The sequence below is a fragment of the Filicampus tigris genome, chromosome 11 (genome assembly GCF_054856515.1).
Source record: "Filicampus tigris isolate MCC_2025a chromosome 11, RoL_Ftig_1.0, whole genome shotgun sequence".
NCBI classification, from domain to species: Eukaryota; Metazoa; Chordata; class Actinopteri; order Syngnathiformes; family Syngnathidae; genus Filicampus; species Filicampus tigris.
The window spans coordinates 2,644,996-2,933,353 of NC_141227.1; the positions used below are offsets into that span (position 1 = coordinate 2,644,996).

General features: G+C 39.9%; 10 protein-coding genes, 1 long non-coding RNA gene and 1 pseudogene across 21 annotated transcripts in view; 4 read left to right on the forward strand and 8 right to left on the reverse strand.

Moving 5' to 3' along the window:
* sdhaf4 (succinate dehydrogenase complex assembly factor 4) overlaps positions 1-3,223 on the forward strand; it is a 4,062-nt gene extending 839 nt beyond the window's left edge. The window contains exon 3 of the mRNA XM_086046178.1: positions 2,986-3,223. Within this exon, the coding sequence (XP_085902304.1) occupies positions 2,986-3,095 (110 nt within the window). The 3' untranslated portion in view covers positions 3,096-3,223. The remainder of the gene's footprint in view (positions 1-2,985) is intronic.
* A 2,537-nt stretch (positions 3,224-5,760) lies between these two features.
* Positions 5,761-17,536, forward strand: cep68 (centrosomal protein 68). The gene is made up of 8 exons (XM_086044390.1): positions 5,761-6,196; positions 7,721-7,998; positions 10,347-11,375; positions 11,688-11,883; positions 12,035-12,228; positions 13,910-14,026; positions 14,102-14,198; positions 14,280-17,536. The coding sequence occupies exons 2-8, from the start codon at positions 7,732-7,734 to the stop codon at positions 14,438-14,440; spliced, it is 2,061 nt and encodes a 686-aa protein (XP_085900516.1). The 5' UTR covers positions 5,761-6,196; positions 7,721-7,731; the 3' UTR covers positions 14,441-17,536.
* LOC147139414 (ras-related protein ORAB-1-like) lies at positions 16,914-32,538 on the reverse strand. Of its 2 annotated transcripts, XM_086044394.1 has the most exons (7): positions 32,390-32,538; positions 32,054-32,246; positions 30,735-30,807; positions 26,491-26,586; positions 24,522-24,617; positions 20,504-20,635; positions 16,914-18,440 (listed from the first exon to the last, which is right to left on the reverse strand). In XM_086044394.1, exons 2-7 carry the CDS (start codon positions 32,065-32,067, stop codon positions 18,240-18,242), a joined length of 612 nt encoding a protein of 203 aa, XP_085900520.1. In that variant the 5' UTR covers positions 32,068-32,246; positions 32,390-32,538; the 3' UTR covers positions 16,914-18,239. The 2 variants fall into 2 exon arrangements, with proteins under 2 accessions (XP_085900520.1, XP_085900519.1); XM_086044393.1 differs by having other exon boundaries at positions 32,054-32,431.
* A 3,731-nt stretch (positions 32,539-36,269) lies between these two features.
* LOC147139415 (calcium homeostasis modulator protein 2-like) lies at positions 36,270-38,943 on the reverse strand. Of its 2 annotated transcripts, XM_086044392.1 has the most exons (4): positions 38,908-38,943; positions 38,738-38,817; positions 37,954-38,556; positions 36,270-37,707 (listed from the first exon to the last, which is right to left on the reverse strand). In XM_086044392.1, the coding sequence occupies exons 3-4, from the start codon at positions 38,503-38,505 to the stop codon at positions 37,279-37,281; spliced, it is 981 nt and encodes a 326-aa protein (XP_085900518.1). In that variant the 5' UTR covers positions 38,506-38,556; positions 38,738-38,817; positions 38,908-38,943; the 3' UTR covers positions 36,270-37,278. The 2 variants fall into 2 exon arrangements, with proteins under 2 accessions (XP_085900518.1, XP_085900517.1); XM_086044391.1 differs by having other exon boundaries at positions 38,738-38,930.
* Positions 38,944-42,890: 3,947 nt separating this feature from the next.
* calhm3 (calcium homeostasis modulator 3) lies at positions 42,891-46,534 on the reverse strand. The gene is given in 5 exon segments (XM_086045898.1): positions 42,891-42,925; positions 42,928-43,348; positions 44,349-44,476; positions 44,584-44,711; positions 46,248-46,534. Coding segments are annotated over 5 exon segments (999 nt in total).
* A 7,923-nt stretch (positions 46,535-54,457) lies between these two features.
* hells (helicase, lymphoid specific) lies at positions 54,458-78,335 on the reverse strand. Of its 5 annotated transcripts, none has more exons than XM_086045845.1 (24): positions 78,218-78,335; positions 77,533-77,569; positions 76,552-76,649; positions 76,175-76,293; positions 74,268-74,390; positions 74,129-74,170; positions 74,017-74,044; positions 73,867-73,925; positions 73,755-73,796; positions 73,421-73,648; positions 72,484-72,666; positions 70,066-70,209; positions 67,817-68,013; positions 67,530-67,623; positions 67,264-67,425; positions 66,483-66,619; positions 66,231-66,375; positions 65,089-65,172; positions 58,435-58,554; positions 58,216-58,332; positions 57,885-58,044; positions 56,712-56,808; positions 56,554-56,630; positions 54,458-55,212 (listed from the first exon to the last, which is right to left on the reverse strand). In XM_086045845.1, exons 2-24 carry the CDS (start codon positions 77,538-77,540, stop codon positions 55,124-55,126), a joined length of 2,553 nt encoding a protein of 850 aa, XP_085901971.1. In that variant the 5' UTR covers positions 77,541-77,569; positions 78,218-78,335; the 3' UTR covers positions 54,458-55,123. The 5 variants fall into 5 exon arrangements, with proteins under 5 accessions (XP_085901971.1, XP_085901969.1, XP_085901970.1 ...); XM_086045843.1 differs by lacking the exon at positions 78,218-78,335 and adding an exon at positions 77,915-78,008; XM_086045844.1 differs by lacking the exon at positions 78,218-78,335 and adding an exon at positions 77,774-77,898.
* Positions 78,336-80,544: 2,209 nt separating this feature from the next.
* On the forward strand, positions 80,545-111,453 carry ncapd3 (non-SMC condensin II complex, subunit D3). Of its 2 annotated transcripts, none has more exons than XM_086045799.1 (35): positions 80,545-80,632; positions 84,739-84,911; positions 85,082-85,244; positions 85,360-85,529; positions 86,500-86,664; positions 86,740-86,801; positions 86,874-86,961; positions 87,067-87,200; positions 89,558-89,630; positions 89,720-89,845; positions 90,004-90,256; positions 90,426-90,464; positions 91,443-91,529; positions 93,352-93,425; positions 93,512-93,646; positions 93,772-93,992; positions 94,208-94,405; positions 94,489-94,586; positions 94,670-94,779; positions 95,237-95,344; positions 97,906-98,020; positions 99,446-99,541; positions 99,624-99,862; positions 99,951-100,030; positions 100,638-100,775; positions 100,901-101,034; positions 102,312-102,520; positions 102,638-102,748; positions 102,924-103,091; positions 103,845-103,957; positions 105,611-105,678; positions 106,843-106,890; positions 106,981-107,040; positions 110,964-111,012; positions 111,232-111,453. In XM_086045799.1, the coding sequence occupies exons 1-35, from the start codon at positions 80,581-80,583 to the stop codon at positions 111,296-111,298; spliced, it is 4,224 nt and encodes a 1,407-aa protein (XP_085901925.1). In that variant the 5' UTR covers positions 80,545-80,580; the 3' UTR covers positions 111,299-111,453. The 2 variants fall into 2 exon arrangements, with proteins under 2 accessions (XP_085901925.1, XP_085901926.1); XM_086045800.1 differs by lacking the exon at positions 80,545-80,632 and adding an exon at positions 81,731-81,905.
* A 12,237-nt stretch (positions 111,454-123,690) lies between these two features.
* Positions 123,691-124,340, reverse strand: LOC147139419 (uncharacterized; annotated as a pseudogene).
* Positions 124,341-132,282: 7,942 nt separating this feature from the next.
* LOC147139420 (uncharacterized) lies at positions 132,283-169,615 on the forward strand. The gene is made up of 8 exons (XM_086046085.1): positions 132,283-132,579; positions 144,814-145,451; positions 153,109-153,270; positions 156,518-156,662; positions 162,824-162,948; positions 163,670-163,791; positions 165,086-165,190; positions 168,136-169,615. The coding sequence occupies exons 1-7, from the start codon at positions 132,501-132,503 to the stop codon at positions 165,180-165,182; spliced, it is 1,368 nt and encodes a 455-aa protein (XP_085902211.1). The 5' UTR covers positions 132,283-132,500; the 3' UTR covers positions 165,183-165,190; positions 168,136-169,615.
* LOC147139421 (uncharacterized) lies at positions 151,060-167,237 on the reverse strand. 4 transcript variants are annotated; one of them, XR_015088811.1, is made up of 6 exons: positions 167,106-167,237; positions 166,283-166,352; positions 161,433-161,655; positions 153,106-153,227; positions 151,397-151,448; positions 151,060-151,300 (listed from the first exon to the last, which is right to left on the reverse strand). It is a non-coding gene; the product is annotated as an uncharacterized LOC147139421 (long non-coding RNA). The 4 variants fall into 4 exon arrangements; XR_015088813.1 differs by lacking the exon at positions 161,433-161,655; XR_015088810.1 differs by lacking the exon at positions 166,283-166,352 and having other exon boundaries at positions 167,106-167,227.
* A 1,537-nt stretch (positions 169,616-171,152) lies between the features above and the next one.
* On the reverse strand, positions 171,153-217,880 carry prkg2l (protein kinase cGMP-dependent 2, like). The gene is made up of 19 exons (XM_086045889.1): positions 217,749-217,880; positions 213,902-214,258; positions 208,722-208,888; positions 208,251-208,364; positions 204,430-204,535; positions 201,259-201,322; positions 201,096-201,173; positions 196,905-196,999; positions 196,372-196,440; positions 195,791-195,889; positions 195,483-195,630; positions 188,754-188,890; positions 188,158-188,247; positions 184,203-184,344; positions 183,962-184,125; positions 177,710-177,832; positions 172,768-172,830; positions 172,479-172,545; positions 171,153-171,802 (listed from the first exon to the last, which is right to left on the reverse strand). The coding sequence occupies exons 1-19, from the start codon at positions 217,868-217,870 to the stop codon at positions 171,707-171,709; spliced, it is 2,301 nt and encodes a 766-aa protein (XP_085902015.1). The 5' UTR covers positions 217,871-217,880; the 3' UTR covers positions 171,153-171,706.
* A 6,270-nt stretch (positions 217,881-224,150) lies between these two features.
* Positions 224,151-281,757, reverse strand: col13a1 (collagen, type XIII, alpha 1). The gene is made up of 36 exons (XM_086045802.1): positions 281,727-281,757; positions 278,776-278,802; positions 275,216-275,266; positions 270,734-270,769; positions 270,594-270,620; positions 270,258-270,284; positions 268,083-268,109; positions 267,973-267,999; positions 266,626-266,652; positions 262,402-262,464; positions 258,558-258,647; positions 256,867-256,908; positions 256,751-256,768; positions 256,310-256,336; positions 256,156-256,200; positions 255,535-255,552; positions 249,603-249,638; positions 249,470-249,514; positions 248,203-248,289; positions 248,061-248,087; positions 247,928-247,963; positions 247,765-247,821; positions 247,654-247,677; positions 247,476-247,529; positions 246,979-247,023; positions 244,557-244,598; positions 244,386-244,436; positions 244,152-244,178; positions 243,416-243,502; positions 242,614-242,649; positions 241,279-241,332; positions 241,157-241,210; positions 239,666-239,701; positions 230,628-230,714; positions 226,380-226,418; positions 224,151-226,284 (listed from the first exon to the last, which is right to left on the reverse strand). Exons 1-36 carry the CDS (start codon positions 281,745-281,747, stop codon positions 226,282-226,284), a joined length of 1,500 nt encoding a protein of 499 aa, XP_085901928.1. The 5' UTR covers positions 281,748-281,757; the 3' UTR covers positions 224,151-226,281.
* Positions 281,758-288,358: the final 6,601 nt, after the last annotated feature.

Below are 288,358 nucleotides of genomic sequence, written 5' to 3' on the forward strand. Positions count from 1 at the left end.
ATCTATCTATCTATCTATCTATCTATCTATCTATTTTCACAATAAACGACATAACAATAAATTATCTATGCTTCCATTCAATCTACTGCCCACACTTCCTTGTTGACTGAATTCCACAATAAATGACATAACAATAAACTTGCATACGGGCCATTCTACAAAAAGTCACTCACCCTTTCCAGTGACACCTCTTCCTTTTTCCTGATGTGTATTCTATTAGTGCCTTATGATGTCAAATGAAAGAATGCGAAGTTTGAGCCTCCTAAATTAAACGTTTACGAGTTATGGCCGGTCAAGGTTTGAGTGCCACGCCCACTTTTGGGATCCAGGAATTGCACACTAAGGCTGGGTTGCACCAATAAGGTTTAATTTAATCTAATATTAGCTCTAATCAGAGATGAATAAAACCACTCTTAAAATTAGTTATTCTGTTTTTAAAATGAAGCAGAGCTCTGTTGCAGCATTTGAAATGAATCTCAGTTTAGTAGGGATGTCACAATATCAGCAATATCGTGATGTTGCAATATTAAAATTGCCGCAATGTATCGTCGTTGTCATGTCATGATAATAGCAGCAAATCTGTTTAAAAGCCCCAAGTTGTTTTCCATTTGTGCAGTTCCAACACCCTCTGATGGTTAGTTAATTAGTGCAGTTTAATTTGATGCAATTTGTTGCTACCTATGGATGGATAGATGTTTAAAGGCCCAGATACACCAATCCGACGTCGGAAGCATCGGTGTTTCTTGCGCCGTCTGATTGATGTAGCGAACACCGTCGTAACATCGGACCCCAGTCAGGAAGTGTCTGGTGGACGTTTGAGCATGTTGAATCTGCGTCGTCAGTCGGGACATTTGGTTACTCTGATTGGCTGTTAGGTAGCAAATCGGCGCATGGGGCAGTAACAGGAAGTGACAAATGTGGATAAACAATTTTACACGCACGTTTGCTGCCTTAATCTTCTTATAAGTACAAGTGCAAGGGTTGACAATATATGTATTTTACGATACTGTGTCAAGAGCGGGAGGGTTTGCCTCGCGTGGGAGTTCATCGTGAGCGAAAAATATTGTTTACGTTTTTATAATCCGCACCCGGCCAATAGCTTTACGCTTGACTGTCAGTTTCTGCTCAAAGAGCTTTATACTTGCATACATTTGACATTTCATATAGCCTACATTTCTTTGCCAATCTATTCAACTGTTAAGTGAGAGACTGCTCCCACTTTAAGTCTTAAAAGTTTTACATGAATATTTTGCTTACCTTAACCAGAACCCCGTGTTGCATTGTTGCCAAGTGTACAATCCTGGTGGATTAAAATGCTTCCTTGTCCTTGGGCAAACCGAAATAAAGTTGCCATGACAATAAATTAAGGCTTTTTCTCCGACGTTGTTGCCTTCTTCGCCATCATCATCTCCTCCTTCTGTCTTTTAGCTGTTGGCAAACAACTTTTGGTGCATTACTGCCACTTTCTGACATGGAGTGTGGGGGCTTCAAAATACAGTTTTACAACCTAGTCCTAACCCTTCCCAACTCTTTACAAAAATAAAAACTTGACTCACAAGAAGTTCTCTGTAAAACCTTTTTTTCGTCCCGTTTTCAAAGCTGCTTTTTTACCTTTTAGCGCATTAATTAGTCGTTGCATGCGAGACAGGCGCCGCGTTTCCGTCCCTCGTCAGCAAAACGAGCATCCATCAGTGACGGACTGGTCCATCAATCTGACGGAATGGCCACCTCTGGAGGTCCGCGTGTGTGTGCGCACGTAGCTCATGTTTTTAACTCAGGGTTCTTTCAAGGTTGCAAAGATGTTTTGCCAGACATTTGCAAACAATTTTTCTTTTCGCCATCAAACTTTAGAGCCCTTAGAGGTGAGCACCATTCGTCACGTGCGCACACTCGTGGACTTTCACTGTTCAATGAACTATGGGCTTACATGGTTCCTAGCTAGCCTAACGTTACTTGTTAACTTGATTGGCTACGTTATAATGGCTCGGCAAAGAAGCTTGACCTTTTCCTCCTTTGACAACAATTTGATGACCGAATAATGTAGCAAATAGACGACAAGAAAACAGACAACAGCACAGTAAAAAAGAAAGATGCTGTTTGTCAGAACCTGCCTGACAGTTACAACAGACCTACCAGAGTGAAAGAGAAAATAGATGTCTCTAAATTAAAGGTTGCCGGAAATACTTAAAAACAAAAGCCACAGTTGTGTAGCATTGGTAGTACAGCTGCATTTCTGTCAATGCCATGTGTGACAATTGAGCCAGTCTTCCTAGTAAGCTCCAAAACTGTTTAATAAACCGGTATCTCACCAAAAATTCAAGATTATTGAGGCTGTCAGTCAACTTTCTTCGAGAAACTTCATTATATTGGCTCTGTAACCTAAAAAATGTAGTCACTGTTTAAATTAAACCATTGCACTGTCAGTTTAAAATTAATTCTCAATCACAGTTTGAATGGGAGTTTAAAGCACTGCTGCAACAGAATTACATGTAAACTTGGTTTAAGGGTACAAATTAAACTGAGGTGTAAAGAGACGTTTAAATTTAAGATGTCTTATTTTATACTGGGTTTAAAGTTTGGTGCAACAGAATTTAAACTTAATCCATGATTTAATCTAGTTTTAAAGTTAAACCCTGTTGTTGCAAACCGGCCTGAGTGTGCAATTCCTGGATCCATAAAGTGGGCGTCGCACTCACGCTCTGAAGGGCCTTGAAACCCGCTTGAGCTAGGAGATTCAAACTTCGGATTCTCTCATTTGACATCAATAGAATAGACAATAGGCAATTTGAAGAGTTGTCACTGGTGAAGTTCTGGAATTTTGTGTGAATTGACATGGAATGACCCATACGATAATCTATGCATCTCTGTTGAAGGTGAAAAATAAAAATTAAATGAATATGTCACCACCCAAGATAGCATGACACCACGCACAGTTAAGTGAGGCTAATACAAATGTATCAGACTGAATATTTTCTTATCCCCAAGGGTTTCCTAAAGATGTGAATCCTGTGACCAAGGAAAAGGGAGGTCCCCGGGGTCCAGAGCCCACCCGCTATGGAGACTGGGAGAGGAAGGGTCGCTGTGTGGACTTCTAGTTCACTGCCTAAGTTGTACAGAATGCACCTGGAACATATACATGTGGATGTTGTTCATCTGCTATGTCTACAATGTGGGGAATAATTGTTAATGTATGAAATACAATAAAGCCTGATTACAGACAACACTCACATTTACTATTTTCAAGATAGGCACAGTTGAAGTCTATTACATATTTGTTTACCTGTGTTTGTTTGGGATGTATTATTTATTTCCATATTTATTTATTTTATGGACTTGATGCATGCAACACTTGCACATACAGTGTAAGGTTGCATGTTATGACTCGGTGGTTGCATCGGTCATCTTCCAGGGAGTGGTCACCTGGGCAGGCGGCGTCTCGGCCCGGGACAAGAAGCGGCTGGACAAACTGGTCAAGAGGGCCGGCTCTGTCCTGGGCTGCTCCCTGGACTCTGTGGACTCGGTGGGGGACAGGAGGATGTTGGCCAAGCTGTCATCAATGCTGGGCAACCCGGACCACCCCCTCCAGGGCACCCTAACAGCACTCCACAGCACCTTCAGTGACAGACTGTTACACCCTCGCTGTGCAAAGGAGAGATTCCGCCGTTCCTTCTTGCCTGCTGCTGTCAGACTCTTTAACAAGAACATTGTGTAGTCTCTACAAACTGGCGGTCATTAGTGCAATTGTGCAGTCCTGCACCTGAGCTCATATCGTGCAATACCCAATATTCCCCACTACTGTAATACCGTGCAATACTCAACATTCCCCACTACTGTTAGTCTAGTTTTATTTTTATCCAATGCTGTTCCTTACATTTCACTACAGCACTGCAGCACTGTCACTTACTTAGAGTATTTTTTCCTCTGTACTATGTACAGGCCGAAATGAGTGTTCCTCATATTTTTTATGTAGATGTAGGTTGGTGTGTATACACATGTGTATATACACGTTACTGCGTATATCTACATAGGTTTGATTATAAATGTTTGCCGTCATGGCGGCACGGTGACCGACTGGTTAGCACGTCCGCCTCACAGTTCAGAGGTCGTGGGTTCGATCCCGGCTCCGGCCTCCCTGTGTGGAGTTTGCATGTTCTCCCCGTGCCTGCGTGGGTTTTCTCCGGGCACTCCGGTTTCCTCCCACATTCCAAAAACATGCATGGTAAGTTGATTGGATACTCTAAATTGCCCCTAGGTGTGATTGTGAGTGCGGATGTTTGTCTCTGTGTGCCCTGCGATTGGCTGGCAACCAATTCAGGGTGTCCCCCGCCTACTGCCCAAAGATAGCTGGGATAGGCTCCAGCACACCCCGCGACCCTTGTGAGGAGAAGCGGTACAGATAATGGATGGATGGATGGATGTTTGCCGTCAATGTTATACATTAATGGCCACATTATGCCGCCGCCCCTGTGTGACCTATATCTTTGCTACTGTAACAATGAAAATTTCCCCACTTATCTTATCTTATCTTATCTTATCTTAACTTCGGGTCGACATGTAAACGCACAGTGGCAACATAGGAAATTTGTTAAAACTCAAAACTGAATTGACGCTGAAAATAAGAGCTTTTTTTGAAAAGTAAGAACATTTGATGCCATTTCAACATTGAAAATTACAAGCACTGAATTACTAAATACATTATACATCACACATGTAATGACAGTTTATTTTTAAGTCAGATGGCATCCTTGTGGCAGAAACTGTTTTGCCGTCTGAACTTTTCAATGGAAATGCTTAAAGTAGAAGTCAACCCCAAAAAATTCATTGCAATAATATGTTCTATGTGCCTTCACTAGTCTAAACATGACATTCTGATTAATATTGCATTTGTGGAATATGAGTTGAGCAGCAAAATCCACTTGTTTTTAGACGTCTCGGGGCGGCCATTTTGTCACTTCTATTGACTGAAAATGACATCACAGTTGCTCAGGGCTGAGGTAACAACCAATCACGGTTCACCTGTTTTCTGAAGCTGATCCATGATTGGTCGTTATCTGAGCCCTGAGCAACTGTGATGTCATTTTCAGTCGACAGCAAGTGGCAAAATGGCCACCTCCTGTGATGGACAATAACGGGTGGATTTTACTGAAACACATCATTAATCACAGAATGCCATGTTTCCCCTCGTGGGCCTGCATAGAACATTTTCTTGTTTAAGCATTTATTTGGGGTTGACTTCCACTTTAATGTGTTGCTGTGAAACAAAACAGGCATTTTGTTATTGGTGTTTTTTTATACACCATCCATATTGACTTCTGATATAAATGTATGTCCTTATCTGAACACTGAACAAAAGGCAACACTTTTGTTTTAGTGCTCTTTTTTTTCATGAACTGAACTCGAAGAATCTAAGAATCTCTATAACTATATCTCTAAATATTGTTCACGTATCAGTCTAAGTCTGTGTTAGTAAGCACTTCTCCTTTGCCGAGATAACCATCCACCTCACGGGTGTGATTGATTAAACAGCATGATTATGGATCAGGTGTGCCTTAGCAATGCCCACAATAAAGCCATTCAAAAATCATTTTTATCATACACCACAAAGCCACTGTGCCACATTTAATATGGCGGTGACGTACGACATCATAGCACTAAATGAGGCATCTATGGCTCTATTCATCTCGCATCCTTCGCTACACCAATCACACAGTCGTCTCGTATTCAGATACTTTAAATGATACTCGGAATCCGGAAAAGTGTTGCCTGCGGTAGGGAACGAAGTACAATATGGAGACAGTTACATTTGGAAATGGCGTTATACGACAGTAATTTCAATTTCAGTAACAACAATTGGAAATACGCCTCGAGAGTAGTAGTAATTTCTTTTATATCACAGTTACCTGTGATAATATCTCCATATTGCATGCAAAGTACGTACCACACACAGTACCACACAGTACAAAAGGCTAAAACAGCTAAATAGTTTATTAACACTGGTAACATACATGTTTTCTACTGTACTTCATTATTCGGCGGATATAGCGAAAGCAATGAACATGTTTAGTGGTGTTGTCAGTTCAGCACTGTCACAGTGGTACTGGAACGCAACACGCTTGGGGGAAGGAGGCTAGCACAATAATGAGGCGGATGGTCACTACAAATGGACATTCTGTGCCAAGATACTTAGACAATCGAGGTAAGAAACTGGTCGACGTATTCTACGTCTTTGTCCGTCTTTAGCAAGGGGACCTGGTTGAACAAACTTTTCATTCATTGACTGATTACACTCACGACGTCTAGCATCAAAACAGTCCACTTATGCATGGTCTGTATGTATGTCAGATTTTTGATAATGACACGTCAAACAGCATTTTTGTTTCAACTGTTTGTGTATTTTGCACAATTTATACAGCGATAAAATGTGCAATATAGAGAAAATGTTGAATTCTTCATGCGGGTTTAGTCTTAGTTAAGTCTTGTTTTTCATTGTCGCAAGACTGACGTTATTTCGAGTTTGGCGCATCTTTTGGTTCGATTTCATTTTACTGTTTCCACATTATGTGCAGTGCAACTGCTGCTGTTTTCGTACAGGTAGTTTAATTCCTGCCGCCGGATGTTGCTATGGTTCTTCGCAACGTACCAAACTGACTACTGCTTCGTGACATACCGTATACGGAACTCAAGAAGCCCCAGCCAAAAAACAAATGGCACTATTGTATGATCCCGTTAGTTCACTTCCCTTAAAATTACCCCCAGTTGTCGAAGTGGTATGAGAGCGACCACAGAATTGTCAGCCTATTTTAACACAAACTAGAGAGTATGAAAGGACAAATAAATTGTAAATATGTAAAATCCACATGGCATTCTGTTTATCTTTTAATCCACTAACACGTATTCATCTTGCAACATAGCCTCTTAAACGTAGCTCATCACTGTTGCAAATAACTCTCAAATAACATACAGTTATTATTATATACAACATGCGTTGGAAGCGAGGTGAGAAAAGAGAGGCTACCAAACCACAAAGCGGTTATGCAGAGGTGGGCATTTTATAAAATTTTGTTGGTCCGTCATTCGTCAATCCATCATTTTTCAAGCCGAATCGAATTGTAATCGTCAGATGTCCGCTGGTTCGTCAATCGGTCCGTCAGTCCGCCAAAAAAAACCTCAGGAAAATGGCCGAAAATCCCCTTCCGTCAGCGCCTAGACTGTCATTTTTTAAAAGTGTCCTGTCATTTTTCAATCGTCAGCAAATGGGCGCCTGTCAGTGATGGACTGATGGACCGGTCCATGACTGATGGACTATGCTAATTGTTGTTTGATGAGGCCAAAATGAACCACACAAAAATTAGAAATTAAGAAATGAAAACAAAAACAAAAAAGTCACAGATGCACACAATGAAAGCATTAAAAGATGTTTGATCATAGATACAAAATATAAAATCCTGCAACCCTTTGTACCTTTTGACAAAACAGCAACATCCAAAGTAAATTTTCATGCAAGACCCCACAAAATGACTATTGATATTGATAGTTGTGTACTTCATGGTACTGCATCATTTCTGCATCTTTAGTCACGCCCCTTTGTGCCTAACAACAGTATCTCAAGGCATCTATAATTGCCTTAATATAATATAATTATAAAAACACATTTTCTAACACTTCTATTTTATGATTGTAAATAATGTCTTTTTTTTTTCAATATTCATTTCATTGACAGGAGCTTGATAGATGATATTTTATCCAATGGACACCGCCGAATGCAGCCGGCCATGGAAGTTGTATGCTTCAGATACATGTGTTGGATACAGTATGAGATCGCATGCAACAGACATTGCGAGTGACAAAAGAGCAACAGAATGGGAAAAAGAACAGGCCCATAAAAGTGTTACCATGGCGCCCACTTCCAGGTATCTGACTGACAGGCAATATGTGATGAGAAAGCCTCTTTTCTCCCTCGAACAATCATCTATTTTAAAGAAGACGCATCAGCAGAAGGCAAGTTAAGTATTTATGTAATGTCTTTAAAATGACACTCAGATGCATTGACATCATCACATACTGAATACGAGACCACGTTTGTAAGCCTCATGTCTTATTTACCTTATTCACATACAGTAGTTGGATATTTAATGGTACTGCATCGATGTGCATACCTTCTACTGTACAATATATTTGGGGAGATGTTAATAATTATCATGGTTTAATTCATGTTAAATAGTCATCTGCAAACTGTAGACAACAAGTCTTTATAGGTCTTAATTTCAAAATAAAAATTCAAGGCTTCAACTACGAGCCAACTCCTATTTTCACCAGGCTAGATAGACAGCGGCACCAGGCATGTCACGAGACCCCGGAAGAAAATGGGAAAAGAAAAAGGAAAAGAAAAGGAAAAGAAAATTCAGCTGTTGGAAGGCAAAGTTTTATCGGCAGGCAACATTCCTATCGCAAGGTTTGCCATGAGAACTTCTGTGTCGAGTGTCAGGTCAATAGCACATCTCGTAGCAAGGGCAAAGTGAACAAGCAAGCTGTTGTAGTGGATGTGCTTTGAGAATGAAGGTCAAAATACTGCTGACGTGGTTACAGTAAATGAAGAACAAAACATATAATTTGCAATCTGTGATTAGATAAATTAGTCTGAAAAAGACATCATGCTTAGAAATCAACACATATACCTGTAAATAAACGTAGATCTTAAAGTGGAAGTCAATCCAAAAAACGTTCTATACAAGAATATGTTCTATGCAGGCAAACTAGTCTAAACATGGCATTCTGATAATATTTCATCAATGGAATATGAGTTAAGCAACTAAATCCACCCGTTTTTAGCCATCTCCGGGGACGGCCATTTTGTCACGTCTGTCGACTGAATATGACATCACAGATGTCTCAGGTAAGGAACAATCACGGCTCAACTGTTTTCTGAATCTGAGCCTTGATTGGTCGTTAGCTGAGCCCTGAGTAGTAGTAGTAGTAGTAGTGTGATGTAATTTTCAGTCGACAGAAGTGACAAAATGGCCGCCCTCGGGATGGCTAAAAATTAGTGGATTTTGCTGCTTAACTCATGTTGCACAAACACAATATTAATTTTTTGGAGGGTTGACTTCTTTTTTAACCCATCAAAGCCTAAAGCGCCTGGCTCAACAAATCCCCAAAACCTAAGGTCGTCTTTGGAATTAGCCTTGAAAACCTAAAGTTTTCCCAGAAATTCAACACCTATGAAATAGGTGTAATAGGTTTGCATGTAAAAATGACATCAGTACTAAAATATTGGAACGTACCACTTCGGCTGTTACGTTCCAAATTGGACGGCGTGTTGTAGGTCGAAAAACTGGGGCCATTACTCATCCAAATAAATGTGCATGTCTACTCATTCCCACTTCAGTCTCTGTGAATATCCTGACGGGTGTTTAATGCCTCGCTCGTCTGAACGTGATCAGCAAAGAAGCAGTGTTTTATCTTTTTAAGCAAAGAAGCAATGTGCGCCCGTCCCAGCATAAATGTAGCTCTGCTCACATTTCCTCATTCTCGTATAAATCAGCCACAGAGAGGTTAATCCTTTTGATATGTTGAAGTGGGCATTAGTAGGGATGTCCACATAAATTTTGGTGCCAACTGATCACCGTTTTTGGACGTTATAATCAATGAAAGTACAATGAATACCAATGGAGGGTTTGTAATCGGTCCCTCCAGTGACTCTTTTCATTTTCCTGACAAAAAATATACAAAATGAACTTAGTGAAAACATGGTAGGTAACATGGCCATCATGTTTTCACTAACAAGTGAACAAGTGACAAGTGGGCCATCCCCAACCATCCCTTTAAAAAATCAAGTGGTAATTACCATCCTCTATTCTGATACAAAGACATCGAAATAGTCATTGTCTACATATATCTTAACCATACATCACGTTCTACTGGTTCAAAGTCCATAATAGCATTTTCTATATCACAGCCGTTACTCATTTCAGAGCTCCCGCGATCAACGGCGTCCGCTATTATGACTCGAAAGAATTCCAGAACATCCTCATCGTGCTCATGACACCATCATGTGTATATTCTGATGCATTTAATTGGCTAAAAGACCGAGAATTAAATAATAAATAGAAAATGACATATACACTCTCCCGGCTTTAAGGGTAGAAAGACGCAACATCGCTTCCGGCTCTAGTGGTAGAAACGCGGTTATGTGCTCCCGGCCTTAATGGGTTAAAACAGGATTCTAGTTCTAGACTAGTTTGCTGCCGTAATCTCGCAACCTCATGTGTCAGTACCGTTGTCAACCGAGGACCCACCTCTACCTGAAATATGATTTTATTTTAAAACACATTTTTGATATTTCACAGGAGATGCATGTCAATACCAGCGGAAAAGATGAAAGTCAGCATTCCGCCAAGATTAATTTGCTGACCAAGTTAGGGGAAGACCTTAACTCGCTGAGCAATCATTTCACTCCCAATGATGTCACCTCTCATTCAGCCTCTCCAGAAATGTGTGGCTCACTGTTGGGTGTCCAAGATGTCAGCACTAGGTTACAACATGAAGAACCTTTTGTTGGAACCACTTTGACCAGAAGTAAATCAATTCAGTGTGGCCTTTCCAGCAACATTCTGTTCCAGAAAGAAGACCGTCCTGTGAGGCTGAAAGTAACATCCACTGGTCTGTACCCTACCTGTACCCCTACCCCACGCTTCTCTTATTCCAAAAAAGACCAAAAAACAGATCTTAAAAAACCAAATGACTCCTCTTTAACAGAGCAGTCAAGAAGACAGAGTATGTCATATCATGAAGCAAACTATTGGGACTGTGCTATCCCAAAGTCTTTGCCCACATCCACAAATAGGCACACTGCATCCTGGGATCCAAACGAGGAGTACCAAGCTTTGCTGGACTACACTTACCCTCTAAGGCCTGGGCAGATGGACAGCAAGTGGGCCAGCACTGGTTTTCTGGGTGACTCTCACCAACAGCAAGACCTGAACTTACAGGATTCTGGTATTGAACTGGATAACATTTGTACCACCAGCCTGTCTGGGTGGGATTTAAACCTGAGCAACACCATTCAGACAAAAGCGTGGGACAGAATGGAGCAGAAACTCAATTCCACCTGTGTGGACTCTTCTGTGCTTGTCTCCAGATCACTCTCAGAAGAGTTGTTTTTGGACAGTGTAGACTTAGCTATGGATAAAGACGTTGTGAAGTGTCACCAGGGTCGAAGTCAGCACCATCATCAGTATGCACAACCGTCCTCGTCCATCACTTTTATCCATGCAACAAGTGTTCTTCCTCAGTCCCAATCTGCAGGTGGGGACTTTGACAAGGAGTTCTGGCCTCTGCCTGATCACCTGGAAGAGGTGCAACTCCTCACTAAACAGGTCAGTGTTTGTCAAACTTTTAAAGGTTGCAGGTTTTGGGCTTTCTCCAGGTACTGCACCCGCCTCTCACATTCCCAAAACCTTCGATTATTGAAAATGTTGTATTGTCCACAAATATGAACGTCAGTGTGAAAGGTATGTGCCCTGCGATTGGCTGACAACCAGTCCCGGGTGTACATTACCACTTGTCCAAAGTCAGGTGAGATAGGCTCCAGCTCATCCGTACCCCGAGTTAGGATAAGCAGAGTAGAAGACGGATGAATTATTGATATGGTTCAGCTGTATGACTAGAGCTGTTTTATCTTATTGTAGGTAAAGGAGGTGACAGCCAGGCTGAACCGCCCGCTCACAGCCAAGTGTGAATGTGTGGACACTGCCTGTAATCTCCTGACTCGATCACAGCCAGAGAAAGAACTGGCTAAAGAGGCAGGTGCCAAACAGCAGGAAGGCAAAAAAGAGGATGGAAGAGCAAACATGAACATAAATCAGTGGAGTGCGGGTAAATCAGGTACTCATATCATTGAACAAAAGTGATTTTAATCGTCCAGGTTTCTCTTTCTATTTCTACCTCTACCCTCACTATACAAGTGTGTCATGTTGGGGTTGAGGTGCAAAAGCAAGTTCTTAGGTAGTGAGTGCTTTTTCCTTTTCATCATCAGCTGACCATGGTAACTCTGAGGCAGTGAGAAGTCCCAGTTCATGGATAGAGTCTGTTGGTGCAGGACTGACTCAGGACAGTCTCAAGGAGGTTGAGACTTTGGTGGAGCAGCTTTGTGGCATCCACCTGAAAGACCCTCAAAAGGGCATCCTGGAGGCCCAGGACCAAAACTGCTCTCTGATGCAACATATACGCGTAAGTGCTAAAGTAGAGACCGCTTAGAGTGGCCTGGCTCTGGAGACCCCCCCCAAAATGTTCTTTACAATATTATGTTCTTTGTAGCCCCACAAGTCTAAACACAGCATTCTTATTAATATTACGTTTGTGGAATATGAGTGAAATCCACCCGTTTTTGTCCATCTCATGGGGCGGCCATTTTGCCACTTGCTGTCGACTGAAAATGACATCACAACTACTCGGGTAACAACCAATCAAGGCTCAGCTTCAGAAAACAGGTGAGCAGTGATTGGTTGTTACCGTCTGATAAATAACATTTTTCATGTGAGCAAACAGCAGTCTTGTAATGTAATGTAGTACAAATACTTTCCACTGTACCTACTTTATTACTTTGCCTATGTAGAATTTTCATGTCTGTACTTAATCATTTATATATTTTTCTGTTTTACATTTTTCTGTACATTTCCCATGTACAGTAAAATGTATCCTATTACTCTGATACATTTCCCTTAACCATTTTAGGTTTTTTTTGTTATTGCCATGAAAAAAAATCCATCCATCCATCCATTATCTATACCGCTTATCCTCACAAGGGTCGTGGCCGTGCTGGAGCCTATCCCAGCCGTCTTCGGGCAGTAGGCGGGGGACACCCTGAATTGGTTGTCACCCAATCGCAGGGCACACAGAGACAAACAAACATCCACACTCACAATCACACCCAGGGCAATTTAGAGTGTCCAATTAACCTGCCAAGCATGTTATTGGAGTGTGGGAGGAAACCGGAGTACCCGGAGAAAACCCACGCAGGCACGGGGAGAACATGCAAACTCCACACAGGGAGGCCGGGGCCGGGGCTTGCTTGTTTGTTCATATGGAGTGCCCTTGTTAAATGACTGTGTTACCGTGGGTTGCGTTAGCTTGGAGCTAGCGGCTGCCTCTGGCTGACCTACGTTGGCTTTGGCTGTCGGCGCTGACGTCTGAACCGAGTCCCTGCAAACTTTGCAAATAACTGAATTGCGCCTTCTCCTCCGAGGAAAAGCCAAACCAAATGGACACTGTGGATGTGGAGTTTCTTTTCGGGCAACTCTGCTTCGTGGTGACTTACCGCTATACAAACAAACAGGGAGGTGGGGAGTGTCACGTTCCATGCACTGTGCGTGCTGTGATTGGTTGGTCGGGTATACGCGTCAGCGGCTTTGTGCCGCCATAGAGCTCACCTGTATAGAATGCGCCATGTAGACGATCAAACGATCTTTTGGCTTTATGAGATCGTGAACACGTTAAACTGCTTAACGATCTAATATCGTCATATCGCCCACCCCTATGTCACACTATTGCTGTGTAGATCTTAATGGAAGTAATTGCAATAATTTTCAATTTCTTCACAGTTGCACAATCTCACTAGACTTAGTCTAATGGGTTCCTCCTTGGCCCATGGCCCAATCCCTCTTTCATAGAGATAGTTTTTTTGTTTTTGTAATTATTATTTAGTTGTATGTTCAATGATACTGCCAATGATATTTACTGGTTTACTTAGTCAACATGATGAATGTTGACAGGCTGAACGGTCATTAAAAGAAGAAAACTAGTGGATTCTTCATATCACATAAACAGTGGGCAGTGTGCCAAACAAGTCAAATACTGTGTCAGACATAAAACTATGTGTGCGTATGCGTGTGTTGTGTGCCTTTTGTTACAGATGTTTTGTTCACTCTTGGAGCAATACATCCAATGGCTCTACAAGGTTTCTGATAAGATGGACATGTTGGCTAGACCCACGGTAGACGACATGAAGAGGTCTCTTGCTGAATATCAGGTATCATCCACGATTTCAGTGATTTAAAACTGAAAGTATCAATTTGGCACTATTGACTGGTCGTTTTGTTCTTAGAAATTTCAGCAAGAGTTGAGTAGTCATCAGCACTTAACCTCGCACGTTCTGCAAACCGGTGAGCTGCTTCTAGGGTGCATGGAAAGCACATCTCCATGTAAGGTTCCTCATCCGCATGGTTGATAACAGACAACATGGGCGCAAAGACTCAAGTTTTGTTTCCTTTCCATCATTTCAGTGTTAAGAAAGACGCTGCTGTTAATTGAGAGGGAGTCAAGAGCCATGGAATATCGCACCGAACACTTGTCCTCCATCCTATCTGTCATGGACAATCAGACACGTTGTAATCAGCCCAGTGATTCAGTTCAGAAGGATAAGCTGGAGACATCCACCAAGTGAATGTCAGTGTAGCTCCGCCCATTTATTTTATAGCACTTGTCCTCAATAGGGTCATGGGTGAGCCTATCCCAGCGGGGTATACTCTGGATTGGTAACCAACGAATTGCACGACACTTGTAGAAAATCAACCATTCACATCTATGGACGGTTTAGAGACTTGCATGTATTGAGATGCGAGGCATTAGCTCTCCGTGTTGTCTGTCAGGCTTCTTCTACTGTGGGTGTGTGTGTGGGGGGGGGGAGGGGGGTGTTTTTAAATGACATTCTTACTGTAGTTTTGTCAAACATTACACAATACAATACTCTGTTATTGATATACCCATGAACAAAGCAATTACTTTTAAACATTCTAGAGCAGGCAGAAAGTGTCCCAAGTTGTGGTCTCATGTAGGAAGTAATATACAGCTGTCAAGTGTCCTTAAATGGAAACAATTCCAGAACGTTTGTCTTGATTTTAAATGTTTTGTAGCAACATTCACAAATCTTCACTTGTTTCCCCAATTTGCCTTAAAAATGGAAAACTACTTTTAAAGGGGAAGTCAACCCCCAAATTTTGTTGACTATGTTCTATTTACCTCCACTAATTTAGCAGAGCTTTCTGATTAATAGTGCGTTTGTGGAATATGTGTTAAGCAGCAAAATCCTCCAGTTTTGCCCTCTCAGGGGGCCACTTTACCACTTTCTGTCAACTGAAAACGACATCAGTAACAACCAATCATGGCTTCAGAAAACAGGTGAGCCCGATGGGTTGTTACCTGAGGAACTGTGATGTCATTTTCAGTCGACAGCAAGTGGCAAAATGGCCGCCCCTTGAGATAGACAAAAACGGGTGGATTTTAATGCTTAACTTGTATTCCGCAAACCCAATTTTAACCAGAATGCCGTGTTTAAGCTATGGAGGTGCATAGGACATTTTCTTGTTGAAGTGGAAGTCAACCCAAACATATTTTTTCAAGAATATGTTCTATGCAGGCCCACTAGTTGAAACAAGGCATTCTGATAAATATTGCGTTTGTGGAATAAGAGTTAATCCACCCGTTTTTAGCCATCGCCGGGGGCGGCCATTTTGTCACTTCTGTCGACTGAAAATGACATCACGGTGCCTCAGGGATCAGGTAACGACCAATCACAGCTCACCTGTTTTCTTTTGCTGCTTAACACATATTCGACAAATGCATTATTAATCAGAGTGCCTTGTCTCAACTAGTGGGCCTGCACAGAACATATACTGGAAAAAAATATGTTTGGGTTGACTTTGTCTTTAAGAACATTTTTGGGTTGACTTCTTAATTTTTTTTTTTTTTTTTAGTAAGTCTTGGCATAAACCATACCTTACAAAAAAAAGGAGAAATACAATAACTACAAAAACAATAGAAAACATCTCGACTCACATGCACAAGTATTCACAGCCTTTGCTTAATACTTAATTGATGCACCTTTGGCAGCAATGACAACCTCAAGTCTTTTCAAATCTGATATACCACAAGCTTGGGAAACCTATTTTTGAGCAGTTTCACAGATTCCTCCGATTCATTGATTAGTAGAACCTCTCAAGCTCCATCAAGACATTTTCAGAACTCTTCAGACATCTTTGTCTGGGCCACTCATGAACAGAGTTGTCCTGAAGCTGCCGCTCACTGCATGTGCCTTTCTTTACCAAGCAGTGACTTCCGTTTGGCCACTCTATCATACAAGCCATGTATCACTGCAGCGTGGTTGTCCTTGTGGTTTTTATCTTTCCACAGAATATCACTCAAGCTCTGACAGTGATCATTGAGTTCAGTCATTTCCCAGACATGGGACCTCCTCGCCCAATCAATGGAAGCTACTGAGCAGATGTTTTTTCCTATACTGTACCTTTCCCCTGATCTGTGCCTCAAGACAATCCCGTCTCACAGTCTAATTTTTTAGACTTGGTGCTTGATTTGTGCACTGAGGTGCAGTCAACTATGACCTTGAGCTGTGTGCCTTTCCCAGTCTTGTCCAACGTACTCAATTTATCCCAGGTTGACTCTGATTTGGTTGTAGAAATATTACATGGCTGATTAATAGAAACTGAGCACCTGAGCTCGATTTTGAGTGTCATTACAAAGGCTGTGAATACATACGTAGGCTATATGACTTCCTTTTGTTTATTTTCATTAAATTTGTAATGTAGAAAAAAAGGTTTTGGGAAAAGTGAAGTGCTGAGTACTTCCTTGATGCAGTGAGTAAATGGCAGAAATATCAGACAACAGAATATTCAGTTTACGTGGTATTAATCAAATGTCATCCTCATTCTTGGCTATACTAAGCTTAAGCCTTACCTTAAGCTCACAAGTTTAAGTTTTTCAAGTGTATGTTTTGAGTGTTTTTCTAATGTACACTAAAGTACACCTGTTCACACAAATAAACATTATTCATTTTGACTCAAAACCAGGACAGCATTTGGGACTTGATTGAATATGATCTTTAGTCAGGCAGTACAAAACAACACTGTTCCATCAACTTTATTAAAATATTGGACATTTTGATTCCCAGAGTGCCTTTCAAACTGAATTCAGTTGCCTTTATGAAAAGATGAGAACATTCTATTTATATGCAATTCTACACTTTGGTTACCACAACACACAAGAGTTTGCAAACAGATCTTATGTAACTGTCAAATTCCCCCAAATGTAGAATAAATAATTGTGTGTATATTCTTTACAATGCATCTCAGCAAGAATCACAGAGGGATTTTTTTTATACAGTCTGGGAGTACAATATTTATTTTCAGTTTAAGTATTACACGTTGAATCAAGACAATCTTAAGGATGCATTGAGGACTACTAAATGGACATGAGATCTGACATACACGTACTTGGGTGTTTACACACACACCCAAAATATATCTACCCCTCAAACCGTGGGGATGGTGTGTATGCCTTCTTCGGGCTCAGGTCCTCTCCAAGACAGAGTGGCAAGTTTGAGGGTTCTCAGTCAAACTCAATCTCAGTGTTTGTCTACTGGTACTACTTCAACTACTACTAAGAACAACAAAGATGCTGTGCAATTCTCTCAATCCCCCAACACTCTGACAGAGGACCCAAGTTGAGGAAGATCTACATGTATACACACCTGCACAAGTAGGTGAGCAAGAGTTTTCTTTCTTTCTGTATGTATGTGTGTGTATGTATGTATATATGTATATATATATATATATGTATATATATATATATATATATATATATATATATTCCATTTACATACGTACTACAGTTGAGATGCTGAATTGTGAGACATTTCTGTGGCTGTTGAATAAAATGAAACAAGAAAAAACCATAAAGAGACAGAACATGCAAATAACAAAATTACGAAAAGAAAGGCAAATCAAGATAAAAGGGGCCATACAAAGAGAAAAAAGACTTCATGAAACAGATTGTTACCAAACCCAAAATGGAATGCAGTGATGCGTGCGTGCATGCACGCACACACAATTCTCATGAGTCTCATGAGCAGGTCGAATAAAACTAGTCTCAGCGGGCTGAGAAAAGGGTGACAGGGTTGTCTGGGCCAAGTGGGGTGAAATGATCACCTTTTTGTACAATTTGTCATCAATACCAGGACAGGGTGACAAGACGAATGCTTTATTTGTTTTATAGTAGTGTGCTACATTATTGTACAAATACAGGCAACTTCATCTTGTTCTCACATAACCATGTGACTCATGTCATCCCTACCCTGTCAGATTGTGGTAGAGTTTCAAGGAAGATGGCAGCCAGGCATACAGGCCTGTAGAATAGAGGGCAGGTGAGCGGGAAGGGCTGTCGTTTTGTTCTCAGCAGCAGCCTCCCGATGAAGGCTTGACGGTCGTGCCAGGTGTCAGCTTCACATTGGGCTTCTCACCACCACCAGCTGCGGCCCCAGGGCCCATTCTCTTTTTGATTTCTGCAGCCATGGTCATGAAGGCCTGCTCCACATTGGTGGCATTCTTGGCACTGGTTTCCAAGAATGGGATACCCAGAGAGTTTGCGAACTCCTGGACACAACAGAGATGAGATATCCAGCATGGGCGGGTTGAAATGACCCCCAAAAATTGTTGACAGCAAAGACGAGAATACACTTAGAAACAAATGAACTGGAGGGGTGGGACCAAAGCTGCCTTCCGGTTCAAGTTTCCTTCTGGTTCATGCAATTTGCAGCAGGTTAAAATAGCCCAATCGAATGAAACGTCCTAATCGCCCCCTACCTCTTTTTTTCCTTTTCCATTTGTGCACAAAATTGGCAATCGCAAAACAAGTTATCATTGTTTTTTTTTCATTTTGGTTTTTGGAATGAATATTGAGAAAACAATTCATTTATCTTTTTTTATTTTTAAGTTTGTTTTGTTTTGAAAAACGAATTATACAAGGCTTTCATAGCAACTGCTGATATCCAAAAGAGTTGCCTGGTCCCTTCAATTATCAGAACAATTGATTTAATTTCTATAACTCAGTATTATGTTTGCTTGTAATAATAAAAAAAAAAAAATTACAATATTTTTGCGATTCCTCATCCACTAACAAAGCACAATCCTCTATTAAATAAGGAAAATAGCATCACGGTCGCATCTACCTCCTCCTCGCTGCTAATGAAATGATCAACCCAAATTCTCACAACTTGAAGTCACCGCATTTGGTGCTTGATTTTGTAGTAAGTATTGTGTACTCTCTTCTCTCGATCTTCAAAACATTACAATCCAAGAGAAACTATTAATGTTCCGAATGGCAGTGTCTGTCTAAGTTTCCTTGTAAAAGTACCCTGAATGCACCATGTTACTTGTGCAGCAAGCGTGTGACGTTATGTGATTCGACCCTCCCTGAGCATGCTTTAAGGTGTTTAATGGCACCCCAGTTGGAGTTTACTGTAAAACTAAACAACAAAGACAATTACTTATATTGTATATTGAAATACAAGACATACTTCGTTTTAAAAAAACATCACCAGTGCTAATGCTAAAGCCAATGCAAAATCCCATTGATGGGAAATTAGCATGGACTATGCTTTTCATTTTGGCAATTAATTTAATACATGAGCCTTTGCCGTTTTTAAAATGTATTTATTTTGGTATTACTGTGTCACCTAAAAGCAACGTCATCTTGCGGCAGCCAATAAATAAAAACGCCAGGTGACGTTACGTCCAGGCAACAAGCCGGGGGAAACCGGGCTTGAGGCGAGTTGACGTGTTTGTTGTGGATTCCCAGCTTTTGTCACTTAACTCGGCCCGAAATGCAACGCTGGGTAAAAAGTGCTCTCCTTTTGTGGTTCATATATTTAAAAAAATAAAAATAAAAAAAGGAGGGGGGGGCGGGATACACAGTTCAACCATAAGTTTATCTGTCTATCTGCAATCCATTCAATTTGATGATGACTCACAGATAAAAGCAAGTGGGCAAGTGGCTTGTATAGTTTTATGTGTGGAATACTTCCCAACCGGAATTCAAGCCACAAATCCATTTTAAAAGTAGGCAATTTGGCAAACAAGGGATGGAAAGCGAGACCATCTAAGCTTTATTTATGACGTCGTTAAGGTTGTGATGCATTTAACTGCACTTATTCTACTTCAGTCTGTAGACTGTTGTACAGCACCTGTATTTTATTTGCGGATGGTTGTTTTCAAAATGTTTTGAAAATAAATATTTTTGAGTTTTCACTACACAATACTTACTACAAAGTTGTTGTTTTTTTAAATCTTGCACACATTTTTTAAAAACTAAAACCAATGCTAAAAACTTAAAAATAAAGCATTGTTGAAAAAACAAAACAAAAAAAAACCTAATAAAAACTACCAACTCCGCCTTGAAAACTCATTAAAACTAAATTAATTTAAAACAACAACTTCAAAACAAAATAAAAACTACAATTAAAATTCCAAAACTATGATAACCCTGGAAGGTGCATAACACATTTTTCAATACAATTAATTGTATTACAACCACCCATACCCCAAAACAAAAAATATGTGAATCCATGGGTTACGAACAATGAGTATGCAAGGGTCCACTGTACTAAACTTGTTTTATCATCAACAATATTGTTGTCTGATTTGTCAATTTGCCTTACCTTTGCTGTTGTGTAATCCACCACCTTCTTTGTCGTCAGGTCACACTTGTTGCCTACCAACAACTTGTTGACATTTTCACTGGCATAGCGGTCAATCTCCTGTAGCCATTGTTTAACATTATTGAAGGATTCCTGTAACATAAAAAAAGAGGACTATTCAGTATGCACCTACATACAGTTCATCAATTTGTTGAACAAACTCAAAAATGGGTACAACTGATTTAAAAAAAAGTCTACACACCCCTATTCAAAAGTTATGCTCGCGTCCAGCGAGCGAGCGCCGTAACTAGGGCTGCACGATATTGGAAAAAACTGACACTGCGATTTTTGTGGGGTTTGCGATATATATAGCGATATTAAAAATAGAAGAATTTTCACCAGATGACTTGAATAGCTTTGTTTGGGAATAATTTGGTTAACTCACCATGACAACATTGTATTCACGTAATATCGTTTAATCCAGACTAACGGGGTTCATCTGTGAATGATGATTTCTGTTTATAAAAGAGATGTCTCTGTAACATAATAGATTATTTATTTAACATTATATTTCACACTTCAATGTAAACAACAGCAAAATATTAAACATATTTTAAACCAAAAAATAAATAAAAGAGCAGTTGCCCTAGTCCCTTGAGTTATTTAAAAAAAATAGAAAATAAAAAACATCTAAAGCAGCAGCAGAGTTATAAACCTCTTTAAACTAAACTATAGACTATAAAAAAATTAAAAAGCAGATGTAGCGCCTGAGTTGTTTACAAAAATATAACATTAAGATAAAAAAGCCTTTGTGAAACTGCACTGAAGTTGGAAACAAATTAGAACAAAAATGGTGAAAAGATATTGCATCCGTGATTTGTCGATGCTGTTTGGACTTATCATAAGGTGTTATGTGAGCAAAGGCGTTGAGTAGATGAAGTTTCACCTCGGGTCCCACTTCTTAGTTTGAACTCGTCATACAGGGGCTTGTGATGGCGATTCAAATGGTCGGACAGTTTTGTTGTATTACCTGGTTTTGCAGCAACAACAGTGAGGCACACTGTCGACAAAGAATGTTTTTTTTTGTTCTGAATCTTAATTTTTATAGCCTAAATACTTCCATATTTCGGATGTTGACTTTCTTTTGGGTACTACTACTACTGGGGACTAAATCTACTGCCGCCGTCGTCTCCTCCTCCATGTCGCCTTTTCGTGTTTTCAGAGCAGACAGCAGTGGCTGTAAGAGTGGAGGGGGAGTGGCCGGTGACTGATTGGCAGGAGGGAGGGGGTGAGCGACACAGGCTGGAGTAACTTGCTGCTTTTATGAAGCAAAACAAGTTTACGTGTTCTAAGAAAAAAATATATATATATATCGCACGTCCTACGATGTGACTATCGCACATGCGCACATCGCAATCGCGATGTTCAATTGACATATCGTGCAGGCCTAATGATAACCCTATTAAACACCCCCTGGATGGAGCCGTGGTGTACAAGTAGAGGAGTTTTTGTCTTTGACATGCTAGCGCCAGTTAGCCTTATCCGACACCGGCATCGCACTCAAGGTAAAATCAAGCAAGTCAAATATGAATGGACTATGGCAATAATGAGTCCGCTAAAAAGATAAAGTATCCTAAAACGGTTGGTCAGCAATAATGTATGCAGTGCAAGAGAGTGTTCGTTCACTTACATTGGATGAACATTGAATGAAGGCTAATATATGTGTGTCAACATTTGCTTTGGGGTAGACCTAATGTAAATAAGCATTTACGATGCACTAGTGGAGGACAAACTGCACATTACACTACATAACGATGTACACAAAAACAGTTAACTGTTATTTAATGAAAATGTTTAAAACAAAATCAATAATTATCATTATGACTGATATGAAATACTTAGATTGTGACAGTTTTTCAAACATACCTCTCAGCCCTTCTAAACACATTATGTTTCAAATGGAGTTTATTTAATCTTTATATCGACTAGTTAATTTCACTCTTTCATAGTTACATTACCTCTTATTAAAAGTTAAGTATTATGTTAAAAATAAAATAACCTAAATGTATTTTTCTTGGGGTCATTATTTTCAATAGTTTAAAAAAAGACAAAAAATTCAATATATATCGGTATCGACCAATATGAAACACTTATATCGTGATATACTTTTCAGTCATATCGCCCAGCCCTAGACTTGACTACAGCCAGAGCTGGGCATTCCGCCTGTGACGGACCGGTCCGTCTATCCGCCTATGACGGACGCCCATTTTGTAGGCGATAAACGAAAGACGGTAAAGTTTAAAAAAATAAATGAATGAATAAAAAAAATGGACAAAGCATAGTTAGTCTATCGTCTATTTTCGCAGTGGGGAACTCATTCGTGAATCAAGTACTTCCTGTACCTTTAATAAGTCTAGTTGTAAGTTACTATAATATAAGAGCGAGCAGCTACATGCTGGTGCGATTATGCCGCGATTTACAGATGATCCGATTAGTGGACTAATCGTGACCACTGTTGGTATTAGTAGACCAGCAAAACAATCATTTGTGGCAGCCCTACTTGCCACGCTCGCGCAAAACATAATTGTGCATTATGTTTGTGGATAGCTGCAGCACCGTACTAGCACACAGAGACAAGCATGACAGCGATCTTAAAAAATTGATCGAATCAAAAATCAAGAACTGAAAATCGACTTGAATCTGGGCTTGAGTGAATCGTTACTTCTCTAACCTTTAATCTTCTAGGCCACTCTTTCCATCTGAGGAATGCCATATCATTTCCGGTCCTGTTTATCTATGTGTGTTGTGTCATTTTGTTTAATTTTCTCAAAATGTTATTTTGTGTATTTTTCTCAAAAGGCACTTGTTAAAGTGCCTGCTATTTTGCTGTTCAATGTTGGATACGCTCACAGGTCCAGCCAGACTTCTGTGAAATGTGTACTTGATCACCCAAGCATTCAATTCCTGTGTTTCACTGGTAACATTAGCCGGTAAGGTTAGCAATTAGCACGGCTTCTGCGTTTTTCCTTCTGTTAATTACTCCTCATAATCCCTTCATGAGCGCGCAACCTGTAAGAAGTGTGAGTTATTTACCGCCATGGAGGCTATGACGAGTGATTTAGGAGCGAAACTGCAATTTGCTAGCTGCAGTAGTTGCCAGTCGAAGCTCTTCGCTAGCTTGCACCGATCTTGCCTTGATTTGCAGACTACCTACACCTAGGTGTAAGTGACGTAAGCACGTCATGGCACGCATGTCCAACCTGGCGAAAGTCTCTGCCATTCAGTTATCGGAAAAACTTGAAATCTGTGATTCTCATTTTTTCTATTCATTGTGTTTTTGATGATGTGCAAAATGCACACTTACTCGTAAACTGCTATGCCTAACTGCTCATTTCGAGCCTCGTGTAGTTTGAAGAAGTTTGGAATAACCAGTATTCCTTGAGGTGCCCTTTTTTGTAAATAGTTAATCATAGTTTCAAATTTGTTATTGTTAATTCTTTCACAAAGTAATTGTATTCGTTTTGTGTGTTCACCGACCTCATGACTGATACATTTTTCATTGACTGTTAGATTTAATTTTGCACCTTAAGCTTGTCAGAAGAGAATGTATAATGATTAGCACTTCCTTGGATACTTGATTGACACCTGGAAGTAGCTGTGTGAAACAAGCATAGTAAGAGGAAGCTTTCTCCATTAAATCAAGCAGTCTCTGTCGTTTTTATTATTCGCCGTTTGCCATAATCCGCCACAAGAAACAGACAAGGGACGATAGACAATAAGAGAGAAGTGGCACGATAAAAACTTTTCTATCATCTCAATATATACAGTATCATCATATAGCCCATCTCTATATGCTACCCATCCATCCATCCATCCATTTTCTGTACCGCTTATACTTCTAATAAGATAATATTCATTTACTCGGTTTGAACCACAGCTGCACTACATTAGAGCCATATAAAATTGAAACATGTTTTTAAATGGTGAAATCAAGTAAATCAAAGATGCAAAGTAGGAAATGCTGTGGTGTTACACTTACCTGATCTGTGACATCATACACTACAATGATACCGTGAGCGCCTCGGTAGTAACTGGAAGTGATCGTACGAAACCTTTCTTGACCTGCTGTATCCCACTGTTCAAGGTAAAAAAGAAAAAAAATATATGAACCCATTACTGTATATATGTTGCAGCCATAAAATTCAGTTAATGATTATTTGCTAAATACAAAATAGTGTATCAGTTTTAACCTTAAATACTTGTATTTGTAGTGCATTAAATAATTAAATATAGGTTGAACATGATTTGCACATAACTGTATTCTGTTTTTATTTATATTTAACACGTCCCAACTTCATTGGAATTTGATTTGTCTGCTTTATTTTTGTTTGATTTATTTTTTGTTTAATTAATTAACACCCTCCAGGTACTTGTAAACACAGATAAAATGTGAAAAATTTCAGATTAAAATAAATTATTGCCCCTTGAACAATGCGGGGGAGGGGGGTCAAATTTGGATTTTTACCAATAGTACAGCATTTTCCTGTGAATATATTAGCTTTGCGTTAAATTAAACAGGCCCAGATTTCACACTAATTAAGTAAAATTGTGAGTAAATTGAGACGAGACAATAAAAATTATAATCTCAATTTTTCCTACACTAAACGACATAAGATTGAACACTGACGCAGGGAAGGTGTCGGTGCTTGTCTTACTGGATCTCAGTGCAGCATTTGATACAATTGCAGAACACCAATGTTGGCTATCACAGTTATACAGATGACACACAGTTATATCAATGTTCCCAAATGACAGCAGTTCAATCAGCGTATTGTGCCACTGTCTAGAGCAAATTAATTACTGGATGAACCAAAATTTCCTTCAGCTAAACCAAACCAAAACTGAGTTAATTGTTTTCGGCAATAAAGAAAAGAGGATTGCTGTTAGAAAACACAGGGAGTCACTGTCTTTAGGATCCAAAGACCAAGGTGGAAATCTTGGGTGTTGATAGATCAGACCTGACTTTCAGCAATCATATCAGATCAATCACTAAAACAGCCTTTTGCCATCTGAAAAACATATCCAGACTGAAGGGTTGCATGCTCCAAGCAGACCAGGAGAAACTTATCCATGCTTTCATCTCCAGTAAACGTGATTATTGTAACAGTCTTCTTACTGGTCTCCCTCAAACAGCTGCAGCTCATTCAGAACGCTGCAGCTCGGGTTCTTACCAGAACAAAGAGATCGGAACATATTACTCCAGTCATAAAGGCTTTACACTGGCTCCCGATTAACTGTAGAATAGATTTTAATAGATTTTGCTACTGGTCTATCAATCACTGAATGGTTTGGGTCTTGAATACATTAATGAAATGCTGATTGAATATAAACCCTGTACTGCTCTGATATCTGCAGACTTGGGTCAATTAGTGGAGCTCACAGTTCAAGGTAAACACGGTGAAGCTGCATTTCGCTGTTATGCTGCACACAAATGGAATAAGATGCCAACAGAAGTGTAGTCAGCCCCCAGTGTAAATGCTTTTAAATCCAGGTTAAAAACTTTGCTTTTTTTCTCATACCTTTGATTAAGGTCCTCATTTTTTTCTTTTATATATTCTAACCCACTTTTATTTCTTTACTTTGCTTTTAAATGTTTTTAAAGTTTACTGCTAATGTGTTTGAATGTTTTAATTTTGTTAGCTGCTTTTTTCTCTGCTTTGCTTTTGAATGTTGTTGACGGTTGTCTGTAAATGCTTGTAGCTGTTGCCTTTGCTTGTGTGAAGCGCATTGAGTTGCCTCGTGTATGAAATGTGTAATAAAAATAAAACTGCCTTGCCTACATTTTGTGACGTTTTTGTTTGTTGCTGTACTATGAGATTTTTCAAATCTAAAAAAGGGTACCTTGTCTTATTGAAGTTTGGGAAATGCTGCTGTAAACGATTTTCAACTGACACAAATTCACAGTAAAAACTGAACACTAGACACTTGATAAAGGGTTTGTTACGTACAATCTGAAGTTTAATGGTCTTTCCATCTAGTTCTATGGTCCGTATTTTGAAGTCCACACCAATTGTGCTGATGTAGCTTTCTGTGTATGTATCGTCCTGCAAAGAAAAAAAGATTCAGTCACTTTGTTTCACTACACAGACACTTACACACACACAAAACAAAACGTCTGTTTTAAAATGTTACATTCTGACCAAGCAATTACGCATGTCACCAAATAAAACAGTTTTTTCTTAAGCCTAAACTATTATTTTCATTACTATTAAAATTAAACATTGACTGTAGGGCTGGACGAATAATTCAATATCAATATGTATCGCAATTGACGCGTGATCGATATCAATACAAAATGCATTCGATAAAACGTTTGATAGAAAAACAATTTGAAAACAAACCCAATCGCAGCGTAGTGTGTGATGTAGGCAACGCGCATCCGCCTCCAAACACGACGAAGAAGTTAAACCAATGAAGAAGAAGCATTGAAACCAGGGGTGGGCAATTCCGGCCTCCAAGGGCCGGTATCCCGCTTGTTTTCCATCTCTCCCAGCTGGAACACACCTGATTCAAATGATCATATAACCAGCAAGGTCTGCAGAAGGTCTGCAGAAGTTGGATAACGATCCTGATCATTTGAATCAGGTGGGTTGCACCAGGGTGACATGGAAAACATGCAGGATGCCGGCCCTGCCCACCCCTGATTTAAACAAAGACGAAGACGAAGCGGCTAACCTAACGGAGCAAGTGAGAGGGCCCGGAGGCCGTGCGCCATACTCGCGTCAAGCAAGCTAGTGGCGTAACTTCGTTCAAATAAATGACCAGTCGACTCACTACAACTCTTACAATAAAATGATATTATGCATGATAACCCGATTAAACACCTCCAGATGGACACGTGGTGTACAAGTAAAGGAGTTCCCTGTCTTTGACATGCTAGCACCAGTAAGCCATATCCGACCCTTGGCATCGCACCAAAGCTAAAATCAAGCAAGTAAAATATGAATGGAGTATGGTAATAATGAGTCCGCTAAAAACATAAAGTAGTCCTAAGACAGTTGGTCAACAATAATGTATGCACAGATAGAGAGTATTAGTTCACTTACATTTAGGGATGTAACGGTTTATCAAAAATCAATATAAAATTGATGTAAATGCTTAAAATATGCATCGATGTAAAAAAATAAAAGAATCGATTTGCAACGCCATGTTAATGATAGCTGCAACGCACGTGACGAAGTGGTAATCCGGATCATCAGTGATGCAAACTGAAGCATTGTGGGTCATAGTGTCATGGCTACACGAGTGAACATTAACAACAGAATCCAAAATGTTTGGCACGCACTCCACCAAATATACACATTTAGCGATAAACAAAACACAGCAAAATCCAGAGTAAGTACGACACCATACTTTAACAAGCAGAGGTGACGTAAAATTGCGTCACGACATCCGTGCATCGGCGTTTCAATACGGTTATTTAAATGCGGGGGGTAACTGTCTCCGCTCAAGCCATGTAAACGGGTTATTCCGAATGACTCCGAAATTGGAATTTTGACCTTACCCGAATATTACTGCATGTAAATGTAGTCTGTCAGTAACACAATTCTTGCATGTATACAGCATGTGACAGAATCAGTTGCATACACACTAGGGGTGTAACGGTACATGTGGGTGTATTAATACTAGTGTTGTTCCGATACCACTTTTTGGGCCCCAATACCGATTCCACTACCTGGCTGTCGGCCGATACTGGCCGATGCCGATACTGCATCGATGCATTGCCATTTGAAAAATCTAAATATAAGCACTGTTTTTCTTGTAATTCTAAAGAATTGCATACTCACTTGAACGTAAAATTATTCATATTTAAATCATCACTTGTGAAGTATCTGTTGTAATAGGGCTGCTCAATTATGAAAAAAATATTAACCACGATTATTTGGGTAATAAGTGAAATCACGATAATTCAAACGATTTTTTTTTGCTACAAAACAAGAACAGGTTTAAACATGTAAAAAAATATTAAGACAAAATTGTTTGAAACACTATAATAATTTAAGTTCGTTTTGGAACTAACAATATTTATTAAATTACTTTAAAACATTTAAAAAGTGTAAATTTATATATTAAAGTATGGTTTCTTTGTACGGTATAAACAAACAGAGCATTGGCGTTAGCTCGCTATGCACTTATAAATTGCCAAAGTAGTGAACTGCTTGGAGTAAAATGCCAATTTTGACAGAACAGATATGCCTTTAATCCATACATTTAGACCTTTGTCTGGAGCCTTTTTTGTTTTTGTGTACTTAAGTAATATTTAAGTAATTTGCTTCTGATACATTATAAATTTAATATGCTGATTGGGTCAAACTAATTTAAATGTTGACTGTTATATACTAGTAATCTATACAATACTTCTAAGTTACAGTAGGCCATATATAAACTGTATTACAATATAATGACCAATAATATGCTTGCAAATTGCATTTGAAGCAATTTGAAACAAAAATAAACACACAAATTTTGACTTCATATCATAGACTACACAAGAAATGTAACTTAATCACAATAAGAATGTTTAGCATGGTTTCTATTTTTGTACTAGTAAAAGTAGTGTATATTTGCATAAGATATGTTATTCCAAATAAATCCCTCGTGCCGATTGCGAAGTGGAGTCTGTGCCCTAAACATTTGGAAGGCTTGTCCGGGCAATAGATTTTGTTATCTTTTTGTGTCTCTCTGATGTCGATGGGTGGGGTTTGCTGCGTACAGTGTTTCAACGTTGTGCACGACGCCAAATCTGACTCGGTGTGTTCTTGCTTTGGTGTATCATAACATCATCGTAAACCAAACGATGGTTGAATAGATTCAACGCGTTGCCGGTGGGTGCAGAGACAATTTGCACTTTATACGTCTTTGCTCACCGTCTTCCACAGCGAACCCAAAATGTAAGCAAATGAGCGATTTCGACTTGCTTTGCTTGTTTGTTTACAAGTCGTTCCTGTGGCGGTTCGTGTGCCATTTTTAGGTCTGTTACTCTGTTAAAACGTTGAGTAGGAGCGTGTGCAGTGTGACTTGCCGGGTGCAGGGTACGGGCTTGATGGCTGGCTAGCTCGCTAGCTAGCTAGCTTGGAGAGGTGGCGCGGCGGAGTAACTCGTGAGCGCATGCCTCAAAACAACTCAAAATTAGTATTAATAATCGTTTTTTTACGATTATGCCAATTTTGTAATCATGGAGTGTAATAATCGAAAATGTAATTCAATTTCAATTAATTGCAGAGCCCTACATTGTAACATACACACACACACAGAATACGTGTGTTGAATAAACAGCCATAGCCATTCCATAGCTCTTCGTGCTGGTGAGATTGCGACATGGGCTAGATATTAACATGCATGTGCATTTGGATAAGGCTCTTTTGTTTCCCTCTGTTGTGCGGCTCTCAAATATGTGCGCTGCATTCAAAGAATGATTCCAGTATCAATAACCAGCATCGGCGCTTCATTTGTTCTCAACACTAATTAATATGTTTCGGTTGAATGTTCGGTTCGATTCACCTTGCGTACCGTTTCTGATCAGTTTTTATTATCAGCGTCAGCTTACACACGGCCGCTATTGACTGTTGCAAGCGGGAGAGGAGGGCGGCGGCACGAATACGCAAACAAGCCAGAGCTCGAAGGTCCCCCATTCACTGCGGTCTCCTGTTTGGGAACATTCTGGCTGTCCTGTTAAAATCGCCGATGGGGAAAGGTACATGTATAAGTCCCAAAGTTGTGTGCCGACATTGCTACATGAGATCGGCGGCTATGCTGTAGGTAGCGCGTCTAACATAATAACACTTAAAACGACATCATCCAACTTTGAATGTTTCTTAGACGAGGAAGCAAGCAGTCTTTTCAGCCAAAAACAAAGTACAACAGCTCTCTCCTTGGTTCTCCGCTGCTCCTCTCACTCGCCGTACAATGCATTCATGAACCTCGGAAACATCACAACTCATCAAAACACAAATCCGACCACAAGACAGATGACCCAATTCGTTAAATTATGCTGTTGAACGTTTACATTTTACGTAACACACCGTTACACACCTAATACACATTGTATGCCTACAAGAGTGTCATAGCTCTATAAACCCTCACTGCATTTGCTTCCTATTAGACATGGATGATGCACTAATTGAAGATTGTATGATAACTTAGCTATGGGTTTAAGAGGAATTATAGAAAGAAGTTTTCTGAAGAAACTTACCGCAAATCGGAGCAGAAGACAAGATTTTCCAACACCAGAGTCACCAATCAGGAGCAGTTTGAATAAATAGTCACTGTCAAAGACAAATAGAATATGTGGTGGTGAATAAAGCCCAACAATTTACGTAGTTGTCATTTATTTGTTGATGAATTATATTCTTACTCAGTCCAAATTTTTGTTTTAAAAAAGCAAAGGAAGAGATAGGAAGTTTGGCTAAGAATTCCAATTTATAACCGTAGACAGACATTACAGCATTCACACACTTCACCAAGAAAAATATTGAAACAGGTGACACTAATATTCAAGACAGTAAATGTGATGCGTATGGATTAAGCATTTTAAAAACGTAATCTTAAAAAGCTAATGAACGATAAATAACTGTCAATTTGTCAACTATGAACCATTGTGCATTATTTAAAAAAAACATGCATAATATTTACATGGATGACCAGCCGCGAAAAAAAAAAAAAAAGCTGAAATAACAGTAAACTAATTGCTCAACTCTGCTGTAGCGGAATTGTAGAAATGTCCTTGTCATGTGATCTTCTCATGACCAAGCCACTGTTGGAGGGGCTGCTTCTACTCTCCTAACACTTTATGATTAAAATATATCAACATATATCAAATGTAAGTCACGCATGGAACTTAGCTCTTTAATTTGACTGTGTAATGATATTCATATTTAGCTCGATCCAACGACAGGCATGCCTTCAATTGTGACGATATACTGGATGTGAACGTTTAACAAACAAGGGAGCTTAGTCTAGCAGCGAATTTCATATCAGCGTCAAATTCAAAGAACCCGTGCCACCGGTTCCCTAAGCCTAACATAACAGGTGACTACACGCATAATAAACATTTGGGGTTCACCATCCACTGTCTTCTAACAAGAACGAATCTAAGGCCGATGTAGTCGGGCCCAGGTTTACATCAGCGAAAGATAGCAGTTAGTAAATTAATATGTAAATGACAGTCCGTACAGTAAAGTCAAATACTGCCAGGATGTTGTCCAATGCAAGTTTGTATCCCCTCCAACCTCCCACAACCATTTATGGCAGAGTAAATTATGTTTCTACTAAAAAACAAAGCCGTTGCCCGACAACCGTTTAAAATGATTATTATTAATAAAAATAATAATCAGTGTGTTTATAAAGAGCGTTCATCCGAGACGTCGGTGGTAGGTTCCGGTGGACAGACGCAGTCAGCTGATGTTAGCTGCTAACATAGCTTCAGTATCAGACAACGCTAACCAACTTGTCTGTTGTAACACCAATCGACACGCTCAAACGTGACACGGCATTCGTCATATTAGTACTTACTATTCGGGATTCATAGTGGAATTGTTGAAAAGTCCGTTGCCGTCTCGTGGGAAGATTTGATATGATGTGTGGAAAAGGTAGCGGTGGCTAGCTTAAACGGCTCCCAGACGCACGGCCGGCTAGTTGTTTCTCAGTACAAAATCCAAAATGGCTGCGACTCCAACCAGGAAGCAGTTAATAGTAGCCAACTCAGCTAGTTAGACGGTATAAAATTAAAAACAGTTATTAGAAACGATTGTTCCTTTTATTTTACAGAAGCCTGCTAGTGGTGGCGTTATCCGCAACCAAAACAAAAATGTGTATGCATTAAAAACGAAGCGTCCGTTCTCTACTAACCGGGAAGTCGTTACTGCATCAGAAAACTGTCAGACTGAACCCGCTTACGTCATTTAGTGAAACGTGGCAAAGCGTTTGTCCTGTGTCAGGCAACATGCAGTCCAAGTCCTCTGGAAGATAACGTCACCATAAATTTCAGCACTGTAAAATCTGCAACCAATAAATTCTGTGTTAATTTTTTTTCTCCGGTCATTGACAGAAGTATAGTAATTGATGTTTTTGTTTTGCTCTGAGAACAATTTACTCGTCTCAAAATAATTTCAAGTAAAAGTGTAATCAAATTACTTTATGAGACGTACAAATAGTCAGATAATTTAATTGCTGTAGACGAGTCATGCAAAATGAACCGAAAAGTCTGACCAGTGACCACGTTTAATGTCATGTGCATGTCATGAGTCATGCTTGGGTCCCGCTGCTCTTGGGAAATAGTTTTAGGAAGTAATACCTTTAAACTGTAAAAATAATAATAATAATAATAATAATAATAAATTAATTAAATTAAAAATTAAATAAAAACGTTTTTGATGTTTTTCGTGGGGTGGCACGGTGACCGACTGGTTAGCACGTCCGCCTCACAGTTCAGAGGTCGTGGGTTCAGGCCCCCTGTGTGGAGTTTGCATGTTCTCCCCGTGCCTGCGTGGGTTTCCTCCGGGTACTCCGGTTTCCTCCCACATTCCAAAAACATGCATGGTAAGTTGATTGGACTGTCTAAATTGCCCCTGGGTGTGATTGTGAGTGCGGATGTTTGTTTGTCTCTGTATGCCCGGCGATTGGCTGGCAACCAATTCGGAGTGTCCCCCGCCTACTGCCCAAAGACAGCTGGGATAGGCTCCAGCACGCCCGCGACCCTTGTGAGGCTAAGCGGTATGGATAATGAATGAATGAATGTTTTTCGTACTGGTCTTGCAGGTATACCAGTAAGACGAGCATAAAAATACAGCAAAATCATGTGCTGTGAGAATTTATGCTAAACTTAAAAAAAAAAAACAGAACAAACAAAAACAGGGTTATGAGTGTTTTGTTATTGTTATGAGTGATACAACCTGTACGGTCAATATTATTTGCACCCCTGTGAAGAAACGTTAAAATTGTCATTCAGACGCTGTCAAGTCTGCACAGACGGAGTTAAATTAAATACAATTTGTTTCAGTTTTTGCAGTTTTTGTCTGATAATTCTGCAAGTTAGTCTTCAATTTACCCGCTTGACCTAATCTCTACTTGATCCTACGTCTAGGATGCTTGAAAGTGTGCTTAAGTGAACATTACATTCTTATTGGCAGGCTATGTACCACAGTCATTTAAAATATCTATCAAACTTATTAGTAACAAAATAAAACACTTCTAGGCTGGCCTCTAGGATGGATTACTGCAACCCCCCTTAAAGGCTTGTTCAGCAAATTGTTCAAGACTCTCATACTGATCCAAAATGATGCAGCCCGAGTACTGTGTTAAACCAAAAGTAATTGTAATATCCCCAGTGGTAGCCTCGCTACACTGGCTTTATGTACTATTTAGAATGAAATTGAAAATCCTTCTCCACATAAAGAATTGAGTGATTAGGCACTGTAACACTCCCTCCAAAAAGAAAGACACGCTCTGTAAAATTGTTTCCTATTAAAATAAGACATGTAATTCATTTGTATTTGTATGGGGAATTTGTACCACCATTTGAAGACATTATAAGGGGTCATCAAGGATTTTGCCAATAGATGTTGAAGTGAGAGGCCATTGAAGTCGAAGAAATATGGTATCTTTGTGTTTAAAGATCTCTGTATTTGGGAAAGGAGTTGGTAGAAAGCAGTGGCAGGTGGGGCGTTTTTGACCTGGGCCTTAAGTAGGTATAGTGACCTAATCCACCTCTTAATAATGCCATCAGGTCACAAAATAATGTACAAATAAAAACACCCGCTATATAACTTATGGCTACGTTCACACTGCAGGGCATGTTACTACTAAAGACAACCTGGCACATATACGGACTATTGTCAGCAGTCTCCATGCCAAGCACTCTTCCCTGCCCGTGTGGAGCGCATATTGGGCTTTTGATGACGTGTAGATCGGATATGCACAGATGAGCTATGATACTGCAGATGCATCGCATACATGGCAGATTCACATCTACAAACGAAAGAGGCCAATGTGTGGTATTACAGAAGAGCATTTCATGTATTTGAGGATGAATACCATTATTACAAAGTCAACAAAAAAAAAAAACAGTTACTTTTATTACATCACCAAGAACTCAGAACCTCTTCCTGTCTGTGGAAGCTAACTGTTCCATTCATACATACAAGCTCAAAAAGTGCACAGAAAAATGTGTTTCTAGGTTTAAACACGCCACTAGCAACAGTGATGGTTGATCTAGCCCCATAAAGTCCAGTTTTTCTTGAAAAGTGCGCCTTGAAAGTGAAGTTTTTAACATCACCAAGAACTCAGAACCTCTAAACTACAATATAGCTACAATATAGCAGTTCACAATCAATATTTATCAATATAAAAACTTCAAATAAAATGCATCGTTCTCACCAGAAGAGCTAATGCAGAGCCTCCTTCCTGTCTGTGGAAGCTAACTGTTCCATTCATACATACAAGCTCAAAAAGTGCACAGAAAAATTTGTTTCTAGGTTGAAACACGCCACTAGCAACAGTGATGGTTGATCTAGCCCCATAAAGTCCAGTTTTTCTTGAAAAGTGCGCCTTGAAAGTGAAGTTTTAATCATGGTCTACCAACATCCTCCATCAAATCAAGCTTTGATTCACGTAGAGCTCAACCAATCAGAAGCTAAATGTAGCTGAACCAATTAGAGGACGGAGGAACTCATTCATCATCAGGCCTACTAGAAGGCGGTGAGAGGCAAATTTAAAATCTGATTATCTGAAAGAAGAACTAGGGATTTCAACAGTGTGTGTGAGGTCGACGCCTGTACTTGAGATTGTGAGGGCGCTCGACGAAATATTTGCATGGCACATCGAAACTGAGGACTGATTGGACAAAAAAGATAAATAACCCGTAAACGAATGGAAGCCATGCAGCCAAGACACACGCTATGAGCGAAACTGAGCGTGACTTATCTCGTAATTATGACTCCCACTAGAGTACTAGGCAGAACACACACCGCTGTAATATGATTGGCTGCTGTATCCAGGCAGTACAGGCCTACTCCATCCAAGCAGGAAGGGCAGTGTCATGTGAGGAGCAGAATTTGGACCCAGAAGAAGACAGGACACGGAAGTGAAAAAGTAAAAGTCCATCTTTATACACAAAAATGGTACCAAGTAACAACAGTGAACAGGGCTGGATGCAAAGGGTATAGAAAAAAGCTTGACGTTCGGACGTGTCACTGAGCCACTCGAGCTTAAATACTTACAGATACCAGGCCGTGCCCAATCCTATATGAAAAAATATAGGTGACAGCAAAGGACCATATAACTGACAACATCAAGGGGCCAACCCAAAACACAACAGACAGACTTCACAGATTAAATGATGACCATTCCAAATATTTAGCACATTCATACTAAAAAAAAAAAAAAAAAAAAGAAAGAAAGAAAAAAAAAGAAATCTCCCATAAACAACCAAGTTTGTTAGGTTAAGTCCAGGTTCAGGCTAACGAAGGCACAGGCACAGGATTTCCTCCTTTGGCAAAAAAAAAAAAAAGGAACATGTCTTTATGTAACCATACATATAAAAAATAAGGGGGATATATGCATATAATATACATGTATATGTATATTATATGTATATACATATATATACATATAATATACATATATACATATATATATATATATATATATATATATATATATATATACATATATATATATATATATATATATATATATATATATATATATATACATATATATATATCCCCAGTGCAGTAAAAGTTTTCATTTGGAATTTTTATCTATTTTCATTAAGTTAAGAAAGAGTGGCAAGTTTCGAAAAGGAAAAAGAAGTGGAGGGAGAAACAAATGTTTTGTTTCACTAGAGCTAAATTGTAATTTATACCTCCATTTTTAGATACACTGTTATTTTGGGATTTGTTGGAACAACATGTTTTTACTTCTCTTCATTAAATGCAAACAAATGTTAATGTTAAGGTAATTGTGACACATACTGGAATCTAAGAATTGCATTTGGTCAAAAGTGATTACTGATGCATTTAAAATGAAATAAACTGTGGATTTTCAGTGAAAACAAAATAATTCCAGTTTATGAGCAACAGCTTACATACTTTATGCATTTGTCACCCCTCCTCATTCGTGATTAAAGTTAAGAGATTGTTTGAAGAGACTGACCACACAGCACATCACGAGTGAGTCAGTTACAAAACTAAACCACAAAAAGTTATTGTCCTAAATCTGGATTTCCAACTTTAATGGTGACCTATTTATTTTGAACTAAATGAATTTCAGGCGGCGGCACGGTGGTCGACTGGTTAGCACGTCCGCCTCACAGTTCAGAGGTCGTGGGTTCGATCCCGGCTCCGGCCTCCCTGTGTGGAGTTTGCATGTTCTCCCCGTGCCTGCGTGGGTTTTCTCCGGGCACTCCGGTTTCCTCCCACATTCCAAAAACATGCACGGTAAGTTGATTGGATACTCTAAATTGCCCCTAGGTGTGATTGTGAGTGCGGTTGTTTGTCTCTGTGTGCCCTGCGATTGGCTGGCAACCAGTTCAGGGTGTCCCCCGCCTACTGCCCAAAGACAGCTGGGATAGGCTCCAGCACGCCCCGCGACCCTTGTGAGGAGAAGCGGTACAGATAATGGATGGATGGATGAATTTCAGGCCAATCGATGTTGCTTTTACAGAGTCTGACAAACAAGTCAAGAAAGGCAGCAACGTTCTGAAATGAAACACGTTTGGTTGCAGTGACTGGATTGTGCTAAGTAATAAAACTGTCAAATACATCCATTTCTTTATCAAAACCCTCCACATTGTGCTCCGCGGTGTATGTGGCCCATTTATTGAGCCTGCTGTATAGAGGTAGTCCATTCTTTTCCCTGTAAAGGTAGACACCAGTCACTCTGTTCCACTCTGTGCTGGAGATGGGACTGGCTGCAGCCTGGTGTTCGACGACATGCTCCTTCTCATCTTTCTCCAAAGCCACGAAACCAAAGAAGCTCTGAACATACTTTGCCGCCATGAGTTGGGCGTGGACAGCGGCTGTACGACGAAAGAGGGTCTTTTCATTGACGCGATACTTGGACCAGTATTCTTCCTGCTGGTAGCCAAGAGGCGAGGAGCAATGTCTTGTGCACATAACCATGAACACCATCAGAGAAGTCCCGGCAACCACCAGCCAGCCTATCAGCTGAAAACAACAATACAATAATTAAGTCAGACAATTGTTAGGTGTGGTATTTTTGCACGTTTATACTTTGAGTTATGCCAGTCTACACTTGTGTCATCCTGGCTCATAAATTGCTGATGAATAATGCATTTGTTCTTACTTCAGAGACTTTTTTTGTTTGTTTTTATTAACCAAATATTTCTTGAAGGCTTTTTCAAATCAATATTGGTGGGAAAATTAGATGGCTCTGGTAAAACGTTCCACTACCTGTGACTCATATTTCAGACGTCGGTCAATTTCTGCCCAAAATCCTTCCAGCTCTGTTGGAACACTTTCCTTGCAAGGGAATATTGCCATGACCTCCGAATTATAACCGGGAGGGAAGCCCTTCACGGTGCTGGGATCAGTAAACTCACTTAGGGCACATGTGTATGCCAGACCCTGAAGCAGGGATAAAACAGTCCACGTAAGAGGTGCCACCACGGCTCGACCAACCACACTTCCCAATACTGCAAATGCTGCTGCTGTTGACAGTTTGCGGAACCTCCTGAGGCGACACTCCGATACTAGGTCCCAGGTTCTCTTGTTCAACATTACTCCAACGATGAAAAATGCCAACGCTGGAGCACCAATGGCAGCTATGCCATAGTAGTAATTTCTCCCAGGGGAACATGGACAATCAAAAGCAAAAACATTGTACGCTGTCTGGCTCGCCACAGTGCCCAGAGCAATCAAACCATTAAAGACCATCACATCTTTACTCTTGAAGAAGAGAGACGCAAATTGAAAGTTCTCCCTGACAAGGGCATAAGCGGCCATGTTTGGGATGTTCGGGTAAGATCACTGAAGCTGAGCTGAAGTCATGTCAAGCTAAAAAGAGGAAAAAAGGGAGGAAAAAAAAGATAAAGTCATTAAAAGTTTAATGTGTTAAATGTACTTCTAAAATCACATGATCTAATCCATCATTTTGAAGTGTGAATTACATTCACATGCACAGATGTTGGGAACCATATGATTAAAAAAGTGAACAATCAAAGTCATGCTAACTTACAGCCTTCCAGTGTCCTCAGGCAAAACATGTGACTGAATTTGTATAATCCATTTAGCGATGCCTTCTGTAAAGCTGGGTATCTAAACAAAAAAAAAGAATGAAAAAAAGACTGGCCAAAATGTACTTTTTCAAATGAAACGAGAAGTCTTCCTTCTCATTCTGAGCTCAACTTTGAGTTTGTGTGAGCTTTGTGGGCACCAGCGATGACTCACAGCGAGGACCTGCCCTCTGGTTTCCTCCCCAGTGGAAAAAAAAAAACTAGGTCTACAAGTGAAAACATGTGCAAACACAGCCAAGTCAGGAACTGGAAAAGCTTGCTCAATGAATGCATCCGTTAGCATAAAGAGTAAAATATGATTATTTATAAATTATGAAATATATGCTCTGTAATCCAAGTACAATAAATTATAACTGATGTAGTTTTAGGGGGAAATGATCAATGAGTTATATATTGTTCATATATGAGATACAGTACAGTATATACTGTCTATACTTACATGTATGCATATTAGAGGGCTGTGAATCAAGTCCCGCTGCAGACAAATTTAAAAATGGCGACCAGTCATTGGAGAGATGCTAGTCTGCTTCTCATGCTGTTTGGAACTGTCCCCACCCCCCAGCTCAAAAGGCGCAACACTCTTTGGTGCCCCATTCACTCTGACATATCACCTTACATGCTTGCATGTGTCTGATCTGGTTCTCTGTGTGGCGTGCAATACAAAAGCTATATAGAAGAGTATCAGTTGAATTTCCCCTTGAGGGATAACAAAGACAAAGAGTATGTAAATACAATTTTTAAAAAATCGTCTCCTACCTCAAATGTATGAATATGGTCACATCTGACAGTCATTGAGTTTTCATTAATGTGCCTTTCTACTATCACAATGGGAAAACAATACATGACACATTTGACACGTTATATGCTATGTTTTGGGCTCAATCCAAAACTTTTTTAGATTATGTATTTGGTTTTAAAGAAAATGTATTCAAAACATTTAAATTATGTAATTATGTGCTGTCAGAGAAATAAACCATATCCTTTGAATTAAGTTTCAAATATCTCTTTGCATGTTTCCATGAGAACCTGTGGGTGGATCGCCCTCCTATGCAAAATTTTAAGACTACACCTTCACCTATTCAAAGCATCTGTGCTGTCTGACTTGCCCCTCTGACAATAAAATAGAATACCCTTTATTAAAGTGGAAATCAACCCCAAATGTTGTTGTTTTTTGTTTTTTTTACAAGAATATGTTCTATGCGGGCCTACTAGTCGAAACATGACATTCTGATTAATATTGTGTTTGTGGAATATGAGTTAAGCAGCAAAATCCACCCGTGTTTAGTCATCTCAGGGGGCGGCCATTTTGTCACTTCTGTCGACTGAAAATGACATCATAGTTACTCAGGGCTGAGGTTACAACCAATCATGGCTCCGCTTCAGAATACAGATGTGATGTGATTGGTCGTTATCCAAACCCTGAGCAACTGTGATGTCATTTTCAATCAACAGATTAACTCATATTCCACAAACGCAATATTAATCAGAATGCCATGTTTAGACTAGTGAAGGCGCATTGAACATATTATTGCTAAGAATTTTTGGGGGTTCACTTCCCTTTAATACCACAATCTGTAAATTCCTTTGTAGCAACAAGTGGATAGACGCGGCACACAAGAATTGTAATATCAAATCAAATTTAAAATGAGTTATTTGTCACCACTTTTCCAGGGTCTGGAAGAAGATCCAAACTGTCACTCTCAAGCAGAGAAGAAATTGTTAGGATTTTCAGGAACAACACAGAAACCACAAGGTCTCAAACCGGTCATTAACTGGAAACTGCTGGAGGATCAGTAAAACAAGTTTTACATCAATCTGGAGTGAGAGCCAAATACCTTTTGAACAAAAGGTTTTATGGTCAAATGAGACAAAGATTGAGTTATATGTCTGGATGTGTCAAGGTGAAGCTTTTCAAACCTACGAACACGACCAAATGTCCAGCATGGTGGGGCCATTACAGGGGTGTGGAATTCCAGTCCCCTAGGGCCGGTGTCCTGCCTGTTTTCCAGCTCTCCCTGCTACAACACATCTGATTCAAATCATCATATAATCAGTAGGGGTGTAACGGTACACGTGGGTGTATTAATAGGTTTCGATATGGCATGTTCGGTTCAGTCCACTTGCGTTCAGTTCCGTCCACTTATTAGCGCGAGCTTACGCACGGGCGCTATTGACTGTTGCATGCGGGAGAGGAGGGCGGCGGCACTAAAGAGGAGCCAGGACGCCAGAAGCCGTGATAAATCATAAATGCATGGATAAATGGCATTATAATGGCATACGCAAACAAGTATGGGAGCATAACAAGGGAGCTCGAAGGTCCCCTGTACACTGCGGTCTCCTGTTTGGGAACATTCTGGCTTTCCTGTTAAAATCGCCGATGGGGAAAGTTATGTGGATAAGTCCCAAAGTTGTGTGCCGACATTGCTACATGAGATTGGCGGCTATGTTGCATGTCACACGTCTAACATAATAACGAACATCCGACTTTTAATGTTTCTTAGACGAGGAAGCAAGCAGTATTTTTAGCCAAAAACAAAATACAACAGCAGCTTTGTTCTTCGTTCTCCACTGCTTCTCTCGCTAGCCGTACGATGCATTCATGAACCTCGGAAACATCAGAACTCAGCAAAACACAAATCCGACCACAACACAGATAACCCAATTCCTTACAATGTGTTGCTGAACATTCAAAGATTTTAATGCCTAAAAAGTGTAAATAATTTCATAAAGACTTTAAAGTTACTATATTTCATTATAAAAAGAGTTTTAATATAGTTAGCAATAATTGTAACTGTTATTGTATGTATTTTTTTTTCATCACAAAAAGTGTATATGTACTGTAATGACAACTTGTCTTTTACTTGAATATTTAGATGTGTCATAGGCTGTTGCTGCTGAGTGTTTAAAGATTTCAGTGTCTTAATAATTTACAAAATTTAGAGATCTTTATTGTTAGTGTATTTTTTATTCTGGTGAACGATCCTGATCATTTGAATCAAGTGGATTGCAGTAGGGTGACATAAAACATGCAGGATACCGGCCCTTGGGGACTGGAATTGCACACCCCTGGGCTATCATCATACTCTCAAGATGGAGGACTTGAAGTCAACATGTAGACGTCTGAAACTTTATCATTATTGGGAAATCCAATAGCATAATCATCCTTAAAGAGTAAGTCAACCCGAATAACTTTTTCCACTCATATGTTCTATGCAGGCCCACTAATTGAAACAAGACATTCTGATAAATATTGCGTTTGTGGAATAAGAGTTAATCCACCTATTTTTAGCCATCTCTGGGAGCAGCCATTTTGTCACTTCTGTCGACTGAAAATGACATCACAGATGCTCCGGGCTCAGATAGCGACCAATCGTGGCTCATCTTAAAAAGAAACAGCTGAGCTGATAAAATGGCCGCCCCTTGAGATGGCTAAAAACGGGTGGATTTTGCTGCTTAACTCATATTCTGCAAGGCCAATATTAATCAGAATGCCGTATTTCAACTCGAGGGCCTGCATAGAACATATTCTTGAAAAAAAAAAAGATGCTTGGGTTGACTTCCGCTTTAAATGTGATTATGGAATGAAAACAGCATTTTGAGATTAGGCTTCCAGAATGACCTTCATAAAGAAATGTACAATAGCACTAGCAACTAATTATTCATCCAAAACATCCAAGAAGACCCTTACTATCACACAAATCTAATCAATTTAACAGTCTTAAACAGACGTCACCAACCTTTTTGAAACTGGGAGCTACTTCTTGGGTACTGAATAATGTGACAGGCTACCAGTTTGAAACACACATTTGAAATGAACAAAAACTATCAAATTAATTATCAGCAATGATTAACACGGTTGCAATTAGTAAATATCAGTATGCAACATTTTATTTCTATAAAATGCTTACATTTTCAAATGATCACTTCAAAAACATTCCTAAGAAATCACAACGTTCCATCACTGGTGAGCTATTTTTAGAACAGGCCCGCAGGCTACTCATGTGGTCCTACCTGGTGCTCGCGGGCACCACGTTGGTGACCCTACGATATGAAGTTATTGATGACGCCATCATGGTAAACATAACCACCAAGCATTTACCCACAAGAAGACGTCACAATAGTAGATTTCTCCTTTCTTCCTGGCAGGTAACACACATCCTGGGTCTGTAGGCAGCTTTAGTTACATCCAGTTCAGGTTTACTGAAGTACCATTTTTGGAGTAAGTTGTCAACTTGCTCTTGCTTTGTTATACCATGAAGTCTCTCCTCCTCTTCCTCTTCCGAGTCCTCTGTGAAGTGTTTCATGAATTGAGCATGTGGGGGACAAATTTCAACATCCTGCCTCATGTCTTCGAAGAACTGCACAACACATGTCCGGGCAAAGTTTCGCGCATGGAGGACACAAGTGTCATCAAAGAGCTTCTGCTCCACATCAAGGTAGTTGCTCCAGTAGCGTGTCTGCAGGAAGGTCGCATGGTCGTCAAAACAAGGCTTGAGGAATCGTCCTAGTGCTCCCAGTACAATTAGGAAAAGGAGGACGGACCAACCAACTGCCTTGACAGGAATAGAGTATTAGTCATCATCAGAAAGAAATTTAATTTAACGAGGAATAAACCCAAAAAATGTCTTTACAATATTATGTTCTGTGCAGCCCCACTAGTCTAAACACGGCATACTGAATAACATTGCGTTTAGGGAATATACGTTAAGCAGTAAAATCCACCCGTTTTTGTCCATGTCAGGGGGCAACCATTTCGCCACTTGCTGTCGACTGAAAATGACATCAGAGTTGCTCAGGGCTCAGGTAACGACCAATCATGGCTCAGCTTCAGAAAACGTGAGCCGTGATTGGTCATTACCTGAGCCGTGAGCAACTGTGACGTCAATTTCAATTGACAGAAGTGACAAAATGGCCGCACCCTGAGATGTCTAAAAACGGGTGGATTTTGCTGCTCAACTCATATTCCACAAACGCAATATTAATCAGAATGCCATGTTTAGACTCGTGAAGGCGCATAGAACATATTACTGCAATGAATTTTTGGGGATTGACCCCCTCTTTAAGCATTTCCATTGAAAAGGTCAGACGGCAAAGCAGTTTCTGCTTCAAGGACGCCAACTGATTGAAAAATAAACTGTCATTACATGTTTGCTGTATAATGTCTTCAGTAATTCAGTGCTTGTACTTTTCAATGTTGAAATGGCATCAAATGTTCTTACTTTTCAAAGATGAAAAAAAGCTCTTGAAAAAAGAGGCTGTTATTTTCTCTTCTTTCCGTTTAAATTAATTTCCGTTAATCGTAAGTAATGATAATGTAAGTCAGCAATTTGAATAAAAAGAACAAACACTTTATCAAAATACAGGAGAAAAACATGCAAACTCTACATAGAAATGTCTTAGCCCAGATGCTAACCCAGAACCCAGACATACTCAGCACCATGCTGCCGTCAATGAAACAAATTCTTTGGAACTTTGGCTATGTGACAACATTTCACAGATTTCACAATTTTGGAGCTGAATATACTGCGGGTGTTCAGGTATGCTGTCGATTACTTGTGAATAGCAGCGGACATAACGAGACACTGCTTTGTGGAAAGAGCTATTCCTGAAGATGACGTCCTCCTTGCAGGGCACTTTGGCCATTATTTTGATCACATCCAGTCCAGTGTTGTTGGGCATACCTGAGGGCATTATACAAACATGATGTGTCACATACAAGAGAAAAGAACACAAATTTCACACGTGTGTACTGTGTATACTGGACAAATGGTTCTGTACAGACTATTACCTGAGAAGAGTACAGGATCGACACTCACACTGAAGGCACAGATGAATATTTTCCCATCCAGCAAGGTGACTAGGATCCACACCATTGGCGCCAGTAGGGCCCGCTGGATCATGGCTGAAAATAAATATCTGCAAAAAGAGAGGAATATTTGTCCCCTGTCTCATTCTGTCACTTGTCTCAGCAGTGAAATACAGTACATACAGACAAGACAAAAGCATTGGGTGTCCTCACGAGTGTGATTGCAGGCACAGAAAATGTATGAAAATATGAGATGGGCCCTCTTTGAATGGTCATTATTTTTTACTCCTCTGGTAAAATTGTGTGACAAATGGGCAGTCACTTTTGCTCAGGGTTCCTACATCTTAAAGCAAGTTAAATTCAAGACTTTTTAATTCCAAATTAAACACCAATTTCCTTATGTTCCCAATGCCCTATGTTGTCTAAAATAGCTTAAGTCCATAAATGATGTGAATCTGCTGAAATCACATCACTGTTCTGTTGGCTCTACTGTTGTGATTGCTTCGAGGTAACTTGAGTCACTCTGCAAATATATATTTTTAAGAATCTTAACTTATTTTGAGATTTAAGACTATTTACAATGGTAAAATCTTACTTATCACATGTTAACATTTTAACTTCCTGTTTCAACTAGCAGGCCTGCATAGAACATTTTCTTGGAAAAAAAAACCCATATGTTTGGGTTGACTTCCGTCTTTAAGACATTTTAATGCCAATATAGGCTGTTTTTTTAGATCCCTTTTAAGACTTTTTAAGGATCAGCAGAACCGTCCCTCAGAGCCAGTGGCATAGCTGGGCTGCATTCCACATGGGTTTTGATTTCAAAGGGGCCGGACATTGCACACTCAACTAGAAGGACAGAAAAAAGCCAAAACAGTAAGGAATAAGTAAGCCCTGATTAGACCGTGACAGAATTTCAATGGCCGCCTTGTTTTATTGCCATCCATTCCCACCCTTTCCCCAGACCCTATACATACAGGAAAATTAAATTCATAAATAAATGGCATACATGACCACATAATATAAATAACAACACGTAAATAATTGCGTTACCATTAAAAAACAAACTCCAACACCCCAAATTGTACTTAGCGCCCACTAAGATAAAAACCTAAACTAAACTGCCTATAACTCCCAGTAGGAATGTCATAACACACATGAAACACATACTAAGTGTAGATCTAGATAAGACCTACATTTCATAAATTGACAATTCCCAGCTAAATTCAACAGGATGTCTGCAATTCCCCCTTCAAACTAAAAGTTAGGTCAAAAAAGTCGCCTGTTTTCAAACATTTACGTATCTTCTCCGAGGGCGTTTGTCGTATCAGCTACAAACAAGGACACAAGAGAGAGTTTTGATTAAAAGTTGGTGAAAGAAAAATCTGAACGGTCCTAGTTTGGAATGGCTCGATCCCCCAGCACAATGCAGTGACCCAGTCTGCCGTTACACTCCGTGCTACCCGCTGCTGCAAGGCTCAACCGTGACATTACATAAAAAAAAAAAAATAAAACAATTGGTCACAAGAGGGCCCATGGGTTTACAAAATTCACCAACCCTACGACATCTACGCTACTGTTAACAGCTCTTAAAAGAATACTGTATTTCAGTTGCTGATGTACAGTATATAAAAAGTTGGACTTACTTCACCACAGAAGGATTTTTAGATCGTTTCCCAGTAGGTCTCATCCACTCATCCATCATGACACCTGTATGTCGATTGACCAGGACCCCCAGGAAGAAAAGGATAATGGGTGGAACGACCATCACCCCCAAAGAGTACAGTTTGTTGTACTGTGGAAGGCACGGACAGTTGAAGTCGAAGCTGGTGTAAAGCTTGACACTGACCAAGGCGAGGACGATGCAAATCCCATTGGAGATTGATTCAGAGTTCGACTGGAAATACTGCAAAATTAATTTCAGACGCTCCATCCTTTCAAGAGTAGCTAAATTCAAACAACAAGCAATTGATGAGACTAGCACTTGGAGTACAACTATGTCTGATTATTCTTAAATAAACTTGACATGTGCTAATTTCCTAAACCTAAAGGCAAAACAGGGGGTTCCATTCACTGCGCTGACATACTCGGTCATGAAGTCCTTTCTGCAGTGTGCCAGGGAGGATGTATGCATGATAAATCACCTGACACCTGAACAGTGTGACCACACCCTGGCCCTTTTGCATTCCTATAAAAGCTCACAAAGACAGACGTCGACGACACAGTCTACACACCCCAGTTCAAATGTGGTATAAAACAATGAGACAAATTCAAAGCTTCTTTAGTCATTGATGTGACCTAAAACATGTACAACTCAATTGATTTATTCTTTAAAAAAATCATTTCAAGAGAGGAAGTCAAAATAACAGATAGTGTGCACACCCTCCAAACGCATTTGAACTCATTTTGAATGGGAGTCAGCACTACAGGGTGGCACGGGAGTGGACTTTCACTCCTGGCCCATCCCACTCCCACAGAAAAAAAATCCCTAAACTCGCATTTATTTAACTATATCTTTATTGAATTTGTCAAAGTTAGAATACAAAACAAAGCAACCAAAGTGGCACAAGTTACAGCATGTTTACATTCAATTTAGGTCCATATTACAAATAAATACACAAAAGCAGATAAAGAACCAATATATTCAGTCAACCCTTGACATACACAAATATACAGTACATCACTACAGCAGTGCCAACAAACCAGTAAATACAAACAAAATAAAAACAAAAACATGCACCTAATAAAAAATACATAGTCGTGAGTATTCAAATCTTATAGTACAATCCAGTGGGTAAAGGGTGAAACAACAGAGTCATGCATGTCTCATAATAGCTCTATTCCGCTGTGGAGTCATTAAACAAATGAGACAAGTCATAGTTCTTAACATATTCAATGAACCGTCCCCATACGGCTTGAATTGTGTCCTGCTTATTTTTAAGAATATAAGAGATTTCTTTCCAATGGTAAACAATAAGATAATTCCCTAAACCACATTCCGATGCATGGCTTGCCCATACTTTAAGTTATTTCCCTCTTAGCCCGCAAGAGGCTTCAAAAATATTTTTTCATGGCGTTTCAAATTTCACACATGCAGCCCAATGCAGTGGAAAAGGGATATCTTATGCACACCACAACGATTGCAAGTGTCGGGAATATTACATTTGTTCAATTTTTGGGGAGTTATGTAAACCCTCATCAACCAATTGTATGGTAGAAGTCTCAAATGAGTATTACTTGTTCCTGTCTGAGCTGATTTAAATGCAATATTCCACTGTTGGTAAGTTAATTTCACCTGCAAATCCGAATTCCATGCCTTGATCTTGGAATTAGAAGACTCAACCAAGGAGACTTTTAGAAAATCATAAAATTCTGAGATAATGCCCTTTCTAAAAAGAGTCTTTGTCATAATTTCCACAATCCTAGTAGGGCACCTAACCCTAACCCTAACCCAAGACATATATTGATTGTGATTTGCTCTAATAAAACTCCTTAACTGAAGGTACTTGAAAATTCTTCACGAGGAATATTATTTCCTCACAAACTCCTCGAATGTCAGAATATTCCCATTATAACCATAAATGTCTTTTATTTGTTTTGCCCCATTATCTGCCCATACTGTAAATGTTTTTCCTGGGCTAAATAAACTATTACCCCAGTTTAGGTTGAAATGCGATGAGAGGCATCTTTAAAGTACTTCCTGAATTGTTTTGTACAAATTATGTTTTGTACAAAAGGATTGGGGCAAGACCTTTTCGGTTTTTTAGGCTCATCTGAGTATAAATAAGCAGGGAGCGGGAGCTTGAAGGATTTTGACTCAATGCCCCGTCATGGCAGGGATCCCCTCCGCAGTAAAATAAAAGATGAGTGTCCTCAGCTGAACAGACCAGTAGTACCACAGAATATTAGGGCACTGTAAACCACCTGTGTCATAGGGAAAATATAAAAGGGATGGACGAAGCCTAAGTCTCTTATTTTTCCATATGAAATCATGGAATAGCTTTTCAATTTGGAAGGTGGCAAGGGGATACTTAGGAGGATTAAGAAGTACATTCATTTTAAGTATGTTGATTCTACCTTTATAGAGAGACTGGAAAGCGTGACCATCTTACAAGAATCTTAGAAATTTGTGTAAGTGCTGGGTTGCAATGAACATTCACAATGTTTTCTAGTAGCGCGTCCGCCTCACACTTCAGAGGTCGTGGGTTCGATCCCGGCCCCGGCCTACCTGTGTGGAGTTTGCATGTTCTCCCCGTGCCTGCGTGGGTTTTCTCCGGGTATTCCGATTTCCTCCCACTTTCCAAAAACATGCATGGTAAGTTGATTGGACTTTCTAAATTGCCCCTAGGTGTGATTGTGAATGCGGATGTTTGTCACTGAGAGCCCTGCGATTGGCTGGCAATTCAGGGTGTCCCCTGCCTACTGCCCGAACACGGCTGGGATAGGCTCCAGCACGCCCCGCGACCATTGTGAGTTTAAGCGGTATCGATAATGGATGGATGTTTTCTAGTTTAGAGGTAACTTAAAAAGCCATGTAAGTAAAGGGATCCACAATTCCAAAGTGCTGAGCAGAATTTGGGATGATTTCACATGATTAATTTTATAGCCCAAAATGTTATCAAATGACTTGATCAAATTTAGAAGGGAAGGAGTAGATTTGTCCAATTTTCTGAGAAATAAAATAGCATCTGCATAAACAACTATCCGATGGTCAGTTTCTCCTATCCTAATACCTGGAATTATGTCATGGTCTCTCAAAGTGATCGCAAATGGTTCAATGGAGAGAATGAATAGTGAAGGGGATAGAGGGCATTCCTGTCTGCATCCTCTATAAATCTGTATTGGTAACGAAATATTGTTGTTGGTAATAATTTCTGCATAAGGCTCATTGTACAAAAATGCACCCAAATTTACAAAAAAATTACAAAGGCCCTCCCCAAGCCCTCAAAATTACAAAAGCCCTCCCCCAAGGCCGAAGTTGCATTTTTATTCATTTCTTGAAGGTTGTCTTTCCCTTTCTCCTCATGGACTTTTACTATTTCGTACAACTTTTTTTCCCCCTACTGGATCAACCCGCTCCTGTGAACTTTATATCCTGTACCGTCCCAATCATGTGATTAAAGGTAATCACATTTAATCCTATACCACCCCCAAAAAATATCAGCCTCTAGTCAGCACACATCTGCCACCACCTCTGGTTTAGACTAAATTTCAGACGTTCTTGAAGGCTTTTCCCAAAGCTTTTGTGCTCACAGTGATCACTATTTTGAACTGTTTTGAAATTCTTGCCAGTGTCTTTAAAGCTCCAGTTTGAGCAGAGGTAAAATACTCCAAAAACATAATGCTGTCAGCACTATGCTTGAATGTTGGTAGTATGGTGTTCTTTTGGTGAGGAGCAGTGTTGTTTGAGCCAAACATACCATTTGGAATAATCCATCCAACCATTATCTGACTCGCTTATCCTCACTAGGGTCACAGGCATGCTGGAAGCGCATCACAGTTGTCTTTAGACGGCAGGCGCCAGGCAGTGTACAATAGTTGTAAAAAAGCTAGTAGAAATGTTTAAAAAACAACTAAAGACTTATTTGTATACTTTTGCATTTAGTTCCACTATTTGTTGGCCCCTTTACTGCCGCTTCTATTCTTTTCTCTGCCCCCTTTTCCCAGGCTTGGGAATTAAGTGATGATGACCAAATTGGAGGTTGCTCTTTTGATCCCACAGCAACTGACCCCTACAAGATCGGAGGTTGACCACATCCTCGGAGGTGCTGCTATGGATATATATCTACATTGACCAACTGGGCAGGGACCCACTTCACTGAAGTCGTCTTCCTGCAGCACTTCATTTGATTGACTTTCACATTACTTTAACTGACATTGTATAGTATAGTGTTAAATGTTGCCCACTATGCATCCATTGCTGCCTGATCATCCTGGAAGGGGGATTCCCCCATCTGTGGTCCCTTCTCAAGGTTTCTCATTTTTCCTCACGTTTTTTTTTTTTTTGTTTTTCCTTGCCCTTCTGGGGGTTAAGATTAGGGGTGTAACGGTACACTCAGGTGTATTAATACGTTTCGGTATGGCATGTTCGGTTCGGTCCACTTATTAGCGCGAGCGTACGCACGGACGCTGACTGTTTGCATGCGGGAGATGAGAGTGGTGGCACAAGAGATAAGTGAAAAGAGCCAGAGCTCGAAGGTCCCCGCGTACAGTGCGGTCTCCTGTTTGGAAGCATTCTGGCTTTCCTGTTAAAATTGCAGATGGGGAAAGGTACGTGGAGGAGTCCCAAAGTTGTGTGCCGACATTGCTACATGAGATTGGCGGCTCTGTCGCAGATACTGTCCGATACGAGGGAGCAAAAACGTTCAACTTAAAGAGTGAGATTTTTCATATTGTAGCGTCTTCCAGGAACACGCCATCAGACGTAGTTTAATAATCACGTTTTTATTAATCCAAGTGCAACTGCTCGCGCTCTTCTTTCTCCGCTGCCCCACTCGCTTGCCGTACGGTGCATTCATGAACCTCGGAAACATCACAACTCAGCAATACATAAATACGACCACAACACAGATAACCCAATTCATTACAATATGCTGTTGAACATTCAAAGATTTCAATGCCTAAAAAGTATGTGCAATTTCATAAAAACGTTTTAAAGTTACTGTATTTTTTCATTATAAAAAGAGTTCTAATATAGTTAGCAATAATTAACTGTTATTGTATGTATTTTTTTTTTTAATCACAAACTGTGTATACATGTACTGTAATGACAACTTTTGTTTAACTTGAATACTTAGGTCTGTCATAGGCTATTGCTGCTGAGTGTTTAAAGATTTCATTGTCTTCATAATTTATAAAATTAACTGATCTTTATTGTTAATGTATTTTTTATTCTGGTGTAATTTCTTGAGATTTTCTTGTGATAAAGGGCTATAGCAATAAATGACTTGACTAGTCACCAGTCGATTGCAGGGCACGTATAGTCTTATTTAGAAATCTTTTGTCGGTCTCGAGTCCATAAGCCCAATTAGCAATTTACAAAACAACTACTTACTCAAAGCGTGTTCGTTTGATCTCACACAAGTCAATTGAATTTTCACGTCAGTTTTCTTTTCCATCTCTGAAGTTCAGGAATCATCAGATCTGGGCAGCTTTTCCATCCTCGCAAATGCTCTCATCCGAGACGGGCGAGGGGAGAAAAGAGCACGGTCTAACATGCAACCCTCACATTTATACTGTCTTCAAAATCTAAACAATGTGGGCTGGTCTCCTCCCTGGCTGGCCCTGCTTATGGGGCTGATCTTCACCAGCTGGTCCCGTGCTCAGATCAGGGCACGCTGACTCTGAGACTTTTAACTGATTATGCGATGTGTAATTCCCATTTTGGTTTTTGGTTAACCTGTTGGCTAATATAAAGCCATTCATATGGATTTAGATGCTTCATCTATCTGATAACCATTCACAGTCACACCTACGGACAATTTAGAGTTTTGGAATGTGGGAGGAAACTGGTGTAACCAGAGAAAACCCACGCGAGCATGTGGGCATGCGAACTCCACACTGGAACACCAGAGTCCAGATTTGAACCCAAGACCTCTGCACTGTGAGGTGGATGGACAAACCAGTGACCCCGTGCCACCAACCTAATAGCCAATAAATGTAATCTTTGATTTAAATTTTTTTTTTTTTTAAAAAAACACCTAAACAGGGCTCTTTTACCAGCACTGTAGCCCCCAATTTAGGGATGAACGTTTAATTTCCTTGCGCAGTAAATATTCACATTTCCTCTCATTTCACTACTTTTGGGCATTCATGGCCAAGTAGTAAATATCCTCGCCTGGGAGCGTATGGACCAGTCTTAATGTTTTTTGTTTTGTTTTGTGTTTGTTGGGGAAGAGCAAACCCCCGTTCTTTGTGGTAAATGTATGTTGGATCTTATGTTTTTTTCCCCGATACATCTCAACGGGCATCAATCATACGTGTATTTTCGATACTTGCAGGCCGGCCCGGTTCCACTGTGCAGGCCAGCGGGCCAGCCAGCAACGAGTGAAAATCTGCATATAATTGATGCCATTTTAAAGTAATTGGGGAAAAAAGCAACAAAATGTATATACAGCATATATATATGAATGACATGGAGGACAAACATATTAAAAATAGATGTGGACTGTTTTGGTGAATCTGTTCATGTGAAAAATGTAATTCAAATAAGACTGCTTCATTTTTGGGGGGGACAATTTGTACAGTACTTCATTTTATTAATCTTACTTTTGTTTGTGTGGCTCCCGAGTCCTGAGATGTGCGCGACTAGTCGTTTAACCGTCTACGATTTATTAAACGTGAAGTATTTTACTAGTCGGTTAAACGCTGCATTAAGAATCACGCATCTTGTTCCTCACGCCTCTGCCTCTGTCAACAAGCTGAGCACCGAGTGAGAGAAAGTCTCCCCCACCCTGCCTGCACGCACAAATAGTAGGGGGCGGGGACACTAAGTTTGAGGAAGAAAAGTAAATTCTGAAGATGTCGAAGCTACCACGAAAAACAACGGCACCGTTTGGGAGTATTTTTGATGCAGCAGGTGACAACAAGGTCGTCTGTAGGCTTTGTATGCATAAACTCGCTTACAACCACTCTCCTGGAGCGACGAGAAACCACATCCAAAGTAAATCTCGATGTGAATCTGCAGGCAGACGAGCATGAGAGCGTTTGTTCCAGCCAGGCGCTGCGATGCTCACCGCACAGCAAAGATTACCCAACTCATTTGTAAAGTGACGCGATATGCTGCCGCTTTCTTTTGTTGAGGGCAGACGGTTCGAAAAATTAATGCTGTATATCGAGTCTTGAGTACGTGGTGCCAAGGCCAAGTCGCAAAACAATAACGCCCCACGAGAGTAACCATAACTAAATGAAAGAGGATCGAGATACTACCAGCGTTTGAGCGGGTCAGCTATGTGGCCAATGCCATAACTACAGACGGATGGTCGTCCATAGCCACCGAATCTTACATGACTATGACGTGTATAACATATGTGGACGAAGGACATCTCCGCAGCTGTGTGCGTCATTCGCTTTGGAGGAAAGACACACAGCTGAAAACCTGGCTTCTCTCCTGCGGAGTGTGATGGATAAGTGAACCTAGAAAATAATAAAGCCGTCGCCTGTGTGCATGATAATGCACCTAACATATGGCGAATGAGGCTGCTGGACCGGGAGTCGGTACCATTACTCATTACATTATACATAATAAATGCCATGCATTGCATTGGAAAATGTATTTCTCTTTAAATTGTTGACTTTTATTCAGTCAGTTGTTACATAAATAGAATTTAAATTAACTGTCCTTAATGTATAGGCTAAAATAGCCCCTACTGTAAATACACATAACATTTGCATTTTAAACTTTGAATTCAATATGTATTAAATTTCGTTTTATTGCTTATAGACTAGTCGCAAATAAAATTTTAGACTAGTCTGCGGGCAAATTAGTCGAAATTCCCATCCCTACTCCTGACATGTTCCATCCATCCATCCATTATCTATACCGCTTATCCTCACAAGGGTCGCGGGGAGTGCTGGAGCCTATCTCAGCTGTCTTCGGGCAGTAGGCGGGGGACACCCTGAATTGGTTGCCAGCCAATCGCAGGGCACACAGAGACAAACAAACATTCGCACTCTGACATGTTCCAGTTTGGGGAAAATTGATTGCTCATCCCGATTAAAGCAGTCTCGCGGTAAATGAGAATGAAGTAAGCAAGACCTTACTTCATATAATGTTCCTTTACATGGTACATTACAAATTAAGCATGGAAAAAATTAAAACAGTTGAAAAACAGCAATTTACTGGATAAGATGTGAATAATTTGTCCCCAAATTCAACTTTATTTTTTTTCTGGGGAGGTGGGGTAGGGGGGCAATGTTTATAATGACACTTTTTGAACCTTAAAAAAAAGCACAACACAAAGGTTATTGCCATGAATAAAGGTGCTTTCATTAAGAGTTGTTTCAACTAAATGTACATTACGTGATGGAATAAGGCTTCCAAATTAAAGCAGTAGTAACACATAACTAAGGAATAATCTTTAAAAAAAAAAAAAAAAAAAAAAAACCTCATTTAGGATGAGTGTTGATTTTCTACACATGACCCTTTTAACACATACGCAAATATGACTTGTGGTTTGTACAGGCAATTAGTGTCCTGGGTGTCAAATGCTGCACAGAGTGCATGAATGAATGAATGAATGAATGAATGAGCGAGGGAAAAGTAAGGCTGAACAGAGTGCAGAGGAGGCAAGAAAAGGACAAGTTTTAGCAAGTAAAGACAATTACAGTAAAGACAAAAGTACAATTAAATCATCCATCCAGTCAACTTTAAAGTTGAACAATAACCAATCGGCCTACAAAAAGAGGAGCAATTTTTACAGCGTGTTCTAGAATTCATCGTCTACTACAGTCTGAAGTCACTTGAGCATTGCTTCCGAGTACTTCTGAGGGAATGTTATAAAAGTGAGTATTTCAGGTCTTTCTAAGTCAAGGTGATGTCTGATGATTCAGCAGTCTCAATAACTCTGAAGACTCCAACCTTCTCCTTCCTCGTTCCCGTTTTTTCTTTATCTGGAATTTCACAGTAAAGGCATCAGTAAAAAACGACCACACTATTATATTTTAATTCTTGTATGTGTTTGGGGTTGAAACAGAAACAAAAGCTCTCATACATTATTTTTTTTTTGACACCATTGAATATTTACATCAGTTCAGCCACACTGCATGCTTAGTAGAGGTGTCACGGTTCACCAAAGTCATGGTTCGGTACGTAACTCGGTATGGGGGGGGGGGTCACGGTTCGGTACGTATCTCGGTATGGGGGGTCACGGTTCGGTACGTACCTCGGTATGGGGGGGGTCACAGTTTGGTACGGGTTCGGTGGAGCAATAAGTCTCAAATGCATAAGACTAGTTTTTTTTTATTTTTTTAGTTTTTACGGAGAGCAAGTTACAATTAAATTTTCGATAAACCAAAAAACATTCCCCGTTATAAAAGCACAAACTAGAATAAAAACTTGCGCATTAGGGTTGTTCTTTAATAATAATCATGATGATAATAATCAAACACAGGCAACCCCTCTTTCTTGTATGGATAGAATGAGGTTGCAAATAAAGTCAGGTAGCACTTGCTAACTAGTAACTTTTAACTTCATTTTGAGAGTTACAGCGCATCAGAGGACAGCTCATGCTCCACCACGGCTCTTGTGCGATTGTATATTCTAATATGCACCCAGGATGGAACATTGTAACGGGGCTCCAGCATGTTGAATAAACGTCTGAAGCCCGGCTCCTCGACGATGGGCGCATAGATGTTGCTATGTATATGCCGATTGCTTCAGTAATTACGAATATCGTTGGCCCTGTCTGCTTTCGCTTCTCCAGGCTGCTTAAAAGTAGTGGGGATAAGTGGTTGGTGTTGAGCGGGATTCTTTTTTCTACCCCCGGTAACTGTATCAGGGTGATAATTAGCATGTTTGAAGCGTTACCTGCAACGTACCGAACGGAGGTCCAACAACGCGACACACAGTTCTTGTTTGCTCCACCGCTCGCACTCCAACGCCGTCGTACGGAAGCCGAAATCTTCCCGGCTGATTACACTCCGGCTCCTCTAGCTCCATGCTTTCTCCCGCACTCAACATTTTTCTTCTACATTTATTTTTGATCTATTTCTTCTTAAAACAACAAATGTGCCCCATCAAATGTATTTGTCGTATGACTGCGTGCACCGAACCGTGAAGCCGTGAATCCAAAAACCGTTACACCCTTAATGCTTGGTGAAGATACAGTACCACCAAGTACCATGTATTTTTTGGTGCCTGTCTTTTCCCAAATTATTTCTATTACCTCTTACCCATGTGGATGACCAGGCGTACAAAATAATTCCTTCTCAAATTAATTCTTGAGTACCCACCCAGCATGTCACTACGATCCAATAAAAACTCCAGGTCCTTATCGCTGATCACTTGTTGCCCACTTGATTTCACCTCCCTGGAAAGGGCAAAAGTGACAGCCAACGTGAAGTTCAGGATAGAAACGCGACAGTTATCGTCGCGGAATGTGACAACTTACTTCTCAGGGCCTCTGGCTTGGAGTAACTCCATTAGCTCATCCAGATCAATGCAGCTTTTAGTTTGGTTCAACTCTGCCCTGCCACCTTTGAACTTATCTTGGGGTATAAAAAAGAAAAAAAAAAGTTTTTTCTCACCACTTTTTAGATAATTCTTTTAACTCATTCACTGCCAAAATCGTTTTTATATGTCTTTTCACAGTCCAGACATTCAATCCCAGGAACTTGTATATTTTTTCAAATTTTAAAAAAACATTATGGTATAAGAGGGTCTGCAAATGTCTGGCAGTGAATTAGTTAATTATAAATATGATTTGGCATGATTTTGTAGCTATTCATAAGAAAACTGCCACACTGGATACAATGTTTGCTTAACATGGTTCTATTGTGACAAGCACATGAGCACATGCTGAGCAATGGCACGATAGCCAGCCAATGTAAATTCTTCTCCACAGACACCATTTAAAGGGGCCGTACCATGCTATTTTAAGCCGTCTACAGTTAATTATGTGCACATATATATATGATTATATTTTATCTGTGGGACAATACTGATATGTCTTAAGAAATGAGTTATTTTGGTGGCTATTTTTCTAACCGGGAAGACACGGGCTTGTGCGTGGGGATCCCTTCGTTTCGCCGTAAATCCATATTTCGGTACGTCTTCTGGTATTGTGTGTAAAATGTACCTTTCTTTTTCTTCTTGGGCATACAGTAGACTTGTGTTGAATTCTCACAGGGCCTTTTCCCCATTGCAAAGAAACTTTCCAAATATGTGTTTATTTTATTCATTTTAATAGCTTGTGCATTTCATATTAGCATTGCACGACGGAGATAAATTGACATGCATTAAGAGTCAGTCATAGATGGATGTAACGGAGAGAATCCGGTCACTTTTCAAAAAGTATTTTTCCGCCTCGAATAATAAATAAACCAGAAGTACTGTACATTTTTTTCTTTCATCAGTGCGGCCCACCGCGGCCTGGTCCAAAGTGGCTCAAGGTTCAGTGGTTGGGGACAGCTCCTCTCTAAGCAGGAATGCTCAGAGATGGTGAATGGAGGAAACCACCACTTTGAGGGTGTTTTAACATTTTAACATGGCTAAAAGCTCCAAAAAGTTGATTTAGCATATGGCTCCTTTAAGATCTGCTTGTGCCTATTACAAATGGACTTACTCTTGTGGATGACCATCTTTTCCAGCTTCCTCTTTGCCGAGGCTCTCTCCAGAATCTTTTGGTCGACGGTGTTTGCTGTGACCAGACGATACACCACCACTGGTTTAGTTTGCCCAATGCGATGACAGCGGTCCTGAGCCTGCAGATCCGCCTGTGGGTTCTGAGAACAAAATATCATTTGAAAATGCATACCAATATGCCACAGATGTAAACTTTGTTTAGTTCCTTAAAGGCTAGATTGCATTTTGTCGAGAGCTCATTGTTAGCGATGCCACTGGCATTTGAACTTCATTGAGTGTTCCTAAAACGTAGACTGCTCTTGGTGACCTACCCAGTCACTGTCAAAAATAATGACAGTGTCAGCAGCTGTCAGGTTGATCCCAAGCCCTCCAGCTCTGGTGCTGAGCAGGAAGATGAAAACCTCTGGGTCTTTGGAAAATTTGGCCATCTGGAAGAAAAAAAAACAAAAAAAAAAAAAAACAGTACTTTTATCTACCCACCCTAAAGCAATACATTTACCGCCCTTCACCATGATCTTATTTTAACTCACATTTTCTTCCCTATCAGCATAGGACATGCTGCCATCCAATCTGCTGTACTGGAAGCCACGCAGATAGCAATAATCCATTAGAATGTCCAAGATAGAGGTCATCTGACTGAAGACGAGTACCTTAACAACAGTCAAGTGTTTCATGTATTAGAGGAAATATAAAGGAAGTAATTGTTGAAACACAGTTAAAAAAAATCCATCAATTTTGTTTTGTATGATATAACAGCTGACTTTCAGTTGTGATTGCAGAGTCGTAACAGGAGACCCCGTCCTAATTGGCCTGTGCTCTTCAGACATAAGCAGGATACTGCTTTGTCCATGGTGTGTGTTGACACAGCTGTTGCTGGTACCCACATTTACAGAATTAGATGCGTGATTACGTCAGTGCCAGTGACAATTGCTTTCAACACAAAATCACTGGCAGCTTGGCAGCGATCTTTAGTGTTTTAAGGGAAGTCAACCCAAACATTTTTTTTTTCAAGAACATGTTCTATGCAAGCCCACTAGTTGAAACAAGGCATTCTAATAAATAATGCGTTTGTAGAATAAGAGTTAATCCACCGGGTTTTTAGCCATCTCTGGGGGCAGCCATTTTGTCACTTCTGTCGACTGAAAATGACATCATAACTGCTCAGGGTAGAGGTAACGGCCAATCACGGCTGACCTGTTTAATGAAGCTGAGCCGTGATTGGTCGTTACCTGAGCCGTGAGCATTTGTGATGTCATTTTCAGTCGACAGAAGTGACAAAATGGCTGTCCCCTGAGATGGCTAAAAACTAGTGCTGTCAGGCGATTAAAATATTTAATCATAGTTAATCGCATTTTCCCCATAGTTAACGCTTAGTTAATCGCATATTTTATTTATTTATTGTATTTTTCTGTCCGATTATTTTCTTGAATTTTAATACCCTTAACATGAATAAGAGGATTGATTTTCTTATGCAAACACTCTATGAAAGGGAAGTCAACCCAAACATATTTTTTTCAATACCATATATTACCAAACCATATTCCGACAGTCGTACCCTCCCGCCGCGCTTATAGTTGTTCGAGGTACAATACAGGACGCAGGGAACGCAATCTTATTAATATTATGATTAGGAATCCTATTATGGGCAACTATCCGTGTAAACCTATTTTACTGAAACTCAGTCTGTTTAATATTAGATCACTCTCTTCGAAAGTCCTGAAGGTTAATGACCTCACAAGAGACCATAAACTTAACATGATTGGGCTTTACGAGACCTGGTTAAAACCTGATAATTTTTTACCGCTAAATGAGTCCTCACCTCCAAACTTAGTTCACATGTTGCGCGCTCTCATAAGAAAGGTGGGGGTGTAGCCCTTATTTATGAATCTGATTTCAAACTTAGCACGCATTCTAGCGACGCCTTTAAAACATTTGAAGTGCTCACTATGTGATCTATAGCCTCATTGCCGTTTTTTCTCGCAGTTATTTACCTTCCCCCCGGCTCGTACGCTGGATTTTTGGATGAGTTCTCTGAGTATTTGGTTGATTTGGTAACTCATGCAGATAATAGTGATTGTGGGTGACTTTAACATTCATATGAATCTCCCGTCGGAACCACTTACAGCGGCGTTTCAGACAATAATTGATCGCTTTGATTTCACGCAGATAATTGATGAAGCGACGCATAAAAATGGTAATACTTTAGGTTTAGCATGCTCAAATGTAATGATGTTACTGTATACTACTGTTATGTCTGACCATTACTTTATAAAATTTGCAGTGCGGGCTCATTACCATCGTCCTGACCACCATCAAACTTTAGCAGCCGAAATATTAGTTCTTCAACCACCGCTGCGCTGTCTGAGCTACTGCTTCGTTTCCGAACTATATTGGTTCGATTGACAACCTCACAAATGACTTTAATGCTGCTCTGTTAAATGCGCTTGACTCCGTTGCACCATTAAGACATAAAACTCGTCCTAAACGGCCTACTCCGTGGTTTACTGAGGAAACCCGCTCACTTAAACAATCATGTAGGAAGCTAGAGCGCAAATGGCGTGCAACTAAACTTGAGGTCTTCTATCAGGCATGGTGTGATAGCTTACTAACATATAAAGAAGCACTCGCCTTAGCCAAAACTAATTACTTTCCCAGATTAATTGTTCTAAATAAAAACAATCCTAAATATTTATTTGATACAGTGTCAACGCTAACGCAACAGCTGCCGACCTCCAAAAGCTTCTCTTATTCAGCCCATGACTTCATGCAATTCTTTACGCTGAAGCGCATTCGGGACGAGATTAAGGATACCGCTCCTAAAACCCTGTTGAATGCCGCGAGTACTGATGTTAGTAGGGTTGATATGTCTGACAACCCTATCTCTTTTTATAATAGTATCTCTTGAAAGCCTAACAAAATTAGTTGGTGCGGCTAAACAGACAACTTGCGTGCTCGACCCACTTCCTGGTAAACTCAAAGAATTGTTTACAACCCTAGGACCCTCCGTCTTAAATATCATTAATTTAGCATTCACCTCGGGCACTGTACCAGCAGCCTTTAAAACCGCTGTTATTCGACCTCTGCTTAAGCAGCCAAACCTTGATCCAGAAAACCTCGGTAATTATAGGCCAGTTTCAAATCTCCCGTTTATTGCGAAAATTCTCGAAAAAGTTGTAGCACAACAGCTTAGTGACTATATGGCCGCTAATAATCTATTTGAAATTCTTCAGTCAGGATTTAAAGCCCATCACTCTGAGACGTCTCGTGCTAGAGTGACTAATGATCTTCTCTTATCTATGGACTCCGACACCTCATCAATACTACTATTACTTGACCGTAGTGCTGCTTTTGACACCATTGATCATAACATACTATTAGAACGCCTAGAAGGATGTGTTGGTATCTCAGGCTCAGCACTTTCTTGGTTTAATTCTTACCTCTCAGAAAGGACGCACCGTGTAATTCATGGTAATGCATCTTCTGAGTTTTGTAAAGTTACATCTGGAGTCCTGCAGGGAACCGTACTAGGACCCCTATTGTTTAGCATCTACATGCTTCCGCTTGGTGATATTCTACGTAAATATAACAGTTTTCATTGTTATGCTGACGATACCCAATTATACATGCCGCTCGAGATAACAAACCCGGCTAATTGCTGTAATTTAGAGGCGTGCCTTGCCGAGATTAAACAATGGATGTCTCTCAATTTTTTGCTTTTTAACTCCGATAAAACCGAGATGTTGATTATTGGCCCTGCTCGTCATTGGCACCCATTTATGAACACCACTCTGAGGCTCGATAAATGTGCTATTACCCAAAGTGATTCAACAAAAAATCTTGGTGTTATATTCGACCCAACTCTGTCTTTTCAAATGCACATTAAGAATACATGTATTACTAGAACCGCATTTTTCCATCTCCGTAATATTGCTAAAATTCATCCAAGTCTGTCAAATAGTGATGCAAAAATTTTAATCCATGCGTTTGTTACGTCACCTCGATTATTGTAACGTTTTGCTCTCTGGTCTTCCCATGTCTAGTATTAAAAGTGTGCAGTTAGTCCAAAACGCCGCAGCAAGACTCTTGACAAGGGTGTGAAATATCGATAATATTACTCCGATATTAGCCAATTTGCATTGGCTCCCAGTCCACTTGAGATGCGATTTCAAGGTTTTGCTACTTGCCTACAAAATACTGCACGGCTTAGCACCTTCCTATCTTGTCGACTTAGTGATACCGTATGTTCCGATCCGAAACCTTTGGTCACAAAATGCCGGCCTTTTAGTGATCCCGAGAGCCAAAAAGAAGTTCGCAGGCTCTAGTGTTTTCTATTCGGGCACCGATGCTTTGGAATGCCCTACCCGCGTATATAAGAGGCACTACCTCAGTAGAAATGTTTAAAACACGACTTAAGATTTATTTGTACGATTCTGCATTTAGTTGAACTGTTTGTTTTGGCCTCTTTACTGCCGCTTCTATTCTTTTTCTGCCCCCTTTTCCCAGGCTAGGTGATGACGACCAAATTGGAGGTTGCTGTTTCGATCCAACAGCAACTGACTGCTACAAGATTGGAAGCTGACCACATGCTCAGAGGCGCTGATAAGGAGATTTCTACATTGACCATTGGGCCCCTGCTCACTTCATCGATGTCATCTTCCAGCAGCACTTCATTTGATTAACTTTCACATCACTTAATGTGTGTTCAATGTTGCCCACTCGGCATCCATTGCAGCCTGATCATCCTGGAAGGGGGATTCCCCCATCTGTGGTCCCTTCTCAAGGTTTCTCACTTTTCCCCAGATGTTTTTTTTTTTTTTTTTTCCCCTTGCCCTCCTGGGGGTTAAGATCAGGGGATGTCGTGTATATGATCTGGTGCATATGTGAAGCCCTTTGAGACTTTCCTGTGATTAAGGGCTATATAAATACATTTGACTTGACTTAACTTTCAAGAATGTTTTATGCAGGCCCACAAGTTGAAACAAGGCATTCTGATAATTATTGCGTTTGTGGAATAAGAGTTAATCCACCTGTTTATAGCCATCACTGGGGGCTGCCATTTTGTCATGTCTGTCGACTGAAAATAACATCACAGTTGCTCAGGTAACAACCAATCACAGCTCACCTGTTTTCTTAAATTGAGCCATGATTGGTCATTATTTGAGCCCTCAGGGCATCTGTGATGTCATTTTCAGAATGCGTCCGCGCATGCTCACACCCACACACACAATCATTTACATTAGTGTTGTTCTGACAGATATGTTTATTTCGTCTTGAGAGCGACTTGTTCAAGCGCCGCTTGAATTTAGAACTATACGAGAGCAGTCATTTGTACGCACGTCACTTAAAATACATAAAGTCAAACCTATTGTAACCCGCCATACCACGGCCTCTGAAGATAAGAACAACTTTTAAGCGTTACATTACCAATGCGTACGTCGCGACTATCACCGCGGGGCAGGGGGGCTCAGCCATGCATGTGTCAGCTGAAAAATTCATCCTCAATGTCAATATTTTGAAGCAGATGTAACGCCTCCTCTACTCTAAAGTTTTCTTTTAAATATACATGATCAATACTTTATCCTTTATACTTTATCATACCAGCCGCTGGTTGCTACGGAAACCTTAGTCACGCGATCAAAAAATTTATTGCGTCAAAAGAGGGTGCTACTAAAACCCAACTAAAAACGGGTGGATTTTGCTGCTTAACTCATACTCCACAAATATGACCAAACGCCCTCTTTTTCCTGGACATGTCCACTTTTTTTACACCCTCTCCAGGCAGGCTTTTATAAATTCATGAAAATGTCCAGCTTTTTTTCCCACAGGACTAATTAGAGATAGGAGTAAATTACCCTTTCTTTTCTGTCATGCGCACTTGTTTACAACTGGCAGCATGCACGCGTCGACATATTTACATCATCGACACTCAACGGTATGTGCGTGCCGACGTATTCACGTCATCACACTCATCATCGACGGTATGTTGTGCGGGCCGACGTACTTGCGTCATCGGTAACGTCGACTATGTAGATTAGGCTGTCCAGCCCTAATTCAATCCACTCAAGATACTCCCAGCCAGTAAGTGGATGTGAATAGTATATTAGCCAGCTAAAGATCTTTAAATAATGTTTATGAATTATGAAACCTCTGCCATTAGCCTCTCTCACACGGACTGTTTTTTTTTTTCTCCCCCGCGGGGGTACGGACTGTTGAAATGAAAGGAGAGAAGTGCTTTAGAAGAACAAGGATGGACTGGCAAAATAGGGTAAAGTTCTCTGCTCGTTAGTATTTGTTGAATTTGACGGACATTTTGCACGAAAAAGGAGAGAGGTGGAGTTTTTTTTGTTTTTGTTTTTTAACCGGGGTGTGTGATGTGGACACTGGCGAGGCGGGAGGAACCCAGAAAAGAAGGCAAGTGTGTGGAACAGGTGCACTCAGTTACAAGTGTGAGTGCCAACTGTGTTCTGCTGAAATTGGATGGAATGAGCCCCCAGTTGAATAAGAAAGCAATACCACATCCACTTAATTCAACTGTGTTTCACCGCTGTGGTTCAAGTCACCGGACTGAGAGGCGAGTTACGTTTACGTTTGGTTGACCAAGCCAAATACAACTGTAGTTGGTTCGCCCCTGACTATGGTTTGGAGATGAGAAGTGATGCACACGAAAAAGGTAACATGTCCAGTAAATGTTTAATAAGAGATAAAGCCCATGTGCACAAAAAAACACTGTATGTGGATAGAATTAATCTATTAAGTTGACAGAGTTCCTTAATTGTTAGAGCCGGGAACACAGGAGAGAAAGAACAACTAAAAGGAAGAAAACTAAAGACTGAAGTGACATTTGTTTTTGTTAAATGACTATCCTTGTGAGACAATTGTTTTATTTACATTACAGTGAAAAAATAGAATTATTTTGTTAAAGCTGGATTTTCTAAATAAGCGGTATTCTATAGAACACTGACACATTAAGACTTCAAAAGAGAGCTACTATTTTGTTTTTCTACCCATACAAAAGGAGGCATAATTTAAATAAGGGCTGCACAATATATTGAAAACATAGTGATAATAGTGATACTTCTGTATTTAGTGTTGGACAAGAACGGGTATTTTTTAGGTTTTACATTTACACAAAAACAACAACAGGCAGCACAAGCACTTTTACCGAAACCATAGTGTTGTTTTACCTTATGTCCCTTTTCCTTGAGTGCAGGCAGAAGTCGGTCCAGGATGAGAAATTTCCCAGAACACTGTACCAGCTGCTCATCAATCTGCATAAAAAAATGGGAAGGAACGATGTCAAGAAAGAAAATCCAGCACATGCGCGTACACATGCTTGGGGGGACAGATTTGAGTCCAGGGAGCCTTGCTGTGAGGCAGGGTACAGATCAGCAGCGTCCTAGCCTTCATGCTTCATCGGTCCTCTAATTTTAATGTACAGTACTTAGTCCCAATAAACATAGTAAAGGACTATGATCACCAGTTGGGAAACTGGAAATCCAAGTAAAACGATCAGAAGTGTCTACTTGCTAAGCCCAAATAGCATGGCTCCTTGTGGCAATCCCCCTCCTAGTTGTAAAGTTGGGGAGGTTGTTCTATTCTCGCTGTATAATCCTTCCACAAACCTGGGGGTGCCTGCTACCACAACACTCCATTGACGAGAGGTGAACCCACACCAGTTGCTCGTCGATAGCTGGCACTGTATTATACAATTTTAAATCAATTACATGTTACAAATTGTCACAATATCAACAATATTGTGATATTGCGATATTAAAATTGCCATGATATATTGTCATCGTCATGTCACAATATTAATAGCAGCAAATCTGTTTAAAAGCTGTTTTCCATTTGTGCAGTTCCAGCACCCTGTGGTGGTTAGTTTATTAGTGCAGTTTAATTTGATGACACCTTTAAGACCCACATTAATTGCCTATTTCTTTGTGAATGCTGTTATGTCCCAAAAAAGAATATTGTGATTTTTTTTTTTTTTACAATATCATGAGCTTTTATACAGTCTCGTGAGCTTTTTTATATAAATCGGCAACCTCCACACATCGTGATAATTATTATATCGTGAGGTTCATTCGTGATATCGTTATCATGACATTTGGATATCGTGACATCCCTATAAGCGACTCCATTTAATTTTAGAGTGGCATTATGTTGATTGCAATGGTACATGGTAGCAAAACAAAGTATAGTACCAATGTGAAAATTGTGGTGTTGGGTAACTCAAGCAATCATCTTAGGTATGCACATTCAACACTTCGGAATTACTCCTATTTGAGCTATCAGGCAAAAACATCTAAACATGAATATATTCTACCTTGAATTCTTGTGTGGCTGGATCCAGTGGGTATTCTACCAGGTATGGATGGTTACAGCATCGTTTTAGCAGCATTAGAATATTCTGCATTTTTAGGTTGATCTGAGCATCCAAAGGGCACCGAATGTCAAGCACTGGAGAGGAGCTGAAAGTGGAGGATGCGGGACCAACTTATTATAAGAATGCCACAATAGTTTGAGCCAGTGGACTAATGACTGCACTTTTTTCCAAGTGTGAGGGTTGGTTACTGACCTCTGCTCCTTTTGGAGCTTTTCCAGATATTTCTCCAAGCCTGAAGGTGTATCATCCTTTGCTTCACTATAGTCTACCAGCTTTCGACTACGCCGCTTTGGTCTGCCATCTGGCGTCAAACCTACAGGTGCTTCAGTCTGAAAGCAAGCAAACAACAAAAACAAACATTTTGGTTTCTTTTATGATAACTGATGAGTTTGACAGGTAGCAGTAGCTTCTTTAAAACCAAAAGCTGCAGTAATGATGCCGGTTGCCGCTTTCTGCCTTCTTTTTAATTCTCTGCCGTGAGCGTCCAAAACTCCGCCAAGGATTTTGTTCTGTAACTCATTCACTGAGACTGACAAATGTATTTGTCTTTTCACATTCCAGCCATTCAATGCCTGGAACATTTTAAGATATTTTCAAATTTTTTCAAACGCTACAGTTAAAAGAGGGTCTGAAAATGCCTGGCAGTGAATGAGTAAAATGTTGTATTAAATTTGTTGTTTTGAAGCTTTTTTTTTTTTTAAACATGCTCTCCCCGCTACGTATGTTTTTGTGGCATGTGCTGTAGGATGTAAACTTAACATCACGCTTAAATTACATACATCTCCCACATGGCAGACATGTTTGCCCATGCTGCGCGCTTACACTGTTAAAGAAGGCGGGAGGGGACGCTACACTGCACACACAAGCCAGTTGCTAGTCAGCCGCTGGCTGCAAAGTACGAGCGACCCATTTAGATGTACGTGGCCCATGTTCCAATATAGTCTACAGTTCTTAAAGTCGTTAACGAAGATACCTTATGCTGACCAAGCACTTTTGCGATGGTCTTGTTCACCACAGCAGTGTAGAAAATTTCCTGTTTGGCAGTCAGAGGGGCATAAACAATGATCTCTTTCTTTGGAGGAATCTCCAGTGTCACATCAGTCTTCAGTCTCCTCAGCAAGAATGGAGTCAGAATCTAAGACAAAAAAAACGAAAATAGTCTGGCACAAAAATACATACAATCTCAAAAACAGTATCAGCTAAATTCAAGTACAGCGGTACATGTGTTTGGAGACTGACCTGGTGCAACATGCTTAGGATGTTCTGTTCGCGTTCAGCAGCCACCACGCTTTCTGCCTCGCCGAGTGTGTCAATGTCAAACCAAGACTCAAAGCTATGCAATAATCAAGGAGGTTCAAATATTATGACTGTTATCAGAGTCATTATTCAGCTTGTCTATAACTGGTAATATATATATATACATACGTTTTTTATCTGAATACTTGATTATTTTATTCAAAAATTCAGTAGGATACCCTGTTGAGGAACTATACAAGAAAGGAAAATATGGCTCTTAGAACTCTTACCTCTTAAGGTCATCAAAGACCTCAGGCAAGAGAAAATTGAGAAGGGACCACAGCTCAGCCAAGTTGTTCTGTAGTGGAGTCCCAGTAAGCAACAGCTTGTTGTCGGTGGGCAGCATCTTCAATTCCTGCACCAGTCGGCAGTTGAGGTTTTTGATTCTGTGGCCTTCATCTACAATTAAGTACTTCCACTGACAGCGCTGGAAAGAAAAACATACAAACTTGGTGAACAGTGTGGGATCAGTTTGAAAAGAGAGGAAAAACAAAAAAAAACACTTAAATTGTACTTCTGCCTCAGTCTTAATTACACATAAAAGTAGAAATTTGTTTAGGCACTTTCAATAACTTTCCATTTGGTTGGCATCCACTGTTTGAATTACCTTTATTAATAACCCTTGTATGGTGTTGTCTGTGGGACCTGTGTTCAGTTTTTTACCAAATGAAAAATGGCACGAAGCACATCTGAAACCTTCTCTTCATGGTGATAACACACTGTTATGGGATTTTTTTTTTTTTTTTTTTTTTACATCACATTTTATTATTAAAAAACGAGCAAAGCTGGGCATCGCTCAACCGTCACCAAGTTCCCATCTACATATTTAGCCGCCCACGTGGTCTCAGTCGGTCAGAGTCAGCCAAAGTGCGTCGAGAATGGACTTAACCGGTACCACGTCAAACATAGGTGCTGCATGCCTGACACGCAGCCAAATACAGACAAAATAAAACAGTGGTGCATACCTTCCGGTCACACAGACGCAATGACAGAGATGGGCACTTGTCACTCTTCCGTCCTCGTCCCTCCGTCCTTATTCATAAAAATTATCATTCTCCGACCCCATCCGTCGTCGTCCTTTTAAAGAGGTTCCGTCCTTACATCCGCCCCCACCCAAAAAAAAAAAAAAAAAGCATCCATGCATGACGTCACGGGACAGATGCTAACGGCAGAGGTTTATTTAAAGCTCATTAGCTGGCTAGGAAGTGAGCGAGTCGAGAGTTGCGAATGCAACTGCTTTATTTAACAGCGGACATTATTTATATGTCAATGCAGCGGACGTGAAAGGTCCGTGTGTGGAGAAACAAGTACCGTGCTGTGCAGCGCAGATGATGCGTTTAAAGCAGCGGGATGCAGAGCGAAGCATCGAATACTCACCCATTCGTCGGGGCTAAACAAATGAACTATTTCCCCTCGCGGCAGTCAATCAGCATCGTGGAGTACTACGTCACACACAGCATCCTGTACACCCGGCGGAACTTGTGTAGGATTATCGTTGAAAAAAAAAAAAAAAAGAGACCAGGCTTGGAGGACCGTGACCGAGGAGCTTGTTATACCTGGTATGTTTTTACTTTCTTTAGTTTTTTACAGCCGTTGAACTTTACCAAGACAGCAATATTTGTTTGCATTAGTTTTAGCACAACTAAGCTACGTACTCCTGCAGCAGCGGACTGTGAAGTGACATGCTGGCATCACTCACCACTCGCTCTGACGCTGCTTGCGCTACTAGGTCTATCACTTTTCATACTAGTAGAACTCGCGCTGCATCTCCTGTTGAAAAATCTCCTGCGCGGTCGGGTAACCTGTGGCGTGTTTGAAGTGTTCGGAGGCAATTTTGTCATTTGCCCATTTCGCAGAGTAGTTTGAGATGAACTTTGGCCGCGACCATGTCACAAGCATGAGGCCCGATTAGTGGGTTGGACGCCCCCGCCAGTCCTCCGTCCCAAAAATGGGCGTCTGTCTGGGATGGACTTCCCAGCTCTGCGCAATGACATGTGCCCCATATTATTTCACCGATCACCACTCTGTTAATTTTATTTGATATTTTTTCTTTACTCGGCGGCATGTCCGCTTGTGCGGCACCTGCGTGTGACGTGTACATTAAGTTCTCTACGCGGATTGGCTGTCGACGACGAGGGATGGACTGGGACCATGTGGGTTGGCTAAATATGCAGACGCGAACATTGTGACGGTTAGGCGATGCCCAGCTCTGAAAACGCGTAGCACATTAATTCATAAATGTGACCTCACAAAGGTAAAATGGCAAATATTAACAGTGTTTGCTGTTGATATGGCGTGCAATTGGGATGTAGTAAACATCTGTTGAGTATTTTAACAGAAAATTATTTGTCTTGTTTTGAAAACCCAAAACTCTGGCGGGCCACCAGACCCATGAACACTGGCTGAGTAACAAAAAAACGAACACCACACAAGGGCTAAATGTTTGACCCAGTTGAACAAGACAGAACGTAGATGATACCTGAAGGTACTTTCGGTCAATCATGGCAATCTCAAACGAGGTAACGACGACGGGACACATACAGAGGGGGCCCTGGTATTTGCGTATGTGCTTCAGCAGTTTTCCCCTCTCTGTTTGGGGGCCATGATAAAGTATCACAGACACCTAGAGGAGAGAAACGACATCAGAACAAAGGTAATTATAATGAATTTTTTAAATTATACTGTATTTTAGTGTTGCTCCGATGCCATTTTTTGGCCCCATACCGATTCCAATACCCAGCTGTGCGGTATCGGCTGATGCCAATACTGTACCGATGCCAGACTTTTGAGAGAAAAAAAGATATATTTTTCTTGTAATTCTAAAGAACTGCATACTCACTTGGATGTAAAACCATTGCTATCATTGCTTGGTCAGACTTAAAAACCTTTGTGAAACAGGAAAAAATAAGAAATAATATACACGAGGTATAGCACGTCCGCCTCACAGTTCAGAGGTCGTGGGTTCGATCCCGGCTCCGGCCTCCCTGTGTGGAGTTTGCATGTTCTCCCCGTGCCTGAGTGGGTTTTCTCCGGGCACTCCGGTTTCCTCCCACATTCCAAAAACATGCATGGTAAGTTGATTGGATACTCTAAATTGCCCCTAGGTGTGATTGTGAGTGCGGATGTTTGTCTCTGTGTGCCCTGCGATTGGCTGGCAACCAGTTCAGGGTGTCCCCCGCCTACTGCCCAAAGACAGCTGGGATAGGCTCCAGCACGCCCCGCGACCCTTGTGAGGAGAAGCGGTACAGATAATGGATGGATGGATACACGAGGTATCCTTGAGAGGGATTGTGTCGGATTAATTACAAAAGCTATAGGACATTATTATAAAAGTTTGTTTTGAGTATTAGTGACCCATTGCAACAACTTCCGCTCCCAAATCCATTTTCAAAACCAAAAACAAGCAGTAGAAAAATCCAACAAGTTCAACTCCCAAATCCAAAATTGAGCAGGGTTTGTTGTTGCGGTCCGTTCCCCTTGTTCATGCTCGCTGCAGCCGCTGCCGCAAGCTCTTGGTGCTTGTTCACATGTTTCGTCCTCAAATGTTCTATCAGGTTAGTCGTATTGAACCTGGCCACTTTAGTTCCACCTCTTGCAACTTTCGCATCGCTAATTTTGCACTTAGCTGTTGTACTCGCTGGAGTTTCTATGTTGAAGTACAGGAGTTTCATATCGCCGCCGACATTATTTCTCCTGTACTTTACTTTTTTTTTTCTCTCAACATGAAAAAGCAGCCCCGCCATTGCTTAAGAGTGTGCGCTCTGGGCCAATAGCGATGGCTAATACTGAACAGTCACCACACACAGTGTCGTGAATGAGCAAGATACTGTACAAGGCGCTGCATTCAACGTAAATTGAGCAGGGTTTGTTGTTGCGGTCAATTCCCCTTGTTAATGCTCGCTGCCGCCGCCGCAAACTCTTGGTGCTCGTTCACATGTTTCGTTCTCAAATGATGCATCAGGTTTAACGCATTGAACCTGGCCACTTTGGTTCCGCCTCTTGCAACATTCGCTCTAGCTGGAGTTTCTATGTTGAAGTAGTTACATATTGCAGAAATTCTATCTCCTGTACCCCACGACCAATCACGGCTGATGTGTTTTCTGAAGCTGAGCCATGATTAATCGTTACCTGACCCTGAGCAGTTGTGATGTCATTTTCAGTTAACAGAAGTGACAAAATGCCCGCCCCATAAAAAGGCTAAAAAGGGGTTGATTTCCCCTTTAATTCATGTTCCACAAATGCAATATTAAATAGAATGCAGTGTTTCAACTAGCGGGCCTGCTAGGAACACATTCTTTAAAGAAAAATGTGTTTGTGTTGATTTCCCTTCAGGATAGCCAATTGCAAGTTTTTCTCCTCTTTGCATCTTCTCTCAGGAGTGGCAACATGGGAGCCTCAAAACAACTCTCACGGACCGACAGACGACTGTCACGCCGACGGTCACTGACGGACCGTGAGTCCGTCCGTCACTGGCGGACACACGTTTTTTCTAATGTTTTCTGGGGGGGCCAACTGAGCACAACAGACTTCAATGACGGATTGACTGACAGATTGACAGACTGATAATTACAATTCAGTTCATCGCAAAATAATTACGGATTAACGAATGATGGACAGGTACCCTGGCTGCTGACGGACCAGCAAAAGTTTGTAAATCCTTTATTGTTCCTAGCAATTGACATAGATTAATTTGCTTTAATGATGAGACAAAAGTAATTCATCAAAATGTTATACTTTCTTACTAGTATTGATATTAGTATAATTAGGCCCTCTGTAGTTGGGAAGTTAAATACTTCCACACTGTAACAAACGTATCTGCTTTCCAAAGGCAAAACACATTATCCTACCGAAGCCAGGCAATTAGTCAAGTGTTAGGTTCAGGCCAATGTACTCTTACCTCTGGTGTGAAGCGCTTGAACTCATTGATCCAGTTGGGCAGAGTGGAGAGTGGCGCCACCACCAAGAATGGGCCCATGACTTTCTTTTCAATCATCATGGCAATGTGTGCGATACACTGGATTGTCTTTCCCAGTCCCATCTCATCGGCGAGGATCCCATTGATTCCGTTCTCCCACAACATCTGACATAAAAAAAATTTTTTTTAAATCCCCGCAGTAGTGTTGAATATAAGATCGGACATAAGGTAAATTTCAGTGTGAAATTGTCGTTTCATCTTGAAAATGACTTCACAACTGCTCAGTGATCAGGTAAGGACCAATCACGGCCTACGCTCCAGAAAACAGGTCAGTCAGGATTGGTTGTGACCTGAGCAGTTGTGATGTAATTTTCAGTCGACAGAAGTGACAAAAAAAAGGCCGCCGCCAGAGATGGCTAAAAACTGGTGGATTAACTTTTACTCCACAAACGCAATTATTTATCAGAAAGCCTTGTTTCAACCAGTGGGCTTGTATAGAACATAATCTTGAAAAAAAATATGCTTGGGTTGACTTCCTTTTTAAGTGTGCCACAAAACAAGACAAAAAAAAGATCAGCCAATGTTTTCACATTATACTTACCAAAATATTGGTATATCCATTATAGGTAGGATCAAAAATGCTGTGGTTACACACAGATGTATGCTACATTTTCACAAGTGGTTTTGAACCTAAAATTCAAATGTTGAAATGGAGGCATTTTCAGTGGATACTAACAGTAACAAGTCTTGGAGTTGTAGTAAACAGATACTGAATGATATGAGTTCAACATCAAAACGCTTCTTCCGAAATAAGTTGTCATTTAGGATTTGAATGCCCTTCCAAAACCAATAAAGAAAAAGGGCTTTCTTGGGCAAGGCATTAAATTGTCACTTTCTGAATCAGGCTGAAACTACTCACCCGAAGCCACTCGATGCCCTCGATTTGGTACCACCTCATAACCCCACCAGTGAAGAGCAGTGGTTGTTGAGCAGGAACTGGCTCTCCTTTCACCTTCCTGTCAGGGTCCAGGAGATGTTTGGCATTGTCTCGCACTGTCTCCGCTAAACGATTCTTGATGTCTTGGTTGGTATCACTCATGCTCTCGATATCGTCGGCGTCTAGCTTCTTCTGGGCTGGGGCTGCTTCCTAAAATGAAATTGAAACATGCATTCATACAGTGGTATAAACAAAACAGACTTATCTTGAAGTCTGGAAAACGTGAGGTCTAAAGTAAAAAAGCCACACATATTACCGCTTCCTCCACTTTAATTCTCTTAGCCTGTGACATGATTTCCTGCAGGACAAATAAAGCAGTATTCATAAAGCGGACAGGAAGAACAAGTAATACTCAAATGGGACTATACCTCTTTAGACATGACATCAGCAATTTTGTAGTCATCCTCCCTTCGTCTCTTCTTTTTATCTAGTTTGGAATGAAAAGAAGAAAAAAAAAAATTGAACAGAAGAAAATAACATTTGGGGTATGTTTATTCTTCTACAAAATAAGCATCTACCTTTTCCAGGCTCGGTGCTGTTTGCACTCTACACAAAAAACACAAACAGGTTGATTTATTATTCCTCTGAGAGAAAAAATAACAAACATGTTCAGAAAAAATATTTCCTCACTTTCTTGGCCTTCTTCTCAAGCTTTTCCTTCTTGATTTTCTCCTGGTAAGAAGAAAGAGAAATCAGTACAATTCCTGAGAACCAAACATTATGACCACCAATCGCTAAAAAAAAAAAAAAAAAAAGATTTTGCACATACCTCATTCTGTTGTTGCTCCATTTTAGTCAGCAGAAATTTAGAGTAGATGTTGCTCTTCTGGAGCAAATGTTGCAGTCTTTTGAACCGCATTTCATGACCCTCTCTCTCCAAAGACTGCCGAGCCTTGTGATTTGAAATTGTGACACAGACAGTTGATTTATTAAAGGAGACAATAACCCCTCACACAAAAGCACATACAGTGCACTAAAAGCAAACATCCATTGAGAAAATTGTACTGTATTGTCACTGGCACAAGCATCATTTCATCACCAAGCCACGGAAATACACTTGACTTGAATTCATATAGCGACGTGGCACATGACATCAGCAAACAAATACTCCTGCTGAACAGAAGCAGAATGGAATGGGAGTCATTTTCACTGGGGCAGGATTTGTAATTTTTATTTATTAGTATTTATTTTGGTATGTAGGGCTGGGCATCGATTCAGATTTCCAAAATCAATTCGATTTGATTCACAAGGACCTGATGCGATTCATTTTAGGATTCACTTTTATTTTCAGTTGAGTTAAGGACTTCACACAGTACCAATTTTACTTTCAATATGGGAGACACTCAGAAGAAGCAATGCTGCAAATAGTAGTAACTTCTTGCTCTGAGTTGTTATGGCCCAAGATGAGCTGTGGGCTTTGGACATTAAATTGTTAGTGTGCGGGTGCCCTCCCCTGCTCCTCCCTGATTGGTGACCTTCATCCCCAATACAGATATCCAATCCCTCCGACCGCTCCTCAAGATGGCGAGGAGGAGGGGTCTAACATAGGTGTGTGAGTTGGAAGGGGTAAATGAAAAAGTGCTCTAACAAATCTGGCCATGTGAAAACAAAATGGAGTGATCACCCCCGAATCCCAACTGCCCTAGTGCAAACACGAATGGATAAAGTGGACTGAGTAATGAATAATGGAAAAAACAAATGGATAGAGTGGCTACACAGAAGGATAAATGAAGGTTATGGCGAACAAGGTGCACTAAACAAAATACAGTGGTACCAAACACAAAATACAAGGACTGACTACATCACCCGAAGCCAGCCCCGTCCACTAGCAACCAAGTCCCTCTTGAACTAACTGCTGATGCCACACCTGAAAGCAATTGGTCAAGCTCCCCCGCACTGATTGGCTGGCTGAGTTAGTGACGAGAGCCACCACTCAGGAAGAGGCAGGGGGACAGGTCCCGCACACACCAAATAACAGCCACGACTCAACGTGGGCCGTAACAGAGTGCATTAGTAAAAATATGAATATTTAGATGAAGAATTTAACACAGTGCAGTAACAATCATGTACAAAGTATGTCTAATTGAACATGACCTACCAACCACAGGGCAGGCTTCGTAACTGTAGTGGCAAAAACACACACTTATGACATTCACATTCCTGTGACTGTCTCACAAAGTTTTAGTTCATTGCTTCTTGGTGTGTTTTTAGAAGTCACATGAATTTATGGAACCCGAATTTATGGAAAAAGTTATTAAAAGGATCGATTTATTGTTTAATGAATTGATAACGGGCTATGAAAAGGAAAATCGATTCAGTTCAACCAATCGATTTTGTTAAACGCAGCTTTAATGGTGCAGGACTGGGACAGGATTTTTTTTACTGTGAGAGTGGGATGGGTCGGGCGTGAAAATCCACTTTTTTGTCAGCCTCTAGTGTGAGGATAGTTCTGATGTTAATTAGCTGAACATTAGCAGTGGGACAGCAGCACTGAATGACTCACCAGACATTTTCATAAATAGGTAGATATGAATTGTTTAATTTCACACTCGATGGGTGGCCTGGCAGTCCATATTCCCGACTACACAAACATTACAACGTCAATTTAAAATTTCCCTTTCAAGAGAGTAGTGCAGTTCAATGTACTTATTCGCAGTGGGTTGATTAGCAACAAACCTCGTCCATCATTTCCTTTTCTTTCTTTTCTCCTTCTGCGATGAGATGTTGCTCCTCTTCTTCCATTTCTTTGGTGACAATTAGTTCAGATGGTATATTCTCAGTTTTCACACTGGTATCTTTGAGATACAACAAAAAATATATACCCAGAAGTGAGTATCAGCCAGTGAGAATCTTATTATTCCATTAAAACTCATTGTGCCATGTCTATCAGTATGTAACAATGGGTGTTTGTCTGACATTATGACTATGCACCGTCAGATGTTTTGAGACATTAAAAAAAATCTATTGGATTATCTAAAAATCAGTTAGCAGATATAGCTCTTTTGGGGGCATCTTCAGCTTCCTGATAAGGCTAATTTACTTTCTTTACTTACCCTTACCAGCTCCTGAATCCATTGCTGTTCCCAGGGGCTCCTCAGACTCATCAGGTTTGGGGCAGTGAGGGGAAACACTTCGAGGTTCTTGTTTAATGCTGTCCATGAAGAGAGGGATGGGATGAAGGGGTAGAGAAAGAAACAAGGGGAGAGAGAAAACAAATTAAACAGAGGGAGCGAAGGGGTAGAGAGAGAAACAAGGGGAGAGAGAAAACAAATTAAACAGAGGGAGTGAAGGGGTAGAGAGAGAAACAAGGGGAGAGAGAAAACAAATTAAACAGAGGGAGCAAATCGTTCCTACTGTTGTTTAACTTAGACTGTCACCGTATTTACAAATAGGTGTTCGACAATCAGCGGGCAATGAACTTTGCAATTCTCAACCTGATGTAGCAATTGTGTAGTATGTTTTTTTTAATCATGAATAAACAAGTAAGGCGGGACAGTCCATCGCAGCACATTATAATTCCCAGACGCCATGCAAATATGCACCCAAGGAAGTGTAAGCTTAGATGCCGCCAGAGAAAGGTTAGTCAGAAAATTCACTGGCGTTAACTTTAGAAAAACATCTTATGATATGGTTGTTATTATTGTTCTCCCTTGAATCACACTGCACACCTTTCAGCCACTGCGTGTTATGACCTACGAATTAAAGACCTACGAATATTAAAAACTTAAAAGAAGACGTTTTCACCTCTTTCTTACTCGGCTTTAGTGTGTGCTCTGATGTTGCTAACAAGGCATCTTTTGCCGCATGACTACCGTCGAAGAAAAATGTCAAACTGTATTTGGGTACCAAATATTGACAGAATACAGCGGTGTTGCAAAATGGTTTACAAACAGTGAGGTAATTACTTGTTTTTGGCACGGCAACTACTCTTAAGCGAATACTTCTACGTCTCTTAGCGTTCATGAGTGAACACGTGGTGTTCATGCAAAAAGTACAACTGCTTACAAATACAAGCAAAAACTCATCAATCTTACCAGCTCATTGTTTCCAAGGGAAGGGAAAGCGTTTTGTCTGTTGGCAGAGTAAATATTAAAATTCAGAAGTCAACTAAGTAGAACACGTTTGACAATTACAAAAACAAATTTGTAGTTATCCAAGAATCTATATAATCACAACTGGCTGTAAGTGCGGGAAAACAGATATTCCCAGTGGATAGAAACTCCCGTTTAACCCCAAACTAAACGAATATCAGGTACATTTGATTAAAAGTCTTACTCTTTCGTAGCAGTGAGTTTAAACGTTGTCAAACACACATAGGGAGAAAGACGTGAGGTTTTGTTTGGGATTTTCAACATAAAACGAGAACTGCTAAGTGTACAACATATTGTATGTCTGTGACTACCTATAGCTTTTTACCTTGAAAGAACAAATATGATTTCCGTTACTTTGTGGACAGAAATTTGACTAGCTTGATTCAAGCAGTAGTTTTGAAAGGGCGGCGCTTTTCCTTTCCTTTCGCGCCAAATTAGGACAACCCCTCTGTTTAAGTAAGGGTTCTGTAACAACGGAAATACTATTGTATTTAGAGATTAATGCTAAAGGAAATGGGTATGACAATAATATGTGTATATATATGTTATAGAAAACATAAATATGCTTTCATTTTAGGTAACATACCGGACTATAGCTAACTAATGGAAAAAAAATTACATATCTCACCCCTCCAACTTTGCAAATGGACCAAACCTAATCGGATCTCGCATTTGCGGGTGCGGCGCACTCCACTGAGTGTGTGTTCGGAGAGGCAGAGTGCCCTCTGCTCCTAGTAATTTCCGAAAGAAGCCTATGTACTTTAAACCAATCAGCAGCTCGTGATTGAACTGCTCCCATCTGTGCTATCGTGTCACCAGTCGGAGCAATTCCAGCGCGCCCGCATATGTCAAGGAGTGTATGTGTGTTTAATTTGAAGCAGCTATCGGTCCTTTGTGTAAAAAGTGTAAAAATAAATCATTCAAAAGCAAACAAAATAACTTCCCCTAACCGGGCTTATCACAACTGGGTGTCTCTTCGAATTCTCGTTTTTGCCTAGGAAATTTAATTTCCTTTCCTATCCTATCCGAGCGAGATAACAGGAAGTACAAGAATAAGTTCGTTCTACAAATGTTTACGAAAGGTGCCTAGCATAGGTTAGTGGTTACACCTTATCAACACAATATACAATATATTTACATCTTTAAAAATGAAGTTTTATTAAAAGAGTACACAAAATAAATTACAGTTGGACGAAATACCTAACTCTACCCATATTACGAAAGGTATAGAAACATTCTAAGATGTTCAATGATTTCTATCTTTGTAATCTGATTTTCAGGCACAAAGTTCAGAGCAAACTAACTGTTTTTTTTTGTGTTGTTTTTTGTTGTTGTTTTACTGGGAATTAAATAACAGCACTTGGAGCAGGGGCGTTACGGGGGTGGGGTGGGGGCGGGTGATTCTTGTCAGTGTGGGCAGTGCCCACCGACGGACACACTCTGCCCACCCAAAGAAAACTGGATGTAGTTTTGATGAATGGGAAATAAAAAATCAAAATCAAATAAACGTTTGTTTAGCCCAAATCACAACAACAGTTATCTCAATTAAGGAGAAAACAAAACACGTTTTAAGGTGCAGTAGCCCTACTCTGGATTTTGACCTACTTCAGCATTGTAGCCCTTTTTTGCCCCCCCCCAGGTAAGAGTAATAATGCCCACCCACACCTGGCATCCTGGTAACACCACTGACTCAGAGTAACAGATTATGACATATGACATATGTATATATATATATATATATATATATATATATATATATATATATATACATATATATATATATGTGTATATATATATATATGTGTACATATATATATATATATATGTATATATATATATATATATATATATATATATATATATATATATATATATATATATATATATATATATATATATATATATATATATATATATATATATATATATATATATAACATATCACTACTTTGACAGTAGTATTCTACAGGGTACTAAAAGTAGAACCAAGGCATTGCAAATGGATAGTAGATATAAGAAAGGGCTAAGAACAAGACTGTGAAGTGGGATCCTTTTCAGAGTGGTGGTTATCGCCTGTGTAGCAGGTTAGGTTATTAGTATGTACTGTATTGGTCCATTCTGGAAGACTGATCAAGAAAGTCTAACTCATCTTTTCAATCAATGTCCCATTAGTATCAGGCTCTGGGAAAATACAGAAATATACAAGCCGAAAGGATAACAACAACAACATATTTCTCAAAAGACATGTCGCACAATAAAGAATGAGTGTAAAAATATCACTTGTTTTGTATACAAAGTTAAAGAAAATTGCCACTTTTTATTTTGTTAGGGAATTTCAGGGATTTCACATTCACAAAGCCAATTAAAGTTTACTTCGTGGGTTTAAGTTTTTTTTATTTTTTAGGATGGATTGATATTGATTGTTACATGATTCTTTCAAATTTGTAGATAACGAGAAAGGTAAAAAGATATTTGACATACACTCCAAGTTGTTTATTTTAAGTCTGTCAACAATTTGTCTATGTATTTACTAAATGTTATGTTAATGTGTAAACTTTATGAACTGGAATGTCTTGTTCTGTTTTTGTTCTGATTTGTTGTTATCTTGACAAAAGAACAGTTATTGAAATGTAAAATATATTCTGTCAATAAAAATGCATGTACTGTACATTTGTTAAAGATGATCGACAGCCCTCTCGACTAAAAAAGTTAGTTACGTTCTGCGTGCGTGTGCGTGTGTGTGTATGTGTTTGTATGTATGTATGTATGTATGTATGTATGTATGTATGTATGTGAGCAAATTACTTCCATTATAGAGAAAGATTTATTTTAAATTTCGTTTTGTCATGTGTCGTCTACTTCGATTAAAAAAATAAGACAAACGTTTTAATCTCCGATTATCGGACATGACGCCATTAATTTCGTAACTTCCGAGTAAACTGTTTTTACTGCGCATGTGTACACCTCTATTTTGTGGCGGCTTAATTCAAAATGGAGTTGACGTCTGCGTTGCAGTTTTTGAAGCTTAAAGAAGTCCCACAAGGTAAAATTGCGAATACGAGCCAATAGCAGACAAAACAATGTTACTTTAAAGAGTAGTGTGTAAGTCCCACTAATTTAAGATGTATTCGATGTACGTTCTTTCTGTGTTTAGGAGTACATGCGTAGATTTCTAAAAAATATTTTTTGAAGCATGACCTTGGCACAGCGGGCGTCTATTTACACCATCACACTGATTTAATTTCCAATCTCATTGTTGAGTTTCAGTCAAAGTAATTATTCCTTTTCCTCTAAAGAACTGACTAACGTTTTGGCTTCAAATGATGTTTTATTCATGAACACTGAGCAAGTTTATTTCGGTCCTGGCGAATACAGCGCGCGCATTCCGGAAACCGCATTTTTAACAATGTTGGGAACAACTGTGTAATATCTCCTATGTGTTTATGTGCGTGTGTAATCTTGTAGTTATAAATCAAAATAGCCCCCCACCGCCAACACACACATTCACACAAACATTCAGTACGGCAAGCGAGGAGTGACAAAACAAAAGGCGAGTCCACATTACAGACTTTACAGTGTGCTTGACTCAACAGGTTACAATATTAAACCAATGTACAGTTACAATCAAATTAAAACAATTACAGTTAAAACAATATTAACAGTGCCTACATCTTTTTCAGAAAAACGTTTGAACTGGTGTCACAAAAGATACATTTCAAACCCAAACTACCATTTTTCTCCTTCATTGTGGGCCAGACTAGGCATGGGCCGGAATGATAACTACGAGCAAAACTATCGTGGTATCATGGTATTGGTAGATTACAGCTCTAAAATAACCATTTTGAAAATATTTGCTTAGGTAAATAAAAACAGAAACCCCCCAAGCACCCACCCACACACACACACGTGCACATTGAACATAATCTATTTCATTTTCAAACAAAATATAGAAATTTGGTACAGAAGATACGTCTACCATGTGAAGTTTCAATAAATAAATCTTAAATAAGTCAAAGTGTTATGACTGGTTGTTTACGTGATATATCAGTTGCTCTGCAGTTGCTATGGTCCTTTTATGCTTTGTTCTTTATGATGACCCTTAAGTCTTATAATTTAAAACTTTGAGTTAGACAGTGACACATTGTCAGTACGTCCAACCTTCTTGGAGTGAGGATGCAAACTCTCTTCCAGTCATGATCTCTGTTGTTACTTTGTATTTTTCTTGATAAAGACTTTTTACTCTTCAACTTCCGTGTCATATCTGTGAATGGGTCCAAATCCCGATCCACACATGACACAAAAGTGCTCCATCACTGGTGAGCTATTTTTAGAACAGACCTGTGGGCTACACATATCGTTCTTGCCGTTAAATAGCACCTGCTGGCACCATTTTTTTCACTGAAAAAAAGTTGTCTTTGTTTGCATTATCTCTTACATCTTCCTCTCTCCCTCTTCCATGTTTAACTGTTCACCAAGAAGCAGAAAAAAAGTTAATTAGAGGTGGTTTTTGAAACCTTGTCTTTTTAAAACCTTGGTAAACCGTCAAACCGGGAATCAGCCCATCCTTAGGCCGGACAATTAACCAGCACATATACAAAGAGATCCTGTGGAGTTTGCTTTGTTCAATGTATGAGAAGAAGCGAGAATTATGGTAGGACAATTTGTTGCTGCTTCAGAATGACAATGCGCTTGCTCACATTGGCCTGAACATCTGACAGTTCCTGGCCAAGGAGATCATTGCTCGGAAGTACTTGAAGCCCTAGCATAAAAGCCTGGGGAAATGCGTTAGACTGTGGGGATTATTGCCCATGGAAAAGCATGTAGTTTCTTTGCCTTCACACGTTATTCCTACAGTTTATTATTATTATTCCACTCCACTTTTTTGGCGTGCCACTTTTACATTTCAATTTCAAATTCATGCCTTCCGGGGTAGTATTTTTTAAAAAAAATTTTTTTTTACGTTAACCAAACTTACCGTTTCCCCAATATTTGCCATTTTTCACTCCCAAAAAACCCATTCATTTCCAATGGCACTTTCAACATTTCCCCATGTCCACCATTCCAATTTCAAATTCACACGACTCAACTCATTCAACTCACATTAGAAAAGCTTTTCAACACACCCACAATTCCTACTTCCCAAAAATTCAACTTATTCACCCGTAAAAACCCCACAAAATTCCACCATTCATTCCCATATTGCAATATTCAACAATTCACATTTACATCATTCCAATTTGAAATTCACAACATTCATCTCATTCGATTCATAATGGTCAAGCTTTTCAACACACCCCAAATTCCTATTTCCCACACATTCATCTCATTCACCCTTAAAAAAAACACAACAATTCAACTATTCACCATTCATTTCCATTGGCAAATTCAACCTTTCACATTTACACCATTCCAAATTCTACAAATTCAAGTCATTCAGCTCACATTCAACTTTTCAACACTGCCAAAATTCCTACTTCCACACATTCAAGTCATTCACCCTTAAAACCCACAAAAAATCGACTATTCACCATTCATTTCCATTGGAACGTTCAACTTTTCACATTTACACCTTCCCGATTTCCACAAATTCAAGTCATTCAACTCACATTCAGCTTTTCAACACCCCCAAAATTCCTACATCCCTCACATTCAACTCATTCACACTTAAAAAAACCCCACAAATATTCAACTATTCACCATTCATTTCCATTGGAACGTTCAACTTTTCACATTTACACCTTCCCAATTTCCACAAATTCAAGTCATTCAACACATTCAACTCACATTCAGCTTTTCAACACCCCCAAAATTCCTACTTCCCACACATTCAACTCATTCACACTTAAAAACCCACAAAAATTAAACTATTCACCATTCATTTACATTGGCAGATTTACCTTTTCACATTTACACCATTCCAATTTCCACAAATTCAAGTCATTCAACTCATTCATCTCACATTCAGCTTTTCAACACCCCCAAAATTCCTACTTTCCACACATTCAACTCATTCACACTTAAAAAACCCACAAAAATTCACCATTCATTTCCAGTAGACCAGTGTTATTGCCCCTTGGTCTCCCCAGTGCGGTGGCCATCTTGGGCAGGGACATTAGCTAGACTAGGGATACTCACCCCGAGGTCTCCTCAGTGCGCCGGCCATCTTGGGCAGGGACATTAGCTAGACTGGGGATACTCACCCCGAGGTCTCCGCAGTGCGGCGGCCATCTTGGGCAGGTACATTAGCTAGACTGGGGATACTCACCCCGAGGTCTCCCCAGTGCGGTGGCCATCTTCGGCAGGGACATTAGCTAGACTGAGGATACTCACCCCCCAGCGCGGCAGCCATCTTGGGCATGTTGTTCAAAAGTATTGGGACACTCAGAATTTTCATCCTCGTGTGTTCCTAATGAAGCGGCCATGTTGTTCAAAAGTATTGAGACACCCCAATTTTTCCATTCCCAGGTGTCCCTAATGAAGTGGCCATGTTGTTCAAAAGTATTGGGACACCGATTTTTCATCCCCAGGTTCCTTCCTTCGTGATATTCCTTGATTCCTTCCTTCTTTTCCTCCTCGTGTCCTTTCTTCCTCATTTCTTTGCCTCATCCTTTCCTTTCTACTATTTTGTATTCTTACTTTGTTTTCTTTCTTGCTTGTTTTCCTTGCTATCTTGGTTCCTTGCCTCCTCCCTTCCTTTGATTGCATCATTCTTTGTTTTCCTTCTTTTTTCACCTGACTTCCTTCTTTCATTGTTTCCTTACTTCCTCTTTTCTTGTTTCCCTTCTGATTTTTTTCATTGCATTCTCTCGTTCAGATTTCAAATCTATCTTTTGTGACACAATTTTAATTTCATCCTATTTCAAGTGATTAAATAAAAATGTTGAAATAATACAAAATGGGGTGCATTAAACTAGCGTTTAGCCTCGCAGTCGAGAGGTTCAGGCTTTGCATCTCACCTTTATGGAATTAGCATTTTGTCTCCAGTCCATAGTTACTTAGGTTTTCTCCCGCATCCCCAAAACATGCATGTTAAGTTAACTGGAACATAATGTCACTTTTGTCTTAACATGGAGTACGGTAAATATAATATTCAATGACAACTATGGTGGGTAACTATTTGTTGTGCTTCTTGGTAATGTTGATTTTCAGCCTGGGTGAATGCAGTGTGGGATGCAGAATTTACAGAGATGATGCCAATGGGAGATAACATAGAAGGGGAACTAGCAGCCTGTGGAGCGCAAGATTTCAAAAGGCTGCACATGTGTCTACTGGCGTTTTCTGAGGAGCAATTGCAGTCTTCTAGCAGAGATGACAGTGTACAGGTATGTTTGCTGTGAACTCTTGCATTTGGGAATGAAAAAATAAATGTTAATTTAAAAACACCATCCTGATGGACTGATGAGGATTTTTTTTCTGCCATTCAGGGCAGTATTTAGGTCTAAGACAATCATTCTGAATAAAGATGATCTGATTCCTGTCTGTTCTACTGCAGAGTATCTGGATACAGCTGAGGGAGAATGGTGTTTCGGTGCAGACTTTGGTGGCTGTGCTGTCCTTCTTTATATTGACAGGAAAAGACAAAGCAGCTAATGTTCAGCAGAGGGTGGGAAGCCTCCACGCGGCTTCCATCTATCTGTTGCTGCTTGGAATCACAGGTAAACAGTCACAGCACGTTATGCACAGACCGCGGAAGGTGTTGTTTTTCAATACAGAACAGTTTTGTTTTGTATTTAATTTCACAACTAACAATGAAACGTAATTGTTTTCTAGGAAGCATTGCCAGCAAAGTTTTTCATGAGGTTTTATTGGACACTTGCATGAGTGTAAGCACTCACTGTTGGCCTCAGGACTTTGGCAAAAAGCGCAAGAAGGGCACTCTCAAGAGTTCTCAGGCAGAGGGCAACAAGCGTTCCAAACCACTCCGGAAGGAAACTCAAGAGGTCTCAGAATCAACAAACCAACATGGTTTATTTTAAAGGCAACTTTAAGACTAAGCATGACTCTTACTAACCCTAGATTTGAGCTTTTGAGCATTTTTCTCTAACTCGTTCATTGCAAGACATTTTCCGACCCTCTTTTACCCGAACGTTTGAAAAAAATAGGAAAAAAATATGAATAATTTCCTGGGATTGAATGGCTGCATTGTGAAAAGACAAATATGTCAATGGCAGTGAATTAAGGCCTGAAACCCCTCAGGGTTAGACATCTCTCTAAAACCTACGGTTGTCATTGGAGTCACCCTTGAAAAGCTGACATTTTGGCGGAAATTCAACACCTACAAAATAATTGTCTCAGCCCCTGAAGCAGAAACATAATTCCAAAAGAATTTGAGATTTTAGACACATGACTTTCACACAGGCCCGAGTTTATTAATCTGTACTGTTTCAACCGAAGATGCGAGTGAAGCACTATTTTTAATAAAAAAATAATCAAATGGTAATTACCATAATGTATTCTCTTACAAAGTCGTTGAAATCTTCTTTGTCTACGAACATATATCTTAACCATATATCACGTTTGGCTGGTTTCATGGCTTTAAAGTCCGCAAGCGCGTCGTCTATATCACTGCCATGACTTATACCAGAGCTCCCGCGATCGATTGCGCCGCCATTACTCCTCAAAAAAATTCTGGATATCCTTCGACGACTCACGACACAGTCACATGTCTATTGTGATGCATTTCATTGGCTAAGAGACTGAGAATCGGATTTAAAAAAAGAAAATGACGTATACGCTCTCTCTGCTTTAAAGGGAGAAACATACAACAGTGCTCCCGGCTTTAGTGGTAGAAACGCGCTTGTGCGTCCCCAGCTTTAATGGGTTAAAGAACAATGCGCAGTATTTTGGTAGGTCCAATGAATGTGGTGAATGATGTCAGCCAATAGTGATGCCTAAGTGTGCTGCATGCAGATGGAAGTGGATGAGGAAGACGAGGAGGAAGAGGAGCTTAATTTCTCAAGCCAAGATCTAAACAGGATCAGAGATGCTGTGGTCCTTCTGGTTCAAAGTCTCCTCAGACTTTTGCAGACGTTCTCACTCAAGGACAAACCACAAAGTGCTTGCAGTTGCACACAGGTAATAATTAAGATCCCAGCCAACCTTTTGCCTGATTGCACCCTTTCTTAATTAACTTTTTTATTTTATCTGCAGATTTTTAGTAAGTTGATTTACTTTGAGCCAGTCATTGGAGAGCTAAATTTTGCTGCTGGACAGTAAGTTTTCTTTTGTTTGTTTTTCTTCTGTGATTTTTACAAGAACCTGATGCCTATGTCCTTTCTATACAGAGATATCAATGAACTGTGTAGCGTCCCTGAGATGGCCTTCTATGGCCTGCAGCTGCTTTGCTCAGCAAAACACGGGGACCAAAAAGAAGTATTTTTCAGTCGCATATTGTATTTATGTTGTGCATTTGTCCAGTAGATCATCAAGGATAATTGAGGGTTGTCAATCTTCTGGTTCATCTGTTTGTCTGTCCAGTCTGTGAGAAGTGTTTTCGACAGACTTCTATATGTAATCCTGATGATGAATAAAGGCGAGAGAGGCAGACCAACCTTGCTTGTACCCAGTCATGCAGTGCTCGCCACACGTGTTCAAGCCATCCACTTTGTCTGGTAAACATTATTGAGTATGATTGTTATTGTCTAAGCAACTACATAAATGGAAGTTCTTTTGAGATTGTACTGTAAATTAGGTCATCAGGTTTTCCATTGTTGATTATATGTATGTAGTTCTGGTTCTTCACATTAAGGGCCCGTTTTTATCCCGAGTGCAAGTTTAGCACAAAGCGCAGTATAACTGCGCGCATGGGTGGAGTTTTCTTTCTTTTGGTATTTTGCTAGACTTTGCGCTGATAGAATTCGGTGTAATGGGGCGTTTACACCTTTGTGCACCATTGTGGGATGTAGTGTTTTCATGGCCAATTGTTTCTGCATCCCTAATTTGTATCAAAATCAGGGCGGTATGGAGCGGAATTAGATTCACCAGAGTTTGTGCACGACGTTGGCAAATGGCAGGTAAACTGCAATATCTCCCCTTTTGGATGATGTAATCGGCCATGTGTGTGACAGAGGAAATTGGAGACCGCCTTGCACCTCCCGATCATGAGTGTGTTTGACCCCTGCACTCACAATAGTGATGAGGGTGCTATTAAAATAATTGTAAAATAATAATGATTATAATTTGTTCAATGAATTGATTCCTACAATGATTCAGAGCGATTTTCCCACAATGGTGTCATATAAGTAAATACCATGACTGCCACCACGCTTGTCCGCGGAGCACTGAATTTGTCTGCCTGCGCCTCTACTAAATACACCAAAATCGCGTCAGACCACCTGCGCTGCAAAATAGACCATTCAGCCCATGTAAAATGTGGTCTAATTTTTGTCACTAAATTGCGACATGCGTGGGGGTGGGGGGTGCGATAGTAACGCCTAGTGAGGCATAGCGCATCTACCAAATTCACAAACACATTGAACTAGAACTATGAAGAGAAAGATGCACCTAGTTTGACGCTGAGCGCAGACTGCTTTATGTCACCAAATTAAGGTGCATCAGAGGCCAGGCTGCTTCGTGCGCTGGCATGCCCAGACAAGCGCAACACGGCCCCAAACACGCTAGACTAGATTTGCGCTGGCACGAAAATGAAGTTATGCTCGTTTTTACGCCGAGCACGTAGGCGCCAGTCTACAAAAATAGGGCCCTAAGAGTTAGTCATATATCAAAGTCTAGCAGAAATCCCCACAGTGCTTCTCTGGATGGACAATGCCGTGGGAATGGTAATGCCCATGTAAAGAAGTACAATTCAGCATCTCAGAGTTCATTTACAAGATTCTTATATGCTTGTAGGATCTCTTGTCAGGGGGCTACTCACATCGGTCAGACAGCTTTAAAGGGGAAATCAACCCAAAAATATTTTTTTCAAGAATATGTTCACAGCAGGTCCACTCGTTGAAACACGCCCTTCTGATTAATATTGCATTTGTGGAATTAAGCAGCGAAATCCACCCCTTTTTAGCCATCTCAGGGGGCGGCCATTTTGCCACTTCAGTTGACTGAAAATAACATCACAACTGCCCAGGGCTCAGGAAACGACCAACCACAGCTCACCTTCAGAAAACCGGTCAGCCATGATTGGTTTCTACCTGAGCCGTGAGCAATTGTAATGTCTTTTTCTGTCAACAGAAGTGACAAAATGGCCGCCCCCAGAGATGGCTAAAAACAGGTGCATTAACTCTTATTCCACAAACTCAATATTTATCAGAATGCCTTGTTTCAAATAGTGGGCTTGCATATAACATAGAACATATTCTTGAAAAAATATGTTTGGGTTGACTTCCCTTTTAAGGATTCAACAATCTCAGTTGGTTGTCGTACATTGAAAACATGTTATGACTGTAACCACGACACGTTTTACTTCAGAGGACCCTCCCAAAATCTCGGATAATATTTCGGGAGCTGGTTAAAACTCTCCGTTCTTTGAGCAAAGAAATGTGAAAAAGGGTGAAGTTAACCTTATGTTCCACCTTTGACAATATATCTTAAGATTATACTTTGCGTTTCATGAATCTTTGACATCAAAATTCAATCAATTGCAAGCACGACTGATTCTGAAAGAAAATAACATTTAGTTTAAATTGCAACTCTTCTACATGCAAACTAATTACTATCGATTTTGCAAGGAAAAGAAACTGAGCCACACAGATATGAAACACCAAAATGTTTTGTAGGTTCTACTTAAAATTGCATAGGCATGAAATTTCATTTTACATCCATCTGTTGCTTGTGTACCCAAAAAAGATATCTGCAGTTCTTGTAGTCTTTTTTTGTGGTCACATTGAATGTTTGCATTTCACAGTGGGGGGTCCTTATCCTTGTCTTAATTGCTCAATATTGTAACGAAATACTTTCCATCAGAATTGTGTAAGTATTCATACCCTATTGTGATTCTCTACATTTGGAATTATAGTCACATTGTGAATGAGCTGAAGGAAGTGGCACTTCCTTTCTTAAAAGTACTTCTGCAGCACATTTGCTTTCAGGTGAGTCATTCAGTCAAAATATCATGCTATTGCAGTTTATGCCATCTACCTTGTGTGATGTAATCTTTGTATTTTTCTATGGTACCTAGATTGTGGAAAAATGTGAGTTTCGAAACCATGGAGCCCAGGCTGTTGGCATTCTCATATCCGAGATGCCAAGTACAGACTATGCACACTTCATCAAGTGGCTGTATAACTTCTCAAGACATTCAAAGGTAATCCTTTTATTCCCCACGTATAATACAATGCAGGTTAAAAAAATAAGTGTCATGTTTTTGTGTATGATAATGCAGCCTGATTTGGAGAACAACAGCAGTTTGCCATGTTATAAAAAACATAAAATATGACCCAATATTGTCGACCGGTTTGGTAGATGGTGTCCCGCCTGTTCTCTGTGGATGTTGTGATGGTTCTACTGGGGCAGCCAGAGAGGAGACTCGAGGAATGTGGCGATCCGGGTCTTGCCTGCTACTTGACACATCAATTCTTAATCCAGAACCTGTTGTTCACTCGACGTAATGATCACTCACCCACTGTCCAAAGCCATGTCTTCGCCTGCCTGGCCCAGTGTCTGGAAATGCCTTCATTCAATGCTACCTGCGCTGTCCAAAACCTCTTCTGTGCCAGTAATCTAATTTACATTTTTTTCCCTGCAGAATTTTCATTCTTGTCTTGATATTTACTTGCCAGATCAGTATTATTGGCCTTATTGTCGTTCATTTGATGTGAACGAAAGCTTGTATGGTTATATTTTTGTCACTGTAGAATATCTAAATTCCATTTTTTTTTTTCTAGCTGTAACCCAGACTGTATTGGAAGGAGAAACCACAGAAGGTAAAGTTTTGTTTGTATTGTGTGGAGTGGCAGTAGCTTTTTGTCAGAACTTAGGCTTTGGAACTGTAGGGCGATTGAGTCCTGCAAATGCAGAATGGTAACTATACTGCTCATCAAGTTAGGGATGTTGCACTTTTGGGAAAAACTAAGGATGAACCTAAAATGCACAATCGCTTTTATAGGTTAATTTACCGGTAATTTGACCTGCTCTAAACCTTTGAATGCACATGTCCAATGGTTCAATGTTCAGTCATTTTTGCTACTGCTTGAAATTGTAGCTCTAAAATATAGTTTTAGGAAATATTTAGCTAACTAAAAACAGCATGTTTTTCCCACTAATCACAATCTATTTTATTTTCAAACAAAATATAGAATATTTGGTACATTAAGAAATGTCTACCATGTATTATTTTGAAATATTTGAGTAGATAATTTCCCCCCTATTGAACAATCTCTTATAAAAAAGAATAGAACACAGCATTTGTTACAATGTTTATGATGCTAAGTGAAAATTAATATGTAAATAAAATCAAAACAAATATGATGTTGTGTACATATATGCACACATCTACTCAATATCTCTCAGTGCAAACAACTTAAAATCTGCATGCTGTTTGTATGTCAAAGGTATTCTGTGCCCCCCTTCTTGACATCAAAGTTTGCTGTTAGTGCAGCCCCCATGTTGGGTATTTGGGCATTTTGTCTGCATGTGTGTCCGCCACCCCGGACTTTCGGCGAAACATACTTATGAAGCGATACCAAGTGGAAGGAAAAGATATCCTCTCACAATAGTTTCTTTTTCAAAATCTGCAGTGAGGAAAAATGTTGGTGACGAGAACAGCCAAATTGTAAAAAGTATAATGGATTTGAATATATTTGTCATATACTGCATAACAAGATTATTGTTCACTTAAATCGATGCATTTCGGCTGGAATTACTGGATTAGTGATGTTAACTGGCATTGAATTGTGTTTCAGGCAGCACCCAGCAGCCTCAGAAAACCTACCAATCTTTGCCGTTCAGGACTGTGGAGGTCGGTGGCACAGATAGCTTGCTCTGTGATGGTGAGTCATCCTAAATGCTATAACGGCTTGCCATTGTGCATTTGATGGAGGTGTTTTTCCTGCCTTGGCCCATTGATGAAAAATTGAGATTAATAATGTCTTGCAATCAGCTATGTGTTTATTCAAAGTAACCAATACCATATATTTTGTTTTCATGTGCACTTCGGTGTGACAAGCATGTGAAGAGGGTGACTTCTCCTCAGGGAGCAGTGTTTTTTTTTTTTGGTTTTTTGTTTTTTTTTTCAATTTTTTATTTTTTTGCCTAGCTCAAGCAGACCACAGTTTGGCAGGCAGTGCTGTCAACCAGTTGGCTGCAACTATCCAAATACTCAATCCCCTGCCAATATTTGGAATTAAAATGTATTTCTTAATTCGACTGAAAGATTCCGACAAGGTTTTGCGATATGGCTGAGAAATATATCACGATACAAAGTATATCATATTGGTTGATATCAATATATTTAGATTTTTATTTTTTTGAATGATTGAAAATAATGTCCCAGAGGAAAAAGGCTGAATTTAGGTCAATTTATTTGAACATATAACACAACTAGGGATTAACCGATTATCGGCGCCGATATTCAGCATCTTTCAAAAATCTGATGGCCGATAAATCAATTCAAAACAGTGTTAACTTCAAGGAACTATTTATTTACATTTTCAGTTAACTTTATTAGAGATTCTCCAAATACCGGTTACCTGCCCCCTTGTCTACTAATAATCGGCATTAGTGTTGGCTCTGAAAAAAACATATCGGTCTATTCCTAAACAACAATATACAACAACAAGTCAGTGCAAGTGAAAAAGTCAAATTGATCATTAAAAAGATTACCGGTAAATAAATTTCATAATGTGCTCAGTGGGCCTGGGCAATGTGTTTCCCAATACCAGTTTAATTTCCGTCTATATTGATAATTACAGGTACAGTTTAAAAAGAAAAAAAAAAAACCTATTGTATTGAGAAAAAACTGAAACTGCAAATTGTTTAAAGATAAAATCAAACCAATTCAATTGATTAAATGACATAAAGCACAACTTGAATGTAGGTGGCCAAAGCATGCCTAATTCAAATGAAACTGCACTATAAAGTAACCACCAAATGGTGTTGGAACCGCACAAATGGAAACAATCTGTCTTTTTTAATGGATGTGCTGCTTTTCATATCTTGACATGATATTGTGGCAATTTTAATATTGCACTAATGGCAATTTCGCTCAGCTTTGAATTTTTTTGATCCGCTGAGTACGTGAGAGCAGTGTGCAACTGCGCACATGCGCAGTTTAGAGGGAATATTGATCCGAAGGCGTTTGATCATGTTAGTATGCGCAATATAATCTTATTGCAAGAGTTGCATTGAGGCAACTATTCATTTATTTAAACAAATTTAAGGTTAAGACACACTTTTTCATTCAGTGAATGTATGCCATACTCACGTTTGCGCACGCGTGCATGCAAGCAAGCGATTCTTTGGTGGTTCGATTCACAGAAATCGTTCTTGTGCACTGAAAACACACTTTTGTGCTCCACATTTCCTCTTAGGTGCTTACAATTGTGGCACAAATATAACGTCATAATGTAGCCTCTGTTGACAGCACGCAGAATGCCGGCTTTGTCATTTGCTTCTTGATTTGGGGGGGGGGGGGATCATGACTTTTATGACGACGTTGATATTGATCACATGTCTATCGCGATATATATTGACCTTGAATTATTAGCCCTATTCCAAGATGGAAAAAGAAAAATGAGACACAACTGTTTGGCGTACTTAGATAGTATGTTTAGAATTAATGTATTCTAACGCCGATGTTTATTTTCAATGCAGCAAGAGAAAACATCTCGCTTCTCATGCAACGTGTACAAGACTCCAAGTCTAATGTTCGCAAATCAGCACTGCAGGTATTATGAACTGGCCACTAATAATTCCATACTTGATGTGCAGCGTGCAGATGTATTTTTACGGATCATGAAATTTCCTCGCCCAGGTGCTTGTTGGTCTTCTTAAGCATGGTGTGATCCCTATGAGCTGGGAGAACCTTTCTGTGCTCTCGGAGCGCGGTAGAGACCCGGCTGTGTCTGTGAAGAAGAAAGCATTGCAGTGTGTGGGAGAGATCCTGAATGTAAGTCCGCATTAGGGGTTTTGCAACCCTCCAACAACTAACAATTGAGTGCATGAAAAGCATTGCATCCGTTATGCTGTGTTCTTCTATGATGTTTCTGTGTGCCTGTCATTTGCCGCAACCAGGATAAACCAGATTGCAGCCTGGTGCAGAAGGCATGGCTGCAATGTGTAGTGCCAGCGGTGGTGGATTCTGAGAGCTCTGTCCAGGAGAAGGCCCTGGAGGCTCTAGACCACGTCTTGCTCAGCCAGGTCAAAGCATACTCTGCCTGCCGCCATCTTGACACCAGTCAGAGGCTGACCTGGAAGCTGCTAAATCTTCTATGTGTTGAATATCAGAACCTTAGGTTTGTCAGTTTGTTCTTTATTCAGAAGCATGAATTATGTCACGTGAACTTCAAGTACATGTAAGCTTTTTGTGTGTTTTCCCAGTTCCCAGTTTAGTGTGTGTTTAAAAAGATCGAAAACCCCTAATTTTATGTGTCCTCTAGTTATGTTTATATACACAGGAATTGTTGTTTTTGTTTTTTGTTTATTTCAAATGTTATCTTTTGTTCTCCAGCCAATGTATCAGTCAGGCCGTCACCATCTGGACTAAGCAAAACAAGTTAACTGCGACATTCATAGCTAATCTGATTTCACACACGGAGGCTGATCACAGTGGTGGAGCCTGGATGCTGCTTTCCAAGGTAGTTGCATCAACTGCATCAGCCAAAATTCCTTATGGAAAACTCATGGATGCCTGGGACAACATGGTTAGGTAAGGTGGGCTACATGTTATCTACAAATTTTGCATTGTTAGTCTGTGATTAGTGAGCGTCCAGGTTTTATTTTATTTTTTAGTTCAAAAGATGTAAGCGTGACAACCTGCTGTCACATTATGTGTGTGATTGGAGAAATTTCTGCTCACTTGAATGAAGACACAAAGGATAGGATAATTGGTGAGTGATCTTTACAGTGATTGGTTATAGATCAGTGTCATTTCTTTTAAGCGGTCTGCCTTAATTGTTTTGTTTGTCTGCAGATGATCTGATGCGTTGGTTGAAGTCCTTTACTATGTCTCTTGAGGTTATCAGTGCTGCTATAGATACTCTGCATCAACTTGGCAAAAGTGAAGATGTCAATCAGACGCAGGTCGGAGAATATGCTTTCTTATTCTGTAGCTTCCATGGTATGAGAGTGTGTCATTAAATCCACAAACAAATGTAGTCATAATTGTTTAGTTTCATGTTCTAATTTGGTAAATTTAAGTATAGTCTATTGCGCTGCTGCTTCTGCTGCTATTACCCACTTTTGCACTTTAAAAGAAAAATGTATTCATTTACTTGAAGGTACAACTTTGCAAAGTTTTTACGTGAATGTTTTAAATTCATTGGTCTTAGCTGTTAGACTCGCTGATGATTTGAGGTTGCCCTTTTATGTCTGTCTTTTTATCTTGCGGACCACAATGGAAATAAGACCTTGATGCTTGACTGTGTGATGAAACGTTTTAGTGTTCTATCTTCTGTGCTATCAGCTAATAAATTCAATCAATCAAACCTCTGATGAAATATGACAATTTATTAATTTTGCATAACCCTTGTCCCCTTAGGCTTTCCTGAGTCATCACTGTGGTGAGCTGGTGTCAATTTGTGAGGCTTATCTAGCTGGTATCATCCTGAATGAAAATGGGACCCACAACATTAATGAAGAGCTAATGGTGAGACCTATCTACTTCACTTTATTTTGTAGATTAAAGAAACACTATAATTTCTGTGTAATAGTCAGTGCTGTGAAAAAGTATATAATTAAAGTAAATAGACCACCAGTTGTTTAGCTAATACACAGGTGGGCAGAATCAGAATTGTTGGCCAAGTATGTAAAAACACAAACGGAGTTTGTCGTCACAGTCACGACCCTTCCAAGAAACACGAAAAATAACACTACCAGAGGGAGACAGAACGGGAAGCCCGGTGGTTCACTTTAGCGCCCCAGTTTCTTAGATGAAAAACAAGAAAATATGGGGAATGAGGGAGGGATAAAAACAAGGCCCAATCTATGCTCCTTAAAAGGGGACCATTGTATGGCCCTGGGGGGAAAAAAAACAACCTCCTGCTCTATGCACAATCACATAACGAAAGACATTACAATTGAACTCTATTGCATGCACATGTGGAAGGAGGGAATGGGGGGGGGGCGGAGTGACACCCAGGCACTTTATCCAGCTAGCGCATCTGCAGCAATAGCAGAGGAGCTTGTGGGAAAGTCAACAAAAGCGGTGAAGTGTCAGGGATGTCTAGGCATTGTGTGGAGTCGTCAGTTGTGTAAGCGTAAAATCTGAGTCAGTGTTGCAGCCAGCACGCCAAAACATGTCATCTCGTTGCCATGGAGACAGCCTTGACTGCGTGAACGGAAACAAAGCACAGAAGAATGTGGAAGGTGAAGGATAAACGTTCGGTAGCATCACTTCCAGTAGAAAGTCCAGATTAGAGGCTGACATTTTTTCGAGAATCCTGCAGGATTCAACTTCAACGTTACCTTTAATCACAAGATTGGCATGGTGCAGGATAAAATGTTCACGGGAGTACGTAGGCCTGTCACAATTATCACTGTATTGACTTATCACTAGATGAGAAAAAAGGAGACATGATCATTTCGGACTAAATCATTTGCATGGATGTTTGTTTACAAACATCAATATTAAGTTGCGCATTCTCTCTAGCTTTCCTGTCAATCATCTTGTGCCCCGCTGTGCAAGTGTGGGCACTAACACGCACGCATTCACATTAAGGGTGAAACAGCTTTCAAAACCAGTTTAAACAGTTTGGTTCGACTGTATAAATTCAGGTTCGCGTGGATTAATGCGACGTAGCACTAATGCTAGCCCATGCATTTGGCTAACAGCTCTCGTCTCTTTTTGTCCAATTTCATTGGTTGTTTATGCACCATTGCTTCTGTGAACATTTGCTAAGCCCGTCAGGATATCCGTTTCGAGTGCTACAATTACTGAGTCTGCATCTCCTGCATCAAGGAAACTTACAGCTTGCTTGAAATTGCTATACATTTATACAAACACCTTCACATTCAGGCTTTTATTTACGTGAGTATTAATAAGATCAGTTGGAAAACAACCTGCTGCACGATATTGGAAAAGTATGTGATATGCGATATGGCTGTTGTTTATGGTGATATTGATATTATTTAACATGTACCTAAAGGAATTACCAGTACATTTTATTATCTAATGAAAGGGTTTTTTTTTTCATGCTGCAAAATAAGCAAGCTCAATGTGTTCTTAGATAATTAATTGTTTTCCCAAATAATCTTCAACTTTTGGGTTTCAATGCACATTTAAATTTGCATCTGACTGGTCAAATTCAGATAAAAGCATTTTGGTAATAATTGAAATCACGATTATTCAAACAATCATTTATATTTTGGTACAAAACAAGAAAATGTTTCAATGTAAAAAAATATAAAGACAAATTTCCTTGAAACAGTATAATTATCTAAGTTCCTTTTGGACCAAACAAAATTTATAAAATTAGTTATTATAAAATAAAAAAGGAGAAAAATGTATAAATTCAACTTTGATTTCCTTGTGTAAACAATGTGTTGGATAAATGCATTTTAAAAATAGTTTTTTACGATTGTACCTTTTTTGTAATGGTGGAGTGTCGTAATTGTAATTGAATTTTGATTAATTTCACAGCCCTACTTTGCGATATACATATTGCATAGGCCATTACCGCGGTATGTATATTTTTTTCAATATATTGTGCATCCCTACAAGGTACCTTTTTTTTAAAATTATTTTTTATTTTTTATTTTTCTTTCATTCCAAAAGTCTCACAGGTAATAAACCAAAAAATATGTACTGAAATAATTAGTCTACTCTAAATTTTGTCATAAATGTACTTAAAGGGGGAAGTCAACCCCAGCATTAAAAAAATAAAACCCAAAACATAGTAAAAAAAAAAAAAAACACCATTGATTGCGATAATTTCAACAAAAAATATATTGTACAGAAAAATATATCGTGAAAGACCTACCTAAGAAAGGAGTTTGTTTTTAAAAATAATTCTGTTGAACCAGAATTCAAAAGCATTCATTATCTGATCTTTATTGGTTAATTTCATTAAGTTTGAAATGTATTATTACTTTAATATATATTTTTCTGTATTTTATTTTATTTTCATTAGCAGACATTTACCAAGAATTGTTTCCACGTGTAGCTGGTCGTATTAAGCTGTGTATGTGAACTGTAAATGTGTCTTTCAGGTGAAACACTTACACACTTTTGGTGTTGCGTCGCTCAACTGTCCTGCCAGAGTGTCCAAAAGAATGATCTTGCTTGTGGAATCTGTCCTTACCACACATTCAGACAAATTCCTAGGTATAGTATTACATGGATTTCTTTAATTTAATTGGGTAAAGCACATATATTTTGGGGGAAAACCCAATTACTTTTTCTTTTCATTTTTGTTTTTGAACGGCCATCTCAGCAAATAGTTTTCATTTTTCTACTTAGTGTTGTGTGAAATTAAACATTTAAAGATCGTTATGAAGTAAATCCTCTCCGTGATCCGGCACCTTACCGTGGTGGAGGGGTTTGTGTGTCCCAATGATCCTAGGAGCTAAGTTATCTGGGGCTTTATCCCTCTGGTGGGTTCACCAATGGCAAACGGGTCCTAGGTGAGGGACCAAGTTTGGTGGCCTCAGTATTGCATTTCTGCTTTTTGCATATGATGTGGTACTGTTGGCTTCTTCAAGCCGTGATATTCAAACTGCCACTGGAGCGGTTGCAGCCGACCGTGAAGCAGTTGTGTTGAAAATCAGCACCTCCAAATCTGAGACCATGGTCCTCAGTCGGAAAAAGGTAGAGTGCCCTGTCCAGGTCGAGGAAAAGATCCTGCCCCAAGTGGAGGAGTTTATGTATCTTGGGGTCTTATTCACGAGCGAGGGCACGATGGAGCGGGAGATCGACATGCAGATGGGTGCAGCGTCTGCTGTGATGCAAACTCTGTATCGCTCTGTCGTGGTGAAGAAGGAGCTAAGCCGAAAGGCGACGCTGTCCATTTACTGGTCGATCTACGTTCGTACCCTGACCTATGGTCAAGAGCTGTGGGTCTTAACCGAAAGAACAAGATCCCGGATACAAGCGGCTGAAATGAGTTTCCTCCGCATGGTATCCGGGCTTTTCCTTAGAGATAGGGTGAGAAGCTCTGTCATCCGGGAGGGACTCAGATTCGAGCGCTGCTCCTCCACATCCAGAGGAGCCAGATGAGGTGGCTCGTGCATCTGATTAAGGAGACCATCTGGACGCCTCCCCGGTCAGATGTTCTGAGCATGTGCCACTGGCAGGGATCCCCTTGGATGACCCAGGACACACCGGAGAGACTGTGTCCCGTTTGGCCTGGGAACGCCTCGGGATCCCTTCTGAAGAGTTGGAAAAAGTGGCTGGGGAGGGAGAAGCCTGGGCTTCATTGCTCAAGCTGCTGCCCCCACAACCCGACCCCAGAATGGACATAAAGCAAATAACTTATTGCAGATATCTTTACTCCCCATTTCCTCTTCTCAGTCACAATCCAAATGGACTAATAACACTTTCAGATAGAAAGTTGGACTGAATTGCTTCTCTCTTTTTCCAAACAGCTAAAGTTGTATTGGAATGTCAGCTTAATCATAGCGGAAAAACAGAAGTAATGTTTGGATTCCCTTAAGATCAAATCTATGCATTTTAACGAATGAACTCTTATAAATGACATTCATTCAATGGTAACATGGTTGACAGGTGGTCTTCTCTGTTTAAAATTGACAGATTGTCAAAATGCGCTACCAACTTCACATCCGGTCTCACAGTTCAAAGGAAACTCGCTGCCAACCAAAGTCAGAGCACATGGTGTCATTACTTTGGGTAAGCAAACACTTGTCCTGTTTTTATTTGCAAATGATGGAGAAGGAGTGCCTTTTTCTTCAATGCTTTCTAACTGGATCAGGTAAGCTGTGTCTGCAGCATGAGGAACTGGTCCAGAAGTACCTTCCTGTGTTCGCCAGAGAGCTAGAGCTTGGTACAGAAGTCGCTGTACGCAACAACATTATGGTCATTATGTGTGATCTATGTGTTCAATACACAAATAGAGTGGATCACTATATCACCAACATTTCTGCCTGTCTACGAGACAATGAAACAATCATCAGAGAGCAAACTTTGATCATGCTGACCAACCTCCTCCAGGTAGGAAGAAACTAAGGTTCTGCAAAAAAATTAAGTTTGAGAAAGATATAACTCAGTGATGTGAGAAAATGTGTTCTTTCTTTTTTAGGACGAGTTTGTAAAATGGAGGGGTTCTCTTTTCTTCCGCTTCATGGTGGTGCTAGTTGATCCTGTCCCAGCCATCGCCAGGTAAGCCACACACATTTGACATCCTGTACATCAGGGGTGGGCAATTAATTTTGCAAAGGGGGCCAAGCCAACATGCTAACCTCAAATTTGTCTGTATTTTCACTGCATTTAGAGAAAGCATATTGTCTTCCTTCAATAAACTGCTACATACTGTATGTAGATCTGGTATGTATTGATATAATTAGGAAATACTAATTTTGAACAAAATGTCAGTATAAGCATTCATTAAATGACACCTTGACACTTTAAAAATTATAACCGAAATTGTGAAAAAAAAAAAATGTGGAAGGAGATGCAGGACAAAAAAGTGGTCGGGATAAAATAGAATGAGATTAAAGTATAGGGATAACATATGTGTGAAGGCCTTTACCTTCACACAATAATTGAGAATCACTGTGTTTGTGAGAAATAGACAATCTTGACGAGGGTTCCTTTAAAGCAGGGGTTTAAATGTATTGATAAAATAGAAAATGACAACTCTTCATTTTCCTGATCAAAAAAATATATAAAATGAACTTGTTAGTGAAAACATGGCCATCCGGCCCAACCATCCCTTTAATTGTTGGCATGAATAATTTAACCACATTCCGTTTTCTGTCTGTTCCAGTCTGTGCGAATACTGCCTGGTCCACTTACTGCTGAAAAAGAATCCAGAAATGTTTAGTCAGCATTTCATTGAGTGTATTTACCACTTCAATTCATACAGTGGACACAATTCCTACAACAAGTTCCCTCAAACTGAAAGGTAGGAATTTGATAGGCCCCACTTGCCAAGAGAAATATCTGCTAGGTCACTTTTTTTTCTTTTTTCCTTTTTCATGATCCATTACGCTGCAGTGCTTGTTCTTTCCTTTACCAAATATATTTCAGTGAAAAAGTTCGGTTCTCCCTAAAAGGGCCTCAACACCGTGAGAAACGTTTTCGGATTTACCGGTTTCTGCTGCAACACTTCACTGATGCTCAGCGCTTCAACATCACCAACAAGATGAACAAAAGTGTACTGGGTAAGCGATTAATGCGAGGACGTTTGTGATGCAATACAAAAAAACACACGCACGCACACACACACACATTTAAATGATGTTTGAAGAAAATGACACGAAAAGCCATTTGGTTAAAATTTTTGTCGTCTTAGTGATCAAAAATAGTCATCGGCCCAGTAACACTGATCTTGTGACAAATTGGGTAATTAACTGTAACAATATGTTGCGAAACACAATGACCTTTGTAAATCTTGAATTTTAAATCTGAGAGAGACCCCGACTTCAGCGACTGGCAGTCACTCGACAATGGCGAACTCCATGGAGACAGACTGTGAATGGCAAAACATAATTTATAAGATTATTAAACATATATTTATTTATTACATTAATTTAGTTACTTTGGATTTGAAATAACTTCACGTAACACGTGTTTCGTACTGACTTGGTGAAGATATGCCACTAGCTCCCTGCATGATGTTATTTGGTGAAATGAATTAAATGCTTTGAAGATAAAATATACCTAAAGGGAAGTCAACCCAAACATATTTTTTTCAAGGATATGTTCGATGCAAGCCCACTCGTTGAAACAAGGCATTCTGATGAATATTGCCTTTGTGGAATAAGAGTTATAATCCACCAGTTTTTAGCCATCTGTGGAGGCGGCCATTTTGTCACTTATGTCGATTGAAAATGACATAACAACTGCTCAGGGATCAGGTAACGACCAATCACGGCTGACCTTTTTTCTGAAGCTGAGCCGTAATTGGTCGTTACCTGAGCCCTGAGCAGTTGTCCATGTCATTTTCAGTTGACATAAGTGACAAAATGGCTGCCCCATGATATGGCTGAAAAGGGGTGCATTTTGCTGCTTAACTCATATTCCACAAATGCAATATTAATCAGGATGCCGTGTTTCAGCTAGTGGGCCTGCTGGGAACATATTTTTGCAAAAATATATGTTTGGGTGGATTTTCCTTTTAAAGAAATTTCTGAATGTTTGCTGGAGGTTAAAATTTTGAGGTTGTAACTTTCCACGGAAGTTGGTGTGGAAACGTCTTTCCACCTTTCTCGAATGCAGTATAGGCAATATTAATGATGGAAAAACTTTTGAAATGATTTATCTTGGTCTCTATTTTTTATTCTTTTTTTTATTACACTTGAACCTGACATTTAAACCGGGGTGTATAGAAGTTTATATACTCCTTTGCAACTTGGAGTGGTGACATGATGTGGTTTCAACAAAAGCCTTCAAGACCTACTTGTTCCCTTACATCCTATTCTGCCTTTTTATATTCCAGCCTGCTTTGCAAATGAAGAGCTGCCTCTAGATGCAGACGGTGCAGATATTTTATCAGAGACCTTCAACATACTGACTCTGAAAGAGATGAAGCTTCAGGCCATGTCTCACACACCTGCAAGTGCTGCAGAGGAGGAACAAGAAGAGGCGCAAATGGCCACTATGTCAAAAGCAGTTCTTCAGGCAGCTCAAAATAAGGTGGTTTCTCAGGTGAGTGGGTCTAGTTAATATTGGAATGTTTGAGTGTACTTCTTTCTTCCTCCAAGTAAATCCCCATTGTTAGGTTCAGGTTGAGCTTGCTTTTGAGCTTGTTTCTTTGATCTCCAGGTCAGGAAAAAGACCTTCATAGAGAACACAGTTCCTCTAATCATCAGTCTTAAGCACTTACTGGAGCGGAAACAGTCCCCTGTCCTCAAAGATCTCACGGCCTACCTGCAGGTTAGTATGTCACACTGCATTTTTTCTTCATCCATTAAAGAAGGGTATTTTTGTGCACTCAGGATGTAGTGTCATAAAAACCCCAAATAAAAACTGAAATACTACAGTACATTGATTGATTGTAGAAGGAAATGAAGACACCGGATGTGTGACACAGTGATGTTATTTGTATTAGGTGACAATGCAGGACTACCGTCATGAAGTCAAGGAGGTTTTTGCCGGAGATGAGCAACTAGCAGCAGAAGTGGAGTTTGCCCTTAAGGAAACCGAGAAGGAGCGTGAGCTGGAGAACCGGGTGGACAACTGCAACCTGAATGAAGACCCCAAAATGCTTCCTGCTCAGGTAGGAAGAGTGAATTTTTGGTCAGAATACTTCATTTATTGTTTTACTCAATTTAAGAAACCTGAACAAAAATTGAGAGCTGCAACTAACGATTATTGTAATAATTGATTATGTTGATTATTTTTGGAGACTAATCGGATTTCAAAACATGCTGTCATTTTTGTCCCTTTATTCAACAACTGGACATTTGAAACTGGGTACAGAAATGCACAAAGAAAATTAATTACAGTGTGATTCAGTTATGCGCTTGGACCATAAAATGGCAGAAAATAGGCCAAAATGTAAAAGCACATTTTTGTAAATGTTTTAATTAAACTCTTTCATGTAAAAATTGTTACTGATGAGAGGATGAAATTCTGAGGATCTGAAACATTTTAGGTCTTAAACAATTAATTAACAAAAATATTTGATGCGTTTGATTATTGATTTGTTTTCGTTTAATCGTTGTACCTTTTACAACAACTAGAATATTAGTTTAAACCCATTACAAACAATTCTCAACCGAGGGAACAATATGGCTTTTTTTCATTAAATATTTCTAATTATACTAAATAGGCGTGAACATGTACAATAAGTATAACGTAATGTTGGAACAATCATTTTGAAATCAATATCTGATTGGGCAGGATTCTGTTCATAAGCAATACACCAAACCACAACATTTTTGACTTGATGTTTTCTTTCATTTTCTGTGCTTTATGGTGTAATGGTCCTTCAGCTCATGACTGTGGTTATTCTGGTATCTTCTGGCAGGCTTCAGTCCATTGCGCTCCTCTTTTGTCAAGGCGTCTCCATCCTTTCAGCTTTTCCACACCACAACCGCTGCATCCAAATCGACTTCCTGCTAAACTTTCACAGAGTGAGAGGTATGTTTGCGTAACTTATTCCGTAAATGTTCCATTTCTATTTTATTTTATTATTTTAGTGTCTTTTTTTTATTATTTACGTTTGTGTTAAAAGGTTGTCTGTCACCTAAAAGTGAAAAATTAACTTAAAAAAAAAAAAGGTGTTCCTGAGACTTTTTTAGTTAAGTGGATTCGTTGTTGCCTCCCTCACATTTCAGACTGGATTTAACCCATTAAGGCCTAAAGCGCCCAGCTCAACAGCTCCCCAAAACCTAAGGTCGTCTTTGGAATAACCCTCAAAAACCTGAAGTTTTCCCAGAAATTCAACACCTAAAAAATAATTAATACCTCTAGCAGATAGAAACATAATTCCAAAAGAATTTGAGAGCTTAGACATGTTGCTTTCACACAGGCCCGAGTTTATTCATCTTTACTGTTTCAACTGAAGATGTAAAAATAAAGTGTCAGTGCAAAAGAAGCACTATTTTTAATTTAAAAAAAGGAGTGACCATCCTCCCTTCCGTTACAAAGACGTTTATATCGTCATTGTCTACAAACATATGTCTTAACCATATATCATGTTCGACTGGTTCCAATGGTTCAAAGTCCACAAGCGCATCGTCTTTTTCAGTGCCGTCACTTATTTCAGAGCTCCCGCGATCGACGGCGTCCGCCATTATGACTCAAAAGAAATCCAGAACATCCTCCGCGGGCTCACGACACCGTCACATGTATATTTTGATACATTTCATTGGCTAAGAGAGCAAGAATTGGATTAAAGAGAGGAAAAAGACCAGAGCTGGGCAGCGGCCCTCCGTCCCCGGTTTCCGTCCTGCATATTCAATCGTCCTTCACCGGCGACAGCCAATTAACGTTGATTACGTAATCTTTATGTCACGCGCAGGTGTGCCGCACGAGCAGATGAAAAAATTTCAAACAAAAACAACTGACACACACGCACACAGCGTTGTCATCGTTGAAATAAAAAGAATATGGGACACATGTCATTGCATCTGTGGGATCGCAAGGTACACAACACTGTTTTATTTTTTTATTGTTTCCTTACTCGACTGCGTGTCAGGAGTTGCCTCACTTGCATGTGACGCGGTATCGGTAAAGTCCGTTCTCGACATCGGTTGACTGACTCCAAACGACTGGGACCTCGTGGGTCGATTGAATATGCAGGACGCAGAGCTGATGCCCAGCTCTGAAAATGACGTGTACGCTCTGCCGGCTTTAAAGTGGGAAATCAACCCCAACGTATTTTCTTCAAGAATATGTTCCCAGCAGGCCCACGAGTTGAAACACGGCATTCTGATTAATATTGCATTTGTGGAATATGAGATAAGCAGCAAAATCCATCCCTCTTTAGCCATCTCAGGGGGCGGCCATTTTGTCACTTCTGTTGACTGAAAATGCCATCACAACTGCTCAGGGCTCAGATAACGACCAATCACGGCTCAGATTCAGAAAACAGGTGAGCCGTGATTGGTCGTTACCTGAGCCAGAAATGGCTAAAAAAGGGTGGATTAACTCTTATTCCACAAACGCAATATTTATCAGAATGCCTTGTTGCGCGCCCGGGCCTTAATGGGTTAAACAGAGAAGCTTCAAAAGTGAATCTGAATACAAGTATGCATATCCATGGTTATGAAAATTAAATGTGTGTTGCAGGCATATCCGTGTCCTGGCCAGAACCAGGTCAGAACGGCAGTCAAAGTTCATCAGTCTGGAAAGAACAGGTGCATCAAATGAAGTTTAAACTACAATTGCTGTTCTTATATTGTAACAATACCTGTATAGCAACAGACTTGAGATGGTTGAGTTTTTAACAAGTCCATAACGGGTGATTTACTTGAGTCAGCCATAAAGCAAAACTTGCTATACCACTTGAATTCCAGAACTTTTGTCAACATAATTTGTATTCTTTTACTTCAAAAAGAAAACTTTCCCCTTCAGATGGTTGCTTCCTCAGACTTATGTTTGTGCCATGGTGCAGCGTGTGCTTATTACAGTAACCGCTGTGAAATCACAGTAATGAATGCGCCTTGACAAAATGTTTAGACTTGTCTCTGTCGCGATGTCACTTCATCATAGTTCCTTGCCACCACGACATGTCTTTTGGCACGATCTTGTGGCATATTTACATGGTTCATAAACCACAAACAAGTGAATAGTCAAGTTTTTCAGTGAATAACACAGGATAGGTTCCCCAAAAATGTGCTAATCGGAAGGGAAGATGTTTCATTTTGAGCATAAATTGTACAGAACACTGAATTCTGTGCACCTGTGCTATTTACAGTACAGTAAATTGTCTCTGGGGATTTGTATGAATTAATGTGGAATGCCCCAAAAGGCAATTACATCTGTTTTTCTTTTGTTCGCTCTTAAAGGGGACGTCAAGCCAAGCATATTCTTTTCAAGTATATGTTCTATGCAGGCCCACTAGTTGAAACAAGGCATTCTGATAAATATTGCGTTTGTGGAATAAGTGTTAATCCACTCGTTTTTAGCCATCTCTGGGGGTGACCATTTTGTCTTCTGTCGACCGGAAATGACATCACAACTGCTCACAACGACCAATCACGGCTCAGATTCAGAAAACAGGTCAGCCGTGATTGGTTGTTGTGAGCAGTTGTGATGTCATTTTCAGTCGGCAGAAGACAAAATAGCCGTCCCCAGAGATGGCTAAAAACGAGTGCATTTTGCTCTTAACTTATATTCCACAAACGCAAAATTAATCCGAATGCCGTGTTTCAACTAGTGGGCCTGCTGGGAACATATTCTTGAAAAAAATATGTTTGGGTTGACTTCCGCTTTAAGCGATCTTTACGACACTCAATACTCTACCTAGTTGAACAATTCATAAACAAGTTACCGTAGGTTACATTGCATGTGTGTTGCAGAAATGTTTCAAGGAGCTGTGAATAACAGAGCCATCAGCACACCGAACGGTATGATACCACAACAATGTTTACACAGCGATGTTGGTATTACCTCACTGTATTTACCTCACTCTCTCCACCTCACACCACCTGTTCCAGGTGTCGACATCGATGTCACTTTTGAGGAGGCAGTCAGTGCCATCTACAGTGATAAAACAAGTAGGAAATTTCCCTTATATTTATTTCTGAGAATAAATGAGATGTTGAGAAAGAAGTCCACCTATTTTATGCATGTCATGGTTTTTTTTTTTGCCAAATAATGTGGCCGTGCGCCAAGAAATGTTCCTCTGATCTGAAGTCAGTTTGAAGTCACTTTTGATGTGAATTTAGCAGATAAAGCTATTAAGGCGAAGATTCCTGTTGGAGAAACTGAACATGATCAATTATTGTGACTGGGGAATGGCGCGATAACATTTTTTTCATATCCTATAGGGCTGCCAGAAATGATTATTTTGCTTGTCGACTAATCACCAATAGTAGTCACGCTTTGTCGACTAATCAGATATGTAAATCACGGCAAATTGCAGCAGCAAGCTTACAGCTTGAATTCTTTATGTACAAACTAATCATAAAGATATTTAAGATGATAGCATATTCCACTTTGATTAAACTTTGCAACTTAAACCATCATTTCTGACATGTTTATAAATGAGGGATCAACTTAAATTGATAGCGATACTCTGACCTTAAAATTGTTAGCTGTAATTCTTTAGTGCATTTTAAAATGGAACCAAAACTATACAATATGCAGCGTTGCATTAATAGCGAAATGATCAAGAATACAAAATAAATATATTTCACTCTGTGCTCTATTCACTCTTTTTTTTTTTTGTAACATAGGAGTGAAATCAGAGGAGTAAATTGGGAAAATGCTCTGTGCTAAAGAAAATTAAAATACACACTTGTATTGATTTTTAATTTTGTCTTAATTTAACGTTTTTCCAAAAGGTTTTGTTTTTCTTCACTAGTATGCATCATTGAAAAGTAGTAAATTGATCTACACAATCAAAATGTGGTATCCACCTTTTCTTTTTGCACTATAACGTAGTATATTTCAACAAACTTAAATATGGGATTTATTGTTATGTGATGCTGATGAGTGGAAAATGTCATTTTTGTGTTACTTTGAGCATTGATATTTCCCAGTTCATGAACGCATCACTACATTTGTGAGAGAGGGATATCTTCCTGCGTCGATGTCCACCACGGGCATAAACGCACACAGTTTTATTTGTTAATAAACATGAATTCACTGACTAATGCCTCCTAAATCTGTAGTCGTTGCTACAATATGTTAGCATACCAAATAGGACATTGTGTTCGAACATTACATTAAACACACTGGTAACATGTGTATGCTAACTACAGCTAGCTTCCAGACACCACTGTGCTTATGTCAGAAATAAAATCAGGCATAAGCCACAACTTGCTTCCTTTTTTAAATGATCGAGCATCACCTTCGTGCTGCCATGAACGGCAGATTTGCGTTGTATTGAGTATATTTGTTGAAATGCGCCGTAACTTTTGGACGCTGTTGCCAACACGAGTTGGCCCTTATACTACTTTACCCACAATGCTTCTGTTTACATCAGAAATGACCCGGTGTTCTGCCAAATTGTCCTACCCCGTAGAAAATTCCTACCGAAGGCAGATTTGACAGCCTGCTCTGCCAAAATGTCCTCCCCTTTGCGATACTTTTTACCGAAGGCTAATTTGACAGCCAAAATACTACCATGCGCTTTCAGCTTGTTTTGTTTATAGATGCAGACTGATAGGTAAAATTTAAAAAAAATCCATTAAGAAAATACTTACACAGAGGTGAAAGCAGGTAGTACGTCCTGACAATTGAGTGTAGTATACATACACTGCATGATGAATGTGGTCATTATGCTCAAAAGCTACGATGCTGAAAAGCTATGACGCCAAAAGTATTTTTGAGGCTATAAAAAAGTCAAATACGACTCAATAAAAACGAAAATACATTAGTAAGTACTCACCGCTTTTAACCAAATGTACGACAGGTAGGACAAAAACTTTAAAAACTCCTGCGAAAACACTGCTCAAGCGCACTAGGCATTAGTAGGATGTCTGGATGGGTAGGAATTTCAGAACACTGAGCATGTGCGTTGTAGACAGGCAAACATCCAGTTAAGAGAGAAAAACAATGTGCCAAATAAATAAATATATAAATAAACGACACATCGACTATTAAGATTCATTGTCAACGATTTTGGTCGTCGTGGTCGTAATTAGTCGACTAATCTTGGCAGCTCCAATGTCCAATATCAATATTGCCGATACCGATCCGATTCTTTTTGTCACTCTAAAAGTTGTTAATAATATATGGATGTAATCTGCTTGATACTGACTTCTAAAAACACCACGTTCACTGTATAACAACTATTCTGGTCCCCTAAAGAATGAAAGATGATTTAATTTCGTGCAACCACTTCACGAAATAACACACCATTTTTTTCAGTGTCATCGAAGTCTGCTCAAAAATGATTGGACACCCTGTTAGAGCTGTCTTCTTTTTGCAACCATCACATATTCCGCTCCGCTCATAGAATCCCGAATGACCCCTCACACGCACTACATTCAATGTGGTTGTTTTGAAACAGTTAAGTTCCAAGTCAGCGGGCGTCGCTTCAAAAAGACAGCGACAACAATGGATATTGTACCTGCTACAACCATAAAGGGACCGAGATAACTAAACTATGCATTTCTTTTTATTGCCAAATTAGTTTAATTTTGCAGCAGCAACCAGCTGCATGCTGCATCCCTCTCTCTCCTCTCAGTGTGGGAAACTGTATGTCATCGCAACATGTGACATAATGGACCGATCAGAGCAGCAACTATTCCTGATGGGTGCGTGGCATATGTTGCAGACCTGTCGGTCACGTGAATCAATGCGGCAGTTGTCGCTCGAGCCGACGCGGGAGTAGAAAGAAGCCTAAAAAGAAGCCTTTCACTTGAGTAGGCTGAGATGAAATTTGGACGCCTCGCGACCGCGTCAAACACATGAGGGCCGATTAGTGGGACGGACTAAAATCCCCTTGGTCCAGCCATTTGAAAAAAAATTTTTCAAACATTGGGGTAAATGAGGGCCTGAAAACGTCTGGCGGTGAAAATTAATTGTCGACTGTTTTGATCGTTATCGTGTTAGTGAACTAATCTTTGACAGCTCTAGCGTCAAGTAATTTACGTAAGGTGAGTATGCAGTTACTTTACAGCAGAGACATGAGAGCAGCTGTGATTTACAGGGCGTTGCCAATCGATTATTTATTTTATTTTTTTTCATCAATGCATATTGTAATCAGTATAGATAAATGTTATATTGATTTTCGATAAATCATTACATCCCTACTAATTCTGAAACTTCCATTAGCAACCCCATGTACTTGATGCCAGCAGAAACGGCACAATCCAAAAGGAATTTTGATGTGTGCAAGAGCCCACAAAAATGACCTGAAGTCCCTATCCCTCTGAGTGGCGAACATCTCAGAGTGTTTGCAAAGGTAGCGAATGTTGCGTTCTCGTTAGCATTTGTTCAAGGTCCCAAACGGTCACCAGACTTCTTGTTCATGTTCAAAATTTCCTTGCGCCAAGAAAAAAAAAAAAAAACTACTGGTCAACGTTTAGCAAACCTTATGCGAACATTTGCAACCTTGAACCCACCCTGACTTCAATGTGGGCTTTGCGCCCTTCGACATCAGTCGCAAATGTTCGCCGCTCAGTGGGATGAGGTCTTAAAAAGACACGATAGTGGTGGGACTATTAATATTGATGCCGTACTGCTCATAATATCACGTTAAAAAAAAGAAGTCAGGAAAGTCATATTTTAATTGACACGACGTCAACTCATAAATTCAAGTTGTCTATATTCATGCTTTGAAAGGACCGGTCAACTTGATCCCTTTATCCAGGTTAGCTGTTCAAGCTTGAGACTCTAGTAGGCGCTTTGTTTATGGTTTGAGAGCTGAAGTCGGTTGCTCTCTCGCCGTCTCTCCCAACCCCCGCCCCAACTCTTTCCCCCAAAAGACCTGTTTTGCATGATCTTAAATGTCTCTGTGCCCTGACAGGTTCTCACCAGGAGACTAGCGTTCTTCATTTGCGGTCAGATGAAAATCAGTAAGTTTTGTTGTTGTTGCTGCCAACACTACTGAGCTCAAAACCCTTGTTAAAGTAAATGCTTTTATTAAACCAGTGTATAATGCTAATATTGATACATTTTTATAGGTACTGTATTCTGTTGGCTTGTTGCGTAAATGATAAGGCTGAAGTCATTACATTTTGAATTGAATCTTATTCCATATTAGACATGGCTGAAGCTGGGCTTTTCTGTTACAGACCTCCTGGACCGAGGCAATGGAATGTACAGTCTCCTCTTCGTCAGAAAAAGAAAAACACGTTTTAGTTCATCTTTGCTTTTATCTCTTTTGTTTCCCCCTTCATATTTTTTTTTTTCATACCTTCAATTTTTCTTTTTTTTTTTTTTTTACATACAACATTGTCGAAAGCTGAATATGGAACAGAAAATTAAAAGATTAAATAAAACACAACAACAAGGGGTCACATTTCCAAGCATTTTAATTTCCATTCCAGGGCTTCACACTAACTTTTGCACTGATGCAACTTTTTCAGTTGGTCGCACCATACAGGATTTGGTAGCACCCTTTTTTGGGGAGGTACACTATGACCATATTCGCTGATATATAGTCATCTCATTTGGCATATCTCAGTTTCGTATGATATAAAAATTGACACAATATATTTGCAAGATATTTTGGGCCAATACGATTTTTTTTTTTTGCTACAATCAGCGACTGACAAAAAAGCTTAGTTATTTAATATAACTTTAAAAGAAGACAAAAAAAGAAAATGATACCACGGCAGAAACTTAAAATATCAGTAAAGAGCATGAAATCATAGCCGAAAACTGAACAACTTCAGATTTATTTTACTAGTTCAACTAGTTCAGATTAGTTCAACAAAATACTATTAGGATACTAATTAGAATGCTTTTGATAACATAAAAAATAAATTTAGAACATTTTTAAACTCTTTATTTTTTACACACTATATGATATTTCTATTTATATCCAAGACTTTATTTTAAGTCTTGGACACCAAAAGATTTTATTATTTACGTAAGGGTGGGCAAATGACACAATTTTTTTGTGGATTTTATGGCCATTTGGGCTGCTGAACACAAATCCGACAATCATTTTGACCTACGATGAAGTTTTATACAGGCAGTCCTCGAATTACGACGTACGCGACCTACGATATTTCGTCAATACGACGCCCGTGCCTCGTCTTCTTCTCTTGTCCCCAGCACCATAGTGACTACGTTTACATGCAGTCAATATTCAGGTTAAGGTCAAAATTCCGATTTCTGAAACATTCTGAATAACCCGTTAACATGATTGAGTGGACTGAGTTGCTCCGTCATTTGAATAAGCCACTGTGATGGCGACGCACTGCGTTGTGACTCAAATGGATGTCATTTCCGCACTTTGTTACTTTCAACTGTCTGTAAAACACTTGATATTCATGTCACTCACCACAGAAATGAAGCAGCCGGTTTCCTCCTCGCTCCAAAAGTGTGCTTTTGTGCTGCGTCTCTGAGCTTGTTTACCTCTGCTTGGGTATTTGCGGTGGTTGCGCGCCAATCACTGCACTTCCGCATACAAGCACTTCCTGTACTACAAAGACCAGGATTCCTTTGCAGTTGTGCATGTGCAGAGTGTCTCCATCGTCTCTGTGCGCACCAGCAGTATCTTTGCCTTTTTCGCCCTCCTCCTCCTCCTCCATCCACCTCTAAGTAGTAATGCTAAGTAGAGCATCTTATGTTTTTATTTGAAATATATTAGAATTTTTTTATACCAAGCATTTTGATGTAAATTTCAACTTTAATGGTGAAATCGGACATACACGGAAATTCAGGTATAGGAACGGAATTTGTTGGTAAATTGAGGACTTCCTGTATTGGTTGCTGCCATATTTTTAAAAAATGGGGAAAATTGCCCGGTGTGTCTCGCCCGTGTCTGTGCACGCTGGCAGTATCTTTTTTTTTTCCCTCCTCCTTTTCCATCCACCTCTAAGCAGTAATGCTAAGTACAGCATCTTGTATTTTTATTTTAATGTATTTTCGTTTTTTTTATACCAAGCATTTTGATGTAAATTTCGACTTTAATGGTGAAATCCGACATACGCGGAAATTCAGGTATAGGAACAGAACTCGTTGGTAATTTGAGGCCTTCCTGCTTTGGTTCCCGCCATATTTTTTTTAAATGGGGAAAAATTTTTCCTAAGTTGCATTAAAGTGATGTATAAAATGTCTTTTTACATGTTTTTGAGGTTGCTAAGTTCAAATATCATCATTTATAATATACTGGAGTTATTTGTAAGATATCTGCAAAAAAAACTATTTGAAACAAAAATAAACAGAAAATACATATTTTGAGCCTAAGATGAATGTAAATGATGACCATTGCATACATGTTGAATTCATGACTTACTGTTTTACACACAAACAAAATTATTTCATAAACTTCAGACCAAACAATGCTTAAAATACCTACATAGATATATAGCAACTGTACCGATGTATGAGCTTGTGAGTTTTTATGCAGAATTGTAAGTTATTTATATATGTATATATATAAAACGCCACAATATTGTGCTAATTATTTTTTCGCAAGGTTCATATAGTGATATTGTATCGTGATGTATTTGATATCATTACGTCCCTACTTATAATGGGCATCAATTACTGTATGTGTGAATTTTTGCTGTTAGTAGGGGAACAGTGTATACTCTTTATTCACATTAAAAATGGATACACATATATTTCTAAATCCTTATTTTATTATTAATAGAGACAGGGGGGTTGTACTGAACCGCATATTTTGCTGGCCTGATTTATTATTCTGGAAAGTCTGGTTTTATGTTTGGTGGTGATCAGGTTGTACCAGGATGAAATGTTGAATGGATTGGATAAGTGAGCGGTAAACCATTGTTAAAATGTCTTTACTGATATTAACGGTCCTTAAATTCCTCCGCAGGTGGAGGCGTTGTTGTGCCTTGTAAATGGAGTCTGTACATATTCTGTGTAAAGGACAGGCAGGTGTCAATCTCGGTCCCCAGGTACTTAAAGGACAGGACCTGCTTTACAGCTGCCCCTGAATGCCGAGGGGCTGAAAAAGAGATGGTGTTATTGCTGCCTTGCTTCTGCCTCTGCAGCACAGCTCTTTTGTTTTTATGTTAAAAAATAGTTTCTCTACCTCAACAAGTAAAATTTAGAGAATATACAGGTAGAGTCTACAGCTGCTGAACAGGAGAAGTTTCTCAATCACCTCGAAGCTCGATATGATCTTGTCAAGGAGAGTACAGTTGTTTGTCCCTTCAAGGAGACTAGTCTAGAGCTGATCACCTTTTAAACATTAGGTAATAGAACCTGAGGTAGACAGCCAGCTGTCTCAAGGAAGCCCCGAACATCGGCAAAGCCAGGTTCACAGTCTATTAGCAGAGATGGGACATGCAGGTCCAGAAAGTAAAAGCCCTCCCACAGTTTGGCTTGAGCCATAGGTGCTTCTAATCAACCGGGGTTGTTTATCTGCCGCAAAAAAATAAACAACAAACTGTGCACTCATAAACATTTAAAGTGACTCTTGGATGAGCTTAACATTGGCACTTATAGAATAAGTTTGCATGTAAAAATGACATCAGTACTAAAATGACCACCTAAAAAGATTTAAGGGCTTTTTTGTGATTAGGTTTATGACAAATTTCCCCGCCCCTTTTTGGGGCGTAGCTTATGTTATGTTTTCGGTCTCAGTGGTCTATTCACGGGAGGGAGCCAAGCGTGGTAATATTGCTCCCTTTGTAAGTTCTGTTGTCTAAAACGGTGACCGATTGCCACCAAAATGCAAATGCACATTATTACTCTTGTCCACTTCAACCTGTGAAAGTATAAAGGTTTTCTGCACCATAGTTTGGATTTATTGACATAAAACTCATCATGATCACCTCCACAAAATCAAAAATACTGTGGCGATCGCTTCTCCACTTAGACAGGCTGAAGCAGACAAGAGCATGACTGCGCACACGAACCCTGACTGGTTTATATTTCGGACATTTAGCGAGGCTAAACTCGTGTTAACTCTCGGGAGGCAGATGGCAACTGGCAGTGGGCAAGCAATCAGGCAACATGGATTGCCGCCCCCCCCCTCCCAGCTGACAGTACGATAACAGTACAGCTAATAGCAACAACCAGCTTCAGGCCGTTAAAACAAAAGGCGTTGGCACAACAACATTAGTTCCTTACTGTCTGCGCAGTGTGTGGAGGTGATCATGAGTCTGCGTCTTCATGTCGCGGGGTTGCCTCCCAAGCAGTCGCGTGCGTTGTCCGACACCGCTTGCAGCCGCTGCAGCTTTGGCGGGAGTGAAGCAGCGTGAGAGTGAGGTAAGACCTCATCGCACAAGCGTCAATGTTCAGCAAACAAAAGGTTCCAGCGAAAAGGCTGACTGCACAGCAGAGTGTGGCCGCATTGGACTGTACCGTTTCGGCTGTTACGTTCCACGGCGTGTTGTCGGTCGAAAAACTGGCCATTCCTCATCCAAATGCACGTCCACTCATTCCCACTACAGTCTCTGTAAATATCCTGACTGGTGTTAAATGCCTCGCTCATCCTAACCGTGATGAGCAAAGAAGCAGCGTGTTTTTTTTAAGCAAAAAAGCAGTGTGCGCTCGTCCTAGCATAAACCTATGTAGCTCACGCTCACTTCCACATTTCCTCATTCTCATAAATCAGCCACGGAGAGGTTAATCCTTTTGATATGTTGAAGTGGTCATTGTAGTACTGTAATAGGTTTATGGGACAAGATGTCCCACAAGGCTTTGTACTTCCAGGGTTATGACTAAACGGAGTGTTAACAAGAACGATGTTGTGTCTCGTGTGATTATTATACATGGTGTCAGAAGTGGCGAGCTGCAAGTCTTCATGGTATTTTCGGGACATTGTGTAGTTAACTGGTGGAAGACGTTTTTCGTGCAGTTGTACCGCAAATGACCGGCATGGAAGACGACGACAGAAAGCTTCGACCCGAACGGTTAGCTTGCTATTTTTAGCAGCGTTGCTAGGATACGGCTCCACTAGCTACATTCCGTGGAGGGAAAAGTACAGAGAGACACTTCAAGCTGATATCCCGAACGTAAAGAAACTAGGGATTCAACAATTGAAATGGCGACCACTGTACAGTTAACTACGCCGGAGCCATTTGACTTTTCATGTCTGTCAGGATGGCCAAAGTGGATCAGAAGATTTTAAAGGTTTCGTATTGCAACTGCGTTGGATAGTAAAACTGATGAATGTCAGGTAAACTCACTCCTGTATGCGATGGGAGATGCAGCTGATGACGTTTTAGCGGTTTTGCCACTAACTGCTGAAGGTAAGAAGCAATACGAAGCAGTGTTTGAACACTCCTATGTGGGAAAACAATGTCATTTTTGAACGAGCACAATTCAACTCCAGACGTCAACAAGATGGGGAGCCTGCTGAATCATTTATCACAGCTGTACACAAACTTGCAGAAAACTTTGGATTTGGAGTGCTTAAAGAAGAACTTATAAGGGACAGGATTGTAGTTGTAATTAAGGACAAAATACGATCAGAACAGCTAGAAATGGACTCAAGAGTTAACACTGGCTAAAGCTATACAAAAAGTCAGACAGTGAAACTGTGAAAATGCAGCAAACACTTTTACACAGCAACTCTGCAGAAGACAATCGACTGAAGGTGGACACTGTAAAAATAGATACAAAGAAAGGAAAAACTCAAACGGAGCAAGTACCAAAGAAGGTTTGTGGCCGGTGTGGACTCAAGAACAAGCACTCTTGGAAAGATTGTCCAGCCCGAGAAGTACAGTGCAGAAAATGCCAGAAAAAAAAGGGCATTTTGCGGTAGCTTGTCGCAGTGGTGGCGCTGTCGGTCTAAGAGAAGTCACAGAAAACCAAGATAATGAAGACAGTGACGAATGTGTGTTCTTGGGAGAGATGATACTGGGTTCAAAAGGTCAAGTTAAATGTGGAAAATGTTCAATTTAAACTTGACACTGGGGCTGATATTACTTCCATGCCAGAGAGCCTGTACAAACCTGAAAGGGATGGTAAATTACTGTCATCTAAAAAGAAACTTCTAGGGCCAGCTAGTTATCCACTCAAAGCGAAGCGCTACTTTACAAAGGGCACAGTTGGCAGCGAAAGGCCACTGCACGACTCAGGATGTCTACCTAGTTTCTGGTTTAGTTCAGCCACTGTTAAATAGACCAGCTTGCCAGGCATTGGGGTTAGTATACAGAGTGGACATAATCAAAGACACTGAAATAGATTTTAGGGCAGCATAGCCCAAGGTACTTAAGAGTTTGGGCAAGTTGAAGGAGCCTTATCGCGTCGAGCTGGAGCAGGGGGCAGTACCTGTAGCCCTTTCCACCCCACGGCGTGTTCCTCTCCCCCTCAGGGAAGCAGTCAGGGAAGAATTAATGAGGATGGAAGAAATGGGTGTTATTTCAAATGTAACTGAGCCTACAGAATGGTGTTCAGGCATTGTTGTTGTTCCCAGACCAGCAAACAAGCCACCCAGAATATGCGTTGATCTCACACCTCTGAACATAGTAGTGAAAACAAAACGACATATTCTCCCTGCAGTGGATCAATCTCTTGCTATGATGAAAGATGCCAGAGTGTTTACAAAGCTGGATGCTCGCTCTGGATTTTGGCAAGTCCCACTTGCTTTAGTCACGGCCACTCACAACTTTCATCACACCTTTTGGGAGGTACCAGTTCAACCGCCTTCCCTTTAGCATAGCATCGGCGCCCGAACATTTCCAAAGGAGGATGTCGCAGATGCTGTAAGATTTTGATGGAGTAATCTGACATGCTGATGATGTGCTTGTCTATGGCAGAAGTAGGCAGCAACATGACCAGAGACTGCACCGTGTACTCCTAACCTTCCAAAAGGAGGGCCTCACTCTTAATGAGAAGGTTGAGTTTGCTAATAATGAGATTATGTTTGTAGGACACAAAAAGGCATCGAGGCTGACCCAAATAAGGTGGAGGCTATCCAGCAGTTGCCACAGCCAAAAAGTGTGGAAGGTGTGCGGCGGCTCATGGGCATGGCAAATTACCTCGCCAAGTTCATGCCACAGCTGGCAGCATAACCACACCGTTTAAGGAGCTGCAAAAGGAGACGAATTAATGGATATGGGCTGAGGCACAGGAAATAGCATTCCAGAAACTAAAGGAGATACTAAGATCTCCAGAGGTGCTCGCTCAGTACTCCAACACAGCAGAAACAAGAGTTGCTGCAGATGCATCACCATATGGTATTGGAGCTGTTCTCACACAAAAACAGTCAGATGACATGTGGCGACCTGTGACATACATCTCAAGAGGACTGACAGACACTGAGAGGCACTATGCGCAGATAGAAAAAGAAGCGCTCGCTGTCACGTGGGCGTGTGAAAGACATTCATCCTATCTTATGGGACTACAGTTCATACTGATAACTGATCACAAACCCCTGGTTCCTCTTCTGAGCACAAGAGGCTTGGATGACCTTCCACCGCGCATCTTGAGATTCAGGCTTAGGTTGCTACGCTTTTCTTTCAAAATCATCCATGTTCCAGGAAAAACCCGTGTCACAGCTGATGCTCTGTCACGCACTCCAGTTGGAGGTCCGCCCTCTGCAGGAGATCTACAGCTGGAAAAGGAAGTAGAGGTTTTTGTGGACACTTGTTACCTGTCTTCCAGCTACGGACAAAAGACTGGAAGAGATAAGGACAGCACAGGAAAAGGATGAACTGTGCAGGAAAATAAAGAACTATACTTATGGGCTGGCCAGAGAAATGCAAGCTAGACCCAGAGGTCAAAGCGTACTGGCAATACAGGATGGACTTAAATGTGTGTCGCAGCCTTCTCATGAAAGGAGAAAGACTTATGATCCCACCACTTTTGAGAGCGGACATTCTGCAATGTCTACATAAAGGGCATCAAGGGATTTCCAAATGCAGAGCCAGAGCCAAGGAATCACACACACCCCGCTCACCACCTGATCACACAGTTGCCCTCAGGGAGGCGCTACAGGTCCATCACAACAAAGACTGTTGGCTTTAAGAACATTTTTTTCCCAAAAGCCATAAGATCTTTAAATCTATCGTCGTCTTGATGTAACCTGTGCACTAACCTGGATGTGACTTGTTTTGATGTTTGATGATGGAATCGGTCACAGGAGAAATGTGAGCTTTAACTGCTGTACTGATAACAAATTCCACCAACTTTGTGTGGCCATTAATAAATTATTCTGATTCTTTGCATTGACTTTCCCTTTAAACATTTCTTTTAATTGAAATCAATATTACTTTACAAGCATGACATATTTTTAACATATATTCTTCCTGTAGAAATGAAGTATGATCTTGCAGAATCTATAACAATTTTACACGGTAAATTCAAACAGATAGACGGACGGCAGAAGGATACCCCGGCGGTAGGCGGAAGGTGATAAACAGTCCGCAAATTTTAAAAGTACAATGCTTAGCTCTGGTTGTTTCAGTGATGTTTGGAATAGGTCAAAAGACTGCACGGAATGTGCAGGACGCTTTTAAGAGGTTACCAACTCATGCATTGCCATCAATCAAGATCCGGCTAGCCTCACACTGGACAGCATATGCAATGTCTTGAGTGTTAGACCGCACTCATTAAGAATTGCATTGTGGAATTGAATGAAACAAGAAGACCACGTTCACTCATGACTTAAGTCCTTGGACTCAATACCCCTGACCCAGCACTTTTTATTCCAGTATGCTAAGTGTGCCCTGCTTACTGCATCCTTTGTCTGGAATTAGTCCCTTTTCAAATCCCCTGAGATTGCAGATCCCAGTGAATAGGGCTGGGAATTAAATGCCAGCACCAAAGAGTGGATTCAAGATTGGACAGCTGGCAGATGCCAGCCAGGCATGCTCGCTGCTCCTCCACTGTGACTGTTTGGTTGCCTGTAAGCTGTCATCTGAGTACCATTGAGCCAGACTCTGCTATTACTTATCACACAAGTGCAAAGGAGACAACACTAATGCATGAAAGTAGAATAGTGTTGGGTTGTTCGCAAACGATTCATTCAAAAAGAACAAATCTTTTCAGTGATTCGCATGTCGTTAATCTTCGCGAACGACCAATTAGCCTCCAGCATAAGATGGAGGAGGGATTTTACTGAACATACTGCCACGCTATTGGCGTTCACAAAGGAATAAAGGTAAATTCCCGTTCGTGAACATGCTCCCATTTCCCGTTCACCAACGATTTAGAGAGTGAACGTCCTGCATTTCCGGTTCACCAACAAGTCAGTGAGTGAACGTGCTGCCATTTCCCTCAGTGAGTGAACGTGCTGCATTTCCCGTTCATGAACGAGTCAGTGAGTGAACATGCTGCTATTTGCCGTACGCCAAAGATTGAGTGAACGTACTGTACTGCCATTCTCGTTCATAGATTACAGCTGCATCATTTTTTGATAGAAATCATAACAACAACAATACAAACGCACAAATTACAATTACTGCAACATCAGGGTGAGCACAAAAGTTTTTTTTTGTTTTTACTGCGTCCGTATTTTGCCTTAGTTCCGCATTTATGAACAATTTTGGTGAAGTATTAAATAACTTAAAAACATGACTTCATAAATGTATTTCTCACAACAAAAATGTGAAATATGGTATTACATTGATTTAGTGAAAATAGGAGCTGAGATATGACACTGCAGTTTCTGGTGATAATTGATCTATTTATTGATTTATTTGTGAATATCGACCACCATGAAAACATGCCCATACCTGTCAGCATTTGTAATTGAAAAAACCTGTCATAAAGTGCACAATTTGTTCAAATTTAAACATATTCCTTATATTTTGAGACTAAATGTTTTATGATGATTTGACTATAGTTGGAAATTTGTAAATAATTAGTCAAAAATTCTTTAAGACAGATCAAATCAAAGGTTGACCAGTGTCATAAAGTGTATTGTGGTCTAATGCTGCACTGATTAGGTATATGTATTAATATACTATTATTGACCATGACATTTTAAAAATTAGATTGCATTAATCAGGATTTTCAGAGCGCACAATTGCTTGGTTTACAAATCCGCTCAGCAATAGGTTTTACAGTCCTAGACAGTGCATGAATTATGACAAAAGAGTGCGACAGGGTTCTGTACAGACACCTCTTATTTGTCATATATACAACTTGGGTCAAAATGTGTCTGATGCAAATTTGCATTTCTATGCAGATGACATTGTTATTTACTGCTGGTTGATTATTTACTCAGTGTTGCTGGTTGATCCACGTGCATTGTTGCCCAACCAAAGACGTTTGTTATGGAAGGGCAGGAGTGGTGTGGATAGCCCCAACCTCCACCTCTAAGTAAGATTAGCTATATTTTTTTTCCCCCCTGAAGGCTGAATATCACTACCTACTTATGCACAGTACAGTACGTACGTACTGTGATTTATTAAGCATCATTATACTCTTCATTTATTTCTGCAGCATTTCATCTTGTAAATAAATCTAACCTTATCCATGCAATTAATTTTGGAGGGTCTTGTGCATATAACCAAAATGACAAGAACCTTTCAATCTAAATTTTAAAAAATGCTTTGAAGTACATTATTTCCTGCATACCACATGCTGGAGTTTCTACTCTTTGTCTGTTAGTGTTGAAAACTTACTATAACTTCATACAGCCCATTAAAGGAATGTGTTGTGCATGATGACCACTAACTTGAGTGAGATGTGGAAGAAAATGTGAATCATGTTTAAAGTAAATCTGATGGCAAACTGAGTGAGGTGGAGTCGACAAATCAAACATTTTTAACAACTTTACAGCCCGACCCTCCCCCCGCAGTAGTAAATTGCACTAAATGGGGTTATTCTTAGGCCAGTAACCTCTCAAGGCCTTTTATGTGCATCCAGTAATTGTCAGAGACCACTCCTGAGGAAATCACTCTTCCTCCAGTTGGTAGATAGGATCACGGATGTTTCCTATTTTAGGTCACTCTCTAAACATGAGAGGGAGAAAATCAGTTGTACAAAAAACCCTAATTTGACAGAAATTTCCAAAGCTCTTTTGTGTGAATGCTTTTCGACTCATGCATATTTTTGTGCCTGTTTCTTCTCAGTAAAAATCTTGTGGTTCATGTTGTTTTGCTAGTAGCGTGCAGTCAGGGCCTTCAAAGCCGTCTCTGCTGGCCCAAATGTTATCAGAATCATGGACCTACATTACAGCTTACGTGAAAATTTCCACAGTCTTTTGTCATGATTTCATAGCATCTGCCATAGCTAGTAGCAGCTTTCAGTTGTTTGTGGCATTTTCCAATCAGATTTCAGATTCTCTGTGTTGCCATGTAAATGTATTTGCCCAAGGCCTGCAGAATCCCGAGGGATGGCTTCCAACACACACACACCGTTGAAATGGCTGTTTTATTTTAACCAATCAGAATTAAAGATTCACCACTCTATGGCTATGCAAAGGATCAGAGTGATTTTGTACCCTACAGAGTACTGTACTTACTTAGCTCCATATTTTTGATGCTATTGTAAACTATTCTTGCAGAAGTGGCACTCCCATTCAATAGTCTTGAATGGCACTCTTTGCAACAACCGCTGGCAAGTATTACCAGAGAACATTTACAGTGCATATACAGTATATAGACACCACCTTGAATACGTCAAGATGTGAAGCGATTTGTGAAGATGTATCATTTACTTGCTCCTTGGAGCTGTATAATCAAGTCAGAACTTATTGGATCAATACTGAACGATTGCTTTCTATTGTATTATGTCATTGGAATTCAATTTTATGCATATAATTAGCAGATTTTATGGGTCATATGATGGCCTCATCCAATATAGTTGACGCACTGACATTTCGCTTGGGACGGGCCACTCTGCTCAATGCGGGGACTGGAGCAGAAATAAAAAGGGGGGGAAAAAAAAAATTGAATGGATCTTCATTTTATATGTCCAAAGGTTTTGTGCCTCCCGTTTCTTTTATGAAACAGGTTAAAATGGTTCTTAAGTTGCCACTGTAAACTCTCCCTCCTCTTAAAACATGTACCGGTATTATACTAAAACGTAATGTTCAAAATCTGCGATCAATCGTCACCAAAATTTATGTTAGTTATGCTTGTACTTCAACCTAATGTAGTAACAAGCGGACACAACCCAGTGTCTTATTGTGCCGGTCCCAAGCCCGGATAAATACAGAGGGTTGCGTCAGGAAGGGCATCCTGCGTAAAACTTTTGCCAAATCAAAGATGCGAATCAAACCTATGACTTCCATACCGGATCGGCCCGGGTTAACAACGACCGCCATCGCCCCTGTTGACCTACAGGGCGCCGGTGGAAATTGGACTAATGTTGGTCGAAGAAGTAGAGGAGGAAAGTGTGTTCGTAGGAAGAGAGAGAAGAGGAGCGCTAAGAGTATATGACTGAGACTAGGGACATTGAATAGTGGAACTATGACAGGAAAAGGTAGAGAATTGGTGGACATGATGCAGAGGAGGAAGGTAGACATACTGTGTGTCCAGGAGACCAGATGGAAAGGTAGCAAGGCTAGAAGTTTAGGAGCAGGGTTCAAGTTGTTCTATCATGGTGTAGATAGGAAGAGAAATGGAGTAGGGGTTATCTTGAAGGAGGAGTTTGTTAGGAATGTCCTGGAGGTAAAAAGAGTGTCAAATAGAGTGATGAGTCTGAAGCTAGAAATCGAAGGTGTGATGTTCAATGTTGTTAGTGGATATGCTCCACAGGTACGATGTGAGCTGGAGGAGAAGGAGAAATTCTGGCCGGACTTTGATGAAGTGATGCAGTGCATACCTAGAAGTGAGAGAGTTGTCATTGGTGCGGACTTCAATGGACATGTTGGTACAGGAAACAGAGGGGATGAGGTGGCGATGGGCAGGTTTGGTATCCAGGAGAGGAACGCAGAAGGACAGATGGTAGTTGACTTTGCAAAAAGGATGGAAATGGCAGAGTGGTGAGTACTTTCTACCAGAAGAGGCAGGAACATAGGGTGATCTATAAGAGTGGTGGTAGGAGAACATAGGTAGACTACATCTTGTGTAGACAGTGTAACCTGAAGGAGATGAGTGACTGCAAAGTAGTGATAGGCGAGAGTGTAGCCAAACAGCATAGGATGGTGGTGTGTAGGATGACTTTGGTGGGGAGGAAGAGGAAGAGGGCAAAGACAGAGGAGAAGACAAAATGGTGGAAGCTGAAAAAGGAAGAGTGTTGCATGGCTTTTAGGAAGGAGTTAAAACAGGCTCTGGGTGGTCAGGAGGACTTACCAGATGACGGGAAAACTACAGCTAATGGGATCAGGGAGACAGGTAGGAGAGTACTTGGTGTGTCATCTGGAAGGAAAGTAGATAAGGAGGTGGAATGAGGAGGTACACGAGTGTTTACAGAGAAAGAGGTTAGCTAATAAGAAGTGGGACACTGAGAGGACTGACGAGAGTAGACAGGAGTACAGGGAGATGCATCGTAAGGTGAACATAGGGGTAGCAAAGGCCAAACAAGGAGCTTATGATGACTTGTATGCTAGGTTGGACAGTAAGGAGATTGAGACTGATCCATACCGGTTGGCAAGACAGAGAGACAGAGATGGGAAGGACGTGCAGTAGGTTAGGGTGATTAAGGATAGGGACGGAAGTCTATTGACAGGTGCCAGTAGTGTGATGAGAAGATGGAAGGAGTACTTTGATGACGCTGATGAACGTGGAAAATGAGAGAGAACAAAGACTAGAAGAGGTGAATGCTGTGGACCACGAACTAGCACAGATTAGTCAGGATGAAGTGAGGAGGGCACTGAAGAGGATGAAGAGTGGAAGGCAGTCGGTCCTGATGAATATACTTGCAGAGGTTCGGAAGTGTCTGGGAGAGGTGGCAGTAGAGTTTCTGACTGGGTTGTTCAAAAGGATCTTAGATAGTGAGACGATGCCTGAGGAATGGAGGAGAAGTGTGCTGGTTCCCATTTTTAAGAACAAGGGAGACGTACAGAGTTGTGGAAACTACAGAGGAATAAAGCTGATGAGCCATACAATGAAGTTATGGGAAAGAGTAGTGGAAGCTAGACTAAGGGCAGAAGTGAGCATTTGTGAGCAGCAGTATGGTTTCATGCCAAAAAAGAGTACGGTACTACAGATTTGCTTCGATGATGTTGATAGAGAAGTACAGAGAAGGCCAAACGGAGCTGCACTGTGTTTTTGTAGATCTGGAGAAAGCTTATGACCCAGAGTGCCCAGAGAGGAACTGTGGTATTGTATGAGGAAGTCTGGAGTGGCAGAGAAGTATGTGAGAGTGGTGCAGGACATGTATGAGGACTGTAAGACAGTGGTGAGGTGTGCTGTAGGTGTGACAGAGTAGTTCAAGGTGGAAGTGGGACTGCATCAGGGATCAGCTCTGAGCCCCTTCTTGTTTGCTATGGTGATGGACAGGCTGACAGACGAGGTCAGACAGGAATCTCCATGGACTATTATGTTTGCAGATGACATTGTGATCTGCAGTGAGAGCAGGGAACAGGTAGAGGAGAAGCTAGAGCGGTGGAGGTTTGTCCTGGAAAGGAGAGGAATTAAGGTTAGCCGCAGTGAGACACAATACATGTGTGTGAATGAGAGGGACCCAAGTGGAAGAGTGAGGTTACAGGGAGAAGAGATCAAGAAGGTGGAGGATTTTAAGTACTTAGGGTCAACAGTCCAGAACAATGGAGAGTGTGGGAAAGAGGTGAGGGAGCGTGTACAGGCAGGTTGGAACGGGTGGAGAAAAGTGTCAGGTGTGATGTGTGATAGAAGAGTTTCAGCTAAAATGAAAGGAAAGGTGTACAAAACTGTGGTGAGACCAGCGATGTTGTTTGGTCTTGAGACACTTGTGTCACTGAGGAAAAGACAGGAGGCAGAGCTGGAGGTGGCAGAGATGAAGATGCTGAGGTTCTCTCTAGGCGTGACCAGGGAGGATAGGATCAGGAATGAGTACATCAGAGGGACAGCACTTGTTTGAGGTTTTGGAGATAAGGTCAGAGAGGCCAGACTGAGATGGTTTGGACATGTCCAGAGAAGAGATACAACACAATACAATACAATTTTAATTAAATAGCGATAGTGAATATATTGGTAGAAGGATGAGTTTTGAATTGCCGGGCAGGAGGCCTAGGGGAAGACCAAGGAGGAGGTTTATGGATGTAATGAGGGAAGACATGAAGTTAGTTGGTGTGAGAGAAGAGGATGCAGAGGACAGGGTTAGATGGAGGCAATTGATTCGCTGTGGCTACCCCTGAGGGGAAAAGCCGAAAGGAAAAGAAGAAGAAGAATGCTTATACTTCAACCTCTGACAATATTAGAACAATCGCCCCAATATTTCAGAATTTAGCGACAATAATGGTTTTCATCTCCAAAGAGACACTCACAGCAGAAGCTTACTGTATATTGCATTGCAGGAAAACGCTTCGCCAAAAAAATCCAAAATATTGGAGCAATCGTTCTGATATTTTCAGACCCTGATGTGGCCCTTAAGAGATTTTCATGATGACTGATTGCAGTCTTGTGACATTAAACAGCATAAGATTTTTTTACGCCTACGTTTTAAACTGTCCTGTGTGCCACTTCCCGCAGTGTCCTGGGCTCTTATTTATATATACAGGATGTATATTTTTTACAGACATGTCATGCCACATAAGACAATGCCACGCACAAAACTCACAGATTTACTTTGAAAATATGTGAGACTCTTCCACGCCACCATTGACGCATTCAGCCTGCGCACCTTTTAGTAAGGCCGTGATAGGCTGTTGCAGGTTAGACTGGCCATCAATCAAAAAACAATATCACACAATGGTGTCTTCATATTTTTAATGTCTTAGTGATAAACAACTGTAATATTTTACCAAATAAAAATAGCTACTTTGATAAAGATTTTTTTAAATTTTTTTAAATTTTTTATTTTTTAATGTTTTAGGCATCCGTGCCTCAAGTAAGGAGGGAACAAAGCCCCTTAGGGTCCTTCCGTGGGGACTGGTGTGGCTTTACCTCTCTGATTGTTTGTTATATTACACAAAAAACAGAAAGGAGCAAAGAAAGGAGGTTTTCTGTGTCTGCATCAGCATCTCTGGCAAGTAAGATATATTTATTTAAGTTACTGTATTGATGAACATTGATTGTGAACTGTTATACTGTAGTGTAGAGGTTTGGAGGTGATGTACAGCTTTGGGAGGTAAAAGGTTATCTTACTTTTGTAATAATGAAATGCCTCTGTCTCTTATTTTACAATATAATGATGTTATTAAGAAGCGGATTAAAATTTACGTCCACATTGAAGGCCCAGGTCTAAAACGCACCACCTGCAACTGTGTAGAGATAACAAAACTAAGTAATATGACAAAATTGTGTCTAACATCTCTTGTAATTGAATTAATAATGTTTTCGATCATATGACATATACTGTTTGGTTTGTCTGATTCCAGATCCAACCCACATGTGAGATTATTTTCTAAACTCAAGCGGAATTACTTCAAGAGAACACGGGGCTATTTTGGAGCGACAACCTCTCCCTGGCTTTAGTTCTTTTATTGGCACGCCAAGACAAACAGTCATTCACATGCTCTATAAACAAGATCAGCTACATGAACATTTGAAGGCCAGGTTCAGAAACATAAAATGCACATTTTGATCTGCTTCCCTGCAGTCCATGTTTTCGTTTTGGTGTGTGGTGCTTAGCATAACAAGTTACATAACGTAATCACTTCAGGACGGGCGATATTCATAATAAATGGCTAAGAATTTTTTTCATAGTTACTTGATATATACACCATGCACTACCAAAGTTTATGTTGTTGCAATATAATAAAAAATGAGAAAATTCTTCCATATTCAATGTGCCTTTCTCCTTTTGTCTTAACCATTAAAAACAACTGAACTTGATATCTGTAACAGTAGTTACAGTACAATTGTCGCCACAGTCATGACATGACCTCCGGTGCAAGGTGGGAGCATTTTGGAGGACTCTAGCCATCCGGCACACAACTTGGTCTTTTACCTTCCTTCAGCCAAATATTTGCAGAGCATCAGGACAAATGTAGTTTTTTATCCCCGGACTATCAGACCAGAGCTGGGCGTTCCACCTATGTGAAGGACCGGTGTTCTCAAATTCCTTCGAGACGTCCTACCAATGCAGAGTGCGCTTGCGCACACATGCGCACAACGCCGATAAGTGTTTTCGTTGGAATTTTGTAACTTTTTGTCCTACCTGTCGTACGCTCGGTTAAAAGCAGTGAGAAGTTACAATTTTCGTTTTTATTCAGTCTTATTTGACTTTTTCAATGCCTCAAAAATACTTTGGGCATGTGTTTTCTGTCATATAAGCACAATATGCACTGGACTTTATGACAGTAATACGACATGCCGTAAACAGATGCTAATGGGTTACCGGGGCAACACCCGCGAACAGGCTCATACTTATTATTGATATTACTGGACTGTACTGTTTTCCCGAGCAACAAGTTAAGTTTTGTTGACAGCTTAAAATACTTGTGCGAACATTGAATTACTTCACATTTTCCGTCATACATTTTAAGCATTGTGTGTTTTCTTGTAGTAGCTTTTGAGCATAGTGTTGATCTGTTGACCACATTCATCATGCAGTGTATACCACACTCATTCAATTGTGAGGACATCCTACCTGCTTGCGCCTCCGTGTAGGTACTTCTTTAGGGATTTTTAAGTTCTGTCTATGCATCCAAACAAAACAAGCTGAAAGCGCACAGTAGTATTTTGGCTGTCAAATTAGTAGGGGTGTAACGGTTCACAAAAGTCATGGTTCGGTACATACCTCGGTATGAGGGTCACGGTTCGGTGCGGGTTCGGTACAGCAATAAGTCTCAAATGCATAAGACTATGTTGTTTTTTTTAATAGAGCAAGTTACTATTCAATTTGCTATAAAGGAAAACACATTCACTGTTATAAAAGCACAAAATAGAATAAAAACTTGTGCTTTGCGATTTGAATCAGGTGTGTTGCCGTAGGCATAAACCTAAAACAGGCTGGATTGTGGATCTTGAGGACCGGTCTTGGCCACCCCTGGTTTACACGGTCCAATCCGCTTATCCTCACAAGGGTCGCGAGAATGCCGGAGCCAATCCCAGCTGGCTTCGGGCAGTAGGCGGGGTACACCCAGTCGTTAGCCAAATACTGTCCATTCAGAAGGAACTTCCATTCGGGGAATATACTGTACGTTGGAGGCATATTGATTGTGGTTGTCTAAGGAAGATATGAACTTCATATTATTCGGTTTGTCATTTTATTTGAATATACGATGTGACGGGATAGGAAGATTTTCAGGTCTGATCAAAAGCCAGAGAATAGAAATTGTCTTCTGGTTTTAATAATGGACAGAGAAGGGTCTTGCCTAACATCCAATGGGAGGTCATTCCAAAGGGAACGACCAGCAGCCGAAAAAGCTCGATCCCCTCTGAGGCTTCGCCTGGTCCTCGGCACCTCGAGCAGCGCCTGGTCCGCAGACCTGAGGCTGTGGGAAGGTGCGTAGCAGTGGTGGAGCTCAGAGAGGTACTCCGGGGCGAGGCCATTTAATGATTTATAGACAAATAGGAGAATCTGAAATTGAACCCTAAAATGAACTGGAAGGGAGTGAAGGGAGGCCAGAATCGGTGTTATGTGCTCCATCTTCCGAGTCCGAGCTCCAGTTAGTAAGCGGGCAGCAGCATTTTGGACCAACTGGAGACGTTTGAGGGAGGACTGGCTGACTCCAAAATAAAGTGCATTACAGTAATCTAGCTGAGATGTAACAAAGGCATGGATGACTGTTTCTAAGTGCTGATGGGAAAGGAGGGGCTTTAACTTACCCAGCTGTCTAAGGTGAAAGAAGTTCGACTTTATCACAGCGCTGATTTTCTGGTCCAATTTAAGATCACTGTCCATTTTGAAACCCAAGTTTAAGACTGTTGGCTTTAGATATGAAGCCAGGGGAACCAGGTCAACAAGGTGGGATGTAAACGAGCCACTGGGCCCGAAGACCAAGACTTCTGTTTTCTGTTCATTGAATTTTAAGAAATTCAGTGACATCCATAGTCTTTGATGTCCTCAAAGCTGGATAAAAGTGGTCTTATGGAGATTGCGTCTTTTTTGCTCAGTGGGATATTGATTTGAGAGTCGTCCACATAGCAATGGAAGGAAATACCATGTTTTCGAAGGATGGAACCTAGCAGCAACAAATACAACGAGAACAGCAATGGCCCCCAAAAAAATACAACCCTGTGGAACACCATACGAAAGAGGGGCAGAGCAGGACTCAGAGGAACCTAGGCTAACAGAAAAAGACCTGCCAGCCAAATAGGATCCAAACCACTCTAAAGCGCACCCACTAATGCCTACTTGGTGTTGCAAATGAGTCAAAAGAATACTGTGGTCAACTGGATCGAATGCTGCAGTCAAATCCAACAAAACGAGACATACACAGTCTCCAGTGTCATTTGCCAGGAGGATGTCATTAAAAACACGTATTAGGGCTGACTCTAGTGCAGGGGTCACCAACTCCGGTCCTCGAGGGCACCTGTCCTGCAGGTTTTCCATCTCTCCCTGCTGTAAACACCTGTTGAAATGATCAGGATCGTTATCAGGCTTCTTAAGAGCTTGCCGATGAGCTGATCATTTGAATCAGGTGTGTTACAGCAGGGAGAGATGGAAAACCTGCAGGACAGTTGCCCTCGAGGACCGGAGTTGGTGACCCCTGTTCTAGTGCTATGCATCTTCTTGAAGCCTGACTGGAAAACCTCCAAAACATTTTGTTCATCCAAGAAAGGTAATAATAATAAAAAAAATAAAATAAAAAAGCATAATGGCTAGAAATCCCCATGCCCTTCTACCCATTATTGCCCAAAAAACATCAGAGCACAAACCGATTCATTGGGTCACACTGGAGTGCATATTTAGGTAAGTATTGTTAGCGTTAAAAGTAAAGTATCCTTATGAGAAGTAATCCGAACTCTATTGACTACTGAGTCTTTTATTGCAATACGACACATTCTACTGTTAAATATATCTTATCTACAAAACAAACAGCCATTCATTCCCCCAACTGTGGTGGGGGGATGAATGGTCGAATGCGTCCTGCTGCTAAGTAGGTGGGAATGTACTCAAACCAAGACACTTTACAGTTTCTTTTAGAGGAGAGTGTGGTGCCAGGAAGGAATTTAACATAGCAGTCACATAGATGGTGCGGTGGTGAGGAATGGGCCTTTTACTTGTTAAAAACCTCTCTCAGTTTTCCTAAGTTGTTCACTGTGATTAGGTGGCAACCAGTTCAGGGTGTGCCTACTGCCCGTAGACAGCTGGGATAGGCTCCAACACACAATTGACTCTCATCAGGATAAGTGGTTCGGATAATGGATGGATTGATGTTAACTGTGCATCATGTTATATTGTATTGCAATGATATTAAATGTCATTTTGTTGCTAAAAATCAGATGAACAGATGTGCCTACTATGCTATTGTATGTTAATTTTGGGGGTGTGCAGGGTTTGGAACCAAAAGACCAGAATCAAAAGAGGCCAAGCGGGAAGCTGTTCGACTGCACTGCTCAGGCAATGCAAATCCTCCACTTTTGCCCACACTAATTTGTGTGTCACATCAGATGTAAATACTTGAAAGTAAAACATTGATGTCTTATATGCATCTTTTTATGGCAAACACAAATGTTTCAGTCTGCAGCAAGAATAGAGTAACTGAAAAATCAAAGATGAAATGAAAGAATATACAATAACCACATTGTTCTCCCATGTTGACACTGATATGTTGTGTTGTATCTCGGATGTCATATAAGCATCAGTGACAGTGAATGATACATACTGTCCTATTTTAAAATGGTACAATGCTTGAAACTGTCACTAAAAATACTCTCTGAAATCGCAGCATATATTTAATCTGTTTACAAAATATTTTTGGGAGTGTGCGGACAGTACAACGAAAGCTGCTAATTGTAACAGGATCACAAGGTTTTTCACAGCTTTCGGGTGCTTCATGAATGTCACTCACTAACCTAACATATGAGTGGAAACTATTTTCCATAACTCCAAGCTAAGAGTTGATGGAGCCAGCATTAATTTCCTGCTTCATTTTAGATGTATGTCTTTTTGGCCTAAGAGCCTCCATTGTGACTCCTCCTCCACCTCTTGTCACTTGCTCTTTGCCGCATTCCTCTTTCTCCACTATCTCACTCCCTTCGGCAGTGTGCCAGTCCTCCTCTTCCTTTTTCTCTCATGAATTCAACTTCTCCTGTTGGAGCCTGCCCTCCTTTATTTCCATCAAGTGGACGACCTGAAAACATCCACATACATTCTGACATGGGCATCATGACCCTACACAAGGACACGGGAAATGTTGTCAGCAACTTTTTCTTCCATTTTGCTTGACAACATAAGGAATCTTTGAGGAACTTTTGTCTGTTTTGACTTCAAAATTAAGTGAGAAGGTGACGTTTGTATACATTTAAGGAACAGTGACAACATGAGTTTAAAGAAGAAAAAGAGTGGGCTGATTATCAGTTGGCAGAAGTCATTCTCCATCCTGGCTCCTTGGAGGAAAGGTAAAGTTAACTTTTGCCTGTTATGGCGACATGGTCATTCTTCTTGGACATTGTGTGTTGTGCTTAACTAATTGACATTCCCATCTCAAGTGCTAGTTGAATTTTTTCACAGACAATCAGAATCAATTATTTTGCTTCTGCATAGGATTGGTGTCGGAATGTGTTAGTCATTTTGACAACTGAACAATGACACTGGCAGATTTCTGATGCCTAATATCATGTCTAAAGAACACAATCCCTGACTGACATCATCTTATTAAGCTATGAACACAAACTTCTTGACTCACATGTTTATGTAGTATTTGCACCGGTAATGTTTATGGCAGTTCTCATTTTTCTGTATGCTGACGTTATTATTGGTAGTTGGAATAACTGCTTCTGCAACTCCTTAAAAGTTGTGTCAACCCATCATCTCGTGTTAAAACATTGGGTTCGAACTGAGTGTTTGAAATGGCTATGTGAAAAAAATCAAAGTAAAATAACTGTGCTAAATCTGATTTTTAATTGTTTCTGGTGATTCTGCTTATTAGTTTACTTACGATGATTCTTGGAGGGAGAAGCAATACATTGACCATTGTTGTCACTTTATCACAGTAAAATATAATTGTTTGCAAAGCGCAAACAGCTGCCTGTTTTGACATACACCAAGCACTGAACAACATTACAAATCACTTGTCCTGGTTCATTTTCTCAATATAAAATTCACTCCACTTTGAAAATGTGCAGGGAGAATGGAAACAGTATTGTATGATTCACGTAAACGACATCCTGAAGTAGTTCTATTTTTTTTTCTTTCCAATCCTAGTGTCAGGTTGCGGCACATTCCATGTACAAGCCTCACTTGGATATCGCTTTCAGCTCATTTACTGTATGAGCGTCCACACCTGCCATGCAAGAATCCTTCTGTTTTGTTGCGCAAAGATCAATCTCTTTCTGCATCAATAATTCTGCTTTCCATTTTTTCCATAGTTTTTCAAGTATTGTGTGGGCCGTATACCCCTTAGATTGTGTGCAGTGCAGCAGGGAGCAGCTCTTAGCGTGAGCTTACTTATGAGCTCTTATCATTTTAAAGCTGCTGAAGTCAGGAATGGAACAGGGCTATGAGCTATAAAGGAATAACTGCCTATCTCTTTTACGGTCTAAACTATAATACCGTTACAAGAAATGTCCATCTCCTCAGAACGTGCATGTCAATGCTGAGTAATGCTGATGTTGAGTTGAAATGGCCAATGAGATGAACAACTGCACTAACGGATCCTTTGGCTTTTGTTCATTTGGTGTACCTGTACACATTACAATATGAAAACACATTTGGATCCTCTGTGAATTTCTCCATGTATGAAAGATGACACATTTCAGGCTAACATTTAATTTTGTGTAGCTCTGTGGGATTGACAATCAAACTGTAAAATTTCAGTGCGACCAATCCCTTCAGTGAAAAGTTACATGACTCCTAAGCATTCTTTTCTTATCCAAATGTTTTTGATAAGCCACAGTCGAGTTGGGACCGGGGAGGAATTTTGATAAAGACTGTGAGTCTGGGTCTCATCCTTGAGTTTGATGACACCACAGTCAAGAAAATGGTGGAAAACAGAGATGTGACTAAAACAGGTCCATGTGTTGAGAAACAAGTGAGAAGGTGGGCAGTGACTCCCATGACTGGTAGAATTGTACAGTCGGTGATAGTAGTATGCAGCGGATTTTTCGCACTTGTATAATTTAATGGCAACCATTATAGCGCTGTGATAATTGTCTAAAACACACAAGTAAAATATGGCTGTACTTAGAGCAACAAACATAATCCTCAAAGCGACAGAGCATTTGCCACAGCCATCAGTCTTTGTTTGAACGAGATGACTTTAGTAAAGTGCTTTGAAAACCTGAGAACAGAAGAGTTCAAAATGGGCCAGTTTACAGTAATGTGGCACACTAAAGCAAATTATGTGTATTAAATTGTTAATTTCAAGGTTTTATGCTAGTATTACATTATTTTTTTCCCTCTTTGCAAATCCCTTCTTAATATTGGTTGATAAACACTGACAATTGGTTTTGACACCTTGACGTAGAAAGGTGTCATTGAAAAAAAAAACATTTATACCATTAATCATCTACGTCACATGTGTCATGTGGGAAATACATGAGTAAATGGCTAAGATTCAGGATGCAGGGCATCCAAATTTACTGAGATCATACCAAAGCAAAAAAGTGCAACCAAGTCAGATATGATTTTACAGAAGTACAAGCATTAGACCATGTTATTCTCTGAATATTTGTTAAATTTAAACACTAATTCACATTGTTTAGTCATGAGTAGATGTCCCTCACCTCCACTAGGTTTTTTGAAATAGGTTGATGAATTTTTTTCTGTGGTGCTGGTGGAATGAAAAGCAGATATCCATAAATCTTGTACCAGAAACCTAAACACAAGATTAGTGCCATTAAATTCTGCGAGTAAGACTGCTGACTATGCTTGACTAAAACAGGTTTTGTTGGATCCTTTCATCCTAATTCCACAAAATCAACCTGGAACACAGTGTGATAACCATTCTGCTCCAATTGAGAGTTCTTTTCCAGCCCTAATACCGTTTTTTTCTCCTGCTCACAACCCAGAATCTTAACCATGGGGCTAAGGACCTTTTCCACATTGAGGATGCAAAAATAGTTGTCTTGTCTCAACCTGTTTTTGACCAATCCACTCAGAATGTGAAAGGCCAACTCAGCCCACCTTTCCACCTAACGGGGGGGGGGGCTTACACCTCGCTCAGATGAAAACCCTCTTCCTAGTGATATAAAGTGAAAGGTAATTTCTAAAATGGGTCTCTTCTGAATAGAAATGACATAAGGAAGTGTGTGTGCCAGATTGTATTTAGTTGTGTTTGTGTTTTTTGTAAATGATTTAAGTTCCCAAACTTGCCAGATCTTTTTGAGGAGATGATCTTTTGCACCATTAGAAAGAATCCTTGTAATTTATAATTCATGTTAGGATTGTGATCAGCTATAAACCTGGAACATTAGATGATATGCCTGTATAGAGAAAGGATACAAATCATTTTAAAAATATAATTGAAAAAGAAATATCCATCCATCCATTGTTTGTACGGCTCATATTCACAAGGGCCGCGGGCTTGCTGGAACCACTCCCAGCTGTCCTCAGGCAGTAGGTGGGGCACATCCTGAACTGGTTGCCTGCCATTCTCAGGGCACACATAAACAAACAACCACACACCTATGGACAATTTAGAGCATTCAATTAATCTACAGTGCATGTTTTTGGATTGTGGGAGGAAACTGGAGTACCCGGAGAATATCCTGCATGCAGGCATGGGGAGAACATGTAAATGCCCATGCCTCTACACTGTGAGGCTGATGTGCTAACCAGTTAACCACTGTGCCGCTCGAAATATAATTATATATATTTTAAAATGAATATGTCACAACACGTCTTACAGCGTTTGCTTCTTGTGTTATATCCTGCCAGAAATTACTTATCAAATAAATAAAATGTCATTTTAACTTAGACTTTGGCAAGGCGGGTATGAATAATTTTGAGATACACTTTATTTTATTTAGGGGATAATATTGTCCTGATTCTTCCATCCTCATGACTTGGTGGTTGTTTTGGTTACCTAGCTTATAAGGTATTAGAAACAAGCAGTACAGTTTTGACATAAAAGAAGGCCCAAAACAGTTCTTTGAACTCATTGCATTTGCAAGTTACTTGATGTTATGTTATGGAGCATGTAAAAGCGCTGTTTTTCTTAACTCCAAAACCTGTTGACCAGTTTTTTGCCTTTATCCTCTCAGGCAGCCGAAATGCTTTGTTGTTAGTGTTGCGGCTTCAGGCAAGGCATTCCTATCACTCACACATAACACCTGTGAAGTCCTGAGGACTTTGGAGGGCACTCAAATGAATCACAATCCCAATGTTGTGTGGAATGTGATATTTATATGACGGGAAATTATGACATTTTGAGACAATAAGAAGCAAAGGATTAGTCATGTTTGGGAGGATGACCTATTTGTAATTATATGTTGTAGGTTTGAGGCAAGCACAAAGACAGGCAACAGTCCAAGTCAGTCATTGCAGACAATTACAGGACAGTGTGTCAGACCTATTTGTGTTGCGTGGGAGCGACAACTAGATCAGAGCAACACCTGTCTGGGTGTATAATTTAAGTAAACCAGGTGTTCTTATTACCAGTAAGCCACAGGTGAGTATATCTTAAGTGATTACAGCCAGAGTTAGTCCCCCCCCCCAACACACCCACGCACACACCTTCTTATCTGATGGACTGAAGTCTGTTCTGCATTTAGAGAAGACCAAAATTATTGCGGTTTTCAGTACAATCATAATGGTGCAAAAAAACAAACAAACAATACAATACATTACAATACAATACAGGGCGGCACAGTGGTCGACTGCTTAGCACGTCCGCCTCACAGTTCAGAGGTCGTGGGTTCGATCCCGGCTCCGGCCTTTCTGTGTGGAGTTTGCATGTTCTCCCCGTGCCTGCGTGGGATTTCTCCGGGTACTCCGGTTTCCTCCCACAGTCCAAAAACATGCATGGTAAGTTGATTAGACACTCTAAATTGCCCCTAGGTGTGATTGTGAGTGCGAATGTTTGTTGGTCTCTGTGTGCCCTGCGATTGGCTGGCAACCAGTTCAGGGTGTCCCCCGCCTACTGCCCGAAGACAGCTGGGATAGGCTCCAGCACGCCCCGCAACCCTTGTGAGGATAAGCGATATCGATAATGGATGGATGGATGGACAATACAATACAATTTTATTTATATAGCGCATTTCATAACAGCTAGGGCTGTAACAAAGCACTTTACAATACAATAAATAAAACAAAAACAATAAAAGGCTGTGGTTTATGTATTAATAAATATAGCATAAATAATATATAAAATATAAATAAAATATAAATAAATAAAGCCAATAAATTGACATAAAACACTATATACAATTGACACCGGAAAAGAGCCGAAAAATTCAGGTCTGATCAAAAGAGAAAAGAAATGTGTCTTCAATTGGGTTTTAAAAATGGACAGAGAGGGGGCTTGCCTAACAAGCAATTGGAGGTCATTCCAGCGGGAAGGACCAGCAACAGAAAAGGCTCTGCTTGGTCCTCGGCACCTCGAGCAGCGCCTGGTCCGCAGACCTGAGGCTGTGGGAAGGTGCATAGGAGTGGAGGAGCTCGGAGACGTACGCCGGGGCGAGGCCATTTAATGATTTAAAGACGAATGGGAGAATCTTAAATTGAACCCTGAAATGCACTGGGAGCCAGTGAAGGGAGGCCAGAATTGGTGTTGTGTGCTCCATCTTCCGAGCTCCAGTTAGTAGGCGGGCAGCAGCATTTTGGGCCTACTGGAGACGTTTGAGGGAGGACTGGCTGACTCCAAAATAAAGTGCATGGCAGTAATCTGGCCGAGATGTAACAAAGTCATGGATGACTGTTTTTAAGTGCTGATGGGAAAGGAGGGGCTTTACCTTAGCCAGCTGTCTAAGGTGAAAGAAGCTCGACTTTACAACAGCGCTGATTTGCTGGTCCAATTTAAGATCACTGTCCATTTTAAAACCCAAGTTTGAGACTGTTGGCTTTAGATGTGAAGACAATCATGTTAACATCAGCAGACAAGCCACAGGGACCGAACACCATAACTTCTGTTTTCTTTTCAATGAAATTTAGGAAATTTAGTGACATCCAGTCTTTGATGTCCTCTAGGCAGGACAAAAACGGTCTTAAGGAGAAAGCCTGTTTTTTGCTTAGCGGGATATATATTTGACAGTCGTCCACGTAGCAGTGGAAGGAGATTCCGTGTTTTCTAAGGATGGAAACCCAGGGGCAGCAAATACAATGACAACAGCAATGGCCCCAAAATAGAACCCTGTGGAACACCATACGATAGAGGGGCAGAGCGGGACTCAGAGGAACCTAGGCTAACAGAAAAAGTCTTGCTAGCTAAATAGGATCTAAACCACTCTAGAGCGCATCCACTAATGCCAACTTGGTGTTGCAAGCAAGTCAAAAGAATATTGTGGTCTACCGTATTGAAAGCTGCAGTCAAATCCAACAGAACGAGACATACATGGTCTCCAGTGTCATTTGCCAGGAGGATGTCATTGAAAACATGTAGCAGGGCTGACTCTGTGTTATGCATCTTCTTGAAGCCTGACTGGAAAACTTCCATGACATTGTGTTTATCCAAGTAAGATCTCTAGCTGTGAGTGCACCGCTTTTTCCAGAATTTTAGACATAAAAGGCAGCTTGGAAATGGGTCTAAAATTTGATAGCACAGCTTGATCAAGGCCAGTTTTTTCCAGCATGGGTTGCACTACAGCATGCTTAAACTGTTGGGGGACCACACCAGAAGACAGGCTGCTGTTGATAATGGCCAAAACCAATTTACCAATGGTCGGGACAATCTCCTTAAAGAAGTGTGGAGGAATGGAGTCGTAAGGGGAGCCCGATGGTTTCATATGGCAAACCACTTCCTCCAAAAATGTCAATGAAACCGGCTCAAAGGAATCGAACACTGCTGAACAAGGAACTTGGACAGAGGGGTCAAATGTGGCGTTCGAAACAAGAGCCTTAGCTGTAGCAACCTTGTCAATGAAAAACTGCATGAATCTATTGCACATTTCAGGGGATGATTCCGTGCAAGTCGGTTGGCGGGGCTTGAGATTCTATTGTTTTAAATAGAGCATGTGGATTTTGGTGATTTGCCTGAATCATCCATCCATCCATCCATTATCTCCCGCCTATCCGAAGTCGGGTCGCGGAGCAAGCAGCTTCAGCAGGGAAGCCCAGACTTCCCTCTCTCCAACAACATTTTCCAGCTCTTCCGGAAGGATCCCAAAGCGTTCCCAGGCAAGCCGGGAGACATAGTCTCTCCAGCGTGTTCTGGGTCATCCTCGGGGTCTCCTGCTGGTGGGACATGCCCGGAACACCTCACCAGGGAGGCGTCCATGAAGCATCCTAATCAGATGCCCGAGCCACCTCAACTGGCTCCTCTCAACGCGGAGGAGCAATGGCTCGACTCTGAGTCCCTCCCAGATGGCCGAACTTCTCACCCTATCTCTAAGGGAGAGCCCGGACACCCTGCGAAGGAAACCCATTTCGGCCGCTTGTATCCGAGATCTTGTTCTTTCGGTCATGACCCACAGCTCATGACCATAGGTGAGAGTAGGAACGTAGATCAACCAGTAAATTGAGAGCTTCGCCTTTCGGCTGAGCTCCTTTTTCACCACGACAGACCGATACTGAATCAGACATGACAAATGGTCTCTCTTGGACCCCTTCAACTTTCTCTGGTAACGATGCCAGCAGTCCTTTAAGATTTGGTAAGAGACCTGCAGTCTGTCTTTTTTCCATCTGCGTTCAGCTCTGCGGCATTCCTGTTTAGCTGTGCGAGTGCTCTCATTAAACCATGGCTCCGGTCTAATTTTTTGCCGCATCATTTTTAATGGCGCCACTGGAGTCCAAAATACTACGGCAAGATGAATGGAACCAAGTGCTGAGCTCCTCTGTGTTTGAAGAGGGAACACAAAGCTGATCGAAGGCATCAGAGAACTGACTAGCAGTGAGATGGTTAAAAACCTGGGCCTTGCGCTCGCTAGCATTAGCTTTGACAGAACTGGAAAACATTACATCAAAGAGCACAAAGAGCACATTGTCCAAAGCTTTCAAATTTGAGACCGATAGACCATAAGAAAGAACAAGGTCTAAAGTACGTCCTTGTTTGTGAGTGGAGCCAGCCACGCACTGCACCAAATTGAAAGAGTAAATCAGTCTTAGAAAGTCCTTTGCTAGTGGTTTTTCAGGACAGCACAGAGATGTGAATATTAAAGTCCCCCATGAACAGGATGCGATCATATAAACCATTCATCCATCCATTATCCATACCGCTTATCCTCACAAGGGTCGCGGGCGTGCTGGAGCCTATCCCAGCTGTCATCGGGCAGTAGGCGGGGGACACCCTGAATTGGTTGCCAGCCAATCGCAGGGCACACAGAGACAAACAAACATCCACACTCACAATCACACCTAGGGGCAATTTAGAGTGTCATATAAACCAATACCTGTTTATTTTCAACATGATAAATATAAAACCAGAAGCCCTATGTAGTTTTTGCTCATTAGAAATTGTAACTGTAGCAAACAAAATAATCTTCATGAATGCAAGAACCCATTGAATGTACCTAAAATGAGGACCGACTATAGCATTTAGTAGTACTATATACTACAATATACTGAATAGAGTTTCAATACTAAACATATTTAACTAAATAGAATTTAATATCAGAAGTTCCTGTTGATGATTACACAGTAAATATAATATCTCACCTGAGATTACAGTGTCACATACTACATGGAGTGCACAGTATATGCACAGAAACTGGGACCAAAGTATATGAGTGCTGAATTTTGGCCCAAATCGTACCTCATGTTAAATTTGGCACTCCAACCTTGTTCCAGGGGTGGGAATATTTTATTTTCAAAAGGAGAGGCCCCAATGAGAAAAGAACAAAGAAAGTCATTTTATTTTCACCACTTGCCTCTCCCCCTTCTTGGGAAAAATGTCCTCCTCTATCTCCAACTTACTGTTCTTAAAAAAATGCTGAATCTTTCACAGAATGCTACCCAGCATGTTGTTGAGCTGAGAGGGGAACTGCAGGATTTTGCCTTTTATTTTCTTACAAGTTTTCCTTGTCAGCCGGAGAATTTTTGTTCCAACGGTGCATGTAACTCTTTAAATGGGAAGTTTGTTTCGTGCGTGTGTGTGTGTGTGTGTGTGGGGGGGGGGGGGGGGGGGGGCTGTGGGTGTGTGTGTGCGTGTGTGTGCGTATCTTTGTTTCTCTACTTTAAAGGTTTTGGATTCGATCCTCAGTCCCCTGAGGTTCTGTTTTAGTAGGGAGAAAACTAGATAGCATCATCATTAAACTTGATCTTTCATTCTGATGCCTCTGTTGACCAATTTATACTGAATTATATTGAGATTCATTTATTTTTTTATTTTTTTACATCTTTAGAATTTAGAAATCAGCTTTAAAAAAATACAGTGCCTGGGGAGACATGTTTTAATCACCCGTCAGTCAGAAATATTTGCATTGTGGTCATGCATTAAATTAAATCATCTTACATGAGGAAAATCCTCATTTGAATGTTCTATAGTTAAAAGAAAGTACTGTATTCATTTAAGTACCATTTTCGACCATAAATCAAGGAATTAATTCTTGCAAACTGCTGGTAAAAAAAAGGTGAATTGACAGTTTTGGGTTATTAGTTGTTACACATGGGCCAAGGAGTGGGTTAAATGAGCTGAGCCATATAGCCTGAGAAGGCCCCCTTCAAACATGACACAGCTGTGGCAGTTAGCACATGAAGTGAGGTACAAAATAGTTGTTGACAGTTGCAAAAGTCTCATTGAGAGTTGCCTAAAAAAGTTTTGTCACAAAATAATAAGGGTACCATAATTTTAGTCCAGGCCTTTGGTGTTGGTTTAATTTAACAAAATGATTCCATTGGACCACAATTGAAAAGCACCAACTGAATTTTAAGAGTTAATTTTTAGAACAAATGATTACTTTTGTAAGTTTGAAAGTATTTCGGTGTCCAAGAAGTCTTGAATTAAAGGCTACAAACAATTGTATAAAGTTGATGTGGGTACACTAACTGTAGTTCAACTGCAGTTCAAAATCTGCACATTATTCAACTGCTTCAAACAATACCATGGGATGCATTTTACCCGCTCCCCCGAACCCCGGAAAGGTTTAGGTGTTTTGTCTTCTACTATAACAAACTACTGTATAGTCTAAATAGTACACATTTAAGTTTGTGTTTATTTCTAATGAGGAATTTTAAAATGTGATTCTTCAGTTCTAGATAAAAGGGATAATACACAAGCCCTAAAAAAATCATACTTATTCATGTTTGAGTTCAACAGAGGTGAAAAACAACAGTTGAAAATAGGAAGCGAGCCTTTGGAAACTGATATGGTAAAAACACAACACTATCAGTGTTTTGGCAGCGTGACGGCTATTGGACAATAAGGTTATCAGAACAGTGGCATATTTGGAGGAAATGTAGATATGTGGCTGTTTTGCTGAGGGATTAGGTTGGAAATCAAAACAAGCTGTTTTGGGGGAATTCTGCTGATGCTGGGTTTTCAGCATTTGGACATTTTAGCAGATTTATTCACAGGCAGATCCACAGCCACTAATATTATGAACAAAGACATCACACAGAGACACTGTTACTAGTGAAAGTATTGACTTGTACTTATCTAATCAACTGTATATTTCTCCACTTAAACAGCAGCAACCACAACCATGTTGTGTAAACTGATGTCATGTCTTTCTGCCTTCCATGCTAGTTATCATTTTTACACAGATGTTTATTCAGCTCTGTTGAACAATAACACCCTCCCCATTGTGCTCATTCCACCACGTGACACGGTTCAGTTTAACTTGGTACAGAACTGTTTACAATATTGAACTGGAACGCCTTTCTGCCGCAGAGTGTTTTCATTTCATCAACTATATAGACGAATAGTATGAATAGGCTGCTACTCACCAGCAACCCTAAAGAGCACAAGAAGGGGTACAGAAAATGGATGGATGGCTCGAAGTAGAGTGGCTTCAGTATCACAGTCAACAACATGTGATGGTGTTAAAATCAGAAACATGAATTTATGTAATGTGTTAATGATTTCCCTTGTAAAAATGGCAAAACATCCATCCATTATCTATACCACTTATCCTCACAAGGGTCGCGTGTGTGCTGGAGCCTATCCCAGCTGTCTTCGGGCAGTAGGCAGGGGACACCCTGAATTGGTTGCCAGTCAATCGCAGGGCACACACAGAGACAAACAAACAACCGCACTCACAATCACACCTAGGGGCAATTTAGAGTGTCCAATCAACTTACCATGCATGTTTTTGGAATGTGGGAGGAAACCGGAGTACCCGGAGAAAACCTACGCAGGCACGGGGATAACATGCAAACTCCACACAGGGAGGCCGGGGCCGGATTCGAACCCACAATCTCTGCACTGTGAGACGGACGTGCTAACCAGTCGTCACCGTGCCGCCCATGGCAAAACATTAGCGTACAAAATACCGAATTAAACAGAACTCCATTACTGGGTGGAAATGGATGGTTTTGTACAGTATAGTATTCACAGAACAAAGCTGAGCATTCCCAGCTAGTGTTGTGCTTCCACTGCACCCGCCGTGCCTCACTTCCAATCTGTCTTGGTAGCCCACATTTTATACTAGCAAAACAGTCAGTCTCTAAAAGGCTGTGTAAAGGAGGCTTATGTGGTCCATTTCTCTTCAAGTCTCCCTCCTCCAAAGTTCCCTTCAGAGAGGATAAAAGATTTACCACTTCAAAGAACTTTTAATCTCATATTTGTCTTGGCCAGCTCTCAAATTCGCCCTGTAGGAAGTCTCACAATCTGCCCTGTTGTTGAAGTCATTGACGTGTGGTGAGGTTCAGGCCTGGTGAGGCACTGACATTAGAGTCAGATTTATACATTTCTAAGGTAAACAGAGTGGTGCGGCTGCCCCACAAAAAAAGTATACATCAACATTCTTTTCACACACAAAATACTTTGCCATAAGCAGAATTGCATTTCCAGCTATTTGGAGAGAGTCTTTTAGTCATTGCAATTTCTTACTTGCTGAACTGACATGATGCTGTATCCAACTAACTAACTAACTAACTAACTAACTACATGAAGCAAATGTGAAAAATAGCAGCATGGAAATCAGCCTACAACAATGGCACAAAGATCCATAAACATCATCTGCAACATAGTATCACAGTGTAATGGTATGGTGAAAGAAAAATATAATAAATATAAATAAATATAATATAAATATGTACCCTGAACTATATGGCAGTGGTACATTGTAGCCCACAATGTTATTGTAATGTTTGATGGCGGTGAACCCAAAGGAGTGCCTCAAACAGTCAGTTATGCTCCCGGTTGGAATGCCACAGCTTGTCGTAGAGAGGGTGGGAAGAGTTGTTCAAGTTGGCCCTGATTTTGTACTTTGTCCTCCCCTCAGCCCTAGTCTCTACATGTGTAACTAACTTTGACATTCACTTAATTTCCTGTGTGTATTCATAACTAAATGGAGAACTACATTATGCCGTTATCAAAAGAGACATTTTCAGTTCTTGCGTTTTTAATAAACATTTTATTCTTTACTCCTTCTTTGCAGGCAAAGTAGCCCGAGACGCAGTACTGGACAGTGCAGTTGTGCTGACAAAAATGAAGCTATTCGACAACTTCAATGACAGACTTTCAGAGGCGGACAACTTCCCTTCCACCCTCTCCCCAGCTTCTGAACACGAGAGCTCACGACACTCCGAAGACTCTTTGGTGGATTTCCACCCTGATGACAAGTCAGGACAGCATCAACCCTACACCAGTGCAGACTACCTGTCAGGCATTTTCGCCAGTTCTCAGCTGACAAGGTTGTACAAGTTTGAGTCAGAGGACTCTGGAGTGGAGTTGTCAAGTGGTAATTCTCCATCTACTCCGACAGGCTCTGACCAGAACTTTGCTGTCCACAGTCGTGAGTCATCCTGCGACTCGTCTAATTTAAACTCGGACCCGTCAATACATTCCGATGCGCAAACAAGACATAAACAGACCTCTGACATTTCACAGCCCGAGGTTGAGATCAGCTCTTCCGCCTCAAGAACTAAACTACACATTTGTGAGGATCTGGGAATGGATCAGTGTAGTACACCGCCAGTAAACTCTGAGGGTGATGAGGACATGATCGAAAAGCAGGGGAGTGGCACCTGTGACAACTTTGTCAAGTACATGGACAAATGCTGCATACTCAGTGAGGTGAGTTCACTGTCTGACACAGAGCTGGGCATTTTACGAAACATTTGCGGTCTGTTTGTCGCCTTCCGCCTACAGCCAGGATAGCCTTCCGCCCTGAGTTTATCCGACATTTTGTGCACTGTTTTGGAGAGCTGGTACTGTATGGGATTTTTTTTTTCAGTAGTACAAAACAGCTTTTCATTTTTCCTCGTTATTCAGTGATGTCAGGCAGGAGGAGGAAGGCCAAACGTCAATCAAAAAAGACAGAAAATGATCGAAATGGCTAGTACTAGTGGCCGGCAAGGGATCGGACGGATTGTCATCCGTAACACCATATGGCCCCCAACGAAATATTTACTACATATGAAGGTAAAAGGGTTAAAGTGGTCTTTTGGACGTCCGCACAAGTTGACCCATCATTCGAATTTATCCCTCAGAATTTTTGGCTTCGATAAACGAATAAAGAATACTACATCTTTCATATGTGGACGGTCATAGTGTCTGGAGTTGATTCTGCAAGTTTCATAGTAGCAGTGTTTACCGGTACTCGACATGTTTCTTTGAGATAAACGGGCAGAATACAAGCAGCACTAACAGGAGCCGTCTGCGAGCGAGCATCTATGCTTGTCTACGGTCGATGTTGTGACCCGCTCGATGTGACATCACGCGGCACGCTATTAGGACCCATTAGCTGATCGAAATGTAAAATACACGAATCAGGCAGCAAACCTACCAGCATCAAACGAAACAATAATCATCAATGTCAGGTTATAGACAATTACGTAGACGGGCAAAAGTCCACTTCCGCTTATGCGTTGTCCGCCTTTTTTTAAATTTGCGGTTTATCCTTTATCACCTGCAAAATGGGCGTCCATCATAGGTGGATAGACGTACCGGTCTGTCGGCTTGGTGGAATGCCCAGCTCTGGTCTGACTCTTCCAAAAAAGTGCTTCTGTGTGTGGAAAAACAACATGTGCTAATTGTGTGAGTTGTGTGCCAGAAATACATTTGCCTCCGAAAGTATTGGAACAGTGAAGCCAATCTCTCTATTTTTGCTGTAGACTGAAATCATTTGGGTTTGGCATGAAAAGATGAATTTGAGACAAGTGATCCTCAGCTTTTATTTCCATATATTTGCATCTGGAACAGTGCTCTGTGGACATCCAACAAAGAGGGCAACAACGCTCAAAAATTAAAGAAAGGCTTTTTAAATTTTACATGCATGGCTTGATTGGTTGTAATTAATTAGTTTAGCTGGAAAAATGCATAAGAGCTGAAAAATACACTATACTGATATACTGATATATTTCACTTGTATGGAAAGATCAAAGACCTTATGAAGTCAGGGCAGCTGTCTCAAAGGAAGTACAGCACAGTGTGTGTGCTCGTGTAAGAGTGCACCACTGTTATGAGCCTTCTTGTCATGCAGCACCTATTCATCTACACCAGGAGACTGCTGATTTTTCTGCATACCTACAAGCTATTCTCCAGAGCTGGGAATTATACCAAAAATCGAGCGTCCGTCATCCGTCAGCAGCGAGGGTACCCTTCTGTCGTCCATCATCCGTCATTCTTCTTGGGGGGAAAAAATAGTACCCATCTATAGGCCGGTCCGCCTCTACTTTTAAACGGCCGTCCGTCGGCGAGTCCGACTAAACTTTCACTTGCACCCTCTCACAATTCTCAACTAAGTCTGCCATAAACAATTATTTTGCTTGTCGACTAATCACCGATGGTAGTTTCGATTAGTCGACTAATCGCAGAATATCGCTCCAGCAAGCGGCTGTTCTTATTTAACCATCATAATCTTACAACATGAATTGTTTAAGGTATGTACAGATTAGTAATAAACTAATCAAATTACTAATAAACTTTGCAGCTTGTACCAGCATTCTTGACATGTTGATAAACAATGGTCAGAATATTTTTATCTGCAAATGTTGAGTGCGTTTTGAAATTGAACTACTGTGTACACTATGTACACTTGCAATATGAATATTATGAATGTATCCACTTATACATGTAAAGATATTTCACTCTTCTCCGCTATCTCGTATTTTTTTAATGCAGAAGACAGTGAAATCAAATGAGTACAAATAGGAAAAAGAACTGTACTATAGAAAACTAAAATAACCACTTGTTTTGGTTTTCGTTTAACTTTTGTTAATGTAATCATTATTTGTCCAAAACGTTTTGCTTGCTTCACTATTCACTTGTATGTATAATTTAAAAGCAATAAATTGAATTGCAAGTGAGCCAATGAGCGGAAGAGAGAGCGAGTGCGAGATAGACAATGAGCGAGCACTTGCAGCATTCATGTCTCGGTAGGTGTGTCCACAACATTTTCACTTCTGATGATACAGATATTGCAGCCTACAGTACTGTCCGTTACCGATCTGATATCAGCAGGAATGATACATGTTTTTATTAATTTTTTTATGAAATGTGAGAAGAGACCTGATTAAACAAAGAACAATAGTCAGCCATAGTAGATATGAGAATATATGAACCCTTTATTGAGATATTAAGATTTGGGTTACATCAACCTCAAACGTGAACATGTACTGCACTTGAATTTTTTTTTTATACAAAATAAATAAAAGGACATTCAGATTTTTTTTTTTTTTTTTTACATTCACTATATGGTGGACCCGAATGGGATGGAATGGACTACTTGTACATGAATGCCAATGTCGGATGTAGACCGATATAATCCAGTACACATTTTTGGGGGGCTGATATCGGGCCAATATCCGATATCAATATTGGATCGGGACAACCCCATGTCGTGGCGTGTCACAACGTTCATATGTGTGTGCTTTGTTGTAAATAAACGTGAGTTTACTGTCATAATGTTTCCCATAAACCTTGGAAGATGTTACAATGTATTGTTTTCAAAATGTCATTTAGTATAGCCAGGCACAACGCCTGGATATAAAATGGGTAGCGAGCGCTGCGCTTCAAGAAACATCCAATTATCAAAAAATACTACTGCGAACTACTTTTCAAAAGTTGTCACACTTGACAGATGATTTGAACATATTAAACACAGACTAGAGCAACCACAAATATAATATAGCTTACCTGACTGTCTGTGGTCCGCCGGGGATGGTCAAGTTGAAATGCTTTTAACTGTTTCCTCAATTGGTGTGCCGATAGGACACTACCATTTCTTATTGAAAGGAGGGGGGTCGGAGTGGGAGTAAATTTGAAACATAACTTTGTATGCACTATGAAGACTGGGGGTCAAGGCATTTGGTAAAGGTGGAAGCTGCCACCCCTTGCTACTTGTAAAATCACCTGTATAGGAATGATAGATATTTTATTGACTTTTGAATCAAATTGACTAGGAAAATGAATGAAAATAGCATATGCCCTCTAATCTGGAACACAGTTTAAGGCTAATAATTTGGAACACTGTGTGTTGTAATTGATGACAGGCAATACGGTGGCCTGGCAACCCCCACTGCGGCCATCACTTGTCATCACGGTTGTACATTAATAATGTATGGTAGTTCCTTCTTCATGAATAGGACTCTGTAGTTGAGGCCAGAAAGATTGAAAATTCATCATAAAGGAATGTTTGTGGCAAAAGCATTGATCCTCCAATAATGTGCCTTTTTGACGGAACATGTACAAGGGAGTTTGACAAAATAGGCTCTATTGTCCACTTTGATCAAATTAATGGTAAGGACAAATCAGGCTATGTTGGTCCCCAGGCTTTCCCAACAGTTACACACTGAAATGGTTTATTTGCCCATAAATGCCCAAAAGATGGCAGCAAAGCTCTACAGGAAGCTCTTCAACTCACTTCAACATAGTTCCTTGGGACAATGCTGGCACCAAACAAGTACACACAAAACACAGCAGTCAGTATGCTCGTGTGTTACTTAAAGACAAAATCAACCTAAACATTTTTTTCCAAGAATATGTTCCCAGCAGGATCACTACTTGAAACACTGCATTCTGATTAATATTGCTTTTGTAGAATATGAGTTAAGCAACAAAATCCACCTCTTTTTAGCCATCTCAGTGGGCAGCCATTTTGTCACTTCTGTCAACTGAAAATGACATCACAAATACTCAGGGCTCAAGTAACGACCAACCACGGCTCAACTTCAGAAAACAGGTCATCCGCGATTGGTCGTTACCTAAGCCCCGAGCAACTGTGATGTCATTTCAGTTGACAGAAGTGACAAAATGGCTGCCCCCTGAGATGGCTAAAAAGATTTGGATTTTGCTGCTTAACTCATATTCCACAAACACAATATCAAACATAATGCAGTGTTTCAACTACTGTGCCTCCATAGAACATATTCTTGAAAAAAAAACATTTTTTGGTTGACTTCCGCTTAAAGACAAAGCATGTAGAAACAAAATTTTGTGCAAATTTAGAATCTTAAATACATTGTGATTTAAAAGGCAAAGACATATATTTTTTAATCATTCACAATGGCCACATTTATAGGTATCTTAATAACATTCATTCTTGAAGAAGTTTCAATGAAAAACAGCTGGCAAGCAAAATAATCTGTAAGTGTGTTGTATACTCTAAAAACAGTTGGGTTAAAAATAACCCAATTGCTGTCAAAAATGGACCGATCCACTACTTGGGTCAATTTAACCCAACTTTCTCAGTTGTTTTTGCAGAAAATGACCCAAAAATGTATCATTTATTACAAAACAACCCCCCAAAAATGTACTGTTTTTGTGCAAAAAAACCAAGAAGGTAGGTCACATTGACCCAATTAGTGGATCGGTCTGTTATTGACCCAAATTAGGTGCTTTTTGACCCAAGTGTTATTAGAGTGTAGGAGGTGAGGCTGCTAGGGTTTTGTGTTGTGTGTTTTGTGAGAACGACGTCAAAAGAAATAAAACTTTAACACCAAAATGGGACCTACTGTATAACCTGTACTAACTAAATTAGCGGGTAAAAAACATTGAGAGGGGAAATAAAAATAAACAACTAAGATAATGTGATCCAAGCAAGTGTGTACAACCTCTAATAAGAGGGTATGTGGCTGTGTTCAGAATTATCCAATCATGTTCAAACTCATGTTAAATGGGTGTCAGCACACACCTACCACCATTTACAGTGCCACTAATTTGTCACAAACAAACTTGACATGTTCTAGTAAAGGACAATGATTCTTACACAGTAGGTTACCTGTAATTCTGAGAATAGATGAATATGTATTAAAAGATGAAAACCTATATTCCACTGCATTATTATTGACACTTTGTTCTACCATACGGCTGTGTGTGACCTCATGCGTATGTGCGATTGTCCGTAGCAGGAAATGCATGATGTCAGTCGCCAAGCCTGTTATAACTGCTGGCATATTGTTTGCACAGAGTTTCCATTTTAGTTTCCAGTAGCTTGAGAGGATTGTCAGTGTCAGCGTCATGGGAAAGGAACGTCAAAGGGGGACAGCGCAGACCCCCAAGCGAAGTTCATATCCTGCTTTTGTTGGGGAACTTATAGGACTGGATTTGGCTCAATTTTTTAGTGGTTAATGGCGCTCCTGTGACCAATGTGGCACCCTGGGCGAGATTTTATATGGCGCCCCCCCTCCATTGATGATTTACAAAAGCTTACAAAAGAATTTGAATTTTTAACATTGCCTTTACTTCAAAAGATATCATGCCACATCATTTGAAATATAAAATGGAACATTTCTTTCATTTCACGACTGTTTTGTTACTGTTAGTTTGACAGCAAGCAAAGTCAGCAGGTACCTCACTTGCTCCTCCACAAACCAGCTGTGTCCGAATTCTGTCAGTCAGAAATGAAGGCGAATTGGCAGGGTCAGCAAACGGAGGCTCTTCCTCAGCCACAGGATTTGGTGGGATTTCCAATTGAGGCATTTCTAATAAAGAGAAAATAGTATTGTCATTGGTATACATGTTATTCACAGCATTTATAGTGTTTACAAAAGTAAAATTATGCAAAAACGCACATACACCTTTGTTGGCTGACATCATCAGGTCAAGAAGAGATGAAAAGGTGCTTCCAACCTGAGAAAAGAAAGCACTGTTTCAAATTAATTCGACTCGGCTTTTTCTGACTGACGTCATCGCGCGACGTTGAGTATCGCTGACGTTGAGTCTCTAGCTTGTGGACTTTACCTGCAAATTATCTTAATACTAAAATGAAATAAAATGATAGGCTCCAGCACGCCCCGCGACCCTTGTGAGGATAAGCGGTACAGATAATGGATGGATGGATGGATAAAATGAAAAAGATAGAGATAGTAATTGTTTTTGTGAAAGGATCACTGATGATGTACAGAGGTTCTTCCTGTGTGGAGTTTTTATATGCCTGATAATGTGTTTCATTGGTTTTGGAATCGCCCATTCTCTAATAAATTATGGAAAGGTGTTTATAATTGTTATTTCTGTTTGTGTGGAAACACACCTTTACTTTTGCTTTGAACATATATTTGTTGGCCTCAGTGACTATCCACTTGTGACAAAAAGAACGTTTTATTACTGTTTCTTCAGTGAATGTTTTTTTTTAAACATTACAAAGTCTTGAGCGTGAAATTCAAGCGTCTTCGTCTAGTCTGTCAACTAGGTCGGTTTCCTGTTGTTTTAAATGTTGCCGCCGTAAGGAATTGTGGGTAATCTCCTTCCGTAAAAGGTTGGTCTAGAGCAGTGCTGTAGCACTCGCATCTAAGTCCGGACTAGACACAATTTTTGGTTGTTTCGGACTTGTCTCAGACACAGATATTGGACTCGCGAAAATTTTTTTTTGACTCAACTGAGTACAACTATATTTTTGGTCCTGAAATTAACATGCTCCTTCAAAAAAAACTTGAAATCAAGTTTTTCAGATGGTCAAAGTAACCATTTGATTGGTTAACCTAAGCGCAAGCGCCAAAGTACACACGGTTTTCTTTCAGTCATGTCAGCCTTCAGCGGAGTTATAAAATGCGGTATTAATTCACCAACTGTCACTAACTGGCATTAGCCACGTTGTCTTAAAAACAAACAAAAAAAACATGAAGCAATCTGTCGATTCTGTAAGAAGACAATTTCGGACATATGCAGCACCACATAATTGAACTTTGTTTGACACTAGCAAAGGCACCACAAAAAGAGATAATTATTGTTATGTTTAGCTCTCTGTGCAATCTAAGAAGGGTTAACCCTTTTCTGTCATAAGTTTTACTCTTGATCTCATCTGGACTTTTACTTGGACTTGGACCTTGTGGACTCTGACTTGACTTGGACTCGGACCTTAGTGACTCAAACTTTACTTGGATTCGGACCTTTGTCAATCGAACTTCACTTGGACTTGATAAAAGTGAACTTGACTACAGCCCTGTTCAGGAGTAACGTTTGCTAAATGGATTTTAAAGATCGCATCCAGACACAATTCCTAAGCATTTGTACAAATAGAATGGTCCTATCTTCCAAATACTTCCGGGTCATCTCATTTGGATAGGATACGAAAGGACATTTGCTAGACAAAAATTAGAATTTGAAGAGACCCCAGGAACATGTCTGTGGTTGCTGTGCAAGTGTCTCTGTCTCCTCATTTTTGCCAGTGGGAACTCCGGCCTCAAAATATTTCAGAATTGCCCCTGAATTTACAATTTAGATAAAATTTGCAAGTGAGATCGGTCTTAGCAAGTCTAATTCTTTATCTTTCACATTATGCTATGCTCACCAGACACAGGAATCGAGATCCAGTCCATTGGGGTCAGGACTTGGGTACTTGGAGCACATCTGCCAGCTCATCGAGAAAATTGGCCAGCTGCAGGAGAACAACCTTCGTCTTCAGAAGCAGATCTGTCGCATGCAGAAGGATGACAGGATGGCAAAGACTAAAGAGGTCCTTCAATTTTATTGATTTTCTTGTAAGAAACGCTTCAGATTAAAACAACCAAGCAAACACCATTTAAATCACAAAGCCTGATTATGACTTATTTTTAAACTTAGAATGCAAATTAGAGCAAATACAGTGCATCTATTGCAACAATTGTAATTAATAAGTGATTGTCACCTCATTAAAAATCCATCGTATCTTCACGCTAAAAACAGTTGGGTTAAAAATAACACAATTTTGGGTTAAACCTGGACCAGTTCACAAATTGGGTCAATTTGACCCACCTTTTTGTGTTGCTTTGTACAAAACAGCTCAGTTTTGGGGGTTGTTTTGTACAAAACTACCAATTTTTTTGGTTGTTTTTGCAGAAAACAGCCCAGAAGGTTTGGTCAAATTGACCCAAGTAATGGATCGGTCCTTTTTTTGACCCCAAATTGTGTTTATTTTTAACCCAACTGTTTTTAGAGTGACCAGTCTATGGCTGTGTTCAGACTGCAGGCATATCTGATTCTAACCAGATTCCTCCTCAAGTTTGATTTATAGAGCTGACTGTCCACACTGTTTTTAGCAAGTGTCCAAATGGGATCTGGCACTGTTCAGACTAGGCCACATTATTGACCTGACAGGTTGCTGTAGCAACGACATCGGAACAGAGGAATCGCCCAGCACATGTGTTTGACCACCAGAGCTGGACTCTCCGCCTATATGTGGCGGACTGGTCCGTCACTGACGGACACCCGTTTTGGGGACGATTGATGAATGATGCGAAAAATTTAAAAATAGACATACTAACAAACAAAAAAACATGAAGCATTCTGTCGATTCTGTAAGAAGACAGACGGAAGCCCCTTTATTTAGTCCGCCATTTGTCAGTAGTCCGTCATCAGTCTATTTTTTCACAGGGAGGCTTCGATGGCTACGGCGAGGAAAATAGTGATTTGTTGTTGCTTGGGGGACAGATTTGAGCGAGGGACCAGCCAGCGCTGTGAGTCACTATATCTGTTCAAATGTCGTCCAGGGGGAAGGAGGGGGGCTGTTCAATTAACCCATCATGCATGTTTTTGGAAAGTGGGAGGAAACCGGAGTACCCGAAGAAAAGCCACGCAGGCAGACCTCTCTATTGTGAGGCTGATGTGCTAACCAGTAGGTCACTGTGCTGCTCTCATTGTAACATGTACAATGAAAAAAAAATTATATATATATATATATATATATATATATATATATATATATATATATATAGTATATACAGAGCCCATTGTTTTCCCAGCCCATTACCACACAACGTCGACCACCCCTCACTCGCAGTGCAGATTTGTAATTACTTGTAAAGATGTACACAGTGTCGGAATTACGGAATTCATACGCTTGATTGATAAGTACCTATTTATTTAGTCCTGCTCTGTTTACGATGCAAATGGTTCACGCCCATTTCAATGCCTCACTGCCAAGGAGCTAAATGAATTTCGCAGCCGATACATCAGTGGTTTCTCGATTTTAACCCCTCGATACCTGATCCTGCGCCTTGTTTAAGAGAATTAAAATGGTCCTTCATATTATGGCATTAGAACAACTTCCAGGTCACTTTTCCCTGGAGCAAGGATCTAGGAACCTTGCATTTAAGAGAACTGAACACAGCCAACTTGATTCGCCGCCATAAAGAAATGGTAAAATCGGCATGCAAAAGGTTAACAGTCCTTGACATGGCAGAAGGAAACAAATTTGCTGGAGTCCATGCAGGACTTCAAAGCGCACAAAGTACATTTATAAGCAAGCAGACTCCCCAGGTGGAATGGCTTCCATAGCTGCACTGTAACCAGTGGGATAATTTTTAAAATATATAATAAAGATAATAATAATAATAATAATAATAATAATAATGTGTTTAATTAATTGATTTCTTCACTCGATGCACACCGTTTCATATGTTAATGAAATATATGACAACCACCTGGATCAAATTCACCAAAATTGCATGATACTGCCGGCGCCAGACGTGAAAGGAAACACTGTTGGTATGTCAGAACATCCAGTATGGCGCAGAGAGGTTAACCAAATTCTCAAACAAGTGCATCAAGGCTTGCGCTCGCAGGAAAATCAGGATTTTTTGCACTCAAATAGAACATCGTGTGTTTCTAAGAGGACCGGACGTTAATACAACAACTGACACAGAATGTGCAAGTCCTGTGTGCGTATAGTCCACGACATAACTGGTAGACAGGAAATGTGCATTAGGGACACGGGAAAAAGCAAACTCCAGATAACAAACCCAATACAGATGAAAACACGATGCAAAAGCAAATGTAAAAGGTAATAGAACACAGATCATAACGCTTATGATAGCCTCTCTTTGGTTCCCCTTTCAATACCTGAAGTAAATGGCACATTCCTTTGACATTTTATTAAAAATGAAGAGCATTATTTCACTAATATGATTTTCGCCATGTTTGTATGTAGAACCTGTGTTAGATTAAAATTACGGTGCTCACATCTGGAAATGTGTTTGGTTGGACTGAATACAGAGAGGTTTAACAATAACAACTATAACATGAGAAATGGCAGAAGCATGTCGTCACCTACCCACCCTCCACTGGGAACATCCTCCCACCCCTGATAATGAAGAACTCAAATATCTCGTGGTTATGCAATACAGCTGTTGATCTTCAGGAGGCCCATCTGAACCTTGTTGCCACAGTACTCGGGGTGAAACTCAACTCTTAAGCAAGCAGAGATATTTGAAATTAAACAGGCAATGGACTTCTTTAGTGTCACAATGAAACAGAAATACACTGACATAACTGTGAACATACATCCAATTGTGTCTTTGCGCCGAGCTGCATCGATTATGTGAACATGCACATTGCACGGATAGAGATTCTGTCCAAATGGGACAGCTCTAATGCTATGCCTCGGATGCACCAATTTACCTGGAAGCCAGTGTGAAAGCAGCTTCGGTGCCCTTCAGAGAACTAACAGCTGACTATCCCCTGACTGTTGTTGGACATGCCTTAGCAGTACTCACGCTTTTCCATAAACCTTTAATGGGTTGAATATTCAAGTATCAGACCTTGAAAGCCATAAAAAAGTCTGGTTAGACATGGATTCTTGGACACTTCTACCCAGTAAAAAAACGAAAGCATAAAAACAAAATGCTTTCTCCAGACAAGGTTTCAGGAAGTCATATATACACGGTATACAGTATAAGGATGGAATAACATTCTGGTTGTATTTTCTCCCTTATATATAATCACAGGACTTCTTTCAACACCATTGCAGCTGTGGTGCAGCCACACTGGCCTTTGAGAACATAGGCCACGTTTTGTCACGCAGTGGAACACTTTCTGATCTGTCCACTATCCCAGAAGTCTCCCGGCACCCACTCATGTCACCCCAGAGTAGTAAGTAATACATTTTCATTCATATTTTTGAAAGAATGAAAAATGTCTCAACATTTTAATGTCAGTTAAGCACATTTCAATTTTGAGCTCTTAAAGCAAGGCTGTGTCATATGTTAGTTTTTATTGATTATGACGGCGCCATGTGAACAAAAGCGGTAGTGTTTTGACAAAAATCAACCACATTTTCCATGCGTGCCAGCGCGTAGTGTTGTGAAATTCTGAGCCGTCCTTATAGCGAAAGGAGGAAGTGAGTATGCCGTAAAGCAATTCAGGACATTTGTATTTTGTTGTGTGCCAGGGTTGATCCCATCCTCCTCAAAGTTGCTTTGTGCCAGTAAAAACAATACAGACCCCCTCAGGGCATGAAGTCCCATTCAACTACTGTACTTGTAAGTCAATGTTTCATCAAAAGAGTTGTGAAATTTTTTTATTAAGGTCGATTTTTTGCCCAGTGCTGCTGTAAGAAGCACATTTCTAATTTAATGGAGCTATGTAACAGAGTTGTTTTATTGCCGTGTAAAGGGAATATAATTTCAACCATTCATATATTGTGCATTATACAGTCAATGACAAAACGTGGTGCACAAATTACAATAATTACACCTGACAATTATACCACAATGTTTTCGCAATCCAAACGTTGTGAGCTCAATCCTCAGCTTCAATGTGACCATGTCAAAGTTAAGTAACCTTGAGCAAGAGGTTTGAGTGCCACTTGCTCCTGGTGCGTGGTGAGTCATCAATGTGGCAGTCAATTATTGCTGACCAAACATTACAAGGCATTAACCATTGCAGGGTTCTACATAAAGCCTTTTGGGGTGGTGGCCGCGAGCCAAATAGAGCTCCTGACATTGACGTCATACATCCTGCAATCCACTGTGCCAAACGTAAACAATGCCAGAAAGAGGGGACAAAAGTAGGGACGAGCATTCTACAGGCTACCAAAACAAGAACCAAGCCGTAGTAAATGGATAGCAGCTATAAAAAAGACGGAGAAGTGGGATCCTTCTCGTAGTGGCGGTTATCGCCTGTTTAGTGATCATTTCATATCAGGTTAGTTAATTACTGAATCAGTTAATTATGTATGTGTAACTTAATTGTATAGTCATTTACTATTAAATAACAGTGAAAGACTTTTTCATCCAACTTGGTTTTTTTATTTTATTAAAAAAAATAGAATAAAAAAAAAAAAAATCCCAATCGGCCGAAGTTTTGCCAACCAAACTGCCGGCCAGCGGCCCTGCCAGGACTAGCACTGGCCCTTGTACATCACTGGTGTGGGTCGATATCTCAAATGGCAGAATTTGGTCAATTTGATATGTCATGTCATGTCATCTTCCAAACCGCTTATCCTATACAGGGTCGCGGGGAGTTGCTGGAGCCTATCCCAGCCGTCAATGGGCGAAGGCAGACTACACCCCGAACTGGTCGCCAGCCAGTCGCGGGGCACACAATTTGATATTTTTTTCAAAAATATTCAAAAAAATAAACGTCCCTATGTATGTGTGATATTTTTACAAATTACACACCAATTCTGAGTGTTGAAAATGTCTTGCTTTCTTTGATGATCCATTGTCAATGTTCGGCTGATTCATAAAATGCTACAACAACAAACGTCAATCCACTGTGTAATCTTATGTACCTTTAGTTTAATAGAAGCATCAACACCATAAAAAAGGTAACAATGCTTTAAAATGGTCAGTCTTAAAAATGCAACAGACACCGAAAAGCAAATATAAAGTGCATGAATGATACGAGCAACACAAAAACTGGGGTATTTTGACCCTTTTTTGCCGGTCCGTCCTCCGTTCGCGACCTGGGTACCCTTCCGTTCTCGTCCCTCTGTCCTTATTCATAAAAATCATTGTCCTCCGATATTGTCCCTCTTCCCTTTAAAGCGGTTCCATCCTTCCCACCCAGCACCAGACGTCTTCTGGACGTTGGATTTTGGGCTGAATCTGGTCGGTCCGTCTTAGACTTGATTTAGACCAGAAATAGTCGTTGAAAATTGGGCTGTGTTTGTTGTCATGCAAACATGTCCAAATTTAGTCCAAAAATAGTCATTGAAAACTGGGTTGTGTTATAGCCCGTCCAATGTGGTCCAAATTAGTCCAAAAATAGTTGTTGATAATTGTGTTGTGTTTAGCCCATCCAATGTGGTCCAAATTTAGTCCAAAAATAGTCATTGAAAACTGGGTTGTGTTATAGCCCGTCCAATGTGGTCCAAATTTAGTCCAAAAATAGTTGGTGATAATTGTGTTGTGTTTAGCACGTCCAATGTGGTCCAAATTTAGCCCAGAAAATAGTCGTTTAGATTTGGGATGTGTTTAGCCGTCTTTGTTGTTGTATTATTGTTTTTTATAACATATAAAGTTCTTTGTTACAGTTGCAGCTGTTGTGAAATGCGCTATATAAATAAAGTTGTATTGCTTTAATGCTGCATGATGTTAACAAACTATCGTCTCGAAAATGTAATTTTTCTTTGCAATCGTAATTGACATTTATTAAAGATATTTAAAATACATGTCACTCCCGCGCACCAATTTGAATGGGGATGGACTTCCTGGCTGGCAGCCAATCAGAGTGATTGTCACTGACACACTGACGTTGCAGACTGACGTTGGTGTTTTATACATTCAATTCATATTTAAAAAGTACCATGACACAAAATTGTATGAATTTGTCACAATTCTAAACACATGCAATCTACTATACAAGTGATAGACCATTTACCATTTACCATTTACTTTATGAAACCATGACTGAGCACAACAAACAATGACCTCCCTGCCATGTTAACATACGCATATCACTGAGTAGGTTGAGATTGGCTGCCTCGTGACCATGTCGCATGCATGAGGGCCGATTAGTGGGCCAGACTAAAATCCACTTCTGCCCTTACTTAATCGAGCCATTTTTTTTCCCCCATATGTGTCCGGTCCGTCCCTGGGACGGACTGCCCAAGCTCTGTTTTTCACTTTTCAACCAAATTTAGATTGTAAAAGGATGTCTTTTTAAAGACGTCTTTTCAACTACATGAAAATGACGTCTTTTCACCTTTCACTTTTCAACCAAATTGAGATTGTAAAAGGACGTCTTTTCAACGACATGAAAATGACATCTTTTCACCTTTCACTTTTCAACCAAGTTGGGACGTTTTTTGAACGGACACAAGTGACGTCTTTTCTACGTCTTTTCAGCCAATTTTTGCTGGGTGGGTTACGTCCGCCCCCACCCGAAAAAAAACCAAAAACATCCGTGCATGATGCCGCGGGAGAGATGCTAATGGCAGAGGCTTAATTAAAGCTCATTAGCTGGCTAATTTACTATTCAAATCCGCTTACCTTATCCACCCACTCATGGGTTAACGGTTTGACAAAGCTGTCCTACACAGTGAGCAGAGCTGAGCTCTCAGTTAAAGAGCCTGTACACGAAACAGAAAAAAATATTTTAAAGACTGAAGAAAGAGGGCAAGAATGACCTGTGTGATGGAACGTGTGCAGTGCACAGCGTTCCCACCGGGGCGTTCCCAGTGCAAGTAAGTACGCGCAGTTGGGTAACTAGTGGCGTGTATGGAGGGAATTTTTGTCGTTTGTCCATTTCACCGAGTAGGTTGAGATGAAATTTGGCCGCCTCACGAAAACGTCACACACGAGGGGCGATTAGTGGGACGGACTAAAATCCACCTCCGCCCTTGCTTAGTCCGTCCCTTTTTTAAAACTTGTCGTTCCCCGTCCTCCGTCCCAAAAATGGGCGTCCATCCGGGACGGAGGGACGTACCGTTTCACCCCAGGATGGAATGCCGAGCTCTGCTATTTTGTAGCTATAACAATGAAATGAGACCGCATTTTTATCTAAATATATTAGCAGTGTCCTCCTGAAATGCGACAATACTGTATAAGGATTCACTGAACAAATAAAGTGCATGAAAATACATAGTCACCACAAAGCTAAATCAAGAGCCGCTCGCCGCATATTGTGCAGAGCTGGCATTGTGCGTGGTCTGTTTTTTTACTCATTTTGCTAGCTTGTGGGTTTAATATTAGCGTTAGACGGCCGAGGCAATTAGTACAGCATCTTGCATGCGTCAAGAGGGTGTCATAGACTGAGAGAATCCGGCCACTTTTCAACTTTCAGCCTCTGATTATAAAAATAAACCGGAAGTATTGTAATTTTTTAAAAACTTGTGTAATTTCCACACATCATCTCAGTAAGGTTTTAATATTGTTGCTGTTTTGTATCAGCACTGAATAAAGAAAAAATAAGGTTTGAAGGAATGATGTGCTGAAAGCTGTAATGACAAGTAAAAAAAAAGAGTTTTGAAAAATATTGATTGATTGAATACCAGCCACCGAATAGCTTCAACAATTTAATTTGGGCAAAAATGAACAAAGGTCCAACTAAAAAAAGTAATTTCGATTTTTTGTGTCAGAGGGTAGGGTTAGGTCCCCATATAAATTCACATGCTCAAAAATACATTTGGACTGCATGTTCTTTTTCCTCATGTTTAAGCATGCAGAAAAAGAATGTGAGTTTCAACTGAGTGGACTGGAGAATTCTAAAACCTCACTAGAACGTTCGGATCATAAAGGACTTGCCACTTAATACATTTCTGCCACTTGATAACCTTTCAAATATGACCATATTATTTTAATTTCCGTGTTGACGCCTTTCTGTAATGGATCTAATGCGTATGGCATAAGACAGCATTTCATTTTGCAAACGCTGACCCAAAATCAACCCCTCATGCTTTTGAGTTACCATGTTTACCTTGTCATCAGACACCAGCTCCAGTTGATATTAGTCATGTGGGAATGCAGTAATCATCCCAAAATTTCACTTCAGTGTTTTCACTGCCTTTGTGGATAAAGGCTGACATCTTGGTGGTCCTTCAGGGAAATGAAGGCAAGGGCATGAGGCAGAATTCCTGGCATCCTACACATGACAGGAACATACACTGTCCCATGGCCTGTGGAATGTCTCGGTTCCTCCTCTGAAAGGCAGGAAATTCGCAATTTAGCTCCACAAACAAGGAATGTGTTGTTAGTAAAAGGAGGGAATAACACTGAAAAGCCCACATTACACATATACAGTATATACAGTATGTACTGTATATCAAAATGTGTAAGCTTCAAGTAGTTCAACAAGCTACTTCATTTTGCTACACTATCAATTAATTAATCTGAGAGGTTTCATTTGTGTGTCATGCTTAGCAGAGACTGTAGCTATACTTAAATCCTTAGGAGATTGTTTTCAATGAACCCTCTGGATGAGGAGTATACAAATGGCAGAGTACCGTAGTCATTTATCACTCCTTTCCGTGAAGTTTGTTTTGGCTCTTAAAATGACCGAAGTTGAATGACTCTAACAAGAAGGAAAGAAGTTCTACCTGTATGTGCAGCAAAAGTACTATATTTTTTGTGACAAGGAACAGAAACTATGTCCCGTACCAAAAGAGACGACCACAAATGTTGGGTGCTCATTTGGTTTGGCTTGTGTCAAGTGAAGTTTACCCAATTTGTAGATGCACCATTGATTGACTGGTTTCTGTTCATTCTTCATTAAAATGTTAAGTAACGAAGGAAATGAGAAAAAGAAGACAGTAGTTTGGTGCTTCAAGACATAGATCATATTCCATCTTAAAACTATAGTAGAGGAAACATTTTTATTTGGATTTGGTCAATAGATTTATCAAAAGAAAACATGTAACATCACAAAACAATTGTGTAGTGTACTATTTTGATTTGTTAAAATACAGAGATCGGGTTGGCCTTTGAATCGCGAACATCTGCAAATAATAGATGCCATTTCATTTACATTAATCTTCCTCCCAAAGATTGCTGAATTAGTAGGGATATACCACCAATAAAAAAAAAAGTTCCCACATAAAATTGATATAATTAAAACATATATTTTAAAAAAATATTGAAAAAAAAAATGTGAATAGGTGTGTACGGTAGTATGCAGGAGTCCACTATACTTGATGATAATAAACTTCATACAAGCATGTCATCATACTTTTTATTCCAAGAAGACCCATATTATAAAACATTTTCATTTATAGTAAGATAAAACGGGTAATTTAAAACTTGTTGTGTACGAAGATATCAGAACAGATATCAGAAAATTGTAAAACCGTCTTGAATCTTCTCTGCTTCCAGACATGAGTTGTGACAGTTTGACACCAATCCCTCTGTGCAAAAGAAGTCTCAACCGAATGAGTTATAACGAGGGAGATATCTTCCTCCGTGAAAGCACCGAAGAGCTTTCCATCCCTCATCGGCCGGTGAGTTATGTGCACATGTTGAAGGCCCCTGCAGCAATGTCAGTAATAAGTATTATTATAATTTGGAGGCTGGTAGGATTTGAGTGATCAAAATGTCTGTGCTTGTTCAACTGTTGATAGAACAATGTGTGGTTTTCCACAGAATAGTAAGCTTTTAATGCAAAAGAGGACTGTAGAATTTCACCTTTGTTTCGTTGTTGTTGTTTCAGTGCAAGAGTTTTGGAATGTGGTCTGAGTTTAAAAAGCCTGTTTGAAAATATGTTTTTTGGAAGTATTGGCATTTAGATTTTAATATGTACCAGTGTTACAGGGTAATATTTAGTTTAGTATTTTTCTTTCATAATAATAAATCATATACTGTGTGCTTTTTTGAGGGAATGCGTTCTACTGTATTATAGTGAGGTTCGTGCCAACCATTTTCACTGTAGTGAGTTTAAATGAACAAATGTGCTTCAAAAGGGTCCTTATATAATGAATGTATCAAAAATAATAATAATAATAGTAATACCTGAGTGGGTTTTCTCCGGGTACTCTTTTCCTCCCATAAAGCTGAAACTAAATAAGGCAATCAAAAGAAAGAATTGCATGGTTTTATCATGCTCTCCGTATACATTGAAGTAAAAATAATCGAAACAGGTTTTAGGTACTGTAAATTGGCCCGCAAAATTGTCATTGTTTTCATTTATAATTTTGCATGTAATGTTTTGCTCCTATGCATCAGATAGGTGATTATGACACATGGGGCAGAGTCAAGGACCTGGTGAAGAAATCTAATATGAGAAATAAGAGCAAACTGGGATCAACCACCACCTCACTGAAGATGTCCTGTCCACAACTCTACAGGTGAGCCTCACCTTCTTGTACTGTTATTGGTATGTAGGAACATTTGTGTTTACTGTGGCTTGGTTGGGTGAAAGAATCTTTGGAACTGTTCTTTTTGATGAACTGATTCAAATGATTCAGTTCACTTAAAAGAATTTAAAAGACTCCCTTTGCCACCCGGTAGCTCTGCCCCTGACTGCTACATTGTCCTGTTTGCTCATTTAATAGGGAATGAGTGCATAAACACCAAGAATTAATTATTCATTGAAATGAATTTTGAATCTGAGGCTGGCTATAAATCATAACGCATGAAGTTTTCCTGGAACTTGTGAATGTAATTGACTTACAGAACTTGAGGAAAAAAATGTCACAATCTAAATATGAAAATACCTTATGTAGTGGTAGCAGTCATCAGCTAGTTAGGACTTGTGCACCACTCCGGCTAACATGCTATAGCACTTTGAAGAAGTTTTTTTTTTTTTTTCTTTTTTTTTTTAAATTCAGTAGAGAATTAGTCCAGTTAAAGTAATTTAATCGAATTAGTGTTTAGTGCTTGAAACTGATTTAATGTAAATGCACGTTGTGGATGTGCTTCTGCCATGTCGAGACTCTAGTGCACTACTAGTGTGCTATTTTTAAAGAAAATGAGAGCAGCCACTTTGGCCGTGATTGAGGTTGGCTGTGACCACTCCCACAACGGTATAACCAGCCTCTTTCTGATACGCCTGCCTGCGCAAGACTGCAAAATTAACCAACATCAGGATACCCACATCTTTGCAGAATTATTCCATGCAGCATTAAGATCTCCATGAAAAATAGAGCCCTTTGATGTAGACATTTTGACAAAAAAATATCAAACTCACCATGGCACCATTACAACCAATGTAGTTGTTCCCTACGTTTTCCCAATACTCAAAAGGCTGTTGTAGGTGAAAAGGTCACCTGATGGCATCATCCTTTTCTGTGCAGTCTCTCTACGCACATTTGATAGCTTTTTGAAAGTCGCCTCCGACCGAGCTTCTTTCTTTTCATGTGGAAAACAAAGTGAAAATGATTCCACTCCTGTTGTCTTTTCTTTAGCAACAAAGTTTCTTGATGCTTTTCTGAAAAGTAGTAGCTAGAACGATTGAAGAGGTTGCTAAATACTATGAAGAAAAAAAATCACAAAGATGACAACACTGTCTGTGCTTTTGTGCAGAACGGTTGGGGGTATCAAACTCATTTTTGTTGCGGGCCACGTTGGGTTAGGTTATGGATGATAATGATTTCTGTTTGAGCTGAGAATTTCACTTTATGATTGCTTGGATTTTTACAGGCCTGATGTGGGACGAAGGGAACCTGATGATAGAAACAGGAACTCCATGATTGTCTTGGGACACACCAACAAACTGCAAATCCCTTGGCTCCAATGAATAATGAGGTATTGCAAACTGCTGGAGTCACTGATGGTGTAGTGGTTCACACGCCTGAGTTTTGTGCGGGCAGCGTGGGATCGGTTCCCGCTCAGTGACGGTGTCTGTGTGCGTGTGTGCCCTGCGACTGTCCGGCGACCAGTTCAGTTCTGCCTTTCGCCCGTAGTCAGCTGGGATAGGCAGCACTAGGGTTAGGGTTAGATTTAGTATTAGGGTTATCCTGTACAGGATAAGCGGTTTGGAAGATGAAGATGATGATGATGACGATGATGCAAACTGCTGTCAACTTAACTCTCCAGTGTCATAGAGTTGATATGTCTGTAGAAGCATCATCTGCGCTAAATGTGTACCTATAAATGCCACGGAAATTACTGTATTTTTAAAAACTTTTCAACCTAAATATTCATTATTAACATATTTATTACAAACTAACTCAGTCAAATAAAATAAATAAGTTCCATTGTTGCTAGTTTGAAATGCTGCATGCATGTCAGATTTATATCACAATCACATCAGTGATTTTAACTGTTCCATAGCTAATGCTAGGTTAACTTAATGATCTGGCCACGGAGCCCCTTTTGCCTGGAAAAAGTGCACCGTGGAAGCAAGTTTGTATAGCAAGACCTACAAAACTCAATGAGGTTTAAATGGCCAAAATACCAAGCCGTACAATTTGTTAGGCAAATGGAGCTAAGATTCTAAAAAGCAGACATCGTGGTGACTCTCACAGTTGCGTCCGCTGTTGATGACAGGTGTAAAAGGTGGTTGAGACCACCATATTTAAAAGGTTTCACACTTAGCGTTAATAGAAAGTTTTCACCATTACAGTATTATTTTTATTTTTATTTATTTATTGTATTATTAACTGAGTGATTCAACACAGCAGTATTAACGTGCACTTAACGGGCATTTATCAACATGAACGTAAGTAACACCATGTCATGTGAGGATGGCGACCCCAAGTGGACAAGTTCTGTATGTGTACTTTACAGTATTAAGTATACAGGCCCATCGTGTGAGTTAAAATGAGTTGTCACAGTGCGCTGAAATGACAGATGCATGGAAATGGGGAAATGCATAGTTGAAAGGCGTTTTCTTACTGGTGATATTGGCTTGACTCCTCCTTGTGACTGGCTGCAAGTCAGCCCTCAGAAGCTTCAAAACTGCTTGCTAAATACAAGTTAGGTCACATGAATATTTGAACTTGCCTTTCAGAAATGCTATTTACAGAGGAAGTCAACCCAAATATATTTTTTAAAGAATATCTTCTATGCAGGCCCACTAGTTGAAACAACTGCTCAGGGTTCAGGTAACGACCAATCACGGCTCAGCTTCAGAAAACAGGAAAGCCGTAATTGGTCGTTAACTGAGCCCTGAGCAACTGTGATGTCATTTTCAATCGACAGAAAGTACTAAAATGTCCGCCCCCTGAGATGGCTAAAAATGGGTAAATTAACTCTTATTCCACAAACGCAATATTTATCAGAATGCCTTGTTTCAACTAGTGGGCCTGTATAGAACATATTCTTAAAAAATTGCATGTCCTGAATTAAACACTGCGCCTCCCATAACGCGTAAAAGGAACTTCTTGCAGTTTTGTTAAGCAGATTACTCGGCGCGCCCAGATAATGGATACGATTGCATGCGCAACTACGGTTGCCAACTTTCTCACTCCTAAATAAGGGACAGGTGCACGGTGCCACGGTGGTGTGAGCATGATGTATGAATTTGGGATTTTTTTCCCTATTTTTCATGTTAATGCTGAAACCACACTCATGTAAAAATAAGAAAAAATGAAAAAACTGGATAGTGTTTTTCACAGGACAGCGATGATATGTCACCTCATATGAAACCACAATTTGGCTCTTTTCATTAAAAAACGGGTGTAAGAAATCTGAAATGTAAAAGAGGAGTGTGACTCACCAAATTTATTTTTTCTCTGGATATTTCTGGCTGCTTCTGACTGATTCAAGCAGTCTTCTGTCATTTTGCGCAGCCATAGAGAAGTACTTACATGACAGGTGGAGTGATTGTGGCTTGTTCTGAATTGACGCTTTATCTGACCTAGGACCTGTCATGTGTAGTATTGAGAGTCTCCATTAGGAGCGCTGTAATGTGCTATCACTGTTTAAGAACCAGCAATGTATGTTCGAGCAAGTATACAAATAAAAGACATTGAGCTGCCAACTCATCTGTGTCCGTCGTTATTGCTAATCGATCGCCACCCAAAGCTTTACTAAAAGCATCTTATATTACCGGATCGGTAGATTGCAGTTTTCTGTGTTTGCAAGAGTTGATAGTCAATATACGGGATATTCAAGGTCCCGTATGGGACAAACCAAATTAGTCCAAAATACGGGACGTCCTGGCTAATACGGGACAGTTGGTAACCCTATGCGCAACCCTTTATTAGATCACGTGCAACACACCTACCAACAGCGTGCAGAGTCTGTTATAGAGTGACCACGCAATCTACCGTCTATTATTTGGGATTTTAGTAAACCAGTCTCACTATGTACTGTCATGTTTTAAGGCATTCACCACAACTCCGTTTCACCGTGACTGCCATGGAATCTGGCCTGCCGTGTTTATTAACCCATGTTGTTTCAGGCCGATCTTGTTATGTCCACGGTGGCCTTAAACCTGATTGTGGTTGCCAATGGAAACATAATGGAAACATGGGAACAGGAGTAACTAGATGTTTTAAGTGTAACAGTCTCCATATGTATGCGCTTTTGATACAATAATTTATTGTTAAGTATTTTGACCCCTAAGTTATGTCTCGTGGACCCTGGGTGGTCCAAGTAACCGGGTTTGAGAACGACCATTTTACAGCAGAAGAGCGAAATAAACTTTTTGGGACGCAGGCAATCCATACAGTTTATACATTGTGTGTCAAGAAGCTAAAACTAAGTGACTAACATCATCCGTCTTTGTCCTGTCCTCAAATCAGATCCAGATGTTTTGATACAGCATTAGGAGGAGAGCATCGCAGATGATTCAGGACTGAGAATGGAAAAAGGAATGAATGGTGAAGACAAGAGATAATTAAGGAATTAAAGGGAAGATTCCAGAATGAACGATGCTCCAGCTGTACAGTATGTGGGAGGAAAGGTCAAACAGTAAAACACTGTGACTTTTATGTCTGACAAATGTAGTGAAAGAAGGTTAACAAACATTTAAAACAACCCATACAACAAAATACAGTACATTACTTGTAATTACTTTAGTAGATTTTTTTCAGCAACACTTGTTTTCATTTACTTACAGTCAAGCTAATGTGCAATATGCAAATATTTAGCTCTACTTAGGTGGTGGTGTATGTACAGTATTCAGTATATACAGTATGATAGGGACAAATGTGGTGTTTCATAAGTACAGGGCATGATGGAGTGCATGCAACATTGTGTGTCAAGAGTACGCTTCAATGGATTATCATGTCAGCATGATGTATGCTGGAAGATAAGATTTGAGATAAAAAGTGTATACTGTGGGATGCTTTCTTCTCTTATGTAACAAACATGACATCATTTTAAGCCTGCCTGTATCTCCTTTACCCGGTATACTGTTTACATTTTTGAGCAGTAAAAGACTCACATTCCCTCTAAATGTGCTTTATGTTTAGTCTAAATGCATATTTAACTCATTCACTGACATTTTAAAACTCTCTTTCATCCTAATGTTTGAAAAAAAAACGAAAAAAAAAAAAATCCTGGGATTAATGGCTGGACTGTGAAAAGACACGTAAATTCATCAATGGCAGTGAATGAGTTAAAAGTAGTCCATTTGTGTGTCACGACCAACAGGCAAAATGATGCATGTTGAACTATTTTGTAGGAATGCAGTATGGTAGTGATAATATAAAAATAAATTTAAAAATATGTGACGTGAATAAAGAAAATGGCCATTTAACACCAAAAACTGTTCAGGCGGAGCTTTCTTTTTATGACCCCCCCCCCAAAAAAAAAAGAACAGCAACATCAGCAAACAGTAATAATTGTCCAGACCATTCAAATGTAACTCAGAGGAAAAATAAAATGATGTTGATCCAGGGCATATGATATTATGCATACTTAACTCCTTGTAATATTTTATTAATTGGATAACTAAAAATCTGTTTGCATTTGGGAATACTTTTTTTGGTGGGGATTAATGTTCCCCCTCCTGGTTGATGAATCATACTATAAGTTGCAAATATCATTCATTCATTTTGCAAGAAAGGATTTTTTTTCAACTCAAGGTCCTTTGGTTTTCTATCATTTTGTATCTTTAACGTGCATTAAATGCAGTTGCATTTGTTTTCTCTCTTCCATATTATTTTGTAAGGAAGAGATTTTTGTATACCCGTCCGACAACTTTACTCTATAATGTAATGTTGCAGTATGAATATTGCATTGATTGCATTTTCCAAATACAGGATTTTTATGAGTTTATGTATTCTACTGTGTTTTTTTTTTTGTCAAAGTTGTGTTAATTAAGCAGCTAATCATGCCAAATTCACTGACCTCTGACCTCAGAAATGTTCTTGTTGATTGGACAAAGATTTCAACAGACACTGAAAAAAGCTTAAACCTGTGGACAGAGCGACAACGAGGAACATGAAGTACAGTCCACACAACCAGTACGTTACTCCATGAACAACAGTTTATTAATATACTGTACATATTTTGGAATTGAACTGCTGTGACAAGACTTTTAGATGAAACCAAGAAAACATCGGCGCTATCTAGTGGTCACTGCTCACTATCTGGTGTACGCTTCTTTCCAATAGACTGTATGCATGCAGCACGCGTTCGATGTCATAAGGCACCGGACGCTTCGGAGCCAAGGGTTGCCGACCGCTGGTCTAGAGCACGTTTGCCAGTGAGGTATACAGAGAAGGAAAACCACTTTGAAGTTAAAAAAAAAAAAAAGTACTAAAACAAATTACTTCATTATTCAATAGAATAATCTATAAGATGAAGGATTTAATTAGTCAGGATTCATTTTGGAAACATGTGCATGGAATTACTGCGTCCATAGGTGTCAGTAAGCCACTATTACTGGTTTGTGATCTGAGGTAAATGGAATGTACCATTTCATGAAAATGTGGACTGGGCAGATGAGATTGTAAGACATCAAATAGATGGCAAAATTGAGGCTTCACCGTACAATTGATGCATTGAGATGTGACTGACCTGGCTAAGGAGTTTGTCGAGTGCTGCATGGTGGCAGTGAAATGAATTCACTTTACAACAAACAGCAGTTCGGCAGACAGTGAACACTTTTTCAAAGAAAGTGATTTGAAAATGTTCATTGCCACTCCCAGTTGGAGTTTACTGTCAAACTAAACATAAAACAAAGGGAATTACAGATTGTGTCTTCAAAACAACCACATAGGAAAGCCAGTTTAGCGTAATGCTGACAAACGATGCAAAATGCCATAGATGGGCTAATCAATATTGGTGTTGCAGCGTTCCAACTCTTAAAGCCATGAACATTTGGACACAAACAGTGGAGCAACACTTGCAGACAGATAATATACCAATACTCACGGGTAGAGTTGCCACCAGTTCCGTAAAATACGGAATCGTTCCTTATTTGGCTATTAGATGTAGTGTCTCATAGTGAAGCAATACAGGGATGCGATTTGTTCCGTATTTTCATTCATGTCCAATACAAATGTCCGTCATACACTAAATCTGCCAATAAAGAGCAAAATAAAACACAAGAAATATTCAGGCTACCAAACTTGTCATGGATACGCAAGAGCCCCGCTCCAGTGTAGGTACCAAATCTCCTTCGATTTGCTTGAACCCTACTCACAGGCATATATTCTTTATCCTCTGTTAAGGACTAATATCACTGCAGCAGTGACTGTCGCCATGTATTTCTGTATGTCTGTGTTATACTGCCGCCAGGTGGCCAAGGCGAGCACAGCAGAAGAACAAATGTCCAATGATTTGAAGCAAAGAAATATGGCGAAAACGGTTATTTCTTGACATTCTATTTATTGATGTCATTACTGTATGTTTTTATAAAGTGCAATATTATCAAGTGACATCCTTCTTAAAAACGTGACAAAATGTTTGGTTTTTGGGGAGGCTGGAGCGGATTAATGGCATTTCAAAGGGCAAAGATGATTTGAGATACAAGTGATCATGTATCTCAAGGCACTAGAGCTTTGCCAACAATAGTGTTTCTACTCTGGAAGAATTCTGGAGTTTGTTGCTTGACCCCTTCACAACATGACATGTTCTGGCTTAATTTACCAATTCACTCAATTTGAATACCTGATGCTGCAAGTAAAACACCTTTTAAGTAGAAAATGTACGGATGTGACAGGGCTCAGGTGGTAACGTGGTAACGACCAACCCAAAGTGTGGGTTCGATCCTGAGCAGTATCCTATTCGATCCTGAGCAGTATCCTATTATTCTTGCACAAGATAATGAACTCCCAGTTCTCCTGATACTGCATCATCATTTGGCGAATGTGGAGAATTGTTGAAGTGCTTTGCGCATCTGGAGTACATTTTGTGAGGAAATTAGAAGTCTTTATCCCAGCCAGACGCCTCATCAGGTGTCATTTCTGTGTCAGGAGGAAAGATGTCAAAGTGACTGTGATCCATTGGGCCATTCAGCTGTAGAAACAAATTGGACCATCGGTTTGCTGACATGATCATTCACACCTGAATTTATGATTCATCCTGGTTACTGTACAAAATGCTCACAATTTCGGTCAAAAGTGACTAAAAAATGACCCATTTTGGGAAGTTTGGGAAACGTTGCATGACATCGACGTATATGGATTAGGGTTTGAAAGTTTTTTGGAAAACGTCAAAACTGATCGATTCAAGCATTTCGGTTCAATCCAAGTTATTCCGTCGGTCCTTTTGCGCAACTCTCGCCACCCGAACCTCTTGTCTCAGTTTAGTCACACATAATTACTCAGTGAGATATGTAGGCTTTTATTACTGAACAAAAAGCTGATGTATTTACACGGAAACATGACTTGTCTTTTCTGTTGTATGAATGGCAACAGACGGATACACGGATTGGTTGTACTTTTTGCCATCCAAGTGAAGAGATGTTATTTGTTATGTCTGGCACTAGGTATAATAGATCAACAATAATGGTTAAAATAATAATGCAATAATGATGATAATAATAGTAAGAAAATAATGTTGTGAATATACACTTTCATGTTAAACTACAAGACAAGAGATTTTACTGAAGATAAAACTGTGATCTGAAGCAAACTGTGGATTTTGTAAACCGTTCCCCCCCTAGTTTGTATGTCTGTGCAAAAGATCTCACCTCTCTCTTTAGAGGAGACAGGAGCTTGTGGCGCCTCAGTCCCTCCCAATTGAAGCCCTGGAACCATCTGTCAGAATAGGTCGCATGATCCAGCCAATTTATAATGTACTGTATACAAGTTTCAACAGTGGCTGCATCACAGTCATTTTTTGTTTTTTCAAGAAATGAATACATGAAGGATGTGAAGGGTGTATATTATACAGGAATCTAACCGGAAAACCAAACTAGAAGAGAACAAGGGATGGTGAATGATTGAAAGTTACAGTTGAGATGTTTTAAGTGGACCTACTTGTGCTTCTTGATGTCAATGATCCCATTCTTTTTGTTCCCCACCCTCTCAACTGGGTTTAACCTAGGTTTAAAGGAGTAGAATTCACATACATTATTTTCAGGCAAAATTGCACCAAAATGTATTGCAGTGTTCCTTCGCTACATCGCGGTTCGGTTATTTCGGATTCACCCTATCAAAGGTTTTCATTTGTGACCATAACTTCATCTATTGCAGGTTAACCTTGCCATTTTGAGGGTTTCTTTGTTATTTTTCTTCCCTCTAAGTCAGATCAGGCAAGAAACTGTTTCCATCCGTACTGCCTGATGCACAGGAGCACCTAGAGCGCATACTGGCACTGTTTTTGTTTTTGGTGCACTCTGAATAACCATACGGCACATTTCAACAACACTCTGAGTTTCTGAACAGTAAGAGTGAAGCAGTGTGCACCCTCATCGTGAGTGCGTTTGGAAATACGCTCCTAGCACGCTGCTTCACTCAGGCTGTTTGAAAACTCTGAAAGCTGCTCAAATGTGCCCTTCTGTTATTCAGAGAGCCCCAAAAAACGAAGCCCCTTGCAGGCAATACGAGCCGAATAGTAAACAGCTGCGTTCAAATATGAATGTGAGCGAGATTTGCTGTTCTTAAAGGACGACGTCGGCTAATGACTACTTCTGGCTGTGCTTCTTCTTCGTTGTTTTCAAAAGAACAGAGAAGAAGAAGAAGCAATGGGAGTCATGGCGACTAATTTTTACTTCGCACAACAACAACAACAAAAATTTAAAAGACGCATTAATCCGCCAGGGTTGTACCTTTGGCTAGAATACAACGGGGGATTTTAGGTAAGTTAAACCATTTTAAAATAAAAAGAAAACTACAATGTTATTAGTCCGCTCACATAAATTTATGAATGCCGCCTGTAATCATCAGCTCGGTATTTATTCTACATTTTGCATTTTAAAAGTTACATTTACTAAGGGTGATAGACGTTTACACAGGTGGGGACCTGGATTGGTATATAGTAGAGCAAAGTAAGCATTTTGAGTTGAGTTTAATGAGCATGAGGTGGGGGTTGTCTGGTGGAGCGTGTTTCCGATGTTTATGGTCAGTACATTTTTTCAAAATATATCAGTTTGACCTCTTTCTTTTAATCAGGTGCATTTTGTAGTCCGGGGATTACGGTACCATATTTTCTGCACTGTAAATCACACTTTTTTGTTGGAGACACAGATTAAGATTTGAAATGTATCCTTCTAACTACGGAAAAGTTTTTTCTTTTTCATTTAAAATGACTTACTTTAACTAGAATCCCACATTGCATTGTGCCAAAGTTAGAATACTAGTTGGTTATTGTGCCATGGTAGTAGTAAATAGCGTGAATTTTTCATGATGGTTACATTTTATTTTGTTTTAACTTTTGTTTTTTCAATTCAATTTGTTTTAATTATTTTTTAGAACAAGTGTTAGTTTTTATATTTTTCTAAGGTTTTTTTTTCTATTTTAGTTTGAGTCATTTCGTTAGTTTTCGTTAACTATAATAATCTTGTCTTGGGCTGTGTCTGAATGTCCACCCTTATTCCCTAACCCCTCATTCACTACATAGCCCCGCTCTATATGTTGCACAATATAGTAGTTCCCTTTCCCTCATTCTGTTTGGCGATTCGGACAGCCAGCTCACTACTTTCTCCTTGTTGCATATCACATGACCACCGTAGCTGTCATAACGCACCGGTGCATTAAGATCTCCGACTATTTATTGTGAATAAAAAATATTTATTTAACCTGTATTTTATTTCCTTTATTGTACATATTTTCATCCATCCATCGATTATCCAAACCGCTTATCCTCACAAGGGTCGCGGGGATGCTGGAGTCTCTATCCAAGCTGTATTTGGGAAGTAGGCGGGTACAACCTGAATTGATTGCCAGCCAATCGCAGGGCACACACAGACAAACAAACATTCACACTCACAATCACACCTAGGGGACAATTTAGAGTGTCCAATTAACCTACCATGCGTGTTTTTGGAATGTGGGAGGAAACCGGAGTACCCGGAAGAAACCCGCGCAGGCACAGGGAGAACATGCAAACTCCACACAGGAAGGCTGGGGCCGGATTCGAAACCCACGACCTCTGCACTGTGAGGCGGACGTGCTAACCAGTCGACCACCGTGCCATCCTACATATTTTCAATTAAATAAAATGGTTCATTATTTCCGTGGTTACTGCATCGCTTTGATATTCGCATTTGCGCCATGTTGTTTTCTTCCATTCCATTCCATTCCATTTATTTGTTTCAAGCAGATTTACTTATCATAAATGACTTGCATACAAAAAAAACAACAAAACAAAAGCAACACTTGAGCAATACTTAAAGCAGAAAACATGCAGGTTCGATATTCAAATAAAATCAGTAACACTCGAAAAGGAATGGGAAAAAGAAAAACTTATTTAATCCCACCCCTATTTCTCATCAATAACTTAACAGTTTAAATACTTCCTTCTGTCTTTTAACATCATCCAGAACAATAAACAAAAAGGCAAGGCAAAACTGACCACAGTATTGCAATATATAACCAAAATATGAATGAAAATAAGAGCAATATACTTTCGTTCATTCATTCAGTTAACTGTTATCTTACAGTAATAATAGTACATACCAGCAATGGTAAAACAAGCACATACCAATAATGGTAAGGAACAACATAAAAAAAAGCTCATACCAGCAATGGTAAGAGACTACATAAAGAAAGCACATACGAGCAATGGTAAGAACAACAATATCAGAAGGGTAATAGACAATACATACCAACTTGGTGAGGAACAACAAGCACGCATCAACATTTCAAGACAGAGAATTGATTCCATATTGCATAATTGCATATTGCAGATAAACAACGCATGGCATTAAGACCGCTCTCACTATATTGTGACTGGAGCATATATTTATATAACTGTTTAAATCTGTGAATATTTTGGCACAGCTTGTGTTGGATATCCAGATTGTTCCAAAGTTTCACACCACATACAGATACACAAAAGCTTTTCCGAGTAGATTGGACTTTAGGTAATGTGAAATCTCCATATCCTCTCAAAATATGCGTTTTCTTCCGAATTGTGAAAAAGTGTTGTATGTTACTTGGTAGTTGTTTGTTGAAAGCTCTGACTAAAATTATTAATGTATAATATTTTACAAGATCATGTATTTTAAATAGTTTTGACTGAATGAAAAGATTTTGAGTGTGTTGTAGAAATCCAACCTTGTGAATGATCCGCACAGCTCATTTCTGTAAAGTAACTAATGGATTGATTGTACATTGGTAACTGTTTCCCCACACTTCAATACAATACGTAAAATATGGTAGTACCAAGGAGTAGTGTAAAGTACGGAGTGTATTTTCATCAAGAAATGGTTGAACTCTATTTATAATTGACAGACTTTTTGAGATTTTTGTTGTTATGTGTCTGATGTGGGCTTTCCATGATAATTTACTGTCAATTATAACCCCTAAAAATGTATTCTCATCTACATACTCAATATGAACACCTTCAATCATAATCTGTAGTCTTGAACTGGTTGTAGAATTACCAAACATCATTGCCTTTGTCTTACACAAATTTAATGTTAATTTATTATTATCCAACCACTTCTTCAATTTATTTAATTCCTCATTTACCGTGATTACAAGTTCATTATAATCATTACTGCTAAAAAAATATATTGGCATCATCTGCAAAGAGTATAAATTTTGGTGATTGAGATATGTCAAATATATCATTGATATAGACATTGAAAAGTTTTGGTCCCAAAACGGAGCCCTGGGGGACACCACAAGAAATACTGAGATTTTTTGATGAGTAAGGTCCCATTTTAACATATTGTACCCTGCCTGTTAAATAGCTTCTTAACCACTCCCAGCAACCCCCCTAATACCATATAAATTAAGTTTGTTGAGTAGAATTGGGTGATTGATTGTATCAAAAGCTTTTTTCAAGTAGATAAAAATTCGAATAGTATGCTTTTTTTGGTCCAGTGCATTCGTGATCACTTTTATTGCTTCAATTATTGCCATTGAGGTGGTTGTTGCTTGCAATGCATTGTGGTCTATATTAACCAGTTGAGTAAACATCGATGCACACTACTTTTCCAAGTGCATTGTGGGTAATTCTGAGTGCTCTACATTTATCCTCCCTGGACATTCAGACACCCCTACAAAATGTTAACAGTGCGCTATATAGGCAATAATGTGCACATTCAGACACAGCCCCTGTCTGGGTTTTTGTAAAATAAACGCCCCCCCCAAAATTCTACATATTCTGGAGCACCTTTTATGGTTTTTCTTCATGATGCATTTTTTGAGTTGTGCGAATTTTAAAGCAGAGTGACTTATTGTCAGAAAATTAGAGCATGTCTTGTAAGGTATTTTAAACTCTTCTTCCATGCAACCCTTTTAACTTTGAGCACCTGTCCCGCCAAAATAATCTGCACAACCCTTCTGATGTAAGTAAGTATAGTAATATGGGTGATGTCAAAACATTAACATAATATTTGGCTAAGAGACATGTTTTAGCTCACTTCAGCATTCAGAGACAGCAGGAACTATGGCCCTTGAGGGTAACAACAGCCTGGGCAGGTAGGGCGTACACTACAGCTTCACAATTCGAAATTTGACAATATTTACAGTATCATGTTACCTAATTTGTTAAATCATTTTGATAATTGATGTGAGAAGTCATTGCCATGTTATGCATCTTCACATAGATGACTACATTAATGATTAATATTAACATAATTAAAGGTAATTTGATCACATGTCACAATTTGATTCAGAAGTGTGAATCAAACTGTTCGCCCTTTGCATTAATCATTACAAAAGAAGGAGGTCTCAGTTTGGTGATCCCTGCTGTACAGTGACCCACTAGTATAGCTACTAAGTGTTATTACCCTATCCGGGTCCATACTTGCAGAGTCTCCTGATGAGGTCATCTGGACGCTTGCCTATTCTCTTTGGGAAGTCAACCTTCTCAATCCCATGGAGGACCATTGTGTAGATCTTTATGGGGTCTGTTCCGGAAAATGGGGGACTGGAAAGAAAATATATTGTCTGTTCATTGCAAAAATGTCTCTTTCTATTTGGCAAATAATATTCAAAACATGGTCTGTTTTTTGAGATGACAAAATTTGATGTAATTTGTAGTTGAGGAAGGTGATAAGGGAAAATCTCCCACTTTTTCATGTGTCCCCTCCAATACTTTCACACCCATAAGCCCATCAAGGTCTAAAGCGCCTGGTGAAACATCCCTCTAAAACCCAGAGATGGGCACTTTACCCTTTTTTCCGGTCTGTCCTCCGTCCGCGACCTGGGTACCCTTCCTTCATCGTCCCTTATCCATAAAAATAATTGTCCTCCGACCCCGTCCGTCCTCATCTTTTAAAAGCGCTTACATCCTTACAGTCCATCAGTCTACTATCAATCAAATGGCATCCTGTGGCCTAATCCATGGTATTACATGTGTTGAACCACTTGAGGGCAGACTATGCATGTGCAATGTTACTGCAGGGAGCACACATATAAAGTGTTGTGCAAGCAGTAAATAAAGGCGGCTTTGTGGTATCACAGAAGAGAACAGTGGTCTTGCTTTTTAAAAGAACCCAAGAACCCAAGCGGACACGTAAGTCTGTACTTGACCCATTTCGGGACGAATAGAGGGACGGATGAAAACCCACTTCTGTCCTTGCTTAGTCCATCCTTTTTAAGAGATTTCTCATCATCCGTCCATCCGTCCACAAAATGGGCGTCCATCCGGGACGGACAGACGCACCGTTCCGTCCCTGGTCACGGCACGCCCATCTCTTCGAAAACCTAAGGGCGACTTCAGAATCACCCTCTAAAACCTGAAGTTTTCCCGTAAATTCAATACAGTAAGTATTCCCACCTACGGACCTCTGTCAAACGGAAATTCCCTCACCCGGAAAAACAAGGTAAGCATTACATTTTCTACTCCTATATTACATTCACGATCGATTCCTGACAACGGAAGTTCCGGTATCTGGAAACCGGAACCAATAGCGAAGCCCGCAGTAGTGCAAACTCAAGCAGACCCCCCTCTATACTGCGGAAAAACTTTGACCGCTCCGCCATCATCAGATCAAACGGAAATCCCTCACTCAGAAAAAAAACCTATGCATTAAATTTTCTACTACTGTATTATATTAACGATCGATTCCTTACAACGAAGTTCCGGTATTGTATCCGGAACCCAGAAGCCATAGCGAAGCCCGCAGTAGCGCAAACTCAAGCAGTTCCCACTCGATACTATGGAAAAACTTTGACCGCTCCGCCGTTTTCGGATAAAAAACGGCGACATGTAAGTTACTTTGGCTTGCGTTTTTCTGAAAATGCAAAAGATTGAAAATGTATTCATTTACATTTTTGTCTTCAGCTCATGGCTTCCAAACGAAGAAGAACGGTAATGACCGTGGAAGAGAGAGTGAAATGCATCCGATTAAGCGAAGCTGGACACAACGTAAAAAAACCATCCAGGAGACACTTGGAGTCGAAAAAACTCAAATCTACGAGACTTTGAAAAACAAGGAATCGATTCTGGCTCAGTACAATTTCAGCAGTTTGCCTGCTCAAAGGAAATTGTTTGCGGCTCGACGGACGAAGTACACTGGCGTAAATGAACATGTCCTTTTGTATGCACAAGAATCACCAGACATCAGTGATGATTAACTGGACAGTTACTTGCAATTAGCAACAAAACTGTATGATATGCAGACAAACATTTTCATACAGCAAAGAATGAACACAACAACTCAAAATAGACTCATTTTTTCCCAAGTCTGAGAAAAGTCAACAAAAATACAGTACAGTTTACTCTAGTTGAGTACAGTACTGTACTGCATTGGTGTTACAGTATTTTTTTCAACAGTATTTGGACCATGTTTGTTACACTGTACTGTATTTTGTTCATATACCTGTACTTTATAGTGCAGTTTTTGTTTAATAAAATGTTTATTATTAATATATTGCTTGTGTTGTTAACTTGTTACACATGTATTTTGTTAACATACTTGCACGTTTATACAGGACATGTATCGTAGTCGTTTCCCACATAAGGAAATTCTGTTATAAGGAAAGATTGGACAATGCAAATATGATTCCTTTCTAGAGAATACTTAATGTACCTACAAAATAATTCATATCTCAGTCCCTGTATCAGATACGTAATTCCAAAATAATTTGAGATCTTAGACCTGTCTTTCACACAGGCCTTAGTGGATCATTATTTACTATTTCAATCAAAATGTAAAAATAAAAGTGTTGGTGCAAGAGAAGCACAATTTTTAATAAAAAATCGAGTGGGAATTACCATCCTCTATTCTGTTTTAAAGCCGTCGATATTGTCATTATCTACAAACATATTTCTTAAAAACAAGAAAATGACGTATCCACTTTCCCGACTGTAAAGGTAGAAAGACGCAACAGCGCTCCCGGCACCAGTGATAGAAACGTGGTAATGCGCTCGGCCCAAATGGGTGAAAACATTTCAATTCCTTTCCAACATTTCTCCGAGCTGCCCTTGAAAGCAGAATAAACAGTTGCTATGCAGATCAATCACACAGACATCAGATGAGTCATATATGCTGAATAATGTTTAATAAACCAGGCTGCAAGAGTCAAAAGAAGAAACCCAGATTTTTTATTTTTTCAAGCTGGCAGTTAAAATAGAATAAAACTGTTGCATGTTCACAATGCAGCCCAGGAAATGCATAAATTCTTTATGGTTGTGGAAATTGCTTCACTGCCTGAATCTTTGCTTCGAATGGATGAACAAAGCCCTGACCTTCAACCTCGCCAATCTACATGTACATATCTGTGGCTTTGGCGAACTCACATTTTGCTTGGTGAACAGTCAACTTGGCCCAAACCAGCCGTTCAAACAAGGCTTGCACATGCTGGACATACTCCTTCCAAGAGTTAAATAGATGACAACATCATCGAGGTACACAGCACACCCTTCCAGGTCGGACACAGCCAGATTCAGCAATCTCTGGAAGGTGGCTGGACCATTCCGCAACCCGAATGAAACCACTATCTAAAAAAACAGTCCAGAAGATGTTATTAAGGCAGCAACCTCACAAGCTCAACTAGACGGAGATACCTGCCAATATCCCTTTACGAGATCAAATTTGCTAACATACATGGATGAGCCAACTTGGTTAAATGCTGTCCTCCATTCTGGGAAGAGGATACAAGTCTGCCTTAATAATACCTTTACTTTACTTTACAGGGTCTCAGTGTTGAGTTAGGCTTCTTCACTAAAAGGCAAGGTGAAGCCCAATTTGAAAACATGGCTCACCAAAGTAATTTTCTAACATACAGTATATACTGCACCTCTGCATCTAACTGCAGCTTCTGCTTCTCGGACACTACCGTATTTTCCGGACTACAAGTCACAGTTTTTTTCATAGTTTGGCCGGGGATGCGACTTATACTCTGGAGCGACTTATGTGTGAAATTATTAACACATTATATTGTATCTCTTTCCTTTTCAGCGTCAGCAAACAATACACCAAACAACCACAGGAGGGCGTTCTAAGGCTGCATATAAACCTGCATTACATATTGACTTTACAACGGACAGAGTAACATGTATATCATTTCACATCTTATTGCAATCCACATAAAGGTACATAAAGATAAATCCTAAAAAAATAAATCCTATTAAAATGCATGAATAATTTAAATGGTTAAAATCTGACATTTTTACAAATAAGTAGTTAAAATAGTATGATAAAGACAATTTGACTGTCTATCAATATACATCGATACAAAATAGTGTACTGTTGGTTTAAGACACTGGCTGGGGTCTTGCATCAGCCACATGTACAGAGCTGAGAGCAGGGAAGAGAACAAAGAGACAATTACGACTGAATATATCAATACTTTTGGAGACTTGGAAACATTCTACACGGTCGGGGATAAACAAACGACTTATTTAATCAATCTACAACCGTTTTGGTGAGTTTAAAGTTATCATACCGTAACTTTCTTGTATGCTACACGTGTGAATGTTAGCTAAATGTTACCATCGTAGCTTGGTGGAAATGATGTGTACTAAGAGCACAATTAATTTCCTCCAAAAATGCGACTTATACTCCAGTGCGACTTATATATGTTTTTTCTCCTTTATCATGCATTTTATGGCATGTTCAATTAAATGTGTTTGTGTCGGGTTGCCCGAAAACAACATGGGTTACTTTTCTACCAACTCATCATGTTTCACGGAGTCTAAATGACCAACCATATGCAACGACGTTCCAAAGTCTGAGACATTTTCAACTGACCCTTCAAATGTTTATCAGAAGCTACTGAAAAGTCTTCCTCCCCCACAAAAGACAAGCCACCAGGGACAGTGACAGGAGCTAAATCACCGTTTAAGTGCTTGCACCTGGATCACGAGAATGGTAGGTTGTTAAGAGACTTACGTGGCACATCTTTGATGATTGTTGACAACCTGGGGTTTTAGTTGACACCTGGCTTGAAAACGAGAGTTCACCAAAAGTAAGAGTGCCAATACTCTATCACCTGGACAAAAAACATGCAACTCCGCTTCTTTGTCATACTTCTTTTTCATTTTCCTCTGAGTGTCATGTCTCGTCAATCATGTTAAGTTCTCAGTTTTTAATCCTGTCTTTCAAGTTGCCGTGTCTACGTTTATTTTGTAGTAACTGTTTCCTCTTGTGTCAGAAGCTTGTATCCTGCCACGTCCTGAACCAACGCATTACTGCAACCTTGAACGTCTTTCATGTTACAGAGTACATGCCTTTTGTTTCTTGGGTTCCTTATTTAGTTTTTTTGCCTCCAGCTTCTGCTGTGAGCTTTTGTTTCTAGTTTTCACCAGCATTGCTGAATTTCTAAGTTACCGAGTTACTTTTCTTGCATTGTTTTTTCCAGCTTTGCGATTATGTGATTTTTGTTGTTGTTGATATTTTGAGATCCCTGTTGACAACCAAATAAATGTGTTTATTTTCTGAAACCTGTGAATTGTGCATTTGGGTAATTTTGCATCCTTGTCACGAGATTCCGATTTGTCTTTTACCAGTTCACTAGCCCGATACAACTTTAATCTGAACCCATTAACGTACTCCATAAGATTCTGAGGTGGGTCGTCAGGTAAACAACCATCCCGCGAAACTTCTATTGGCCCATGCACTTTATGACCAAACACCATGACAAAGTTGTTGGGACTAAAGCCTGTGCTCTCCTGCACTACTTCACAAGCAGCTAGCAACTGCCAAAGTACCGTATTATAAGACACACCTTTATATAAGCCGCACCTTTCAAAGTTGAAAAATTTGATATTTACTGCATTTACAGAACGATTTTGAACTGTAAATGTACATGTTTTTACCAGAATAGATTCTTTCCTAACAGCGCCTTTTAACATGGCAGTGACTTTGCTGATTAAAACGGAACAGAACAAAGAGAAAATAAAGTATTTATCTTCATTTAGCTGCATGTTTATATAAGCTGCATGGTTCAAAACCTAGGAAAAAAGTAGCGGCTTATAGCCCGTAAAATACGGTACATGTGTGTGCGTGTGTGTGTGCGTGTGTGTGTGTGTATATATATATATAAAGACTCTCCAGGATTTTGCGAAGTTGCGATCGCAATTATTAACACAAAATTAAGAAAATCCCGTGAAATCACACTTTCCCGAAACCTTTGTTTAGACAACTTTTCTGCAAAAACGATGTTTTAAAAATGTACATTTCACGTACGTTTGGGGGTTATTTTGCCGGAAATGGCTCCGCAGGCACCATACTGGAAATTGTAGGGTGGCTGAATTCACAAAGAAGAAAATCCCTACCTCACATCCTGTTTCAGACGATGGGGAACGTTGACGCCAGAGAGACGTGCAACAGCAAAAACGCAAGGCATTTACCAACTAAAAACATCGCAATAGGACCGTGTGAACCGATAGCCGAACCTCCTGCACGACAACAGAGGTAAACTATTTTGTTCTAAATTAGTAAAATAATATATTATAAAAGAAAGTCATCCATCGACAAGCACTTCACGACCGCACGACTATTGTTCCAATTACACCTTTAGGTTAAAAGACAACCCCTCTATCACCTGAGCCATGCCACACATTGCATACAGTACAGAATGCATATTAAAAGAGACAATACTGGCTTACTTGCCAGTTAGAAGTTCAAATATGAGGATTCCTAAAGACCAGCAGTCAGCTCCAAAGTCATGGCCTTTGTTCATGATGATCTCTGGGGCCACATACTCCGGGGTACCACAGAAAGTCCAGGTCTTCTTTCCAAGACCAATCTTTTTTGCAAACCCAAAGTCTGCCTGTGCAAACCGAAAACAGAAAGATTGTCAGTACTAATTTAATCAAATATCATTTACAAATTGAAATAATAACTTACCATTTTCACATAACCTTTTGCATCGAGTAGAAGGTTTTCGGGCTTGAGATCTCTATATATGATACCCAAGGTGTGGAGATAATCAAAAGCCTCTAGGACACAACCTATACAAAATCTGGCAGTGGGTTCATCAAAATAATTCCTTGGAGAAAAAGACAAATCATGTTATAGGTAGGGCTCGGCGATATGATTGAAAAGTATATCACGATTTCATATTGGTCGATAACGATATGTATAGATTTTCTTTTTTTTTAAAAATAGTGACCCGGAGAAAAATGAATTTAGTTTATTTTATTTCAACATCATACTTATTAACCTTTAATAAGAGGTCAACCTAACTATGAAAGAGTGAAATAAATGGTGAATAAAAACATTAAATAAAATTAGTTTTAAACATAAATGTGCTTGGTAGGGCTGGGCAATATTCCTGAAAAACTGTCACAATCTAAGTATTTCACATCAGTCAGTATTGATAATTATTGATTTTCTTTTAAACCCAATTAAAATTAGACAGTTAACTGTTTTTTTGTACATCATTATGTAGCGTAATGTGCAGTTTCTCCTCCACCAGTGCATTGTAAATGCTTATTTGCATTAGGTCTACCCCAAAGCAGTTGTTGACACATATATTAGCCTTCATTCAATGTTATACAATACAATATACAATACAATTGTATTCATATAGCGCATTTCATAACAGCTAGAGCTGTAAACAAAGCACTTTACATACAAACAACAAAATAGCCATAATACAACAAAATGGAATCAATAAGTTAACATAAAACACTTTATACAACAGACACCGGAAAAGAGCAGAAAATTTCAGGTCGGATCAAAAGCCAGAGAATAGAAATGCGTCTTCAAAAATGGACATAGAGGGGGCTTGCCTAACATCCAATGGGAGGTCAGTCCAAAGGGAAGGACCAGCAGCCGAAAAGGTCCCCTCTGAGGCTCTGCTTGGTCTTCGGCACCTTGAGCAGTGCCTGGTACGGAGACCTGAGGGCGCGTGCAGGAAGGTGCATAGGAGTAGAGGAGCTCCGAGAAGTACGCCGGGGTGAGGCCATTTAATGATGTATAGACAAATAGGAGAATCTTAAATTGAACCCTGAAATGCACTGGGAGCCAGTGAAGGGATGCCAGAATTGGTGTTATGTGCTCCATCTTCCGAGCTCCAGTTAGTAGGCGGGCAGCAGCATTTTGGACCAACTGGAGATGTTTGAGGGAGGACTGGCTGACTCCAAAATAAAGTGCATTACAGTAATCTCGCCGAGATGTAACAATGGCATGGATGACTGTTTCTAAGTGCTGATGAGAAAGGAGGGGCTTTACCTTAGTCAGCTGTCTAACGTGAAAGAAGCTCGACTTTACAACAGCATTGATTTGCTGGTCCAAAGATCACTGTCCATTTTAAAACCCAAGTTTAAGACTGTCGGTGTCATGTTCTGTGGCTGATTGTTATTTTTTTCAGTCCCTGGGTCTGGTGGATCCATCTGGTGGAGCCTCCAGTGCACACCTGTTTGGCATGACAATCAGCTGGGTATATAGGTGCTGGAGAAGTGGAAGCTAGTCGCCGGAATATTGTTGCTGCTGGTCTGTTCCCCCTTTGTCGATCGCGTGCTTATTTCCACAGCCACGCAATACGTCGTTTAGCTTTGTCACACGTAAGTAATTCCGGTTTTGATAATTCTAGATTAGGTTTGTTTTCTTTTGTTTCCAAACCCATCTAGTTTAGCTTCTGTCTTTCCTTTTGACTTGTTTATTGCACTCGTCTGTCTTTCTCCCAATTGGGCTGAGTTCCTTTGTTAATCTTTTGCTGCACTTCTGTTACATACATTTCCGTTTAGTGTTGTTTGTTCTTCCGGCGTCTAGCTTGCACTGTGCTCCGCCCATCCACTGGCTTTTCGTGTAATCGCGTCAGCCTTATGCTGATGTTGTCCTATGTTTGAATTTATTTCTCCTTGCTCACGTTTGCGTGCTCCCTTGGTTTAATAAAGCTTTGTATTTGTTCATAAGTTTTGTTTGGCTCTGCTTTGGGGTTTTAGAATTCTGGGCACGTGATCGTGACAGTCGGCTTTAGATATGAAGCGAGATTTAGTGTGAAACAGGAAGTAACTCACGCTCTGCCACCTCAACTAGACAATGTGAAGCCTTATACCAGGGGTGCTCAATATGTCGAACGCGATCTACCAGTCGATCGCAAAGGTAGTATTGGTAGATCGAATGACATTTAGAGAAGCAAAGCAACTGCTTCGAAAGCACTATGGAGATGAGTTATGAATTGCCAGTGCATACATTGAAAGGGCACTAAAGTGGCCACAAATCTGAAGATGGAAAAGCATTAAACACCTATGCAATGTTTCTAGTTGGATGTCGCAACACAATGGAGGACATAGAGTCACTGGAGGAAATGGACAACCCCACTAACTTGCGGACCGTGTTGTCTAAGTTGTCCTACAAACTGAAAGAATGTTGGCGCGCTGAAGCGTACAATATCAAAGAGAGGCAAGGCAGAAGAGCAAGGTTTGCTGACTTGGTGAGCTACATAGAGCATCAAGCAAAAAAAGCAACAGACCCTCTTTTTGGTGACATTCCAGACAGCCGCTCTAATGTCTTTGCACCAAAGGGCAATAAAAGGCCCCCAGCCAATAAGGAAAAACGTGGAAGCTTTGCAAAAAAATTTTCCACAGAAAAGACCAAAAGAAAGAATGAGAAGTTAACGAACCCAGATAAAAAAGCAAGTGCCTTTGAGAAGCAAGCTCACACTCTAGCCGCATGTAACAAAATCAATAATCAGCCGTACAAAGAACGGGCGGAGTTTTTGAAGTCAAAGGGCTTGTGCTTCGGGTGCTTGGCTATGGGTCATATCACTAAAAAGAACAATGATGCTCAAGAAGAATTAAGCCCTCAGCCTAAAGTTGCACGAGAGGCTGCTTGCTTCATTGGGGCCGGGGAAAGTGATTGTGTGCTGTCAATAGTACCGGTGAAAATCAAGTCAAGAAAGAGCGACAAGCTCTTTGAAATGTGTGTTTTATCGATCCGGGAAGCACAACAACGTTCATCACAGAAGACCTGCGCAAGAAACTGAATGTTAAAGGTAAACCAACCCAAATACTCCTGAGCACCATGAGTCAACATGAATTGAAAGGACAGAAGTGCACAGTTACGTGATATCGGACTTGGAGGTATGTGGCCTGGAAGGAAACAAGTTCATTGAACTACCCAAGGAATCATGCACGGCAGCATACCAGTGCATAATGTGAACATCCCCAAACAATCAGAATATGGACGTGGCCCTATCTGCATGAAGTACGCCTGCCAGAGATAAAAGCAGACGTTGGCTTACTTATTGGAGCAAATTGTTCAAGAGCAATGGAGCCATGGCACGTCATAAACCAGGGGTGTCAAAGTCAAATGGACGGAGGGCCAAATAAAAATTTTTGCTACGTATAAGCCGAGGGCCGGACTGATCGAATGTTCATTGAAAATTTTTAAAATGTCCAGATTAGATCGGGTCCTTCACGCCTGTTGATGACGTCATGCGTTATGATATATTTCTGTAATATATTTCTTTGTCTCTATGTTTGTAAACCCCCTGGCTGTTGTGTTTGTATGTTCTAAGTTACTAAATGAAAAAAAAAAAAAAAAGTACATTACTGCTACTTTTGGGAGGCAGTTCGTACGTCATTTCTGCTTATGACCGGAGAAGAAGCCCGTCTCGTGTCCAAGCACCACCTTTTGTTTTGGCTTGACGATCATGTGTCATGTCATGTGTCATCTTCCACACCGCTTATCTGTACAGGGTCGCGGGGAGGTGCTGGAGCATGGACCATTTGGGCACTGTTCTATGCATAGTTGGTTTGGAGTAGAGCTAGTCAACTTGAACATACTTGTCTTTTTGTAAATGTATTTACATATAAGTGTCTCTGGTTGAAAAATGAATAATACTTTGACTCACATGTCACGCAGCACAGTCCACAGCTCTCCTCCAAGACACACCTCCAACAGCATGTAGACATGTTTATTGTCACGAAACGTTCGAAAAAACCTAAAATTGATTATAAGATAGTTCAATTTTATGAAATAATACATTTCTATTCTTTGACACATTTTTTTGTATTAAATGACTAACCTGGATGCAACATCAACAAATAAAACCAAAGTGAGACGAGTGTGGGAAAAGTTAGAAGGTAGACCTCACATTTTGGCTGAACTTATCTACCTGAAAGACTGCTTGCACAAGGCTTTTGTTCTATAAAGTCATAGTCAAAATAAATTTCCGCACAGTGGTGGGATCCCAGAGAGCAGCATTCTGCAGCACGCTCCTTAGCAACTTAAAAGAGAAGCCAGACTATAGAGCAGTTCACATCTTCGCCTCTGCTTGGAGCAATTTTTTTTTGTTCCTTTCTAATGGGCCAACTACGCTACTTTTCAGTTGTACGTTAGTAAGTGTGCTCAAGTGAACTTGAATGCTATGTATACATAAAGAAACATATCATGACCCCTTTTCAAAGTTGTGGTTTATTAAAAAAAACAATTGGGAAAAGTGATCACCTGATGATAAATGCCGAGTTGGTTTGCTGAAGGATGTTCTTCTCTGAGTAAATGTGTTCCTGCTGTCTGGTGTCAACAACATGCTTCTTCTTAATGCATTTCAGAGCAAACGTAGTGTCCTCGTCCTTCAGCTTCACCTGAGACACAGTAATCAGGGTCAAAGAAAACTATTAACTTTTAACTCACGTCATACCTGTGAAATTTGTCCTACATTTAAGAGCTTCAATAGGAAAATAATTAAAGTGAGCAGATGTGTAGGAAATAATCAAGGAGAACTCATTATGCATAACTTACATAGTATATTACTCTGGCCCATATGCTTTCTAGCAGCGCAGATTGTGCCATCGTCCTAAAGAGGAAGTCAACCCAAACATAATTTTTTCCAGAATATGTTCAACCGTCCCACTGTATTTATAGGCACGTATAGGAGGAAACTATGTGAGTCGACAGCAGAATGAGCCCTAATTTCACAGTACGTTCACATTTTGGGTTTTGTGTATTTGGCATGGAGGTGTGTAAATGACTTAATGCGGAAGTCAACCCAAACATACTTCACAGAATATGTTCTATGCAGGCCCACTAGTTGAAATAGGCCATTCTGATAAATATTGCGTTTGTGGAATATAAGTTAAGCAACAAAATGCATCCACTTTTAGCTATCTCAGGGGGTGGCCATTTTGTCACTTCTGTCGACTGAAGATGACATTGAAGTTGCTCACGGCTCAGATAATGACCAATCACGACTTACCTGTTTTCTGAAGCTGAGCCATGATCGGTCATTATCTGAATCCTGAGCAACTTTGATGTCATCTTCAGTTGGCAGAAGTGACAAAAGAGCCGCCCCCTGAGCTGGCTAGTAACGGATGGATTTCTCATATTCCACAAATGCAATATATACAGAACACAGTGTACAGACTAGTGGGCCTGCATAGAACATCTTCTGGAAAAAATCTGTATGGGTTGACTTCCTCTTTAGCGATCTCTTCTATTTTATTTATATTCTTAGCATTTTCACTGAAATATTGGGGGTAGGAAGTTTCTTTCTGTGTACCTCGAATCACTCTAATATAATCCGTATTTTTAAAAAAATATTATTTTTGTTATTTTCTAGAATTGTATAATGGTATTCTTATTTTTACATATTCGCATAATACTAACTTGTTTTTATATTTCTTGTATTTATATTCTGCTTCCTTAGTTCTGTGTTTAACGAATTCTTTGAAAAAACTGTTTTTCTTTTTATAAGCTTTTCTTTCTTTCTTTTACTTACTCACATGAGTACCAGGAGATTGACTTTGGTACTCACTAGTGGTTCAACGGATCACATAAGTCACGGTTCAGATCGGTCAACGGATTTTAAGTCACGGATCGGATTGTGTTTCGGATCAGCAAAAAAAACAACAAAAAAGAAAAGATAATTAGATCTTTGACTTCATTTATTTATTCTATAAAACACTTTTGCTATTAAAAAAATAATAATAATAAAAACCCCTAATGTCTAATATGGCCATTTAGGATTTAAGAACACAATATAAGGCAGGATAACTTGTTATTTTATACACTGTACCATATATAAAATAAGAATGTTCTGTTACAGTGTATAAAATAACAAGGTATTTTGAATGTTTTCTTAGAATTATTTAATCAGCAAAAGTGTTTTTATAAACTAAATGAAGACATGGTTTTATTTTATTTTTTTTCATAATGAAAAAGACCTTGAAGTGCAATTTAAGGCACATTCCTTTACACATGGACAGCGCATTACAAAATAATCTCCGCAATATTGAAAAATAATTTATAAAAAAAAAAAGTAAGGCAACAAACACCTGTTAAACTACCAGCCAGCCACTTGTTGCTAATGATAACAGTTGCTAGCCACGTACGCCGGAGACTTGTGCTGTATCATACAATGACAGCGTGATTAACGAGCGGTTTGTTAGCGTCCTGAATATGACTTCGGGATGGCGTTGTGTTGATGTAGGTGGCAAGCTGAGACGTCGAAAACAGAATTCAAGTTAGCCGTTACGCCACCACGGAGGACAACTTCAAAGTTAAAGTCTACCGAATGCTATTGCCTTGGCATCAATGACGCAATTCATTTGAACGTATTATTTGGTAAGCTTTATTTTGAAGTTCGGCTTTTCAGAGTGGTGTGTTCGTTGAGTATGTTTGCGAAGCGCTGCCATATGCGACTCACTCCAGCACTGCAGCACTGTCACTTACTTAAGAGTATTTTTTCCTCTGTACTATGTACAGGCTAAAATGAGTGTTCCTCATACTTTTTATGTAGATGTATATTGGTGTGTAAATACATGTGTATCTACACATGTTACTGCGTATATTTACATAGGTTTGATCCTGAATGTTTGCCGTTAATGTTATACATTAATGGCTACATTATGCCGCTGTCCCTGTGTGACCTATATCTTTGCTGCTGTAACACTGAAAATTTCCCCACTGTGGGATCAATAAAGGCCTTCTTATCTTATCTTATCTACTTATGTGAGCCACGAGTCGTTTCAACTTTCTCTGCTGCTATTACAGTGAATGCGGACTAATTACGTTGACTTAATGTGAACGCGCAGTTTTTATTCACCAACCATTCTGCAGATCTGGCCCAAACCCTGATGTTTGATCCGTACCACTCACCGATCAAAGATGATCCGTTGCACCACTGTGTACAAGTACGCAAAGGCGCGTCGTGGCTCACATGACGTTGAGCATCAGTGACTTCTGTTGCACATGTGTAACCCAGGGTTTGTTAAGACTGTTGTTTTGTTCTTATTTTCTATAAATTTGATTTTTTTTTTTAATGAGCCATACTGCCGTTTCCTATGTACCTGGAACGCACCGCCGCGGTGATGACGTCGCTTCTCGTTCAAGAGAGGGAACTTTCTAGAGTTTTTTTTCATGCGAGTCGGAGAAAAAAGAGATCAGAATAAACCCGAAGTGGGTCCTTAAACTTTTATTCGTGTGAGCTGGGAGGTAGTGGAGCCGAATCCTGTGCTATTTGTTAGCCGAGGAAAGTGGAGATTTTTTTTTTTTTTTTTAAATATCGATCCTGGACGTTTTTTTGGGATTGATAGACCGCCTAGGATTGAGTCGTCTAGGGATTGGACTGCGCTGTCTGGAGACTGGATTGTACCGTGGGACGTTGGCGAGGAACATCGGATTCCAAAGGCCACTTATTTTTATTCGTGTGAGCTGGGAGGTAGTGGAGCCGAATCCTGTGCTATTTGTTAGCCGAGGAAAGTGGAGATTTTTTTTTTTTTTTTTAAATATCGATCCTGGACGTTTTTTTGGGATTGATAGACCGCCTAGGATTGAGTCGTCTAGGGATTGGACTGCGCTGTCTGGAGACTGGATTGTACCGTGGGACGTTGGCGAGGAACATCGGATTCCAAAGGCCACTTATTTCCCTGGAGGGTGATAGGACAATCTAAAGGATTTTTTCTTCCTAACGGACAATTTTTTTTTCTTCATAAATCTGAGGTCTCAGACATTTTTGGGGGGATTAGATCTGATACCAACTTTGATACTGTGGCAGTATAAAGGAGCGCACACGACTGACTGGTTAACGTTTTTATTCCTTGACTGCCAACAATTGACTTGTAGACAATTCAATATTGCGACAAAAAACATTCATAAGAACACGCCCCGCTGTATGAACACTGTATGCCTGCTGGGTGAGAGACAAGGTCCTGAAGTCCGCCACACAGCTCCCCCCGAAAACCCAGAAGGACACACAACACAAAAACCTCACAGGGGGCATAACTAGCCTGCCACACCGACTACGTAGTCCATCCTTAGGTGGTACAGGTGAAACCTGTCGGGCATGGGGCCCAGGCCAAACAGGAGCAGGACGATACTCAACCCCGTTACACGGAAGTGAGGCTGGGAGCTTCGAAGGACGACCACGGCGAGGGACCTGAGCCGGCAACTGCACATCGCCTGCAACCAAATGAGCCGGCTTGAGCCTGTCCAAAGAGACACGGTACCTACGCCCACCCATATCAAGCACGAAACATTTGTCACCGTGCTAAAGCACATCGCACAGGAGAGCGGGACCGTCTTCACACATCACCACATCCTCAAGCTCAAGAGCCGTACTGGCCGCTTTGAGGTTGTGGATGTCAGGATCACTGGACTGTTCAGCAGCCATCTCGGCAAGATCAATTCCGAGCTGGACCGGACATACAATCGCGCGTGACAAACAATCAGTCACAGGGTTACACTTGCCGGCCACATGCCGAATGTCAGTCGTAAACTCGGAAATGGCCGCCAAGTGCCGCTGCTGACGGGCTGACCACGGTTCCGTACCCTTCGACATTGCGTACGTAAGCGGCCTATGATCCACATAAGCTGTGAAACGGCGCCCCTCAAGAAGGAAACGAAAATGGCGCGTCGCAAGTTACAGTGCCAGCAACTCTCTGTCAAAAACGCTGTACTTGCATTCATTATCCCGCAGCTTACGACTGAAAAATGCAAGGGGCTGCCACACATTCGCCACGAGTTGCTCAACCACCGCCCCTACAGCTATATCGGACGCATCCGTAGTCAAGGCCACTTGTGCAGTGGAGATCGGGTGGACTAGGAGGGCTGCGCTTGCAAGGGTGTCTTTAGCATGTTGAAAGGCCAGTGCCCGCTGCGGAGACCACTCGATAGGATCATTAGCCTTCCTATTTCTCAAGGCTGCAGGAGGTGGGCCGCACGAGGAAGGAAACGGTTGTAAAAATTAACCATTCCCAAAAACTCCTGCAGCGCCTTAACTGAGGCCGGGCGGGGGAAATCCACTACTAAAGTCGAGGTCGCGCAACACATCAATCTTTGAAAAGTCTGTGCTGCCCCCTTCAGTCCAAAAGGTATGCGCAGGAATTCAAAAAGCCCGAACGGGGTTATTACTGCGGTTTTGGGCACGTCATCAGCCTGCACAGGCACTTGGTGGTAGCCACGGACCAAGTCCACTTTGGAAAAAATGGTGGTGCCAGCCAAACGTGCGGAAAAATCCTGAATGCGTGGAATGGGGTAACGGTCGTGCGTGGTAACATTGTTAAACCGACGAAAATCACCACAAGGCCGCCAGGTACCATCACTTTTAGGCACCATGTGTAAGGGTGACGCCCACGGGCTGTTAGAACGCCTCACGATTCCCAAACGCTCCATTGTAGCAAACTCCTGCCTCGCAATTTCCAATTTTGCTGTGTCATTTTTTAACCATAGTCGTATGCAGGGCGGCATGTGTTTTACTGGTCAGCATGTCCCCCTCACAGTGCAGAGGTTGTGGGTTCGAATCCGGCCCCAGCCTTCCTGTGTGGAGTTTGCATGTTCTCCCCGTGCCTGCGTGGGTCTTCTCCAATTCAGGACCAACCAATTCAGGGTGTACACTGCCTACTGCCCAAAGACTGCTGGGATAGGCTCCAGCACGCCTGCGACCCTTGTAAGGATAAGCGGTATAGATAATGGATGGATGGATAGTGTTATGCGGTATATATTGACATGAAGGCTCAGCTCTCCAGACAGACCAATCGCCCCGACCAGTGCTTCTGATAATGTGTCAGCATAAATACACAGAACCAAAAAATATTTGATTGAGTTTATTAAAGAGGCCCTATGAGTTGACGATGACACCGTTTTAGCAGTGATATTTATTGGTAGAAAATATTGTCTCTAGCTGACATTTTCCGCTGTTTGTTCAAGATGCTCACCTACAACTGCAGAGTGATTCTGCTTCAGACATGCTTTTCCCCACATGGGAAAATAATGAAGAGAAATGTGCTTCAGCTGTTTTATACATATAATAGAAAAATATAATTAATTTTCTGAGTAATTAATTACTTTTACAAGGCAGTAACTGAGTTATTAACTGAGTTAGTTTACACAATTCAGTAACTCAGTTAATGAGTAACTGAGTTATAAACTGAGTTAGTAACTCAGTTACTTTTTGGTAAGTAATTTGTACTGTAACTATAACTAATTACTTTTTGAAAATAACTTGCCCAACACTGCAAACAACATCTTAAATCAGCGTACAGTTGTGGAAATTATGAGTATAGCACCAACAAGTTGCATGCTGGAAATATGAAGTGATTTTCTACAACAAACTCAAGAGTCAAAGTGTGCAAACTTTGTGGAAATGTTCTGGCAAAGTGGTGGCAGAGAGTTGATCTAAACCTTACACCTGCTCAGGCCACGTCTAAGTGGCAAAGCAGAGTACAGTGCTGCTCTAACGTGGTGTATTTCATTCAGAAATATGTGAATTGCAGGTATCAAACCCTTTGAATCATATTATTCAAAGGTGGGGGGTGGGGGGTCTCTAGTGGCCACTTCAGAGTGCAGGTGTGCTTCCCCCATGTCGAGACTCTGGTTCCCGACTAGCGCGCTGCATTTAAACGGAATGAATGGAACGGATTAATCGAAGTCAGCTGGAACAACTCAAGACAGCGGCGGAGCCCTCTCTCTTTTGCAGAGCCACTGGCCTGCGCTCGTTTGCGAAGTTACCCCACTTCCGTGCAGAGATACACAAGGTTGTCGCGCAGGATTTACGCAGGTCACAAAATAGAGCCCCTAATTCTCACATCAGAAAATAATGGACAATATAGGTAATTGGTAATTATCTCAAAACATGTATGAGGTGATGATTTCGAAAACTCTGACCCTGATGAGGCATTGCAAATAAATAATGTCCCGATGTGAGATTTCAGTAAAACGTTTAAAACGTAAGAAGTTTACCAGATCCACTCGTCCAAATCCTCCAATGCCCAGTGTTGTTATCACCTCCAACTGTTGGAAAGGCTGATTATGTGGTAATGGGGCAATCCTCTCCTTTAACCTTCTCAGCTCTTGGGCTTCTGCAGAATCAATCTGCGGTAAATGTGGCCTGGGACAGGAATAGGACAGGTTATATTTGAATATTTTCCTGTATGTATTCAAGCAATAGAATCCTGTGGAAGAATTACAATGTGTTACACAGCCCAGGAGCAGAAATATAAATTCATTTGACTCTCAGCTCATTTGTCAGTACATTCTCTTGCACTCACATGGCATTCCTTCTTTTATCACTCCTGGAAAGTTCTTCTACGTATTCCTTTAGGTAAGCCTGAAGTTCCTCATAGGTTCCCACCATCTGGTTAAAGTTGCTGGAGAGGGAATGAAAGTTTCAATTAAAAAGTCTACATCTTCACCATGTGTTCCAAGATCAATGCATTTGAAGCACCAGGCTATATAATTTCAAACCATTCAATCAACGACCCTTATAGTTTGGGCAATCCTAATGCTTAAAGTAAATTCACAAATTAAAAAATGTAGGACGGTCAAACTGTATTAAAATTTTTTGTCTTGACTGTATTGTCTTATTAAAGGCTGCACATACATGAATTATGAATACCAATGAATACCATACTGTAGCTTTAATGACTGTGGACATCTTTTTCAACCTCGGATATTCAGACCGCTTCAGATCATTTATGCCCCTTGATCTTTCCATCTTGTTTACTGTATGAATTTTAGTTATACTGTATGTAGCATATTTCTACATCAGATAGTAAACATTACGTTAGGAATGGCGGAATTTTAGGGTGTGATTAAAAAGAAAAGTGTGGAAATTAAAGCTTCGACTCACTCTCTGTCCACCACCAGACACTGTGTGTCGTTCTCATTGCAGATGATGTTGGCTGAGCGGAGATCTTCACTGGAAACATGTATCAACAAATTAGGATTAGATTATTTAGAGTTATGAAATAACCAAACCTACATTTTGTGGGAGGAAGACATAGTAAACCCACATTAGGGGATATGCCTACAAAGCTCATGCTTCAGCCTATTTTCATGTGTACTACGATTTGTGAGTAAATGGCTTTATGAAAATATGTCCGAATAAATTAAAAAAGATTCAAAGACAGAACTTTCTTGCTGCGAGGTAGACTGGTAAAATGTATACTAATCTTGAAATTATTGCTTTGGAACCAGAGTCACTATTGATCTGTTCTAGTGAGCTTTTTCTCCCTTTATTCAGTTAGTTGGTCAGTCAGGCCGCTGTGGAGTACTTATGGGTTCCATGGAATTAGAAAGTCAAGTGATGTGGCTTTGATTACATTTTAATAAATGCCTCAGCAAGCATATAAATACAGACAAGTAATAAATATGTTCACAAACCTGATGAGCGCTTTCTCTCCAAAGTAGTCCCCGACTCCAAGGGTCTTGATTTCCTGAGGCTCAGCAAAGTCTTCTGTGGTTTGTGTCACAATCACCTAGAGCCACAATGACAATTTCCAAATCAGTGTTGGTAAGATGTTGCTTGTTGCTTGTTGTTGTTTTTACCAAATTAGAGGTTCAAACTTCGATTAAAACATACACACACATCACACTGGACTTCTTTATATGAAACTGTTTATTTTCTATTCTACTGAACATCCAGGTTAAACACAAGCTCTTATACTATGGTAAACTCAACCAAAAGAAAGCACACAAGGTGAATAACAATGCTTAGTTTCCAAACAGCACATTCAAGGGCATGCATACAAAAGGAAAACACGAAGACAAGCCCTATTCATTGTTAGTGTTATCGGTAATCAGTCTACTTATGTATAGTTTCGTGAAAAAGGTCCCCATTGGGACATCCGTCCATTACATCGAAACATTGGAATCAATCGCTCAAAGTTTTTATATACCGGTAGACAAACTGAAGTTGGTTGGTGGGAAAGGTCCCTATAAACTTTTAATGGTTTAACGTTTGTTCCCCGAGCTATCTTAACACTGTTAATTATTTGATTGTATAAAAGAGTGCCTGTACTTGGTAGGACTTTAATGCTGTCAAGAGCCTTAGGTCTTATAATGACTTTGCATCTGGATGGGTGAAGGATGTTGGCTGCATTCAACACAACAATCTTTCTCTCATGACAGCAAAGGTATATTGCTTGTAGGGCTGCTTGATTAAGCGATTTTTAACCAAAACCGAATTTTCTGGATAAAACGATGTTAAAAACGTTCAAATCGGCACGTTCAATTTTTTTATTTTTGGTGTATCTAAGCCAACGTAGTTTCCTCTGCATTTCCGCTACCTCCAACGAGCGCGCAGTCCTTAAAAAACTACTACAACACCCCGGCGCTACCGGCGATTCTGCGATTTGCTCAGGCAAATGAGCGTTTAGTTAATAAATCGGGCAAATATAGATATGTAGTGTAGTGTGTGCCCCGCATGTACAATACAAATCATGAGCAAGTTACTCAACGTCTGAAAGGCGTCACTTTTTTTCTCCTCTACATCGGATCTGACCATATCTGTACTTAAACTTGACAGTGCATTGTATCATTGAGTGACAGTTTTGCACTATTCATTGATTTATGTTTAAGTAAGACCAGGGAGAAAGGTAAAAGGCTAGTCACTAGCTGGTTGGCAAAATGACAGACTGTTTGGTTTACAGAATTGACGGTCTACCTTCTCTAATGTTGACAATTTCGTTTCAGATGGTATATGCTCTTTCTTCTTTCATTCTTGGTTTAATTAAGAACAGATCTGAAATCTATTGTGTAAGTAAAATGCTTTTAATCCCAATGGATTGTTCTGTGTGTATTTTGAGTTCAAAGAAAGAAAAATTAAGATTAAATAAAAGACATTCAAAAGACTTTATTTTTCATTATTTTTTATTTTACAAAGAAATCGTAATCGTAAAATCGGGTTTGAGAGAAAATAATCGGGATTTTCTTGTTAGGCAAAATCAAACAGCCCTAGTTGCTTGGTTGATACAGTGCGTCGATCACTACTTTAATAGTGTAAAACATCTTTCATTAAATGGTTTGTGTTCAGATAAGTTTGTCTTGCTGTACGTCAAAGCCTTCCAAGCTAGCGCTTAGCTTGCTAGCTACCAACAAAGCGACACGCTTGTTTGCATCAAGTCTAAGGGCCGTATTGCAGAATAACGCCAGGGGATGCAGAATAACGCCAGGGGAGTCTGGAGGGGCCTGAAGACCATCTCAGGCCACGGACAACCCAAGACCCGGACTGAGGGGGACCTGCAGTGGGCAAATGAGCTGAATCTCTTTTTCAATAGGTTCGATCAGATGCCTGCCTCCACTCAGTCTCTCCTGCTGCAGTCTCCACCTACTCCTCCTGCTGGGCGTGTCACCCCCTCCCCTCTTTTCTCCACAGACTCCAGCTCCCAGCTACACCAGATAGCCACCACTCCTTCCTGTCCAGCCTTGGCCTTCACAACATCTCAGGTGAGGAACCAGCTGAAGAAGATGAAGGCGAGGAAGGCAGCGGGTCCAGATGGCATCAGCCCCCAGCTCCTCAAATCCTGCGCAGACCAGCTGTGTGGAATTGTCCAGCACATGTTCAACCTTAGCCTGAAGCTGGGCAGGGTCCCCCAGCTATGGAAAACATCCTGCCTGGTCCCGGTGCCAAAGACCCCCCACCCGAAGGAGCTCAACAGCTTCAGACCGGTGGCGCTGACGTCTCACCTGATGAAGACCCTGGAGAGACTGGTCCTTGTCCACCTGCGCCCCCTGGTGAGCTCCTCAATGGACCCACTCCAGTTCGCATACCAGCCTGGCATCAGTGTGGATGATGCCATCATCTACCTCCTCCACACTTCACTCTCCCACCTGGAGAAGGCGGGGAGCACTGTGAGGATCATGTTCTTTGATTTCTCCAGTGCTTTCAACACCATCCAGCCCACCCTACTGGGAGACAAGCTGGAGCGGGCGGGGGTGGCGCACCACCTCACCACATGGATCCAGGACTACCTCACAAACCGGCCACAGTATGTGTGAACACAGGACTGTGTGTCTGACGTGCTCCTCTGCAGCACGGGGGCCCCACAGGGAACTGTCTTGGCTCCCTTCCTGTTCACCCTCTACACCTCGGACTTCAACTACAACACCCCTACCTGTCACCTGCAGAAGTTCTCTGACGACTCTGCGATTGTCGGCCTCATCACAGGCGGAGATGATCGGGAGTACAGAGAACTTACTCAGGGTTTTGTGGATTGGTGCCAGCAGAACCGCCTCCTGATCAATGCGGGGAAATCCAAAGAAATGGTGGTGGATTTCGGTAGGCGCCAGCACTCTTCACCTGCACCAGTGAATATCCGGGGAACAGATGTTGAGAGAGTCTCAACTTACAAGTACCTGGGTGTTCATCTGAACAATAAACTGGACTGGTGCGACAACACAGACGCCCTCTATAGGAAGAGTCAGAGCAGACTCTTCCTACTCAGGAGACTGAGGTCTTTTGGGGTTCAGGGGACACTCCTCAGGAACTTTTATGACTCGGTGGTTGCATCGGTCATCTTCCAGGGAGTGGTCACCTGGGCAGGCGGCGTCTCGGCCCGGGACAAGAAGCGGCTGGACAAACTGGTCAAGAGGGCCGGCTCTGTCCTGGGCTGCTCCCTGGACTCTGTGGACTCGGTGGGGGACAGGAGGATGTTGGCCAAGCTGTCATCAATGCTGGGCAACCCGGACCACCCCCTCCAGGGCACCCTAACAGCACTCCATAGCACCTTCAGTGACAGACTGTTACACCCTCGCTGTGCAAAGGAGAGATTCCGCCGTTCCTTCTTGCCTGCTGCTGTCAGACTCTTTAACAAGAACATTGTGTAGTCTCTACAAACTGGCGGTCATTAGTGCAATTGTGCAGTCCTGCACCTGAGCTCGTATCGTGCAATACCCAATATTCCCCACTACTGTAATACCGTGCAATACTCAACATTCCCCACTACTGTTAGTCTAGTTTTATTTTTATCCAATGCTGTTCCTTACATTTCACTACAGCACTGCAGCACTGTCACTTAGAGTATTTTTTCCTCTGTACTATGTACAGGCCGAAATGAGTGTTCCTCATATTTTTTATGTAGATGTAGGTTGGTGTGTATACACATGTGTATATACACATGTTACTGCGTATATCTACATAGGTTTGATTCTAAATGTTTGCCGTCAATGTTATACATTAATGGCCACATTATGCCGCCGCCCCTGTGTGACCTATATCTTTGCTACTGTAACAACGAAAATTTCCCCACTGTGGGATCAATAAAGGCATTCTTATCGTATTTTGGCAGACTGGCACCCATGCACCCATTTTTAAATTCAGGTCAGGTGTTTAATTAGTATAAAATATAAAAATTCCTTTAAACTTATTTTACAGGTTGTTTGGTAATGAAAACATATCTGTGGCTGGAGGTCTAATTTTTATTCTGATGTCCGGGTCTGCATTCGATGTAACACTTTTTGCATTTGACTACATTCCCTCACAATTTTATATACAGTATATAAAATGTCACAATATGAAATCTTTCTTTTTGCTTCTTGGGGTGTGTGTTCAAGGCACTTGTGTGTGGATCTTACTTCTCCCTTTGCTATGATAAAGAATGTGTTCCCATCTTCACCTTCACGAATAATGTATTCACCCTTTTCAAAATAGTCCTGCAAAGAAACAGACATTTGTCCCAATTGGATACTGGGAAACTTTGTGTGAAATTAATTAAATTCAATTACTGGAAAGACTCACCACTTCAAGACAATCAACAATCTTGGCAAGTTTCTCTTCTGGCAGTTCTTGAAGCAGAGACACACTTTAAAAACAAACAAACAAACAAAAAACCCGGTACAAACAGATTCAGGACAAAACATTGCACAGTGTTAGCGAGCATCAATCATTCAATATTGTTAGCGATTTCCAAATGAAAAGCATTTATAACATGTCAAAATTCAACATTCATTCTCACCAAATACTACTATTATGAGGTGTGGTCTAAATCAGTGGTGGGTGCTGGTAAATGCGCAGATGCGCGCAAGCCAGCGTATTTTAAAGGGTGGTGTGCGCAGTTGGGTGTGAACACAGCTGACTGACTCCATTTGCTGCCAATTAAAGCGGCTCCTCTCATTCCCTGTAAATGTGGTACAAACACATTACACTTTGTTGGTGTGGCAACCGACAACGTTAGGGGGTACCCTCACCCCATATAGGATGAGCTGCTGACAACTCAAATATGTCAATGGACATCAAGATAGACTTAATAAACTTTGGTCATGGTTTTGTAAAACTTATTTTCAATGAATCAAATACAAACCTCAATTCCAATTGAAGTTGGAACATTGTGTAAAATATGATGTAATTGAATTTGATGCCTGCAACAAATTGAAAAGAAGCTGGGACAGGGGTAACAAAAGATGTTTAAAAAAAACCTGCAATTTGGAACTGACATACAGGTCTTGGAGCAACATATGCTGCTAACCAAGCAGGTGTTTTTCAGAGACATCCCTGCTTATTTCAGAAAGACAATGCTGATCCATATTCTGCATGTGTAGCAACTACGGGGCTACATAGAAAAAGAGTGTAAGTATGAGACTGACCTTCTAGTAGTCTAGACCTGTCTCCCATTGAAAATGTGTGGCGCGTTAAAGTACAAAATACATGTGAAGTTGTACATTAAGCAACAATGGGAGAAAAATCCACTTACAGTTTCAACAACTGTCGACCTCAGTTCCCAAACGATTGAGTGTTGTTAAAAGGCAAGATGATGATGACACCAATAAACATGAGTATGTCCTAGCTGTTTTAGAACGCGTTGCATCAAATTCAAGTCAATATTTGCCAAATAAAAAAAAAAAATCAAGTTCAGCAGTTTGAACATTACATATCTTGTCTTTGTAATATAATCAATTTAATATTGGTCAAAAAGGATTTGCAAATCATTGCATTCTGTTTTTATTTACAATTTACACAATGTTCCATAGGGCGGCACGGTGCTGGACTGGTTAGCACGTCCGCCTCACAGTTCAGAGGTCGTGGTGTTCGATCCCGGCGTGTGGAGTTTGCATGTTCTCCCCGTGCCTGCGTGGGTTTTCTTCGGGTACTCCGGTTTCCTCCCACTTTCCAAAAACATGCTTGGTAGGTTGATTAGACACTCTAAATTGCCCCTAGGTGTGATTGTGAGTGTGAATGTTTGTTTGTCTCTGTGTGCCCTGCGATTGGCTGGCAACCAATTCAGGGTGTCCCCCGCCTACTGTACGAAGACGGCTGGGATAGGCTCCGGCACTCCCCGCGACCATTGTGAGGATAAGCGGTATAAATAATGGATGGATGGACAATGTTCCATCCATATTTCATTGCGCTGGCTGCAGGGGAGTTGGAGCCAATCTCAGCTGATGTCATGGGTGAGGTGAGGTACACCCTGCACTAGTCAACAGTCAATCGCAAGCCACATATTCAGTAGACAACAATTTACACTCACATGAACACCTGTGGGCAATTTAGAGTCTTTACGTAACAAAGCATTCTGGTGTACAAGGAGAAAACCCATGCAAAGGGAGCTAGAACATGCAAACTCGAAGGCCTGAGCTGAGATTTAAACTCAGAAACTTTCAACTGCGAGGCAGATTTGCTCACCCTTAGTACACCGTGCTGCCCAGTATTTTGTCTCATTGAAATAAATGCAAATACTGCCATGATTTTAACACTAAATCCGCATGTAATATTCGTCAACAGTAAAGTTTGAGTCTTTTTTGCATCTCTCGGGAGGAAATCAGATTCAGAAAGTTGAGTGCACCTGCAAGCTGCAGAGGGGGCATTGATTCTGTCCAATTTGTGATAGAAAGAACAACATGATGACATCAGCTTTGGGGTATTGGACTGCATTTACACAAGACTTCCATGTTGGCACCTTTCCAAGAGGCATTATTCTGATCTATACAGTACGTCCATCCATCCATTCATTTTCTAAAGATTATTGCGTTCAGGCTCATGGGTGGGTTGCAGTCAATGACAATTCACTTCTGAAGTGAGGTGGTACTCCCTCGACAGGTCACCAGTCAATAACAATGCACGGAGACAAACTATTCACCCTCACATTTTCACCTATGGGCATTTAAAGGGTTTAATTAAATCAAGGTAGATGTTTTCGGAAATAGGAGATAAAACCAGAATACCCAGAATAAATCTATGCATGCATGGTCAGAACAAGGCAAAATCATCAGTCGGCTATTGTTAAAATACTTCTAGACTTAATTATATAAAGGTCATGAAAAGGATCTACAGGTATAGCGACCTACTGCAAATTCTTGTGGCTGTCATACAAGAATAGCAATATAGCACATATTTCAAACCCTTTTGTGTGATTTACAATAAGTTTTTTTTTCAGACTCCAGATTCCAATGTTGTGATTTAGTTTTGGTTCATTTACTTGTGTGGTTGGTTATTGGTTGGTCTCGCATGTCTTGTCCAGGTGTACCTCATTGTCTCATCAGTATGCTTGTATTTAGTTTGGGGTTTCTGTTCGTGCTTACTTCATTATCTAGTGTTATGTGTCCTATTGCCACTGGTGTTATATTTCCTTGTACTTTCCATGTCAGTTGTTTTGCACTTTGCTTAATAGTTCTACCACATGCATTTGTTTGCTTTTTTTTTTGCTTTGAGACACGCAATTCCTGCCTTGCTTGTTTCCCTGCACATGGGTCCACCTGCTATTTTTGCCTCCATCCGCCAACACCCCAAACATGACAAATTACACTTTAAAAAAATAAATGTGAGGTCACTAATTAGCAAACAGTTGCTAAATCTAGATTTTTCTCATCTATGACTGATAGCTGTTTATTAAGGGTTTATAAATCATTTTTCAAACACTTTGTACGGGTACTCTTATTGTAAAGTTCTATGTAGCAGTTTGTAAGGGTTCTTTACCTGCGCAAAAAGCTGAAATACTCTTCATGCCTGGCTTGTGCAGTCCGCATCATGATGGCCTGGAAAGTCTGGCGATCCAAGGCCCATATGTGGGACTCTGTCACAGCTGGATGAGAGTGATGACAAACAATATATGGTGATATGGTTAATGCTGTTATAGTGCATTTCTGAAAAATGTAATTCCCTCTTATTGCTTACTACAGTGGTCAACAAATGAGAAGAAAACATCCCTTTTAGGGTCAATATTTTCAATGGATACTTTACTGTCTGGACCACAAAATAATCCTGATGTTGGCCAATGACCAGTAATGAGATTTATCAATGTGCAAATCTAATTAATTTTTGGTACAAATAAAAGTAGCAAAAATGAGTGCAAAACCTTTTAAGTCTAGCTAAAATATATATTAGATTAAAAAGTTTATAAATCACACATAGAAAATGTTAAAAGGAAAATCTCCAAAGCTATACATATCCTGTAAAAAAACAAGGAAGTCGAGGTTCGAAGTCAGAGAGGTTGTTATATTGTAAGGGGCGTAACTGTCTTTAAAAGAAATCAAGGACACGAAAAAACATAAAGCAAATGTGTGTTTCTGTAAAAGGTGCTAATTTATGGAACAATTATGTAGTACAATTGAAAAGGTGTGCATCATGTGTTGTGTTTAAAACGAGGTCTAAAAATATAGTCTTCCAAAAATATGTAAATCAGGTATACACATGAGAAACTGCACTGAATCTATTATTCCAGTGTCTTTATGTTTAGTTTATAAAATTAGATTATTAATAAGATTATCTATCCACAAGTATCAAGGGGCACATCTGTTCATATTTTACCCGTTTTTTACCTTCCAAATTGGACGGCGTGTTGTAAGTCAAAAAGTGGGGCCATTCCTCATCTAAATAAATGTGCACGTCTACTCATTCTCATTTCAGTCTCTGTAAATATCCTGACTGGTGTTTAATGCCTCGCCTAACCGTGATCAGCAAAGAAGCAGTGTTTTGTTTTTTTTCAAAGCAAAGAAGCAGTGTTCTGTTTTTTGTTTTTTCAAGCAAAGAAGCAGTGTGTGCTCGTCCCAGCCTAAATCAATGTAGCTCTGCTGACTTCCAAATTTCCTCATTCTCATATAAAACAGCCACGGAGAGGTCACCCCCTATTGATATGTTGAAGTGGGCATTAGTATGAATGTCCACATAAATTTTGGTGCCAATTGATCACCGTTTTTGGACGTTATCAACAATGAAAGTACAATGATTTCCAATAGAGAGTTTGGAATCGGTTCCTCACGTGACTCGACCCGAACAAGGACAGAACGGTAGGGGGGCGCGGCCATTGTCCTCATTATCAAGGGGCGTTATTCATGGAGTTACTTATTTCCTCATTTCTCCAAAATTAATGGGTAAAATAGAAAATGGCAACTTTTTTCATTTTCCTGATCAAAAATATATAAAATGAACTTGTTAGTGAAAACATGGCCATCCCGGCCCCACTGTCCCTTTAAGATGGAAAAACAAAGCAACAACAACAACAAAACAAAAACAAAAAGCCATTGCTAGCATCTTCCTGGCATCCCATTGGCTTAGAGGGACCTCAACCGTATGTGTCTATGTGTGTAGATAGATAGGTAGATAGATATATATGTGATAGATATGTCTATGCAGCGTCCTCGTCAGTCGCCATGAGGTGTTGCGATAGTTTTACTTGAATTAGAAATGAGGAAAAGAAAAAAAGGAGAAAATTATGGGGTTTTTTTGTCCATACAAACAAAGCAAGAGATAATAGAAAAGTATGAAAAGGGATGCGTTTGGTTGATCTCTCCAAAGAATTTGACCTTAATGTATCGACAGTCGCCACGTTATTAAATCAGTTGTTTACAAAACGCCAGGCAAAAACCACTTCTGAGAGAGAACATGAACCAAATTAAAAGGTAAACGACAATCATTTTTATTCTTTACTCTATCCTTTTATTCGTTTTTTTACATTATGCACAACTCTTATTTATTGTGCAATTGTAACATGTATGTGTTACATGTTTTGATGCATTTTTATGCTTTATAAAACTTTTATGTCTGAATATTGGGTTGCTTGGAATGGATTAGGGCATTTACGCATCTCTACTTACAAAATTTTCTACTTAAGAAATTTCTTGCAGAACCAATTGATTTCGTAAGTAGAGGTACCACTGTACTACTAAATAGTGTGCAAGTAGTTTGTAAAATTTGTCAAATGTAAAATTGTTACTCTGGCGATATTTTTAAATACATTATTTCGCCATTGAAAGCACATTTTCATTCTAGTTGTCGGACTGTTCAGATGTTTGAGGCATCGCCAATGCAAACATTATTGGCATACGTCACTGTTGTGCATAAAACATATATTTTCATCAAAGCTTGTTTTCTGTGGGTTTTTTTGTGTCTAAAATCTGTGATTTGGATGAAGCCAATCAATATTCTAATTATAATTCCTAAAAAAATGAATAAGTTATAAACTAATGTTTTTTTGGTGTGTGTGATGGCAGTCTGGTTCATTTGGTGGTTTCCAGAGCTGGGCAGTCCGTCCCGGGGCTGGACCGGTCGGCCCCTCCAGCCCATTTTTGAGGCTGACAAATTTTAAAAAAGGACTAGACTAAGCAAGGCCCGAAGTGGATAATCGGCCCTCATGCGTGTGACGCGCTCGCGAGGCGGCCAAATTTCATCTCAGCCTACTCGGTGAAAGGCTTCTTCATAGGCTACTTCATACTCCTGTGTCAGCGCGAGCGACAACTGCCGCATCATTGAAGGGTGGAGGGTCGCAGCCGGAGTGGCAAAAATGGGTCAAGTGCCCAGCTCTGGTGGTTTCTGTATTTACACAGGCATAACACAATATTCTGTTAGCCTTGAAAGATCAGTCGCAATGCTCTAAATAGACCGGCATGCATCATTTTACTTTAAAGTAACATGATGCTTTAAAGCCTCATTTTGCTTTAAAGCCTCATTTTGCTTTAAAGCAACACTGGGTCTTATGTCAGTTTTTGTTGATGTAATGTTTCATCAAAAGAGTTGTGAACATTTTTTATTTAGGTCGATTTCTTGCCCAGTGCTGCTTTAAACAAAATTATAAGCAGTCATAAAATTACATTAAGATTGGTAATATACATTCACAATACACACACTAACAATCAACAGTCACATACTGAGGGGTGAGAGAAATGGCATAGGCAGAAGCTAAAAAAGCAAACAAGATAACTCTTGTCTTTATATTTTTAAACTCTCACTAGCCTTTCTTTATAAGATCCCCGAGTGATTATTAACGTAAATCCCCCTGGCCCTCTTCCTTCCACGATGCCTGAATGTTGCGTGAGGACTACTTTTGACATTGTCTCTAGTTGCATTTTTGAATAAAGGTCAGTCGAGGGAGGGCTGTGCAATTAATCATAATTCAATTACAATTACGATTATTACACTCCACGATTACAATATTAGCATAATCGTAAAAAAAATATTATTAATATGCACTGTTTGTTTACACAAGGAAATCATATTTGAATTTATACATTTACACCTTTTTTATTTTATAATAACACATTTTTATAAATGTTGTTTGGTCCAAAAGGAACTTACATAATTATAATGTTTCAAAGAAATTAATTTGTCTTTATTTTTATATGTTCTTGTTTTGCACCCAAAAAAATCAATGATTGTTTGAATAATCGTGATTTCAATTATTACCAAAATAATTGTGATTAATATTTTTTTCATAATCGAGCAGCCCTAAGTACAGGTGTGGGAAAAATTGCTAAATAGATCCACAATATCGCTAAGACAGCTAAGATAGCATTGATACTCACCTTTTACAGTGGCTGTTCTTTTGCAATTATACAGTATTGCCAATTCTCCAAATGCTGTTCCAGGATGCATCTCACTAAGCAGCTTGCCACTCTGAATGACTTCCAGCAAGCCATCTGAAATGCAAAGCATATTCATTTTTTAATTTTTTTATTATGCTCCTGTGTGCACCTTAAATTGTTATTCTATCCATTTTAATGATCAATGGTAATGGTATTCAATGTGAAAATACTGAGCATGTTCATGATTTCTCACAATTATCAAAAATGATTGAACAAAGTAGGAAACAAATGTCAATATGCAACACCTTGTCCATAAATATCTGCAAGTGTTTCTCTTTTCAAAACATCACTTGTACAACATTCCTAGGAAATCATGTGTCATAAATGTTGTGATGTTTTCAACAGGCCTGCAGTCTACTCATGTGGTCTGTGGGTACCATGCTGGTGGTCCCTTGTACATAGTGAACTGACCTGCTAAAACATAGAGGTAGTTTCCAGATTCACCCTCCTGTATGACGAGCTGTCCTTTAGTGTACACCTTCTCATACATACAGTCAACCATCTCCCTCATGTGCTGTGGTTCCAGTCTTTTTAGGAAGTCATTATTTGTGATGGCGTCATTCATCAGCTTTTTAATTCTGAAATGGAAAGAAGTCATTTAGCTAGTAAATGATACTTAGCTTCATGAAGAACTTAATTAGATAACAATACATTCAGATTTCACCACATGAACAAAATAAACTTCTTTCATTATACGTCATTTCATTTGGTTCATGTTAAATATCGCAATAATAACGCTATTGCAATATGCAACACACATATTGCATGATTTGCAATATCGTGCAGCCCTACTTTAAATATATTAGAGTTATAACGTATGGCATCTTTCAATATCATTTGAGTATCTCTAGGCCGGGCCGAGTGTCCTCTTTTTTTTATAAATCAAAATATGGTCACTCTAGTTGAAAGGTCATGGGCAACACGTTGAACATGTTAAAGACACCATCCCGAAATTAGCAACACGAAAATGTGTGAGTTCCTTGTCAAATCTGGCCTTCCGCATATTCGGCCATCGACTGTAGCACATTTTCTCTTCGGTGCTTCAGAGGATTTTTAAGTTAGCGGCCCGAGGTGGCAAAACATCATACTATACTGTAATACAAATATTACAAATAATGTAATGTTTTTGCAGCGAAAGTCCGCCCATTCGGCGTGGCTAAAACAAATGAACCTTTTTCCCCTCTTCGCCTCGCGGCAGCCAATCACCATCGGGGAGTGCTATGTCATACACCGCGTCCTGTACACTTGGCAGCTACCAGTACCGGGACAAGGAAAAAAAGAGAGCAGGCTCAGAGAACCGTGAGTGAGGAGCTTGTTATAATGTATGTTTTTAGTTTCTTTCTTCAGTTTTTTTTACAGCTGTTGAACTTTATCAGGAGGGCAATATTGTTTGCATTAGCTTTGGTGCAGTGTCGGCCACTTGATTGCAATGTCGAAACCTTTTTTTTTGTTTTGCCAGTTGTTGTCTACTACCAAGCAAAGCCCCTCCCCTCTCCGATGTGCGCGAATGAAGCGACTGCATTTCAAATTTCCTGCGGTCAAACGCCAGCGCTCCTTCTTCTTCTCCTTTTTCTTCCTCTGTGAAGACCGAACGTGGCCGTGCACAGCGTTCCTGCTGCGGCGTTCCCAATGCAAGCAAGTACACGCGATTGGATAACAAGTGGCGCGGTTGAAGCGTTCTGAGGCTATTTTTGTCGTTTGCCCATTTCGCAGAGTAGGTTGAGATGAACTTTGGCCGCCTTGTGACCACGTCACACGCATGAGGGACGATTAGTGGGACGGATTAAAAACTTGTTGCCCGCCCGTCCCAAAAATGGGCGTCCGTCCGGGACGGACTGTTATGACCCCGGGACGGAATGCCCAGCTCTGCAAATAATACATACAGTATATTGAAAATCTATGCAAAAACAGGGAGAAGAGGATGGGCCCCCTCATGCATGAATGTGCAATCGTCTTGTTATTCAGGTGATTACCTTTGTGTATGTGTTGTAGGTGTGTGTGTGTGTGTGCGCGACCTTGTTCATTACCACATCACACAGATGATGCCCTAGTGCAGACAGAGTAAAAAAGAAAGCTGTTAAATGAACCTGGGTGTTGTGGGCAAGCAAAATCACATGGGTTGTGTAATTGAAGCCCAAAATGACTGCCTCTGCATTCATATCCTGTATCCTTTTGTTCCCCTTTGTGTCTCCCTATTATCTCGCCATGATAATGCTGCCTTTCATATATGCATAAGCAGAGTAGGTAGGGCTGCTTGGATCTTTTCATCATACTAGCAAAGATTCTGTTTGAGTTATTGAAACAAGTATAAATGTATGCACTGGTGGAGACAGAAGAGGGGATGGGGGGGGGGGGCACTGCTACCCCTGGAATCTGCTTGGTGCCCTGGGTAACATTGCAGATAATCGACATGTCACGACAACGCATGTCACACATCTTGCAAGTTATTAGATTGTGCTTCTTTAGAGCAGATATGCAGTTATATGCCTGTTAACAGCTTCTACGAGTAAAAAGCCCATATAACAGCATAGAGATTACTTTCACAGTGTCAATTGGCTGGCTGAAAAGAATTAATAATAGACATATATATATATATATATATATATATATATATATATATATATATATATATATATATATATATATATATAGTGCTGTCAATCGATTAAAATATTTAATCGTAATTAATCACATTTTTCACTCGTAATCGCACATTTTATGTATTGGGAAAAAAATCCCTTAATTTTTCTGCCCGATTATTTTCTTAAATTTTAATACCCTACACATGAAAAGGAGGATTGATTTTCTTCAAATACTTTATTAAAGTGAAGTCAACGCAAGCATTTTTTTTTTTTGAAGAATATGCTCTATGCAAGCCCACTAGTTGAAACATCCATCCATCCATCCATTATCTGTACCGCTTCTCCTCACAAGGGTCGCGGGGCGTGCTGGAGCCTATCCCAGCTGTCTTTGGGCAGTAGGCGGGGGACACCCTGAACTAGTTGCCAGCCAATCGCAGGGCACACAGAGACAAACATCCGCACTCACAATCACACCTAGGGGCAATTTAGAGTATCCAATCAACTTACCATGCATGTTTTTGGAATGTGGGAGGAAACCGGAGTGCCCGGAGAAAACCCACGCAGGCACGGGGAGAACATGCAAACTCCACACAGGGAGGCCGGAGCCGGGATCGAACCCACGACCTCTGAACTGTGAGGCGGACGTGCTAACCAGTCGACCACCGTGCGGCCCTAGTTGAAACAAAGCATTCTAATAAATATTGCGTTTGTGGAATAAGAGTTAATCCACCTGTTTTTAGCCATCACCGTGGGCGGCCATTTTGTCACGTCTGTCAACTGAAAATGACATTACAGTTCAATCGCAGCTGTTTTCTGAAACTGAGCCATGATTGGTCGTTATTTGAGCCCTCAGGGCATCTGTGATGCCATTTTCAGTCGATGGAAGTGATAAAATGGCTAGCTTTTGCTGCATATTCCACAAACACAAAATTAATCAGAATGCCTTGTTTCAACTAGGGGGCCTGCACAAAACATATTCTTGAAAACAAATGTTTGGGTTGACTTCTCCTTCAATTGAAAAAAGAACCATTGGATTCAACTCACACAAACACTCAGCCCTTTAACACACACACACACACGCAATCATTTACATTGGTGTTGTTGTGACAGATATATTTATTGCTTCTTGAGTTTTCTGGACTGTGCTTCAAATTGGACTACCAGGATTTGAACTACGAGAGAAGTCATTTTTACAGATGTCGCTTTTATTGCGCTCTGGCAATGACTTGGACTAAAAAGATTATTACTCGCTGCTCAAGTGTCTAATAAAGGTATTTTGTTTATTAAAATTCAGTTTTGGGTATATTTTAATATAAATTGTGTCAGATAAATGAATGAGAAACAGTTGATGGACCGCTGAGATTGTCCCGTGCGACTCTCGCGCTGCATGTGTGTTGTGCTGTTATAAAATACAGCAAACGGCAACCCGGAAGTAGGTCTGTTCGATTTTGCCTAACAAGAAAATCCTGATTATTTTTTCTCAAACCCGATTTTGCGAGAACGATTACGATTTCTTTGTAAAATACAAGTAATGAAAAATAAAGTATTTTGAATGTCTTTTATTTAAATTTTATTTAAAAACCCACCCTAGATACTTAGATACACCAAAAATAAAAATCGAACGTACAGATTTGAACGTTATTAAAATCGTTTTATGTAGAAAATTCGGTTACGGTTCAAAATAGCTTAATCGAGCAGCCCTACCCGGAAGTCGACTTTATTATCCATGGGGGAATTTTGTCAACAAGCACCACATAAGCTCATTATTTTATTGATTTCGACTGTCTGGTAATTTCTACTGTAACACATGATTGATATAGTTGCCAATAGATATTTTCATTTTTTTATATTAATTTGGGAATCGCATATATTCTTTTGTATTTATAATTTTTCTAAAATGCTGCAATATTGTTTTGGGAGTGCATATTTATTTATTGATACTGTGCTTTAGTATTTATTCCTTTTTGATTTGGTTTGGTACTGCGCATTTCCTGAGCAGAAACAAGAGAGAGAGGTGAATTAGAGCGAGGCTGTTCATGTCTGAATAAGACGCAACAAAACACTGTCCTGCCGTGTCGGTTGTTTTTAGCAAGGAAGATGCCAGAAGAAATACATAAAGTCAAACCTATATTGTAACAAGCCATACCACAGCCTCCGAAGATAAGGAAGAACTACTTTTAAGGGTTACACTACCAACAATGTACGTCACGACTATGACCAAGACGGGGGGACTCACCCGTGCGTTAGTCGAGCAATTCATCTTCATTGTCCATATTTTGAAGCAGATGTAACGCCTACTCTACTCTAAAGCTTTTATTTTTTAATATACATGTATAGATCGTGGTGACCAGCAGTCTTCAATGCAGCCGCTAGTTGCTATGGAAACCTCAATCACATAATCCAAAAAATTGTCAAAAGGGGGTTGGGTTAACGCCAATAATAACGCGCTAAACTGACCCCATTTCGTCCCAGGGGACGGAACGGTTGACCAATCACAGCTGTTTTCTGAAGCTTAGCCATGATTGTTTGTAACCTGAACCTGAGCAACTGTGATGTCATTTTCAGTCGACAGCGAGTGGCAAAATGGCTGCCCCCCGAGATGGATAAAAACGGGGGGATTTTGCTGCTCATCTCATATTCCACAAACATGATATTAATCAGAATGTTGTGTTTACACTAGTGCGGCTACATATTATAGTGAAGAACTTTTTGGGGTTGACTTCCTTTTTAAAAGCTTTGAAAACACATAGAAATGAAACCTATGTTTCAATTAAAGTCACAAGTGAAATATAGATCATATCAGACTTCAGAGGAGTCATTGCCTCACCAGTCATGAACTTCACCACATGCCACTGAAAGCACCAGGCATTTCCTTTTTGTCGTACATAACAAAAACAGTAAATATGCATGCCTGTCTATCTTGCTGTATGTACTGTATCCAAACCTTGTTCGTCCAAGTAACAATAAATGTTTTGTACTGAACTGTGCAAGTTTTGTCAGTCAACTTACTCTGAATCTTTGTGTATAGGCTTCACCATGGAAATGTGAGTCGGTCTAAGCCCTCCACAGAAGTTTTCAGAAGTAGGTTCAGCAGAGACACCTTTCTTCGCTTTCAGCCTTTGGTGGACTTCCACAGCGACCTTGTGGAAACGACTTGGACCTTCATTGATTACACTGAAGCGGCGGTGACAAACTCCCGGTGGTGCACATCCCAAGCTGCTGTTGTACTCTATAGCATCCTGTAGTTTGTCAATCTGGGAGACCTTGGCATCTAACTCCCTCTGCAGATGCTGCAACTGAAGTTGTTGAGCTTCTAATGCTTGGTCCCGCTGTGCCAGCTCCACCTCCAGGTAGTTTATTCGCATCCTGAGATTGACAAAGTTTGATTACTGATTTGCCACATTTTAGCTACACTGCATGAAGATACAACAATATATTTTATGTCTGTGGAAAACACTACTACTCCCTGAATAATGGAAAATTATTCCGATTTTTTGCTGGCTGTGATACCACATTCTTGTTGCAACTACATTCCCACATTATGTGAAAAGATTGACCATTACAATTGTAGCGAAAATGGGGGTCACTCGTAAGAGTGTCAATAGTTTGTAGCGGTCGGGAGCAATGTCTGCATTACTCCGGCCCGCCTCTAGGGGCACCACGTCAAAGTTTTAGGGTATTTAGAGGGGAATTTGATGAAAAACCTCATTAAATCAGTCATAAAATGTGAAAGGGCTACAATAAAATAAGTTGTGAGCTCTTGGAGTAAAATAGAGGTTAATACCTTGACCCAAACACACAATTCATGCTTGAATTCTGCATATGGACAATGTTTATTAACTACAACTAGTGGGACATACAAGAAAATACTACTATATGGCAAGCCGGGATCGAATCCACGACCTCTGAACTGTGAGGCGGACGTGCTAACCAGTCGACCACCGTGCCGCCCCCGAAGAAAAACAAGAAAAAAATATCAAAAATAATAGGGAGGTAAGGGAAGAATGGGACGTCTGACTAGATGAGTATAAGGACGACTAGAGCCAAGTCGGCGGGCTTTATGAAATGCACAAAGTTTGCTAGCGTTCACTACCAATTTGTATGCACCCACTGTGAAAAGCCTCGGCAAGTCACAAAGTAGTCACTTACGTTTGCTGAAGCTAACTTGATGAGTGAAGAAGGGAAGGACCTTCACTCATTTCCAGATGGAAGAACAACCAAAAAAGGGGAAAGTAGAAGAAGGCTGCTTGGAGCGGGACCAAAGCTTGGTTGGGTTCTCATGGAGAACGCTGCACGGTGTCGGGCTCCAAAAGGGGGCAACACTGGCGTGTGGCTTCAGCGTTTGCTGCCCCGCCGGAGTTCGGCGCGACTACCACGTGTGTGGCGACAGAGTTTTGGAGGACTCCAATTTTCGGCTTTGTGCAGGTCTACCGCGGGTGATTTTACGGGCGCGTGGAAGCGCCAGCAAAAATGCAGCCAAAAGATCAAAAAGGTGAGAAGTGAAAGAGAGAGTTTGAGAAGTTTCTTTTGAGAGGGGGATCTTGTGTTTTTTGGAGAGAGGGCGTGACGTTCAGAGTGAGAGAGAGAGAGAGAGACAAAGGCCAGGCCTTTTTATCTCGTTAAGAAAAAGGGAAGGGGGTGAGGTGTCCACCCCCCCTCTAGCTCAGATTTCAGGTAAGCCTAAATTCATGACTATAAAGTTAGATTTGAGTCTATTAAATTGTCCTGTTTAAAACCTTTGTGCATTTCACAATTTCTAACTGGCATCAATTTTCATACTTCAGCTGGAAACATCTCGTTCTGACTGCGTCCAAAGTTTAGGAGTCAAAGATGTGAGTTCAAGCCTATATCGACATTCATAAACCAGACCAGGAAAATGATTATTACCATAGAGAAGCAGTTTCATCAATGCAAAGTTAGCAGGATACACACAGTAAGCAATACATCAACATACATTCAAATATGTTTCATTTCAAGGTAATTTTGATTGATCAAAAGCATAGGAAGTTTAATGCTGAAGTTCCCATGTCGACCTCTTGGGGTAGGTCTTCATCCAGCATTGTCAATGTTCGTCGGGCTGGCCCCCTGCTGAGGAGGCTCCAAAAAGTCTGTTTTAAGGCCGTTCGAATCCACATCTGTTGTCTGGAAAGAGGTCCGGGTGACAAAGAGTCGATTCTTATCAGGAGTTTGTGTCTTGAGTCCTAGCATGTCTTTGTAAAATCCAATTGCCGGGGTCGCCTGGTGATTCAATTGTTTTCAAGTAAGGCTTTAGCAGACTTGATGGTATCTGGCTGAATCTTGTCTCCAGCCCCTGAAGATGTGGTCCACATGAAGGCACGTTCGCTACACAATATATGTCACACTGACTGCACTACCTTTGTTGCTAATGGTGTGACCAAAAATATGGACGTAAATTTGGTGCAAAAGTAATTTGTACCTGTTCTAAGGAAATTATAATTCTAGCAAAAATAACTTGTCTGTGATTTTGTAGCCGTAGGGAAAAAAAAAGGAAAATTGCTTGTATTTGTATTTAAAAAAAGAAAAAAAAAAGCAATTTGTAGCTGTGTAAGTGATAACTTGTACCTGTTGAAAATAAATTTCTGCTTTCAGCAAATTCTGACATGTGGCTTTTGCCCCAAACATTTCACTCAAACAGTTGCACTTGTACAGGTGTAATTTGTACTCCCACCAAGGTCATGGTGTCCATCGGGAATTTCTGGAGATTCCCGAATGGCCGGTCCATTTCAGAGCTGGTCGAACACAACCAACACCCTGTGTTAGTGTGTTCTGTGCCCCACGATTATTCTTTCAAAAATACAGCAGCTAGCTGGCATAAATGTTAGGGGTGTAACGGTATACGTGGGTGTATTAATATGTTTCGGAAAAGTAGTGAGCATCGATGTTCACTCAACATGTTAGTATAAACCACAATGCATTGCGAGCAGGAAAACAACAACCTGAATGTCCACCCTTATCCCCTAACCTCTCATTCACTATATATTCCGGCACTATATAGTAGCCTATTGTCGCTGTCCTGTGAAAAACACTTATGTCAATTTTTTTCAATGTTCTTATTCTACGTGAATGGTGTTTCCGCGTTACAGATATCGCATTCACATGGAATTTTATTTTATTTTTTCAAAAATTGGACATACGTGTTTTTCACAGGACAGTGTTGCTATACAGGAAGTCCTCAATTTACGAACGAGTTCCGTTCCTATACCGGCGATGTATCCTGAATTTCCACATATGTCGGATTTCACCGTTAAAGTCGAAATTTACATCAAAATGCTTGGTATAAAAAAACGAAAATACATTCAAATAAAAACCTAAGATTCTGTACTTACTTAGCATTACGGCTGAGAGGTGGATGGAGAAGAAGGAGAGGAGGGCGAAAAAGGCAAAGATACTGCCGGCGCGCCCAGATACGATCGAGAAGCTCTGCGCATGCACAACCGCAAGGAATACTGGTCTTTGTAGTACAGGAAGTGCTTGTATGCAGAAGTGCGGTGATTGGTGCCCAACCACCGCAAATACAAAAGCTGAGGTAAACAAGCCCAGAGACGCAGCACAAAAGCACACTTTTGGAGATAGGAGGAAATTCCTTCATTCCTGTGGTGATGGCACTAATATCAAGTGTTTTTTTGACAGTTGAAAGTAACACGCGGAAATGACGTCCATTTGAGTCACGACGCTGTGCGTCGCTGTCACAGTGGCTTATCCAAATGCCGGAGCAATTCTGTTCGCTCATTCATGTACACGGGATATTTGACTATTTTCCTTGTAATGACTGTTTTGTTATACATTATACACAAACACTATCTGACAGAATTTATGAGACTTGGCTTTGACTAACCTCAAAATTTCTGTGTCCAGCCCTGGGGGGTCTGCGTGGATGGAGCCTAGGCAGGTGTTCTCCTCAGCTCGTGGGACCTTTATTGAACCGTTGCCCATGTCTAGACATTGGCCTGCCACCATAGGAATTGCTCTCAGAGTTATTTCACAGCGCTGTCTAAGAAGATACTCTGTGACAGGATAAACCTGATGTGACTGGTTTTGACACTAAAAATGAACTAAAAAGAGCACATAGAAAAGTGTTTTCAATTAAAAGGTTAACAATAAAAGGATCTTTATGACAATATAATAATGTCAGAAATAGAACTAAATAAGAATTTGAACTACTCTTTATATACAAAATGAATTAAAATACATTACAATAATTGTCAATGCATGTATTTTTTTTCGGAAAGGAAATTACACATTTCTGCGCCCTTTGTCCTGTAAATTGATAGCAGTCACAAATTTAACAAACAGATAAATTATTTCCGTATTTACCTTTAAATTTTTCCGTGGAGCTAATTCATATTGGTAAGCCGCATTCCCTCAACATTCTTCGTCCAACTGCATCTTCTCATTCTGCTGCCCCTAAGCACAATGACACTGTTTGATGGGAGGGACCTTTTTTCATGCCCTACCAAGAGTGCTTCTGATTAAATTGAAGTATCTGGCAGCCCCTGGTGGTCTTCAGCTGTTTGACATTGTAAACGCATGTTTGCGTGCGTGTGCGTGTGTGTGTGTTTGCTGTGAAGGACCAGCCTCTGGGAGCACAGTGTTGTTTCCCTGGTAGCTGCATGGCATGGCAAGCCTTGACAGAACAGATGTAACTCGCTGACTGACTCTGTGCAAGCAGTCCCTCTTTGTTTTGTGGTCCGTATGAATACATTTAGGACTTGTTCTACGCATTCTTTGATAAATGAGGCCCCTGGATCCTCAGTGCCTTGCCATGTAGCTACACTGCCACTAATAAAGTGTTGTGTGAGTAAGTGTGCACATTTAAACACGTCACCTCTGACATTTACACTGCACATAGACAATGTTGACAGTTTTTTTTTATTCCCATTCAATAACAGTTGAGGAAAAACAGTTCGGCATTCAGTGATGACAGCTGCCGTTATGTGTATTTTAAAAAAAAGTAAAAATAATTTAGGAAAGCAAAATCACCACATTTAATCTTTAACACATTACTTTCAGACACCACACTTAACTTGAAGGTACTCTTGAATGGATCAATACACGGATCTTATCTCAGTGAATACCACAACTGGTCATATTGAATCTCAGAAAGAAATGTTTACTGTACATCTCAATTCACTGTTGTTTATAGCACATCGATCTGCACAAACCCGATTCTTTTGGCAGATTTCAAATAACTGCGCATGAAAACTACAACATTGTACGCATAATCAGGCATATTGGCAATAAAGAAAAACAAATGAACAAATATAGGTAGTGCCTCATAAAAACTTACCAATCACATGCAAAGTGTGTATAATGCCCCTCTTGTCCATAGTTGGACGTTTTACTCATCTGAATTTCAAATAAATAAATATGTTTCGACATAAATTCTTGACGATTTCTACTTTGATCAGCGTTTCTAGAAAATCAAATATACATCAAAACAGTTTGACAGAATAGTTTTTATAAATGCTTCAGATGAAGAGGACTGTGTGTTTATCTTTATAACAAATATGTTCTGTTACTTAAAAAATACATAAGATAGCTGAAACGTGGTGGACACAAAAATGGTACTGCGACAAGCAAAAACATGAAACAAGTCAAGTATGATATTTCATTGACACAATCTGTTTTACAGCAGGAAACCTCACACTTAAAAATCAATGTTATTTGACTGTGAGTATTTCATTTATTTATTATCAGGTTGAAACAGGTGACTGAAACTGTTACTTGCAAACACACTAGTAAATGTTTACTGGTAAGTAAAAAAAAGAAAGTGCTTTCACTGTTAAAGCAACCAGTGACATCTATGATTAATCTGTCAAGTTACTTTCCATAATGCTGAGGTAAATAGAAACAACAGAATTAAATAATTTATTAACTCTACTTAATTATTTAGGAAAACTTCCTATAAATGTTTTGACTTTATTTTAAAGCTAATCTATTTGTTAAAAAGCTGAACAAATCTTTAACAGTACAGTATTCGATCTCTTATATGATTTGTGGTGACCGAAACACACCCTCAAACACAAGTCTTTATCCCTGCACAAAGACGATTCAACACGGCTTTTGATGCATGCGGTACAAAACTATTCAAGGACAGTTCGTTTGAAAATGGAACGATTCAATGTGCAATTGCAGCCACAGGAACGGAGACGTTCTTGAAGCCTTTACCTCTAACATGGTAGTGTATAATTTTCTTTCTATTCTCCTTTGACAACTCCCTGCTTTGCTTCCAGTGGCCCATGTTTAGTGTGTTTACACACCATGCCACCAACGGCACATTGACTACTTGACACCATTTAATTAGAACAACTGACTGGTTCGAAGTTTGAAGACACCCTTGATGCTAATTAGACAACTGCACCTCAGTTAACCATGCCTCCATGGTCAAATTATTTTCAATCTTTACTAGGAGTAGCATCTTTTTTGCCCAGGCCTGTTTCATGATTTTATTATATATATATATATATATATATATATATATATATATATATATATATAGGGAAAAATATATATATTTTTTTTAATTCTGTTAGACCACAATTCAAAAGCAATGTATGGGGATTATTGGCTATTTTTCGTAAAATGTTCAATTATTATAAGTACTATTAGTATTATTATTGTTGTTGTTATTATCATTATTATAATTTATACATTTATTTATCTTTCGTTAACGGAGGGGTACTATCAATTTTGTCCATGTGTGTACAAAGCAGGGGCGGAGCTGTGGGTGGGCCTGGGGCGGGCACATGCCCACCCAGATTGACAGACTGCCCACCCAGTGAGATTCATGAAAAAAAAAAAACTTCAAAATTTGTAATTATTATCAATTTATTTTTGAATTTCTGTTTCCTTGTGTGTGTTTTTATTTTTTTAAATTTTTATTGAATATTAAGAATGGCATAATTGTGGTTGTCTATGGAAGATTTGAACTTCATATTATTCGGTTTGTCATTTTATTTGAATATACGATGTGTCGGGACAGGAGGATTGTGCGAAGTGAAGAGAACTATTCAGGCCCACCCTGATTTTTCCAGGCCCACCCATTAACCACGTTCTGGCTCCGCCCCTGCCCTGACTTGGTAACTTTGCAGACGAGCGCAGGCCGGTGAACCTGTGAGAGAGAGAAAAATGTCTGCGCTGCTGTGGGTGGGAGTGATCACAGCCAGCTGCGATTATGGCCAATCAACGCAGCTCCTTTCATTCCCTTTAAATGCAGCACTCCAGTTGTACAAAGACAATCTCGACATGGTGGGCACAACTGTCCAACGAAACTGCGCTGTGAAGTGGGCGCTTGGAAACCACTCCTCTCCCCCGATTGTTTGTGAACACCTCCACATAACTGTGCCGGTCAGTCGCATACTTTAAAAATGTAATCATAACAATGTATTCAATTAATTATCTGATGATGCCTTGCCTTCCCTCGCTGCCCTGTCGCCCCTCCCCCTCCCCCTACCAAAAATAGCAGATGGTCTTCAGTTTATTGCAAATACGTAAATGCTATTGAGCGCCTGCAAATACACATTCAAATAAATACTCCATATAATTCCTAATTGGTGGATTTCATATTTTTTTCTGAAACCCGGTGGATTAAAATCTGTAAATCTACACTTCAATCTCATTTTATTGATTTTTTTTTTTAAAGCCACTCTGGTCGTGGAATAAGGAAAATAAATTCTTAAAATCGTCTTTTGACCCTAACTGTATGTATACTGTATTGTAAGAAACAAAACAAAAGAAAACCACCAGATACTAAATCACAAGAAACTACATATGAATAAAAAGAAATTATACAAAATATATATATATATATATACTCAATCACATCTTTGCTTCTTTTTCTAAATACAATTGAAGAATCAATATAGTGTACAACTTCACCTTATGGACAGTTATATTTAAATGGTGTTGGACAAGACCCATGGAAAATAAAATGTATATGGATGCATCGAACATGCCCCGTATCTAATTAAAAATGTTTGGGATAGACCTCTGACCTCCCAAATGTTAGTCTTGATAAATTAAAAAAAGATTTTCACTATTGGTGGTTGCTATGACCAGGTCACTAAATGCAGTGAATATTCCCAAATGAATGTGTTGAACACTGGCCTGTTTTACAAGGCAGCTGTCAGTAGTGACATAAGGAATGCTTTTCTCCACTAGCTTGCCAAAGAAACAAGATGTGCATGTGTACAAGTGTACGTCAATCATTGACAAAGATTGACATGTTGACTTGACATTGTTTCACACTTCTACATCAAATCTACATCAGAAGGTATTACTCGATATTATTATGAAGGAAATTGACAGAGCTTACTGTGCCTGCCAATTGGATGTACTGTAGAACTAAAAACAATAAATGCACATGCTACTTATTTTGATAAATAAATAACACACATACATTACTATGTATGTGGATACTCTGCAATCTATATACAAAACTTGAATATGTTTATATATACACAATCATTTTGTTTATATTTTACAATACTTACAATCAAAGCTTTGAATTATCGAGTACTGTGTGTCTACACTTCGATAGAAAACAATCACCATTATCACATATGTGACCAGCCATGATGTGAAGCTGGTTGCAAAACGTATACTATAGTACCAACCCTTCCAAGTACTTTATATTATAGCTGCATTAAAGGGCTTATTTTATATTCAGTCAGAAAAATACAGACGGAATCATCAGGCTCTCCCCTGTTCTTATGTTGTTGTTTTTGTGCATCGTACATACATCTATGCTGTGAATTGTTCAGCATCAATGTCACACTAAACACCATAACGCATGTGCTAAATAGCTCACACCTTGTTTTCACTCGATGTTAAACTGATATAGTCAACGATATCCATCAGCAGGTATGGTTCTATGTATTTGTGTGACTGTGAAGGCTCTTCTATCCCATCACCTTTGAAAACAAACAAACAATGGCCTCTAACATTTAGCATGTTGAAATCATTTTGCTTGTGAACAGTGACTGGAGCTTCAAACATCACCGGCTCTGTGTCCAATCTCACAGTACAATGTTGACACGGCAACTCCAGGTTCTAAAAATCTCAAACGATATCTCTGAATGCCTTTAGGTTTTTCCCTGCTGGCCCCATGGGATATTCTCTGGTGTTCTTACTTCTTCGCCAGTTGGAAGGGGTGTTGACCCTAAAATATTTCCAAAAACATTTCAGTCAAACAAGACTTTTTGTGCATAACAAGGTTATAATCTGTGTCCTTTGTAAAGTGCAAATCCAGAGTTATTGGTGACAGAGTACTGCATCTGTTTGCTTGAATGGGATTAAAGGCCATTGCCCTTTTCTACGGTATATTTATCCGCATAACCAAAATTTGCTACGATAACCAATGTTAGTGACATTAGCCGGAACAAGGCAACCCCCCCAAAAAACACAGCTATGACCCACATGCCTCATCAGATTTCTCAACAAATGACATTATAATCCATCAACCACACTGCGCAATAGTTTTGTTTTTTCGTCCTGCTCAATTGAATGTTTACACTGTGCAATATTTCTGCAACTTGCTGTACTGAATAGTCAAATACCTGCATCTTTACACACGGTACTTTTCCTTCAGTGTTTATTTTTCTTTATTTTTTTTTTGTATAAAGTAATAAACAAATATCGTTTGCTAATTTACATACTGTTGGCAGCCTGATGATGTCATTTCTATTTCTGTACCAGCAGGGAGTTGTGTGTGCTCAGTAAATCACAAGCACAATGATATTAAATGTGGCTCAGGATGTGGCATTAACGTTGTGCAGTTCAAATATCACATCGTTTTACCACAGTGCTACAGCTACAAATACAGACATACGTATTCTTTATGTCTGTATTCATCTGATCTGATTTTGGACTCTGGATTACACTTTACAAACTGCATGTTATTTGAAAACGGTTCCAAAACTCACCTCATTCAGTGCATGCAGCGCGGCACACAGATACTAATATAAATCAAAGAGGATTAACAAATGCAAACAAGCTCCAGGTTAGTGATCAAGGCTTTAACAGTGTAAACATTATTTGGATGTACTCTACTTGTACAACGTTTGGATAGCGACTCGATCTTGAGCTTGTCCCCATTGGCAGGCTAATGCTCAGTGATGAATATTTCATCATCATTAAGATCAGCACGGTTGTTGCTTTAAATAAAGCAATAAATCAAGTCTGGTGAGGTGTTGAAAAAAAATAAAAATGCACGTCACTGATTGAATTCATAAAGGTGGAGGCTTTAAACGTGATTTATTTTATTTACGTAAGCATGATTGGCATTTTAGAACATGAACAACACATCAAAGTTAGCAGAAAAATTGAAGCTAGCTTGTGACTAAGGCACGAGTTAATGTGAGGTTCTGGGGTTGAGACAATGAATATTCGATTGCTGGCAAGGATCCAAGAAGTCTGTCTCATAGCAACAACACTAAATCCAGGCAGAGCAACACACAAACAAAACCTTGTCAGAGGGAACTACCATAACGGATCAAGGTACAAACCAATCAGTGCATAATTTTTTTCCCCCCAACATTAGGTCACTTGTAAAGTTAATTGGGTGAACTCAATAAGCCGATACATTTGATGATGCTTGTGAACAAAATTGGTCATGAAAGACCTTTGCCTTGGCTAAATTATGGCTCTCATATGATTGAAGCAATGTGGTGGTTGCAGCAGCTCTGTAAGGGTGAACCTTTACGTCCGACAATGCGTGTTTAATACTGACGAGAAGACAGCGCTACAGTTAATACAGAGCCATACAGTTATGAAGCGTGAAGTGGCATATAATACAGTATTGGTAAAAACAACATACAACGTACTGAAATCAGAAACATTATTGTTATAATGCAAACATTATTGATATGTAACAATGCAAATTAACACTTTCAGGGCATTTCATGCATTTGAAACGGGTTAGGAGATTTATGTTGAGACAACAGTGTACAGTATTTTCCGGACTATAAGCCGCTAATTTTTTCCTAGGTTTGAACCATGCGGTTTATATGAAGGTGCAGCTATTCTGTGGATTTTTCTTCTGCCGCTAGGGGCGCTTTAATCAGAATTACAATACAATACAATACAATTGCCATTAACAGGATGTGACTGCAGGTGGAGGAGTTCAACAGGCGAGGACGTTATGCACTAGGTTATGAATTAGGTGGTATGCGGAAGTAAAGCAATAAAAGGTGGACGTTAACTGACAAACTGGAGTGGCAGCGGGCAGTGAAATGAAGATAAGTTCTTTATTTTCTCTGGCTTCTGTTCCGTTTTGAGCAGCAAAGTTGCTGCCGTATTAAAAGGCACTGTTAGGAAAGAATCTGTTCGGGTACATACATGTACATTCACAGTTCAAAATAGTTCTGTAAATGCAGTAAATATAACATTTTTCAACAAAGATAGGTGCGGCTTATATATATATTTTTTCATTTTTTTTTTTTTTTTAAATAGAGTGGGTGCGGCTTAATATAAAGGTGCAGCTTATAGTCCAGACAATACGGTATTTCGTTTGTTGAAGATGCTGGTACAGACAAAACATGTATAAAATTAAGTACATATTCAATGTAAATGACTTGGCTAGCCATGTCATTTTAAGCTAATTGTAGTGCAATATTTATTCATTTTTAGCCAAGTGTGGGTCTAAGGCACTTTTGTTGCAAGACACAGCAATGGGAATGTGTGTAAATACGACAAATAGACATATTTTTAAACTATATATTCATTAACCTGCTGTTACACATTACAGAATAAAGATGCGGCATTCTTGAATTGAATATAAATCTCATCTGACAATTGTTACATTTGGCACATTTGTTTGGTTTGAACAGGTTCTAACCCAAATTCACTCTTCAACTTGCCTAATGCACTGGAACAGAAGTTACTATGAAAAAAAAAAGACAATCCTAAATAAGAGTGCAGACTTTACACTCCTCTATAACACTGTGTGAACATTTTGGGAAAAACAAAATGAAACAAAAACATGTTTAATATTACAGACTGTCCAAATGCCCACAATAATCTTTCCAGCCGCACAACTCAGTGTAGCATGGTCTTTTCCAATAGAATAAAACAACAAGCTACAATAAGTTAAAAAGCATTACCCACATCACAGTATGCACAAATATCATGCATATGTAACTGTTAATAATTCATTCTTCCCAATTCAAACATATAAAAACTAAATGCATAGATATAAAATCAAATACAGTCATATGTATTAAAATAATAAAAAAAAACCCATCTGTACAAAACACTTGCCATTTACTTTTAAGAGTCTTTTTAAAAAATAATAATAGGCTATAATAGGATAAGGGAAAAGTAAAAAAATAAATATTCTATGTACAATCACACAAGCCATTCCAAAGTTATCACTGCAGGGAGAAAGCAAAAGGCAAAATGTTAGTTGGAACAATGTTACTGGGGAAGTTAGAAACATGGTGTCAGTAAGTGCCAAACTTTTACTTACTTTGTTCCAACAGCCTGGTACAGGTAGGCCATCTTCTCCCTGGAAAGAGAAAACAAAGTGGTGAGCGCTCATAAAATGGAGCTACATGCGGAATGGAAAGCAATGCAACAATTAGCAGCAGAATAGAAGCAGATAACATGAAATCATACTAAACTTCGGAGTGGAGTTGCAGCCTCGGAAAACCATTTTATGTTGTCACTAATAATATTTCCAGCAAAACATTATAGTTATGCACGCTACCCAGTCGGTCTTCATTTACATTGTCAAAAGTTGTGAAGGGTACCAAAGTCCATACCATAATAATTGAAATTATGCACTCCAAGTTGGTCACTTGGTTGGTTGACAAAGAATCATCAGTTCTGTAGAAGACTGTCAATGGAATGGAAAGACACCAATGCTAGTTCTTAAAAAATAATGGATTTCAATGTCGAGAGGATTCAAATCCATTTCTGTTTCGAGTTTACAGAGGATGCCAGTACATGAAACTTCTTTTTTAAATGTATTCGCAGATTACACTCTGACGCACTTATATTTATGTCGTTGATGCCCATTACGACTGTGCACCCTGTGGTAAAAATGCCAGATCTGAACAAAACCAAACAAAAATTAAACTGTACTATGTTGTCAAAGTGAACTGTAATGCTTGGTGGGAATGTTACTTGTCAATTCAGTTTCCTTTGTATAAACTACTGAAAATAATTTATAGTGGTTTGCAGAGCTGGGCAGTCCGTCCCTGGGCCAGACCGGTCGGCCTCGGATGCCCATTTTTCGGGCGGAGGGCGGGGGGTGCCAAATTTTAAGAAATGGCTGGACTAAGCATGACCGGAAGTTGATTTTAATCCGGCCCGCTAATCGGCCCTCATGTGTGTGACGTGCTCGCGAGGCGGCCAAAAATCATCTCAGCGGTGAAAGGCTTCTTTTTTGGCTTCTTTCTGCTCCCGCGTCGGCGCGAGCGACAACTGCTGTTAGGGATTGTGACCGCCCCCTCTTGTAATGGTATACAACCGGTTGCAGGTGGGAGGCGCGGGTTACGTGATGTGACAAATGAGGAAATATAAACACGCTTGAGTGCACGTTTCTGTCTCACGTGTTGCGATGACATACAGTTTCCCACACGGAGACGGATGAGCCACGCAGCTCGTTGCTGCTGCGGCAGCAAAGTCCCGTCACTCAAAGTAAACAAGCTACTCACCCACGTCCCGCCCTTAGCCGCCACCACCCAGATTGTTTTCGCAATAAAATTAAATGCATCGTCTAGTCATCTCTTTATGGTTGTAGCAGGCACGATATGCATTGTTGTCGCTGTCTTTTTGAAGCGACGCCCCCCGACTTGTTTCAAAACAATTTGTGTCCACGAGTATGCATATTCAGACGCTAGCACATCAAGGTGGAGTTCATGCACTTTTTCTGGCGTTCACTACTTCCGGAAATACGCCATAGCAAACCTGCAGTGTATAGTGGTTTGCTGGTAGGCTTTTATTTTGAAGGCCGAGAAGGAGGGAAAGTGTGCAAAATAAATAAGTAACTTGACTACGACTTCTGCGACTTCTTCTACAACTCTTCTCTATAATTATTGGACCCAAATAATTATACAATACGATAAATCCAACCCCGGGGCTCGCAATTCAAGGAAGCACGCAGTTGGGTAAATACTACTGGCGCATTTAAAGCGTGTCCACAGCGGGTTCGAATAGTGAATCAGTCAGCTAATGATCCTTAAAAAGCCTCAGCCTTTAGCGTCTCTCCCGCAGCGACGTCAATCACGGGCGCTTTTTTTGGGGAGGGGGGGGGGTTGGTGGGGCGTAATGGGGCGGGGGCCGACAATGTTTATGAATACAGCCGGAGGGTCGCGGCCGGAAGGGTACCCAAGTCAAGGGTGGAGGTTCGTGGCCGGACCGGTAAATGGTCAAGTGCCCAGCTCTGGTGGTTTGCTTCAGTACATGTTTGTAGGGTAGATGTTTTCTTTCATGCCCTGCTGTGTCCAGCGCTGCTCTCTGTTGTTCCGTTGTATTTTTCCAGATGAAGTTTTTTACGTTTCCATTTCCGTGTTCTGCTTCTGAGTCCAAATTCTACTCCTCGCGCCACAGTAAATTCTGAACAGTGATGGACCCAGGTAGTAGCTTGTGGGAGATTCTTGCTGAACTGTTTCCGTAATTTCGAGCAGCAACCGAGTGTGTATTCATGCAAACGCGCCAAGTTGGCTTTTGTTATTAACTTGCTTCGGGGAAGAACAGGGAGGTTAGCTTATTCCTTGTGGGAATCAAAATCAGACATTTTAGAATCATTTGCTACTTTTTCTTCGGAAGTGCATAGTCTTTGATCGGACCTTTACTTAACAGTCCTTGGCAAACGGCTAATGTCATCACGTCAGGGCTCTTACTCAGCTGCAAACTATGCTATCGAATTCAGTATTTTGGCCTCTGAGTGGATGGAATGAGGCCGGACAAAAGACCTTTTTTTTCCGTACTTACCGAGAAGCTTCAAGATCAGCTGTCCACTAGGGAACAGCCAGAGTCTCTTGACAATTAATTTCCCTATCGATTGGAATTGACAATTGCATAAGAAAATGCTGCCACGCTACACCTGAAAAAATCAAAATCGTGACATCCCAAGTAGCCAGCCTTTTGGTGAGGGACATCAAAACCTCCAGTGAACCTTCTCAGCGGATTAACTTGCCTGCCACTGTCTTCTCCCCCAATAACTCTTGTCTCTTTTTAGGTGTTGGTAGTTCAGGGGCAGATAGCAATTTTACCGATCGAGATTTTATTTCTAATGCAAATTTCCCCGTCCCAGTAAGAATAGCCCTGAACGTTCAGTGTCATTAACAGAAGTTCCTTAGAGATTTTACACAACACAGTTTCCCTTTCCCTCACCATTTCGGGAAACCATCAGGAGCACATCAGGGTTTCACCTACCAGGGAACATTGTATTGAACCAAGTCTGACTGATGTGTGCAGGTCAAATTTGGCGACTGAAATGAGCATTAAACCAAAATACATACATTTTTACAAACCTTGAGGTTGACATTTAGTAATGGCTTTGAAAACGTTGATTTGCAGATGTTCTGCAATGTCAAGTTTGCAAGTGTAGCAATAAAATTTAATTCAGGCTAGATTTGGCAGTCAAAACAATTCTATGCATGGAAAAAAGGGAACCGCCTGCTTGAATTTATCGAATCATTCCATCTAGTTTTAACGGCGTTTTTGCACAACCTGTGGTAATGTTGCCTAGAAGATTTGGTGCCCCATGCAAGAGATGAAAGAGTAAATAACAATTAATTATTGTTATAAAAAGTTCTGGGTGTGCTTGTACAACAAGTTTACAAATGTTTAGTTTTAGAATGAAAGTTTGCTATGTAATGTGTTAGTCACAATTAGTGAGTTATGAAATCGTGATAGAGATAAAAAGCTCACTAGATAATTGTATTAGATGGTCAGTGGAACAAAATATTGATTTTGAACCAATAATTATCTACTTGACAATGATTAATATGTTCATGCAAACTTGCAATGCAGAACTCAATAAAGCGTAGGCATCTTAGTTTCTGATGCTATTTGCAACTCTGGTAATAATGGTAGCTAAATGCATGCTAGGGAGGAAAGAGAGAGCACCATACCACAGGACAAGGGGCATCCAGCCCATCCAGGCCTGGCAAGCCCGGTTCACCCTTCTCTCCTTTAAAGCCTCGGAAACCCTGTTTGTGAAATCATCCATTTAAAACCAGCTCTGTAGCCTAAGCCACAGTAGCTAAGTGTTTGTCCTCCACACTTTGGGGACACGAAGTTTCGCCCTTCTGTCCGATGGGCGACGATGCAGGTTTACCTCAGCATGCAGGCAACCCGGACTGACAGGAACAGAATTCCTTGAGATGAGAGCATCAAGGTTTATGATAATTCTTGAAGATAACATGATGATTTGGAATTATGTGAATGGGCCAAACATTGACTACATACAGTATGTTTGACCATATTTTGTTTTGGATTGTAGTCATATACAATTCATGCATATGACAGTGCATACATGGGATTTGAAGACCAAAGGTGTGTTTAGAGATTGCGTGTCTTCAACCGCAAATAAAATAAGATGATCATACTCATATCAATTGTTTATTCCCGTCAGTCTTGTACCTTGAGAGAGAAAAGAGACCTGATATGGATTAGAACCACTGAATACCAGAGCCAAAAAGAAGATTTTGTCAGCAGTGACGCTTTTTTTTGGCTCTTAGTTGTGCACAGATTACTGACATACCAACGGACATGGGGCATCTAATCCAGGTGCTCCTTGGTCTCCCTTATCCCCTTTGGCCCCCCTGTTGCCTTTCTTGCCCCTCTCTCCCTGCAAACAACATTGTATTAAACACATGACAAACTTTAGTCCTCCTCTGTGCAAATTTTAGATTTTGCTATATGAACCTATGTGTTACTAATTTAACATGAGAAATACCTTAGTTTTATTAACTAAAGGGTTTAGTGTGTTGTTCTGTATTTTAAAGTAGAAGCCAACACAAACATTTTCCTTACAATAATAGGTTAGATGCGCCCCCACTCGTCGAAACACAGCATTCTGATTAATTTTGCGTTTGTGAAATGTAAATTAAGCAGCAAAATCAAACCGTTTTTATCCATCTCAGGGGGCGGCCATTTTGCCACTTGGTCTCGACTGAAAATGACATGGCTAAAAACGGGTGGATCTTAATTCATATTACACCAACGCAATAATAATCAGAATATTGTGTTTGGATGAGTGGGGCTGCATAGAACATATGACTGTAAAAAACTGACTGTTTGGGGTGGTTGACTTCCCTTTAAGAAAATAATAGAAATTGTAAGCAGAGATAGTTGGGGAGTTAGTGATGGGATACCAAAGCCAGTGTTTTGGTGAGCAAATGCCAGTTATGGATTTTCAAGTGAATTACCTGCTAAATGATGCATGTTTAAAGTTCGCAAAGGAGAATACTCCTATTTGGTCTTTATTTGTTTGATTGTAAGTACAGCAACTGCACAATAAAAAAAGGCCAACATACAACATGGTACAAAACTGTCCATGCGGTCATCAAATATCAGGTTTACCTGAGTAAATTACTTTGTCTTTTTCCATTCAATCATTAAATATTAGTTGTTTGTGTCAGAATTGGAATTGTCCTAATAAGATTAGTCATCAGTTCATACTGCATATTTGATCTCTTTGGGGTGTTTGGATTGGATCGTTTTGACTAAAAATGGATAAAAACCTTGCTTTTGTCCACTTGTTTGTATGACAATTTGTGATTTGAAGACAAAAAAAAACATTTGTTGTTAAAGTAGTTTTTGCATGCTTATTCTTGGTTGATTCACTTTTTGCACATATACCAATTTATGTAAAATATAACAAAATGAACTATTTCATTCAGGGTTCTTTTCAAACGTCATCTATCACTGACTACGTTTTCATGCAGTCAATAAAGTGTTTAAAACCCGAACATTGGCAGTATTCTGGTTTTAAAAGCCATGTAAACGCACGCAATAACCGGAATATGCCCTTATTCGGATTTTTACAATTCTGAATATGCCTGAGCTATGAATATGTGCGTATGTATACGCCAATCGGAATACTCAGATTTCACGGGACACTTTGCACATGATGTCCGCTGATAGTGTAGTGGTACACACGCCTGAGTTGTGTGCGGGCAGCGTGGGATCGATTCCCGCTCAGTGACAGTGTCTATGTGTGCCCTGCGACTGGCTGGCGACCAGTTCGGGGTGTAGTCTGCCTTCGCCCATTGACGGCTGGGATAGGCTCCAGCAACTCCCCGCGACCCTATATAGGATAAGCGGTTTGGAAGATGACATGACTTTGCACATGATCAACCGCAAGGAATCTTGGTCTTTGTAGTACAGCAAGTGCTTGTATGTGCGCTGTTTGGCGCGCAACCCACCGCAAATACATGTTTAGTGATAAACAAAACATGGCTAAAGCTAGAAAGCTAGAGTTAAGTACAACACCACACTTTTAAAGCGAGAAGGAAACTGTCTGCTTCATTTGTGCGCTGAGTGACATGAATATAATGTGTTTTATTGACGGAAGCAAGTAAGTGGAGATGACGTATAATTGCGTCATGACGTCCGTGCGTCGCCCTTTCAATTGGGTTAGTTAAATGTGCGGGTTACTCTGTCCGCTCAAGCCATGTAAACGGGTTATTCCGAACGACTCAGGAATCAGAATTATGACCTTAACCCGAATATTGACTGCATGTAAACGTAGTCAATGACTTGGCTCATCTGTCTTTTTAAAAACATCAAATGTAGCTCTTGAGCACAAAAGATGTCAGTGTGTTCAACCTGCTTGTTGGACATCCCACAAGACATCGGGCCCTATTTTGTAGACTGACGCCTGTGTGCTCAGCGTTAAAACGGGTGCAACTTCATTTTCGTACTGGCGCAAGTGTAGTCTCCTGTGTTTGGGGCTGTGTTGCGCTTCTCTGGGCGTTCCGCCGCACAGAGTTGCCACGACCATGACTCATCCAATAATCCATCCAATAATTTGGTAACAACAGTCTACGCTCGAAATAAAAACGGGGCCATCTTCATTTCTGTCCTGGGGCAGCGTGTTTGAGAATTTGGTAGACGCGTTAGGCGGTACGCCCCAATGGACGTTAGTACCACGCCAACCGGCGCACCTGCAAATTTGGTTACAAAAAGTAAACATTTTGCAAGTAGACAAAAGTAGACTCGCAAAAAGCAGGTCTAAATGGATGTGCAGGTGGTGTTTTGCATTTTTGGTGTATTTGATTGAGGCGCAGGCAGACAAATTTGGCGCATGGTGGAAGTATTTTATTTGGAAGTATTTTATTTTGGATCATGGGACAATCTTTATTTTGGATCATGGGACAATCTTTCTGAATCATAGTAGAAATCAATTCATTGAACGGATTATAGTCATTATCATCCTAAAAATATCACCCCGTCACTATTGCGCTCGGGGGTGGGTGTCACTCACAGATGCACGATTGGGGTGCAAGGTATCCAATTGGTCTCCAATTGCCCATGTCACATGCACGGCCGACTACATCATCCTAAAGAGGAGATTTTGCAGTTTACCTGCCAATGTCATGCGTGGACCCCAGCAAGTCTATTTCTGTTTCCGCAATGTCAGGCAAGGCATAGGCTACACGGGCGTACTGCGCTCCAAATGCCCCGATTTTGATGTAAATGAGGGATGGCTCTAGGATTGGCCGGCCTCGTTAGACCCAATTCTACCTGTACAAAGTTTAGCAAAATACCAAAACAAAGTTAAATTTGCGCTACAATTGCACTCAGCATGAAAATAGGGCCCATCCTCTTCTTCCGTAACACGTACACTTTTTGTGTCTTCCAGGCATTTTAAAATCCTCATGATTTCCTTACTTCAGTATGCATGCATTTATTGTCATTTGGTGTTCTCTGCAATTATTGGGCAGTTACATTTGAAATATTCTACACGTCAGTCACAGTACGTGTACATGCTAATCAATAGCATGCGGCAAAATATTACCTTTTGTTGTTCATGCATAATAGGAAAGCAATAGAAAGTAAAATGTTTTGTAATTACTGTATTTTTTCAAATTAACAATATGTAGTTACTATTTCAAAATTCTTTTATAATTTGACTCAGATTACATGTACACCCTACATATACGGTGAATATAAAAGGTCTACAGGATCCTGTTCAAATATCAGGATTTTGTGATATAAAGAAATAAGAAGAAATATAGAAATATATATTTTTTAATTGATTTCAAAGTTTTTCCCCCCATAAATGTAACTGGGATGTGGCTCTGTTCAGAATTAACCAATCACAACTCATGTTAAATCGGAGTCAGCACATGCCTGCTACCATTTTGAAGTACCGCTTATTAACTGCACATACAATTCAGATTTTTTTTAGTAGACTTCTCCTGACTTTTTTATTTTCTGCTTTCTAGCAGAAGCCTGAAGATTTTGTGCTAACAATGTGAATTAGAACTGTTCAAAACTCTTTTCAACTTGTTAATGCCCAAGTTATAGCCAAAAATGAACATCTCCAAAGCATGATGCTGCTACCACCATACTTCACTGTCGGTACAGTATGGTGTATTTTGCTGATGAACAGTGTTGTGTTTGCACCAAACATACCTACTTGAATTGTGGCCAAAAAGGTTCCACCTTAATTTTATTGGACCATAAGCACATTTTACCACATTTGGGAGATTTTTGATGGGCCTTAAGTGTGTCAGTGTGTAAAATACACTTGCCATTTATTGGTGAACTAATAGAATGCAATGACCTAAGTTCGAAGTGCACGCATTTTGGATGACGATTATATAAAAAAAATGTACCTTGATTTGATAGAGCATATTATTGAAATGAATCGTGGGTTTTACAAGGAATGAACATTGAAAAATAAAAATTATACGCACAGCCTCTTTAAGAAAGGTGGAAGGAATTAAATGCAGTTCAAAATAGTAGTCAGTGTTTGCATAAAACCTTTCAGGCTTCTGCTAGAAAGAATAAAATGTCAGGAAAAGCCTACTAGAACATCTGAAATATATTTTTTCGGGTCATCTGTGGCCTTTTAAAATGGTGGCAGGTTTGTGCTGACTCTGATTTAACCTAAGTTTGAGTGTGATTGGTGAGCTCTGAATATAGCCACATCCCTGGCATTTCAACAGGGGTGTATAGACTTTTTATATCCACTGTACATGCTTTTTTATTTCATTCCATTATTTTCTTAATAAAAACAACACCTGCTCACCAAGGCAGAGGGCTATTTAGGTCTTTGTTTAGAGGTGTGCACAGCGATGGAAGAGTCCTGCTCTCCTTCCTGTTTTTCACTTGATTGTTTCACTGTCTATGTCAGGCCTAGAAGTAACTTTCATACAAATATTTACTGATGGAACTACTGTGCTAGTGCATGTTAATGATAAGACTATGGCGCAGACTGATTTACATTGTTCTAGTGGGAAAGGGACACTGTTGCAATCCAAGGACAAAAACAGAGAAATACAATGAGAATGTAATAAAATATGGAAATTTTAAAAGCATACATTTGTCCAAAATGTAATGCTTTCTTGAAACATTGTTAAAAGGTCAAGGTTAATGTTCTACCATTGAATTGTTTTTCAACGTCCTTCCAACAACTAAACGTTTATAATTTAGTCAGTCAGTACATTTACACATCACTGAAGAATATTCTCCATCGTGATGTAGGCATAGTGCCGTCGTGATCGTGAAAGTAGACATACATCTATTGTACTGTGCTTCAGCGCTATTGCAGCACAATACAAAACAACAATATCTTTAACCATCCTTATTTGTGTATTATTTGGAGTCCTTCTCTTTTATTGAGTAAGTGATGGTCATCGTTTATAACCGGGGTGCAGCAGGACTGATATTGTTTATACGACATGTATCGCATGTATGAGTACACGTATAGTGATTAGGCCCATGGGGAGAGGGAAATCACTTGAGCTTGGCACGGAATGCTTACATTGGTCAAACCGAGAGGATTTGCGGTTTCAAGTACGCGCAGTGTGTAAGCTTTGACTTAGTGAATGGCAGCTCGACTAAACTGTGTATGTATACAAAATGTAAAAATGTCATAAACACAATTATAGAAGCATGCAATGATGGGAGAGCATTGCTTGCCATTTAGGGGAAAAGGGTCAGGGGTTGATTTATGAGCACTTGCATGGTACATGTACTGTTAAGAAGGAATAGGAATAGGCAAAAAGGAAGTGTAAGAGGAGGAGTATTAACCCAGGACTTTGATTAGGATGCAGGAGCAGGAGGAGCAGGAGGCCAAGTGTTGTGAGAGGGAGAGAGGGCAACCCTTGCGAGAAAAAGAGCCATGGGGCAAGGTGGAGGGAAGGAAAAAGGGGATAGGAAGACCTGTGGATACAAAGGAAGATAGGACAAGAGTAAAAACACCTACACGATCCCATAGCTTTATCTTCAACACTTTCAACTTCATGGGCACTCGTGGCCGAATTTTGATTATGTTCTTCATTCACCATGTTGAATCAAGTATGATCGTTTGAGTTCTATTATTCCGTCGAAGTCAGTTGAATGTGTTGAAAAAGCCTATGAAATGTGAAGACTTGATTGATGGGTGTGGAAATATTAAATAAGGAATATGTTAATAGGAAGGAGCAGCAACATTATTTTAGAGGTAGGGTATTACAGTCATCTTATAAAAAAAATATTTCTTCTCATCTCGTCACAAACGAATCCTCAGAACATTCAAATACAGTCACTGTAATTTGACTCTTAATTGAGGAAAAAAAAGCATTTGCCCCCTTCCTTATTTTTTTGATGCATTAATCACACTTAAATATTTACACAATCAAAGAAATGTTAATACCTTACAAAGAACACAATTAAATATATGATTGCAGTTTCTAAATTACATTTTTATTGGCTAAGGGGAAAAAGAATCTGTCCCTTTGTGAAAACAAATTGCCCCTCGAATCGACTAAAGCGTAACAATTGGTTGTGTCATCCCTTGGCAGCAAACAACGGCAAACAAGCATTTGTGATAACTGGTGATGAGTCTCGCATGTCTAGAGGAATTTCGGCCCATTCTTTTTTTGCAGAATTTGATTGAATTCAGTTGTATTAGAAGGTTTTCAAGTATGAACGGCCCATTTAAGTTCATACCACAGCATCTCAATTAGATTTAAAGACCAAGTGTGAACAAAATCCTGGCCAACCATCTTTTGAGTAATACTAATGGCTAAAACTATTTTAAGCATACTTTCGTTAGTTTTTATGACGCAACCCACCCACATTTATAATTAGACCCATAGCACCAATGTTCGGCAATTTCCAGTAATCTTCGGCGAGTGGCGTCATTTGAAGAGATCGCCGGTCACCCATTGTACTGCATTGTTGATTGTCCCGTTAACTGCTCTTTGCTGTTGTTACCGCATTTTTCGGCGAAATGGCTCGGCATGGCTATGCATTGTTCACATTCTGGCCCAACAGTTGTTTGAGCGGCCAAAAGATGAGAATAGAGAATAGTAATAGTAAATGGACCAGTTTCGTTCTCGCAAAGCGAGTGGGTTTCACACCGGTGTTAAGGCCTAGAGAGACCAATCCGACGTCGGAGGTCGTGAAGCGTCGTGGCCTCTGATTGCGCCGTCTGATTGGTGTAGTGGCCACCGTCGTAGCGTCGTAAACCGTCACGAAGCGCCTTGTGGCCGTTTACGTATATTGAATCGGCGTCGCCAGTCGTGACATTTGGTCACTCTGATTGGCTGTTAGATAGTAAATCAGCGCTCAGAAGCACCAACAGGAAGTGACAAATGCGGATAAACAGTGATCACGCCGTTGCTGCCTTAATCTTCTTACAATTACAAGAGCGAGTGTTGACAATTTAAGTATTTCACGATACCGTGTTACGTTTTGATAATCGGACCCCGGCCAACAGCTTTCCGGTTGGAATTTTCTAACCATGAGAAATGGTGACTACCGCCGCCGATGGTATGGAAGGGTATTACATCCACATCGCATGCGCAAGAGGTATTTTAATGGTCAGCGTCGCTGTCTGTCGTTGTGTATTTTTCCAAGCGTGATGTTCCGACAGCCGGCCCGACGCCACAGGGGGTAAGCGTCGCAACGTCGGATTGGTCTATCTCGCCCTTTACATTTCAACTTTCTTCCATATTAACTGGCTCCCGATTCCAGCTGTGGCCGTTCAGGCAATGCCAGTCCAGTAATTTAGTTTTTCCTGTTTGCAGATTCGTCACAAGCAACATCGAAACTGTTCAACTGCATAACTGTTAAATTCTGCAATAAACACTTGAAACCTTTTCCAGACAGATTTCAGTCTGTCTTTTGTTTCTCATTCATTCATTCCTTTGGATTGTGGCAAAAAAATGTTGATTTTTTTTTTTTTAGATCCTGTGGCCTACTGCACTTGTCTGTACTTTTTTTGTGATTTCCTGATTTAACAAATCTGGTGTTAATCAGGCCAGGGTGCGGCCAGTGAAATTAAACTCAGCTTTCCAAAAAAATGGGTTTAATTAATCATTCAACAAGGAAGGGCATTTACTTTTTCAACAGAAAGCCAGACAAGTTTGAATTTCCCCCCTTAATTAAAAAAAATAAATCTTAATTTAGAAGCTGAATTTTGTATCTACCGTACTTATTTTTGTCTTTGTAAGATATTAAAATTGGTTTGAGGAGCAAAGTCTGATAAATATGCAAAAAACTAAGTTATATCACGAAGAGGGCCAATACTTTTTCACCACACTTTATCGCAACAAGACAGAATGTTCCTATTCAAAATAGAAGAGAAAACTGTCATTTATTTTGACCACAACAGCAAGAAAGGTACTCTCCAGGGTCATTATATCCACGTCTTTGATGTGTTTGAATATGATCAAGTGCATCTTGTGTTCATCTTGTGTTGACATTCATTATACATAATCACATTGAATCAAAGCAAAATATCTGACTAATCTGTTTTTTAAATGTGTGATACAAAAAAGAGTGTCTACATTTTGGTTAGTCAGCTCTTGCTTGTAAGCCTTTGAAGCCAATTTAGCTAACAGGCCGCAAAATGAACAAGACTTGCAAATTTACAGTAATTGGGACCATAAAGATCGTTGTAGTTTTAAATATCCACGTTAAATCCCACCAGAGCCAGACACCAATATCATATTTGAGGGTTAACTGAGGAACCCTAAATCTCCAACGAATCATACTTTATTTTTGTGACAGTAAAATATTACAGCTATAATTGAGCATACAAGGTACATACAAGGCTCGAAATAACCTTTTTCTTTGAGGAGCAATTTTGCAAATTAATGACTTAATTTCAGGACCAAATGACTCATTTTTAAGAGCATTTTTTTCAGGTTAATTCTAGGAACCTGTAGCAAGGGTTTCATTAAATAAAAATACGGCAGTATAACGGGGCAGTTGAATGTAGGGAAACATCTATCAAATATTTCAATAATCGAGTATCCTCCTGAAAATTATAAAGAATAATCGTGTATAAATTATATTATTACTTGTGCTTAACAACAAACCACACCACCCCATTTGCAGTTTTGTGCTTTAATGTGTTTGTTTGGGGGGCATAGTACAAACTTTGTGATGCGAAACCGCTTATTTCGAGCCTTGCTTTACAAATTCACCACAAGTAGCCACTGACTGGATGGAAACATGACTTCCAAAGACTTAATAGTATTGTTATCTGTGGAATTACACTACTTTGGTCTATGTGAGTAAACTATAAGCACTAGCGCCAATATCGTCCTAATGTCAAATATACTTATTTCTTACCCGATTCCCTTTGAGTCCTTGTGGTCCTACAAAGCCCTGAAAAGAGGAACAAGCAATAATATATTATTAAACTGGTACAGAATCTGCACTTTGTACATGTTGGTTTTTGCCATCAAAATGCTGTCACAAATTTTAGTGCATCAAAGAAAAATATAAATATTTCCATGTATTAAAACAATTGTGGCACTCAATACAGCAACTGGAATGGCCAACTGGGTGATATACAATAGCTGATACAGATTACATATGGGTGCACAGGGGTGTGCCAAGGTCTGAAGGTCTGCTAAATACCATACACTAAATGTCCTGTAATCTGACATCAGGGTAATATTACTTTAAGGACATACAGCCCTAATTACAACAGACCCGCATCGTTACTCTGAGCAGAAAAGTAGCACTAGTACAGTAGAGTCTATTTAGTTTGTCGAGCACACAAAAAATGATTGATAAGCACTGAAATTTCAAAATCTCTATCTTGGTTTGACAGATCGGATGCCCCCCTAATTTGTATGCCCAGCGGGCGTCCCGTTGGCCCCTGCAGTGCATCTCAGTAATTACGTCCATCCATTCAAATATAGTAGAATAATGCCAGGTTGTTTTCCATGTGTGCAGTCCCAGCACCCTCTTGTGGTTAGTTTGTTAGTGCAGTTTGAATTAGGCATGTTTTGGCCACCTACGTTTAATGTTGCATTCGAGGAAGGTGGGAAATCAAAAATATCCCACTCGGATTGTCCCAGTTCCAACCTTAAAGCATTCGAGGTGAATGTAAACAACAAAGATGGCTGATTCCAATCAATTGTTTGTTGTTCTGGTTCATCTCAACACATTCTGACCCCCATCAAATCATCTTTTTCATTTCTTTGATATATATAAATAAAAGAATACCTTCAAAACATTTCATTCATTTCACCATATAACTTCATGTGAACTTGGGGTTCTTTTTTTCCGACTTCGCAACTCGTACCTCGCATTTCAAAGGGGCATTCTAGTGCAGTTTTCCTAGTTGGAAGTTGGAAAAGTCGTTCTACAGAAACTACAAACACCCCCACACAAGCAAATTAGACAGTCCAAAGAGAAAACCTGGTCTGATTATGGCTCACATGGACAAAAACTATGTACTAACTGGACATATTGCAATGGTTATCACTCCCATAATTCAGTCATACAGGTAAATATTTTTCAGCATCTCCATCCAAAAACATTACTTTTGACCTGCTTCATTCGAACACAGCATTGTGAACTACAAAAACACAATTTTGTGGGTTTTTTTCCCACTATGAGCTTTTTTTTTTTTTCGAGCAATCGCGAGGTTTCATACAGTATCATGAGCGTTCTGTGTCCCCACAATATTGTGTTAATTATCGTATCGTGTGGTTCATAGCGTGATAATATCGTATCGTATCATGACGTTTGGATATCATTACATCCCTAGCAGTCAGTATTAAGTAGTTAGATTAGCTAAAATGTTATCTGCGATTAAAAATGACTTACAGGAATGCCCTGTGGGCCAGTTGGTCCTGGTAGTCCTGCATCTCCATTCTCACCCTGCAATGACATGATAAAAAGTTTACCATTCTTTGGAATGGAATTCTCAAGTCATACTGGAAACTCACTCTCTCCCCCTTTGGTCCTGCTGGCCCTGCTACTCCTGCTGGTCCTATCAGACCCTTCAAAACAGAAAAAGAAAATAATTATACAGCAGCAGCAGATATCAACTCTCAAATACATATCTCCGATCAGCACATCAACAAGCTTTTATAAAATATAATGTACCAAATGTATGTAGAAAAAAAAAATCTTTAAAAAAGGAAATAGATGAGAAACAAATTATACTTGGCAAGACATATAATTATTACACCAAGCTTGTTGAACTACTGTCCAGACTGTTAAAAAGTAGGGAAAAAGAATCACATGTCAACAGCTGCAGTTGTTTCTGAATAGCAGTCAGAATTTGAGAGGAAAAAACTTCATTCCATATGCAATTGTATTGAATGGAAGGTGTTCAAAAACAATTGAATAACTTATCAACATGCAGCATGGGCATCTCCACATGCTCATCTTCTAAGAATGTGACGTTTACAATTTGGTCTTAAAATCATTGGGCAAAAGACTGTTGAAGGTTTATAGTGTCAAAATCTTACTTTTGAAGCAACACTGGGCAACATTATAAGTAACAAAAGACTACAGTATATTGGTGCTCTACACAGCAGATCCTATAAAAAGGAGACCATCGTGAGGATGTACACTTCATATCATCACTAAGTCACATAAAACTCAAAAGAGTTTTTCAGTTTATTCTATGGAGTGATCAAATCAATTATGTGTTACTTGGGCACTCCTAACGTCTGCTCATTCATTAGTCGTCAACCACCTCTTCCAACCGTGCTTGCTTACAGTGCTTGACGAAGGATTTCTATTTTATTTTACTACGCATTTTAAAATTAAATGAATAAATTACAATGACGGTATTGCCAATGGGATAAACTGATTGCCAATGAGAGCTTGACCGTGTGCCCCAGACAGAGTGTCTTTGAAATTAGAGATTCGATTGCAATTAATTATTGAGGCAAATTGCTTGTGTGGGTGCACAGAGTAAGGCCCATAAAGTCACTGCATGAGTTTAATGTGGAATGAAATGACTGGCCCACACAGAGCAATGAGCTTTACCTCATCAATCTTGATATATATATGTATATATATATATATATTAGTTGCCATTGTGTTGCAGCAGAAATTTAAATCCTCCCAACCCAACCCTGAACAGTCCTCTCCTCACTAAAAGTTCCTGCATCTAAAACTGAGACAATACAAGCACAAGAAGCAGGAAAGCAAGCAGACAAGACAAGAAGTCATGGCAGACAATCAAGAAAGCTAGCAAGGGGTGGAGGAGGAAGACAAAGTGGAGGAAGGAGAGAAGGGGGCTGGAACATGACTTTTGCACCACTCACCACTGGACCGGGTCTGCCGTCTAACCCATGAGCCCCCTGGATAGCGTTGTACACAGTTAGAGAGCACAGGTGATGGGGAAGATGGAGGGAGGAAGGTGGGGCGGGGGAATCAGATTGGGGAGGTGGTGGGGGTGAGTAAAGCTGTGACTCAAGTGACTTCAACAACACATTCAGATGGTGACAAAAAAAGTGTAATGGAAGTGGAGATAAGCGTGGTGATAGTGCTTTTAAGTGAGTGACTGTCAGTAACTCCTTTGAGCAGATATACTGTAGCTGAGCTTCATGATAAAACTATGAAATTTCAATGTATTGTTCTTTTTGTTTATCATTGGTTCCCTTACGATACACTCATGGCCCAAATAATTCCCGTAATTAAATTACACATTTCCTGTATATGAAAACCTTGTAGTCTCAAATTGTCTAAATAATGGCTTGTTGTTGAAAGATTTTAGACATATTGTAGAAATTTTAATTCAAGAGTAAGAAATAGTACAAATCAAAAAGTACCATTTGATTATAGATAGCATCACAACGTGAAACAGCCCAAACAGGAATTAAATAACATTATAAATGATGGCTAATAACAACACAGGCCCAGCACATTCTCATTTTATTACTATCTAATAGTAGCCTTGACCTTTCCATGCAACATTTTAACAAAGACAAACAAAACGATGTGTGTTGAAACTGAACGGTATAACATTAATCAATTTAGTTTTTGATGTATGGTTAAGAGTTAGGTTGTTAATTAATGTCTACTCAAAATAGTGTCAAAAACTTTCAAATGACATTGAGCACTTACAGGCAGTCCAAGATGGCCCCTGTCTCCCTTGTCACCTTTTTGACCTGTTGCTCCCTTTTCTCCCTTGAGGCCGACGCCTGGCTCTCCCTGTGAGACGTGTAGAACAATCACGGTCTTAAACATGTAGGCCAATTTCATATTTTGATCAATAACGATAAGACACACACAAGAAAACATTTTTGCATTTTTTTATGTTGACATGGAAAGTTGCATCCTTCTTCTCAGAAAATGTTGGTAGCAAAAGTAGCAGTATTTTTAACCACATCTATACTGATGTCCTGGTAACTGATTTCTTGGGAGCTTTTACCAATGAGTATGGGTTGTTTTTACAGATTTACAAATAGGTCAGGGCAAATTACAACTTTCGTAAGATTCAGTATATGAACATAAGAATGTACTGCACTTGAATAAAATAAATACAGAATAAATTAATGGACCCTGAAAAATAACCCTAATAAAGTCAATAAAAACACAATATACTCTTAGAAGTACAAAATAACAGTTCGAGTTTACTTCAGTACATTCAGAATCAATTTTTTAAATTGCGTATATGGTGGGACCAGAGTCTAGAATGGACTGCTTGTATATGTGTGCTAATATTGGAGATTTGAGATGTAGACCGAAATAATTTGATACTGTTTTGCTTTGGCTGATATTGGACCGTTATAAATATCGGATCTGGACACCCCTAATATTTTTAATATAATACAATTAATTCAAGATAAATCTACTTCACCTTTGGCCCAGAAGGTCCTTGTGATCCCTAAAAAAGACAAAAAAAATATATAGAATTGTCAAAGTTGTATATACAGTATATATTTAAGGTGGCCGTGACTAAAAAGCACTGTGAAATGATTGTAATAACTATAAAAAGTGGCATCCATGTGCATGAGCAATAGTGGTGTTTGTTACTGTTAGTCTATGACAGCAATGTTCATTATAGTTTGGTTTAATGGAATAATTGTCTCACTGCTGGGCCAAGTGGTCCTGAGGGCCCTGGAGGACCTGGAGGTCCATAGAGCTAAAAAAAAAAAAAAAAAAGGGAGGACAAAAAAAGTTTGAGGTTATGTATGATATGAATTAAAAAGCTCTCTTTATAAAATATTATTGTCATATAATACTGTGCTCAAACCTAACATACCATCTCTGACCTTCCTCCTTCCCCAGGCTCGCCTTTTGTGCCCTGAGAAACAGGAATTAAAGACTTAAAGACACACGTACATATTGTGTACCGGTTTATATACACAGTATATATCTACATATATCCACAAACACACACACACACTATATATATATATATATATATATATATATATATATATATATATATATATCGATACGTTGATGAATTATCGTCGGTACTTTCGATACCTTATGTTATGTTATGTTTGCACATTCTATAACATACTTTTGGAACATTTGAGGTCCTTTAAGTTGAGCTTTGTGAATGGAGTTTTATTTATTGCACTCCTGTGTATCAGGAACAGTTACTGGAACAGATTATGCACTTTTCAATCGTGACACTTGAATAAGAATGTGACAAATCAATGCTCTATGTATGGAATACTGTACATTAGGGCTGTGCACTTAATCGAAATTCAATTACAATTTCGATATTTTACACTCCACGATTACAAAATTGGCATAATCGTTAAAAAACGATTATTAATACTAATTTTGAGTTGTTTTGAGGCGCGCCGCCCTCTCTAAGTTAGCTAGTTAGCTAGCCTGCCACCCAGCCAGCCAGCCCGCACCCCGCTAGTCACACTGCACACGCTCCTACTCAACGTTTTAACAGAGTAACAGACCTAAAAATGGCACAAGACCCGCCACAGGAACGACTTGTGAACAAGCAAGGCAAGTCGAAATCGCTTATTTGGTTACATTTTGAGTTTGCCGTGGAAGATGGCGAGCAAAGATGTATAAAGTGCAAGTTGTCGCCGTATCCAGTGGCAACACAATCTATTCAACCATCGTTTGGTTTACGATGATGTTATGATACACCAAAGCAAGAAAACACCGAGTTGGATTTGGTGTCGTCCGCAATGCAAATCTCAGTCGTTGAAACACTGTACGAAGCAACCCCCACCCATCAATATTGGAGAGACACAAAAAGATAACAGAATCTATTCTATCCATCTATTATATAAGGCTTCCAAATGTTTAATTAAAAACAAAACAAAAAAAGCTCCAGACAAAGGTCTAAATGTATAGATGAATAGCATGTCTGTTATTGTGTCAAAATTGGCATTTTACTCCAAGCAGTTTACTACTTTGGCAATTTATAAGTGCATAGCAAATTAACTCATTTGTTTATACAAGGAAACCATACTTTAATTTACACATTTGTACTTATTATTATTATTATTTTTTTGAAATAATTAATTTAATAAATGTTGTTCGGTCCAAAACTAACTTAAATTATTATAGCGTTTCAAAGAATTTTGTCTTCATATTTTTTACATGTTTAAACCTGTTCTGTTTTGCAGCAAAAAATAAATCATCGTTTGAATAATCATGATTTCAATTATTACCAAAATAATCGTGATTAATATTTTTTCCATAATCGAGCCGCCCTACTGTGCGTTGTGCATGAACTAACACACAAGTGTCACATACAATAGAAAAGGCAACTGCAGAAAAAGCAGCTTGAGGGGCAGCATTGCGTACTAACGTGCCAGGTAATCCAATTGGGCCAGGGGTAACTTGAAAAATATAAAGGCTTCCTCTTACGACAGATGTGACTCAAAGGCTTTGGTCAAGTAGCCCGTTGGTAGTTATGAGACTGGATTTAGTTTGTGCTTAATGCAGTCACTCATTGGTGATCCAACTGGGTCCTGGGAAACCCATTACTCTCCTCTGGGACTTTCAGGACCGACTGGGCCCAGAGGACCAGGCTCTCCAGGTTTCCCTCTGGGCCCCTGAAGTTGAGATCAGGACAGTGATTATTTGATCTCTTTCACATCTAATCTCAGTTGGAAATGTATATGACCTCAAAAATAATAAACATGCATGTCATATACTGTACATTCAACACATCTATTCTTAAAAAAAGGAATTGTCATGTTTTTTTTTCCCCTGTAGGTTGGCCTTTCCCTGTGATTTTCTTTTTTTTCACTGTGGCGGCAAAGGGAGGAGTTAAGCAATTAGCTTTTGTCGAAAAGCTATGCTGTCACACCAGGAAGAAACCAAATCGCTCCGTTTTTTTGTACTCGTTTGTCCCCATAAATTCTGCCGTCATAGTATTCCATCTTGGTGTACTTCTTGCTCTTTTACTAACTGTTTGTTGGACCTTTGTAGATTTGTAGCTAGACTTCATGTTAAACATAGTCTTTTATTTTTGTACTTTGTTTAAAAGATAAGTTCCACTACTTGAGAATAGCACTTTATATTTCCAGTTTTCTAGTCTTTTTGTACATAATATACTTACTCGTCAGCAGCACATTTAAAAAAAAAAACTTATGGGGGGGATAATGACTTTGAGTCACTCTTTCTATGCTCTGTGTCTGCTACAACCAGTAACATTACATTACGTTACTGAAATATTCATATAAATGTCTTACCTTCTCTCCATCAAGGCCTGGGGGACCTGGGAGGCCAACTTCACCCTAATGATGACACAAAATGTAGCGGAGATCTAAGCAAAGCACCTAATAGCTGAGGCTTGATGACTAGAGTGCTATACCATTGACAAATCAGCAATCACAGGACAAACATAAAGAGATATGCCGGTATTGTACAACCACTCACACTTACATTAAAACTTGCAAGTAAAGTATTTAATTAACCAAGCACCAACATACAGTCTGCAATTCATAAATGGCAAATGTTTCATTTTAGTGAAATCTCAGGGATTAAAACTGAAAGTCTACACAAAGTCCACTCCAAAGGTTTGATGGACACCGATGTGAATCCATAATCGTTTTCACTGTGGGGCAGCAGTGCAAAGCAGTCTTCCAGTGTATTGCCATTAAATACAATTACAGTTCCTGATGATGCAAATGGTGGCTCAATTTGGCTTCCTCTGTGTTGCCAATACCATTTAAAAAACATATCTTACTTTTGTCCCAGTAAACCCAGGAGGCCCCGGAGGTCCGGGTAATCCAGGCGGGCCCTAGAAGTTGGACGGAAGAGGCAATTTACACATCTAAAATGGTACTGTTTATGCATATTTGAATTGAATGGTGATTTCCTAATACGCCCCCCAACAAACACACAAAAAAAGAATAAAATCTTACCATCATATGTATGTTGCGAATATCCTGCAAGGGGGCGATATTACAGTTACACATTTCTTACTGGTTATTTTTATTGTATTGTACAAATGATATGCAATAAGAGTACCATACATTTTCATTATTGTGGATTTCAGCTTTTCCTGGTTCGCCAGTTGGACCTGGAGGGCCCTATAACATTAGATAAAGATGATACACATTTCATTACGAACATAAAGATCATTAGTAGACATTAAAGTGGTAATGGCAAAATGCTGGTCTTTAAGTCAGGACTCACTCTTGGTCCAGCTGGGCCTTCAGGGCCAGCCTCTCCCTAGGAGCGAAACAGAGTTCCAATAGTTCAATTTTTTTATTTTGGTTCTTCCCTCAGAAGTTCTTTTCAAGCCTTTTACAAAGATTTATGATCATACCTTGTTTCCGTGATCACCCTTGTCACCCTGCAAGAATGCATCATATTTAATGCATTTTCGTTGCCAATTATTAACTGATCTTGATCATACAGTAGGTATACCGGACGTGACATTTTTGTTCAGCTAAACCTTTGCTCAGTACCTTAGGTCCCATGAGGCCTGGCATTCCTGGTGAGCCGGATTCTCCTTTAATTCCAAGTGCAGAAATGATAGCCTCTCCCTTCTCTCCCTATTAGAAACAAAATTAAGATCACTTTATTCCAGATCGCTTCAACATAATGTATTTGGCCTTCTACTAGTCTGTGTGAAATCCCCAAATGCACAAAATCTGTAGATTTATATACAACTTTATTCAAATAGCGCATTTCACACTAGCTGCAGCTGCAACAAAGTGCTTTACATATAACATGAAATAAAAATAATACAACAACAAAGACAGTGAAAGCAGCATAAACACCAGAAAACAGCAGAACAGTGTCAGTCTCATGTTGGGCAGAGCTGCAAGTGTTGGCAGAGAATAGCCTTAGCTAACAGTGTTACCGTCATTAGCTTCTGATAGGTAGCATATCATGTAAATATGTAACTATATCGCATTGTACAGCCATGAAAAAAATTAAGATACCACGCTTGTTTCTTCAGTTTAAGTTTTTTTTAAATACATTGTACAACTACAGGTACATTTGTTTGGACCAGTATATAAGTCAAAACAGAAACAGTTCATGAGAGTTGAGTTTACGAGCTAATCAAGACATTTTCCAAACGTTACCTTGATTATGGCCAAAATCACTTCTGAATTTCTTACATAAACAACTATGGCAATGTAATTACAAAAGCGGTGCCTTCAGGCATTGGTCTCTTATTTTTTTCTGTGGCTGTATACTATATAAGCATTTGCACTTTGTTTTACTCCGTCTGCAGCCTGGTCAGCATTACAAATGAGAATCTGAAAGACTCCGATTCTCCAGAAGTTTGCAATACACCTATAAAAAGTCGCTATACAGTATTTGTTGTCCATTGTTTTGTTTGGTTTTTAACAGTTGCTCGAGACCTTGTAAAAGTTGCTAAATATGCGACAAAGACGCTAAGTTGGCAAAACTGCGTAGCCACTTGCTTTGTCATATGCCTTAGCCCATCATGATAACAAAAAGCCGTACTCTTCATTTGCATGGGACTGAGTGATAGTGGATATTAACTGGGCTGTAATTCTTCACACTTTATTATATTGACAGAATAGATTTTAAGACAGCGTGAAATTGTTGTGAAAAACAATGCAAAATAGTTATCCTTTAAAATGTGAAGATTTTTGACAGCCAAAGAGAAACATGAATTTGAATGTCTATATGACACAAACATGCAGTTACAGCACAAAAATGACACAATCACAAATTCTTTTTTCATGCCAAGCCTACCCTATAGCCCCTCTTGCCAGGGATGCCAGGAGTGCCGGTCTGGCCCTTTGCAGTGAAAGACAAATAGCTATGACCTACACAACTGATATTAAGTGTATGATTCCTACTAAAACCAGCTCAATATCCACATTACCTTTGACCCAGGGGTGCCTGGGAAGCCTGGCTCTCCCTTTACAACATTGATGCCGTAAAGGTCAAGCATTACAAAGACAGAAAAGGAAGAGAAAAAAAACATGTCGTTCAAATGGCAGAAAAATCAGACAATACAAAAATAATGTATTGAAGTCAGATTGGGACTAAAGAATGCAGTTTGATAATTGTTAATAGCAAAACTTCATGCAGACAAGAAAGGTGAATGTAGATGAGGATGACCAACTGAACCATTAGCATCCACTTTCAATTTGTAGCCTTTTTGGGGGCTCCAGTTCAAGCAGGACAGGTAATGGCGTCACACAGCTCAACAACACTGCACTGCCGGGCCAACTGGTGTTTCCAGCCTGGGCGACTATCCAGACTTCTGTGGCCATTGACCATGTATTTGATGTGTCGCTTAAACATGCCAATTGACTGGAAAGGCTAATGAACTCTTTTGTCAGGAAGTGGCTCCCACATGCCAACAAGGACTCTACAACAATAGCACTCTGTCACTGCCAGCTTCCAGTCTGGTTGAAAAGTCCCTCAGCGATTCTGGGACTCTGTGCTGAGAGGCACCACTCCTACAACAGGGAAGAAGTGAACCCCAGCCATAGCTGTGCTAAAGGCCAAATCTGCTCTCCTCCATCATGACCTAGTGCGCCTCGTCCAACAAGACAGAGGAGGTCTGTGTCTGAACTCTAATACCTCTCTGACGTAAGACATCTGCAACTGAACTTTGAACCATGGCAGTAGCGGAGGTGGGCTGACAGGAGGAAGCACTCATATGTTTCAAAGCTGTATCTCAAACCAAACAAGGCGGCTGGGTTAGGTAAGAGGGTATTAAGAGGACACACACATGGAGTGAACTTTGGGGCTAAGCTTCATCATCATAGTCCATGATGTACTGTCCATCCATCCATCCATTATCTATACCACTTATCCTCACAAGGGTCGCGGGGCGTGCTGGAGCCTATCCCAGCTGTCTTCAGGCAGTAGGCAGGGGACACCCTGAATTGGTTGCCAGCCAATCGCAGGGCACACAGAGACAAACATCCGAACTCGCAATCACACCTAGGAGCAATTTAGAGTGTCCAATCAACTTACCATGCATGTTTTTGGAATGTGGGAAGAAACCGGAGTACCCGGAGAAAATGATGTACTGTCCCCTACAACAAATCTGCAGGGATTGTTTGGAGCGACCCATCCTGACCACAGTGTATAACCCTTGCAACACTCAAGCATATCCTGGTTGGTTGAGGGACCAGCCTCAAACAAGGCAGATACACACGGGTGGTTCTCAGAAATTATGGTCCAAGAGTGTGACATGAGAGAACTAAAAATAAACTTGCTCAAAACCAGGTAAAAATGATCTATACTTGAAAACAAAGCTTCCTGTTCTGTTCTATGAATAAATATAGTTCACTCAGCCCTTTGTTTGAAAGAGATTTTTGAATTGTTGTCTTCTGCTCTACTTACTTGTTCATTTAAGTCTGTTCCCACTAAAATGTTCTCACTCTGGTCTATGTCGATAATTAGCTCTTCAAAGCTTACCAAGAAACTTTCTTTAACGTCATCAGTGACTCTGATGGGGCATCGGCTGAAATCCCTCACCTGCTATTATCAATTTCATTTTGATCAGCCTATCTGAAGGCCTTACCACCTCGCATATCGCATAGTCCTTGCATTCAGGGCTCAGAATGACTCCCACCCCATTTCTTTTACTTCCTTCTCCATTGTAGTAGATTTTACATCCTTATCCCAGCTCTCTCACACTCTTCCCCATCCACATTGTGGATGCACACATATGATCCTTATGTTTCATATTCTACATACCTCCACTAATTCTCTTCCTTTCCCTGTTATGGAGCCTACGTTCCAACCACCAAACTTCACTTATTGCAATAAATATTATCTTTATCAGAGATGGGCATTCCGTCCCATTTTGTGGATGGACGGACTGAAAGTCTTTTAAAAAGGTCAGACTAGGCAAGTACAGAAGTTATTAATTGTTTAAATTCATGAAGGGAAGGGTCACACACACAAATTTCAGGCTATACTATATATATATATATATATATATATATATATATATATATATATATATATATATATATATATATATATATATATATATATATATATAGTATACTATATACTAACATCAGCAGGAAACCTTTATAATGTTCAATCAATTCATGAAATAGGGAGCATCTGTTGTTTAACTAATGACGAAATGAAGAATGGAACTGACAAATATTAAGCCAATAAATATATGCGATAACACAAACCAAAATTCTCAGTTATAGAAGTAACATCCTGTGTTGAAATAAACTTGATCGTTTTATAATATACATGGTTGTAAAATAAATGCGCAAAACTTCATTCAAGTCAATGAACTGGTCTTTTCACAATGTAGGTTACAATTATTATGTAGGTTAAGTTAACGTACTTTTGAATGGAGTGGGGAAAATGTAATAACTTAATGTAATAACTTAACGGGCAATATGCAACTACTGAGTTTGCTGGCACGAACAAACTATGAGCTGTGTAGGAGGAAAAAGGAAAGAAACACGTCACTCGCTGTCAACACTTAGCGCTTGAGGAGCGTTCAATGCCTGCTCACAGTGTGGGACATCTCAGTACTTCATCGAAACTCAATGAATTTATCAAATGCCAACAATTATTAATAGTAAAACAACGTGAGCTTTCTAACATGAAGTATTTCTTAGTAAAGCGTGTCTTACTCCAAAGAACCTTTCACCACAATCAGATTCTGAAAGCCACGAAACGGTGACGTGAAGCCGAAGGACGATCCACGCAAAAGTAGCGGTAATGTTCGTTATTTTACTTTATAATTAGCAAACACAACAGCCAGGGGGTGGCAAACATAGATGCAAATAAATATATTTCAGAAATAGTGTAACGAATTGGGTTATCTGTGTTGTGGTCGAATTTGTGTTTTGCTGGGTTGTGTTGTTTCCGAGGTTGGTGAGTGCAACGCGCGGCTCGTTGGATGGGAAGGGAATGGAAGCAAGAGGAGCGGAGGACGAAGAGGAGAGCCGTTGCGCTTTTTTGACTGAACGGTTGTTGTACTGTATTGGCGTCGGCTGCGGCCCACGGTAGCCGGTTGGACTAATAAAAACGTGATCATTAAACTACGTCTGTGTTCTTGGAAGACGCTACAATATATTTTAAAGCGTGACGTCATCGGCAGGCGCGAAGGATCCGATCACATCTGCTATCTGCTTGCTGCGGTCTGCGGGCCGTATTTAATAATATAGCAATATCTCCCTAGGGGACGTAGAAAAAATTCTCGCGGGCCGGGTGTGGCCCGCGGGGCTTTGACATATGTGCCATAGACTGTACAATTTCCATGCGCTACACAACACAACACATTCAATGGCGACTGATGTTTTGGAATGAGAGGATTTTGAAACACACGAGCCAACAGAAGGAGGCGTTATTAGACTATTCATGATTAGTAGGCACTGAATTCTCCGGCTACTGTGACGTCACATCTCCGGAAAAAGCCGAAGATGAGGGGGCGCGAGATTCAAACGGCAGACGACACATTCGGGATTGTATTTAGTGATTAAATTGCTGTCTACCAACGACCTTATCACATTTTAATGACGGTTATGCATTGTAAAAGGGGTTCTAGAGGGCTACAGAAAAGTTTTCGATGTTTGCACCCTGACCTTTAGCAACTAGTCTGTTCCCACAAGACATGGCCGACATGATTATTCCAGTAAATAAATGAAAAAAAGAAAAAATATATATATATCCAACTTAGTTGCAGCAGTTCCAGATCCAGTGACTGAAATGACTAATGAGATAAAAGTAGCCTACATACCCTTTTCTGGATGCACAAAAAGTTGAAGAAAAGATTGGTTACATGTATATTCATACATGACTTGTTTTGATAGATGCAGTGATGGACAGTAACTACATATGTCATACGCACTGCAGGGAGGTGAAGGAGAGGGTCAGGGCGTTTTCTTCAGACGTTTACCTCTGTTGTGTGGCGACTGTGAGCCTCCAAAAATTGATTCATCATAAATACCATCCATCCATCCATCTATTATCTATACCGCTTATCCTCACAAGGGTCGCGGGGCGTGCTGGAGCCTATCCCAGCTGTCTTCGGGCAGTAGGCGGGGGACACCCTGAATTGGTTGCCAGCCAATCGCAGGGCACACAAAGACAAACATCCGCACTCACAATCACACCTAGGGGCAATTTAGAGAGTCCAATCAACTTACCATGCATGTTTTTTGGAATGTGGGAGGAAACCGGAGTACCCGGAGAAAACCCACGCAGGCACGGGGAGAACATGCAAACTCCACACAGGGAGGCCGGGGCTGGGATCGAACCCACGACCTCTGAACTGTGAGGCGGACATGCTAACCAGTCGACCACCGTGCCGCCATCATAAATACCAAAACTTCGAAATCACTTTGAAATCAGAACTTACTTGTCATAGTCCCATCTAAGGTACAGTGTGACTTGTTTGCTTTTGAATGATTGATGATCCGTGTCAGCGATAAACAATAAACAATAAACAATCCTAGTCGCTTTTGGGAGGCGTGGGGTTTGGGGGTCATAGTTTTCTCTGAACGGAAAAGTAGCACCAGTACAAGAGTGGCACTACCTCTGGAGTCCGTCAAGCCTACAAAAAATATTTATAAGCAGTGAAATATCAAAATGTCTATCTTCGTTTACACTAGGCATGGGCCGATATTAGATTCTGACGGTATGATAACTTTGAGAAGCAGATGTATTTCCTTAGAATCTCATGGGCCTTTCAAGTTTTGTCACATTTTGCTATGTCCAGTGCGCGTTCTGTCCTGTTTGGTCACAATTCTCAAGGCAAGCTAGGGTGTATGGTAGCCATTTTGTTGCATCCCATCCCAGCGCATCCCTGTGTGTGATAGTTTACGGGCCGTATGCAATCAATATAATATCACAATGGACTGCGAGTAGAAAAGTCTTGTTTGCATATTTAAAGAGTAACTCCTGGTTGCTTTGGGGTTACAACACCAAAAGTCTATTCCTCCCGTTATAATGGTTTAAGTAAAAGCAAGAATACCTTTGTATTTCTAATAGGTGTTTTTGAATCTAATTTCATATGAACAGCACATGAATCAAACGCATTTAAAGATACATGTCAACCATCCATGCAGGATTAAAGCGTGGTAGCATATTATAAACACTCCCAACTACAAAGCACATGCTTTGGCTGTTACTTTACCTTCGCCCCTTTCTCTGCTGCAAAACCTCTCTTCCCTTCACCTCCCTGAGGAGGGGTTGGAACAATAAAGTCATAGTACCGCAGGACACTCATAAGAATGGCTCACTTTAGTTTATATTTACGACATACTCACTTCAGTTCATACATAACACCCCTAGACTGTACTCTTAACCAAAAGCAGTAAAGAAGACGAGAAATAAGTATATCGATCGGACAGTTCGGAAATTCACTGAACTACAGTAATTGCATGGTGTACTGGCTAAGTTTATCTTTAAGCCACTGAGGATGACAAGACGTGGGGTGTTTGACGCGCTTGATCTCATTGATAAGTCCTACATTACATTAAATGGAATGTTGCCGAACTAAATATGGTCAAAAACTGTATTGCTCCCTCTGTCTAATTGCACACTTGCATAAAAAAGTTATGTACTTCCAACTTAAATAAGTTGGAAAACAAATACAGTGGGTGACATCTAAGGGTCAACTTGGTGAATGACACATACTGTATGCACATGAAATGGCTCCTACAGTTAGTTACAAAATGGGGCTTTTCATCAGTGTTCTCTGATGAATAAATGAAAAAAAAAAAGACTTTTGAACAATCCGTAAAAATACACTCTGTTCTGGATACAGCCATGTAAGGCAAGTTAATAAAAGGTAACCCAAGAAATAAACTTACCTTGGTTCCCTGGACACCCTGTGAAGGAAAGGAGAAATAAATCAAGTAGACAATAAGTGTTGGAATGTCTAGAGCAAATTGCAAAATGGGCCCGGGGGGCGGTGAGCCAGAATTGCCCAGTGAGACGTTGAGCATCTACCAAATTTGTGCGTGTTTTGTTTTTTTGTCTTTTCAATATCGCCAAAGTACGGATGATTCTATCCATGAGTGACACAGAAACCGTAGCTCATACAAATGTTATATCCTGCCGTGACTTGCATTCTGGTCTTCCCAAATTCTCACGTCTACAATTATAAGACCACAAAGTACAAAATGCTGCAGCAAGTCTCTTGAGTAGGACTGGACAGTTTGGTCATTTTATCACTTTCCTGTCCAACTTGCACTGGCTACTGGTTCACCTGAGATGTGATTTTAAGTTTTTTTCTTTTTACTTATTCATAAAAGATTACATGGATTAGCGTATTCCTTTGTTCTTGACTTAGTGATCCCTAATGTTCCATCCCTATCTTTATTTACACTTGCAAAATACTTTTGGTGACTGAATGTGAAAAAGAAGTCAGTAGGCTCTAGAGCACTATCGTTTGAAATTCCATCGACAGGTCAAGAATAAGGTCTGCGTACCTTTGGGCCTTCAGGACCCATTGGACCAACATCCCCTTGATCACCCTGTAGAGAAACACAGGTGCGGTATATGAACCACCAATTTGTTTTCATTTTATCAAATACAAATGTATGCACAGAATATTTTTTGAAGAAAATTAACAAAGGAACTCACCTTCTGTCCTGGTAAACCTGGCTCGCCCTAGAAGCAGAATTCATTTGACGTTTTTAATATATTTAACAAATACAGCAATAGAAGCTATATAGACAAGTGGATGACAATGTGTGCCTTCAGTGACTTGCCAATAATATAGTAATCAACAGAGGTGGGCTTTCACCAGACCGGTCTGTCAGTCCGTCATTTTCGGACACCTGTTTTTCTGACGTTTTTTGGAGGAACCGACTGATGGACCAACGGACCTCCAACAGACATACGATTACAATTCAGTTCACCACGAAAAATGACTGAGTGACGAATGACAGGCGGCTACCCTAGCCGCTGACGGATGATGGATCAGCAGAATTTAATAAAATGCCCACCTCTGCTAATCCACGCATGATCAGAATTATACTTTTTCAGCGTTCAATAAATGAGCTTTTCTTTTCTTTTTTTTACCTTCAGTCCTGGTAAGTGCTGTAGAATAAATACAAATATCCCAAGGTTAGTGTAACATCAACATACTTTCACTTGAGAAGAACTAGTGGGAAGTAGGAGACAGAATCAAAACTCACCCTTGGGTCTTTTCCAGGTTTTCCTGGTTCACCTGGCTTACCCTAAAGACAAATTATTATTTGATATACATCAAAATGGCACCTTAGAAATGTATAAACTTGTTGCCTATGTACTGTACAGTATAGAAACATCCTACACACATCCAGAGGAGAAGAGGTGGGTAATCCAGGTCCAGAAAAGAAAAAAAAAAAAAATATATATATATATATATATATATATATATATATATATATATATATATCAGGGTTGTCACGATACCAACATTTCTGTTTCATTACCGATGCCATTATGTATTTCGATACTTTTTGCAAACAGGCTAAACACTCAGATGTCAATATTTTTCTTTACTTTAAAACAGACTTTGGAAAAATAACTTTAATAGCTTTCTCTACTGAATATATTGGCACCTGATCCATACAGATAAACTCTGCAACTGCCCTGTTGAGCCTTTTAGCATCTTTGCTGTCCTTTGGGTACTTCATATGCTGTTGAAAGACATCTTGGAGAGTAAATTGCTTATGAGTGTGTGGTGTCACCCTCTCTGAGCCAGTAGCACTAGACTTCTGTTGTTGGTGGAGGGAGAAGGTACAGTATTTTAATTAACATGATCATTTTAATTTTAATATCATTGCTTTATTTTACATGCTCTTATTATTCAAAGGGTTTGTGTTTTGAAACTACACATGAAACATTTAATGGACATAACTAGAAAAATAAATTGAGGCTCATTATTTCATCTAGGTTAGGATTAGATATTGTGGGCTAATCATTTTTTTTACAAAAACATGTTTCAATATAATATTTAATGTGTATAATGTTTAAGCCTTAATTCGTTATTTAAAATAAAATAAAATATATTTTATGTATTTATGGACATGGCCATGTTCAGGGGTTGAAAATGTCTTTTTGGCGTACCAAACAACTGGCGAGTGGAAAATTTCTACTAGACAAACATTTTTTTCTACCAGCCAATACAGTAATATAAAATCGTCATTTGTTACAATTACTTTTTTATATGTTGGTTTCTCTAAATTGATTTTCAAATAAAGAACATTGTGTCTCTTCACAATATTTTATTAAAAGCTTACACAAGAAAGATATGATGGACTTTACTTTTTTTTTTAAGACCACTGATCTTCATAACATACCTGTCAATTTATACGTTTTCCCCGTATTTTATACGTTTTTTGATCATTTTAAATTGTGTATGCCGTATAACAATTTTTGAATGGGGAAAAAAAAAATTAAAAACTCGTTTTTTGTTAGACCGATCTCGTCTTGACCATTTCGGCTCTAATCCGGAGCATCCGTTAGCGATTCCGACTGCAAACTTCGGCCAACTTTCACGAGCGATAAACACAAAATGTCCTTTCCGTTTCCCCCACCTCTCCGGCTCCAATTTACCAATTCAATCACATTCAATAAAATGAAATAACAGTACCGTTTGTTTTTAAATGTGGGTATAGTATTGGTTTAAAAACTCTAGTATTGTAGTACTATACTTTTACCGGTATACCATGCAACCCTAATACATATATTTATGTCATGTTCAAGTTGATGTCGTTCTTTTAGGGTAGGCAGATATGCCCAAAATAATATAATTATGCATTAAAACTACAAGCTCAAGTAGCCCTAATAATACCACAAAGAAAATGAATATTTTTAGCTAAGGTTTGTATATTGTACTTACCGGTGAGCCGCTAGCTCCATTCAGACCGGGGTTCCCTGGAAGACCAGGGGGCCCTGGTGGTCCTGGGGGCCCCTGCGCTCCTGGCTCGCCCTGCTGAGAGACTTTGAGTTACAACCTGTCACGGTGGATGGGGCCTCGTCACATTGGCCATACCAGCACAACAAATTCACACGACAACATAAATCCTGCATCAAGGGGTTGCACATTGGCAGGTTAGCTGGGGTGCAGAGCAAGCAGTTAAAAAGACAGACTCAAGGTCTCTTCTTGACCCAGGGGAATGAGTGTTAAAATATTCCAATTTTGAGTCTCACTTGTCAGTTTTGGGGAAAAGAACACAAATCTCATGGAAGGCTTTGCTGCTCTGTCTTAAAATGGCAGCCTAGGCCACTGTGCATTATAAGCCCGTTTCAGTTAAATTTCATGTCTTGTTTGGTAGATAGTCCTGCAATGTAAGGTGGAACCATCAAAATAATTTCCACTGTGTCAAAAGTTAGTTGGTTGCGACAGTGATATCATGTTTAAAGTTGCGTTAGAACTAAAACTTGAATCTGAGATTCAATAATGACAAATGTGCCATGAATGACTTTCCAAACATCTTTACAAGAACTCCCATTTGATCTCGCCAAAGAATATGACCGTAATGTCTCGACAGTCGCCACGTTATTAAATCAGCTCTTTACAAAACGCCAGGCAAAAAACACTTCTGAGAGAGAACATGAACCAAAGAGGGCAAAAAGCGATGAGGACAGCAATTAAAAGACCATCATTTTTATTTCTTTACTCTATTCTTTGTTTTTTACATTATGCACAACCCTCCTTTATTGTGCAATAATCTAATTGTAACATGTATTTGTTACATGTTTTGATGCATTTTTATGCTTTATAAAATATTTATGTCTGAATATTGGGGGGGCTTGTAAGGGCATTAGGGCATTTACATGGAAAACACGTCTCTACTTACAAAATTTTCTACCTAAGAAATTTTTTCCAGAACCAATTAATTTCGTAAGTAGAGGTACCACTCTATTTACAAAATAATAGGTTTGGCCAGTCATGCTCTCCTATTGGCGATTTGCCTGGGTCTTAAACATAGGTGATATCAAATTAAACTGCACTAATAGACTAACCACCAGAAGGTGCTGGAACTGCACAAATGGAAAACAACTTGGGCTTTTAAACAGATTTGCTGCTATTAATACGACAACGATATATTGTGGCAAGTTTAGTATCTCAATATCATGACATTGCCGATATTGTGACATCCCTCGTAGCTGAGCAGGCATGACATTTGGGTTCATGATGAACAAATTGCTTAGAAAGCCTGCTGGAAACCCTCAAGAGAAAGCTATTCACTTACCATTGAGCCGCAAAGATGATCAGCTTGCTAAGGTAAGAGCCACCTTTGACAAGCAACAAAAAGTGCTAGGCCAATAGGTTTTGTGTGTCAGTGGTACCGTTGCTGCTATGTTTTATATGTTACTAGGGACACATCTTTGAAACTTTGTGGAGTAGTGACACATTTTAAAGCAAGAACCCATAAAGTTTTGGCGTTGTGCCAAAACCTCCTATGTCACAATTTGATCAATTTAATAGTTTTTCATTAATCCTATTGGTCAGTCCACAGGTGTAGGTGTTATCTTTTTTTTTGTTCCAAACTATTGCACAATAGTGTTAAAAATGGCTTGCGCCCTTTAATGATGGAATGTTAATGGTTGAACAACGTGATATCTTTGGGTTCTCCTGAAAAAGTGATAATTGCGGAGGTGCCTGTCGCCAATGATATATTATCTGCATAATTGTCTCCATGTCGACATTACATTTACTTGCACCGGGGTCAAGCATGATGCTAACATTCCAGAAGGCACAGACAAAGCTGTACCTAAAGTAGCAAAGCTGCAATGGACCAATATGACCTTGCAATTCTATTTTGTGTCCTGAGCAGTACATGCAAAATATGCTATACTATTTTTTTTATTTTCTTTTATTTTTATGAATGACCTTTTGGTTTGGGCCTGTTTGAAGAGCCATCTGGTCTGACTTTCTCAAGCAAAGTAATGGCTTGACTAAAGTAATTACAATGCTCCTATTTGAGATGATGGCACATTCTACTGTAAGATCATACAGAAAATCCACACTAAACACAAATTATTCTCAGTCTTCCCTGACCATCATAACACAGTGGGGCCTGTTATAATTTATGTCTTTGGTGCTTCTTTTAGAGGTTGCATACGCAGTAATAAACAGTCGATTAGTGCTGCCAAAATGAAATGAGCTAGCCATTCAGCCTAATTTGATGACTATCAACACAAAACAATATTGTGAAAGTAAGGCATGAATTAGTTTACATTTCAAGACTATGCCTTTTTTTGCATACTTACAGCCACTATTGCAGCTGCAAACTACGTTGGGACATATTGTGGGCCATGAACCAAAGTCAGTCTATGCCAGAGATCCAAGGTGATATTTAATTATTATTATTATTATTATTATTATTGCATTATTGAATGTGATATCGCCTGCTTTTAGTGGATTGTGCAGAATTATCGTGTGGTGACGTGTCTTTGTTTGAAATAATTGTAAGGAATTACTATTTTATAAATTACAATGGTTGTGTTCCTAATTATATGCATACCTGTCTTTCAAGTATAGCTGCAAACCAAAAGACCAATCAATGGATTAGTTTAAGATGGCCCGCTTTAGACTCCAACATCCTGAGAGCATGTCTTTGTGGTTTGTTTTAAAGGTTGGTTTGAATTTTATTTTATTTACTTTTGTACCAGTACTTATCCTAGCCCTTGAGCACCTCTTTGTTTGTTTTTAACTTATTTTTACAGCCTTTTTTGAAGCTATCCTGTCATGATTGTATTACTGTACACTTTTTAAAAGCAATAAAATAATCTGAATACCGGTACTGTATTCTCAGTTGTGCAACAAGACTTCCGTACTCGTCTTCCTGTTTCAGTGTCAGTTTGTCTGAAGGTAGCATTATCCATCGCTTTCAGATAATTTGACCAGCTGTCAGTTGACAGTTCAATTGCTTTGTTTTTACAGAACAAGAATAGACATCTCTGAATCTGTTTTATTTTCAGTACAAGTTGAAGGATCATTCAAAATTATCAATCCCTGGTAGTTGGACGTCAAGTGTAATGTTTCATGTTGTACACCTCAGTCGATTCAATTTCAACATTAATCAACTAGCCAATCACGTTTTTTTCTGTACTTTTGTATCCAATCAAATGTTATTTCAATTTGATTATGTACAAAGTCAGCTGGGCTAGGCATTCACCTGCGACCATAATGAGGACAAGTGCTAAAGAAAATGGATGGACTGAATTACATTACAGTGTTCCCTCACATTTCGCAGGTGATACGTTCAAATACAGCAAAATGTAGAATAAATACCAAGCTACTGATTATAGCTGTCTAATTTTCATGGTCTCTGTATTTTTAAAACAAATGACACCCTCCCACCCACCACTAAAAAAACAAACATTTTTTGACTGGTCCGATTTAGACGGAAGAAAAATAGCAAGAAAATGTGACGAGAGAGTGATTTAAAACTGCAATACATGAAGTTATGATCACAAATGAAAATCCGCGCTAGAGTAAAACTGCAATAACTGAACGGCCAAGTAGTGAGGGAACGTTGTATACGTTTATTATTCGGAATACTATGGACAGAAAAGACCTTTGGCCTTCAAAACTTTTCAACATTCATTAGCAATAGCAACTGCAGCAGTTGGTTAATTACAGCGAGATGGGGGAGGTTTTGGCGACGGTTGAAGGCGGCTTGCAATGACAGAACAGAGCGGAAGGGACAAGTAGGGGGAAAAGAGAATTGTACCTTGAGGCGTTTTAGGATTAGAGGGCTTATTGAGGGCATGTTGCGCACGGTGATAGGCAACATCTGCCGAGGGGAAGTCACAATACACAGGTGGCCAACGGTGCAAAAAAACGTCACAGGGCAAAGGTCACCAGGAGGCCACAGAAAGGAAAGAGGGCAGAAGAAGAGGTTGAAGAGAGGGAAGAAGACAGGGGGGTGAAGGAAAGAGAGAAATACAATATAACAAGACAATGAAAAGCAAGGAATAAAAGGGAGGCAAACAAAACAAAACAAGGTCAAAGATCAACGGTAGAAAGGCACAGCAAACTCTGGGCCTGGAATGGCTATAGATTGACAAACAGTGTCCTTGATGCTGAAGTATATATGCAATTTTAAAGCCATATTCATCTCCTGAAAGTTAAGAGATTGGTTGCCTACAAATCATCAAACATCCCTTCTTGAGGACTTCTTTTGGAAAGCCACATTGTAACAGCCAGGCCCCTAGATTGCAGTTGAGCAGTGATCAGGTGTGCGCCAGTCTTGCCACAAAGAGAGTACGGCAGTACAGTAACAGTGCATTTCCAGACTTACTGTGGCCAACTGTCCAGCACAGGGCTGTACAATACGTCGCTTCTGTTGAGATGATCAGCATCATCAAATACAAGTTTAGGAGATGGCAGTTAAAAAAAAAAATACTGATCACACTGGTCACTTCATTTGTCAGCCTGACACCAAAGTTGAGTGCAACGTGCCTACATTTTACATACCCCACAGTACATATTTCCAAAAGATGAATGTGATACAACATTAGACTATTGTTTTTCTGTGTGAGCTTAGTGACACAACAATCAAGTAGACTTGAATATCCAATCATTATTAAAACAACTTCTATGGAAATATATACTGCATGGAAGTTGAAAGGGGTAAATGTAGGCAAGCTTTCTTATCCCTCACCATTTGCCGTTTTCCACCCCACCATTTTGATTTAAAAATACTTGAAGTCCAATTTTTTTCAAATTAGCATTTTATGTACAATGAACACAAAGAAAGTAATTATTAATCCTAACTAGTAGTGACATATCCTAGATTAAATAGATAAATGTGGTGATATTATCATAAGTGGTCCAGAATATTGATGAACCATTGCGACATTTACTTTATTTTGTCTTTGGTGGAGAGCGTTAAATGCTTGAGGAGTGCCTTGGTTTCAGGGCACTGCCTCTCTTTGCGGCACGACTTGGTGATTTCCCCCCCAAACGTGTTATCCATCGGGGTGTTTGTGGCCACCCACAAACCTTCAACATCAGCGGTTGACTGGAGCGCAAGGCAGCCAACGTTTTCAAGGGAAGATCCTGCACAAATAGGCTCTGCCAGAGAAGTGGTCGCTTCAGTCAGTGGAAGCAATGTTGACAGCAAACCATTAGCCAAAAGATAAAGAGAGGAGTGTGCCTTGAACTGTCTATCTCTATGACACATTAAGCTACACCTTTCCAAGTTGTTTGAAAAGTGGGTGTAATGTTATTTAATCAGCCCTCCTCTTTTTTGCAGACAATTCGCCAGAGCGTTAACTCACGCCTCGCAATTCAAGCCTGTTCCAACCAAGCAGGACAGATTTTAACGTGTCCATTGTTTAGAGCTGCAAAGAGTAATGGCGTCAGGTGCACCTCTTGGTCTCCCTCGCGATTTGACCCGTGAAGTCCTTCACTTGGGAACCAACTTCAGTGGTGCTACATAACTACTGGGTTGAACTTAGGGTTGCCAACTCCCTGAAAAAAAAAAAAAAGGCATCGGCAGAGACGGCCGACCTGACGGCCTTCAACCTTCCTTGCGTGACTTGTAGTTTTTGTTTGTTTATTTATTTTTGTGGGCGAAGCCATTTTTAACAATTTAAACCCGAGTTGGTGGCACGTCCGCCTCACAGTGCAGAGGTTGTGGGTTTGAATTCGGCCCTAGCCTTCCTGTGTGGAGTTTGCATGTTCTCCTTGTGCCTCTGTGAGTTTTCTGCGGGTACTCCGGTTTCCTCCCACATTCCAAAAACATGCGTGGTAGGTTGATTGAATGCTCTAAATTGTCCCTACCTATGACTGTGAGCGCCAATAGTTGTTTGTTCGTGTGTGCCCTGCGATTGACTGGCTACCAGTTCAGGGTGTATCCTGCCTGCTGCCCGTAGACAGCTGGGATGGGCTCCGGCACGGTTTGGATAATGGATGGATGAACACATGAACAAGTTATTATCCAGAAATGTACTAATACAAACTAACAAATGTACTTATCAAAATAAATATCTCTCGAACTTCTCGAAACCTTTCCGACTCAAAACTGTATATATTAATATAAAACAATACATAATAAGCAGAACATTCATAACTTATGAACAGCTCAATGCCACTATGTGGAGACAGCCTATTTTTTCCACTTACATATCTTCTGAGATCTTGCTGCAGCGAGGAGCAGTTTGTCTTTGACTACTGCAGAGTAAAATTGTGAGCAAGACATGTATGTCAAGCTCACAATGAGCTCACCTTTCATTCAGTTCAGCAGAACATTTGTTTATTCTTTGCTTATTCTTCATAAAAGAGAAAAATAATCCAAACAAGTTTTTTTATGTATATATTTATAGTTAAAGTAGTATATCAATTGCCTGTACAGTAAAAATTATGCATATCTGTTCGAACGTGCAATTAATGTAAGGCTGTGTGTGAATTCTTTTATTATTCATCAGTGTATTACATATCTATTTAACATACTTGTCAATCAATTGTACTTATTTATTCCACCCCAAAATTATATGCTTGTCCATAAAATGCTGACATTCACTGCACATTCCCATTTTAACCTTCATTAGAGGTTTGAAAAAACATCATTCTTTACACACCATATCTAGCTCTGGCATTACCTGGTGGACAACAAATTTGTCTCGGGTCAAATTATCACACTTTTTCAACCTATCTGTTGTTCTGCTTTCCAGTCCTCTGTATTTTTGCTACCAAGAGCTTGTGCCGCCATAGCAAAATCGGAGGGCGGCTGCAGAGCTCGCAACAGTACCAATAAGATAAGCGGATTCTGTATCGTCATACTCGTGTATGAAAGTACTGTCAGCTCATTGGTCACAGAGAAGGGGATGTCCTACGACCTTTACCGTAAGTTGTCATATAAAATGAACTGTTGTTCATTAATTCCATTGATATTTTTCGGACTATTTTTGACTCACGATATTAGGGGACAAAGTGCGTCCTTTTACAACTCAATACGGGACGCATACTTACATTTCTAAATACGGGACGATTCTGTTTTTCAAGGGACGGTTGGCAACCCTAGTTGAGCTAGAGGTTTTATTTGAACGGTCAACAGAGGATTGTAACTTCAATGTGAAGGACATAAAAAAATTCAACCAAGCATGTCTTCTTATAAAAAGCCACGTGGAAGAAGAAGACACAAAACATTGGAGGTCCTTGGTTGGTGAATTGATTACAGTGTGGTCTAACTTTTTCTTGTTGACTTTTGGCCTACACACCACACAGACCACAATGATCTGGACTGAACTGTGACGCTTGGTGGAAACAGGGCTTCAAAATGACATTGTGTGACATTTGGGAATATGAAACAGGCAGTTAACTACCCCAGACGTTGCCATCGATGGTGTACTTTCTCCCTGGTCAATGTTTTTAATATAAAGGAGGCAGATAGCAAGAAAGTTTACCTGTACTCAGATTTGTATAGTCAGTTTGTAACCTAAAACTGTCACGTGTACCAACAGTTTAGGTACGAAGCAAAACACATCAATTTGATTGGACTCACTTCTTTTAAAAGTAAATATTTCACTTACAGACTCAAGTGCCTCAGAACTTCCTCTTCACTGAAATCTTTTTCTTGGCACAGCCTCACACAGGCCCTTCTTATCATGTCCAACTACATGTTCCAGCCAACTGCCGGTAATTGCCTTGTTTTCTCTCAAGTAGTCAAACCCAAGAGATGGTGAGCCAAATAACTGCAGAACTACTTGCATATGTTACCCATCACTGAGCTACTTGTCTTTGCATATCCGGCTTCTGTTCAGTTTCTCCTCTTCCAAGCTACATTTTCTGCTTTGGCATTTCTGTTCACACCTATACAGTACATCTTTTTTGAGAGGTAATACTAGCAGCTGTGGGATAAAACAGTCTACAAGTGCAGTGATACAAAGTCATTGTAATTACTGTATATGATTGTTTTAACGTCATAAATGGGAATGTGATGTTTTCTTACCCGATGTGTGTAGTCGCCACAGACACCCTGGAGAGAACAGAAAAGGTTTAGACAGACACGGCCATGACAGCTTCAACACTTAAATGCAAACATATACGGTATAGTAGTAATAAATTCATTAGGCTTTATGTGCATCTGGGGAATATTTGATCTGTGTTCACTAACCCCGACCCACTGAAAAACTCAGTAGTGATTTCATGCGATTTTTTTATGACTACATTCAACACATCTTAATGACACCCATTTTTTTTAGGTGTGGCCTGCTTTTTTTCATCTCAGCTTGACTACGTCAGTGAAGGAAGGAGGCGAGTACTGTATTACGCCTAGTGTCTGAAATATGTGACCAAAAGTCACAAAAAATCATATGCTCAGCTCCAGAATACGCGCATTGGTATATTAGACAGGGGATGTCCTCATTTAAATGTCGCTCCACTCACACAAAAAAAAAACGGTTGGATTAAAAATAACCCAATTTGGGTCAAACATGGACAGATCCACTACTTGGGTCAATTTGTCACAACTTTATGGGTTGTTTTTGCAGAAAACAACCCAATAAATTGATCATTTTGTACAAAACATCGCCCCCAAATTGGGCTGATTTATACAAAAAAAAAGAAGACGGTGGGTCATACTGACCAAATTAGTGGATCGGTCCGTTTTTGACCCAAATTGGGTTATTTTTTACCCATTTCCAAGTACAATTCATGAAGATGCGTAACAGACACAATTAAGTAGCCCACAAAGTGCGTAGCAGCGTGCCTTTTCTGTGACTTCAGCACACAGAAGAATAGGCCCCTTTCTGATTTCTCCCAAATATGATAAAATTGAAAATTCAAGCTGATATAATTTTCCTGATAAAGAACAAAATTATACATAAATTGGGTTTGTATTGAAAAATGTACCATCCCTTTAATGGACGTGTTGATTCATCTCATTCTGATAGAAAATACAGTAACTTTCTAGTAGCTCGACTTTGACAAGCAGAACTTATTATTTTGACCACTTGAGAGCAGCAGAAACAACTAGGAAATTTTAGCACGAGACAATGTACCGGCATTTCTTGTTTGCATGCTTGGAGAATTCATTATTTTTTGTGACAATGAATCTGCATGGGGCTGTAATGCATACAAAAATACATACATAAATAAATTAAAAATAAATACATAAAAAGGGTTACCCTCTAAAAAGGAAAGTGCACGACTACTACGACTACTTTGTACTATGCAGATGATGATGGTGCTGATAATCATATTGTAATTATAAGGTCTTTTTCAGTTATACTTTCTATAAAATATCCTTACAACCTGATCAGTTACAGCCATCGTGTTGGAACACAATAAATCTCACCTTCTCTCCTTTAGGTCCTGGTTCTCCCTAAGTGAGAAAATAACACAGCTTAGTTTATTTGTAGTTATCCTGAACAAAAGTGTGTCATAATGTACACATAGGTGACTTACAGGAAGTCCTTTTGGGCCACGTTGACCCTGAAAGACATCATCAAAAGACTGGCTTAAATTTGGTTTCACTAAAGTTTTGAATCACAGCAAGAGGTAAATAAGCCACGACACAAATTCCTTCTATTAGCTCCGACCTAATTACTGATCTTGTTACAAGCAAACTCCTTCAGTTTGACTTCCCATCAGGCCCTGTGGTGTGAGCTGTCAGTGTGCAGCAACTGGTTGATTAATGAATACTGGGAGGGGTTCCGGGGCCCAACCCGTCTATTACAATCCATAAGGGTGACCCCGCAGACTTAGCGGGGTCCAAAGCTACTTTTGGAAAGTAATAGTATAAGTCTAATATTAACCAGACAGCCTCTCAAATGTCTTTTGACTCCCCACTGACATATGTTAGGAAAAAGACAATTAGGAGTGCATTATAAGAGAATAATCATAATACTGAACACTCAGTGTTATTTGAGCCATTTTCAAACTTTTGGCACACTAAGGTGGGTTAATAAATAAAAAATAAAACAGGTATAAGGGCTCAGTCAGTCTGCCCATGAGCAATGATTTCAATGGCAGGCAAAAAGCTATTGGAATCATAGTGATTATGATGAAAGCCAGAGCATGATGTGACTTGATGCCAAGCAAGGAAACAAAGATCATTTGTTTTCAATTTGCACAAATTGCACATGATGAGCTATTTCCTATTGTGACACACTAGAGTGCAACTGTCATATCGTCGCTATCCTGTGAAAAACACTTATGTCCATTTTTTTCAATTTTCTTATTTTTACGTGAATGGTGATTCCGCGTTACAGACATCGCATTTACGTGAATTTTTTTTTTTTTTTTCCAAAATTGGACATAAGTGTTTTTCACAGGACAGTGTCGAAATATAATCTCATTACATCACATTTACACTCGTAATGTACAATATTTTCATAGACTGCACATACTGTATGTGTCTGAAATATGGAAAAGGTTACACCAAAATATTTTTTTCATTTTCTTATTTTTCTGGGTGTGTTCATATTTATAGTTTGGTCTCAGTTAAATAGAGGTATATTTAGAGGTCTTTTTATTTCAGGGAACAATACAAATAGGGGACAAAAATAGCTCATTAGCCAAGTATAGTGCTGCAATTGCAAATATGATAAAATTATAAAATGACAATCATGGCTATACCAAATAGTCACATATTCACACTGATGATTTACAGAAATGCTAGCAAGCCTGAGTAAGCTTTGGCTTCGTTTTCACACCAAGCAGTCAGAATTTAGTTCACATGCCCTCGAAGAGAAAATGTGGGTAAAACCTCCAATCTTTTTGAACAGGTGACGTGGCACACTCGAGAAATTGTTATTTATTAATTTACCATTTGTTTTTCCAGGTCAGGAAATTGAGAACAGATTATCATTTGCAATGCCATCCTAATGGGCCATGAGAGACTATCAGAGGTGATGTGGGAAATTATCAACCTAGTATAGCGCTTTTCTACATTCAATGCACTTCACACTGTTACCTCATTTACCTTCTGATGACGCAGCATCAGGAGCAACTGGGGGTTCAGTATCTTGTTCAGTGACACTTCGACATGGTCACAATAGCCGGGGATCGAACCCCCCAAACCAGACGACCACTCTACCACTGAGCCATGCTGACCCCCAATGATGGGGAGAACAATTACCTGTGCATGCTTCTTCCATTAGGTGGCAGAACAAACAATAGTGTATCCATGCATTGCCATTCATTTTACTGAATAAGTCACAGCCTTCTGTGAATATATCAGGATTGTGTTCAATTAAGAGGCGCATACTTTATGTACTGAGTAAGTCAGTTTTGTTGACAGTTTTGTTTGGCGGTGTGCCGTGAGACATGTGAAATGGGTGTGTTGGCTCAATAATTGCTTGGAAGCACTGGTCTCTGCGATTTCCCTGATGCATGAATACCACTGTATGATCACGCTGCTCACATCAGATAAGTGCGGCTCTCGTTTTTCCCTCCGTTAAAAAAACATACAGCTAAATTGACCTTAATAGCAAAACAAGGACCACTGCAATAACAAAAAAGGAGCAGTGCAATCGCGTGTTAGATTTCAACTATACAGCATGGATTTAGTTACCTTTTATTGTAATAGTGGAATAGCTTTTCAACTACAGTACTGGGACAGCTTTAAATAATGCTTACCATATCACCCTTGGGCCCATTCTGTCCCTGTGGGAACAGTAAAATTAGGATTAAGACCCTTTCGTTGTACTGAACAAATTTTCCGATGGAAATGCATGAAATATGACTTTACATAAATTAAGTTCTTCGTGGGTTATTACGTGCTGTAACAAGTTAACATATATCTCAATTAAGCTTCCAGAAAAAAAAAAAACATTGACCCTCATACCTTTTTTAAATGATCTCCAGAGCTGAAATGGTATGTACTTATGGCTTGTGTCTGGACTATTTTCCTCAGTACGACTTTGATTTCATGGTAAGAAAGAGTTTTGCATAAATGTTGTCAAAGAAACTCACATGCTTGCCATCCAGCCCAATTGGACCCTGGAATGAATGAATAAATAAATTAGTTAATTAATATAACAATACTTTCCATCACAAATATCACTACAAAAGTAAACAGCACAATATCAAATTATTTAATGTGTGTTACTCACTGGAAACCCTGGAAATCCTCTTGTTCCAGGCTGACCCTGAAGAGAAAATAAAAAGTTGGTCTTTTAGATTACAATTACAAATTAGACACATTATACTTTGTACACACTGCCGAAAGAAAATGGATATGGAACACTGTTTTTGCAAAAATAATGCATGCAAGGTCCAGACTTATCAGTCAGATACATTTCTGTGAACTGTCATGGAAGGTCCATTTCACATTTAAACTATGCACTTGCCTAAACTGTCATTCCCTCATGAATCCCTCATCCCTGTGGTAAACCACCTTCTAAGTGTTACTAGCTGTCTGGCCCTCTATGTTCTGGACTTGGCTCCTACTGTGAGGAACTTCCTTCAGACTGTTATTCATTAGGGATGCCTATTACCATTCAGGAAGAGTGGGCACACAAAGATATAGACTGTAATAAGAGGCAATGACTACAACAGATGTTCTACTTAAGGTGGTCTTGACTTGGTTTTGCTCAGAAGAAGAGAAAAAGGTCATGTCATATACAACTCCTCAAAATGAACATGCAGTACATTGGAAAATAATTGAATCTCAACAGGAATATTGAATTTGAGCAGAGGTCTGGAAAACTGACATTGACCTCTGATTGGTCTCGTTTCTGCTTCGCCTAATTTGAATCATGGCCAAATTACACATTCAAGCCCCTTGAATAATTCTACTGTTTCCGGACACTGTCTGTAATTATATACAATCATTTTATCATTAGAAGGCCATTCACCTAGTTTTGAATAAAGAACCCAGTCCAGCCAACGTAAACCTGAGTTCCATAACCCAGATGCCAGGAAATACAAGGCCTTACTTTGTCCAGGTGAAGCAATATGACTATCCAAGGCTGTTAGTGTTTTTGTCTGATGTGATATCCACCGCCTAGACATTAAGGCATTCAATAATCAAAAAATGGAAAATGATTTCTTTACATACACTCTTTAGTCAAGTTAGGGTTAATGCGTGAGCCTAGCCTTCCCAGCACATACTAACAATACCTGCTTTGAAGCAGGGCTGTAGTACTCGAGTCCATTACCCGCCTATAGGCCGGTCCACCTCTGATTTTACCCAGGCTTCCGTCAGGGATTCCAACGGCAAACCTCTTCTTTATATATTCAAAAAAGTATAACAGATTTGGTTCAGCAGTTGAAACCATCAACTAGCTGTCTTGACTCAATACCATCTGAGTTCTTCAAAACTATTGTGAAATCTGTTCAAACCGAATTGCAGCAAATAATCAACTGCTCACTTCAGTCAAGCCAGCCGCTGAATGTAGTCGCCGTGAAGCCCCTTCTAAAAAAAGAGAATGCTGGATGTCTCCTTGTTAGCAACTTATAGACCCATCTCAAACTTACCTTCTTATTAAAGATTGTCGAGAGAGTGGTTTTTAACTGTACTAAATCAGCTAGCGGTCTCACACGGTCTCATATTACAAGTCAGCCCCAAGTGTAAATACTAAATCCAGGTGAAAAACTGCTTTTTTTCCCCATACCATTGATTCAGGCCTCTAAGTATTTTTAAATATTTTTTTCCTTTGTTATTTCTTTTTTAGTTTTGTGTTAATGTGTTTAAATGTTGCCAGTGCGTGTTCTTTTAGTATTTCTTGTAAGTTACTTTTGTACTTTTTTTCTCTGCTTTGCTTCTGAATGTCGTTAACTGTTAACTGTGTTTGTAAATTCTTATAGGTGTTGTATGTTTGCCTGTGTGAAGCACATTAAGTTGCCTACTGTATTCAATTTTATATAAATGAAGCTGGCTTGCCCTGAATTGACTGCCATTATTTGCCCTCTGGAAAGTTTTTATAGGCCACTCAGCCAAATGACAACGCCACTTGATACGTGCTGGGCTTCCCGAGAGCAGCCAGTTGAAGCAACTCTACGGGAAGGGTGACTATTTGGATCATAATCATTGGAGGACTTATTCATTTGAAATAACATTTACAAAGAAAACTGTGAGCTGTGATCTATCTATCTATCTATCTATCTATCTATCTATCTATCTATCTATCTATCTATCTATCTATCTATCTATCTATCTATCTATCTATCTATCTATCTATCTATCTATCTATCTGTCTAGCTATCTAGCTATCTAGCTAGCTAGCTACCAGTGGTATGCCGTCAGGGCCTTCAAAGCATTCTGTGCAGGCCCAAATACGATCAGAAGCGCAAACCTACATTTCCAGCTTAAATGAAATAGTAATAATTATTCTGTCTTCATTTCAGAGCGTGTATCTTGGCCGCGCATCTTACGTTACGTTTATGTATTATCAATCTATTTAACGTACTTGTCAATCAATTGTACTTGTTTATTCCACCCCCAAATTATTATATGTTGTTTGTCCATACAATGCTGACATTCATTGCACATTCCCATATTAACCTTGATCGCAGGGTTAAAAAAAATATATAATTCTTTACATACCATATCTATCTCTGGCGTTGCCTGGTGGACAACAAATTTGTCATGCTGTTTTGTTGACTTCCGCTATCTAATTTGGCAAGTGACATTACCTCGACCAATAAGACCAATAAGAAGAGGATTCTGTCCATCAGACCATGATATGCACGAATGTGCTGTCACCTCATTGGTCACAGAGCAGGGGAGGGCCTAGGACCGTTACCGTAAATTGTCATATAAAGGGAACTGTTCATTAATTCCATCGACATTTTACAGATTATTGTTTACTCTAATGATATTACGGGACAAAGCGCGTCCCTTTACAACTCAATACGGGACGCGTACTGACGTACCTAAATATGGGGCGATTCCGTTTTTCAAGGGACGGTGGCAACCCTAGCTTCCATGTACATATTGGCATTGGCAACACACAAAAGAATGCCTGGTACTTCTTTGAGCCACTCAGATTGGAGATTCACGTCCGGAACCCCATCACGGCTGCCTGGTGAGTTTCATTGGTTCAGCTACTATCCCGTCTGATTGGTTCAGCTGTGTTACTGTTGTCAACAGTATCGCTAATTTGAAAAGTTTCGATACTTACGCAGCGTATCCGAATACAATATACATACAGTATTGATACTATGGTGCGCACGCCCACAGCGCGCACTCTGCAACCAGCGCAGCCTACCTGGTAGACAGAAGAGCCCTCACTATGACCCGCTTGCAGTTCCACGTTTTACTGCTGCTAAGTATGGCCAGTGCGGCAGCGGCACGAGGGCAAAACCAGCCAGTCTTGTTCATATTAACCCATTAAGGTCTGCTACAGGGGCTGAGATATTAATTATTTTTTAAGTGTTGAATATCTGGGAAAATTTCAGGTTTTCAAGGGTCATTCTAAAGGCAACCTTAGGTTTTGGGGAGCTGTTGAGCCAGGCGCTTTAGGCCTTAAAGGGTTAATAACATATTTGTTTTGTTTTTTTCATGCGGTATCGAAAATGGTATCAAGTGTCGAGATTTTTACTGAGTATCGATATGGATTTAGAAATGTTTGTATTGTGACAACCCTAGTGTGCACCGAAGCTTGATTTATGATAGAGGATGATATCAGACCATGATTAAAAATTCACTTTCAAGGTGCACTTTTCAACAAAAACTGGACTTTATGAGGCTAGTTAAACCAACACTGCTATGCTGAGTGGCTTGTTTCAATCCAGAATTTTTTGGGGGTGCACTTTCAGAGTAGCTATGTATGAGTGGACAAGTTAGCATACGCAGGCAGGAAGGAGCTTCTGCATTAAACTCTGTGCTGAGTTATTTTTTTATTTAAAGCTTTTAGATAGATAAAAATGTATTTTTAAGTACAAACTATGAACTACTTTGAACTACTGTTGAGGTTTGTAGTTGTTGAGCGGATATATTGGAAGATAAAGGTACCTGTGTTTTTTGCTTTAGTCATTTTCTCAAATATGTGAAAACATTCATAAGACAGAAAATACCAAGCAAACATACTGTGTATAAATACATGTCTAAATACAATATTAATATTAAATGTAATTTGTCTTTTTTAGCATACTTGGTATTTGAGTATTCTGAAATTAATTCAAAGTAATCAAGTTCCATTTCCTTAATACTATGGTACTTGGATTACGTTACTAACTACATTTCAGACTACAGTAACCCTAACCCAAGCCCCTAATGAACTGGTAACTATCGGCATGAATTTTTAAACTGACCCTTCCAACCTTGCTCATTATGCATTCTTGTAAGACTTCCCTAATACAACCACAGAGGTGCTGGTCACAAGTTTATTTATACTCAGACAGGTCACTCCGTCCCCACACTCTGATCAGCTGATTGCATTTCCACTCAATTACATTGTCACAAGAAAACACTTCCCCACTCTGGATTTGTGCCCAAGCAACAACAGCCCTGTCCAAGCAGACATATGAAGATTACTCTTTTTAATAAAACATTCAGAAGTTGTTTTTTTTTCTCTGAACCTGAAGCTGTTTCCAGCATAACTCATAAACTGTTGAATGAAACACAGAATAGCGAAAGAGAAGGCACTTACAGGAGGTCCTCTTGGTCCAATGATTGACAGACCAGGTTCTCCGGGAGCTCCCTGGAGAACAAAACATAGTTACACACTACGGCAAAAAAGCTATACTGAAGAAAATGTTTCAATACAATAGCTTGAGAGTCAGAAAATGTTCTATAATAATTCATGATGTCACATCACTTTTTAAATGGTGTAAGAAGCCTGCTCAAAATGTAAAACATCTCAGGAGGCGGCGATTTTGCCACGTTCTGTCGACTGAAAATGGCATCAAAGTTACTCAGGGCTCAGGTAACAACCAATCATGACTCAGCTTCAGAAAACATGTGAGCTGTTATTGGTCGTTACCTGAGCCCTAGATAGTTGTGATGTCATTTTCAGTCGACAGAAATGACAAAATGGCTGCCCCCTGAGATGGCTAAAAACGGGTGGATTTTGCTGCTTAACTGATATTCCACAAACGCAATATTAATCAGAAGGCCGTGTTTAGAATAACAGAGGCGTATAAAACATATCAGTGTCATGAAGATTTTTGAGTTGACTTCTCTTTATCAAAACATACATGAGTTTTGTATGTCACGCAAGCATAAGGAGAACACAGAAATGTTCCAATAGAGATCAAACGCAGATCTTTTAACTCTGAGGCAGACATGTCCCAAGCTGTTCCCATAATGTTGCTAAAACTTCAGGAAGACCTAAGGATTAGTTGAGTCATTCATTGATTAAACGCGGCTTCTCAGTTCTTTTGTCAATATAGTGCCTGTCTTAAGTAATGATATTGCGCAAATGTTCCAGTAGTTTAGATGAGAGGATCTCATTAATGCACAGCTTCACCCACCCTGCCTGTACAATTCAATAACTTTGATACATTTGTCGAAACTCACTTTCGCAGCACTTTTGCTAATCATTTCTTTGCTTCCAAAGGCAACCCTACCAAAAGAACGTACTTGATAATCATCCATCAAATGCAAATCTCTTTGCATTTCATAGTAAATGTCTGCTTTCATCACTCAGGAGCAAAAAGGGGCATAGGTAATGATGGAAATATAGATGTTTAAGTGTAGTTTAGAGCTAAACAACTTTCTGTGACCACTTTAATTTTCCACAACTTCCAGTCAATGAGACCAGTGAAGATATGCAGCACAGGCACACTAATGCAAAATATTAGGTTACTTGTAACTTGCTTTTCCACCCTGTGATAAATGAAGTGAAATTACCAAGGTAAAGTCGGAATCACAACTAAACACAGAAACCACTTAGGGAAAGTGTATTGCAGACAATCACCTCCCCGTGGAATCACAAGCGGACCGAACCACAGATGTTTTTTCCTTGAAAATTAACAATTCTTTAGCCATTGAAAAGCTCAATATACATCTGCTGTGGGTCTATAATAATATGTTGTCTTGTTGTTTCTCTCAGTCTGGTTCTTTTTTTTTTAGTTTGCTTTTAAATGGTCTATTGCTTTCTACTGTCAGACCAGGTTTGTTAAAAGGTTGTTAAAAGGTTGTATAATGGCAATCCCGATACATCAAAAATAATTTATTTGAACCAAATTGAACATTTAAATGGTTTGCTCGCCTAATGCCTATTGAGGTTCATATTGCAAAATGAGGGGGGACTCAAATTTTTCTCAGTTGCCTAACTCCTAGCACATAAATAACAACAATGCACAAACTGCATGAATTACTTCAGTTCAGCAGAAAGTTAGGCTAACAGCTTGACGCAAGATGAGACCGCATTACTTGGCTCTACAGATATCTCTACTTACAGAAAACATTAGACACTGGATCTACTATCAAACTCATCTTACCATATTTCTGCAATACCAAATTTAAGATCAAAGTGCCCTAAAGGGTCACTATCAGATTTCTATCTTGCTAAAGTGTACTTCAACAAGAATGAGGTGTGTAATCAGACCTGCAAATGTCCAGTTGACAGATGAACACTCCAAACCTGAGCCAAGCCGCACCTATTAATGGCATATCCAATAATCCAAATGTCCCTAACAACCGGGTTGTGGACGAGTGCCAGTGCTGGGGATATTTGACACCGATAGAGCGACACAGAACAAAGACATTTTATTGATCATCAGCGTTTGAAAGATGTATCATTAAAAAAAAATAAAAAATCAGGTGCCTCCACTTAGGCATGAAGAGCCTACAACTTTCAAGAAATATAAATCTGCATTTAAGAGGAAATATCGACAGTACGACTTAAAATATGTGTTTGCTACAGGTGGTTCTCATGCACTAAGGCCTCTCTGTGTAATATGTGCAGTTTTGCAAATGAGAAAATTAATTCTAAAAAAAACCAAAAATTTGGGTTTGGAAAAAAGTAAAAGTCAACCAACTCGGTTGTGTCGACCATTTGTTGCTGATGGATGCAAGCTTACAGCCGCAAACCTACAGTAACATGTTGCCATGCGTTTGTGATCTCTCAAAAGGTAGAAAAATATGATTTTATGTATTACTGCAAAGCGGAGCTTGCACACTTGAACATGAGAATGTGACCTTGCCACAATGCATCTAAGACATTCCTCCGAACCAGAGTTAAGAGTTGTACGAGTTGCAAACATCAGAGTAGTTTATTCCTCAAAATTCTATAAATTATGTGATATCATTTTTTTCAGAAACGTACATTAATTCTCATTTCTGTTTTTGATTTTTTCCCCAATATACTTTACAAGGCGTTTATTATGCAAACCTTGGCTTGAGTGTACCTTGAGTGTACCTATTACAATACTAAGTTCTCTTACAGTCTTCTCATGTAGTCGACTGTAGTCTAAAAAATGCATCTCCTTTTTGTTTAGGAAAGTTTAAAATAGAATTCAAAGACACTTTAGTGATGGATCGTTACTATATTTCGTGGTGTAAAGCAGGGGTGTCAAACTCATTTTTGTCGCGGGCTACATAATAGTTATGGTGTCCCACGGAGGGCCGTTACGACTGTGAACCCATAAAAATGTATTCATCACATATACACAATATATTGATTGATAACTAGTTTTGAAATCAGAAGCCAATAAATAGATTGTTCAACTCTTTTCAATTTATTTTAAAGGAGGGATTGGTAACAAATGTTTGGTAACAAATATATCTCATATATAGTGTTAAAAGTGAAGACAATTTGAAAGAAACATGTCAAGTCAACACATGATTTGCCTTCGCGGCCCCATAAAATGATGTCGCGGGCTGGACCCGGGCCTTGAGTTTGACACTTGTGGTGTAAAGAGTTCAGGTAATCCAACTAGGGCTGGAAACCATTTACAGAATGTGTCCCGCGCGTAGTTTTTTTTTTTTTTTTTTCAACTACCGATGCCAGTCTCTGGTAAATCACGTACGCTACCCCTTCACACAGCCCTGCACTCAGCTATGGACTTCTAACCTGCATCACCAACAATAACCTTGTGATATCTAGTGACAACCCATTTGTTCTTTCATTATTTCAAGATTTTGCAAAAAAAAGACAGTAGGGAAAGTTGACCCTGCAGCAGATGGCAAAATGTCAAATCCAAGCCAGTAAATGACATTAATAATTATCGACAGCTACAAAAATATGGAATGTCCTAAACTTACCTTCTCCCCTGCTTGTCCTTTAAAGCCCTGGTATCAAACACAGCAGTCACATGCAAAAAGGTGTGAAGAAAGACACAGAAGAGAGAGGAACCAGTGTTAAAGACATGGAGAGGGTTTGGGGCATGCAAAAACCAAAGGACGGGTAATGGATGAAAAAACTATTGAGGGTGGGGAAGCTTCTGCATTCGGACTTAAAAGTGCTGAAGGCTTCTAATGTACTTTGAACCATCTAACTCAAGAAGATAGGATATTTTATGAATGATACAAATTGTCAAGAAACGGATGGAAATATGAGTTCAAATTTTGAAACTACAGTATTTAATGCATCCAAGTTGATTTTTTTTTTTTTTTTTTCATTTCAAACTACAGCAGGGGTGTCACCATCCTTTTGAAAACTGAGAGCTACTTCTTTGGTACTGATTAATGCTAAGGGATACAAGTTTGGTACACACTTCTGAAATAACCCATTACATTTAAAAGGACCACTTTTACAGCATTTTCTAGGAATTGTCCACTCATCGGTGAGCTTATTTGTTTGTTTGTTTTTGTTAGAAAAGCTACTCATGTGGCCTCTGGGATGAACTGGTGCCCATGGACACCATGTTGGTGACCGCCTACACTACAGGACAACAAATAGGAAAAAGTCTTACACATTTTCCTCCCCCCGCGACCCTATATAGGATAAGCGGTTTGGAAGATGACATGACATGACATGACATTTTCCTCCTCCAGGGCCAATCAAATGTACTTGTGTGTGTGTGTGGTTAACAAAATGTACACGTAATGGTTAAATAGAACAAACCGAGTCTTGGGAATGACAGCACAGATAAGTGGTAACAACACAAGAACGCATATTGTAAATGTCTGACTCTGAACAGCTTTTGTTAAACATCCCAAAACCTATTTTGATATGATAGAATTCGATATTGACAGTAAAATACAACCATAATATGCAGTAATTACAATATAGCACCTAACAGACCTTCACTTCATATCGAAAGCGCATGAACTGGATGAAAATAGTCCAAATTATCAAGACTAGTGAGCACAAACTGCACAACAATGAATAACATGCTATTTGATGAGAGTGAATAAAACAGTACGGCTTGGGTGGCCTGAAAAGAATTGCAGCAGTCACATTCAGGGGTGACTGTAAGTACACCTTCATGTATAAATTCATAATCAAAATCTTGTGGCGTTAGTAGTGTCTAAATATGTGTAGCAGCTGATAGTATTGCATTTTATTCTACAATTAATTTATTTGACAGTAACACTAATTACATTTTATATCCTAAAATAAAGTACCATATAGCAACATCAATAGACTATCAGTAGTTATAACAGATGGCTAACAGTTAAACTTTCACAACAGTGAAAGTGACATAAACATCTGAATATGAGAGAAGAGACACCGTTTGTCTTTTGTTTCCTGGTTTTTGTTTGTTTTATCCAGATTGGCCACACAATGTAGAAGATGATAAACAGCACCATTGGCAACAAGCAACACAACCATTTGGAATGCCCTTAAGAAGAAAAGCACAATACACAGATACTGTGAATGGGCAGCTCAAGAAAAACAGGAACAGTTGATGAAGGTCCCAAAGTAAGAAAGTTCAGCGACAGCTTTCAGGGGACAGGAGTGAAGTTATCACAGTCTACTGTTTGCAGAAGACTACAAGAAGAAGAGAACAGAGGCTAAATCACTTATTAGAAAGAGGAATGGGGAGCCAAGGATGGAATGTGCCCCCCCCAAAAAAACACAGAGACTTGCCTCAAAATTATGAGGATAATACATTGACCTTTGCCAAAGGGATGGAAAGGCTAAACGTATAGAATGACAGAATCGGTTCATGATACCAAACTCAATCTCATATGTGAAACTGAGTGAAGTTAATGGCTTCATTTGACCCACTAAAGGAGACAGAAGGAAGAATCCCCCCAAAACTAACAACTGAAAGAGGCTCTTGAGAAAGTTGCAAAAATAATAAGACAAAAGTTTGGTGCTGTCAATAGGTCACAGACGGAATACCCGGAGAAAACCCACGCAGGCACGGGGAGAACATGCAAACTCCACACAGTAAGGCCTGGATCGGAATCAAACCCACAACCTCTGAACTGTGAGGCGGACGTGCTAACTAGTCAACCACCATGCCGCCTAAATGCAATGTTAAATGTTTAAATGCAACGTTAGGTAGGATGGGCAGATACAAAACAGGTCCTAGCTAACAATGTGGCAAAATATCCAGCGTTAGTTTGCCCTGTCCACTCAGACTTACAATTTCATCTATCACATCACACTTTATTTTGTGCTTGGCGGTGCCCACCAATCTCAACTACTTTTAATACATGTGTACCCCAGTCTCCATAGCTCATGTGCAGCATGCCACTAACAGTCTATGATCTAGAGTGAAAACACAATTTAGAGCCTGTTTTTGCGATTGTAGTTAATCAAGCCTATAATGTTTTGCATCAGCAATCCAATTTGATTTAGATTAGATTGGCTTTGTAAAAGATGTTCAAATATTTCCAAAACGTCCAACATTGTGACGCATCTTCAGCTAAAACACATTCTCTTGACTGTCATGGCGACAGGGATTATTAACAAGAGCCAAGAAAGGCTCAGCAACAAGTTATACAGCCAATTGAGAGAAATGCCCTTGTAAATTGTTGTTACTGTAAACTTTACACAAAGAAATCAAGGCAACGTTAAACTAGCAGTAAATACTAATACTATTACTAATATCAATAATAATACTGTAATTGTTCCACATATTTGAAAGACAGCACCTTTGATTTGGTATGCAAGAACTGATGAAACATTTGGAATTAGCCACAAATCATTGCTAAGAGCATAGCATAGTTACTGTCATGTAATGTAGGATAGAGCAATGAAATGAAGCCTTATTTGACAGATTTCAATCTCTGTACTAAAAATAACAAAAACAACTCACCATTCTTCCAGGAATCCCCATACTTCCTTTGTCACCCTGACCAATGTAAATTAAGGAGCATGGTTCAATATCCAAGTAAGAGTGAACACAGTGGTAGACTCTCTTCGAGATAACTTGACATTTGGACTTGCCAACTCAGTGTCATTTTTGAGCCATTGTACAGACATTGAGTATTACTGACCTCAATTCATAGAATTAGTAATAGTAGTATTAGTACATCTGAACGACCCATTACTTGGAGAAATAAATGGCAACCATATTTTTTTGAGTTTGCATTAGTCCCAATGCCATGAAATCAATTCAACAACTAAAACACATAATTTGCATTAAGATTGCAGTGTCAAGTAGCCATGCTGCATCATGCTAGTTGTGAAGGGCAGTCAGCTCATTCTCAAAACCAAAAGTAAAATAAAAATCAATTTACATTGTTCAACTAGAACTCCCAGCCTTAATTTTGACAGTTCTCAAGCTTTGATGTGTTGTTACTCTTACTCTGTTTACATATACAGTATTAACAATGTTCCTAGCCTTTCAACTCTTCCTGTGTCTATATGAATATTATTCTCATGCTGCCATTTGATTGTATTACAAAATATAAAAACATTTATGAGTGTATTATTCCTGCGCCGGGTTTCCATAGCAACCACTTTTGAGCGACAGCATTGATTTTTGAGAAAAGTCATCATTGTCAATTAAAAAAAACAAAAAACTGTTATACATTAGGAGAAGCATTACATCTGTTTCAAAATGTTGACAAGGCTGAGTCTAAGGATTGAGAGAGCGAATCCGAGCAAGAGTAGCCCTCCGTCCAGTGACGAGCTGCTCACGGCGACACAGTTAAAATTCTTAACCGAGAGTATCAGTATATACATACCAACATCTATGCGCCCAAATGCTTTAGTTGAGGAGCTGGGCTTCAAACGTTTATTAAACGTGCTGGAGCCCCATTACAATGTTCCATCCCGGGCACATATTAGCATATACAATCGCACAAGAGCTGTGGTGGAATAAGCTGTCCTCTGCTACTCTTATAATAAAGTTAAAGTTACTAGTTGGCAAGTGCTACCTGACTTTATCTGCAACCTCATCTAAAACCCTGTCAAAAAGCTAAATGTGGCTTAATGTTTGAAAACTACGACCAATCGCCACCAAAATTCACATGCACGTCTCCACTTATGCCCACTTCAATCTCTGCAAATATCAAAGCAATCGCCACAGTATTTTGGTAGTGATCGGTCATAGTTTGCTTACATTAAGCCATATTGTTTTTGTTTTTTTTTACAAATTTTAAACTGTCCCATCAAAGAAAAATAACAGCTCTACGAGATCTAAGTTGTTTTAGAATTCGGGTGGTCCTAGAGTTAAACAAAGGAGAGATCCCTGTCTCTATTACGGACTTGGGCTAGAGTTGCATCACATGAACAGCGCGCTGTGCTACAGCGTCTACCTTGCACCGGAAGCTTCGCCCTATGACATCGGATGCAGAAGTGCTGCGTGCATATAGTCAATACAAATCTAAAAAAAATAGATCAATATTGCCATACCATTGTTTTTGGACACACTCTATTAAGTTTTCTTCAATATTCAGACTGCCAGGATAAAATTAAAACAGAATCCATTTTTCAGAGAATAATTGCACCCATCCATCCGATTTGTATAGTGCTTGTCGTCTCACGGAGGCCAAGAACATACAGACAAACACGCATGCAAACCCATATCCACCCCTATGGACAATTTAAAGTCTTCAAATTAATTCAAATGTTATGGAATGTGAGAGTATCAAGAAAAAAACACATGTGAGCAAAGTCTATACAGAAGGGCCTAAATACAGATTCGAACTAAGAACCTCTAAACTCTGAGGCAATTGTGTTATTACATTTATTGCCCTCAGAATAGTAAAGATTTATAGCATTTTGAGAAAGAGCTCTTCAGGAAATGTATTGCCTGTGTTATAGTCACATGAAACCAAACCATAAGCCATTAGTGCAGGTGGCAAAATCAATCATACATCCACCACACGTGTGCAGAGGAACAAATCTGTCTGCATGCGACCCGATCAAATTCACCTAAATCACGTTACACCACGTGCGCCAATAATCAGACGTTAGTTAAGTCGACTTTCAGCCACCAAATTCTCAGGAGTGCCTGACACATGTCAACCGAAACATTCTTGGTATGCTATAATGCCTACCATGGCGTCAAGCGATCTGTCAAATTCCCAAACTGACTAAACCAGCACAAAAATCAGGAAACTCAAAAACATATTTAAATCAATGGAGGAATAATAAACGGCAACTAGCATTACAGATAAATAGCTAGTTCTTAAAGTGAAGTCTGCCCATTTTTTTTTCCTTTACAATAATAATATGTTCTCTGCGACTCCACTAGTCTAATCACATCATTCTGATTAATTTAGCATTTGTGGAATATGAGTTAAGCAGCAAAATCCAATCGTTTTTAGCCACGCAGGGGGCGGCCATTTTGTCTCTTGTTGTCGACTGAAAATGACATCGCAGTTGCTCAGGGCTGAGGTAAGAACCAATCACGGCTCACCTGTTTTCTGAAGCTGAGCCATGATTGGTTGTTACCTGAGCAACTGGTATGTCATTTTCAGTCGACAATAAGTGAGAAAATGGCCGCCCCCTGAGATGGACAAAAATGGTTGGATTTTACAACTCATATTCCACAACCACAATATCAATCAGAATGCCATGGTTAGACTAGTGGGGCTGCATAGAACATATTATTCTAAAGATTTTTTGAGGGGTTGACTTCTCCTTTAACAACTATTGAAAGCATTCAGCTAGGCATGCTGGGGAATCCAGCATCAATTCCATCCATCGTTACAGTATTTATCACAGAGAGCAGCTGCTCCCACAGAAATGTGCTCCCAAAGATACACTGTGTTCAAGCTGCATGTAGACGGAGCTACAGAAAGACTGCGTGTCACCTATCGCTCCATAAAGCAGCTGTTGCACTGAATCATGGGATTTGTAGTTTGTGTGTCATCGGCGCTTCATATCGCACCACTTAAAAAAGATATTGTGGAGTAGTATGGAATCGGAGGAGGAGGCGTTGCCCAGCATGTTTTGCTGTAGTTATCATGCATCTTTCATGTGTATTTTTAACAGACATGATGTAATAGTTACAGTGGTGTCATTTTTTGTCATGTACAGTTTAATTATTGCCACTTTTGGGGGTGGTGGATCTGGAATCTCAGGTTAAAATGTAAGTGTCATACTAAGACTCTCTTTTTGATTTTTTTGATTCACATATTGAGTAATTATTCTCTAATAGCAAATAAATTTTACATCAATGCATTTTTTAGGCTTGCTATACAGCGCCAATCCTACACCAATAATCAAATGGTTTCGCAAGCCGGGTGTATTATGTCATGCCAAGCCCAATGACGTTCACCGGCCAGGAGTTTGACACATATGCATTGGAGGAATGTTTACAGAACAATAGTTTCATTGAGACACATAACATGATAATGGGATGGTAAATATGCAGATCAATATACAATAAGTTTTGAGTCTTATTCTGAATACCAGTCAAATGTGATCTTCATTGCATCACACCTTAGTCCGTGATGCAAGGAGGGATAGGGACTCCCGCTTAAAGGGTACAGCTAGTCTTTTTGAAACCCAGTCCAAAGGATTTAATTTATGACTTTCGGACAAATATAATACACAAATAAAAAACCATAAATTCGGACTCTACCAAGTGTTTAATATGACTATGTGAAACAAAAGAACTTTGTAATTTTTCAAGAACTGTTCTCGGAAAAGGGTATCAGCAAACCACTCTAGAAAGCAAGGGAATATAAAGGTATTTAAATATCCTTGTCTTATTAATGGGCCTCTCAAAACAATGCAATCGAATGCATAAAGAAGAAGATTGAGAGAGTGCGGTCTGTTATGATTAGTTGCTCTATAAATAAACTTGGTTTGTCACATACACACATGGCAGGTCACTGTGCTCAGACTTTGTGGAGTCATGGATTTCATCACCACTGGGCCACACACACATACATGTATATGCACGTGTGGGGGGATGCGTGTGTGTGTGTGAATATAAAAATGTGTTCGTAACTTTTTCATATGTTACATGATTATGGGAGAAAAAAAAACAGAAGATAAGATAAATCACCAAATCTGGTTTCCTGGTTTAAAAAAAAAAATCGCACACATCTGATTTGATTTTCTTTAGATTGAAGTGTGTAATCAATCATTTTCCATAGAAGGAATTTCAATACAGTCACTGGAACTGGTGCCCTAAGAAAATAATGTCTGTTCCAAGGTCGTAATTTGTTGGAAAGATAAAAAAAAAAAAAAAGATTAAAAAAGTGTAACTATGTTGTGGTTTTTTCTTCAGATTGTGTGATTGTGGGTAATGGAAGTCATAGCAGAACAAGTGACGATCTTCGCGTGGATTGTAAAAAGTGGAAGTCAAAACAGCAAAGCATTGTCATGATAGTAAAATCCGGACTTTGATACTATACCAGCATAAAGTGCCTCTACAACGATACAAAAACAACATCATGAGAAAAATGTAATACGTCAGTAGAGCTACAACGATACAAAAACAACATCACGAAAAAAAATTAATACGTCAGTAGAGCAATTTAATCATAGATGACATGATGATGAGGAGTTTAATTAATGAAAATTATCATATTCATTCCCGCTTGATAAAATAAAACAATGACACAGCAGCTCAGCTATAAAATACTCTGCTGAGATTTGAAGCCTTGTTTGAAATCTAAAAATTGCTTCACAGACAAACCTTTTTTTCCCATCACAGAACTGTGAAAAGAAGGACATATTACTCTTGTTTCCTCTCATTAGCTGCTAGCTGGGAACAAATTCACTGACTGGTTTGACTTGTACAATGTTGGCAAGCTTTTTCACTACATCATATTTGCTAACCTAGTGTTTGGTCACTGTAGTGTATTGAGAGGTTTTGCCTCTGCAGCACAGGTGTCAAACTCAAGGCCTGGGAGCCAGATCCGGCCAGCAATAGCATTTTATGTGGCCCTCGAAGGCAAATCATGTCAGTCCCGGCAGCTATTGGATGCTGGCTGGGCTGTTTCCCTCGCGTCGCTCGTACATTGTAACATTGGAAATATGCCGCCAGAGAAGCTCGCCTTACATTGGATTGAACTGGAAACTGCAGCATGAGACTAGTAGGACTACATTTCCCATGATTCTTCAACACAAAAGCAGGAAATAGTTCTACTTCTGGCATGATGAAAACAGACGCCTGCTAGCGATTAGACGCGGATGAGAATGAGAACGCCAACATGAATATTAAAGTAAAGGAAGAAATGTATGTTTACCTCTCTGTCTCACAGACCGCAATGATGTTGTCCCACATTGTTACATTGGAAACGAAGGCAGAAATAACTCACATTAGGCTAGTAGGATTAAGTAGTTCTAGGTCTGACAAAAACATGTAGATGCCTGCTAGCGATTAAATGCGAATGAGAATGACAACGTGAACGTAATAGGATGCAATTTGAATTAAAGGGGAAGTCAACACTTCAAGTCACTTTAAGGACGACGAACTGAAAAGCCAACATTCATCCATACATGGAGTAGGGCACTGTCACAATTGTTGAGAAAATTAAAGGATTTTAAGTGCGCATTATGGTCCGAAAAATAAGGTACTTAAAGAAGAGTCACATTTGTGTTTTACGTGTGCAGATTTAGCACTTCTTTTTCTAATGTAAATGGGTGTAAATCTATTTTTAGTATTGAAGCTGCAGCTACTTCATAGAGGGTGAATAAAGAGAAATGATTGCTATGCATTCATGCAAATGTAGACACACAAAGACAATTGTTAAAAAAAAAAAAAGACAAGTTACCGGAAAGCCTGCTCGTCCAGGAGGACCCTGAAAAAGGAGTGAGAGAAATGATGGTACAAAAAAGGAAGAGTGAATCATACAGATGAAGTAAACATTATGAAGAATATCTTGATGCACTGAACCAGACCAAAATAACTAATGTAGGAGACTGTGTAACATTCAAATCATTATTAAAAAATATTCCAGCTCAGAATGACATGCAATTTAGACAACAGTCCAGTATTTTGTTCTGTTATGATTCGATTCAAGAACAGAATACTTTGTTTCAGTACAAAGTCTCATGCAAGGATTGGTTTTGGATGGAAGCATGCACAGTTTTTCTTAATGCCCTCATGCCCCTGCACAATGAGCCCTTAACTCATCTAAACTAACTGACGCCAGATCACTTGAATATATTCTCAGAGCGGATACATCTCGCGTCAGCAAAGTAGCCTCGATCAAATATAACAAAAGGAGCTGGAATACAATGTCTTTCAATGATTTCCACGTTGTGTACTGAGAAGTGGCTATTCTTTCCCAGCGGAACACAAATCAGTGCTTTTTGTCCAAACAGCTCTTAAGGGAAGGATGTAAGGCTAATTGGGGGGAAGTCAAAACAGGAACTCTTGACAATTTCTAAAAAGCTACAAAAGCAATGATGGTTCACTGAGGAAAGTGATACACGCCTGTGCTTTTGTGTTGATGTTCAATCTGTATGCACGTGTCTGTGTGAGACTGGCGGCATATAGGCATGTTTCAACCAGGTTTTGTTGATTTTAATTTC

Excerpts from the sequence above, each read along its gene's own strand:
- col13a1 (XM_086045802.1), bottom strand. The coding sequence starts at position 281,747 with ATGGGGATTCCTGGAAGAATG. Across the intron at positions 247,678-247,764 it reads AAATCCACAATAATGAAAAT|GATATTCGCAACATACATAT; the intron begins GTATGGTACTCT and ends GCCCCCTTGCAG. Across the intron at positions 243,503-244,151 it reads AAGGACCTTCTGGGCCAAAG|GGAGAGCCAGGCGTCGGCCT; the intron begins GTGAAGTAGATT and ends CACGTCTCACAG.
- ncapd3 (XM_086045799.1), top strand. The coding sequence starts at position 80,581 with ATGGAGTTGACGTCTGCGTTGCAGTTTTTGAAGCTTAAAGAAGTCCCA. Across the intron at positions 90,465-91,442 it reads GGAAGGAGAAACCACAGAAG|GCAGCACCCAGCAGCCTCAG; the intron begins GTAAAGTTTTGT and ends ATTGTGTTTCAG. Across the intron at positions 99,542-99,623 it reads ACATGGTGTCATTACTTTGG|GTAAGCTGTGTCTGCAGCAT; the intron begins GTAAGCAAACAC and ends TAACTGGATCAG.
- LOC147139414 (XM_086044394.1), bottom strand. Across the intron at positions 20,636-24,521 it reads TGTATGATGTCACAGATCAG|GAATCCTTCAATAATGTTAA; the intron begins GTAAGTGTAACA and ends TTTATGTTACAG. Across the intron at positions 18,441-20,503 it reads TGGATTACACAACAGCAAAG|GAGTTCGCAAACTCTCTGGG; the intron begins GTAAGGCAAATT and ends TGTTGTGTCCAG.
- hells (XM_086045845.1), bottom strand. Across the intron at positions 76,294-76,551 it reads GGATTCAGGAGCTGGTAAGG|ATACCAGTGTGAAAACTGAG; the intron begins GTAAGTAAAGAA and ends TGTATCTCAAAG. Across the intron at positions 70,210-72,483 it reads TCAAGCGCTTCACACCAGAG|GTGTCTGTGATACTTTATCA; the intron begins GTAAGAGTACAT and ends TCTCTCCTCTAG.
- LOC147139415 (XM_086044392.1), bottom strand. The coding sequence starts at position 38,505 with ATGGCCGCTTATGCCCTTGTCAGGGAGAACTTTCAATTTGCGTCTCTC. Across the intron at positions 37,708-37,953 it reads GTCTGAAATATGAGTCACAG|CTGATAGGCTGGCTGGTGGT; the intron begins GTAGTGGAACGT and ends TGTTGTTTTCAG.
- cep68 (XM_086044390.1), top strand. The coding sequence starts at position 7,732 with ATGATATTTTATCCAATGGACACCGCCGAATGCAGCCGGCCATGGAAG. Across the intron at positions 7,999-10,346 it reads AGAAGACGCATCAGCAGAAG|GAGATGCATGTCAATACCAG; the intron begins GCAAGTTAAGTA and ends GATATTTCACAG. Across the intron at positions 14,199-14,279 it reads CATGGAAAGCACATCTCCAT|TGTTAAGAAAGACGCTGCTG; the intron begins GTAAGGTTCCTC and ends CCATCATTTCAG.
- LOC147139420 (XM_086046085.1), top strand. The coding sequence starts at position 132,501 with ATGAGTTTAAAGAAGAAAAAGAGTGGGCTGATTATCAGTTGGCAGAAG. Across the intron at positions 132,580-144,813 it reads CCTGGCTCCTTGGAGGAAAG|GCAAAGTAGCCCGAGACGCA; the intron begins GTAAAGTTAACT and ends CCTTCTTTGCAG. Across the intron at positions 153,271-156,517 it reads GGATGGCAAAGACTAAAGAG|GACTTCTTTCAACACCATTG; the intron begins GTCCTTCAATTT and ends ATATAATCACAG.
- prkg2l (XM_086045889.1), bottom strand. The coding sequence starts at position 217,870 with ATGGTGGCAGGCCAATGTCTAGACATGGGCAACGGTTCAATAAAGGTC. Across the intron at positions 204,536-208,250 it reads AAGAACAGCCACTGTAAAAG|CTGTGACAGAGTCCCACATA; the intron begins GTGAGTATCAAT and ends ACTCTCATCCAG. Across the intron at positions 195,890-196,371 it reads TGTCTGGTGGTGGACAGAGA|CAACTTTAACCAGATGGTGG; the intron begins GTGAGTCGAAGC and ends TTCCCTCTCCAG.